The sequence below is a fragment of the Pinus tabuliformis genome, chromosome 4_2 (assembly GCF_031772625.1).
Source record: "Pinus tabuliformis cultivar Carrire ecotype Pingquan chromosome 4_2, CPIR1, whole genome shotgun sequence".
Classification (NCBI taxonomy): Eukaryota; Viridiplantae; Streptophyta; class Pinopsida; order Pinales; family Pinaceae; genus Pinus; species Pinus tabuliformis.
The window spans coordinates 401,900,308-402,188,665 of record NC_142304.1 but is presented as its reverse complement, the minus strand read 5'-3'; the positions used below and the strand labels follow the sequence as shown (position 1 = coordinate 402,188,665).

Sequence of the window (288,358 nt, the reverse complement as noted above, 5' to 3'; positions counted from 1 at the left end):
GAGGAAAGGTCGAATTCAAAGTCAAAAACCCTATAAATTACGCATGTCGATCCAATAGAGAACACTTTGCACCCTTAGAGTTTTTGCTGAAATTTGTTGTTTGTCGATGAGCCAAGCATTTTGGAAGGAATTCTTTGCCCACACAGACATTTCTCTGGAAGCCTGTGAATTGTTTATGGAGAGGATGACTTCCACCAACCCTGCCAAATTCATGATTTCAGAAGCCTTTGTATCTGATGTTCTAGGACCGAAAATATCTAGTGTTGAAGCTACGCCTGCAGTGCGCACGGTATCGAGGTTGCCCAGGACGAAACAATCCATGCCGAAAGAAAAGCAATTTGCAGCACAAGAAAAGCAGAAAAAGTCGGTGCAGTTCCGCACTTCCCTAAGGAAGCATACCACAACACCAGCATAAAAGAAGGACAAGCAACCAGAAAAAATAAAATAGAAGGTTGTAGACTTGGAGGCAGAAGAAGGCCAAGGAATGGAGGATGTCAATGTTGAAGGCGCAGAGCCCATCACAAAGATCACTGGGTATATCCCTCTGAGAAAGGGGAAGGAAAATATCACCAAAGACCTCAACTCGGAGAAATTCACTATCTCCACACCCCTGCTACCTGAGCAGGTGCCTTTTGAAGGTCCGCGGCTCGTGCGAGTCCCATTATTGAAGATGGAGGACTGGGACCTAACGGATCATGCTAAGTTCCCACACTTAGCGACAGATAACTTCATGAAATGAGTGTATTACGAAGACACGGGTGTGACAACGCTGGAAATAGTGAGCACTCGATGCTATCAGTGAAATTAAGGTTAATAATCAACAACTGTTCGCCAAGAATACACAGGTTCTGCAGGAAAAGGAGACACTCCAGGCACATAGTTCACGACTGGATTCAGCAGTCACAGAGGCATTCAGGACAATACCTGAGCTTCATATTCCTGAAGATGCATAGGCAAAAGTGAAGATCAGGAAGTTAGTTGCTGGTGTGCACAAAGCAAAGGCAAAGGTTAACCGAGTTCAATTTGAACTCAACATGAAGATCACCGAGATACAATTGAAGATGCAGCCTACAACTTTGCTGGAGGTCCGAGAACAACATGGAGCCGCGATCAAGGAAGGACTGGCCACTCTGGATGCCACAGTTGCAGACTGCACAACAGTATTGAGCAGGCCATGGAGTTGGTAACAAATATGCAAGAGGATCCAAACATGCAAACACTGAACATAGAGATCAAGGAGCTGCAGCGACAATACGACAAGGTTAGGGCAACAATGCACTCCATTGCACCTACATAACACCTAGCCAAATTACAAGAAGGAAAGTAGCTCCTCACGCAGGTAGAAGCAACACAGAAGAAGGAGGCCTTGGTTAGAAGAAGCTTATCAGATATCGACTACTATTCAGGATAAGCTCAAGGGTTTGCAACAGATGTAACAAACAATGAGGCTGGCCGCAGAAGGACCAGCTACAGAAAAATTAGTCAAATAAGTCAAGCAGGGAGCTACGCAGAGCGCTATCGAGGTTGTGGTAGTTCAGGTGGAGCTGGGGGATCTTTGCAACAAGATCGCAGTGACATCCAAGTGACTCGAGGGCAAGTCACGATCTTTGTGTTGGGGGCCTATTGGGATGGGGTCCCCTGGGTCAGTTTTGGGGTTAAAATAACCCAAGTTTTGATGTAATTGTTGTAAATAATGTAAATTCTCCACGATTTGTGGATGCAGAGCGCATAGATAGTTAGGATTCAAAGGGGTTTTAGCCCCTTGTTTATGTAAAAGTTGAGTTAGTTTTGAGATCCACCCATGGTCCGTGGACCATGGGATTATATGTAGAAAGCTATAAGTAGGTGTGTCTAAGAGAGTCTAAGGAGGAGACAGAAGATAAGGTGGGATGGAATGAAGTCTTGAAAGTCCTAGCGCAGAAAAGTAGGTCAGATAGGAGAGAGAGTCATTGTAGCTGAGTGAGCAGAGGCCTAGGTAGAGTCCATAGCTGAGTGCACGAACCCCTGCAAGTGAGTGCGTGGGGAAGTTTTGAGTTTGTATTCTAAACTGGAAATCAATAAAGATGTTGTTTCTGGAGAAATCTTGTGTATTGCTATTTACTTTTGTTTATGACTTATGTTGTTGATGAATAATATGCTTATGAAATATTGATCTAATGATGCGCGATTCTATTGAATAACTGTTAGATGATGTACGCAAGCATGTTTATGTAATTCCATGAGGACTGTGTTGAATTTTGTTATGTTTACTGAATAGATTAAGCAGATATATGCTAACACTAAGTAAAGGTTATTCTCCAATGCATGTAAATGGGTAAATCAACTGATAAGGGTCCACAAAAGCTGATTGTAGACCTTCACGAAGGTATCAAGACTGTTTGAATAGAGTTGTAGTGTCGAGACCTAAGGGCTTATAGATCTGTGCGAAGGAAGATCTATGGCACTAAAAGACATCACACTGATCTCTAGATTCAGAAACTTGGTTCCAACATCCCCCTATACTGATTCGGGTGAGACTGCAGCCTGCACTAAGCGGGTTGTTGCCGAAAGGGTTAGTAGTGTAGGGTTTTGTTGGTTTGCACAACTAACTCTGAACCTAGGTCAGGACCCCCTAAGACAACATTATTTTCTTTTGTAGAAGGTGTAATATCAAATCACTTCCTTCTTTGAACATTGTTGGGTCTACTTTATTTCTTATAATGTCCTTATTTTCCACATCTCCAACATACCTTTACAAGTTTTCCTAAGGATTTAGATCTCCTAATTGAGGAATTATTTCTATTTATATATTGGGAGCATCCTCTTATAGGTGAGGCATTTACATTTTGACATTCTGTGTCTTTTCATCTCATCTCCTTTGATAACAAGGATGCGATTATTTCATTGAAACTTAAAGTAGCATTACTACCTATGGAAACAACCAGACTATCCCATGAGTCTAGTAAAGAACACAACAAATTGACACTTATATTCATTTGAAAATTTTAATATCAATAGATAATAGCTAACTTTCTATAGCATTTAAGACATTTAGATGCTCTATCACCAAGTCTTCATCATTCATCCTTGGGTTATATAGCTTCTTCCATAGGAACAATTTTTTCACCAAGGACTTAGATTGATATAAATCCCCTAACTTGTTTCACGTTGCCTTTGATGTAGCTTCTCCCAAAACATTTAGTGAAACTGAATTTTAGATACACAACCATATTGTGTTGTTTTCCTTCTGATCTAATTTGGTCCATTTTTTTATCGACATCTCTGTCAATGCAACACTTGGATCCAGAATAATCCATTGATCATTTCCCACCAAAATTTCTTTGATTTTGAGCTTCCACATCTCAAAACTCGTCCCATTGAATTTATTGATTTCTATCTTTGAACTACTCACCATTTCCTTTCACCACAAGAATATATACCATATATCTTCCACTATATCAATGTTTTTGACATGCTTAAGCCAAAATATTTAGCCACAAAGATGTCCCCTTGAATCCAAATCGCTCTAATACAGATGCAGGTTTTAATCTTGTATACTAAATTTTTGTAAACATATTCTTAATAATAATAAAAAAGATGCAATGTTGCACACACATACACATATTTAACAAAAATATTTTACGCTAGAAACCAAAACTAGGTAAACTAGAAAGATTTTTCAATATATTCAATATTTATAATGTTACGATACAATATGTATATCCCGTGACATTCATAAACTAACAATACACTAACCTTGGACTAGATTACAACCAAAATTCCTTAACTAGAATTAAAAAAGCATGGGTTGAACCACCATACACCAAAAAACTATTAAAAGTGAATGCCAAGCATTGAACACTACTAAAAAGGACACAAAACTACCCAAAATGATTTTTTAGGGACAGTGCCCCAAAAATCCCATGCAAGGGGGGTTGCTACCTCCTTGTGATCTCCAAAAAAAGGGGTTCTTCCGTCCCTACTACAACCCCCTTGAATAGTGCGAGTTGTTAGCCCTTTATGACCCCTCTATTGCACCCGACACAATGATTTTTGCATTGGGGTGTTAAAATTATCAAAGAGAAATATAATGAGGCAGGTGTTCAATTTTATTATGACATATCTTTGAGGTGCTCAATGGACTGTGGGCTTTTATCATGCAAAAAAGCCTTTTTTTGTAATTTTAAAAAGCAACGGTAAATTTGCTAAGAAAATATTAAAAATAAATAGAAATAAATCACAAATCATAAACACAATGTTTTTCTTGGAAAAAGCCAAATTGAGCAAAAAACTATCAAACAAAATTATATTATTCCCTTGGCTAAAACTTGGCCAAGCCGACCAAGTGAGCCTTCACCATTCACCTAGATAGTACATTACAATGAAGTATTCCCAAGCCTTTCAAAGGCTTCATTACATGTAATCCATAGGAACAAAACCATGGACAACCAAAACCATGTTCCCAGAACCCATTTTTTAACCGAGTAATTGAATCTTTCATCGAGTCAAGTTTGACCTAAAATACCCCCCTTAAAACTTGACTTGGAGTTTCCCTTGACCAAACTCTACCAAACGACCAAATGAGCTGACATCACTAACCTCTAGGCCCTATCCCCCTCATATTTTATATCCGAGGTATTGGTTAATTTGACATTCCCCTTACATGCCAGGTCTAACTTCATACTTTATGGATAATTTCCGTGGAGTAAACATGCCTTACCGGGTATTACAATCATATGCCTATTTACATGCAATAAAACAATTTGTTGACTTCATTATAATTTTTTTTTCTTTTTAATTTTTGTCCTAACACTTAAGCCTACATCCTCTCGCTCTATTCTCTCCTCACCAGATCCAACTTCCATGCTTATTTTCCCTACGAACCTGTGCACAATAACCTCCACTACCACCTACTTCTTATCTATTCACCATGACTCATAAATATGAATCATTACTTTAATTTTATTCACAACCGCATTTTCCATGGAGTTACAACCATATAATAGATCCAAACTCACACCTAAGATATCCATTAGATCCAAGTGTTAGAAAATTATATATTACGGAGCAATGGAACACATAAAATATTGCAGAAATATAAACACAGAAAACGCACAAAACAAGAGAGACACAGATATACGTGGTTCACCCAGTTTGGGCTACGTCCACCCCGAACAGCCAGTCCTTCCTTTCTATTATCCAGCAAAATGAAGAGACACAACCTACAGCAAATCTGCTGTAATATCCTCTGTTTTCTCTCACAGTCTCACCTCTCTGTTTCTCGCTCACAGAATACACATCTATCACACAGCCTCAAATACAATACCCTCATACAAAGAGAGGGGTTGCCTTCTAGGGCAAAACCCTAAACTAAACATAAGTTCTACCGTCAGATCATCTGCCTAATGAATGGCCCAGATTGACTAGAAATTACTATACTTTTACAAGGCAATTTTACAGCTGTTTTTAGCTTCGGGGGCGCTGCCCCCGAAACTCCCCGCCAAGGGGGGGCTCCCAAAGGTCGCAGTCGCCCCCCCCTGGACCCCCCTTGCAGCGAATATTTTACGGGCGGCGTTGTCGCCCCCATTTCGAACTGGGGTCCTATGTGGCGATACCTTTGAATATAGAAGATAATCAGGCTCCACACCCAACAATCTCCCACTTGGAGACTGATTCTAGCAACTCCACCGCTGCTCCATTTGCTGGACAATGACTCCTCTTTGGACCTGGCTGTTTCTCATCTTCATCGTCATCCTTGAAGACCAACTGAAACTGAGCATATTCTCAGTTTCTCCCTGGTTACAACTTTTTTTAGCATATCTGCAGGATTCTGGCTAGTGTGTATCTTTTCCAGCTTCAACTCTCCATCTTCCAACACTGATCGTATGAAATGGTACTTGAGCTGTATGTGTTTAGTCCTGGAATGAAATGCTGAGTTCTTTGCAAGATGAATGGCACTTTGGCTATCACTGTATAACATGCCCATATCATGCTCCTTACCCAATTCACCCATAAACCTTTGTAACCAAATCATTTCTTTACTAGCCTCTATAGCAGCAACATACTCTTCTTCTGTTGTTGAAAGTGCAACAACACTTTGGATTTTTGAAACCCAACTGACAGTTGTTCCTCCAACAGTAAATACATATCCTGTAGTGCTCCTCCTGTTATCTCTGTCACCTGCCATATCTGCATCAACATATCCTTGTAGGGAGATGTTTGAACCACCAAAGCATAATGCTTGATTTGTGGTACCTTTCAAATATCTGAGAATCCATTTCACTGCCATCCAATGTTCCTTTCCTGGATTGTTCATGTACCTGCTTACAACTCCCACTGCATGTGCAATATCAGGCCTTGTGCAGACCATTGCATACATTAAGCTTCCAACTGTTGATGCATATGGAACTTTAGACATATAATCCATGTCTTCTTGGGTCTTTGGGCACATTTCCCTGCTAAGTTTGAAATGGCTAGCAAATGGTGTACTAACTGGTTTTGCATTGTGCATGTTAAATCTTTTCAACACCTTTTGTATGTACTCATTCTGAGACAATATTAATTTACGATTTTTCCTGTCTCTAGTTATTCTCATACCAAGGATTTGTTTTGCAGCTCCCAAATCCTTCATTGCAAATGAATTTGCCAATTTTCTTTTGAGCACATTTATTTCCTGCATGTTAGATCCTGCAACAAGCATGTCATCTACATACAATAACAATATAATATAGCTGCCATCATTTTGCTTTTTCAAATAAACACAATGATCAGAGTGACATCTAGTATAACCTTGTTCAGACATAAACTTGTCAAATTTTAGATACCACTGCCATGGAGCCTGTTTTAAGCCATACAAGCTCTTCTTCAACCTGCACACTAGTTTCTCCTTCCCTTTCACCTCATATCCTTGTGGTTGCTGCATATATATCTCTTCCTCCAAATCCCCATGGAGAAAGGCTGTCTTTACATCTAACTGCTCAAGATGCAAATCTTCAGCTGCTACAAGACTTAAAATAGTTCTGATTGAAGTCATTTTAACAACAGGAGAAAATATTTCATCAAAATCAATACCTTTCTTCTGTGCAAACCCCTTCACCACAAGTCTAGCTTTGTACCTCTGTTTTCCTCCATCTTCTTCTTTCAGCCTGTAAACCCATTTATTCTTCAATGTAGTTTTTCCTGCAGGCAACCTGACTAAATCCAAAGTCTGGTTATGCATTAAGGAGTCCATCTCTTCTTCCATGGCTACCTCCCACTTCTTCCTTCTTTCAACCTGCATTGCTTCTTCGTAACATTCGGGTTCACTAGAATCAGTCAACAATAAATAATATAATGAAGGAGAGTATCGTTCAGGGGGTCTACTTATCTTGGTAGATCTTCTAACACCACTTTCAGGTGTTTGGGGTGCCTGTTGTTGTTGTGGTGGTTGTTGTTGTTGATTATTATTATTTTCAGGCACCTTTACCTTTCAGTGATTTCATCAAGAACTGTGTATTCCTTGTTTTCTTTTTCTTGTTTCTTTTCCTGCAACTGATTCTTATACAAGACCTTTTCATTGAATATTACATCTCTGCTCCTAATGATTTTGTGATTTTCGTAATCATATAAGCGATAACCAAAATCATTAACACCATATCCAATAAAGGTACATTTCTTTGACTTTGCCTCAAGCTTTGTTCTATTTTCTTTATCAATATGGACAAAAGCCTCACAACCAAAAGGCTTTAAAATAGAGTAGTTTACCTTTTTACCTGTCCATGCTTCCTCCGGAACACCACCATCCAAGGAACTTGAAGGCCCTCTGTTTATTAGATAAACAACAGTATCTACAACATCTGCCCAAAACTGTAAAGGCAATCCTGCATGCAATCTCATGCACCTTGCTCACTCCATGATTGTTCTGTTCATCCTTTCTGACACACCATTTTCTTGTGGTGTTCTTGGAACTGTCTTCTCTCTGCGAATTCCATGCTATGAACAGTACCTATCAAACTCTTTGCTGCAATATTCACCTCCATTGTCTGATCTAAGACACTTCAATTTCTTTCCTGTCTCAATCTCAACCAAAGCTTTCCATTTCTTGAAAGTATCAAATACATCAGATTTATTCTTAATACAATAAATCCAAGTTTTTCTAGTTGCATCATCAATAAAAGTAACATAATAATGAGAGCCACCGAGAGATGATACCTGAGCAGGTCCCCATACATCTGTATGCACAAGCTCTAATTTTTCATTCTTATTTTCTTTCCCAACTCTGAGAAATTTGACTCTCTTCTGTTTTCCATAAATGCAATTCTCACAGAAGTCCAAATCAACATTCTTCAAACCCGGCAATAAATTCCTTGAGTGAAGAATCTTCATCCCCTTTTCACTCATGTGTCCGAGCCTATGATGCCATAATGCTTCATCTGCTCCTTTGGAAGTTAAAGCATTAACAAAGTTAGAAATACCATTGCATAAATACAATGTACCAACCTTTTCGCCTTTTGCTATTACCAGGGCTCCTTTGGTGACCTTCCAAGCTTTATCTGTGAAAGTTGTCACACAACCTTCACCGCCTAACTGCCCTGTTGAAATCAGATTTTTCTTTAGATCTGGAACATGCCTTACCTCCTTTAATAGCCATTGGTTTCCATTCTGCTGTTTTACAAGAACCTTACCCATTCCAACGATTTTACAGGGTTTATCATCACCCAGACGAACTTGTCCAAAATCTCCTTGAACATAGTCATGAAAGTATTTCTTATCAGGTGTGGCATGGAATGAAGCCCCTGAATCTAGCACCCAGGAATCAGTAATATTTTCGAAAGAAAGAATCAAAGCATCTTGTAATACCTCACCTGTCACATTTGCTTCATGATTGTTTTCTTGTTGTGCATCTCCTTCTTTTCCCTTCCGAGATCTATAGTCTTTCTTTAGGTGTCCTTTCTTTCCACATTTCCAGCACACTATCCCCAATCTGGACTTGGATCTGCCTTTCTTTGATTTACTGCGATATCCTGAGCTCTTTCCTCTTTCCATTTTTCTTCCTCTAGACTCTGCACTCAAAGCATTTCCCGATGTCTCACCGGAGCTTTTCCGTCGCATTTCCTCGCTAAGGATAGCACCGAAAACATCATCAAACTTTAAAGTACTAGATCCAGAAACAGAGTTACTAATGGCCATTACCAAACCATTCCAACTTTCTGGTAATGAGCACAAGAATAACAGAGCTCTAACTTCATCATCAAAGTTTACCCATACAGAACTTAACTGACTTGTAACTGTATTAAAATCATTTAAATGGTTTGCAACAGATCCACCTTCTGACATATTCATATTAAATAACCGTTTCATAAGAAATACCTTGTTTGAGGCCGAGGGTTTTTCATATAGTTTCGACAACGTCTGCATCAAACCCTCTGTTGTGGTTTCCTTCGAAATGTTGAAGGCAACTGACGCAACAAGGCACAACCGTATTGTTCCCAGTGCCTTTCTATCGAGAAGGTTCCATTCTTCATCTTTCATACCCGTCGGCATCTTTGTTTTTCCACCCAATGGTAGGTATAGATCTTCCTGATACAGATAATCTTCCATCTGCATCTTCCACAGCGAGAAGTTTTGGCCGTTAAATTTCTCGACCCTAAACTTACCATCTTCCGCCATTGCTCCCACTCGAACCAGGAACCCTTCTTTCCTACGAGTTTATCAGCCAAATAGACCTTCGGCTCTGATACCAGTTGTTAGAAAATTACATATTATGGAGCAATGAAACACATAAAATATTGCAGAAATATAAACACGGAAAACGCACAAAACAAGAGAGACACATATATACATGGTTCACCCAGTTTGGGCTATGTCCACCCCGAACAGCCAGTCCTTCCTTTCTATTATCCAACAAAATGAAGAGACACAACCTACAGCAAATCCGCTGTAATATCCTATGTTTTCTCTCACAGTCTCACCTCTCTATTTCTCGCTCACAGAATACACATCTATCACACAGCCTCAAATACAATACCCTCATACAAAGAGAGGGGTTGCCTTCTAGGGAAAAACCCTAAACTAAACATAAGTTCTACCGTCAGATCATCCGCCTAATGAACGGCCCAGATTGACTAGAAATTACTATACTTTTACAAGGCAATTTTACAGCTGTTTTTAGCTTCGGGGGCGCTGCCCCCGAAACTCCCCGCCAGGGGGGGGCTCCCAAAGGTCGCAGCCGCTCCCCCTTGGACCCCCCCTGCAGCGAATATTTTACGGGCGGCGTTGCCGCCCCCATTTCGAACTGGGGTCCTATGTGGCGATACCTTTGAATATAGAAGATAATCAGGCTCCACACCCAACACCAAGCATCCAAGCCATATATCCTTGATAGATCCACAACCTCAATATCAAAACCATTATCAAACCACTCTCATTAGAGAGTCTTGGTCAATTGGGCTCTGATACCATATTAAAATGATTATAGAGAAAATTAATTTTATTGAGAGAACAATTAAAACAAACACTAATTAATCAACAATCATAAACCCATTGTTTATCCTGGAAGAAACCCCAATCTAGGGAGAAAAACCAACCAATAGAATCATATTAGCCTCTTGGCCAAAACCAGGCCAAGTTAGCTGAGCGAGCCTTCACTACTCACCTCCATTGCACATTACAATGAAGTATTCCAAAGCCTTTTAATGGCTTCATTACACGTAGTCCACAGGCACAAAACCATGGGAAACCAAAACCACCATTGTTTAACTAAGCAACTTTGAATCTTTCATCGAGTAGAGTTTTACCTAACTAGGGGTATTCATGTAAGGAATATAACACACACCCAACACTAAGAACTTCAAAATCACATCGATTAACCCTTCAGAAATACTTCCTAATTAAGCTAAAACAACATAAAAAAGATTAAGTCACTCATATATTCTCTCTCACCTGATCATTTCCAACATATATATCTAGAGGCCTTATGATTGAGAAATACATTTTAAAGGTAAAAAAAAAAGGCTTGACAAAGCAATTCAAAATATTAAAAAAAGGGTGTAAATATTTTCAAAATAAACCATAGTAATTCAAAAATCACATAGATTTCTTGGACCAATAACTTCAGAATTTTTTCCTTGTAGAAAAAAAGTATCTTGTGCCAAATGCATTGCTTGCTTAGAAAAATCTTTTACTTCCATTCTAAGATCATGAAAAATATTTTGTGAACTAAATTCCCACAACATGATAAACCTAAATGAACTGAATTAGCCAAAGTAGCCAAAGAAAAAATTGTGATATGTATTTTTCCTTGAATGAAGTTTATTATCAACTAAGGTTCATCAAATATTTGCAAAGAGAGACATATTTACCCCTTCATCTTCAAAAAATAAAACAAACCTAAGAGGTTCCCTCTATTGTTTTTCCCAGTGTTTACATTAGCTTTGACAATGGCATTCATTTCAAAGAAAAAGAAAAAAACCACCAACCTTTCCATCTTGGCATGTTCCATCAAAGAACGACCATGAAGCACTCATATAAATAATGAAATAATTTACAACTCTAGAAGCCTTCAATACCATGGCACATCTATATTATTTCACCTAAGACTCCACCATCATAGCAACAACACATGGAGATACAAATCATCCTTAAAAAATGGCCTAGTTTCTCGCAGTCCATATACTCCAACATACTATAAGAGGAATGGCCCTCCATGACTTCATTAATATATCATTAAATATCTCACCAAACATTCCACAATTGTATATTTTCACTACATATTCTATATCCCAACCTTATTATACACTTCACTCAAATCTTCTTAGGTGAATGGACATGCAAGGAATATATGATTTATATCATATTTGTCACAATGGAAAATACATCATCTCCCAGGGCTATAAGAACTTCTTCTTTATAACAAATCTCACGTCAAAAACTTTTTTAAGAATTATCATCCACATAAAAAATGTGTACTTAGGTGGGGCTTTAATCCTCTGGAGTTTTCTCCACCAACTCTCCCTCACCTATGGAATGTTTTGAATTAAATATTGATATCCCAATTTTCCATAATAGGAACCACTCGACTCATTGTAATTCCATGCAATCTCATCCTAATTTTCAAGAAATATTATATGAACACACTCTAATTACAAAATATACTCATTCCAAGGATTCACCCATGCTCCAACTATACCTAATTGCTAAGCTAAAAACGACCTTCCCTCCACATCGTAGTAGTTTCCAAATCCCTAATGCTCACCAAAGTCACTCTACCAATTTCTTGTAAGTATTGTATCAAAACAATAGGGAGAAAAACATTTTCATTACATCCCACTATTGCATTCAATCGAACCTTACTTTTTTCTCACACCTACCTTCCATGCACCTTACTTTTTTCTCACACCTACCTTCCATGCCAGAAAATTTGTAATAATTTGGAAGGAAAGAAAGCTCACCAATGATTAGAAACATCAGAAAATCTCTTGTTTTCCCATCTCACCGAGTGTATGAATGAACCTGGAGCTATGTACTTATCCAATAGGATTCAAATCCAAAGGTTGGGACTTGTATGATAGGTCCAGAGTGATTTAGTTGCTAGGGATTTTCCAAATAAACATATATCTTTCATACCCCATCCTCCTACCTCTTTTAGTAATGCTATTTTTTTTTCCAACCAACCAAATGAAAATGTTTATAATCCCCATTTTCTTGTCTAGAGTTAGTTGATGCAAATTTTCCTTATACAACCAAGTATCCCTTTTGGGATACTTTCCAACAAATTCCAAAACACCAAAATAACTTCTAAGATATATTTAATAAAAAACCAATCTACTCTCATGAGACAATTATCTGTGACACTAAAAATTAACTTTCCCTTCCACTTTACCAACTAGATAATCCAATCCTATTTACCATAGTTGTTAGGATTTAGATGAAATCCAAGATATTTTAAACCTTCACTTTGTCCTTTCCCACCAAAAGGACAAAGATGTGCAATTCATTTGACATGCCTCTATCAATATTTGAAGTGAAAATAACCAATCTGTTCTAATTATTTTGCATTCCCATTCCATTGTAATAGAGCTTGAGAATAGATAGAAAATTCCTAATATCTTCCTCCTCCCTAAAATAGAAAATTAACACATCGTCCATAAATAGTAAATGTGAGATAGCTATAGCATGACCCATGAGAACATCCCTCAACTGCCTAGACCTGGATGTGAATATAAAATAAGATTGATTTATGAACGATTTCTAACTTTGAAAATTCTCTAACTACTCATTAATAGCATTAGAAAAGCAACCAACATAATTGGATCTCATTGATTGAGTTATTAGAAGGATAAACACTAGAATTACTTCATGTACAAAATTACCATCATCATAGCCCAAGATTATGCAAATTATTGATATTACTTCCTAACAAATTTTTGAAAAATGGAAGAAATTGAAAGTAATTTCAATGCTAACAACTTCTTCCCTATTAATATTAATCTTATTAAAAAAAATCATTTCTCCTTAGTAGCTAATGAAATGAAAATATTTCATAATTCATCCTCATCTATCCTCTTCTAATTATTTGCTAATAGAAAAAAACTTAAAAATAATCCTTTCTAACATAGAAATAATATAATAACATATACTTCTATCCATTATAATTATGTTGTTAAAAATAGCCCTTTCTAACACAGAGATAATATAATAACATATACTTCTATCCATTATAATTATGTTGTCAGGATTAATGGATATGTTACATCTCTATAAAATCTGAAAAATGGTGGGTCATAAGGATGATTTCCTGTGCTGAACCACTCTCCAATGTAGTAAAATAATCTATGCTTTCATTAAGCATGGAAAATGCTTCAATTCTCAATTCTTCAGATAAACCCCTTGATAACCTTGTTTCAACTATATATTCCTATTTGATAGATAAACTTTAGCATGAAGGTCTTGGCTTTTTTACGTTGGGTTTTGGAAAAGTTGATGAAATAACATGAGGGAATGGGAAAAAGCAGTATTGAGTGTAAGCAAAAGCAATATCATGTCAAAGTTTGAGTGGCATCGAAATGTAATATTTTGACTTACTATTAATCAAAATGTCGTGTGTGGCAATCCATGGTATGGGTTGGAACCATTGTATTAGCCCATTTTGTTATTTTATTAATCACACTACTAAAGCTACCGTGATGATTATGAGCTATTGATTCAAATCATTGCAGGACATTAGTTTAGATCTATTCAAATTGTGATTGAACCTTAGATAACTCTTAATTATTCACTTAAGTGTTAGTAGGCTTATATTAAGCCCCTCGTGGAATTTTTAAGAGTTCTAATAATTAAGCATGGTTTTCTTTGATGTCAATCAAGGATTATGAAGTTTTCTTATATAATTCTCCTCCTTTATCATTCTTTTTTAATGAATTTTCTTTTAAAAAGAAGGAATGAAATAATTACAATGCTGTACACACTCATATATGTTTATATTTATTTTTACAATTCAATTTTATTTGCTAATTTGTTAGTGTGTATGGTTACTTACAAAATTATGTGTAGTTGAGTTAGTATTTTGAGCTTATGAAAATATTTATAAATGATATCGCTTAAAAAAAAATTTGAGGATACTAGGAATGATTTTTTTGTTATTGGTTAATCATTAATGAAAATGATTGTTGTATTGTCTCAAATCTAGGTTACAACTTACAAGTAGTGTAACTAGGTCACCTAAGTGTGTTTCAAACAACTAGTCATACTTAATTCCTGTTTATTATAAGCCATTACATAACAACATCGTGTAACTAGGTCATATACCTAAGTATGTTTCAAACAACTTGTCATACTTGATTCATGTTTATTATAAACCATTACATAACATCATCATCATCTCATAATGGATATCATTCATTTTCATTCTTATTGCCGTGAATACTATTCATATGACCAAGGAAGAATCAACGGGTTTGCACATTATGACAAGGGTGTGCATTTTAGTGTTTGTGTGCATTTATCCTTAGCAATGTATTCTTCCTTAATCTATAAAACAACTTTCCACACATTTAACATGCATTTTCACTTTAGGATGTGCATTTTCCCTTGACAAGGCGTGCATTTTCCTCAATGTCGCGTTTTCATAAAATTTCATAAGGACAATGTGCATAATTAATCTAAAGTTGTAATTTTTAACTAACATTATGATTTCAAGAAGTTATCATGCAAATTGTAACACAAAGATTGCACTATTCGCTCTAGAGCATGCATTTCATAGCATGCCGTATTTTCATGCAAAGAACACATAATTTTCATTTTGAGTGTGCATTTCCTTCATAAGGGATGCATTATTCAATAACCTCCATCATCTCACCATATAAAATTCACTAAGGAGAGTGAATTTCCCTTAAACCGACATGCATTTTAAGACGGAAAATTAAAAAAATGCCCTCTTTGTCCGACAACACACTGTTTTAACTTTCTAATTACAAAAACAAGGTATAGGCAAATATATAGCTTTCCTACAACCTTGTAATATTTCATGTAGCTATACAAACTAATATATTATTTAACCTTATAGTTTCACAAAGAAGTTTGTTCTTACATCCAACATTCAACCTCAACTTTCTGCACCCTTATAAATGAAAGCAATATTTATGCAATCCATCAAGTTTCCTAAGTACAAAAATTATGAACAACATCATACCATGATCTTTCATAGTCCAATATATAGTACCCATATGTTGGACTATGAAAGATCATAGTATGATGTCGTTTATAGTTGTTGTACTTGGGAAACTTGGTGGATTGCATATATATTGCTTGCATGTACAAAGATGTTCAACAAATCTAGTAAATGCATATCTCTTCTAGATATTGTATGCCCCCACCCCCTCCCCCCACCACACATACACACAGTCTTTAAACCTAGTATGCAAGCTTACTTGCATAAATGCCCTTCTTGTCATACTTGTGACACCACTTGTAGCCTGTCATCACTGTGAAGCCCTAGTACAAGTGGAAATTGTGCCCTCAAGTGGTAGACTAAGCCCCTGATGTGCATATTAGGTACCTTAGTGGGCATAATAAACCTTGATGGGCATTTTTAGTCCCCATAGTGGGAATAATTAAGTCCCTAGGGGCCAAATGCAACCATGAGATGGTAAATTTGCTAACATGTCCTTAGTGTTTCAGTAGATGGGTTAATTGCAAACTGTCAAAGGGGTGTTACAAGTCCAATAATGATCACTTGTAGTCAGGAATTTGATGAATATTAATGCTTGAAGAGAAAAAAATATGATAATTACTTAGTAATTTTTTATAGTATGGTCAATTTCATTTGTACCATCCAAACTCCACATCGAACATAGACACCAAATGTAGCCAAACCCCTATTATGTCTAAATCATATATAATGGAGAAATCTAATGAGGTGCCAACATTGAAAATCACTAATATGGAGGTCACTGATTTTTTGTATCATTATGGAACAACTATATTAATTTGTCATTCCAATGGGTCCACATAACTATATTAGTGGATTTTTACAAACTGAACTAACCATTGCAAGGCATCTTTTTGTTCCAAGGTTTTTTTTTTTTTCCTAATGATGATGATTATAAGAATTTTTTGAGACCCAATTTTGGAGAGTGGGTTTCTTTATTACCCAATGGTTCCACAATTTAAACCCTTCATATATTATTGTCACCAAAATGCCAATTTAGATTCACCTTCCAAACCTACCCCTTATCTTGACATCATTCAATGCTTAAAGATATTGAAATCTCTCTAATAAAACACTTAAACTTAGATATTGAACAAGTTCAGTTGGGATGTTTGACATATGCTCAAGTATTGGAGATCAATCTTAATAAAGGTCTCCAAAACATGGTAAATTGAAATTTCTCTAATAAAACACTTAAACTTAGATATTGAACAAGTTATGTTGGGATGTTTGACATATGCTCAAGTATTGGAGGTATCCAAAAACATGGTAACTTCAAACCATGGGAAAATTTCAATGGACTCAAGCACTAGATTACAAAAACAATTTTTTTTAACGTAAGATCTACCATAAGTAGGCCAACTTTAGAAATCATGTTCCCAAGCACAATGTCATCCAAAGAAGAAGAAAGTTCATCCTCACAAATTCAAAAGTTGATAGCCATATGTGAACCCATTCTTAGACAATGAAGATTATCAAATTCTGGCCTAAAAATAGGTAGAGAGAGACACAATGATGGACAAAATGAGAAAGTTGAAGATTTAAAGCCATCTTTAGAGGTTCGAAAAAAAATTAATGAATGCTGGGATTTACCCCTCATGGGAGGTAACCATCAATGAAGGCTCCATAAGAGGTTAGAAAGATGTCACGAATTCAAGAAATTTGATTCTAGTAAGGCATTGATTTTGTTTTCAAACTCGAGAACTTGGAATGGTGATTTACATTTAGTTCTCATAAACCGTTCTCTAGGGGAAATAAATCAAGAACAATGTTCCTCATTATTTTGTGACACCTCTTTTTTATGCATATTCTTTATTAAATAGTTTTAGTGATATCTACATTATGGGTTATTAATAATGCTCTTTTAACATGTGTAAAATGAAACCTCTTTTATTTTATTTTTTAACTTAAAAACATAACCATATCTTGGTACATATTTCTCTAATGAAAGCTTTCCATAAAGGAAACCAAGTCCTTCATTATTTAAATAAGAGCATTCTCATCTCTACTTTTATAATGATCCAACTAAAAAAAGGCAAAAAAATCAACCTTCACTATCATATTATAACTATAGTTTATAATAACAAGAGACCATTATGAAATTAACTAGATAACAAGAGACCGTATTGAAATCAAGTATTAAGAGAAGCAACTCTTTAAACCGACCAACAGAGTTAGAATTTCAAAACAGACACACCCGTTAAATTTTACAGTTTTTGCACCTCCCCACCAATATTCACAGTTTCAAAAAAAAATCTAAACAATTTTGTAAATTTCTTATTTGTATTAATGAACAAATCACCCATGACAAACAATGTACCCGACAAATTCCATCCTTTACTGAATAGCATTGCCCTCTTTTACTTATATCTAACCCATATTAATTTATTTTCTCTCTTTACCTTCTAAATCATTCCCTGCCGCCACCCCATAGAAGCAGGAACCCAACGAATCCCCGTTATCTGTTATGGTAAGAGAAAATCAAGGATCTAACCACTACTCATAGAATAACTGCTATTAGAATGAGGAAGTTCAATTGCACGTGTTGTATAACGTAAAGGATGGAAAAAAATTTAGGGGATAAATTTTACCCCGGGTTAATTTTGTAAGTTTTTTTTCGAGAAAGAATAACTGATTTATTTATTTTTTAATTATATTATTTTTTTAAGCAATTATATAAAATTATTAAAATTTGAAAAAATATTACCAAATACCATTTTAAGAGTTAATAAGATTTATTAAGTTTTTTACACTTCCATATAAATATAAATTCTTAAAATTTTCTCCACAAACCATGATTAAATTCTTGAAATTTTCTCCAACAAACAATGATGTATTCAAAAAGAAATTTAAAATTCTGTCAAGTATAATTATTAAAATAAAACACCATCTAACATATGCTTAACCTTTTTCTTTATACACATTCACTAACAACATCTTAAATGAGGAACACATTTGAATTGTTGATTTAAAAAAAACACAATACATAATTATATGATATTTATTGTAGTTATCCCATTTGGAACAATATATTATGTGACATTCAACCCATTTAGAACAATGTTGGATTGGAAAAGGCCAGAAGTAAACAATGATCATAGAGTTTTTGAGTTTTTAGTACAAAACTATATAACAAAAGTTGTTGAGGATTACAATATTAGAAAGTCACTTATAATTACTATTTTGATTGGTTTATTGGAAAGCCATTTATAATTACTATTCCTGAAATCAAAATAGCAAAAAGAAAAGATAGTAAAAATAATAATAATTTTGAAATATTATTTAATAAAAAATAAATAAAACTTATTTTTATTTTTATGGTAAATTTTGAAAAATTATTTTATTTTATAATTAGTATTTTAATTATTATTTTGATTGGTTGATGATAACAATATTGGAAAACTATTTATAATTACTCTTCATGAAATTAAAATAGAAAAAAAAAATAATAAATCTTAAATATTATTTAATAATAAATAAATAAAATTTATTTTTATTGTAAATTTTAAAAAATTATTTTGTTTTTTAAAATTAAAATTTCAATAATTGATTGACAAAATGTTCACTAATACAGTTTGAGTGGGCCTAATGGTTAATAGCATGTGTTTCCTCCTAAGAAGTCATAGGTTCAAAACCAAAGGGGAGGTAAAGTATGTATGCTTTCGTAGAATCAGCAGTCAAATCGCTGCGTGGAGGTGGGTCCCTTGTCCCACAAACAAGGGGGTTCTCATACACCAATTTGGTGTCTAGCTTCATTGTGACCTTAAAACCTACTAACCCTATAGGTGAGGGAGTGCCCTTTCTTTTAAGAATAAAGAGAAGCCCCTATAATAAATAGTAAGGTTGGAAAACATTTTATGAAATTTAAAGCTTAATATATATTTTATTTTCATCATTATTTTTTCAATAATAAAAAATAATAAAATATAACAAATATAAACATAAACATAAATATAATAAAATATAAATGTTGATTTTATTATTATTTTTTATATTTTATTGAATTTATGGAGAAGTATTTAAATTTATAAATTTTTAATAGTGAAGAATATTAATTTTTAAGATTGTTAATTTCTTTGTTAGAAAATTACTTAACAATCAGAATTATTAGATGAGTGAATTTTAATTTTAAGAATTTTAATTAAAAAAAGAAAAAATAAATAATTTTTGCATTATTTTCATAACAACCTTAATTGTTGGTAATCAATAAACAATGTTTAGTAACATTAATATTTAGATTAAGAAGGAAATCAAATTATGCATCAAATAATTATTGGTGCAAAGTGATCAACACAACTAATTCAAATTATTAATGGCTAATAGAAAATATTATTCAATATATCCTAATACTTCTTATTCTATAATTTATAAGCATTCATATCTTCATTTATGAAAATGAATCTGAATCATTACCTTCCCATAATATAAGATGACTACATTACAATGCTTTGAAACAAAAACATCATGATGGGGTGGAGCAACTATGATATTCCTACTTAGCATTTTGCTTTAAACTGAAATATCAATTTTGATAATTTTTTCTATATTGCTCGATTACACTTAGGAAATATGGGTTTAGAGGTCCCACACACGCTTTTTGGCTTAGAGCACACCCAAACATTAGAGCAAGAGGAAATATTTGTAGCCTTAGTGGAGTGTGGGGGCCATCTCATGGGAATTTCGGCCCACATGAGGAATACTCTCTCATTGGAGATAATTTGGTGGGGGGAATTTGAGTTGGGCTCACATGGACGTTTTGGAGGCATCTTGAATAAAAGAGGAAGAGACACTCAAGGCCTCATTCATTCATCATTTGCAAAATTGTCTTTTGACAAGAGCATGCTTGAGATGAAGCCAAGTCTGCAAGTGTTGTTTAGCACACGAGTGTCTGCTAGCGGAGATCTCAACCCTTGCTTCGGTGGACATTGAGTGCTAGCCCAAGAAGGGATTTCTACCCTTATCAGTTTGTACTAGCAGTAGGAGTCCAATTTCAGGGAGGAGGTTTAGCTACAACAACACAGGGATTGCACAGTTCATGGTGGAGGCACTCTAGGAGGTTGAGGCTGAAACATGGGGAGAAGGCCAGGGAAGTATTTTGGCGAGAATTGAAGCTATTTTGGATGCCATTTGTAACAGGATTTACAGGTGGGTTAAATCACCCGGTAGTTGAGCCATTGAGTGAAAACAGGGTTGAATTTCTAAGGTCAACCATTGGCCAAATCCTTCATAGGTTATTTTGGGTATTTGGTGGAGAGGTCGAGATTAATTTCCCAGAATTTTTTGAGCACCAGAGAGGGCCCTAACAGTAGTTCTATTCAGACAACAATGTATTTCTGGGCATCTTCAATGCAGAGTTAGAGTAGCACACCAACAAATTGTAGAGGGGTGACTTATCTATCATTTGGGTCTTTGCTAGCTTGCCTTGAGCAAGCCCAGATGCATTCCTTCCAGCACCATATTGTACACCCTTTATTTATCAATAAAAGAGCTCTTCGATGCAATTTTTGGTGCAGTTCATGGTCTGATTGTGTGTTCATTGTTTTATGGCTTTTAGTATATGCTTGTTTTGTATATTTATTGTAAATTTTCCCTAGGAATATTACAGTGGTATTAGAGCTCATAGACTTGGCACAACCTGTGGGGGTAGCGTAGTCTATGAAACCAGAGGATAGGCAAGGGGAGTTTCCTTTGCACCTTCTGGAGGGGTCCTTGGATCACTGCGTAGGGTACCCAAGTTTTTGATCCTGAGGATCAGAGGTATGGTTCAAGGGCACCGTGTATCAGTTCTGGTGGATAGTGGGGCTACCCACAATTTCATTGATGTCCAATTGGTTCAGAGGAGGGGCATCAAAACTGAGGAGTTTGAGGAATTCTCAGTTATTGTGCCTGGGGATAAGACCATGCAGTGCACATGCTACCTGCCAGCCTTGACAATGACCATGGGGAACTAATCCATGACAGATTACTTCTTTGTGGTGGACGTGTCAGACACCAACGTGGTGTTGGAAGTCTAGTCGCTCTACGCACTTGGAAAAATCATGACCAATTGGAGGAAGTTGAAGATGGAGTTTGTAGGGCCAGATGACAAGCTAATGTTTCTACAGGGAATGCACTCATACCCACCACAGACTGTTTCGGCCCATAGTATGGAGGTTGATTTGAGACACAGGGACATTGAGTGGGCTGTAGATTTGAGGATCTCAAAGGCTGGGGGTAAGCCCAAGCTACCAATTCGGAGATACGGGCTATTTTGGACTAGTACCTAGTAGTCTTTGGAGACATACCACTAGGTCAAGCACCTGACTAGGGGTTTGAGCATACTATTGAGCTGGAGCCAAGAGTATAGGTTGTGATCACCACTCCTTACCGACATCCCAAGGAATATTGGGATGAGATAGAGAGGGATATCTACGAGCTGTTGGCACTTGGGCACATTAGGCCCAGTTCCAACCCTTTTGCTTCATCGGTTGTCCTGGTGAAGAAAAAGGATGGGTCTTTGTGCATGTGCATAGATTACCGGGCCCTGAACAAAAAAACACTAAGAAACTGCTAGCCCATCCCATGTATAGATGAGCTGATGGATGAGTTGAGGGGGGCTAAGTTATTTTCGAAGATCAATTTGCGGTCAGGGTACCATCAGATCTGGGTGAGGGACCAAGATGTCCCAAGACTGCATTTCAGTGCCATTATGGGCACTTCGAGTTCTTGGTTATGCCCTTCAGGCTGACCAATGCACCAACTACCTTCCAGTCATGCATGAACCACATGTTTCGTGGGAATTTGAGGAAGTTTGTGCTAGTGTTCTTCGATGACATACTAATCTATAATCAAACCTGGGAGGAGCACGTGCAACACATTAAGACAGTGCTATGAATTTTGCAGGCACAACAGTTTTATTCTAAACTGTCAAAGTGTGATTTTTGGTTGACTGAGATCCTCTATCTAGGGCATATCATTGGGGTTGACAGTGTGAGAGTCCATGAGGAGAAGATTTGAGCTATCTAGGATTGGTCAGAACCCCAGAATGTGACAGAGCTGAGGGGATTCATGGGCATATGCACTTATTGCAAGAGGTTTGTGAAGGGATTATCCTAGCTAGTAGCACCCCTCATCGACTTGATGAAGAAAGGGTCATTTGAGTGGACCACTACAACACATGAGGCTTTTGAGTGCCTAAAAAGGGTCATGAGTAGTTTTCCAGTATTGGCACTCCCCGACTTCACCCAACCCTTTGTGCTGGAGTGTGATGCATCAGGAGTGGGTGTGGGGGTCGTGTTGATGTAGGGAGGGCACCCATAGATTTCAAGAGTCGGAAGCTACTGCCCCATGAGCTACTATACTCCATATATGACAAGGAGATGTTGACCATCATGCATGCGCTAGCTAAGTTCAGACAATATTTGGTGGGGAATAGGTTCAAAGTCAAGACAGACCACAACAACCTTAGGTTCTTCTTGGAGTAGAAACAATTGTAGGAAAGGCAACAAAAGTGGGTGAGCAAGCTCCAAGCATATGAATTTGACATTGAGTATGTCAAGGGGAAACACAACGTGGTGGCTAATGTGTTGTCTAGGAGGCCAGCCTCTCTCTCATTGATGAGTATTTCCCTGGATTGGAGGGTGAAACTACTAGTGAAGTACTCCAAGGATCGGTTCGCGTGTGAGGTCCTTGGGGATGGTGGCAGATGACCGATAGATGGTAATGAACGAGGTGATATACTTCTAAGACCAAATATATTTGGTACCCAACTCCCAGCTGAGGGATAAGATGCTATAGGCTACCCATGACTCACCACTAACATGGCACCTTGGGTTCACGAAGACATACAGGGCCATTAGAGAGAGTTTTGCATGGACGGGCCTCAAGGATGATGTTCTGAGGCATATCAAGGGGTGTGAAACATGCCAGCAGAACAAGGGTGAGCAGTCACACCTTACAGGCCTATTGCAGTTGCTTCCCATCCTCGAGGGGAAATGGGAGAGAATATCGATGGACTTCGTTACTGGGTTGCCCATAGTACATGACAAGGATTACATTTACCTGGTGGTGGACCAGCAGACAAAGTTTTCCCATTTCTTCGCCATCTCAACCTAGTACTCTGCCTCACAGGTGGGTGAATTGTTATTCAGGGAGGTGTTTTGGCTACATGGTTTCCCAAAGACCATTGTTAGTGACCAGAGCAACCAGTTTAGGGTGGATTCTGGCAGGAGCTAGTTCGGTTGGTGGGCACTGAGATCACTCCAAGTACTAGCTATCAACCTCAAACAGACGGGAAGACAAAGATAGATAACAAGTGGCTAGCGGGATACCCACGTAACTACGTGACATGTCAACAAAGAACATGGATATGATGGATGCACTAGGGTGAATACTGCTACAACACTACATACCACATGTCCATAGGTATGTCTCCATTTCGAGCTTTGTATGGTTATAATGCACTGCCTTTTGCTGACATTATGTTTGAAGATAGTAGGGCCCCCAGGGCCAAGGATTGGATACAGGAGAGCCAAGAAATTTTGCGGGATCTTAAAGACAACATGCAGATGGCCCAAAACTAGTAGAGGATTTATGCAGAGAGGGGCAGAGTTGAGAGGAAGTTAAAAGTAGGGGACTTGGTCTTCTTTAGGCTTCAACCGTATCGACAGTCATCAATCAAGAAGAAGGGGACCAAGAAGGTCAAACCCCGCTTCTATGGACCATATTGTGTCAATTGAAGGGTTGGGGAGGTAGCATATGAGCTGAAGCTACCCCCAGGGAGTCGGGTGCACAACATATTTCATGTGCCTTGCCTGAAAAGGCGTTGGGGCAAAATGTTACATCATCTACAAAAATACCCCCTATGGATGATGAGGGGCATTAAGTGCTGAAACTAGAGGTCATTTTGGATACCTAGGAGAGGTACTTAAGAAACCAGGTCATCAAGGATTTTTTTATCAGATGGAGGAATTTGCCAGATGAGGATGCCATCTAGGAAGGGGAGCATATACTTCAACATCCTTCGTTGCAGTTACTTGAGGACAAGAAACGTTTTGGCGGGGAGGACTATTATATTCCTACTTAGCATTTTGCTAAGTGAAATATCGATTTTGATCATTTTTTCTACATTTCTCAATTGCACTTAGGAAATGTGGGTTTAGAGGTCCCACACACATTTTTTTTTCTTATAGCACACCCAAACATTAGAGTTGGAGGAAATTTTAAGGTCTTAGTGGAGCGTGGGGGCCACCTCATGGGAATTTCATCCCGCTTAAGGAATACACTCTCATTGGAGCGATTTCATGTGGGGAATTTGATTTGGGCCCACATGGATGTTTTGGAGGCTTCTTGACAAAAAGAGGAAGATACACTCAATGCCTCATTCATTCATTATTTGCAAAACTATCTTTTGACAAGAGCACGCTTGAGCTGAAGCCAAGTCTGCAAATGCTGTTTAGTGCACGAGTGTATTCGAGCGGAGATCTCAACCGTTGCTTCAGTTGAATTGTTAGACCCCTATACTACTAGTGTAACCCCTTATTGTTATTAGTACAACTCACTTATTATATTGATGTACCCATGTAGTGCCCATATTGTTACTATTGTGCCCCATAGAAGCCCACTATTATTATTATTGTGCCCTTACATTATTATTGTTATGTCGGCTCTGATTATGTTATGACCCCTTATACTCCTATATATAGAAAGGAGGTCTTTTCATTTGTATCATCGAAGAATTGTTCATTTATGTAATGTAAAGGAGGTTGCCCCCTCGAAGAGGCTGAATTCTAAGTCGTTTATCTATCTTATCTATCTTTTCTTGAGCTAGTTTCATACCATTTGGTATCAGAGCTTTGGATTCTAGGGTTTTGCTGCTCCAAACAGGTCATCGTGGCATTTTCGCTATTACTTTTTTTCTGCAACGTTTCAGAAGCTAAAAAAAAACCCATTTGAGATGAGATCACATTGAAGCTTGGGTCCGAATTTCAGAGCTTTTTGCACTACATTTGTGGAGATATGATCTGAGGAAGTTGGTCTTTTTGCATACACCTGAATTACATTCCAAACAGGTGACCTGGGGAAAATCGTCATAACTTTCTCTCTCAGCATCGGATTGAAATTTCGTAAGAAGGTACAGAAAGAGAACGGACTTTAGTTTCTCATAGATATTTTTCAGAGCCAAAGGTCAAAACAGTGACACGTGGCACTTCATACAAGTTCGCTCTTCTAGAAAGTTCTATAATCAAGTCATGTTGGGAGATTGTGCATAACTCTTTCTTGGAGAATCCGATTTGGATCAGATTGGTGGGATTGGAAAGAGAACAAAGAGGGCTACCACAAGTCGCAATTTCAGAACTTAAAGATCCAAAGTACAGAGTTACAGCCATTTCAAGATCGAGCTCCTAAAATCAAGAAAAAGCAAGATGAGGAAGTTTGATGGCAAGGATCCGGTAAATTGGATACTTTAGATGGAGCAATATTTTTATCTACATGGTGTACCACTGTTACAAAAGGTATGTATTGCATCTTCATATTTAGAACCAGATCAATTTTTATGGTATGAAGGGCTTTGTTCTCGTAAACAACTTGTTACATGGTCAATTTTCACGGAGGAAATGATAGCACATTATGAGGATACAAAGAGCAACACCTTCTTTAGAGGAACACCACAATAATTGGAAAGAGTAAAAGGGCTTTGTGACATAGTGGAAAGAAAAATTATGGAAACCAAGAAGCCTACCCCTCACAACTATAAAGATGGAAGTGTTGTTTCTCCTAGCCTTCCACAACCTACAAGGGTTACACCACAACAATTGAAAGAAAAAAGAGAAAAAGGGCTTTGTTACAATTGTGATAGCAAATGCGCTAAAGGTCATAAGTATGCTGAGAAGAAATTATTTTACATAGAATATGAAGAGGAGGAAGAAAAGGATCAAGAAACATCAAAAGAAGAAGATATACGCCAGGACCCCACCCCAGAGAAAGAAGAAATGAATCAGACCATATCTTGTAAAGCATTGGCAATAATTACCACTCCTCAAACTATCAAGATAGAAGGACATATCAAGAAGAAAAAGGTGTAAGAAGTGAAAGATCACATCGAGAAAGAAGAAATGAATCCAACCATATCTTGTAATTCATTGGTCGAAATTATCACTCCTCAAACTATCAAGATAGAAGGACATGTCAAGAAGAAAAATGTTTAGGAAGTGAAAGATCACATCGAGCATCAAGAAATGAATCCGACCATATCTTGTAAAGGATTGGAAGAAATTACCACTCCTCAAACTCTAGAGATAGAAGGACATATCAATAAGAAAAAGGTTCAAGCAGTGAAAGATCACATCAAGCATCAACAACAAGTTCTCCAAATTTTAAAGGATAACGCCACTTCGGTGCAAAATCAAATGAAACAACAAGTAGATCAATATCGTAGTGAAAAATGTTTTAATGTAGGTGATTGGGTATTTTTACTGCTACATCTCAAGCAAGCTATTTATGAGAAGGAAATGTTGGCAATACTACATGCACTTAAAAAATGGCGACCTTACCAAATGGGAAGACTCTTCAAGGATGAGGATGTGGAAGCATTTTTTTGTGCTATTTCTATTATCCAACCAGATTGGATAAACAAAACAATGGATGAATGGAAGAAGGATGAAGAAGTATGGCCACTTATTCAAAAGTTGCAAAACATCCCAATTCAAACAATATTGCCAGAAATTGAAGAGGAAGGAGAAAAACATATTGGAACCTGGAGCAGTGACAGAAACAAGAACCCGACAACTACGAAATTGATCAATTTCAGAGTATCTCATCAAGTGGAAGAACTCACCCGCTGAAGATTCCACATGGGAGGACAAGAATTTTATACAGAAGCATCAAGAACTACTCAAGCGTTGAGGACAACGCTTTTTGAAGGAGAGGGGCATGTTAGACCCCTATACTACTAGTGTAACCCCTTATTGTTATTAGTACAACCCACTTATTATATTGATGTACCCATGTAGTGTCCATATTGTTACTATTGTGCCCCATAGAAGCCCACTATTTTTATTATTGTGCCCTTACATTATTATTGTTATGTCGACTCTGATTATGTTATGACCCCTTAGACTCCTATATATAGAAAGGAGGTCTTTTCATTTGTATCGTCGAAGAATTGCTCATTTATGTAATGTAAAGGAGGTTGCCCCTTCGAAGAGGCTGAATTCTAAGTCGTTTATCTATCTTTTCTATCTTTTCTTGAGCTGGTTTCATAACATGAATTCTAGTGCCAACCCAAGTAGGGAGTTCTAACCTTATCCGTTTGTACCAACAACAGGAGTCTGATTTCAGGGAGGAGTTTCAACTACAACAACGTAGGGATTGCATAGTTCATGGTGGATGCACTCCAGGAGGTTGTCGAGTGAGGTGTGGTTGAGGCTTAAACTTGGGGAAAAGGTTGGGGAAGTATTTTGGCGAGGATTGCAACTATTTTGGAGGCCACTTGCAACAATATTTACAGGTGGGTCAAATCACCCAATAGTTGAGCCATTGAGGGAAAACAGGGCCGAATTTTCGAGGTCAACCATTGGCAAAACCCTCGGTGGGTTATTCTGGGTGTTTGGTGGAGAGGCCAATATTAATTTCCCAGAATTTTATGACCACCAGAGAGGGCCCTAGCAACAGTTATATTCAACCAACAATGCATTTTTGGGCATCTTCAGTGCAGAGCTAGAGCAACACATCAACAAATTGTAGAGGGGTGACTTATCTATCATTTGGGGCTTTGTTAGCTTGCCTTGAGCAAGCCTAGGTGCATTCCTTCCATCACTGTATTGTACACCCTTTATTTATCAATAAAATAACTCTTCAACGCAGTTTTTGGTGCAGTTCATGGTCTGATTGTGTGTCGATTGTTTTATGGCTTTTTGTCTATGTTTTCTTTGTATATTTACTGTAAATTTTCGCTAAGAATATTACAACAAAAAATCCTACATTCCCTTCTCATATATATATATATATATATAGGATATCAATATTGGTAAAAGTAATACGAAAAGTTTTGGATTGTAAAATCGATTATGTCACACTTTCAAAGGAAGTTGTACAAAATATTTCTTAGCTTTTGGGATTATTTCAAAAGTGTTTGCATCATCTTTTAGGATGCTTTATTTGATATGAGATATATGGTGTGTTGATTACATTTGGGTGATTGTGATGGACACACATTGGAGTTAGCTTACTCATTGATTGCTAGACCTTGTCTTGATGCTTGTATCATACTCTTTCTTGGAACATTGAAGACCTATGTGGCTAGTGTCTTGCTTCATGGGGCATATACTTGGAGGTTTGTTGCTATCTTACAAGGACGACTAGGGTAATTTTAATGACTCAAACAATATACCTAAACATAATATTTTGATTGGCTATTTTAATTTGGAAATATCATATACATGCAGTTGAATATTCAATAAAAAAATATATAATTTATTTATCAAATTTGTACATTATGATGAATATTATCGACCTAATCATATTTATGTAAAAAATAAATGGCTTTTGTTGGACACCTAATCCTCTATGGGTTGATGTGGAATGTGAACAACCACCAAAGTCCAAAATACCACTTGAAATATAAATCCAAAGGTCACACCATGTACTATAAATGTATATCATATCAATAATATATGCAACTAATTGCTTATCATTCATATTCTACATTGGCCATGTATGTGTTTAAGATGGTGTCCGAGCATATAAGTTCATAATCTGTTCAATCTTTTGTGAACCACTTATTTTTGTGGCATGTATAACCCTGCACATCTCTGTGTCTCTAGCTATTTGTGTAAGATTTCAAGGTCTTCTCCCATGTATTTTTCCCACATTGATGTTATGTTGCAATGTTGTGAAAATTGACGCAGAGACTAAAATTTTAAATGTAAGATCGTTGGATTTTATGCATTTCGATGCTAAATTTATGGGATTCGTTCGACAACATAGGATTGGGCGGTGGATCCATGTTTTTTTATTTTGAGATGGACAGTTTGGAAGGGTATTTTTAATTGGAACGTTGTAGAATCTTCCTACTTTCTGCAATTGGGCAGGGCAGGGATTGAAGCATAGAGGTTAACGTTCTAGCCGCTTCCAAGAAATGCTCTTCAGAGCCGTAACGCTCTTTCTTCAGTGTCAGTGTTTCATTGCATTTATTTACCTATCACGGTTATGGTACCTACTTGAATAGTCTCCTGGTGGCTGGTTTTTTTTGTCAGTGGGTCCAGCCTTGTCTTGGAAACCTCCAAAACGCCTCTCGACTGTCCTGTAGCTAATTATTAGACGGGTGGTGTTTGGATAATGATAGAAACGATAAACAATACATAATCCCAATAATCTACACACAACGCCGCCCCCACTCAATGATTCCCTCAAAACTGCATTTGAGCGTTTTACCTACAGACCTAAGGCATCTGGATACAACTCTACAATTTTTCTGCGGCCACTCAGACCTGTCTGACCTCTCTGCCAAGTAACATAGCCTTGGTATAAGCACAAATATCGCACAATAATTTTCTCATTTAGTGTCTTCCATGCACACGTTTCATAGCAAATCTGCACTATCGCCACTATCACGTTCTGAGTTCCAGAAACATCAACAAGAAGCCTCCTCTGCTTCTCTATATTTGAAATAGAATCTATTGTAGCATTCAATTTTCCTTCCTGGAGGGTTAATTTCCTCTGCGCGACAACTTTGCGGTCAATAGAGTCTAGATTCATGTTGTTTATGTCCCATCCGCCAAAGACGATACCATTAGAAGAAGGCTCTTGAAAGAGCATGAATCTCGTCGCTATTAAAGGATCTGATTCTGTAGGTTGAAGCTTATGTGAGGGAACCAAAATAATTTGCCTGTTGTACGTTATCCTTCGTCACCCACAAGATTCCTTCTCTGTTCGCAATCACACCCTGGTGAGTCTGGATAATAGCTTTGATTACTCGCAAGAATCAAGCGCGAAACATGGAAACCAAATGGAAAGCCCCGTGTCTAAATTAGTCCTTGCCTCAGTCTAGACTATAACATATCTATCCTCCTGTCAATTCATTCCATTTGAAGTGGGTTCTCAAAATTCCTTCTTGTTTCCAGAAATCCTCTTTATGGGCGTTTCTCTATCATCTGCTTAGCTCAGTAGAGATTCTTGGCATCAAAGGCTTATACAGTACAAAAACACTTTCACATCCGCTTGTCTAGCCTTTCCAATCCCCAGTCTACGCTCAAACTCATTCTTGTTGACTCTTCATCATCTGTGCGTACGCTTGTCGTCCAGGAATACAAGTGTGTACACTAGTTGTGAATGCGTTGAATGTTCTTGTGAAATTTGTTGAAACAATGCATTAAATCTCTGATAATACGCAGTGTGTGTTCTTGGTTGACTTTCTTGGCCCGAAGCAACATTTCGATGCATTCCCTTCTATTATTATATTAAATGGAGCAGTGAATGGTTCAAACATTTGTGGTTCATTGATTTTGTTGTTTCTAGCAATTGTACCGGATTCGAACTACACTCAGTTGCAGCTGGAAATGCCATTTTAATCTGATACCCTATGCTTCATAAGGATTGGAATACGCTCAGTCACAGCTGGAAATGTTGGCTGCTAAGCAATTATTTCAGGTGGATGGTCGATGAAAACGCTAGCCGCTGACCGATAATTTGCGTCCTCTCATTGTGTGGGATCGCTCATTCCTGAGTTCCATAGATTCACATGACAAATGGCGTCGGATGAAGTGTTTCAACGTATCACTAGAATATTCTACAACAAATAAATATATACCATGGAAATTTACGCTCAAGAATCAATCTGATTTATCTATGTCGTAGAATTTCTTGTAGAAAATGGTGTTCATTTAGTTGAACCGATGAATTCATGGCCTGTTGTAGATCCAGTGAAAGCCTCAAGGCATTCATATATTCTGACAACGGCAATTGAAGTCACTTCATAGGGCGAAGTGCTAATTATGTCTCTTGGACTGGTGAGAGAGTGTTTTTAGGGCACTGCTGTTGGACAAAATTGCACTAGTGAAAGAGTTTTTGTAAAGCCTCATGCATGTGAACATAGAAAATAGGGTGGAATTGCAAGAAATTTTTAATTTTTTAAATAGATTAAATTGACCATGTATTAGAGTTATTGAAAACTCTAATCATGTTTATTGTTGAAAACATTGTTAAAATCAGCAAATACACTATTTCTAATATTCAAATTTGTCTTCAACATGTACAATAAAAGAGTACAATAAAAGATTGATTTTTTGCAGCTTGAATCTCAACTGCAGCAGGAAGAATTACAGCAGTGGAGTCATCATTCTGAACTGTTTCTATTCAGAACATTGAAACAGAATCCCATAAACAACAATTCAATAATGTCATAGTTGATTTAGATCCAGTTCCCAATGAAACAACATAGTTACATGCACAAGCAGAGAGCCATCCAACACTTCCCAAGCCAATCATCAGACTTTGGAAAGAGGTTGTCCATAACAATCGCATAAATGGTTTTGGATATGACAAGGATGTGTCCTTTCATATTCCATATTATTCAAAGCCCAACCAGTTTCAGAGTGTTGGATTTCTTTATGACAGTTCATCTTTAGTTGTTCTAGATGCTGCTCCTCCTCCACAGCAGCCACAAAAAAATGTTAAATGCCAACATTGTGACAAAGTTGGCCATATGAAAAATCACTGTTTTTATCTTCATCCATATAAGCACTATGGTCAACGTACTCATTCTTCACACAGATGCTTTAAAAACAAGCCTCCTGCAAGAAGAAAGATTTATCTTTGATGGATCGCTTCTTAGCAATGGGCTTCCACGACCAAGAATATATTTAAGTCATATGTCAGAATTTCTTCTAGAATATTAAAAGGTGTTGCAGTTGAGTTTTATCCATCATTTGACCTTGTATTTGACAGGGGGGAAGTGATGGTCATATACAAGCTTCAAAGCCAAATCAAGAGAGCCTAAGCCACAACTTTCCATACCAGATTCAGAGTTGTAGCCAGAGACAAAGATACCCCTAAGCATGCCTTTATTTGGTTATCAACCTTAAACCATCTATGCGGGGTTGAGACATATCTTCAAAGAATTGGGGACACTTCCTCTAGTAGAAGACTTCATCTTCTTGCCAGTTTTGGAAGAGTTCCAGGAATTGCTTTAAGCATTCCAGAGTTGTTGGTCATCCTTAAACCATCACAGGTTGAGACCTCCCTTTTCAGGTTGAGGTTCTCCCTTTTTATGCGGTGTGAGACCTCCCTTTCAAGGTTAAAGGTTTCCCTCTTCAAAGCATTAGGATCACTTCCTCTAGCAGAAGACCTCAGCATCATGCCATATTTGGAAGAGTTCCGAGCACTGCACTAAGAATTCCAGTGTTGGTGGTCATCCTTAAAACACCCCCTTTATACAAAAATTTCAGAGAGCACATTTAGTCTAGTGTTGCCACGCATTTTTTTATATTTTGTATTACAACTCTCTTCTTGGACTCATACATACCCCTTCGGATTAAGGGGGAAATGTTGGACACCTAATCCTCTATGGGTTGGTGTGGAATGTGAACAACCACCGGAGTCCAAGAGACCACTTGGAATATGAATCCAAAGGGTCACACCATGTACTATAAATGTATATCATGTCAATATATATGCAACTAAATTCTTATCATTCATATTCAACATTCACCATGTATGTGTTTAACAACTTTTAAAAGGAAAATTAGCGAGTTGGTGAATATACATAATATATGATTAAAAAAAAACTAATTAATTCTTGTGGGTATGGTCCACTTTATCTTGTTGCCCTCCCTCACCTTTCATATAAATAAAATGGAGGAAAATGAATTTTCATTCATCATGTTGTTCACATGTGTTGGATATGTGAGAGCCAGAGTGAACGTGTACCTTTCATCATACATTTTTCCACTATGATTTTCTATCTTTCCTTGGAGCATAAGGCGCTTAAGGAGATTTAAGATGAAGACTAGGGTTAGCATTTTCCTACGAAGAGAAGGAATGTAGCCTTTGGGAGGAACCCTAGTGGACCAAAGGGAACACTTGTTTTTGTAGTTCTTCTAAAAGAAGATTAGGGTTTTGTGGTATTTAAAAATCCAAGCACTCCTTGAAATGCTACTTATGTAGATATATTGGAAGACTATTTTGTTTTCTCTTGTACACTTGTGGGGTGAAAGTGTAGGTGCCAAGGAGGGCTTATCAGTGTGTATGCTAGCTTGATGGGGATCTTTGGAAAAGTCACTAACTTTGGATGGGGTGATTCATAGTTAGGAGTTGGTGGCTAGAGTTTGTTATGGTTTCCCTAGCTAAGATTTGGAAAACATGACTTGTATCGACCCGTATTAAGTTTTTGGAATTTACTTCTATTTCATCTTACTCTATATATATGAAGTGTTCTAACTATCCAAATTGTTCTTATTTGCATATATGATTTTCAACATACCGTATCATGATGATTGAGTAGTTTCTAGCGTTGGTTGTGCATGTTAAATTGACACGACACTAAACCAATTTTGTTAAGTTGTTTAGCAAGCATATAGAAGCTAAAGGGGCATATTTATTTTTAACAAGAACCGTGGATTTTATATATTAAAAATATCTTAGCAGAAATCTCAAGAGTTACATGTTGATATTAGTAGGAGAGGCTTTCTCCAAAATTTCCGTTTCTAGATTCCTACATTTCCTATTTTTCAAATTCTTTATTTTTACAATTGCAATTCTAAGAATCCCATTACAAATCTTATAACATCACCAAAAGTGATATATCAGAAAACAAAAAGTGCATTTCATCCCTGAACCTAATTGCAATTTTGAAGGTCTTTAGAGGTGCTACCTTCTTCAAAGTTTCCTGCTAGGTCTGGTCCAATTGTCCGTTCACCTCATTTAAAGAAGAATACATAATATTTCCATGGACTTTTAGAAGTGAGATATTTTTATTGATTTGGATTACTATGGATAAAATGGGTTGCTTTTGTTGCATGATATTTGTACATGTGCCATCTTCATTCGAAATAACCATGCGAGTCATGTTTAACTACAACAAGGTTGTAACTTGGATGTTACACAAAGGGGTCACACAAAACCTGAATTCCAATGCCTTTACCATCAGGAGATAATCTTGTATTGAATTTATTTTGAGATTCATTGAGAATTCCAACAGATACCCATCTCCATCCAAGAGGAGACAACACAACAACCAAAAAAATCATGAGATCCATGGAATCAACGATTCCACAAAAATCATAGGAAAAAGACACAACTAGGGTGAAACAAAAAGACTGGGCCGTAAGGATATATTGCACAGACGACTAGTAGATACATGCAGAATTCCACTGGGGATCCCATAATACTATCTTAACACTAAATAATGACTACCAATCACGAATATGAAAGACCAAAAAAGCCAAAGAGATACCTCTGATGCACATGCACCATGCCTAAAGATCCAAGATAAACATTCTCTCAAAGGAAGAGGTAGACACTATAAAGACGAAGGCAAGCAATATTTAGGAGCTCATCCCCACCAACCTCCACGAAGCGACATGATTTTTCCCTATACTATCGTCAACAACCTGAATTATGATATGGCCATATTTCTTCCCATAGGTTTCTTTCAATCCCACCTAGGGGTACCAAAAAATAGATGTCTCAAGTATCATCACCGATTGAGAGTGGTGGCTCAGCGATTTGAAGGCCAGGGGAATGAACATTGGAGAAACATCCCTGAGGATGATTAGAGGATAACATATATTAATCCTTTCGAAGCTGCTGGGAACTGGGTTGACTTGAAAACACCTATACACACCTTGATGGGTAGGATAACACGTAGAGAAGAGCTCATCCCATGAATTATTTATTATATTTTTCATGAAGAGAGTTAGGGGAGGGGATCATTTATGAGTTGACCTTGCCAATCTAAGTCTCCCTTGAGGAGATATGTTCCTTTGTTATCCATCTCATCAACATTTGTATTGTTTTTCCTTAATACATGGTAGAATTGAAATCTTGGGATGAGGTTCAGAAGATTAATGATTCTTTTAATGATCTGAGAAATATTTAAGTCTCAGGGAAGAGTTTTACTTATGATTCTTGATATGATGAGGAGGGAGACTCCAATCACTGTGATTTCAAGAATATTCATTTTCACGAGTTGTTTTATTTGTTGGAATAGTGCATAGGTTTCAACAATATTATTGGTCACCTTTCCCAATCCCCAATAAAATTTATCTTCATGTTGTTCCTCAGGATGAATGATCCCCCACGCTCCTACTACCCCTAGTAAAATTACATATTTACTATTTTAATATATCTATCGTTATTAAATATTCTTAGATCTAGTTTAGGTGGGAAAGTGTGCCCTACAGACTCGAAACATTGTTACATTGAAGTTTCTTGTTGATATTTATTTTCTTGGAATACCTTGTGAATTCGGTTGATAAGAACAAAATTATATTTTGTTGCAGTTTAAATATCAAATTCATCCCTAAGGTTTGAAGTTCACAAGAAATAGATTGTGGAACTTTTCCCTTAGGGTTTTTGGTCCATTTTAAAATGAAAAAAAATAATCAAAATTTTGAAAAACAAATAGTAAATGAAGAGAAAGGAAAAAATGAAATAACTTCACCAAAAAGATTGAATTTGTTTACTAATTAACTCATTCCATTTGCCAAATATAAATTTCACTTTTTTTTTTTAAATGTTAATATTATTATAATAATTATTTTATTTTTTAATATTTTTTGTGGTTCACGATCCCCGAAGATCAGTGAACGCTACATCCACAGAATAATTATACTAAACAGATCTACCCAAAATGACCACTTCCTGTCGACTCAACATGGAGCCTAACCTCGATATTTTCAAGAGAAATGAACCTATGACCTCTTAATAGCAAAGATGCTTTAGCAACGAGGTGTAGTATGCTTAACCTGCAAAAAATATTATAAATGTGAAATATGCCCGAGATACCACAAAAATGTAGGAATTTACAGGGTAAGTTCCTCAGACAGAACACCAAAGGTCACCGCTCACAAACAAATCACAGATCAATACACCAGTATTTTGACGTGGTTAAAACCCTCAAAGAGGGAAACAGTCCACGGCCTGAGCCAACACGGCCACTTCAGGCAATTTATTAATAAAAGAATGAAAATTTACATATGCTTCTCTCATAGACGGATTACCCTAGAAATGACCCTCCATGCTCTTTAAATAGAGATTATGGACCAATCGGGTGTTAAGCCACAGATCAAGTGTCGGTAATACCGAGGAGAGAATGAACCATCGGATTACTACATATCATGACCGTCGGATTGTAAGTTACAAAATGTACATAGTAAAGAAACACACTTTACCTAACTCTATACTAGACCAAGTTGTACTTAACTATTTCCTATGTGTCGGAATATCCTAACATCCCCCCTTAAGAACAACTTGGGATAGGATTGAAGGATTTACAAATATGACACAATAGGAGAAGGAAGGAGGCACTAGAGCCTATCCCCCCTTAGTGACAACTTCCTGAACTCCAACCATAAATCGAAGTTTAGTGAACTTCGCCTCTGTGAGACCCTTTGTAAAGATGTCTGCAACTTGATCATCTGTTGAACAATATTGCACTTCAAGAACATGGTCGTGAATGAGCTTTCCGACGAAGTGCATGTGCAGTTCAATGTGTTTGCTATGCTGATGTTGGACTGGATCTTTGCATAGCTGAATGGCACTTTGATTATCACACCAAAGTGTAGTGGGATGCTGCTACTGAAAGCCAAACTCTGACACGATATGACGAAGCCACAAGGCTTCCTTACTAGCTTCTACGACACCACGATACTCTGCTTCTGCTGAAGAAAGAGAAATGGCACCTTGTTTCTTGCAAGCCCATGTAATAGGTCCTGAACCAAGAGCGAACACATAACCTGCAGTAGACTTTCGATCATCAAGGTCACCAGCCCAATCGGAATTAGTGAAACCAACCAATAGAGGAGATGCTTCAGCACTGTAATGAATCCCAAACTGAACTGTACCTCGAACATAACAAAGTATTCTTTTAGCTGCTTTCCAATGACTTTCACGTGGGTTTTGCATAAACCGAGCAACAAGGCCAACAACAAAGGAAAGGTCAGGACGAGTATGGGTTAGATACAAAAGTTTTCCTACAAGTTGACGGTATAAGGTAGCATCAACTTCAGGAGAAGTACAAGTGACTGAAAGTTTAACTCCAAACTAAAAGGGAGAAGGGGCTGGCTTACAGTCTTCCATGTGAAAGTGGTGTAGAATATCACAGGCATACTTAGACTGAGAAAGGGAAATACCTTCCTTGGATTGCAAGACTTGAAGACCGAGGAAATAATGTAAGTGTCCTAAGTCTATCATTTCAAACTTCCTTTTAAGGCTAAACTTCACATGGTTTATAAGGTTGGGATCACTACCAGTCAGGATAAGATCATCAACATAAAGAAAAAGAATGATAAGAGACTTGCCCACTTTCTTGGTGTAGACAGTGTTGTCAGAATGACACCTAGAAAATCCATTTTCTAAAAGAAAGTTATCCATTTTGGCATACCAAGCTCGAGGAGCTTGCTTGAGACCATAAAGGGATTTCCTAAGCCGACATACAAGGCTGGAGTCTATTTGTATAAAGCCAATAGGTTGTTCCATATAGATTTCTTCATGCAAGTCCCCATGCAAGAAGGCGGATTTAACATCCATCTGATGGACTTCCCATTTGAAAGAGGCAGCAAGGGAAAGAACAAGGTGGATAGAGTTCATTTTGGCAACAGGGGAGAAGGTTTCAGTATAGTCAATGCCTTCAACTTGTGAAAAACCCTTAGCAGCAATACGAGCTTTATGTTTATCAACTTTCCCATCTGGTCCATACTTGGTTCTATAAACCCATTTGCATCTAACAAGTTTTTGTCCCTTTGGTAGAGGAACAAGATCCCATGTATCATTTGCCAATAATGAATGATATTCTTCATTCATAGCTGCTTCCCAATCTAGATGGCCTGAAGCTTCTGCAAAGGTGTTAGGATCATAATTCACCGAAGCTTGAGCCAGTAAAGAAGAGGCTCTCTCGAACTGAGAACGTGTACGTCGCTGATCTGTAGGATCATCGACAAGATCACCTGCTGCATCCCGAGTAGCACGAACCCATTTTGGAAGCTGAGGAGCTGAAGGAGGATCCTGAGAAGGTGGGGGAGGATTTTCATCCTCGCTTTCATCATCAGAAGAAGAAATATTTTCAAAAGTAGAAGAGATAGGGAGAGGTGGTACATCCGCCGAACTAGGCTCGCAGGCCGATATATTTTCATCAAACTTTACATCTCTTCTATTGATAACATTTTTGGACTTAAGTGGAATAAGTCTATATCCTTTGACATCTTCAGAATATCCAACAAAAATACATTTTTCACTCTTTGGTTCTAAAGCTTTATGTTTCTCATCTAGAATATGGGCCCATGCTTCACTTCCAAAAACACGAAAGTGACTTACATCTGGTTTGATTGAGCTCCATGCTTCTTCTGGAGTGATATTCTTTAAAACCTTAGTAGGAGTGTGATTTATTATGTAATTTGCACAGTTAATTGCTTCTGCCCAATAATTAAGACTAAGTCTTTTAGATTGAAGCATACAATTAGCCATTTCCTTTAAGGTGTGATTCTTCCTTTCAGCTACACCATTTTGTTGTGGAGTATATGGAACAGTATGTTGCATTTGAATTCCATTCTCAGTGCAAAAGTTGATGAATGTGTTTTTAACATATTCTCCGCCATTATCAGATCTTAGCTTAAGAATTTGATGTCCAGATTGTTTTTCAACAAAGGCCTTAAAGGCCAAGAACATGTTAAATACTTCACTCTTGAGTTTTAAGAAGTATACCCAAGTGCGTCTGGAGAAATCATCAATGAAAGTTAAGAAATACTTGTAGCCAGAGAATGAAGCAACTGGAAGTGGACCATATAAATCACTATGCACGAGCTGTAAAGGGGATGAGGCGTGCCAAGAGGCACGTTTTTCAAAACTGTCCCGATGATGTTTTCCGAGTACACATCCGGAACAAACACCATCTCTGCAAGATACCATGGGAAGACCTGTCACCATATTTTCTTTACATAGATTCTGAAGAGAGTGATAGTTTAAGTGACCAAATCGCTCATGCCAAAGTTTGCTCACTTCATCATTATGAGCAACAAATACTAAGGGAAGATTTGATGACCCGAAGTTGTGAAACTTATACAACCTTGTAGAATCATCAGCAATGCCAGTAGCTAAAATCTGTCTAGGATCTCTTAGGTCCTTAATTACAACATCGTGAGGTGAAAATTCAACGATTTTACCTTCACCTGAATGGGTTATCCGATATATAGATAGAAGGTTGCAGGATAAGGTTGGAACACATAATACATCATTAAACTGACCATTGTCTAGATGAACAGTTCCAGTCCCTACAACACTAAGAGATCTATCATCACCAACATATATATTTTTGGTGTTACAATCATTTAAAGAAGAAAACATGGCTTTGTTTTTGGCCATGTGATAAGAAGCTCCAGAATCAATGAGCCACTCATGAGAATGAAAAGAAGAAGATACATTTAGTGCAAAGCCAGACCAAGATGCTTGACAACCACATGCAGAAAGTGACATTCCTGAAGATGAAGTTGAAGTTGAAGAGTGCTCCAAATGGATGTTATGCTTCTTCATTACTGCTTCCAAGGCTTCCATCTTCTTAAAGCATTTGGATTTTAAGTGGCCATCTCGATTACAAAAGTTGCAATGTCTATCAGTCTTCTTCCCTTTGTTTTTATTTGCCTTATCATTTTGTTGAAATGATTTTTCATTTTGAGGCTGAAATTGCTTCGGACCCTTGTTTGGTTTAGGATACAACTTCTTAGGATTCTTTGGATTTGGTTGCTGCTGGGCGGCTAACGCTTTCTTAGAAGAGTTTCCAAGATGAAGAAGACCAAGGTGTAAGAGTTTTTCTTGTTCTCTTATTAAAGAATCACAAAAGGAATCAAAGGAAGGGGACTTGTAGGTTTGTCCTTGAGAAATGAAGGCTTCTCTTGTAGAATGGAAGGTGGAAACAAACACAAAATAGGCTGGTCCAAACTTAGTAAGAATGGAGTAGATAAGGCTACTATCTTCTTTCTTAACCTTAACACCTTCCAAGAGAAGTCTAAGGGTCTTGAACTTGGACAAAAAATCTTCAATGCAAGAAAAATTATTGGGGTCCAATGTAAGCAATTCATTTTCAAGTTGATGGGCTTTAATTTCATTTTTAATTCCAAAGACTTTAGTAAGTTGTTGCAGTGCTTCATCAGGAGTATCAAGTTCTGCAATATGGAATCTAAGATCTGGAGAAATAGACATCCCTATCAACCCACATGCTTGGTCTTGCCTATTTTCCCATTTAGCTGCCTTATCTTCATCTTTCGGTTTGGTCTCTTGGCCTGTGGCTATTCTGTAAAGACCTTTACTTCTAAGTAAATCCACAATATAGGACCACCATTGGAAGTAGTTAGTGCTATCAAGAATGACTTGGCATGGACTTTCCATTTTTAACAGAAACTGAAGCTATAGATGCTGAAACTAAGTGTACCAATGGAAAGATCTCGAAAAATTAGGCCGTTTAAAAAAAACGGTTCTGAAAATGGCTTCTGGATGAAGAAGTTATGGCTGTTGAAAAAACAAATTGATGAAGTCACCGACGAAGTGCGGGAATGTGCGGAAATGAAAAAATCCACCCCCAAAAAATGGAGACTTGAACCCAAGACCTCTACTCTCATAAATTAGCTTTGCACCAAGTGAGCTATACAAAAAGTTTGAGAGAGAGGGGGGGGGGGGGGGGGGGGGGTGGTTTGCGTTCTTGCTTTGAGAAGGCTCTTTTTCCCTACAAAACAAAAAAACACAAAACCCAACAAGGACATAAAAAAAAAAAAAACGAACCTTGCGGCTCGAAGTTAGCTTTAGCCAAAAAACTAAATATTTTCAAAAATGAACCTTGCAGCTCAAAGTTAGCTTTAGCCGGAAACTAAATATTTTCCTCAATGTTTCTGATTTTCCGAGATCACACTAAGGCGCAGCAGAAAAGAGCATACGCATGAGAAAAATCCTTCCTTTCTGTTTCTGATTTGCCCAGATCGCACAGAGTCGCAGGGCAAAGAGCATACGCAGAAATGAAAGGTATAGATCCAGTAATAAAAAAAGCTAAATAAACCGAAACCGAAATAAACAGAGAGAAAATAACTGTAAACTGCAAATAAACACTGTATACCTCCAGATCTTAAAAATGACGCAGCTAGGGCTACCAGAAACCTTTTCGCGTGAAACGAAAGGGGTTCCTCACTGGAACAGATGCTCCCAACACAACAGAGCAATCCTCTCGGCCTGAAAGCAGTCAGAAACAGTAGATCTAGGAAACGGTAGTCGGATGCAGTTCTACCGACTTCAGATTTGGATCACCAACGGACGTGGCCCTCAAATAGCTTTGATACCATGTAGGAATTTACAGGGTAAGTTCCTCAAACAGAACACCAAAGGACACCGCTCACAAACAAATCATAGATCAATACACCGGTATTTTGACGTGGTTAAAACCCTCAAAGAGGGAAACAGTCCACGGCCTGAGCCAACGCGGCCATTTCAAGCAATTTATTAATAAAAGAATGAAAATTTACATATGCTTCTCTCATAGACGGATTACCCTACAAATGACCCTCCATGCTCTTTAAATAGAGATCATGGACCAATCGGGTGTTAAGCCACGGATCAAGTGTCGGTAATACCGAGGAGAGAATGAACCATCGGATCACTACATATCGTGACCGTCGGATTGTAAGTTACAAAATGTATATAGTAAAGAAACACACTTTACCTAACTCTATACTAGACCAAGTTGTACTTAACTATTTCCTATGTGTCGGAATATCCTAACAAAAAAATAAAACAATGAGATGATAGAAAATGAAAATATTTTATTAACATGTGCAACAATATTGTTCACTTGCCTCTTTGAGGAGGAAACCTTTAGTAGAGCATAGCTCAATTACATAGCACAAGAAAAGAATTCCCTTGCTATCTTTGACTATATATAGTTTCATGAGATCCAAAACCATAACTACTTGTGGTCCCTTGCATAATGTGGGTTAACCACTTTATTTATTAGCTATGGCCCGTTTATTCATCCTCCTTAACTAAACTAACTAATTGTGGTCACTTTTTTATAATACATGTCAACCACTTATAATCATCATTAATGCGGATAACCACTTACGGAATTTATTCACTAAACTAACTAATCAATACTCTTACGTGCTATTACATTAATAAAGGTGTTAGGGTCGGACCCTAACATGCCCTCCCCCTTTAGAAACAAATTCTCCTCAAGGTCGGAGATGTGGAAATTGTTGAACTAGAATAGTTGTCAGTTCCCATGTCACATCTTATAGTAAGGTGTCTTTCCACAGCGAGGACTTCCTTGATAGTGCGGTCTCGAAGATGTTGTTCCCATGAATTTAGTACAATTTCTGGTCAGAGCCAAAGAGAAATTTCCTCGTCCAATTCAGGAAGTATGGTTTGAACCTTGCAATTGTGTCCCAAAACTTTATTGACGCAAGAGACATGGAAGACTGGATGGATTTTTTACGTGGCTGGCAAGGATAGTTTGTAGGCAACTTAGCCAATACACTGAATCACCTGATAAGGTCCATAAAATTTTGGAGCTAATTTTTGGAAGCTCTTTTCTTTGAGAGGCATCTTCTTATAAGGATGGATTCAAACAAACACTTGGTCACCCACTTGAAAAGACCTTTCGGATCAATGTTGGTTAACCTGTTGCTTCATCTAGTTTTGAGCCGAATGGATATTATCCTTCAAAAAAGTGAGAGTAGTGGTAAGGTTATGAAGAAACTGATTAATTTCCTGCACTTTGGAAGATCTTGGAAGATAAGAAGTTGGCGAAGGTGGGAGTTGGCCATACACCACCTCATATGGTGTCATCTTGGTTGCTTCATGATAATTAGTATTATACCACCATTATGCTAAAGGTAGACATTGCACCCATTGATGTTGTTTTTCTGAAGCAAAGCACTGTATGTAGGTCTCCAAACATTTGTTGACGGCTTATGTTTGACCATCCGTATGGGGGTGATATTATGTACTCATTTGGAGCTGCATGTCGTGGAGCTTGAACAACTCCTTCCAGAAATTGCTAGTGAAGGTGGGATCTCGATCAGACACAATAGAAGTGGGCATGCCATGCATTTTGAAAATCTAATCAATGAAGACTTGAGCCACCAAGGTTGGAGTGAATGGGTGTGGTAAGGCACAAAAAAGGAAATATTTGCAGAGTCGATCGACTACCACCATGGTGACTAACTTGTTGTCTAATTTAGGAAGACATGTAATGAAGTCCATGGAGACATCCATCTAGATAGAGGCGAGGAGTGGTAAGGGTTGTAGGGTTCAAGGTGTCCTCACTGTTTCCCCTTTGTTGCACTGGAAGAAGTCACATTCAAATGCAAGTTCAAGAATGTCTTATTTCATCCCGACCCATAATAAGGAGCGACGTTCATGAGCATAAGTATTTTGGAATATTGAATTAACCGTAATTAGTGAGGAGTGTAGCTATGTTAGGAGAGAGCACCACACAATCCTTATATCGAAGAATATCTTCCTTCCAAGTATAACCTATTGGGGAGTTAGGATCCTCTTGTATCCTTTTAATTATCTGGGATAGGGAGGGATGGGTGAACCATTCCTTGTTTGCCTCCTCAATCCAATTCGGTATGGGCAACGATAGGGAAAAGAGAATTCCCTTATCCTTAAAATGTCTAGAAAAGGCATATGCCACGATATTGTCTCACCCCTTCTTATAGACTATCTCATAGTCATAACACAACATTTTGGTGAGACATTTATTTTATTGTGGGGAGGATAAACACTTCTCCACGAAATACTCCAGACTATGATGATCAGTTTTGATCTGAAAGCATCACCTGAGAAAGCATGGTTTCCAAGTGTCCACTACATGTAGGATGTCCATCATTTCCTTCTCATATGTAGATTGACCCAAATTCCTACCACTTAATTGTTGGCTTGTGAAGGCTAGTGGTTGAACTTCTTGAGTTAAGACTACTCTGATGTCATTTCTTGAGGCATCACATTCTAGAACAAATAGTTTTGTGAAATTGTGGAGAGACAACATAGGGGTGGTGCACATTTATTTTTTGAGTGCCAGGAAGGCTTGTTGAGCTTCTTTTATCTAGAGAAATGCATTTTTCTTGAGAAAATTTGTTAGGGTTTTGGAAATGTGTCCATAATTTCTGACAAATTTCTGGTAGTAGCCCGTTAGATCCAAAAATCCCCTTAGACTCTTCAAGGTCATAGGTTGTGGCCATTCTTGCATTGCATTAATCTTCTTAGGATCCAACCATACTCCTTCTTGGCCCATAATGTGACCCAAGTACTCCACCTCTCCATCAGCACTTGGAAAATTCAACAAATAATTTATTATCCTTCAAAAGCTATAATATCTTGTCAACATGTGATTCAAAAATGAAAAGTGAAGGTTTCATTAAACAATATGCAAGCTAGTTTATGTCTTTTAGGAAATGGATCATGGTTGCAAAAGTACACAAAACATAAGTTAATTTGCATATTTCTAATAGTTAAAAGTGGATAAAAGTGCACATCAAACATAAGCAATTTGATAACGGAGTTCACCCATCTTGGGATACGTCTCCGGGTCTAGCTTCCAATGGTGACCACTTTATTACATGATAAAATGCTCAATACATAAAGATACGATCTTCAATCCGCAAAAATAGCATTGCCATTGTGTGTAGAAGGCTCAAAAACCCCTATCTAGGCTCTTATTGAGCTCAAAAAGGCTGAAAAATGAACAAGTTATGCCTTTTTCTTCAAAGTTATCTGTAAACTTTGCAACAAAAACAAAAAGCTCTATAAAATTTGACAAAAAAAATCATAGCCCAATTGGTAGGGTGTAGGAGTAGTATGAAAGAGGTCACAGGTTCAACCCACACCTCCCGCCATTGATTTCATTGTTTTGTTATTAAGTATATTAATTTTTTTTAATGAGCCTCCATCCTTGCGTGAATCATCTACTCCCGGTTCCCCACATATTACATATGGCCTTGGACTTGGGCCTTGGGTGCGAGCAGTGTGCCATGCACCCTACCCCCACTTTTTAAGCTGGCGGCCCCGTTATATGACAAAAACCATGGGCCGGGCCAATTGGGCACGCCCACGGGCCCGCCCATTAACTCCAACCACTAATGCAGTTGATACTAAATAAAATCATTCGTCCATGGTTTAACAAGAGGTTTCATATCCCGGTTGGTCGGGCGACTGTTTCATGAACGGGAGGTTGAGAGGTTGAACCCGCTGGAGGCTTGTTTGTTGTTCAAACAAATTTTGGTGCCATCTAGAGTGCCACGTAGCACCCTGGGATTGGGCTATGTCACACTTGGTGATTGGATCATCTCACGAACCAATAATCAAATCAGAATGCACTAAGTGTCCTTGTATAAATGGCCCAAATGTTGGCTCCTGACTGGACCCCTTCTAACATCCGTACTGCCTAGTCAGATGCTGACATTAGCCCCACGTCAGTGTACATACTTCATATTCAACCCCGCACTTTGACTTTTTGTTGTTTATCCAAAGCTTTAGAATACAATAAATTCCTCATACGGTGTCTAATTGAGGCGATTCAAGCATTAGAACAACGAGCTCTACGATTTGGCATCAGTTTCGAGAGATTTTGAGCATATTTTTGATCTGTTGGATCACTCCTCCCCACTGGAAGCTTTTAGACCACCAAAAGTTTGTTTTTACTCAGCAAGTAAGTGAGGGTACAACTCCCTCACTTTCTCGATCTCTATCCACCTTGCTTTGCTTGGATTGGTACCTTTGAGCCCCACACGAAGATACTCCACATTGCCTCTGCATGAAGTTCTTATCCTCTTGTAAAGAATAGTGTCTTCCTACAACTCATTTAAATATTCAGGAGAAAAATATTCTATATATGGAATCTAAACATTCTCTTCTTGATCAATGATCATAAGAGGCTCATACAATCTCAATTTTTCCACATTCACAACAAAATAAATTTTCATGTAAGGTGGGATATCTAATTGGAAAGCATTGTTACCAATCTTCTCCAAGATTTTGAAAGGACCACATATGATTGGTTTGATATTTTTACCTTCACCTTGCAATCTTTCCTTGCTGATGTACAACCAAACTTGATCTCCCACTTGGAAATCACAATCAACCTAATGCTTATCATGTCTTGCTTTGTACTTGGCTTGACTTTTCTCTAGTTGTTCTTGTACGCTTTGATGAATTAATTGGATTTTGTTCAATGAAATGCTTGGATTTGTCCACATCACCGTTTCCATCTACTACAATATCTTTACCAAAGATGAATCTAAAGGAGACTTTGGAAAAAAACCCAAACAAGATTCAAATGGAGATACTTGTGTAGATGAATGCTTGGCACGATTCTAAGCATGATGGATGTAATGCAAATTATCATCCCAAAGTTTAGGATGCTTACTACAATATCCTCAAAGGAGATGCACTACTATTATGTTCACTACTTTTGTCTGTCTGTCGATTTGTGGGTGAAATGTTGTGCTCTTCTTCAACATTGTGTGCACGAGTTCCAATAAAATTGACCAAAACTTTCTAATAAATCGAGAATCTTGATCAGAAATAATCAAAGTAGGTAACCCAAAACGAACCCATATGTTTTGGAAGAACATCTTCCTAGTTTGTTCAGATGTGACCTGTTTCTTACAAGGCAACAACACACACTTTTTGCTGAAACGATCCATTACAACATATAAATAATATGACCTTTCCTAGACATTGGTAGTCCCCCAACAAAATCCGTAGAAACACTTTCCCAAGGATGAGAAGGGATAGGAAGTGGAGTGTACAAACCCAATTTCCTATTACATGGGTTGCTAGTAGCACACATAGAACATCCTTTTACATATCTTGATACAGTTTCATTCATACGAGACCAATAACAATACCTCTGTAGCTGAGAAACTATTTTTCCTACACCAAAGAGACCAAAAATAAGAGAAGTATGGGCTTCCCTTATGAAATTAACTCTTTCACCCTATGGAATAAACAACTTTCCAAGATGATACAACAATTTGTTATGAACATGATAATCCAACTCTTCAACATGATTTCCTTGACTCAAAGTTACATAAACATCTTTAAAATATTCATCTTGAGCATACTATTCAATATAATTTGCATGCATGATTGAATTATGCTTAAGAATGACAGATGCATTAACAATAGACCTTAACAACATATCTTCACCTTTGTTATAAATACGTTTTTTATACTTGATAACCAAATGAAATTGTTGCAGAAATCCCATCCATCTGAAATGTCTAGCTTGTTGTAGCTTGGTTTGCAATTGTAGATATTGCAAAGGTTGAAAATCAGAATGAATAATTGTTTCTTTACACATCAAATAATGCTTCCACTTCTTCACAATTTGTACCAAAGCATACAAATCTTTATCATAAGTTGGATAGTTAATTACGGCATTAGAAAGGGTCTCAGAATGATAACATATTGGTTTACCCCAACTGCATCAATACTGCTCCCATAACATATTCACTTGCATTGGTTTGGATTTCAAATGGTTACTTGAGGTCTAGAAGTACGAGAACTAGTGTTGTACTGATTTTATCTTTCAAAGTGTTAAAATATTTATGTTGCTTGCCTCCCTACTAAAAGGCCCGCTTCACACTTGTCCGACGACTATTTATTGGACTATTCCATAAACAGATTCTACCAAATTTATCTACACAGCATGTAATGGTGTTGCAATGAATGAGAATTTAGTGATACATTTTCTCCAATATTGGGTTTCTCCCAAAAACCTCCTAACTTCTGTTACATTGTTGGGTTTAGGCCAATTCACAATAACATAAAATTTGGAGGGATCAATATTCAATTCACCACCTCCTACAATATGACCTAATTAAACCAAAGAGGTTTCCCAAATTCACATTTAGACATCTTCAAATATGACTTTTCCTTTTCCAAGACATATAGAACTTGCTTTACATGCTTGACATGCTCTTCACGAGTCTTACTAAAATCAAAATATCATCCAAGTATATTTTAAAGGCTCGAAAATAAATGCCTACAACATTATAAGGGAGACCACCCGGTTGGGAACTTAGAGGAACTCCTTTTCCAGTGAAATGGTCGTTTCAACTAGTTAAACTAGGTCCAATTATCTTCTCTCTATTTCCACTGGCTTAAAATATGAATTTCACCTACCAATCGAGAAGAGACATTAGATCAACCCTCTTGATGATTAGGCAAGAAGTTGATCCTTAAGCCGATCTAGGGCTCAACCAAGCCACAACTAAAGTTTTCCTCTTTGAGAGAGGACTTGATAAAACTGTCTGCAATAGTGCAAAGTAATTATAGCAAAGCGATAACTCCTCTACAATCTCTACAATAAAACTCTATTCACTCTACAATAGTGCGAAAGCACAAATAAAATTATTACTGAGCCCCTTGTGTGTGATCGTGACCTCACCCTTTCATAAGATTGAATACAGAGGTGTTTATACATATTCACAGAGCTCACAATCTCCCCTAATTCTCTCGAGAAATGGGAATTTGAATATGGAAATCATTTCCACGAAGTGATGTTCTTTAGCTGAAGGATCGATTTGCTTGCCATGTGTTGGCCTTTTTAGTTTATGTTACAACAATATTCCCAGTTTAGAATTGTGTTGTTGAGTTCGATTTATTTTCTGTTGATAACCATTGAGCAGATTGGCCGACAAGATCACGCTCTTCACGATATTTTATATAAATAAAATAAAATAAAAAATTAATAATAATAATAATACAAATTTCCAAATTTTTCTTTGTTTTCCTCGCCCAGTGAAATATAGTTGTTTCCTTTTAGCTGTTAGAAGGCCCATCTCCTTATTTAACCTAGAGCTATGATCTGATTCTTCATCTTGTCCTGATGATGAACCACACTAGTTAGTTCAAGACGCGTTGACCTTATTCTTCTGATGTGATTTCTTCCGAAAATGTTTCTATTATTTAGATATTAGTCTTTGTTTAAGATTTTTCTTTGACTCCCTCTGTCTATTTTGGTTTGGATCTCGACACGTGGTTGACTGACTATTGATCGAATGATCTATTCAATTCGGCCCAAGAATTTCCCTGTAATAGAGAAATCGAAATTAGCCATTAAAAATAACGGAAAAATCAAATACACATATGACTTTTAATTATGGCCTAACACCTTTTAATTTTAATTAAGTGGCATTTTATAATAATAATAATAATAATGACTAGAGCAGGAGTGACACGTGGAAAGAACCATGTGGTATCATAGAAAACCTCATCACAACTTTTAAAATGAGACAACACTAAGTATTTGCGATATTGGGTAGCTCTGATATGGAGCATATGCAAAACCATATTAAAATCGTCGTAATAACTATATCGGATATGTAATTTCAGAGGTTTTAAAATTGTTCTGATTAGACAATTCCAATATTAAGGTGGACATGAAATTCTAATAAAACCATAGTTAATACGCATATCGGGTCCACTTATCGAAAGGAATGGTATGTTGGAGGTTGGAGTGAAGGCCTATAGGAGATCAGAGATCGGGGGAATTTATATATTGGAGTTCACAGATCAACAAAGTGATATATCAACATATCGAAGTGGAGGCCTTTAGGAATATCGGAGGTGAATGGTTATTGGATGTCGGAGGTCGAAGGCAAATGAATATCACATATAGAAGATCATAGGTTTTGAGTGGTGACACATAACACAACTCTGATATGGGATTCTCTGATATAAGGGAGCAGAGGAGGGTTACATGGTATGTGGTATTTCTGTTAATACACCGTCCAATAAACTACAACCACTGATGAATGGGGCCAAGATTTATGATATCGAGGATTTTGAAAGGAATCTTCCAATATTGATAAGTCTTGGGGTACCGATATGTTACAACCACTTTATCAAAATACCTCATTCCCTTTATAATATAAGACAAAGCCACTTTTTGGAAAATATAGGCACTAATAATAATAGTTAAGATCTTGGTCTTGGGGGCTATGTTTTATTCATTAATCTAAGATGTTTAGAAAAACTTTACAAATTTTATTAACAAACAAACTTAATGCAACTTAGGAAAAATATAAAAATAAAACAGTGTAAATAAAGGACAAATTAGACTTGAAATGATGCAATCACACCCTTGCAATTCAAAAAAGGGTCCCCATGTCTATTATGATAGACTAAAATGGGGGTGTTTTGTTTTCACTACAACAATGGTGACACACTGGGAAGAAGCAGTTATCTTCGTCATAAAGATACATAACTTAGTTTAAAAATGAAGAAATCATAATTAGATAATTTGAAATGCTCAAATTCATATATCCTAACCATTTATTCCCTATTATATGCTGTCACATAAATAGATATACCATTATCATTCATGAACTTGTAAAAATTTACCCCATGAATTTAATGTTTCAATAAATTTATATGTACAACAACCAACTTAGTTGGACATCAGTTTTCGAGTAAACAAGCTAATCAAGAAAACATAGTATTAATTTAACTTCAATTCCATAAGCATGGCCACTGCTGCTAGTGGACGTCTATAGCCTTGATAGGGATGCCTTTTAACCCTTTTAGGTGCAAGTGCCCCATCTACTAGGAATAAATGCATAGTTGTAAAAGATCAACTTAAAATTATTTGAATTCCAACTGAAGCTCACTGCCCTGGCTTGGTAACTAGGTAATGACAATAGCATTCACAAAATCTAACATGGTGAACAAGCCGGCTCATGATGAGACCTCTTGTCCTTTAACCTTATGGTCGAAAGCCATTACCTTGGCTTCGTGACCAATAATGGTAATGTCACAATGTTAGAACTTATGATCATGGTAGTTCGACTTGTGATGAGACCTCCTATCGTTCAATTGACCATTTTTGTTATATTTAACTATGGTTATAGTTAATCTCATAGAGATTACTTAATATATGGGGTGGCATACCTCTCCTTAAGAGAAAGGGATGGAGTAAAAATATTTAAGATGACTACTATTCTCTCGATTAAACTTGCTTGCCAAAAGAAATCACGACCTTAAGTAACTGTTGTTAAATGCATTTTACTTTCTTCAAAGATAGGGGTTAAAGAAAGTTCATTAACAAATAAAAGAAAGATTTAAACTCAAAGAATAAAAACCAAAGACTCTACTTGGTTAGGAAAACAAAAAATGAACATAATCAAAATCATCTTGATTGAAGTTATCCTTAGAGATTAGGTTATGTTAATATAAATTAGAGCATAAAAATGACTTGCCCAATTATTATGCCAAGCTAAAAGAGAAAACATTACTCCATTTTATTATGAAATGAAATGAAAATAAAATCCAGCGAAGCCTAAAATGCTTATCAAATTAGAAATATAATCAAGAAAATGAACCTTGAGATACATCTTACAAGATAAATAGAGGATTAACATAAAAAATGAGATTATGTTGATGTTATCTTGTAGGATGATTTGTTAATAAAGCTCTTTTGTTTCGAAGCATAGTTATTGATTTAGAGTTATTGTTGTATGCTTTGACAGGGGTTTTATTACTTTTGCAAATCTTTCTTAACGATAGTGTGCGAGTCCTTAAAGATTGAATTTTAAGAATAAGACAAAAAATCAATTTAAAAATGTAAGCAAAATTAGAAAAGAGAAAAATCCCTAATGTCATATGATGATTGTTCTTCTGAAATTTTTGTTGCCAACAAAGCTGAATCTAAAAATCAAATCCATGGGAACCTGCGAGAAGAACAACAAAATATAAGAAAGGAATAATCAGAAAAGAAAAAAAAAAACTAAAATAAAGCCGCAATCAAGATGAGGATGAACATATAATATGTACCTGGAAGAATTCATTCATAATTTTACCTGATGAATCTTGATTTTCTCCCATGTATTAATCAACATCTAAAACCATATTTTTATTTTATTTAAACTACTACTAACCTACACCTAATCCTAATCTAAAAAGTAGACTAAGACTAAATGAAATCATACTTTCAATGAAGCCATTCAAGAATTTTATTTTCTGCATGAATATATACATCAAACGTCAGTAATAAAAGCATAAATATAATTAAAACAAAAGAAATCAAACTAAAAACATGATGTACATTTATTGTTAATGTATGTACAAGAAGTATCTTATTTACATTCACCTTTTCATGAATATTTTCTTCCAACCAAATCTCGATGGGATCATAAAAATATGGATGGATATTAGTTAGAGATTGGAAGTGATCTCAAGAGGAGGATAACAGGTCATATTTTGAAAACATTTTTTTAAATGAAAAGACCTGCATAAAATTGTCAGTTTTATGTACATATATGATGGAAGATCATTAATTGTGTTGGATGGGTGGTCATGTTGTAAGAATACACTCTACTGTTGGCACTGCTTTTGAGAAGAAAGAAGCAATTGATAAGAGATGAACATCAATTGAAGTTCGAAGTGTAATAGCTCTTTATGTTCATGATTATGATTTAAAACTTCGTTTTCCCATTCAGGCAATGCATCAATTGAATGTTCAATATTGAACTGCTTAATATGCCAATATAAGATATCAAAAAACTGAAAACTGAAAAGAGAAAATAGATCTGAAATCAAACAAAATAAGTGAATGAACAACAATGAAATCAAATCATAATTTACACTATTGTTACAACACAATTGAGACTGGTTTGAAGTGATTTCCTCTTCAGAAGGATTGTCTAGAATAATGGAATTAGAATGATTTCCAACACTAATTTGTGAATTAGAGAGAGGTTCAAGACTATGAATAGCAGTGAGAGTTTGATCATCATAAAAATCCTAGATTGGAATGGGTTCTTGAATGTTGAAATCATGAGTATGATTCATTATTTGAAAATGAAAACTAGTTGAAACAATTTCTTAGTTGTGTTTCTCTTCATTTTCAAGTATGAGTTGACTTTGATCATGAGGATTTAATGTATAAGAAGATAAATCAACATCCTCAATGTCAGAGTAATTATCGTAAATGAATCAGAACATTCATTAAAATTCTCTTCACTCTCATCCAATGTATCAAAACAAGAAGGAATATGGAGCACATGTTCATTAATGCCAGAAGAATGATCAATGAATGATTCTCTATCTTGATGAAAACTAATTGGCAATTTATTTATATACGCCTCCCTGTTTTCTGAAACAACAATAAAGTAAAGATGGGATAAATTACTATCAGAAAAATGTCAAGATAGAGGTGAAAATTAGAATCAGAAGTAATGGATTTAAAAATATATCTATTTGTGAATTCTTTTGCATTTTCTTCATTGTGAATTTCAGATTCCAGATCATTTACTTGGTTAATTGTGTTTTCTTGAAGAATGTTCTCTGGCTTCCCTAAATTTTGTATTTGATCAACATGATCAAATTCAGAAATTTGTACAGCAGGTCACATATTATTGGAAATTTCAATTTCTGCTTGTACTTGCTGATTTATAATCTGATTTTCTAAATTTAATTCATAGTGATTTTCATATTTCGTGGCAGATGGTCCTTCAAGTTTATTTGTGATTTCTTCTTGTAGTTGTTTATCAAATTCTTGCAAGCTTTGTGATAAAGGTTCATTAGCCTAATTATCATTAACATTGTAAGAGGTGTGTACTAGATTTAAGAATTTATCATACATGGTTGAGGCCACTTCATCATGATTGATATGCACCTCTATATCATAGCTTTTGATAATACTACTGGAAAGGCCGCCATCGCTTGACCACCGGGCTGCCATCACCAGCAGGGTGCATAAGCACACTCGACTGTCAAGGCCACCATCAACGGAGTCACTCACTCATTCCGATGGGTGAGGGTGCGTAAGCACACTCGACTGTCAAGGACCGGGGCAGATATCCAGAACTTCCGCTTATATTGTTGAACTGCTGCATGACTTGATTATTGTCCATAAGAGAGCCAGACGGGCTTCAGACATTCATAGGACTAATCAAAAACAGTATACAGGGTAAGACTACCAATCCATAAAGGGGATTATCCAGGGCATGAAGCTACTACCTCTACCAGGACAAAGATTAGATGCAGGAGTAGGATCCCTTCGATATGGAGCCCGAGATGCACGAGTAGCAGATGGAGTAGCACCAGTACGAGGAAGTGCAGGCAACCAACCTTGAGCAGCATCTTAAAGGAGAGTCATAAAAAATTGAAAATGTTTCATATAGATTTGAAATGGGAGGAAGAGAACATATATATTCAAACCAATCTATCAATTCATTTCCTAGAGGTTTATCTTCAACTTTGAATCTAAAGCAAATTAATTGAAATCTAACAGTAAAATCTAAGAGAGATTCATTTTCAAATCTTTGTAAATGTTCTAATTCATCACATACCCAACCTCTTGGATGAGACCTTGCTATGGAAGCCCCGATGTGGAGTAGTAGGAACTAACTGATTGGGTAGAGACAGATGCGGATGGAGGTAGTCCATGAGTGATAGTGCAGGTAATCCCAAGACAGCACATAGCTAGCAGGCTGCAGCAATGTGAGAGGCACAAGTGTTTTGCACAGTGCTAGGTGGCACAGAGAGGTGTGCAATGGTGCAAGATGTATGGAGATGTTGCAGTAGCGCAGATGTCAGAGAGGGAGCACTTGTCAGCAACAAGTAGAGCTTCAGCATCAGAGGATGTTCCTAGCCCAACAGAGTGATCAGTTGGGAGTGTTTTTGTTCCAAGTGTTGTTGGAGCAAGTGGACTAGGTAGATGTGTTGCATGCAGAACATTCCAGAGTTACAGGATCGAGTTCAAGAGGAAGCCTTTCTTGTTGAGAGGGAGTGTTGAAAACTGTGCAACAAGAAATGTTAAATTTAGAATGTGCTAAAAATAGATCGACTAAAATAGCATGTCTAAAAATAGCCTGTCTAAAAAAGCAGTTTGGCCAGTGAGGTCATTGGCCACATTGGGTGAGAGGTGAAACTGCTAAAAATAGAAAGTTCTAAAAATAGGATTTCTGGGTCCCTTCCTATTTATAGCAGTCCCTAGTCTATCTATAGGAAGACAAATTAATTTTGGTCTTAACAGCAGTTTGAAATATTACTTAATTAATTCAGTTGAGTTAATTAATTAAGGAAATTTGAATTTGAAGTCTTTGTGAGAATGCACATGAGTTTCCTCCACTTGTTGAGGGAATAAGCATGAGTTCTATAATGAGAGAATCAGTTGACTTAGTTCTAACTAGTCAAATTCAGTTAGATTATTTTAACAAGTTGTTAAAATAATAAAATATAGTTTGTTAATGCTTGCATGCATGTGACAACTATTATTTTAGAAACTGAGGATTCACTCATGGATAACTATTGCATGTCAGTTCTGTCAGAGACCCAGTTGAGATCAGATGTGGGACAATGTACTATCAGATGCTTAACTATTTCTAGTAAGTAGTTTTTGCATGGTTGAGGAACTAGTGTTCTCAAGGAATACGTAGTTGGAAAATTGGTTAATTTTGGTATGTTGGAATTAATAGCATATGCTTTTGCTATTATTTCCTAAGAAAACTATGTAAGGACCATAGGGAAAGCCTATATAAACAGGGCTTGGATGGTTCATGAGACACATCTTCATATCTTCATAGTTCATTGAGAATTGAATAGCTTGAGAGCTAATTCTTTTTGTATTGTGAAGAGCATTTCCACTTGATTGATAATACATGATTGGGGTTTTTTGTTGGTTCTTTCCCCTGGATATATCTTGTGTCATGTGTGATTATTTCTCTTGATCAGTTATGCATGTTTCTACTTGATGTTGCTCATGAATTCAATTATGCTTCCGCTTAATGTTTTGTAGAAGTAGAACAAGTATTATGCTTTAGGACATTGCATATATCGGTTTGTTCTACAGGTGAAATTTCTACATGGTATCAGAGCACAGGTGATCAATCAAGAACAGTATACTAGCAGGAGAAATTCAAAGTTTATTATTTGGGATATAGATAACAAGTTCTTATCACATCTATTTCATCAATGGCGTTCTATGGTTTGAGGCTTGAGTATGCCCTTGATGGAAACTCAAAATATATAGCTTGGAAGGATTGCATGGAGGCAGTTTTGGAAGATAATGGCCTTAAGGATTTCATTGATCAAGAAATTCCTAAGCCTACTGACAAGACTGAGCAGGTGGAATGGAGGAAGTGTGTGGCTAGAGCTAGGAGAATTCTCTTGGAGGGAGTGCAAGATCACATTGTCTCGAGCCTCCATGGGAAGGAGACTCTGCATGCAATGTGGAAAACATTGAAATATTTATATCAAAATAGCAGTGATTAGAGGAAGCTGGTACTGAAGGAAAAACTTCGAAAGATCCAGTGTGAAAGGGATGAGACGATCTCTATGTATCTGACCAAGCTCATCACATGCAGGGATGAGCTTGCAAGTGTAGGGGTCATGACATCGGATGAGGATATGGTGAGTCTAGCACTCCTTGGCCTTCTTAAGAGCTGGCATAGCTACTAGGACTCAGTGAATGGAAGGGAGAAACTGCCAGATTGGGAACGACTATGGTCGGATTTGATGCAGGAGGAGATCAGACAGAGCACCAAAGACAGTTCTTCATCCATGCATGATGAGGAGAACTGTGCCTTAACAAGTAAGGTGAAGAAGGGGAAGGAGAAGGTTACTCTTTCCGAATCTAGTTCTTCCAATGATGGGAAGAAGGTTGACAAATCGAAAGTGCGATGCTTTCATTGTCATGAGGTGGGGCCATTATGCTGCAAATTGACCACGAAGAAAATCCAAGAAGGGATCCGGGGAAGGATCTAAAGGTGAGGCACTTGCTTCATAGTTTGAGTTGGATTTCACACTCTTCACATGCATGGTTTCATCCATGGTGGGAAGTGGTTGGTTTCTTGACAGTGGAGCTTCTTTCCACATAACCAACGACAAGAGTTTGTTCAGTACTTTGGAGGAGAAAGATCTCCAGATACTCATAGCGATGGGTAATGATGAGAAGTATAGTGTCTCAGTTATAGGCACAGTTATTTTTCAGAGGGAGCATGTAGCTTGCCTTACCTTGACCGATGTCAAGTATGTACTAGGACTGAAGAGAAACTTGGTGTTGATCGCGATGCTGGAAGACAGAGGCTATGATGTAGTCTTCAGCAAGGGAAAGGTTTTCCTTAGACACATCATCACTAGACAAGTGAAGCAGATTGGTTCACGGGTCAAGAACCTGTATGCTCTTGAGGTTCAAGATGCATGCAAAGCCTTGAGCAGCAAGGCAACTGATGGAGACTTGGTGGTTGAGAGGGAGGGTATATTACCTCTCAACATGTAGAGACAAAAGAAGTCTCAGACAATTGTGGAGGAGCCACAATTGGTGCAGCAGCTTCAAGAGGTTGTGGAGCAGCCACAACAGGGGAAGCTGAGTGGAGATCGATTAGAGACATCTACTCATGCAGAGACCTCCAGTAGGGGGAAACTTCGAGCCAAGTGGGTTGAGGGATCACATGCAGCCATACCTCCAGGTAGGAGGTGGGGCGATATAGAGTGATCGTCCCAAGGAGGAGGGGCAGGATCCTTGAGGTACCCAACCTCTTGGATGAGACCTTGCTATGGGAGCACTGATGTGGAGTAGCAGGAACTGACTGATTGGGTAGAGACATATGTGGATGGAGGTAGTCCATGAGCAACAGTACAGGTAATCCCAGGACAACACATAGCTAGCAGGCTGCAGCAATGCGAGAGGCACAAGTGTTTTGCACAGTGCTAGGTGGCACAGAGAGGTGTGCAATGGTGCGAGATGTATGGAGATGTTGCAGTAGCGCAGATGTCAAAGAGGGAGCACTTGTCAGCAACAAGTAGAGCTTCAGCATCAGAGAATGTTCCTAGCCCAATAGAGTGGTCAGTTGGGAGTGTTTTTGGTCCAAGTGTTGTTGGAGCAAGTGGACCGGGTAGATGTGTTGCATGCAGAAAATTCCAGAGTTACAGGATCAGGTTCGAGAGGAATCCTTTCTTGTTGAGAGGGAGTGTTGAAAAATGTGCAACAAGAAATGTTAAATTTAGAATGTGCTAAAAATAGACCGACTAAAAATAGCGTGTCTAAAAATTGCTTGTCTAAAAATAGTAGTTTGGCCAGTGAGGTCATTGGCCACATTGGGTGAGAGGTGAAACTACTAAAAATAGAAAGTTCTAAAAATAGCATTTCTGGGTCCCTTCCTATTTATAGCAGTCCCTAGTCTATCTATAGGAAGTAAAATTAATTTTGGTCTTAACAGTAGTTTGAAATATTAATTAATTAATTCAGTTGAGTTAATTAATTAAGGAAATTCGAATTTGAAGTCTTTGTGAGCATGCACATGAGTTTCCTCCACTGATTGAGGGAATAAGCATGAGTTCTATAATGAGAGAATCAGTTGACTTAGTTCTAACTAGTCAAATTCAGTTAGATTATTTTAACAAGTTGTTAAAATAATAAAATATAGTTTGTTAATGCTTGCATGCATGTGACAACTATTATTTTAGAAACTGACGATTCACTCATGGATAACTGTTGCATGTCAGTTCTATCAGAGACCCAGTTGAGATCAGATGTGGGATAGTGTACTATCAGATGCTTAACTATTTCTAGTAAGTAGTTTTTGCATGGTTGAGGAACTAGTGTTCTCAAAGAATACATAGTTGGACCATTGGTTAATTTTGGTATGTTGAAATTAATACATATGATTTTGCTATTATTTCCTAAGAAAACTATGTAAGGACCATAGGGAAAGCCTATATAAACAGGGCTTGGGTGGTTCATGAGACACATCTTCATATCTTCATAATTCATTGAGAACTAAATAGCTTGAGAGCTAATTCTTTTTGTATTGTGAGGATTTCCACTTGATTGATAATACATGATTGGGGTTTTTTGTTGGTGCTTTCCCATGGATATATCTTGTGTTATGTGTGACTATTTCTCTTGATCAGTTATGCATGTTTCTACTTGATGTTGCTCATGAATTCAATTATGCTTCCGCTTAATGTTTGTAGAAGTAGAACAAGTATTATGCTTTAGGACATTGGATATATCGGTTTGTTCTATAGGTGAAATTTCTACACTAACGTTCTTGGTCTAAGTAAAGAGCTCCCACATGTAGTTTGTCTTCATCATCCCATATATTATTGAGTTGAAAATATTGTTCCATTTGTGCCACCCACACTGTCGGGTTAGAATTGTCAAATTTATGCATGTCAAGCTTTAGTTTCTTACTACTAGAATATTGGTGACCTCCTTGGAAATGATGATACCCTTCATATCGATGGTGGCTAACTTCTCCTTCCAGATGGGATTTGTTACCCACCATTTTGTGGGTGATATAGCTAGGAGAATTTTTTTCTCCAAGATGATCCTTGACCGGCAACCATCAGCCCCTTGCAGTCACCAGCTAGCTCATTGTGCCATTTCTCCACCACCTGATCCAGCCATGTGGTCCCTCTCCTATCTTCCATGATCATATGTTTGAAGGTGGACCTACCAAACCTAAAGGTATGCCTAGTCATTTGGAAACTGAGTATTGTAGTTTTCTTATCATGGACACTTCTGGGCATGGTTTAGTGGGGGGATTCAATGGAAAGAATGGGATAGGCTTGTACTCTTGTCCCCTAGACCCCTTTTGGGTATTAACTTTGGATTCTAGTCCTATGGGATCTCTTTTACTGACCATTTGGCTCTAGGGATGGTATTTCATGGGAAATCCTGATTTTGGTTGCATGGTCCCGCTCCCTTATCCACTTATATTACCCTCTTTACACTCATTATTACACCATTCATCATTTCTCCCACCTGGGTCCACAAAGGGATAACTTTACCCTCCCCCTTGCCCACACCTTGGGTCATGGATCAGAATTAAGCCCAGAGGTTGGTGTAGCTAAAAAGAAAGATAAAATCATATTTGGCCATATTTAACAGGAAGATGTACCACAAAATGAAAAAGATGGTCGGGACAAACACATTTAGTACATAGGAAAAATCCTATACATGAAATCTACCCTATCATCATGGCCATCACCCTAGTTCCTACAAGTTCTATGAGCCTCCTTCATCATATAGGAACCCATGACTATCCCAACCCCTGGTGGGAAATGAACCACCCCACCTTAAAAGGGGGTAGTCACTACTATATCTTATACATCATGCTCTGGCCTTTTGAGCCCCAAGCAATTAATCAAAGAAAATCATAAAAAGGCAAAAGGCATATAAAGAAGGGTGGAAAAATCAAGGTTAGGGCACCTCATGTACCACGATTTCTCCCTCCTACACATTATAAACCCAAGTGTGGGATTCTCTCTTATTAGCTACCCTTGTACCCCAGCATGTGACCCAGGGCTTCCCCTTATGATTCCCTATTTCTTTTACCTATTTGTCACATGCTACCACCTTTTTAAGGATGTACCTTGACTATATTATCCCCTTTAGAAGTAGATTTCACCAAATAGAATCATTGATTAACCCCATTTGGAGTTTAGGAGACATTCGCCCATCCTAAAGCCCATTATGGAAGAGAAATCCATTATGAAGACCCCACCTGTGGTCAATGATTGGTAAGCTCATTTACTCGATTCCTCTAATGACTTGTTGTACTTAAAAGCTAGGGGATGCATTGGATCTAATGCAGGATTGCAGATAGTCTCCATTTTGGGTTTGGTCTCTCTATACGGGGCCCTAATCCTCCAGAGGGCTGCATTGGCACATGTAGGGTGCGCGTTGGTATCCATGGGCCTCCACAACAACAAAAAACTCTCTGTGTATCCCGATAGCCATTCAAAGATTGCTCGTGGTTCACTTATTGGACAAGGAAGATGCACCTGATCCATCATGCTCAGTTGACCCCAAATTTGCACCATACACTTAGTAGATGGTCAAGGATTTGTACGATGATCTGACATCACCTACACCATCATCCTAGCCCTTGTGGGAGATCTACAGGCATCTTCAATTTGTTTGGAGACCTATGAGGACACTTGTGTGCCCCCGCATGCCATTTGGAGCACCACAAGTTATTATAAGGGGCCAAACCCTTTTCTACTGCTTTTGAGGGTCTTGTTCTTCATAGTGGCACCCATGGACCTCTTTAGGCCTCTTAGAGGGCCCTATGACATGCATAGATTATTATTTGACCTCTTGAGAGGTTTACTCTTTGATTTATGAGCTAGTTTGATGTGCTTGTCACCAAAAGTTGAATTATTAGAACATTATTTTATTTTTGGGGCTTATGTAGGCCAAGGAGGCTAATTTTAAATCCTCATTAGTGTATAAATACAAGTGATATGAGTTCATTTTGTCATAACCACTTTGGATTGGATCTTTTCTCTCTCTTGAGATTTTCACACTATTTTAGAGGATGAATTGGAGCTTTATGGATGAATTTTGATGTGTGGATATTGGTCTATCTTCTCTTGGATATTATCTCTTATCAATTGTGAATGGTTGGATATATTATATTACATGTAAGTACATGATTTTAATGTTATTCTTGTTTTCATTTTTTCATATACATTGGACTGGGATTTTCATTATTCTAGGGCTAATTGCTTCATGCATTTACTGCTTAAAATTGTAGAATTTTGTCTCTATTGTAGCATCTCTCAATGTGTGGGCCATGTAATATGATCAAAATCTCCTAGGGGTAATTCTATCAAATAATTTGACCTTGATAAGCCATTCCATTTGTGCATCGAATTCTAAAAGTTTCAAGATTTCTTATCCTTGACCCAGAAGGCTAGTGAAGTGATCTTGAGGCCTCCTTGACTAGGAATCAAGAAATCCTACTCATATTCATCATAGAATCCATTCTCCCAAATATTAAGGCACTAATATACCAAGGGTGGTCACTAAAAATCACTTTCTTTCACCTCCTTCCAGGTCTAGCCAAGCTAGGGTACCTAGGGCATAAATGTCTCGACAAGCTAGCCCTCTAAAAATTTTGATCTCCTAGGGTCTCCTGCGTTGGTGTTTCCTCAAGCTCTCCTCTAGTTTTGAAGCCATTCCGACGGTGGAGTTGAGAGAAAATACAAGCCCTAGCTCCGAGATAAACTTTGTCTTGGCATCCCCAAGGCTAGTACCTCATAGGGTCAAACCAGCACCTTCAATTGAAAATTCTTTCTTTGATCCTTTCCCCACCTTGTCTAGAGTAAGAATATCATCAGTTGGTATATTCCTTCCTCATATCCTAGACTGGGTCCACTTGGTCCTGTGTGGTCTCGTTCCTTTAAAAGATAATTCTTTAAGAACCATCTGAGATACCAATTGCAACAAGTATTTTAGGGATTGGAAAACTCCTTCACAAGTCTTATCCCATAAACCTAACCTAAAATCCTCCCTTCCTTTCCCTAGAATACATAATACCTTGCTTAGAAAGAAAGCAAGCTCCATCCTTCAAGCTCTTCTGGGAAAGGGATTATTTGGGTCACTCATATCCATTCATTGAAGTATCCTTCATTAGTGACTCCATACATACCAGGCCTCCTCCCATTGGTGAAAGTCCTTAAATAGAAGGGATCCTTAGCTGAGGTGACAGTGGGCTAAGTCTCCATTTGTTTCCCTTGGCCTAGTATTTTCCCTTTATGGATCCCCTCTAGTCCCCTTGCTAGTTTGAGAAGTAACATGTTGGCGCCATTGTCAGGGACACAAAACATGTTTTTTATTTCCCATGCAACATATTGACATAACACTATTGGCGACTCCATTGGAAGAAAGAAGCCCTAGTTCTTCATTGAACTTTAAGGTCGATGCTTGTGGGGCAAAGCAAGCATTTTTCTAGGCATCTTTAAATTCACCCTGGTGACTCCTACATATTTTCATGTATACCTCAAATAGGTTGTCATTAATCAATAAATTTCCTGCTTTGGACATTGCTAGCATCCTGGGCATCCTAATCATGTCACGGGAAGGATGGTATGTGGGGTGCCCATGTTTGATGGTCATCCACTCTCCGCACTTGACCATGTAGAAAGATTTAATGCACATGCTTCAAGAGAGAAGGTTTTCCACCAAGATGTCCTTATGTTATTGTTCATGGGATCTCTCGGTGGTCATGAATCATGGCTGCATGATCATGAACCTAGGAGCATCTCATCTATTGAAGAGTTCGTTGATGGATTTATTAGACATTTTCAAGTACACCCTGCATTAAGCATCCAAGAGGAAGCCTTCATCGAGTATCATCAAGACATTAAGAGCCCAGGTAACAAGCAATAATATGAGTCGTCCTTAGATCCAGATGATGAAAATGATGATTTTGATGACACATGTGCTGGGAAGGATGAATTTATGGAAAGTGAAATTGAGACCAACCCTGCCTTTCTCAAGGATATAATTTCCAATGAATCCTCTTTTGAAAACCTTGAGAGAGATGATCCCATTATCGACTTGAAAGATGAAATTGAAAATTATTTCCACATTGAAAAGGAGAAATGGGAAATTTTTGGTCCTCAATTGTATTATGCTCCCATTTAGGACACTGACAAGGACAATGAGGATGAGATTGGTCTTCCCTTCCCCTCATACACTATTTATGATGACATACCCATTGATACCCTTGGGAAGGAGAATCTTCATTTTCCTTTGCATAAAGAGGGGTGGTTGGAAGTGATCAATTTTCCTTTTAGGAGAGACCCAACCTTTGATACTAAGGAAATTGATAAGGTACCCACTTCTCCTGAGTATGATTCTATGTTCAAATCACTTGAGCCTTTAGATTGTGACTTTGGGAAAGCGCAACCCATTGAATACAATATTTCTTTCTCCTTTTTTCCTATTGGTCATCATGTTGAATCTTCATCAAGTGATTCCTTCATCCCTAGTCATACGATCTCAAGTAACTGTGAGCCCTTCCCCCCTCACGAGTATAGTGTCAAGGATGAGACCTTCATTAATTATAGTTTTCCTCAGACGCTCCCTTAGGATTTTGATCACTCCATAGTATCCCCTCTCTAGTGTTATCATCATGTGCAACCTACTTGTGTCTCTCCATCTTGTTGGCCTCCTTTTCCCACTAATCATAACCCAATGAAGGCTATAATCCATGACGCAAATAATAAGGACGATGGTGAAAGTAATATGCCAAAGTTTGCCATCAATCAAAATTTTATGAGCTTGGTTGTTGACATCTCTACATTTTGGTTGTAAGAGAAGATCTCATAGACCAGATTGCATCCTTTTCTTACCTCTTCTCACATAATCATCCATGTGTGGGCATCATATTTTCCCACCTCCCGCCCACAACATTCTCTGTGTGTTTGGGTTTGCATTCGTTTTGGTATTTGCTGCATGAGTAATAACATAGGAAGACATATTTATATTGACTTGATGATATGTTGGTTGCACTGGCTTTATGAATACACTTAGTACTAGCCTTATCATATGCATGGTAGGGCAGGATGCATTGCATGCTGATTTATGCATTAGAAATAACATCATATGATATTTATCATGATAGATAGATGCATATTTGCATTGTTTTATTTTCTGTTGATTTTATGGCCTAACATATAGCATGTGTGATCATGGGACGTCACGAAAGCATGTTGCCCCGTGTTTTTCCATATATTTTATTTGTAGGTGACATGTCTACAATAACCAAGAGATTGTTGGAGTTCTCAAGACCTACCATTCAAGTAGCTTGGCCCACTTCTTCAAGAGATCATGTCCCAGTTGGAGTCAAATGTTACCCACCATTTTGTGGGTGATATCCCAAGGATAACTCTTTTCTCCAAGATCAACCTCAACCAACAACCAACAACCCCTTGTAGTCACCAACTAGATCATTGTGCCATTTCACTGCCACCTGAGCCAACCATTGAATCCCTCGCCCATCTTCCATGATCTATGTTTGAAGGTGGGCCTCCTGAACCTAAAGGTATGCCTAGTCATTTGGAAATTGAGTATTGGAGTTTTCTTATCATGGACACTTATGGGCATGGATTAGTGGGGGGATTCAGCGAAAATAATGGGCTAGGTTTGTGCTCTTGTCCCCTAGACCCCTTTTGGGCATTAAACTTAGATTCTAGTCCCGTGGGATCTCTTTTACTAACCATTTGGCTCTAGGGATGGAATTTCATGGGAAACCCCAATTTTGGTTGCGTAGTCTCGCTCCCTTATCCACTTATATTACCCTATTTACACTCATTACTACCCCATTCATCATTTCTTCCACCTAGGTCCACATTCCTCCACTGGGTCCACATAGGGCTAGATTGCCCCTTCCCCTTGCCCATACCTTGGGTCATGGCTTGGAATGAAGCCCAGAGGTTGATGCAGCTAAAAAGAAAGATAAAATCATATTTTTCCACATTCAACAAGAAGATGTACCACAAAATGCAAAAGATGGACGGGGCAAACACATTTAGCACGTGGGAAAAATCCAATACATGAGCTCTACCCCATCATCATGGCCATCACACTAGTTCCTATAGGTTTTATGAGCCTCCTTCATCATATAGGAACCCATGATTGTCCCAACCCCTGGTGGGCAATGAATTTCCCCACCTCAAAAGGGGGTATTCACTGCTATATCTGATACATCATGCTCTTACCCCTTGAGCCCCGAGCAGTTAATTAAAGAAAATCATAAAAAGGAAAATGCCATATAAATAAGGGTGAAAAAATCAAGGTCGGGGCACCTCATGTACAACGATTTCTCCCTCCTACACATTATAATCCCAAGTTTGGGCTTCCCTCTTATTAGATACACTTGTACCCCAACATGTGACCCAGGGCTTCCCCTTCTCATTCCATATTTCATTCACCTATTTGTCACATGCCACCACCTTTTGAAGGATGTACCTTAACTATATTATCCCCTTTAGAAGTAGAAATCACCTAATAGAATCATTTGTTAACCCCATTTGGAGTTTAGGAGACATTGGCACATCTCGAAGCCCATTATGGAGGGAAGACTATAATGAAGTCCCCACTTGTGGTCCATGATTGATAATATCATTTACTCAATTTCTCTAATGAATTGGTGTACTGGAAATCTAGGGGACGCTTGGATCTTATGCAGAATATAGTCTCCATTTTGGGATTGATCTCCCTATACGGGGTCCTAATCCTCCAAATGGATACATTGACACATGTAGGGTATGTGTTTAGATCCATGGGCCTCCATAACAGCAGAAAACACTCCATATATCCCCATAGCCATTTAGATATTGCTCGTGGTTCACTTATTGGACGAGGAAGATGCCCTTGATCCATAATGCCCAACTGGACCCAGAGTTACACTATACACTTAGTAGATGATCCAAGACTTGTATGATGATGTGGCATCACCTACACCATCATCCTAGCCCTTTTGGGTGATCTACATGCATCTTTGATTTGTTTGGATACCCATGAGGACACTTGTGTGCCCCCACATGCCATTTAGAGCACCACATGTTATTAAAAGGGGCCAACCCCTTGTCCACTGCTTTTTAGGGTCATATTATTCATAGTGGCACCCATGGACCTCATTAGGCCTCTTAGAGGGCCATATGACATGCATAGATTATTATTTGACCTTTTGAGAGGCTTACTCTTTCATTTATGAGCTAGTTTGGTGGGAAAGTCACCAAAAGTTGAATTATTATAACATTATTTTATTTTTGGGGCTTATGTAGGCCAAGGAGGCTAATTTGAACTCCTCATTAGTGCATAAATACAAGTGAGATGAGTTCATTTTCTCATCATCACTTTGGATTAGATATTTTCTCTCTTGATATTTTCACACTTTTTCTAAAAGATTAATTGGAGTTTAATGGATGAATTTTGATGTGTGGATATTGGTCTATCTTCTCTTGGAGCTTCTCTCTTGTCAATTGTGAATGATTGGATATATTCTAGTACATGTAAGTACATGCTTTTAATGTTATTCTTGTTTTGCTTTGTCATATACATTGGAGTGGAATTTTCGCTATTCTAGGGTTAATTGCTGCATGCATTTACTACTTAAAATTGTGGAATTTTGTCTCTATTGTAGCATCTCTCAATGTATAGGCCATGTAATATGAACAAAATATCCTAGGGGTAATGATCTCAAATAATTTGACCTTGATAAGCCATTCCCTTTTTGCATCGAAGTATAAAAGCTGCAAGATTGCTTCTCCTTGACCTAGAAGGCTAGCAAAGTGATCTTGAGGCCTCCTAGACTAGGAATCAGGAAATCCTACTCATATTCATCATAGCTCCATTCTCCCAAATATTAAGGCACTAATCTACCAAGGGTGGTCACTAAAAATCACATCCTTTCACCTTCTTCTAGGTCTAGTCATGTCAGGGTACCTAGGGCATCAATGTCCCAACAAGCTATCCCTCTAAAAAGTTTGATCTTCTAGGGTCTCTTGCGCGGGTATTTTAAAGTTGTACATGATTATGTATATTTTTGAATTACACTATTGAGTATAATTATCTAGTTAATGACTTCTTGTGTTTACATTGTTCCATTATCTTTATTGTTTATGGTCTTTTGCCTTCTGTATGAATTTATTCCTCATGATATAACATACAATAATTATTGTTTGTATGGTTTTATTCTGCAAACAATAAACAATTCATTACATTTCTTTTCTGTCTTATATTAGTTCAATTCGTATTTGATTTTATTCAATGAATATAGTCTCCAGTGACTTGTGTCCTCAGACTAGTTATTAATCTGGGCATACATCTATTCTAGGTTTTTGTGGTTTTATCCCAGTAATTTAGAACTCAAATTATGTTACTTTTACTTTATGAATTGAATTAATTTGTTGTAGTAATTTATGTGTTTAAAAGTTCACTTCAATTATTTGTTTATTGGTTTTATTCATAAATAATTGATTGAGTGAATGTTTCTTTTATGAGATTATTACAATTATCCTCTACATATTATCCGAGTAATAGAAGTAGATTGCATCAATTAGTTTACTTTGCATTTATTCTTAATGTTAATCATTAGAATAGGTACATTTTGATATGTATCTGTTCAAAAGATAAGAGGTTTGCATTGTAGCAACTATCTATCTTTTATTTTACATTAAGGATTATCTTTCTCTATTTTAATTTTAATTTATAATTTCATATATAAATTAAAATTAGGAATTCGATTTTTATTCTTTTTGCAGATAATTATATTTTCATTTTTTTATACTAGTTACATTTTTGTTTTGGTTTTTATTTCATGTTTCATAGTTATTTGTACAAACCTTGATAGTGCTAATCATTGTTTAATTTATGTATATTATTTTCTTTAATTAATATTCCTCCTATACATTTAACAATTTAGTTTTATCATATTATTAGTTATTAACTTGTAGATTGTATGTAATTTATTAACTTGAAGTTTTAGGAAAATAAACATTAGGTTATATACATATATATATATATATATATATATATATATATATATATATATATATATATATATATATATATATAGTTGGTATATATTAGGATTAGTTTTTCCTTGGCTTCTTCTTTGTAAGAGGAGGAATTTGAAGGCTAACAAAGCCTTAAAACTTATCGAGGATGACCACACCAAACAACTAGGGCTATTAAAGAGATATGGTTTGGTTCGTTTCTCCCTTGTTGACTTGGGTGCACAAAACCCACGTCAACAAAATGGTGATAGAAGGAGGGACCATTCGACTATAAATGGAAAAATGCAGTCATAAACCAAAAAACATTAGGTCACCTATTTTAATTAGGAGACACACATATGCTCCCCCTGCCAAGAAATTAGCTAGCTCTCAGCCACATCCTGAATAGACCAATAGCGAGCCTACTACTCCAACTTGAACACAAGATGGAATTAACGAAGTCCTTCAACGATCTCGTGAACTTCTCTCTCAAACTCAAGAAATATTTGAAAAAAAAATCTTCCATCCAAAGAAGATTATCCCAACACTTAGTTACTCCTTTTAACCATCAATTACGAGAACCCACAGTACTTGATACACACGAAGGCATCCCTCAGATTACCGCCACTTTAAATGATAAGTTGCACGATATTCTCACTCATAGAATCATTGACCTCAACCTGTCTACGTCTGAGATACCCACTGGTGAGTCTAGCCAACATATTTTTCTTGTAGGTTCTGATTCTCCTCCTTCTCCAGCTAGTTCACCCTCTTCCTACTACCTTCACATTTTTCCTATCGAGTTGAAAAAAATCGCTTTGAAAGTGGTATAACATTTAATTTCTTGCATATTGAAAGTGGCATAACATTTTAGGATTCCCCTGAATCAATTATATAGTTATATACATTGCGATTAAATATTTCATACATAAGAAACAATGGGGGTGGTATTATTTTTTGTGTAGGGATACTATCTAACGGACACTTCAAAATGTGTACATTGTTAAATGGAGGTCTTTCAAAGCTAACTACATATTTGTTTGTAACAAAAAAAAAGGGTAGAAGTTTCAACAAATTGTTGTTGGACCTTTTGTTGAATTAGGGGAATTTTTAGCAATTCAAACAGAGAAATATGTGTTTCTTGTTTTTTCAAATCTTTAATGGGGTCATAATATAAGTTTATAATTAGCATATTTGGGCATACCTACTGACTATTTTTTAGTACTTTGGGTTTATCAGTAGGGAGAGAATCTTTCTTTTCAACAGATCCTTTACTATGTGTGTTGTACTGGTGTTGATTTGCAACAATTGGATCGAGGTCTTCCTAAAATAATACATCTGAGAAGTGCCCTATAGCAGGTGGTGGTTGATCATCTTTGTTTTCACTATGAGTTTTAGACTTCTCTATATTAGTTTCATAAGAGGCAGTTTTAGGCATAATTGTCTGTATGGTTTCAAGTATTCCTTCAGCAGTAAGTCCCTCAACTAGAGGACAAGGGTTTTTTTGGAAAGGTTTCCTATAAGGATTCCTAAAATTTGAATTATTTGAAGAACATTTTACTGAATTCTTTTCTAAATTTTTTATTTTATTGAGAGCCTTTTGGAGGCTTTCTAAATGAAAAGGAGAATACACTTTATTTTTGGAGGATTGTTTTGATGTTTTTGATTTATTACCAAAAGAAGAGGCCATGTCAGATTGTTTATTGGTGTTGGGTTTCATACTAAGGATTTCCTTTTCTACTGATAAGGCTTCCTCAAAGGCTGCCTATAATGTGTTCTCTTCACCCACATGGATATATCATGAGACAAAGCCTTTACATAATAGGCAATAATTAGATTTTGAGCAAGCATAGATTCAACAGGGATTTTATTCTTTAATGAAAGAAATATAATACTGAAATGTTTTACCTTTTATTTGTTCTATATTTTCATGTTTGATAGTTCGTCTGCTAAAACCTTTGGTAGCTTATCGCCTCCCAATTTCTTTAGAAACACAGACTCAAATTGTGCCCATGAAACGATACTTTGGGAGGTTGAGCAAATACCATATAATGGCATTCCCCTCAAATGTATATGAGAACAGTATGCAAATTGTGTCCTCATATTAGACATTATTTTGCCTAATGGCCAACATAAATGCTTTGACGTGATCCTCAACTGGTTGCTTTGAATTAGGGTCAAATTTTGGGAGGAAATTGCGAGGTTTTCTTGGTAAAGGGTGTTGCATGTCGAGAACACCAATCACATCTTGACCAAGCCAAGGGGTTTCAGGATTGTGTTTTGGGTTTCCTTGATTATTTCTAAGATGACCTTGATTTTCATCCTTGGGGATTGTTCAGATTCTAATGACTCGAAAGAGCCTTCTTCATTAAAGGAGTCTCTTGAGGAAGAGGGTGAACTAGCTGGAGAAGCAGGAGAATCAGAACCTACAAGAAAAATATGTTGGCTAGACTCACCAGTGGGTATCTCAGACGTAGACAGGTTGAGGTCAATGATTCTATGAGTGAGAATATCGTGCAACTTATCATTTAAAGTGGCGGTAATCTGAGGGATGCCTTCGTGTGTATCAAGTAATGTGGGTTCTCGTAATTGATGGTTAAAAGGAGTAACTAAGTGTTGGGATAATCTTCTTTGGATGGAAGATTTTTTTTTCAAATATTTCTTGAGTTTGAGAGAGAAGTTCACGAGATCGTTGAAGGACTTCGTTAATTCCATCTTGTGTTCAAGTTGGAGTAGTAGGCTCGCTATTGGTCTATTCAGGATGTGGCTGAGAGCTAGCTAATTTCTTGGCAGGGGGAGCATATGTGTGTCTCCTAATTAAAATAGGTGACCTAATGTTTTTTGGTTTATGACTGCATTTTTCCATTTATAGTCGAATGGTCCCTCCTTCTATCACCATTTTGTTGACGTGGATTTTGTGCACCCAAGTCAACAAGGGAGAAACGAACCAAACCATATCTCATTAATAGCCCTAGTTGTTTGGTGTGGTCATCCTCGATAAGTTTTAAGGCTTTGTTAGCCTTCAAATTCCTCCTCTTACAAAGAAGAAGCCAAGGAAAAACTAATCCTAATATATACCAACTATATATATATATATATATATATATATATATATATATATGTATGTATATAACCTAATGTTTATTTTCCTAAAACTTCAAGTTAATAAATTACATACAAACTACAAGTTAATAACTAATAATATGATAAAACTATATTGTTAAATGTATAGGAGGAATATTAATCAAAGAAAATAATACACATAAATTAAACAATGATTAGCACTATCAAGGTTTGTACAACTAACTATGAAACATGAAATAAAAACCAAAACAAAAATGTAACTAGTATATAAAAAACTGAAAATATAATTATCTGCAAAAAGAATAAAAATCGAATTCCTAATTTTAATTTATATAAAATTATAAATTAAAATTAAAATAGAGAATAATAATCCTTAATGTAAAATAAAATATAGATAGTTGCTACAATGCAAACCTCTTATCTTTTGAACAGAGACATATCAAAATGTACCTATTCTAATAACTAACATTAAGAATAAATTCAAAGTAGACTAATTGATGCAATATACTTCTATTACTCGGATAATATGTAGAGAATAATTGTAATAATCTCAAAAAAGAAACATTCACTCAATCAATTATTTATGAGTAAAACCAATAAACAAATAATTGAAGTGAACTTTTAAACACATAAATTACTGCAGCAAATTAATTCAATTCATAAAGTAAAACTAACATAATTTGAGTTCTAAATTGCTGTGATAAAACCACAGAAACCTAGAATAGATGTATGCCCAGATTAATAACTAGTTTGAGGACACAAGTCATTGGAGACTGTTTTCATTGAATAAAATCAAATACCAATTGAACTAATATAAGACAGAAAAGAAATGTAATGAATTGTTTATTGTTTGCAGAATAAAACCATATAAACAATAATTATTGTATGTTATATCATGAGGAATAAATTCATACAGAAGGCAAAAGACCATAAACAATAAAGATAATGGAACAATGTAAACACAAGAAGTCATTAACTAGATAATTATACTCAATAGTGTAATTCAAAAATATACATAATCATGTACAACTTTAAAATACCCGCGCAAGAGACCCTAGAAGATCAAACATTTTAGAGGGATAGCTTGTTGGGACATTGATGCCCTAGGTACCCTGACATGACTAGACCTAGAAGAAGGTGAAAGGATGTGATTTTTAGTGACCACCCTTGGTAGATTAGTGCCTTAATATTTGGGAGAATGGAGTCTATGATGAATATGAGTAGGATTTCCTGATTCCTAGTCTAGGAGGCCTCAAGATCACTTTGCTAGCCTTCTAGGTCAAGGAGAAGCAATCTTGCAGCTTTTATACTTCGATGCAAAAAGGGAATGGCTTATCAAGGTCAAATTATTTGAGATCATTACCCCTAGGATATTTTGTTCATATTACATGGCCTATACATTGAGAGATGCTACAATAGAGACAAAATTCCACAATTTTAAGTAGTAAATGCATGCAGCAATTAACCCTAGAATAGCGAAAATTCCACTCCAATGTATATGACAAAGTAAAACAAGAATAACATTAAAAGCATGTACTTACATGTACTAGAATATATCCAATCATTCACAATTGACAAGAGAGAAGCTCCAAGATAGACCAATATCCACACATTAAAATTCATCCATTAAACTCCAGTTCATCTTTTAGAAAAAGTGTGAAAATATCAAGAGAGAAAATATCCAATCCAAAGTGATGATGAGAAAATGAACTCATCTCACTTGTATTTATGCACTAATGAGGAGTTCAAATTAGCCTCCTTGGCCTACATAAGCCCCAAAAATAAAATAATGTTATAATAATTCAACTTTTGGTGACTTTCCCACCAAACTAGCTCATAAATGAAAGAGTAAGCCTCTCAAAAGGTCAAATAATAATCTATGCATGTCATATGGCCCTCTAAGAGGCCTAATGAGGTCCATGGGTGCCACTATGAATAATATGACCCTAAAAAGCAGTGGACAAGGGGTTGGCCCCTTTTAATAACATGTGGTGCTCTAAATGGCATGTGGGGGCACACAAGTGTCCTCATGGGTATCCAAACAAATCAAAGATGCATGTAGATCACCCAAAAGGGCTAGGATGATGGTGTAGGTGATGCCACATCATCATACAAGTCTTGGATCATCTACTAAGTGTATAGTGTAACTCTGGGTCCAGTTGGGCATTATGGATCAAGGGCATCTTCCTCGTCCAATAAGTGAACCACGAGCAATATCTAAATGGCTATGGGGATATATGGAGTGTTTTCTGCTGCTATGGAGGCCCATGGATCTAAACACATACCCTACATGTGTCAATGTATCCATTTGGAGGATTAGGACCCCGTATAGGGAGATCAATCCCAAAATGGAGACTATATTCTGCATAAGATCCAAGCGTCCCCTAGATTTCCAGTACACCAATTCATTAGAGAAATTGAGTAAATGATATTATCAATCATGGACCACAAGTGGGGACTTCATAATAGTCTTCCTTCCATAATGGGCTTCGAGATGTGCCAATGTCTCCTAAACTCCAAATGGGGTTAACAAATGATTCTATTAGGTGATTTCTACTTCTAAAGGGGATAATATAGTTAAGGTACATCCTTCAAAAGGTGGTGGCATGTGACAAATAGGTGAATGAAATATGGAATGAGAAGGGGAAGCCCTGGGTCACATGTTGGGGTACAAGTGTATCTAATAAGAGGGAAGCCCAAACTTGGGATTATAATGTGTAGGAGGGAGAAATCGTTGTACATGAGGTGCCCCGGCCTTGATTTTTTCACCCTTATTTATATGGCATTTTCCTTTTTATGATTTTCTTTAATTAACTAAATCTTAAAAATTCAATTTTTGCAGTCACAGAAGGGAAATTAATAAGATGTAATGTATCAAAATAAGGAATTATGATTGATCCATAAAGGATGCATTCTATTGACAGTTTTTTGCCTCGAACTCTAAAAAAATCATGCAGTGTTTTCTTGGTAAGATAAATTTTGTAAGACGATTTGCCCCAAGATTTTCCGAGATAGTGAAACCACTTCAGGATATTGTAAAGAAAAATGTGGTCTATAAATGGAATGAACTAAAAATCAAGCTTTCAGTACCATAAAGAAAGCTATTTCTGAAGCCCTTATTTTTATGAGCCCTAACTTTTCTAAGGATTTTATGCTATATAATTTCACTTCTTATTCTGCCTATGTTGTTGTTCTTACATAAAAAAACAAAATCTAATATTGAAATTCCTATTGCATTCATGAGTTCTGCTTTCAAGGGAGCTTAATTAAATTAGTACCTAGTAGTAGATAAACAAGCCTTTTTTCATTCTTTATGACTATAAAACATTTTTACATCTTACCTACTTAAATACAAAACAAAGGTAATAGTTCTGTATGCGGCAGTGAGAAATTTACTTGTGCAAAAAGAGTTGGGAGAGAAAAGAACCCATTGGACGACTGCTCTCCAGGAATATGAATTGGAGATTAAGCCTACACAAATAGTGAAAGGACAAGGTCTCTATAAGCTTGTTGTTGAATATGTAAACCCTTCTAATCATAATTCTTATTCTGATGATGAAATATCTTTGCTACAAAGTGACGCTTGTTGTATTTATGATAATCCTAATTCTTGGCACACTAACATCAAGTTTTACTTGCAGAACAGTACAACACCGTCACATATTCCACCTAAGAAGGAAATAACATTAAGGTTGGAATCTGCCCTTTATTAATTGATTAATAATGTTATGTTTCGTAAAAATTATGATGGTGTTTTACTTCATTGTCTAGAACAAGATGATGCCCAACGAGTCCTTCATGAACTACATTAAGGTCCTTCTGGTGGTCATTTTGGCGAAGAAACCACCACTCACAAAGTGCTAAGGGTTGGTTATTATTGGCCTACATTATTTAAAGATGCTCACGCCCTAGTACGAAAAATGTGAATCTTGCCAAAAAAATGTTGGTAGGGCTACTAAACCAACTTTTCCCCTTCAACCCATTACTATTGAAGCTTTGTTTCAACAATGGGGTCTTGACATTATTGGTCCCATGAATCCTCCATCCTCCAGACAAAAAAAATACATTTTGACTGCTACATATTACTTTACCATATGGGTGGAGGAAATACCATTATGAGTAGTTAACACAAAACAGGTAATTGATTTTCTTGATTCTCACATTGTTACTCATTTTGGAGTCTCAAAATCGCTAGTGTTTGACAATGCCTCTTATTTTTCTTCTCGGGAACTTGATTCTTATTCTTCTGATAAAGGAATTAACATTAAATACTCAACAAATTATTTCCCCCGGGGGAATGGTCTTGCTAAGTCATCTAATATCAATTTGATTAAAACACTGAAAATAATTATTTTTAAGCACCATAATATGCATACTTCCCTTTTCAATGCACTTCGGGTTGATAGAGTAAACCTTAAGGCTGCCATTGCTAACTCCTCTTTCTTCCTTGTTTATGGTAGAGAAGCCATTTTACCCCACAATATTTTATTTCTCTGCACTATCTCAGAAAGTCCAAGAAGTCAAGTCTTTTGCTATGCAAAATATGATAGATGCCTTGTTAAAATAAGAAGAAGTAAGAGAAAAAACTAGACATAAATTACATCAACATCAGCAGGTTGCCAAATGTTGGTTTGATAACAAATATTCTTCTAACAAAAATATATAAGTAGGCGACTTGGTTTTAAAATGGGATGAATCCCACGAGGACAAAGGGGAACATTCCAAATTTCAGAAGCTATGGTTACGACCATTCACTATTACAGAAAATATTGGTCATAGTAAGTTTTGTTTGCAAACTTTGGAAGGCTAGGTTGAGTCTCTTTTAGTCAATGACCAACTTTTAAAGTACCTTTCTTGATTCCCTTCTGGGATTTTGTTTTCTCGTAAATATGGGTTTTCTTTGTGCCTTTTAGTGTGCTTTTTTAGTATGCTTATCTAATTTTCTTTTTGTTTTCTTGAATTTTTCCACAACCATAAAATCAATAATCTTGTCTGAAATTTATTGCAAGGAAATATCAAAACTCATGATTTTTATCTATGTCATGAATATTTGATTTGTTTGTTGTAGCAATAAATGAATTTTCTATTCAAGCATTTTTGTTCAAATAAGCACTATAGAAACTTTTTCTACCATTAATTTTATGATGTTAAAAGGATTCATGACATTATCAACAAATCTTTTTATTTATTGAGTGCAATCATTTTGTAGCTATTTTTTCAGACTTTTCATGCCATTCCATCTCTTTAGGATAATTTTAGACATGCTACCCCATTGGCTAGATAATTCTGATTGGAATTGGTATATTAATACCCTTGGTTTTAACTTCTCGTCGTTTGATGTGTTGCGATAAAAGCACTAAGGTAAAATTGGTTAAAAGGAATCCCTGTCGAGGCTATGAACGCTTGTTGGCTACAATGGTCTCACTTGTGACATTTGAGATTCCAAATCAACATTTTAATAAAATCCCTAAATAAATTTTTAGGATCTGCTTATCATCCATGTCGTTAAGAGGCTTTTGGGTCTTCTTCCCAAACGTCTAATAACCAGAATGTGAAACCATGAAACTACAGCTGGTCAAGTGGGATCCTAGTGTCTAAATATGGATTAAAGGGTATCCCTGTTGAGGTTGTGGATGCCTATGAGCAATAAAGGCCATACCCCTAGTATTAAAGTAAAAAACTTAGAGCACCTACTGAATAATTCACTCAATCTTATTACTATGTTGGTTAATGGATCTTTTATAAATTGTATTTTAGCTTTTTATCTTGTTTCTATGTGTTGTTTATACAGAGATACATAAAAAATTGGCTTATATTCGAGTAAAGCTACAATAATCATTTCTAGATTAGTTTGGCATTTATTTATAATTCAATATCTGATATTTTACTTTAATATCTAATTTGTTTCATTCTAGAGATAACCAATTGCCCTAGTTAGTTTCCAATTTGTTGGCAGCCCAACTGACTCCCATCTCATTTTTGAGAAATGATATGGGCCCCTCCTCAACTCTATCTTTGGGTTTTTTTTTTTTTTTGTAATAATGGTTTCTAATGCACACATTTTCTTTTCCTGAATGATTATGTGACATGACCTTGATTGCTTTACATGTGTGTTCATTTTCAAATTTATTTTCGGTGTTTAATAAATGAATTGCCCTTTCATTTGATATTGATGTGAAAGGAAAAACCTTTTCTTTTGCCTTATTTTCAATGACTTATTCAAGGCATATGACTTTACATTACATATAAATGTTAAAGTGAATAATAACACTAAATTTTTTTCATTCCATAGCAGCCTTGTCTTATTTTAAATTGCATACTCTAATATCTCTCTAACATTTTATTCCTTAAGTTGAATTCATAATATATATGTATGGGCCTTAATACCTATATTTGGTTAGGTTCATGTATGGTTATTATTTTATAGAATATAAACTTTATATTAAACTTGCACTCGATTGATATATTGGTTTTTTTTCCATGTTTTTATACCTACTATATTATGACCTATCATATTAAACTTGGTTTAGTTTATTGATCCGATCACTGACTAAGGGTTATGGGTTTGTGTTCATGTATTTGGAGATATTTAAGTCGAAACTTCTCGACATGATATCATGAGATATGATACTCTGGGGTTTTGGAATATGGTTTTGGGATTTGTATTAGAGCCTTGTAGTGATATGTCATTTTTGTCATGGATGATTATCCCGATCGACGCCATCTGTAACCATTACACTGTTCACGGTTGTTTATACCTCGTAACCATCATTATCTTTGTATCATATCCTCGATTATCAATCTCTGAATTAATCTCTAGGGTTTCGAACAAACCAACTCTTGGTGGTTTCATTGTTTCTCTCATTTTTCTCTATCTCTATCGTGAGCTAGGGTTTTGGGGGCAACTGCCCGGTTGCATGTTTACCCTCTATGTTTTTATTTTGATTCTAACTGAAAATATTGTAGAGTATACCCATGGCTTGTGTTGTTTGGTCAAAATCCATTGGGACAAAAATGGTTGAATCTTATGATATGTTTTTATTTTGATTCTAACTGAAAATATTGTAGAGTATACCCATGGCTTGTGTTGTTTGGTCAAAATCCATTGGGACAAAAATGGTTGAATCTTATGATAAGTGCATTGACCTGTTTCCCCGAGTTGGCTGTTGGGGTTTTCTACAACTTTTTCAAGGGTACATTAAGGGGGTTGTACAAGAATTTGCCTCTTCATTCAATGATAAGAAAACCCAAGTGAGCGATATATAAATTGTTGTGGATGTCGGTTTTATCACTGAAGTCACACATCTCCCTTCTGAAGGAGAAAAGTGGTCAAAAAATTGTGGAGTGCGCAATATTCCTTAGAATAAACTTCTTGTCAGTAAGGACTGTGAATATCATGTAAAAGGTATGCCTATTTCTTCTTTGAAACCCAAATGGCAGAATTTAAAATTGTTATTGTGTTGTTATATTACCTGTGAAGGACATTATAGTATGGTTTTTATCTACCATATAAGGCTATTAATGACGTCTATTGGTCATAAGCTCAATTTGCCTTTTTATTTGTACAAGGGTTTAATAAAAATGTCCCACACTTATCAATTACGACGCAAGAATTATGAGTGGTCACTCTTCCATCACAGTCTTATTTTTATACTGGTTAAACACCAGTTGACAAAAGTTCAGGATCAATGGGATTCTTTCCTAAGTCAAAATCAATTCAAGAAACCCCAACTTCCTAGATATTTTGAACCACCAGGTCCCTTTGCGCCTAATCCTTCTTTGGATGATTCTATCAAGTTGCCTTCTCATCATTCATCACGGGATGAGTTTGAGGAATCATTTTATGAGGCGACCCCTTATATCTCATAAGATAATAGGGTTGAAAACCCAGAACCCACTCCTGTTCCCTTAACCAGAAGTATGGCCAAAGGCATTGTTGAAAATCGTGGTAAAATAAAACAAATGTGTAAGGATAAAAGGAAAATTAAACCTTCTAGAGCTAAGCCTTAGCTTGAGCCTGTGTCTCCAGACCCTGCATTTGAAGAAAATATCAGTCATGCAGAAAATAATTCTCAATCTCAGGTTAAATTTAAGCAAATTCAAAGGAAAATCACTCGAGCTAGCAGAAACAAGCATGCAAATTCTCCTACAAAAGAAGTGTTTGTGGATTTAGAAGATTCACTTGAGCCTTCACCTAAAAATACCAAACCTCAGGTTGAAGAGTTTATAGATCACAAAAATTTTGAACCTAATAACCATGACAGTGTCGAAAAGACTCCTCGCAGTTTTTTTGACTCTAATCCTACTTTGGTGGATCAATTATGGCATCAAAAATTATTTTTTACCATTCCACGTTTGAATGTTCGAATTAACCATTTACTGAAAGAAAATGAACAACACAAGGCTTCTTGTCAGGCTAAAGAAACACATCGAGAACAAAAATCTGCCAACTCAGAAAATAAATCTCATATTTCGGATACACACATTATTGTAAAATGATCTCGGGTCAAAGTAATTATTGCTTCAGATCTTGATAATCGAAGCGATTCTAAATAAATATTTTATTTGTAATCTATATTCCAAACTTGGAGATATTGAGGTATGTGGTTGTTACGATTTTATTACTAAAAGTAAATGGATGCTACAAAATCACAGCTTCTGTAACAACCAATATTTTTCTCAATGATGCAAAACAATAATATTGTTTTTCTTAAATTGTAGCAAGTCCCCATATTGGTTGGAACATTTATTTTCTTAGGAAGGACCACTTTGGATATGTTATGCAACCAACTGAAAAAAATAGAACAAAAGATAGATCAACGACTTAAGAATTAGCCTCTTCGAGGGGGCAACCTCCTTCACATTACATAAATGAAAAATTCTTGGATAATACAAATGACTATACCTCCTTGCGATATATATGAGTCTAAGGGGTCACAATATAATTAGAGCATACATAACAATAATAATGTAAGGACACAATAATAACAATACTGAGCTTCTATGGGGCATAACAATAACAATATGGGGGCTACATGGGAACAACAATAACAATAGGGGGATACACTAACAATAACAATAAAGGGCTACACTAGTATTATAGGGACCTAACATGCCCCTATCCTCCAAAAAAATGTTGTCCTCGATGCTTGAGTAGTTCTGGATGCTTTTGTATAAAATTCTCATCCTCCCACATGGAATCCTCAACAGATAAGATATTCCACTTAATGAGATAATCTGAAATTGATCAATTTCGTAGTTGTTGGGTTCTTGTTTCTGTGACTGCTTCAGGCTCCAATATGATTTTTCCTTCTTCGTAAAGTTCTAGAAATATTGTTTGAACTGTGAGCTTGTCACTGATAACCTTCTTTAAGCATGAAACATGGAAAACTAGGTGTACTCAGGAAGATGTAGGTAGCTCCAATTTGTATGCCATAGTACCAGTCTTTTGCAACACCTTGTAAGGACCATAGTACTTGGGTGATAATTTATTATCCTTCATAGATTTCTTGAGGGACATTGGTTTGTATCGCTGCAGTCGTAAAAATACCCAGTCGCCTACGTCAAAACTTTTTTCATTACAATGTTGATCAACCCATTTTTTCATTCAATTTTGTGCCAGAGTGAGGTTATCCTTTAAGGGTTGCAAAACTTCTTGTTGATGCTCGATGTGATTTTCCACTCCTTGAACCTTAAAATTTTCCCTTAAATATGATGTGATGGATGGTGGATGGTATCCATAAAATGCCATAAATGGGGTCTTTTTTGCAGCAGTATGAAAGGAAGTGCTATACCACCATTCAACTATAGGTAACCACTTGACCCATTGTGTTTGTTTGTCAGATACAAAGCAACGAAGATGATAAGATGAGATATGAGCTAATTGAGTACCCAAACAAGAAAACAATTTCGTCCAAAATTTTTCCTTGAAAATGGGATCTCTGTCGCTTAAAATAATATTTGGGTTTCCATATAGATTTTGAATTATTTCCATAAATGCAGTAGCAACTATACTGGATTTAAATGGATGAGACAATGCACAAAAGTGTGCATACTTGATAAGTCTATCAACTATCACCATGATGACACTCCTTCCTTCAAACTTGGGTAAACTTGTGAAAAAATACATTGAGACCTCCTTAAAACGTTGACTTGGAATGGCTAAAGGTTGTAACAAACCCAAGGTATTAATTGTCTCAACTTTATTTTGTTGGCAAACCAAACATTCCACCACAATCTTCTGAATATCAGGTTTAAGGCCACCCCAAAAAAATTCCTTCTTGACCCTGTGGTAAGTTTTTAAAAATCCTGAGTGCCCTCCTAAGGGGGAGGTGTGCAATTCTAGAATAATATTTTGTTTGAATTGGGAATTCTTATAGAGATATAAGTGATATTTGTACCATAATGAATCTTTTTTCCATATAAGTGTATCAGATGTATTGGGATCTTGCTACAACTTTTGAATGAGTGTCCACACCTCTTCGTCATTCTTCCATTCATCCCTTGCTTCAGTTATCCAATCAGGTTGGATAATAGAAATGGCGTAGAGAAATGCTTCCACATCCTCGTATTTTCTTGAGAGTGCATCTGCAACAACATTTTGCTTCCCTTTCTTGTAGATGATTTCAAAGGCATAACCCAACATCTTGGTGAGCCATTTACCTTGAAGTGTCTTCCCATTAGGTAAGGTCACCATTTCTTTAGTGCATGTAGTATTGCCAACATTTACTTCTCATAAATAGGTTCGTGTAAATACTTTCCCTTGATTGGATGACTTTCAAAAGCAATAGGTATTCCTTCTTGCATTAAAACAACACTAATTCTGCATCACATTCCACAATAAAGGTTTTCGTGAAATCTGGTGTAGCTAAGACCGATGCTTGGAAAATTGCCATTTAAGATGTTCAAAGGCCTCAGTTGCTTCTAAAGTCCAATAAAATGCATCTTTATTCAGTAATGTTGTTATAGGCATTGTTATTCTCCCATAACTCTTAACAAACTTGTGATAATACCTTGTCAACCTGAGAAATCCTTGAATATGTTTCAGGGTTGTGGGGATTTTCCATTCCTTAATCGATTTAATTTTTTTAAGGTCTGACTTAACACCCTCATGAGATACAATATGACCCAACTATAAATACAACTACCCTGTTCTGTCTATGGAGCACATCTTGCAGACAGTATTTGGAGCTGAAATGTTCTCTCTGCTTGATGAATTTTCTGGATATAACTAGGTTCTAGTAGCAGAACCTGATAGACTTAAAACTACTTTCCGTACCAAGTGGGGTACGTTTGCTTACAAAGGAATTCCATTTGGGTTGGTAAACGCATGCACAAATTTTCAGCGCGCTATGGACATCGCCTTCCGTGGGCTCATCGGATAGAGCATGGTGGTCTACCTTGCCGATGTGACAATCTTTTCCAAAAAGCGGTTAGACCACTTGCGCCATCTCAAGAAGATCTTCGAGCGATGTCAAAAGTACGGGATATCCTTGAATCCCAAGAAGAGCGTATTTGCAGTGTCTGAGGGGAACCTCCTTGGGCATATCATCACCAAGAGTGGGATCAAGGTTGATCCGGACCGAGTTCGGACTATCACGCAGATTCCTCACCCAGTCAACAAGAAATATATGCATTCCTTCTTGGGGAAGATCAACTTCCTTCAGAAGTTCATCTTAGATTGTGTGCAGATTGTCAAGCCTATCCAAGATATGATCAAGAAGGATGCAATCTACAACTGGGGAATAAGGAAAAGGATGTGTTCACCCATATCAAGCAGGAAATAGCAGATGCACCTACACTGTACAACCTAGACCTCAGCAAAGATTTCTTGCTTTATACATTTGCTTTCGACAACTCACTCACTACAGTGCTCACACAGAAGGATGAGCTAAACAACAAACGTCTGATCTCCTTCATGAGCATGAGCATGCATGGACCTGGGTTGAACTATCCCGCCATGGATAAATAAGCATATGTTGTATACAAGGCGGTGAAACTTTTCAGACCCTACCTATTGAAAAATCATTGCATAGTCTTTGTGCCACACCCAGCAGTCAGAGCGTTGCTCGTTCAACAAGAGTTGGGTGAAAGACGTGCAAACTAGATGACAGGACTGCAAAAGAATGATCTTGATATAAAGCCAGTTCACATTGTTAAGTTCACACTGTCAAGGGTCACAGCCTATGCAGACTTACAGCAATAGTAGTGCACGCATAAGAGGAAGAAGAAGAGCTTGCCGTTGGGAGCAAGAAATCAACATGTACAATATAGAGCGAACACCACTCACTTCACAGGGAAACTCTTGGTACGAAGAAGTGCGCTAGTACCTTAAGCACAACACCATACCCTCTCATTTTTCCATGCAAAAAAAGAGGGCACTTCGCCTCAAAGCATTATCTTACCAGTTGGTGCACGAGGTGCTTTACAGAAAGCGCAACAATGAAATTTTTCTCAGGTGCCTAGAAGCACAAGATTCAAAGAGAGTATTGTGTGACATGCATGATGGAGCAGCCAGAGGTCACTTCGCAGGTAACACAATTGCGCACAAAGTCATGAGAGTCAGTTTCTATTGGCCCACATTATTTAAAGATGCAGACGCTTATGCCCACAAGTGCCCAGTCTGTTAGCGATGCATCGACAAAACTCAAAGGTCAGCAACCTCGCTGTAGCCTGTTGTAGTGGACGAACCATTCCAACAGTGGGGCTTAGACATCATTGGGGAAATCTTCCTGCATTCATCAAAACAACATCGCTACATTCTGACTGCTACAGATTACTTCACGCGGTGGATGGAAGCAATTCCTCTCAAACAAGTGAACGACCAGGAATTCATCAGCTTCCTTCACCAGAACATCATCGAGGTTTGGCGTTTTGATATCACTTGTTTTTTACAATGCAACTTACTTCTCTTCGTTGAAGCTGTATGATTTTGCATTGCAATATGGTATTGTGTTTAAACATTCAGCTAACTACTACCCACAAGGAAATGGTCTTGTTAAATCGACAAACAAGAATCTTATTCACATCATAAAAAATACAATTTGCTTTGAGCACTGAAACTGGAATTTCGCCCTAGTGAATGCACTTTGGGCTGACCAAGTTACAACTAAGCCCTCTTTGAACACATCTGTATACTTCCTTGTATACAGAAAAGTAGCCATCCTTTCACCAAATATATAATTGCCTGCTCTCTAGTTATCCCAAGAATCCTGAGGCAAGTTGTGTCTATTGATTCGGTAAAGGATGGATACATTACACAAGTTACAGGAAGAACAGATGAAAGCAAAAGAAAAATTTTCACTCCACCAGAACCATATCAAAAGATGGTTCGGTCGAAAGTCTGCAGGTAATACTAGCATCATTGTGGGTGACTTAATCTTGAAGTGGGATAAACCCCACGAAGACAAAGGAAAACATACAAAGTTCTAGTCCCTGTGGATTGGTCTGTACACGGTTCACGAAAAACTTGGCCAACACACGTATCACTTGCAATCACTTGACAAGAGGATTGACAACCTTCCTGTCAATGGCCAAGATTTAAAGTGTTATTTTCAATGACTTGGGGTCACGCCCCGCCTATGTACATAACATGCTTATTGTTTCTCTGTTGCTTTGCTTTATTGTTTTTGCTTTGTTTTGGTTGTCTTGTCATTTTTTGTTTTATAAATAAGTGTTGTCCTATGCTGTGTTTTGGATTTTGAATAATTATGTGGATGAATTTAAAGATTCTTGTGACACTGTAGCACTTGGACAGTCTTGTGTCCGTCTTCTCTATGCTTGGTTGTAACTTTTGGCTAACAAAGTCTGAACGGAAAATACGATCCGTCTACAAGGGAAGCTCTGGTCAAACCATGAACCTGTGTCCAAACTGGGAAACCCCATGCATGTACTCAGTCTTCTGCTCTGTGTGTTCAAGCTTAATCCAACTAGTAGGAATGGAGAAGGGGAAAAATCTAAATGAGAAAACCTAAATCAGAGGTCTTACATGCTTCTATGAAGGAACAACCTCTTTTGCTCTCAATAAGTCGGGATCCCTCTTCAGCCCCAAAAATAAATAAGTGCATATGCATAGTCCTCTTTCAAAAAATACAAAGGCGAAAGAAGAGAAAGTATTCTTGCTGAGAGAGATGAAGCAGACAACTCCACCGGGGTACTGACCAAGCTCACTAGCAATGGAGCAATGTTTGTGTTCCTGCGTGACTCCGTTGGGGTACTGTCCAAGCCTACTGGCAGTGGAGAAACACTAGAGATGAAAACTTATACTCTGCAAATCTTAAGCTCGTGAACCAAACTACCCTTCCCGATTTTGAAGCACTGTGATCTAGTTGAAAATTTTGTTGTGTTTGGCTGAGTTGGTACAAGGTGAGCCATATCGGTCCATGGGGTAAGTGGGGAAGCCAAAGTAACCTACACAATGAATCAATACTCCCTGAACGACCGAGGCCCTATGCTACAAATGAACCGAAACAGAGAAGTTGGTATTCAACCCATGTGTCGCCAAATGTTGTAGCGACTGCAACACCCTCCAAAATTTTGGCCCGCATCCAAATTTTGGAGCCTTCCTTTGTTTTTCCCCTTGATGGTCGCAAACACTCGGGCTCATCCCATGATCTCTTGTCGAGTCTTCACACCCTTTTTTCTTAATCGACCACCGGTCATCTTTCGACATGTTGATCGCTATGACATGCTTGCAAGTTTGTTCTGGCATTTTTGAAGGTTGTCTTTGTGTGCATGAGTTGTTTTCTCTCTATCAACATCATTTGCACTCACACACAAAGTTGTAAGCATTGTCGTGCAAGTGTCGTCATGGTCGTTCGAAGACATATCTCAATTGTCACACTTGTTGCTCTTAACCTTTAAGTTAGTCTCACTGAGCACATGTTTGTCTTGCTTATTTGATGTGTCTTGTCATCAAGTTGTGCTAAGTGTGTGATCACATTGTCATGTATGCACAAGTACACTTGCTTTCACACTTAGTCATTTTCTTGAAAATTTGTTGACCGGACAACCCTCCTTCAACTGAACCTTGATGTTAGTGACCTTGTACCACTGCCTAGAACTGCGCAAAGCTTGAGGTTATCCTCTAGGCAGCCTGCATTGTGCAATTCCATAAATGAGCCAATTGACTATGTCCCAAAACTGCACGGAAGTTGTCCCAGGACCCGATCCAGTCTGCGCTTCTCATAAGATCTCCCATCAAGCTTGCCACTGGTCAACCAGAAAAAATGACTTGAGTTGTGACCCAGGGCTGCACTGATCTCAAAAACTGCGCAAAACTTGTCCAACTTGACTGCCTTGCACTGCCTGCAAAAACTGCACAGACATGTGGGACAGGGCTCTGCTGCCTGTTATTGCACTGTCCTGAGAAATTGTACACATCTGCCAGGTAGTCTTCCCTGTCGGCCTGCTCTATAATCAACCCATAAATTGCACAGAGTTTTTTGTCACCTACCCTTCTACCCCGCTTGGTAATCAACCCAAAAACTGCGCAGATCTATCAGGAAGACTTCCTTGTTAGACTGCTATGCTCTCACTAAGAAAACTACACAGATCTGGATGTCACATGCCCTTTTGTCCCACTCTACAATCAACCCAAAAATTGCGTAGCTATGTCCAGGCCCGGACTGTCTCCCAAGATTGCGCAATTTTGACCAGCAACTCCAGCAACTAGATCTCGTCCTCCTTTGGAAAACTGCGCATATTTTTTTGCCAGTGCCTCCCGCTGCCCGCACTGTGTTCCCCAGCGAAACTACGTAGATCCCAGTTGGATGACCTGCCTAGTTCTCCCCTTGAAAATTTCACGGATTGGCGTAGCAATTCCCCGACACCCCGCCTGGCCTTCCTCCTGGAAACTACGCAATTCTACCTCCCAGCTGGGTTTTGCCTTACAACTGTCACTGTTGTCCCGAATTGCACAAATTATCCTCTTAGTGACATTTGCGCAGTTTTTCTCGATAGTGCTATGGAGCCTCGCATCCCGGCTTGAGTTGTGCTCTGCGAAGTTTCAGTGCCTTGTCCCTCTCCTGGTCACTTGCACCAAAACGAAAAAAAATGCATCATGTTAGGCTAGGAGATTTTTGGATTTGATGTCATCTCATCATGAGTGATTGTAGGAACAGGTACATCGATGAAACATGGCGCAACGACGAATGGGATGGAGAAGAGACACATGTTAGAAGACTTTCTCACAGTCGATCGAACGTACGAAACACATCGAGCAAGCGAGCAAAAGGGATGCATTCACATGCACCATCAAGCAAAGACCAAGACCATCGAAGACCCCGCACACTTTGCCATGCAGAGGTGAAGACATTACACCGAGAGCATACCATCACTCAACAACACAACAACTCGACACATACACCACAATCATCCAATTTATATCAGCAGTGTCATGTCAAGTTGTGTCATGAGTTGTCTCAGCCACATCACTACTATGGGCCATACTTATTGTAATCAATGTAATGTAAAGTGGAAGTCGAAGAGACCCACATATGAAGTTGAAGAGTCATGTAAATTCGAAAAGTCATAGGAAGTCAAACAGTCATGAGGGAAGTCGAAGAGTCACAAGGGTCATTTATTCCCTCTTGGCTATATATACCCCCTCATTGTATGAGAAAATGACTTTTTCACCTTGGCTCCTCCCACATAGCCTTGAGAGTTTGTAGTTTGTTCTTTGAGGAGCGAGCAGTGGTTCCAACGTCTCACTACTGGAACTAGTGATGTATGGTGTACAAATGTGTCTAGGATCTTTTTCTTAATTCAGAAACCTGTCTCAGGCCAGCATGTTTTCACACATGTTTTGTATCCATTTGTAAGACTATTATTTAAATGTTTGTAATGCATGTTTTCTTAACCTATACTAAGATAGTTGAACTACTTTGGTTATTTTAGTACTCATATTGTTGAAGATGTGTTGTATTGTTTATCATTGCTATCTCGTCTGTGTGGACTACTCCATCGAACATTAGACATACCATCTTTGTGTTTTCTTGGTTTTAACGACCGTCACCTTCGTGTGGACTATTCCATTGGACGGTGTACGTGCTTTCCCTTGAACTTTGGTTTTCACGACTGCCGCATCCATTGTGGACTATTCCGCTAGATGCTGGAAAGGCCCTTGTTGTTGTTTGCTTGTGTTTCTTCCTGGGTTGGGACTATTCCCTCTCATCAAGAGGCTCACTTTACTCCCCCCTTTTGACAGTAAGAGAACCCAGACACAGAGTTAAATTACACATTCAATAGGCATATCACCTCGCTTTCTTGAAGTTACAAGAATAACAATCTCATGTGTTGAACAACAAGAGCTAAGAAAAATCTCTAAGATAATGGAAATCGGGCCATCGTATCGGATGGGACTCCTACACCAAATAGTGTGAGGTTTAGTTGGGACTTCATACCGAGGATATCCCATGAATGTTGGTGGGTCCATCATCGTCAACACTTCCATTTAATTTTTGGTTACTCTTTGTGAGAGCGAAATTTGTTGCACTTGGTCTTGTAATTTTGATATATCATGTTGCATTTCTTCCTCTTCTTCATGTGTCATAGAAGATCTTTCTTATTTCTTATTAGGTGTGTCCATTTTTTTTTTTGTTTCGAGACATTTTAGAATCAAATAATGATATCTATGCTTCTCTATGCCCTTTGAATCACTTCAAACTGATTTTTCAAACAAAAGTTGTGCAAAATTTAGAAAAAATTACACAAATTTTTCTTGTTTTTTAGGAGCTCAATATTGAAACTATTCTATCTCTATAATTTCATATCTCCGAGGTATGAAATTTCGTCCTCTGTTAACCCTCTAAGTCTTATTTCCAACCCCACAAGTCAGACCGAGATTGGAGTCTTCAAGAAATAATTATGTCCAATCTCCCACGATAACTTGATTATCGACTGGTTCAGTAGTGAGAACTTGTATGAAGTTCCACATGTCACTGTTTTGACCTTTGGCCCTAAAAATGATACACGAAAAGCTACAGTCCGTGCACTTTCAACCACTTTCTACGAAATTCAAATCCGATGCTCAAAGAGAAAATTATGATGGTTTTCCCTAGGTTGCCTGTTTGAGATTGAATTATGGAGTCTGCAAATATCTGAAATTCATATACAAAGTTCTCCAATATTTCGACTCCACGTGGTTTCAATTTTAGCTTTTGAAGCCTCCTAGAAAAAAAAAATAGCGAAAATGCCAAGATGCCCTGTTTGAAGAAGCAAAAATCCTAGAATCTAAAGTTATGATACCAAATGTTATGCAACCAATTAACAAAATAGAAAAAAATATAGATCAACAAAAAAAAAGTCAACCTCTTTGAGGGGGAAACCGCCTTCTCATTACATAAATGAGCAATTATTGGATGATACAAATGACTAAACCTCCTTACTATATATAGGAGTCTACGAAGTCACAATATAATTAGAGCCTACATAACAATAATAATAATGTAAGGACACAACAATAACAAAAAATGGGCTTTTATAGGGCATAACAATAACAAAATGGAGGCTACATGGGCACAACAATAACAATAGGGGATTACACTAACAATAAGAATAAATGGTTACACTAGTATTATAGGGACCTAACAGGGTATCCTCCAACTGTTGCAAATGTTGCCAAAAGATTTTCTGTTAGCTCCTGTTTATTTCCTTTGTCTTTTGAGATACTTCCAATAGGCTAAACAAACAATTATTATTATTTTGTAAAAAGACAATTTCGATTATCAATTTATTTTTAGTTATAGTTAGTAGAAGAATGCATATAAAAACACCATGTTTTGAAAGTAAAAAGGGGGATACCCATAGTTTTGTAGGGGAGACTCTAGAGAGTAAATGTTTAAAATTTTTATATGTGGATGTGGATATTTTTGCATTACACTTTTAGTATAAAGACTTAGTTTTATCGAGTTAATGACTTATTGTGTTTAAATTGTTCCATAGTCATTACGATTTATGGTCTTATGTCTTCTGTGTGATTTGATTCTTCAGGATAAAACAAACAATAATCATTATTTGTATGGTTTTATTCTACAAACAATTAACAATCCATTACATTTATTTTCCTTCTTATATTCGTTTAATTCATATCTTTTTTATTCAATGAATATAGTCTCCAATGACTTGTGTCCTGAGACTAGTTATTAATTTGGGCATGCATCTGCTTTAGGTTTATGTGGTTTTATCCCACTAATTTAGAACTCAAATGATGTTACTTTTACTTTATGAATTGAACTAATTTGTTGTAGTATTTTTTGTCTTTAAAAGTTCATTTCAATTATTTTTTTATTGGTTTTATTCATAAATAATTGATTGAGCGAATGTTTCTTTTTTGAGATTATTACAATTATCCTCTTCATCTCTGCCAAGTAATAAAGTATATTACATCAATTAGTTTACTCTGCATTTATTCTTAATGTTAATTATTAGAATAAGTACAGTTTGATCTGTCTTTGTTCAAAAGATAAGAAGTTTACAGTGTAGCAACTATTTATCTTTTATTTTACTTTTTAAAAAACCTACAAAACAACTGATTTCAATCATTTAGCCAATGTAAATTACAACAAAAGAAGCATGAACAGTAAATACAAAAATAAGAGATGCAAGTGAAAAAAACATTCAAAGGAAAGAAATAAATTATACAAGAGGGCTCTAAGGCTCCTGAGATGGCCAAGCCTAAGGAAACTCAAAGTCATATGAAGGAAACCAAGCTTTAGAAGCTAAAAATGGCACCAAATTTCATTATTTGAATCAATCCAAATACATCCCTACTATAAATGAAAGTGGAACTGCTAAAGAACAATTTTCTCCACAAGAAAACTAAGAAATACATGCCCCTAGAGGAAAATTTGAATTAGTACTTATACAAATTGATGGAGAAACATTCTCCTTGAAAGGAGGAAGCTTTCCCCTCCAAAATCCCTCAAATAGTGGATTTAGTCCGAACACTAAGAATTTGCATTAAATGACAAGGAACATATTCCTAGATTTTCTCAATCACTGGAGCTCCAGAATTTGTGCAATAATTTCATAATACCTTGTTCATTTATTATCCAATGTTGATCCTCCTGTAGCAGGGAGCAAATCCTTGGGTTATCTCTTCCTCCAAATCTTCATAATCTACTCAATATTCTACAAAAATAAATAATATTAGGCACAAATATGTAATTATCTCTAAACCTTCCTAATGAACATGTTAAAAGTTAAAAATATGTCATCTAATGCAAAAAGAGAGGTTTAATGTGTTGAAGGATGGTCAAATGGACCTTAATTTATGTCTAATTTGGAGGCGCATCTCTAACCATCATTTAATTTTTGTATATTAATCTCTTTGACTGATATTCCTCCTGTACATTTAACAATATAGTTTTATCATATTATCAATTATTAACTTGTTCTTTTAGGAAAATAACATTAGCTTATATATATATATAATGATTAGTTTTCCCTGACTTATTCGTAAGAGGAAGAATCTGAAGGCTAATGGAGTCTTAAAACTCGTCGAAGGTAACCACACCAAACAACTAGGGCTATTATAGAGCTCTGACTTAGTTGTTTCTCCCTTGTTGACTTGGGTGCACAAAACCCGCATCAACACTCCCCGAGTGTTGTTCTCGATGTATTGTAGTAGCAAGACAACCAACAACTTATCTAAAGTTGGTTTCAAGGTAACCGTTGGGGACTTCTGATATACTAGAGGTATGTGGAAGATAAGTCTATGTACAAGTGTTGTTGATGCACTACTACTCGAAGGAGTACCAATAAGGGTTACAAGGGAGTCCAACAGATGTGACCACCTTTTGTAGTTCCTGCGTGTATGCTTCTCCAACAACAAGTTAATGCACATAATGAAAAATCTTTGTAGTTTAAAGACGTTGAAACACGTCTCTAGCTTATTTATTTTTTGGCTAAAAATGGGTGGTGCGGGCGGTTGGCCCGAGAAAGTGCTCTGATACCACTTGTAGTATGTTTGACTTGCAAAAAATATAAAATATGCAAAATATGCTCGAGATACGACAAAAAATAACACAACAAGATGATAGAAAATAGAAATATTCTATTAAGATCTGTAGCAATATTGTTCACTTACCTCTTCAAGAGGGCACCCTCCAATAGAGCATAGCTCAATTACACAAGACAAGAAAAGACTTCATTTGCTATATTTAACTATATATAGTTTCATGAGATCCAAAACCCTAACTACTCGTGGTCCCTTGCATAATGCGGGTTAACCACTTTATTTATTAGCTATGGCTAGTTCATCCTCAACTAAACTAATTGTGGTCCTCTTTTCATAATACAAGTCAACCACTTACAATCATCGTTAATGCGGATAACCGCTTATGAGCTTTATTTACTAAACTAACTAATTAAGACTCTTACGATGACCCTTGGCCCTGTTACATTAATAAAAGAGTTAGAGTCAAACCTTAACACTGGGACTTGACCAATTAAATTAACCCTCAGGGAATTTTAAATATTAATATTATATAATGGTGTTAAACATTGATCTAAGCTAAAAATGTTCAAACATCCTTAAAAATTTCCAAAAAATCTAAAACATATTTATATAATTCTTAGAAACAAGGTCACATTTCAAAACATTTTATGTTCTCAAACATAAAATTACATTAGCAAATGTTTAAATACTTTTTAAGTCTTATAAATGATAGTATCCAATGACCTTTACTAAAAAAAATTCGAAAAAAAGAAAAAGAAAAAGAAAATGCTAAATCAAAAACCAATATCTATATATAATCCACTTTGCATAACAATAAAAAGTATATTTTTAAAGTCCACCATACTAGTAATAAGAAATTTATTTTTAAAACCTACCTTACACTCTAATACAATAAAAATAATATTTTAAAAATCCACTTTGCATTGTCATCCTTCTTTTTTCTCTTTCATTATGCCTCCACCTTTCATTAAAGTGAAGATATAAACCACCTCTATAAGTTATAAGGGACAGTTTTTCACCATATTTATAAGTTTTTCACTATATTTATAACTACATAAACCTTTGATTAAAGTGAAGATATAAACCACCTATCATAAAAGTGGAGATATAAGAGAAAAAATTTCACCATTTTGTAACGGCATAGAAAACAAAATGAATTCTTTCAATCCTACCAATTGTCATTATTTTTTTCCTTACAATAAAAACTCATAATCATAAAAGCTTTGCAACCTTAAACCATTAAAAAATCTCATTTTTATAACCTATAATTCTAACACATCATTAATTTATACAAAATATTCTAAAACATCGTTACTTTATACAAAATAAATATTAATATAATGTATAAATCGTCATTATTATTTTTTTATTCTTACCATTAAAAAAATCATAAACATAACTTAACGCATTCTAATAGCATATGATATCAAAATAATACATTCTCTTGAAGGTGACCACTACAAATGATAACAAGGGGAGCTGCGAGGCAGCGAGTCCCTGCATGAAGTTAACATTTTGAACACAATATTTTGTGATATTTCAAAGAAAGTTCAGACACTGGTGCAGAAACACGCCCAGCAACACTCAGTTGCATAAAAGACTTTTGTTCTCTAATATTCTTTGCATGTAAAAGAACATTATATGCTGCAACAGCAAAGAACATTATACGCTGCAACAGTTTATACAGATACATGGAACAAACCAATGTTTTTCTGTTTTTCTGGATTGTTCTTGACTCTAGCAAGAAGAGTTTATATAGATACATGGAACAAACCAATGTTTTTCTGGATTGTTCTTGACTCTAGCAAGAAGATAACAAGGATGGAGATGCTCCTGTGATATTTCAAAGAAAGTTCAGACACTGGTGCAGAAACACGCCCAGCAACACTCAGTTGCATAAAAGACTTTTGTTCTCTAATATTATTTGCATGTAAAAGAACATTATATGCTGCAACAGCAAAGAACATTATATGCTGCAACAGTTTATACAGATACATGGAACAAACCAATGTTTTTCTGGATTGTTCTTGACTCTAGCAACAAGAGTTTATACAGATACATGGAACAAACCAATGTTTTTCTGGATTGTTCTTGACTCTAGCAAGAAGATAACAAGGATGGAGATGCTCCTGTGTATAGAATATATATATAAACCCTGGCTTTCCACGTAGGTGAAGCGGTGGCCTGTAAATACTTGAAAGTAAGGATCGCTATGATATAGTTTTATCGAATTTCAGTTTTATAAGTGACACGCGACATGCCAGTGCCAAGGGAATCGACAAAGTTCACCATATGAAAACCGGGACTTCTGCTTTATTCCAAAAATGTTGTCTTTCCTCCAGTTGAATCATTTTTTCGGTTCTGGTTCTTCGCCTACCAAATGAAATGGAGACCTCTGAACTCCAGATCTGGCCTTTCCCAATCCTGTCCCCATCCCAGGGCAGCGCTCAGTAGCAACCTCCCTTTGCAACCTATACCTCTCAAGTAGGGTTCTTGCCTTTCCGAGCTAGTTGGAAGCTATGCATCGTGAACTGCAGCGTTCATTGAACCCATTCTTGCTATCCTTGCTACCTGTGAAACCAGTCCCTCTTTCATTCACTAAAGAAGACGCAGAGCTAAGAGTCAAGATGCGGGTTCATCTGACGAGCTGGATTTTGAAAGAGTCAGGCACTTATGTTTACTAAACGAACAGGCTCGGTAGTACCTTAACTAAGTTCTTCGAATGGAGGACAAGGGACAGATGAAATTCCCAATGGTATCGAACTAGCTTCTATGATTGCCTTCACATAACTTGAGTAGACGACAGCTGGAAGTCCCTTTTGGTTAATATAGCCGCTTGATTGCTTATTTACTATGAACCAGAATTACTTTCTTTCCTATTTATAACTTCAGATTTGTGTTTGCCGCTGGTTCGATCTCTAAGCCGATGGGCTTTACCTGAAAATAAGGTATCGAGACCTACTGACATAGATTAAGCAGCTACTAGATCCCCCGTCTTGTAGAAGAATCAAATACTTCGTTCTCATCGATTGGGATTGACTGTCTTCTTTACTTCGAAGCAGCTAGTCCCTGCACCTGCACATAAACTGCAACATTATATATGTCTTCATGTTTTGAATCATTCTACTTAAGATATATTTATGCCAGATAAGCATGAATATTGTAAAAATCAGAGCTTTATAAACACGCATAATCTGAAGGCCTTGTCCATGTTGAATTCGAATGGTTGTCTTATCCAACAATGAAATTTAAGGTTCTAATCTTTATAGGTCAAACTTAAAAAATTATTATTGTAATACGCTCATTGTTTTGGAAAAAAAAATGATTTAAATATTTTGACCAAAACGTAGAACTCCAAAGTGAAAATTAATAGGAAGGTTTGGTTGTTGTTTATGCCCAGCATTGGAACTCCGGGTTTGTTGGGATCACGCCATGAATACTATGAATTAATTCATACTCCGAAGGATTGGCGTTGAAAGACCCTTGTATACCATAAAAATATATCAAGATGATCTTCAAATATTTCAGAATTAATATGCCAAGCTAAAATATATGAAAATGCACAAATGCATATAAGAGTACATTTTCGGCGGTGTTCAATGCTTACATCAAAGAAAAAGTTTGGTTACACATGGCGTAAGTTAAGCTGGCGAGGATAATAATTATCATTGTTGAAAAGGCATATATCGTCACAGGCTAAATAGAATTATGTTGGATATGAGAGTTGCATGGTATTCGGTATCCAAAAAATGTTCTTGAAAATCCCACTCGGTCATGATGATTTTGTAACGATCAGCATACAGAATTCCATGCGGAGATAATTATTTCCATCGTGCCTGAATTAACTGTCCTTTTAAACAAAAATACCCACATAGATTTTAATGATGTGTTTGATTTTAATGGATTTTCTTGGGTGTTATAGATCAGACTAGAATGTTGTTATAGCTTGATGGAAAATAGGAAGTGAATCCCGTGCACCTGGACTAGTGATCCAACAAGATAAAATTCATGATGTAGCAAAATTGCATTCTTAAATGAATTTTGTTATCAATTTATCGAACTACATCGATCAATACCATCAATTCTCTGAGGAATCCCAAGAGAATGATCCATGAAAAAACACGAACAGACATTGACTTAGCAAGAGCTTCGACTTGACATGGGTGCGACATTACAAGTGGCATGTTACCAGCTGCGAGCTGGATCGTCCCACCATTTTCCTCAACCGCCACCACGTTCAAAATCATTTTAATTTCAATTAAGTTGACTTAAACTGCAACGCTTCACGCTCCCTCCTGCCTGAGTCGTAGATCTGCGACTCAGACGAAGCATCTACTGGCATACGTCGTTGAGAATAAATCTACACCATTCATTTCAAAAATAAAAAAGGCTCAACGACGCCCCCATCGACCTGGGGTCGATATAGGAACGCCTATGACGAATTATTATATATTAAAATAAGCCAATAAGTATTTTATGCCACAGAAAATATGAAACGACTTCCACGACAACGCCAGCAGGGTTTCCGGCCCCACCACCAGAGACAAACCTAGCGCCACGGAAACCTGTTTGAACATAACAAGCGAGGTGATTGAACATAACGTGCATGATAGAAACGTGGCTGAACCGCAGGACAACGGTGACAAGTGCATGTTGGATAGCACTATCTGAAAACGGCCTACAGCTCACGACTGACCGTGAACTGGCGCTTTCTATTTGAACGGAATTAGTCTTCGGTTATCAGCCCTTCGCATCCAAACTCGAACCCGTGACCTACAATGGACTGGGCAAAACTTTGTTGAACTCTCAGAATATTATCTTACATTACCTCCGGGTTTTACAGAAGCAGGTAAAGATTTAGTTTCATTCGTTAGGCAACAGCTTGGTGCATTAGATATTCCACAGTTAATCCCTCCAAATGCCCATTTTTCCTTCAATCATTTGGATAAGGAGAGTGCATTTGTTCTGCTGGATTGGATAAGTTCCCAGAAGCTACGTCCCTCTTTTAAACAGAGTGTATCAGATTGCAAATGGCTGAAAACGGGCAGGGGTTTCGAATCTCCTGCTAAGTCCTTTTTGTTTGATTCGAAAATGAGGCTTGCTCAGCATTTGGAAGAGGATGATCTTCCTTGTATTGACGAGGCATTCTATGGGTATGCTATTCATAAGTTCAAAGATGCTCTTGAAAAGATAGGAGTGATCACTGAGGAAGGAGGAGGATGCGATGTTATTGTTGATCATCATATTCAGATGCATACAGATTTCAAAACCATAAAAAGGCTATATAGTTATCTCCAGGTTTCAGAGTGGGAGCCTTCTGTATTTAGCGTTTTACCAATTTGGATTCCAAATGACCAAAAATGGACGCCGACAGAATCCTGTGTGATTCATGACGTAAATGGGCTTTTCAGGATTTCATGCTTCAGCGCACCATAGCCAAGAGAGCACCCCCTGGGCAGCGTCACTCTGTACAACAAGACCCAGCAAGACGGTGTGCTTACGTAACTCAATCTAAGAATTGTGATTTTCTGATTTCTATCGATTATGAGTAATAATTTGTTAAACTATGAAATGAAAATTACAGTATTGGAGAATGATTGTGCAGAGAGGGAGCAGAGTTCCCAAGAGCAGAGTGGCCAGGGCTCGTAATTCATTTTGAAGCCTGGCCCCTTCTTTTTGCAAGTGCTTCAATAATGCCTTCGGGTGAGTTCAGAATTTAATAAGAATTCTGTAAAGATTTTAGGGGAAATTAGTGAATTATTGTAAGGTTTGCAAGATTTTGTTTACTACTGAATTTTTAAAAAAAATTAAAATGAAAGTTCCGAATGGAATAAATACTCTGACCTTAATGTTGTCGTATTCCAAGAAACTGAATAAAATTTTGCTGTCGTACTTTTGACTTTAACTCAGAAGCAGTGGATTTCATGCTTCAGCGCACCATAGCAAAGAGAGCACCCCCTGGGCAGCGTCACTCTGTACAGCAAGACCCAGCAAGACGATGTGCTTACCTAACTTAATCTAAGAATTGTGATTTTCTGATTTCTGTCGATTATGAGTAATAATTTGTTAAACTATGAAATGAAAATTACAGTATTGGAGAATGATTGTGCAGAGAGGGAGCGGAGTTCCCAAGAGCAGAGTGGCCAGGGCTCGTAATTCATTTTCAAGCCTGGCCCCTTCTTTTTGCAAGTGCTTCAATAATGCCTTCGGGTGAGTTCTTCCGTTCTGTTCAACAGATGGCGTCTGATCGTCTTGCTGCTATCTTGTTTGGCTTAATCAGAGTCTTTAGCTGGTTCTGTTCAACAGATGGCGTCTGATCGTCTTGCTGCTATCTTGTTTGGCTTAATCAGAGTCTTTAGCTTTACAAACCAGCGCAATGGCGCATAACCAGAGCAGATGTTTTTGGATTGTTCAAACTGGAAATAGTAGACGCTCCAGAAATTTTTCATCCAGGAAATAAGGGATGCCGGCGCAAGATTAATGGAAAGGAGCAGAGGGAGGTCTTCCGCAGAAAACATAGTGCTGTCAACTTTCAACTTTTGAATGTACGACACTTGTTTATATGCCATACACTTGTTTAAATGTAAACGAAACAGTGGCAGGCGTACATGCGAGTGGTGGTGTACATGCAGTGTGAACATAATAGGAATCGAAGTAATGTTTTGGAATCGAAGTAATGTTAACATTAAAACCAGACCAATTAATGTTAACATTAAAACCAGACCGGTGACGGTTAGCCAGCTAAAATGCACCGCTTAAATTGCTTTTAAGCTATGGTCGAGCCTCTTCCGCCTCGGGAAGAGGCCAAATAAGATGGCGAAGTTGAGGTCCGAATGAAACTTAGCATAGATCGGCAAAAAGCCGCACAGAACATTTCGAAACTTTAGCATAACAACGAAAGGAAAGGGGTGAAGTAATGCTAAGTAGGGGTCATATCGATTACTATAGTCCCTGCCGGATGCCAGATGGCAGGGACTAATAAACCCTTTCAAAATAGTAGCAACATGGAAAATGTGACCGCCTGTGGATTTCAAAAATAAAATAAACTCAATGCAACATACATATATGAAGTACAAAGTATCAACACATTTATTAATAACATGCTTAACTATGATTTACCATTATATTAATTCCTTATTTTTTATTCCTTTATAAGAAGATAAAAAGTTTATAAACATCAAGCATGATGAATATTATAAACAAGTTTATAAACATAGGCATGATGAATTCATTACAAAAGACTGGATGAATTAAGGTCCTGCAACTTTTGTTCAAAATATGACAACTTCCACTATTTTTCTTGGAAAAATGGTGCCACATGCGCATGGATTTGGATCAGCGGCATCGACGAAATCATTGAAAGACATCTCTTTAAAACCTCCTTGTTTAGCGTTTGGCATAAACCACCTAAGGCTCAAAGTGTTGCCTGCCAAATGGAGCCTTCGCCTTGCAATCCCTGAACCGCTGAGAAAGAGATGCAGGGGAGAACTTCCCAAGGACGATGAGTTCTCGCGCAACACACACCAGCAATCCAATTCCAAATATTCACTTGAAACCCAAACGAAGATATGAAGCATTGAAACCTTAATATCTTACCACTGCGCTGTTCTTGAGCTTTCATGTGGAACGACTTGACAAATAACTCTGTATTTATTTTGATATGCCCGCACTTGGAAGTTTCGTTCCATTTCAAATTCTGCAAGTTCCGAACATATATTAGAGTGGATATTTCTGAAATAACAAAACCAGTTCGTAGTTAAATCTGAGTTTGGAGACAGAATCCGGTTCATAATTTTGATATTGGATTAATTATTCAGAATTTATTATTTTATATTTTGTATTGTCAATTTACACTTGGGAGGAAATCTGCGAGTTGTGCAAACTGGAAATTGGTTAATCTTGTACCAAAAACCATACAACCATGTGTGAATACAAACAACAGTGACGGGCGAATTCAAATTTTCAATACTATGTTCTTATGAAAACCAATCCTTGCAAAAACTTTCAAACACCAAACATGTGGCATACACCTATGCCATCATCATTTTAACTTTCTATCCCGTGTTACATCTAAAGCAACCAAATAATTGACCCGCGATCTATTACAGCCTTCTGGCATTTTCTCAGACAATTCTCTGCACAGATACATGTACAAGAAGCAAATCTAGAGATACACACACTAAGGAGGCGTACATATATTTAAATATTTGTTTTTAGAACTGCGCTTTCGACATATGCACCTCACCACCCAGTTACATGAGTGCTATTGCATTTCTGTGACAATTCTGCAACACAATTCACAATGATAGTATCAGGAATTTGAAGAGAACATAAAAAATGATTGAACTCAACATGATCAAGGAACTGCCCCGTGAGAGCAGTGGAGTAAGTCCTTGAACCTGTTGACACCTAATCCGAAACGGATGAGGTGAAGTCGGACAGTCATCTAGAAGATGAACTGATCCATTTTATATGTGTATAAATAAAGTGTTGGCTAATAAATAAATCAATCAATCAGTGTTTTCTCATTTAATTGTTTTCTTGCGCTCATTGCTGGAGTTACCCTGGCCTGACATGGTATCAGAGCCCAGGTCCCCAGGTTCCAGAAATAGTGTAACTCCTCTGCTCCCTGGCGCACCAGCCTGACATCCCTTCTGACATCGCTGCATACGCTGCGTTGAAGACCGTTCAAGGAAGAGAAGGTGATGATGCTGTGACCTGCGTTTTTTTGAAAGGTATTTAGACCTGCGTTTCATGTATTATGAATTGATGACTGCCATTATTAATCAAACCTGCGTATGGAAGACCTGCTCTGACATGCTCTGACCTGCTCTGAAACACTGCATTCGCTACCTTTAGTGTTTATGGTTGAGTGTGTTTTCAAAGACCTGCGTTTAACGTATGGAAGACCTGGCTATGTTATATTGAGACTGCGTTTTTTTTGCAAGCCTGCGTTTTATGCCTTTAACGTATGACTTGAGACCTGCGCAGTGATATATTGTGGTTTAACGTATTGATAAGCCTGAAGACGTGTGCTATTGAGACCTGTGTTTTGTAATGGTATGGTTTAACAAGCCTGAAGACGTGTGCTATTGAGACCTGCGTTCAAAGTGCCAAAGTTGAATGCCAAGAATGAGTCATGGGTGGATCAGTGACTGCGTTTTGTAATGGTCATGTTGATAAGACTGCGTTGTATTAATTAAAGATTGCTTATTGTAATGGTCACTGCCTTTTGTAATGGTCATCGAAGACTGGGTTAATGGTATTGCTGCGTCCTTATAGCTGGTTGCTGCGTTTTCCTTATTTGAAGACTGACATGGTATTGCTGCGTATATTGAAACCTGTTATGTTATTGAAGCCTGAGTTTATGGTATAAAACTGTGACTGCGCCTTTACGCTGTGGTGACTGCGCCTTTCTTTGCTGGATGCGCATTTTAATGGCAAGCTAACACTGCGTTTTTAAATGTTGGATGCCTATTTTAATGGTGTATTAATGCAAGCTAAAACTGAGTTGATGTATGATGACTGTGTTTTCATAACAGTGGTATTGGTCTTTCATAACAGCGCTCTTTCAAAGCAGTGATATATATGTGCCCCCTTTCAAAACAGTGATATATATAGCGCTCTTTTTTCTTAAACAGTGATATACATTATGTAAGAAGTGATATGTATATGAGCCCCAATTTTTTATTACAGTGATATATGAACAGTAATATATGAAAGCGGTGGGCGCCATCATTAAACAATGATATATGTGAGCAGTGATATATATATGCCGATGGAATGATAGAAGAAAATGCATAAGGCTATCACATAAGGATTTTTTTCTCTCAGTAGAATTTTTTTTTTCCAACAGAAGTTTTTGGCAGAGTTATATATTTTTTTTTACAGAATGCATTCAATCATTTCAATGGTCGGAATAGTTCTCACTGGCAAGGAGAACTATTCTGAATGGTCTCGGATGGTGAAACACACCCTCATCTACAATGAGCTGTGGAAAGGTGTGTGTGTCGGAGAAGAAGACAGAGACCCTGTGCGGCCCACATCAGACAAAGAACTCGCCATTTGGGAAAACAAGAACAGCAAAGCCTTTGCATTGATCGCAGCATCTGTAAATGAGGAAGTAAGTCGTCATATTTCATCCTATTCCACTGCCTTTGAAGCTTTACAAAAGCTGAAAGAACTCTATGATACACATTCTGCACTTGAAGTTGTTCAGCTCATGATTAAACTCTTCACTCTTGAACTGAAAAATAATGATCCTCTTACTCTTGCTTCTGAAATAAAATCTATAGTGCATGACATTAAATCCACTAAGGTTGAGCTGGATATCTCTCTTATTGCCTTTCTCAAAGCACTCTATCCTACCTACTCTAACTATCTTGAGTCTTTACAAGCAAATGGAAATCTTAAAGATATAACCTTTGACACTCTTGTGAAAAAGTTTGCTGAAAGAGAGAAAGCCTTTGGAAAGAAAACAGTCCCTGAATCTTCTGAAGAGACTGTTTGCCTTGCTCATAAAGAAAAGCAGCCTGCTCAAGATTCTACAAGAGGAAGAGGTGGACGAAGAGGAAGAGGAAGATACTTCAGAGGCAGGGAGGGCAGACATCCTCAAGCAGAAAAGGCAGATCTGCATTGCATTCGCTGCAAACGAAATGGATCACATGATGCTTCTACATGCAAGCTACCATGGGACAAAGTTGAGCAGAGAAGAAATCAGCAGAAAGGTAAAACTGATGACTCAGACAAAGGTAAAGCACCCGAATCTGCACACTATATTGAGGCACAATGTAATATTGGAGTAAATGAAGATTTGTTTAATGCTTCACTTGCTTCTTCGAAAAATGACTGGTTGCTTGATTCAGGAGCAACCTGTCATATGACTCATAGGAGAGATTTCTTTGAAGATTTCACTAACAATGTTGATGGAGCAGTATACTTTGCAGATCAGTCAAAAATCAAGCCATCAGGGCTTGGCACAATCAGGCTTAAACTGCCTGGTCTTCCAGACTTTCTTCTGGATCATATTCTATATCTCCCACAGCTGAAGAGAAACTTGCTGTCCCTGGTCCACATCCGCCAGCAAGGTCACTCCATTCACATGTTTGATGGCAAGCTTGAGGTAAGAAAGGCATCTGACCACTCACTTGTCATGAGGGGTATAGAAGAAGAAAGACTCCTTAAACTGTAAGGAACCTCTGCTCATGCACAACATTTCTCATATATTTCTCATCATGAAGAATGTACACTTCCATCAAGTTTATTATGGCATGCTAGATTTGGACATTTAAACTATGATAGTCTCCGCTTGTTGAAGAAAAATGGTGTTGCTGGTTTGCCTACAATTCCTAGAAAACATAAACAATGTGATGCTTGCATTCTAGGAAAGCATAGCAAACAGTCTTTTCATGATTCACATTCAAGAGCACATAGGAAGCTTGAACTTATTCATTCAGATTTATGTGGTCCAATGCCTGTTCCTTCTGCAAATGGAAATAAATATATCATGACATTTATTGATGATTACACCAGAATGTGTTGGGTTTACTTATTGAAGAACAAATCTGATGCTTTTCAAACATTTAAGAATTTTCATAAGTGGATTGAAAATGATGCACAATCTCATATTGGGTCTATTCGCACTGATAATGGAAAAGAATATACATCAAATGAATTTGAACACTATCTTCGCCAACATGGGATTAAACATCAAACAACTGTGCCTTATAATCCTCAACAGAATGGTGTAGCTGAAAGAATGAACAGAACAATTTTGAATATGGTACGATCTATGCTTTTCTTCAAGAATGTAAAGACAATGTTTTGGGCTGATGCTGTTCTATGTGCTGCATATATAAAGAATAGATGTCCATCTAGTGCTATAAGAAACAAGACTCCTTATGAATTGTGGTATGGACATGTTCCTTCGGTAAAACATCTCAGGATATTTGGTTCCACCTGTTATGCTTTAATACCAAAGGTACATAGAAACAAACTTGGTGCAAGAAGTCGTAAGTGTATCTTCCTGGGGTATTCAAACACATCTAAAGCATACCGCCTTTATGATGAAGTAAATAAAAAGTTTGTTTTATCTAGAGATGTCATTTTTCTTGAATCATCCAAATCTGACAATGTTGTTGAGCGGCAACTTGATCGCTTGGATAGATTCACAAAACAGAAATCATTTCAAGAGTTTGATAATCAGATTCCACATCTTGAAGGGGGGATTCCTATACTAGATCAACATGTGGAATCTTCTTCTGAAGAACAATCTCCCCTGCATGACACTCCAACAACGGATGATGCTTTAAGTGATGTAATTGATAGAATTGGGAGACTCAATCTTGATTCAAACCCAACTCAATCAACAGAACAGCCTGGACCATCTCAGAAAGGTCCCCCAAAGTGGCTGACAAAGACACTTGAAAGTGTTCATCCTGATGAAATTGGAAAAACAGGAACCCGAAATTCAAACCGACAAGATGGAGGTGATGTAGATAACTCTAATTCACCTGTTGATATGGATGTTACTTATGATTGTGAATTGAACTTGTCTACAGATTTTGAACCAACTTCCTTCAAAGAAGCTGCTTCTCATGATGAATGGAAAGAAGCAATGCGGAAGGAGTATGATGCCCTCATAAAGAATGGCACTTGGAAGCTGGTTGATCCTCCATTTGGAACCAAACCAATTGGCTGCAAGTGGGTCTACAAGAACAAGTACAAAGCTGATGGCTCACTTGACAAGCACAAAGCCAGGCTTGTGGCAAAAGGTTTTGCACAGAAGGAAGGGGTCGATTATGAGGAAACTTTTGCTCCCACAGCAAAATGGGCCACCATCCGGACACTCTTTGCACTAGCTGCTCAGAACGGTTGGAAAGTCCATCAAATGGATGTAAAAACTGCATTCTTGAATGGAGATCTAAAAGAGAATGTTTTTATGTCCCAGCCTGAAGGATTTGCTGTGAAAGGAAATGAACACAAAGTATGCAAACTTGTGAAGTCCTTGTATGGCCTCAAACAAGCACCACGAGCCTGGTATGAAAAACTAACTGAGCATCTTCTGAAACTCAACTTCAATCATTTTGATCTTGATGATGCAACTTTATTTGTCAAGAAAGTTGGCAAAACGGTTGTATATCTTGTGGTATATGTAGATGATCTTTTAATGACAAGGAACAATGAAAGCTATATTGCATCCATAAAGAAAGAATTAGGAAAAATCTTTGAAATGACTGATTTGGGCTATGTTCATTACTATCTTGGCATTGAAGTAACCCAACATCCAAAGTCCATATTTCTTTCTCAAAAGAAATACATTGGAGATTTGTTATACAGATTTGGCATGACAGAGTGCAATCCCCTCTCTACTCCAATGGAACAAAACTTGAAGCTCACATCTACTGAAGGAAAGGAATTTGAGGATGCAACAAAGTATAGACAGCTTGTAGGAAGTCTCATCTACCTCACTACTACCAGACCAGACATTTCATTTGCTGTTGGAATCCTCTCCAGGTTTATGCAAAGGCCTTGTGAGGGACATTGGTCTGCTGCAAAAAGAGTTCTAAGGTACTTGAAGGGAACTCAAGACCTTGGAATCAAGTATACACAGGTGGACGACTTCAACTTGATTGGATACTCTGATTCAGACTTCGATGGAGACAAAGAAACTGGGGTATCTACTTCAAGATATGCTATGAGTCTTGGATCAGGAGCTGTCTCCTGGAGATCACGCAAACAATCAGTACCAGCAGATTCCACAACAGAAGCAGAATACGTGGCAGCAGCTGAAGCAACGAAAGAAATTGTGTGGCTCAGGAAAATTCTTGAAGATTTGCAGGTAAAACAAATACAATCAACTCCACTCATGATTGATAACACATCTGCAATAAAGTTGGCCAAGAACCCAAAATTCTATGATCGTACTAAGCACATCAATACTAAATATCATCTAATCCGACATCATGTTGAGGCCAAAACAATCCATCTTCGTCATTGTTCCACAAACGAGCAAATTGCAGACATCTTCACCAAAGCGCTTGGAAGAGAAAAGCTTGAAAAATTCAGAATGATGCTTGGACTCACCAACATCCCTTCAGATTAAGGGGGGGAATGTTGACACCTAATCCGAAACGGATGAGGTGAAGTCGGACAGTCATCTAGAAGATGAACTGATCCATTTTATATGTGTATAAATAAAGTGCTGGCTAATAAATAAATCAATCAATCAGTGTTTTCTCATTTAATTGTTTTCTTGCGCTCATTGCTGGAGTTACCCTGCCCTGACAGAACCATCAAAAATGTATTCTGCAACAATCATCATTATAAGGTAGTACATATTATCAGGAATTTAATGGTAACTCACCAAGTGTACAAAGCCATGAATTTGCAGCATGAACAACATTGTCCAATGTTGCTGGTAAAATATATAGAACCTGATGACTTTGTCCCGTGCGCTTTTATTTGTCAAACAGTGTCATTAACAGCATCATTTCTTGTGATCTACCATCAATACCTAATCAGTTCTATGGTAATAGTGGACCACACTGAAAGTACATGCTTAACTCCATGAAAGTACAAGAAACAAACACAATAGATTATATTATGAAGCTATTCAATGATCAATGGTGGAATAAGTTGTCAATGATGCTGCAAGTTCCTGGAACTTTTCATGGCTACTTCTTAACCATCAAAGCTACCTAGGAAGATTGCCAAAGTGGATTCCTAGGGTGAAGCAATACCCCCCTAACGCAAATTCTCAGGATGCCAATCAATACTCAATCCCTACTTATATTGGTTAGAATGAGGTCGATGAAACTCAAACATAGATGGAAATAAATTCAGAACACTAATGAATAAGGGCTCCATCAAAACACATCAATAGGATCCAGTGAACTGACAAGAAAGATAATGGTAAATACAAATGGCTTCCACACAATTATATATCTTGGTTTGTATCCCGATTCATCACATTATTAAAATGTAGGTCTGGTGCAGGATTTGAGCTACAATTGGATAGCTGAAAATTTGCTCTCTGCAGGGTGTTTGTTTGAATCTTCTTGTTCTCATCTTTGTACGGTGACTGAACCCTTGATGTGTAGCAGTGCGAAAGTCGAATTTGATGTTGTTTGATTTCACTTGACCCATTTCCTCTGACACTAATCAGAAGGATCACCACCTTGTCTCTTTCATCTTCACACCACCAGTTCTGTGGAGTACCATCCACATACTCCTCTTCTATATAAAAATCTTCATGGTACACACTAATTTCAACAATTTCACCTGGGCTAATGACACCAGAAGCCGGACGTACCTGCAGAACATTTCAAATAATAGCAGGAGGTGAAAAACACATCAAATAGTTAAATCATGAACTGTGTGTTCCCACTCAGATAGGCACCATAAAACAAAAATAGAATTACCTACTTCACAAAGCACATTTTAGTGGCTCTGGATCCATGTGTGAAACTAACCCTTGTAAAAAAAACTCTAATTTATCATGGGGTATTTTTTGTGATATACGATATGGAGAAAACTGCATTTAGCTCTCGACACGTTAAAAATAAAATGAGTCATATTATAGTGGAATGTCCAGATCATACCTGCAGCCAACGCGGAAATCCAAAGCAGCCTCTCACAGAATAACTTCTAATAGAAATACCATAGCGTTGGGCACTGTTGACAAAGGCCTCACTTCCACAAAGAACTTCAAATATTGCCTTATTCTTCTTGCATGTGTTTGTTATTCTTAGAACAGATGAATCAGAATCTTGCAATACTATATTGTTTGTGCTGACAACTGTATCTGGGATTCTATTATATTCTTCAAGAAGAGCTTTTATTTCTTTATTAAAGCACAAAAGATCCCCAAATTCCCTCCTGCGGATTCTTTCATCTACACATGCAATATCGACACTGAACATGCATCTCACAGGCTTGTGATCACTATCTTTGACATCCATGCAGGCATCATACCTGCAAATAAATGAGTTCCAAGAACAGTTTCTGGATATCAGAAATTGCAGTTAGACCCTCAATGTGCTCTATCATTAGCTGTAATAAATCAAGAGAAAGAAAACAGCAACACCCCATAGACACTATAAAATGTTCAGAATTGAGTATTAATTCTGTCAGGATTAGAACTACGAGATGAGAAAACAAATTCTAGCATGTTCGGACTGACATTAAATAAGTGCAAGCTCGTTAAAAATTATCCTTTAGAAATTCAAACAGAAACAGTCAGATGGTCGAAAATTAAAATGCCAGATGTTGGCTGTAAAATATGTGGTGGTCCGTTTCTATATTGACCAGAAACTGCATAAATTTTTTCTCGAGTTCACACCAATTATCAATAAAAGATTACTTGAAACATGCATAATGTACTCATTGGTATGTTAGGAAAAATAAGATCTCACAATGTTGGAGAGTTTCAGAGGTCACAAAAAACCTAAATTGGATTTTTGAGGAAGCACCAAACTCCTAGGTACAAATCTTCATTGTTGGTCACAATGATGAAGAATTAGCTAATGAGGAATTAGGCAGTCAGTGAAAAGGCATTCTCATGCAGCACGCAGTACGAGACAGTGGTCCATACAGTCATGGAAGTTCTGTACAGTTATAAGGACAGGTCTGTACATGTTTGTACATTAGTATGGACCAATGTTGCGAAAATCGTGATTTTTTCAAAAAAATTGTGATTTTTTCGCTTGGGCAATTAAATCTGCTGATTTAATAATCCTAGGCCGGTGGACAACGACTTATTAAAGACTTTTTTTGGGCTTTTGTCATTCATTTTGCGAACAGAGGGCAAGGGTGAGAGCTAAGGAGGAGGATAACTCATCTACAAGGGCAAGAAGAGAAAAGTGAAGAAATTTAGCATCCCAAGCAAAAAAAAATCGATTTTGGACCAAGTTTCTTCAGCAGGGCGTGGTTTTCAGGAATGGCATCAAATTTGGCCCATTTTTTTTGTTTTTTCCTTGTTTTTCCTTGGGTTTCAGTCACCCATATATTTTCCATGATTTTTTCTTGGATTTGAGTGTGTTTTTTTTGTCATTTTTGTTGCATTTAGTGGAAAGGGTTTTTTTGGTCAAAAATTCAAAATCTTGATTGTTAATTTTATTTGTTTAAATTTTTTCTGTGCCCTAGTTTTTTTTCATGATTTTTGCTTGGGTTTGAATGTGTTTTTTTTTGCCATTATTGTTGCATTGAGTTGAGGTTTTTTTATTTTTTGTCAAGAATTCAAAATGTTGTATGTTAAATTTTAATTTCATTTGTTTAACTTGCAATTTTTCTTACACTCTAGGTTCAAACTTCAATCTTATATTAAAACTCAAAAGTTCAACAAAGTTACAAACATGCCAAGGAAATACAACCCTATGTGGAAATTCGGTGAAATTGATGGGGGGTTTGACAGATCAAATTTGACTTGCAAGTTATGTGGGTACCATATGACAAGGGGAGTATACCGATTGAAATACCACCTTGCACAAATTCCTGGACATGAAGTAGGGCTTTGCACAAAAACAAATCCAAAAATCATCCGTAGAGCCCTCAAATCATTGGAAGAAATAGAGACAACCAAACTGACCAAGGCAGCTCTGAAGAGTCAAATGGAAGGGGGTGGAGTGGTGGGATCAGGGTTGCAGGAATCGCCCCCCCCCCCCCCCTCGGATCCTAACCCGGAACCGCGACCCGTGCGGAAGCGTTCCGGAATCCATAGAGGAATCGCGATTCCGTTTTTAAGGTTGCGCGATTCCGCAATTTTAACACGATTCCTGCCAAATGAGGTTGCGCCACCCCGGAATCGCGCTTCGGCATGCGGTTCGGGCATGGGGTGGCGCCACGCAACCTGCCCGGAAGCGCACGCCACCCGCACGCCACCCGGGCGCAACCCGCACGCAACCCGCGCATATCAAATTTTTTTTTTAATTTCATTTAAAATCTAACTTAACTAAGCATGAGGGGGTGGGTTAGGGGTGAGTTAGGGTCACTTTAGGGTGAGTTTAGAAAAGAATAAAGCCCCCATTCTCTTCTCATTTTCTCACTTTGAGTTTATGAGAGTTGGAGAAGAGAAGAGAGGAGAGGAGAAGAGAAGAGAGGAAAGGAGAGGAGAAGAGAGGAGAAGAGAGGAGAGCTTGGAGGAGTGAAGAAGGAGGAGCTAGGAGAAGGAGGAGGAGCTTGGAGCAAGAGCTTGGAGGACTTCATCTACAAGAGCTAAAGAGGTAAGTTCAAACCCCAAACTCCCTTGTTTTTTTGAAAAAAAAATTGTATTTTTCTCCTCCCTCTCCTACTCTTTCCCATTGTTTCTACTTGCTCCTTTATTTACAGGTTGTCCACCACCTATATCCATATTCCAAGATGGTGTTCTTTTGGCTTCTATGTATCATTCCACTCTTGGTTTTAATGATGGCAAGGGTGAGGAATAGAGGGGAAGAGGAAGGGGATGAACTTGGTCCTAATAGTAGTGACCCAATGTATGATGAGGAGGAAGGGTTTGAAGAGGAAGGGGATGAACTTGAAGAGGACACTGAAGCACAAGATGGGAAAGGTACATCAAATCCCTTGTGGAACTATGTGACCAAACTTGAAGGGGGAAAGGGTGGTGGATCTTACAAATGGATGTGCCCTCATGATTGTCATGGAGGAAAACCATATACGGGTTCATATACCCGTCTGAGGAGGCATCTTTGTGGGGTGCTAGAGAGTGATGAAAAAAAGGGTTCTGTGGGGGTAGCCATTTGCCCAAAAATTTCAAGTGAACAAAGACAAAAATACATCAAAATAGAGATGGCTGCACAACAAAAAAACAAGAAACAAAAAACTCATTCAGAATCAAGTGCAACCTCTAAATTTGGTAGTTGCCCATCTCCTTATGGTACTTCTGCAACCTCTGGAGGTAGAAAAACAATAGGGGATTTCCTTAATGTTACTGGGAGGGATGATGTGGATGGAAAGGTAGTCCGTTTTCTTTGTGCTTGCGGTGTACCATTCAATGTGCTTCGCTCTCCCTATTGGCATGACATGGTAAAGGCCATCAATGAAGCCCCAAAAGGATACAAGGCCCCCAACTATGAGAAAGCTAGAACAGTGTTATTAGAAAGAGAAAAAGCTAAGGTTCAAAGAGCTTTGACACGTTTTACACATGAGTGGGTGGATTATGGGGTATCCATTGTATCAGATGGGTGGACAAATATTAGAAACCAACATTTGATAAATGTTCTTGGTGTTTCTTCTAAGGGTGCAGTATTTATTGCATGTCATGACTCCTCCTCCATCAGTGCAACTGCACAAAACATTGCAGATCTCCTATTGAAATCAATCAAAGATGTTGGTCCGAATAATGTGGTTCAAGTGATCACAGATAATGCAGCAAATTGTAAGGCAGCAGGAAAAATTATTGAGCGTACTCATCCACACATCTTTTGGTCTGGGTGCCTGGTTCACACATTGAACCTTTTGATGCATGATATTGTGAAACACAAAGAATGTGGGTGGATTGCTGAGGTTTACAGGAAAGGGAAGCAGCTCATTAAATTCATCACAGGGCATACAAGGGTAAACTACTTCTATGGCACTTACTCCAAGTTGCAATTGCTTAAAATTGCAAAGACAAGATTTGCTAGTTATTACCTCACCTTTAGGCGGCTAGTGAAGGTGAGACAAGCTTTAACTAATCTGGTGTGTGCTGAAACATGGGATGAAATTAACCAGTGTACAGATGGTGCTACTGCTAATGTAGTCAAGGACACTGTTCTTGACACTTACTTTTGGTCACAGGTTAAATATGTTTTGCAATTCACCAAACCAATTTATTACATGATCAAGTTTGCAGATTCAGATCGACCAGTAATTGGGGAGGTGTATGAGCAAATGGATAGCATGTTGGGGCAGATTAAAGACATTGTTGAGCCTAGAGATACCACCTTGTACAATTATATTCGTGAAGAGGTGGAAAAGCGATGGGATATGCTAAATGTTCCATTGCATGCATTAGCATATGTTTTGACACCTAGGTACTATCATCCATCATGGCTTTCAAAACCAGCACCTGGGGGGGAAGCAGGAAAAAACCACACCAAGATAAAGAGGTTCACGAAAAATATATGGCTGCATTGAGTAGATTAATCCCTGATAATGAGGAGGCTGCATTGGTACGGAGACAGGTGAGCAACTATACGCTCAACACTGGTCCATTTGGGAGCATGCATTCAATTGAAGATCGAGAGCATTTTTCTGCTCTTGAGTGGTGGAACATGCATGGAGGGCCTACTCCACTTCTACAGAGTTTGGCATTGCGGGTGCTATCACAGGTGGTAAACACTTCTTCTGCAGAGAGGTGTTGGAGCTCTTATTCTTTCATCCACAGTGTTAAAAGGAACAGGTTGAGTTTAGACCGGGCAGAGAGCTTGGTTTATGTTCATTACAACTTGCGATTGTTGTCCCATTACTGTGAAGATGCAAAGTCTAATAAAGACTTGTTGACTTGGGACAAGCATCCAGAGGAGCCCAATTTGGAGGATGGAGTGTTGCAACTAGAGCAATTAGAGGATGCTCTCCTGGTATGTCCATTGTGGTATGAATTTTCCAATTTTCCCTTATAAAGCATTTCTCTAATTCATGTTTTTAATTTTTTTGTTAACTAGTGGATTTTTTTTTTTGCATGAATTTTTTGAGCGATTCTAGGATGATGATGACCGTGTTGATATGCCACCACCCCCACCCCCATCTGGTCCTAGGTTCCATGGTTCAACACCAACAGCAGGGGGTTCTTCTTCATCAGTTCCAGTGCCACGACTTACACAGGGACCATCTTCTTCATTGCCACCACGTGGAGGCACGCCATCACGTTCTATTCGTGGTGGAAGGAGGAGAGATTAGTAGATATATTCACAATCTACTTCTTTTTGTCATAGTCTATAGATTACTCATTAGACTTGTAGACTTGTGAATTTGAATTTTGAACCTTTTTGGCTTGGCGGTGACCAAGTGACATATTTTGTAAACATTATTATTTGAATTTTGGACATGACAAATGTTGACAGTTGCTCACTTGCTAAATAAATCATAATATGCTCTATGTTTTATGTTTTATAATATGCTTAAATGTTTTATGTTTTATAATATGCTTAAAAATTTGATGTATGTTTGTAATAGCTAGAATATAGATGATTGTTGTACATACTAGTAACTACAATGGAATCATGGATGCCATATCTATCTTGATTTATGCAAAAATATGCATGTTTTCATGTCTTCTACAATTAATTTGGTATTTGGGATGTTTGTTTTGAGTATAAATGCAAAAAAATATATAAAAATATATATATATATAGCAGACGCTTCCGCGGACGCTTCGCTCCCTAGATTTTTGGAAAATGACGCTTCCGCGCTTCGCGCTTCCGCTTCGCGCTTCGCGCTTCCGCTTCCGCTTCGCTCCCGCTTCGTGCAACATTGGGTGGGATTGCGAGATGACCGTGAGAGTGGTACTGGTTCTTCTTCAGCATCAGTTTCTATAATCAACCCCACAGTTGCCGCATCATTTTTTGTTCCTAGAACCACACCTGGTACACAACCATCTATCATGTCAACTCTTAAAAAAGAGAGAAAGAAGACACTGGCAAGCTATTGGGAAAGTGCCTTCTTTGGAGTGATGTCCCTTTTAGCATTGCTAGGAACAATCCACTTTTCCAGCCCACGATTGATGCTATGATGACTTTAGAGGGTGTATTCTTCAAAATGAAAACACTAATTGCACTAAGAGATTAGAGGAGTTTAGGGGCTCATGGGCATATACAGGATGCACTGTGATGTCAGATGGTTGGAGTGATCAAATGGGTAGAACCCTTATTAACTTCTTGGTTAATTGTTCCAAGGGTGCATTGTTTATGAAATCTATTGATGCATCTGCACATATCAAATATGCACAGTTATTATGTGATTTGTTGGATGTGTTCATTCAAGAGGTGGGTCCACAACATGTTGTCCAAGTCATAACGGAAAATGTTGCAAATTATGTTGTTGCTGGTAGGATGCTTATGGAGAGGCATCCTATCTTATTTTGGACACCTTGTGCTGCACATTACATTGACTTGATGTTGGAGGACATAGGAAAAAATTCTTTTGTCAAGCATATTGTTGAATCATCAAAAAACATTACAAAATTTATATATAATCATGCATTTGTACTTCATTTAATGAGAACATTCACCAACAACAAGGAGTTGGTGCGACCTGCCATTACATGGCTTCATATCTCTTCAATCCCTCTTGAATCTTTTGTGGGATATGACGAGAATATTTCTTTCAGAGGAGTGGTGTGCTTTTTCATATAGCTGCAAACCATAGAGATAGGCCATATGCAGGCTAGTTTCATACTAGGAAAGCTTCTGGGCGGGAATGTAGGAGGTGTGTAGCATTACTGAACCTTTGGTAAAGGTTCTTCGATTAGTTGATGGAGACAATCCTACAATGGTCTACTTGTATGAGGCCATGGATAGGGCCAAAGAATCCATTCGTAGCTATTATGATGATAAGGGGGATGAGGGGTTTGAGAAACAACAACTCATATGGGCAGTGATTGATGAGCGATGGAACAATACACTCCATTGTCCCATTCATGCTGCAAGGATCTACCTGAACCCCACATTTTCTTACTCCTATGGTTTCATATTTGATGCTGAGGTCATGGATGGATTCTTCACCTGTGTTCAAAAGATGGTGTCATCTCTAGCAAAACGTGCAGAAATCTCCAAAGAAATGGAGATATACAGGATGGCAGGTGGCACATTTAGCTTTGACATGGCTATCCATGATAGGAAAACCAAAATGCCAGGTAAGCTTTAGTTTGTTTCAATTTTCAAATTTCATTGTCTCTTCATACTTTGCTTCAACTTTCAAATTTCAATTTTTTTCTTATGTTTCTCTTATTTGTTGTAGATGCGTGGTGGAGAAGCTATGGTGGCAGAGTACCCAATCTCCAAAAGCTTGCCATTCGAGTGCTCAACCAAACATGTAGCTCCTCCGGTTCAAGTGCAACTGGAGTGTGTTTGAAAAAATACACACCAAGAAGCGCAATAGGTCAAAAATTTTCCAATTAATTTTTTGAATTCATTAAATAATAAAAAATATAATTTATTATTTTTATAATTATTAATTTATAATTTATGACTCTTGTACAGGTTGGAGTCCCAGTGCCTTAACGACAAGGTCTATGTTAACTACAATCTTAGATTGTGGGTGAGGCAACTTGAGAGGAAACTTGATGTGGAGGCCATCTCATTGGATGGGATTGACACCACTTCTGCATGGAGGGTTGAGGCCAAGAGGCCTATCATGGAATCAACCCCTGATTGGTTAGAGGAGGAGGTAGTGGAGGGGGTAGCAGCTACAAAAGAGGAGGAGAAGGAGGAGGAGCAACAGGAGGAGGTGACACCACCTACCATGGCCACCAGTAGAGGACATGGTCTACCTCCTATGGCTCCTAGTTCTTCAGCTTCTAGAGGACATCAAAGTCCAATGCCAGCCCTAGGGCCTTCTTCATCTAGAGGGAAAGTTGTTACATTTTCTCGCAAGAGGGGTAGAGGAAATCATTAGTTAGTTGGTTTATTTCATTGTATATGACAATTGACTCATGATATGAGATACATTATTATATTTTTTGTTGATATTTTGAGTGAGATCTAAAATTCTACTTTCTCCATATGAAATCCAATGAGGTCGGAACCACTGTCAAACATCCTGAGTCATTTCATAGTAATGTTAAAAATTTAAGTAAAAAGAGAAAATGAAAGATAAAGGATAATGTCACTTTTACATTACCATGAATTGCATACCAATACTAGGGCCATAGGCTTGATCATTAGGCTGCCCCACTCAAAAATTCTTGTTTATTTGAAAAAAAATTGTGTTTGGAACGTGTTTGCATAAAAAAAATTGCGAAAAAAGATAGGGAGCAAATTTTAGGAGCACGCTCCCAGGGTTGCTCCCGAGCACTTCAGGAGTGGGTTCGAAGGGGGCGCCGCTCCCCCACAACCCTGTTATGCAATTGAAAATGAATGGATTTGGAGGTGCAAAGTAGAGAAAAACTGCAGACTATGAGCAATTCAAATTTTATTGATGAAAAAGCCACCACCTTTTGAAGCAATTCAAATTCTTGGTAGAAATAGAACCGTAGTGACAATGCCAAAGGTTGCATGAATATTAATCAGGGATACAAGGCAAGTTCATTAAGGAATACCCTATACAATTAAGCAGGGATGAATTTGAGAGAGTTATATACATACATATATTATATATTACGATTTTTTACTACAGAAATGAATAGGACTGGGAAACCAAGACGCAAATGACAATGGGAAAATATGATTTGGAAATGAAATTGGGAAGACAAGTCAAACACCACCATCATAGAACTATAATAACACTAGTAATTTTGATTCTTGTGCTAATTCTTGAATGCATACGAGCAGAATAAATCAAACAACTGGTAATACGGGAATATATGTGACTGTTGTTTAATTCTCTAAAGTTGTATTACAATAATACTGTTGCAGATTTATAAAGCATGTCATTAGATACGTTGAGAAGGTATCTCTTAATTTAAATGTTATTATCTCTTGATTATTTATTGTACCAACCAGTTTGCATGATCAGCAAATGAAAGTTGATATAAAGATAGGAGGTATTAGTTCACTGCACAAGAAACTGAAAAGTTTCACCATTTAGAGAACTGGTTTTCTGGAACACCATAGCAAGGCACAAATAAATTACCCCAATCAAAGCTTTACATAAAAATAATATATGCATTGACAGCTTACAAAAACAAAAATTTTCATAATTACCCTATGGAAGTAGTCATGAAGTTTAGTTATGTTGGTCAAAATACCAACCATGTAACAGAAGCAACAACAGGACATGTTAATTTGCACTGAGTCGATGTCCCATTACGGTTGTCTCGAAATATTACTCTGTCACACCATGCAGGGACTCTCTTCTTCTCACTAGAATCATATCCTGCAAAAGACAAAACAGTCAGATGCAGCAGGTATTAAATCCATGACATTTGCAACAACTACCAGAACAAACCAAAGGAGTGACTCCAACCTTTGAAACCTATTGCAAATATTCTAGATTAGAACAAGCCCCTAGACTCAGGAGAATGCCAATACGTTTTGCTTTAACCCTATGCAAGATCTGACATTGTCATCGTCATTCTATTTGTGATTGTCATCATTTATATAGTTCTTTCTTATGCAGAGATTCTCAACAATGAATGAATTCTATCATTTCATAGATCTCCTAGGTATTTTTCATCATAAGTTTGACCATTTAAAGCTCCTTGATATCTGAATCCTATAACCTTGTGGAAAGAGATATTAACCTGTCTCTCTTGTCAGGGCCCTAAATGATTCTGGACTGTCAGATCGAACTATTTGTGGAAAGATAATTTTCTACTTGTGATTGTCATCATTTATATAGTTCTTCCATATGCAGAGATTCTCAACAATGACTGAATTCTAGCATTACCAAAGCTTTTCCATCATATATTTGACAGTGATCTCCAACCATTACGTGTAAACTCTAAAGAGATGTGAATCTTGGTGGGTATTACGCATCATCAAGTGAAAGTTGACATCAGTTAATAATGGACATATAGAACTGAATGACAAGGTCCACTAAATCTCTTCAAGAGAAAAAGAAGGAAAATAAACAGAGCACAAACCTTGCAAACCAGTTTGTCCTCTGTCAAATTTATAAGTTGGAGGGAACTTTATATTTGCTTCTCGCATGCCCTGAAACACATGCCCAGCTTTCATCTCTCCTCTCAATTGATCCTTTCTTAGAAGAGTGTCCAAGTGTTTACGTGCAATGTAATTTCTTGCTTCATCATAGGAAATATCATCAAGTCGATAATTGAAATCTCCAAACCATATAAGCATATCTGCTTCCGCCAATTCAGGTAGCAGCTCAGATGCGGCTCCTGCAGCCTGTATATTGAACATGAGTGTTTCCTGCGCTTCTAAGTGACTCTCCATTGAATTTCCAAAATAATGTTTGCATAAGAATTGCAAGACAGAAGTAGATCATCTGAAAAATTAAGATCTAAATCTACAGTTTTCATACAAAAATTGAATAAGGTTCACTAAAGTGTCAAAAAGAAGGAAAATTGCCCTCATTTGTCACAAAAATAAAACAAGCATTCATAGAACTTTGCATTCAGAAATAAATTTTCTCCAACATCATGTTTGAAAGAACAAGGTGAATCATGTATAGAAAAGACAGGAAAAGAAAGTATACTTTGTGACTGTCACACGCAACCTAAGGTGGATCAAAACAGAACATAACATTACCAGAATGTCTTTCTCAGCTTCTAAGTCAGGACCTCGTCGTACATTTAGAATTTTAAATTTTTGAACAGCAGATGAAACCCCTGCTGAATGAGTACACATCAATTGTTAGAACTAAAACACAAATTTATGAAATGTCAAAAGCTAAAAGTGACACAAAAGAAGAATAAAATTCTTGGTTTCAAGGTCGGTGAATGTACCAGCAACAGTATTAACTCCAGCTGTCATTGGGCTAAATGTCAAGTTACGATACACATATTCAAAATCTGCATTACGACGAGCAACTGCATCCACGTGAGCTGCAAAATGACAGTTTATAACACACAGTATCTGACAAAAGACTCTCATCTTCAAAGCTACAGCTCCCTGTTAAGATAAGATAAACAACATTGTCATTAATCAGCAAAGTTTGACGTACAAGAAACATCTGACACATGTTGTCTGTATACATGTCACTACCCCGTCTACATTGTAAGACAGCAGAAAATGGTTGAGAACACACAGTATCGTGATGATGAAAGCAAAGTTAACAACAACAAAGCAACAAAAACTGCTTGCCTTATGACTGCTTACTCTCTAATAATGCTGATGATATAACAAAAGAGATCATGACAATCAGTATTTAACCTAAAGATTTATTATGGTTATGTTTTCTCTACAGATGAAAAAGTATAACCAAATGTTTGTTACTTCTTCTCCATCAAATCTCTCTTTCTTTATAACAAAAGCTATTATCAAACAACCAAGGGGAAGACAGTTTAGCCAGTGGAATGTTCACCTTGGCCAACAGTGAACCAAGCAGTACACCAACATTGTGTTCAATTACAATATCATAATGTTACATCTCCGGAGTCAACAAAATGAGTCTACATCTAATTATAATACTGCACAAAGAATAATAAATTAAAAAAAATTCCTATATAAGTAGCCAAGGTCATTCTCAGTAAACCAAGCATTGAACCATAGCTTTTCATGGTTAATGAACCTCAATGTGGATATTGGCAGACAAATGAGATGATAAGCTGTTATGATCCACTGTTACTACAGAAAAATACAGTCCTTGGGTTGTAACCATCCCTTACAATTTTTAGTAAAGATAGAACAAAAAAAGATTGAGCGAGCTTCATTGTATGAAAATTTCAACTATTGCAGCAACTGGAAATTATTCTTCTAACTGTAAATTTAATTATGCAGTTTATTTGTTCACGAATAAAATCAAACTGCAATTTTCACCATAAAAACGCTGGGGAAAATAAAATGTTCGAAACTGAGAAATGCTAGCACACACATAAAAATAACAGTTATTTTTGGACAATTGTCCCTGCAAAAGCCCAATGTGGGAAACTAGTGCAGCAGCTGAGGGCTTTATTATTATGTAGCAATGAGAAATTTTGAATACAACTGGATGCCCAAAACTGGTAATCCTCTACAACATTAATTGGCCACAAAATTAATGAGACAAATTTTGTCTCACCCGACATTGATCCCAGCTCCTAAACTGGCTTAAAATGGACTTGCTCGAACCCCTGTGTCAGCCTTTGCGCCAATGTTGCGTAAACCCTCTCACGCTCTGCCTGGAAGTTGCAACTGATCAAGTCGCCTGCCCAACTCAACCTCTAAGAATGACTCACTAGCCCTTCTAAAAATTCTCCCAGCCTCCAGCAATTGAATCAACCCTCTGTCTGGCCAAATTGAACTCTGCCTTTGAAGCTTCTGTGCAGCCCCACTAAGGAAACTCGGCCCTCCTGTAGCTAACTCTCCGGAACTGGAAAACTTCCTCCGGACTCACTAACTTTGCCCCTCACTATCTCGGCATCCCCTCTCTGGCTTGAATTCTTTAGGCTAAATGTTGCTCTCTAAAAAATCGAACTACCAAGGAAACTCACTCACCAAGTTTGTTCTCCATCAACCCCATCGACCTCCTCTTATAATCTCCAATTGAGACTTCAACAACCAATATTGAAACTTAATTGATGGTTGAGATCATCTCCAAGTTGATCCTCGTGAGTTTCTAGAGAATTCTCACTTCTCTCAATTAATTGCTATTAATTAACCAATTTTACTTAAGTTAGACTTAGGAAAAATGTAAATGATGGTCAATTAATTTAATTGAGTTATCTCTAGGTGGAATTTCCATAAACTATTTCTGAGTATTGGAGATCTCCTGTGTTTTAGCCTCTCCACAAAGTTTGAGACTAGAACACCATCTGTTGCTACAAAAACTAACACTCCCTCTTAGCGAGGAATTTGTTATATAGTGCTACACTGCTACAACACCCTGTATCTGCATCATCCTCCCACACACGCTGCTAATGTTTGACAATTGTAGCTACGTACCACTTTCCATCAACCATTGCGCTAACTCTGATTCATCTACCATTGACTATAGTTGAACCATGTTGCATCTGTGCTACTACTGACACTGCACTGTACAACCTATATTGCTCCCAACTCTGCATATGCACTACAACTCAACTAACATTCACTCTCACTATTGTTGTTGCTACTGCAACTACTGCAACTGAGAAGCATCCAAAATATTGAATCAACTGTGATCACATGCTACAACTGTCTCTTGAGTCTCTAACTGCTACTAGCCTCTGCACTGTCCACTGGGAAATCTGCGTTGTTGTTGATTCTGCACTATGCCTCCTACACTACTATCAACACTACTCTGTGCTCCTCAGCATCTGACTGCAACTAGTTTGCAACTGTCACTCTGGAACTGACTGCACCAACTGACATTGATCCTCCTGCTACTAAATATTGTGGGCCCTTGTAGCAAGGGTAATGATCCATGTGAGGAGTAAACTGCAACTGTTGCTCCTCTATGGACCCTGCCTAACTCTGCGCAATTCTGGAGTCTAGAACTCGATGTCTCCCCACCTCTCTCCTGGAGGTATAGTTGCATACAAAGCGAATTAGTCCTCCAATTTGGAAGACAGTTCATCTAGCTCTACAAATGTTGTCGCCTGATCCTGCTTCTCCTTCTTGTCCTTCTTCCTCTGAGGAAACTGAATACTGTAGTGACTAAAGTCGCCACACCTTAAGCACTTGATCTTAGACCGATCCTTCTTTTTCTTATTCTCTCCTTGCAAGCCTTGTCCCTGATGGGACCTGTTGTCGCACAGAATGTCTAGGCACCGCGACAACGCCTCAAATCGGGGGCTGTCACCCTGATCCCCGATCTCTCTGTTTAAGTTGTCTCCCTACAACAGGCTAAGGGGGGTAGACCCTATGGAAAAATGGAATGAAGAAGAACTAGTTGGGAACCAACTAGTTCGGGAGACACAGTGAAGTGATCAAGTACTTGATTAAGATTTAGAAAGACTTATAAGATTTGATTAGATTTTAAACGATTGATACCAGTGCCTTATGGAGTCAACGATCTTGCTAAGGAAATGAAGACCAAGTAATCAATTAGCAATTGCTACTTAGATGAATGACTATCTTATATGAAATGCAGACCCTAAAACTAATGTGAGATGCAAGAATCTTGGTTAATTTTAGTTAAATGCCTATCTAAGTTTTAACCCTTCGATCCTTTTTATATTGAGCCTGATTTCGTAGTAATTGGCAAAAAGAAGATCAGGTGAAGCACACTAAGATGTGATTAATGATACCTCTCCTGAAAATGTAACATACCCGGTGCCTCCGGCGCTGCAGAGAGCTATGGCTCTGACGACTGCAAGGTGTTTTAAGTACTATTAAAAGCAAACTACTCAAGCAAAGATGGATGGATACCTATCTCTCTATCGACCAAGCTTATGCTTGGAAGTAAATTTTATTTATGCAAAACTAACTTATATGCAAATGCACCAGATGATGAGAAGATGAGATGAAGTTAGATTCAAGGATGAAAAGATGCTTATGTCGCAGAAACTTCCAATACCCAAATGAAATGTTCGCTTTATTAAATGAAGACTCAAAATTAAACCCCTGAAGATATTACAATTAGAACACAAGCTTATTTCAAATCTTTTTGATACAATTATAGCTCAAAGAGAACAAAAACTTCTTTGCAATTAATATCAACAGATGCTCAAAAAATACTCAGTTTATGAAACAAAGGATATGCATTTTATCACAATTCCATGACAGAGTACTTAATTTTCAGAAATTAATTTTTAGGACAACAGTAAGAAAAACTTTATGATAGCAGCAATATGACAATGAAAACAGTAAGCTATCAATGATATCTTTATGCCAAAAATTTACCAAAATTTTTCCAAACTTGCCCACATGAATTATCAAAAATTTTCAGCCTGTTATGATGTGATTTCCGGAATTATATCAGATCTGATATACTTATTACAACCAGCAATTAAAACATGAAATAAGCCTAATGATGAATGCCCAAATGAAGAAATTAATTCATTAATGTATTAGACAACTTAGGAATTGATTTAGGCTAACCCACATGAAATTTTTCCACTGTTATATTTCAGACTTCAGAAACAAAATTATTCAGAGATAACAGTGACCCAAAATGTAGATCTAGGCCAAATTCTTGATACACAACATAAATGACTTATTAATGTATTCAACGATTTTTTAGTTAATTTCAAACCACTTAGATGTGTTTTTCACCACTATTAGAAAGGTATATGATTGTTGTAGCAAACAGTGAGGAAAAAAATGGTTGAGAGATCAAACCCTTAGGCCCTAGGCCTTGAAGATCACTTGCCCGAGTCGCCCAAAAAAAAGTTAATAGCTAAAACACAAATTTTTACCAAATTTTCTGCGAAAACCCACCAATGATTAGCTTCAGAAAATCAAATATTCAAATCAGAAATGGAGCAAGGGAATCTAGGGCCAATGAGAGCTAGCACTAGCCCCAATAGAACTAGCGTTAGGCTAGGAGAAGGCAGATCTGGGCTTCGGAACCCCAAACCTTGAAACCCTTGTTCTGAAAAAAATAAATAAATAAATAAAAATAAAAATAAAAATAAAAATAAAAATAAAAAAAATAAAAATAAAAATAAAAATAAAAATTTGCTTCAAATCTTCAGATTTATTGCAAAATCTTTAATGGCTGGCCTTGTAAAAAGATTTGGGATAAGATATTGCCCTCCAGGACCTAGATCTGTCTCAAAACCCCCAAATCTGCTTGAAAAATCTCAGATCTGAAGATTTACTTGGCTGATTTCTCAAATCTATTGCTATAAACAATCTTTGAGCCCAAATCTTGCCCTCCAGGGTCTAGATCTAGCTCAGATCTGAAGATTTACTTGGTTGATTTCTCAGATCTATTCCTACAAACAATCTTTGAGCCCAGATCTTTCCCTCCAGGGTCTAGATCTAGCTCAGATCTGAAGATTTTCTTGGCTGATTTCTTAGATCTATTTCTACACAAGTGAAAAGAGAAAAACCCAATACCCAATATGTACAAAAATAGAGAAAATCCCAAGTGTTAAAATTCAAAATTATGTTACAAAATTTCATATCTACACAAGTAAATAACAAATCTATACAAATAATTTATAGATCTATCAGATCTGAGGAGTATGAGTCCAACTCCGCTCCCAGATCTGATAATCTAAGGCTCTTAATAGCTAGATCTATCAAAATTTCCACAAAATATTTAAAAGATTTTGAAATTTTAGAGAGGTACTAGCCCAAAAACACCCTGCAAAAAAAAAATATTATCGCTAAATAAATCCTGTGGCTTATATGAAGTAGGCTCTTCAGAAAATATGTGTTGAGAGTTGGTTGGTCCAACCAAGAACTATCCCCAAACGCTCAATGAGAACCTGAGAGATCTTCTGCAAACACTAGATCAACCATCAAATCAAGTAGAGAAATAGAACAACAATAAAATTCTGAAGAAATAGAGATACCTGCTACTTCAATCAAAATAAAAAATGTTACCCTAGATCCAACAAACTGAATAAGATACTTGTATTCAGATTATTTTAAGAGAGCTATTGATTGATAGTTTTCACATAATATTAAGCAGAAACTAAAACAATGTTACCATAGATTTATGAAGAGGAACACTACAGCACGTTGAAACCCCAAAGACTTTTGCATTAATTCAAAAAAAAATACAAGAGAGCTTGAGAGCTTAGTACCAATGTTTTACAACTCGGACTCGGACTCGGACTCGGCCGAGAATCGACTCCGACTCGGACTCCGACTCGGTAATGACTCGGCCGGCTCGATTTCAATGACTCGGTCGTTGTAAAAAATACATTAAATATTTATTTTTTTTATAAAAAAACATAATTTTAAATATTTTAAACATAATTTTAAAGATTTTCATTCAAGTTTCCAAACACACAACATTATAATATACATGGAAGACAACATATGATCAAAGTAGGCTCATGAACCAATCCATTATATCAAAATGGTACGGTGGTACCCAATGGCAATAGTAAATACATAGTCAACTGTAGTCTGTCATACATGATCAAAGACTCAAGAGTCAAAACAAAATACAAATAACCAAGGAGGCTAGTAGCTACTGCCAGAGGAGCCAAGATCATCTCGACCAATCTCTGGATCATCATCATCAGAGTCAGACAAGGGGCCCCATGGCTCCTCCTCATCATCATCGTCTCCAACTGCAACTGTAGAAGTGGTGCCAGTACCACTAGGCTGTGTAGCAGATGCAAGCTGAGATAGAGTACAAATGCGGCTGCGCTTCTGTCGTGGCTGAGCAGAGGAAGGCGAAGCACCTACAACTGGAGTCCTACTAGCTGGCTGTGAGACTGAGGCTGGTGGATCGGGATCTGCATTCAACTGAACAGGCTGCAGTGCATGTTCAACACCAAGTTGATCAATCTCAAGATCCTCATCAGGATCAAACTCTGGTAGACGACTCTCCACTACCCAATCTGATGTTGGATCAATGTCTTCCAACACAATCGGATCTGAATCAGGTCTTTTGTTCAGCAATTGGTTCCGTCTGAGCCGAAGGTTGTATTGGACAAAAACTAGATCATTCAACCGTTTTTGCTCCAAACGGTTTCTCTTCTTTGTGTGAATCCTCTCAAAGACAGACCAATTGCGCTCACACCCAGATGCACTGCAAGTTTGACTCAAAATACGAATTGCAAACCTTTGCAATTCAGGGCACTGGCCACCAAAGGCCTCCCACCATTGTGCTGCAAAAAACATAGGAGTGTAATGAATTATGAGTTAGATGAAGGCTGAAGCTCAACAAAATTACAAATTATATCTAACTTTCAAATTATAAATGATTTAACAAACTTTAATAAAAAAAGTAAAACCATTAAGAAATTGAAAATTGAAATTTTTGTTTACCTGGCTCATCTGCTTCTCTTGCAATCTTTGCTAGGTTCTTCCCAAAGGTACCTGTTGCATTGCTGAAGGATGTGACCTGCTGATGTATCAGCAGCTGATCAGACTCCGATGGGACCATGCGCTCAATGCAATCAACCAGTCCATCTCTGACCTCCCCCCTCAAAGCTCCTGACTCCTTAGCTTTATAATGATACCGTGGGTTCAAAAAATACCCAGCTGCATGTATAGGGCGATGGAGTTGATTGTTCCATCTTTCATCAATGATTGCCCAAATGGGCCCATACTTTGCCACTCTATCCTTGTATGCTGTCTTTATTTGCTCCTTTGCTTGATCCATAGCCTCATAAATGAAGCCCATAGCCAACCTTTCCCCATCCACCAACCGCAACACCTTAACTAGTGGCTCAGCAAGCTTCACAATCTCTGCTGCCTTTCTCCAAAAAGTTTCATCATGGACTTTCCTTTTCAATTCTCTGCCTTCTGGTTTGTTAGACCAACTGCTTTGATTCCAATCATCACTGGAAAACATCTTTTGCAAGTTTCTATGTTGGGAAAGCATAGATTGCAATGTCAAAAAATGTGTAGCAAATCTAGTGATGGCAGGCCTAATAATATCCTTGCCTCCAGTGTGTTTCCTCATGAGACTCAAAACCAGTGTATGATTGTAGATAAATTTTGTTATGCTTTTGGCATTATCTACAGTGTTTCTGACCCAATCTAATTTTCCAATATCCTCAAGCATGAGGTCTATGCAATGTGCAGCGCATGGGGTCCAAAAGATGGTCTTGTGTTTTTCCTCTAACAGTCTACCAGCAAGAACATAGTTAGAGGCATTGTCTATGATGATTTGAACAACATTAGCCACCCCCACATCCTCAATAACCTCATCCAATCGCTGAAACAACAAGTGGCCATCTTTTACCTTATTAGATGCATCAACTGATTTTAAAAACATGGTTCCCTGTGGGCAGAAGACAAGAAAGTTTATGATGGTACGGTTTCTTTGATCAGTCCATCCATCTGACATGATGGTACACCCTGTTCTTGCCCATGATTCCTTGAAATCTTGCAAATACTCATTAATTGATTTAATTTCTTTCTGCAAACGAAACCCCCTTAGCTCTTGCATAATAGGGCCTTTGAAGCCTTTTCCAGCAGCATGTATGGCCTCAAACATAGGCTCATAATATGGTGAACGAGCAACATTAAAGGGGATATCAGCATCATACCACCATCTAGCTATGTAGTCACAAGCAGTCTCCCTCAATTCTTTCTTCCAATGGTCATCTAAAGTGGGCTGAGCAAGACCTTTACTAATACTAACTTCAGGACCATGTGCATCTGATGGAGAGGAGCCTGAGTGAGTGAAAAAACTTTTGATAGTCCCATCACCCTTCATTCTACCCTTTCCCTTATCTTGAACAGAAGCAAAAGAGGGAGGAACATAACGGAAAGGGTTTGATGCATCAGTTTGAGGGATAGAGGAAGAACCCTCAAACTCATAGTGGGGGTTGGCAGCCATCATTCTTTGTATCTCCCTCTTCCTCCCAATTTCAGCCTGTATCTCTTTTTGCCTAGTCTTTTCTTCTTTAAATTTTTCAAAGCTTTCCAACAAATTCTTTCTAATCTCCCCAATTTGATCAGAGGGACATGGAGTAATATTGCCTTTAATCCCTGCCAAGTGTTGTTTCAGCCTATGAATCCCCCCAGGACCTGACTTAATTTTCCTATGGCAAAACTTGCAACACATCTCACTATCAACCATTTCAACATATGCCCAAGCAGGATCTTTTGCTCTAGGTGCCATTTTTTGACTAGGAAAACAATCTGAAAATGAAAAAAAAAAAAAAAAAAAATTGATTCAATGTTCATTTATTTGACTAAAAACACTCTCTAAGCTATCTTGATATGCACCTAAAATTTACTAAGTAAAAACAGATTTAGAGAGGTGGAAAAAAATACCTCCAGGCACAAACTGCCTCCTCAAGCTTGCTCCAAGAATCAGCTCCTCAATGCTGCTCCAAATGGCTGCCCAAGAAGCTCCTCACTCCAGCTACAATGCTCCTCCAAGACTCCTCACTGCTGCTCCAAAACAAGCTCAAGAACTGCTCACTAACTCTCAAAGAAGACTCTCACTCAAATGCATAAGACTGCTGTGAGTGAAATGAGAGCATTTGGCTGTCTTAAATAGAGTTTGGGAGGGGGAAATGGACCCCAAAAGCATTTAACAATATTCCATTACCCTTTGGAATCCACAAACCCTACTTAACTTTACCAAATATCAGCAAAAAAATGAATTTTTTTTATAAAAACCGCTGCCCAGCCGTCCTTTCCATGACTCGGCCGAGTCAATACGGACCCGGCCGGGTTGACCGAGTCAGCTATGACTCGGCCGAGTCATTGGATGACTCGGCCGAGTCATAGCTGACTCGGTCAGCCGAGCCGGGTCATGGGCCGGGTCATTGAGCTGGCTATTGAAACGGTCCGAAACGGCCGTTTCGGTTTCAACTCGGCCGTTTCGTAAAACAGTGCTTAGTACACTATCCAGAGATCGGATGAACTGACTGACAAATGACCTCCTATTTAAAGATAAATCTTCCAACGGCTAGTTCGAGTGATCCTCGTCAAAGCAATCTCGAACATTGATGAGGATCAAAATTTCTTTTAATCTCATCCGTCGAAATTTTAAATTATTGAAGAGATTCGAATTTTTCAATTAAATGCATTTTAATTTAATTCAAAAATTAATCTTTTGAATTAATTTCCTCAAAATTTTGACTTTGACTTAATCTCAGGGACCAAAGGCTTAAAATTTAGCAAAATAATTAATTTACCTTAGTCCCTGGACCTCTTAAAATTTAATTTTTAAGGACCGACGAATTTTTCCTTCGAAGAATTTAAATTTACTTAGGATCTAGAATTAATTAAATTTTTGGCTTAGGATTTTAATTAATTTTGGCCAGAAAATTTAATTAATTAACCTATGAGGGGATAAATTATTTTTCCAACCCTCAAGACACTTTACATCATAATTTCACATTTTTTACATCTCAAAAGGGAAAACCCATTTGCAAAAGACCCTCACAGACTACCCAATTCTGCGACACAAATATAATCCAGCAGACCAAGCAATTTGTAATAAAATAACCTAACCAAATGGTTAGGATTATTCCCAAATCACTTTTACATAGACTCGATCTAGAACACTAGGACTCCCCTAAGATCCGAGTGACAAAATCCATTCCGGCTTTGGGGTAAAGCTGAAACTCTGTTGATCATCCGAGAAAGGATCAGTGAGACAAAAGACCTCCTGGAATGTAGATCATCACCAGAAAAGTAGGTTTACCTAGGTAATTACATACACGACACGGATCTGCTGAGATTATTTACATTATACACATGCAGAATGGGTTTACATTATAACATGATCCTCAGGCTGATGATGATAGCTGGATGGCAGGAACACATCGATCAGGCGCTATCCCTTTTGCGAAAAAAGAGGGTGTACTGCTATGGGTCGTTGACACGTAGTGGTCAACAGGACCTTTTGATTTCCCTTTCAATGCAAGGGCCACATTTTCTTCCTCCTTCACACCCTTTGACCCTTTGCTGCCACTGTCGCTAATGGATGTCTTTACTAGAGTTTGCCTCATCTCCTCTTCCAGATCTGGTCCCACCCAGGCAATTGATATCATCTCGGAATGACCTGGACGAAGTTCTCCCATTCCTCGGTGACATTGTTGAGGGTCAAATGCACAAGTTCAGTAGCTGGAGGCGACTCTCCCATAGTTGCAAGCTCATCCCATATATCTTGAATTATGGTGAGAAAAGGGTTGATGCCTTCACCCTTTTGCATACAAACATTCAACTTTTCCTTTAGGAACATCTTTCGTTGTTCGAAAGGATTCTCATATAGTGAGGCAATAGCGTCCCACATTTCTTTGATTGTATTCTTGGCCGCAACATCTGAGACTATATGATCTTGAACTCCATCAAGAATCAACCACTTTGCCCCAGCCATCTCCTTATTGTAATTTGCTAGTTGATCAACATCTGCAGGTACGGCTACAACTCTTTCTACGTACATCTTTAGACCATATTCATCTAGCAGGAATGCAATCCTAGCCTTGCAAATACAATAGTTCGAGGCACCCTCTCATCTGTCATAATCTCAGAGTCCTGCTAAAGCCATTACTACAAAAAATTGACCTAGGATGGAAAGTTACCTCTTTCACCTGCTTAGCTGCTAGCTCTACTATTCGCACTCCTTGAAGTGAGAAAATATACTTGTTGCTAGTGCTTGCTACAACTGGAAATTTTGGATTTCTGAAACTAGAAACCCTCTAAGAGAAACTCCTTGTGTGTGTGTGTTATTTCTCTTCCTCTCAATGTTGATTTTGCTACTGCAAATTGTTGCAAAACCTTTCTGCACCTAGACAAGAAATTTGTTTTGCGAAAAATACTGAGTTGCTCACCTCTACCTGCTGAAATTCTCGGGCAAATCGAACTTTTCTACCAATTGCAACTAGAAATCCGAACCCTGTCTAGCAATTCGTAATGCATGGCTAGGCATTGCACAGCCCCTGGGAAATTTGTGTTGCTACTCCCTCTGAGCCACGAAATTCTCCCTCTTCGTCTATGAGCTCCCTATTCGTTAACGGTGCTCTGATACCATGTGAAAATTTCAACTATTGCAAATACTGGAAATTATTCTTCTAACTGTGAATTTTATTATGCAGTTTATTTGCTACAGCAAACAATGAATAAAATCACAACTGCAATTTTCAACATAAAAACGTTATGGAAAATAAAATGTTGGAAACTGAGAAATGCTGGCACACACACATAAAAATCACAATTATTTTTGGACAATTGTCCCCCAAAAAAACCAATGTGGGAAAACCAGTGCTACAGCTGAGGGTTTTATTATTATGCAACAGTGACAAATTTTTAGTACAACTGGATGCCCAAAACTAACAATCCTCTACAAAATAAACTGGCCACAAAATTAGTGAAACAAATTTTGTCTCACCCAGCACTGATCACAACTCCTGAACTGGCTCAAAATGGGATGCTCGAACCCCTGCATCAGCATCTGTGCCAATGTTATGCACACCCTCTCACCCTCTACTTGGAAGCTACAACTGATCAAGCCATCTGTCCAAATCAGCTCCTGAGAATGACTCGTTGGCCCTTCTGGAAATCTCCCGGCCTCCAGCAACTAAATCGACCCTATGTTTGGCCAAATCAAACCCTACCTCTGAAACTCCTACGCATGCCCTGCACAGCCCCATTAAGAAAACTCGGCCCTCCTGTAGCTGACTCTCTGGAACTGAAAAACTTCCTCCAGACTCACTGACTTTGCCCCTCACTATCTCAGTCTCCCCTCTCTGGCTTGAATTCTTCTGGTTGAATGCAGCTCTCTAGAAAATCGAACTACCAAGGAAATTCACTCACCAAGTGTGTTCTCCATCAAACCCATCGACCTCCTCTTATAATCTCCAGTTGAGACTTCAACGGCCAAGATTAAAACTTAATCAATGGCTGAGATCACCTCCAAGTCAATCCATGTCAGTTTCTAGAGAATTCTCACCTTTCTCAATTAATTGTTATTAATTAACTAGTTTTCTTAAGTTAGACTCAGGAAAAATTTAAATGATGGTCAATTAATTTAATTGGGCTATCTCTAAGTGGAATTTCCAGAAACGATTTTTGGGTTTTGGAGATCTCATGTGTTTTATCCTCTCCACAAAGTTTGAGATTAGAACACCATCCAGTGCTACAAAAACTAACACTCCCTCTTAGCAAGGAAGTTGTTCTCTAGTGCTGCATTGCTACAACACCCTGTATCTGCATCATCCTCCCATACACGATGTTGATGTCTGACAACTGTAGCTCCCTGCCACTATCCATCAACCACTGCGCTAAGTCGAATTCATCTGCCACTGACAGTAGCTGAACCATGTTGCATTTCTACCACTGTTGACACTGCATTGTACAACCTGTACTGCTGCCTATTGGAATTTCTAAGTTTAACTCGTTAGAAATTCTTCCTGTACTATCTGGTTTATTTCTTCCTACTCGTTTAATTACTTAACAAGTTATTTACCATGTATATACTGAAAATAAACACAAGTACAATATCAACATCTACAGATCATCAACTGAAGGAAAACAAGCACACAAGTGACACCGTTATTTTTTGACCAATGTCCCCGGAAAAACCCAATGCGGGAAAACCGGTGCAGCTATTCAGAGGGTTTTATTATTATGCAATTTTCATAATACAACTAGGGTGCCAAAAATGGCTCACCCAACAGAGAATGCCCTCGGCAGTAGTACCTCTCCTCGGAGATAGATATTCCGGCTAATTAATCAACGGATGAACGGTCCCACAGCAACAATTGCAGCTTCCACTACTCTGCGTCACCCTACCTGGCTCACCAGCTCCCAGTCTGTGCCATGAAATCCTCCCAGCGCTGCCTCTTGGCCCTGCGTCAGCTGCTAGCCTCTGTGCAATTTCTGAAGATTTTGCGTCAGCCCTTAGACCCTTTGCGTCACACGCGCTGGCCTCTCTTGGCTCTGCGCAGCTCCTAGCTGCCTCTGCGTAACACCCAGTTACCTCTGCGTCAACCTCTCTGGGCTCTATGTTGTCTCTCTAGTACTAACTCTGCCTCTTTGCTATGTATTCATTGTCCCTCGCTGCTGATGTGAGGAGCTGAACTGAGATAAAAGACTATTTCTGAACGTATAAAGATTTACTAAACTGTAACTATTGTAAAAAGTTTCTACAGAACTACTTATTTAAAACAGAGTATGAATCCTTAAAAAAAACTCCAGTTCTAAGTTTATGCAAAACTTCATATAATTAATTGCTTGATTCAATGATAAACACTTACTTGGTCTACTGCGTATGTCTGCCGCGGATGAAATTATTTAGAACTCGTTCAGAACTCCTCCAGTTTGCTCCTCTTTACCAAAAGACCAAAACCACCCAGCCAAACTGAGCAGAACCTTGCTACTCAGATCAGTGAGCTTCTTAGTTGAAGCAGACTGTTTTCCCCGTGCCTAGAAACCTCAAAACAACCAGCTCTCCTTTCGTAGGTAACTCCAGTTTTCTTCTTCGGTATCCCCTTCGTTCTTCCTTCTTTCTCCTATCCCCATTCTCAAACTTTTCCTTCTGGTTTATAAACTAATCCTTGGCAGTGGTCGTCCTTCCTCCCGCACCCACCGCTTCATTTCCTCATGACACCCTTCCCTTGTCGTGTCATATCCTTTCCTTTTTATGATTTTATTTTAATATAAAAGTTAGAAAAATATTTTATCATTAGTTTATTTTTCATATTATTTTATGAATTGATTAAATTTATTTATTAAAATTTATTTAATATAACTTTGAAGGGTCCAATAAATCGAGGTGATAATTTTGTCCCTTTTCCGAATCGGATAGAGTTGGACTTGTTGCCTATCGTCTTGCACTGCCACCTCATTTGCATAAGTTCATAATGTATTTCATGTATTTGTATTAAGGCATTACATAGTTGATCAATCTCATAACCTTCAATGGAAGGAACTACAGGTATCAGATGAAGGAACCATATCGGTCGAACCATTACGTATACTAGAATGTAGAGTTCGACAGCTCAGAAATCGTCTAGTAGACCAAGTTAAGGTCCAATGGGACAAGTATAGTCCTGGATCAGCTACTTGGGAAGATACAGAAATCATATGTCAAAAATACCCCAACTTGTGCCAATTTTGAAGAACTTTAAACCATGTTTTGTATATATTTTCTTTACTTCAAATCAGAGACTCAGAACCATTTTGAAATGATCATATATAAACGTGAATTTTTATGACATAATATCTGTTTAATTCCGCTAGTACATGGATACCAAGACAGAATATGTTATTGATCTTACTAAATTATAGTTATCAAAATAAAGTTTAAATATTTGAGTAATTTTGCTTCTAATGGGAATTAAGATATTATAATTTTGTTTCATTTATACTTATCAATATGATTGATGAGACAGAAATCAAAGAATGATTACATTTTAAATATGAAAGTTAATGACATGAATAGAATAAGGCAAAGTATGTTATACTGTAATTGACATGCGTGAAAGCTATTTGTTTTGAATATGCTAATGCACATTTTGCATGGACAAGTGTTTATGATTGCAGATAATATCCGTTACCAAATGACCGCGTGATGACAAAAACCTCAGAACAATTAAGGCTCAAAGAGATTCCATGATAGGGTATTAACCCTGATTCTACTAGGAGGGGTGGAGGTGTTGCCCACCGTGTATCCTCCGAAACCTGGAGTCATGGGAGGACTGTGCGAGTCACGCTACCCTAGACGTGTGATGATGACTGCCAGATGCCTACTAAGGATCAGGTCAATATAACCGACGCTGTCATCCTTGGAGTTTATAAATGGTTAGGCCAGTATAACTGATGCCATGACATACTCCAATAGAGGACGGATAAGATGGAAGCAGAAGAGATTAGGAACAATAGGATGATGTTGTAAATAGTTGGGGAACCTAATGAAATAAAACATGATCATTAAAGTTATAAACCTAAGGTATTCAAAACACCAAATTTGTAGTGCCTTACATTAAGTAAGAATTTAACCTCAATACACAATCCTAAGAAAAATGTACTAATCGCTATCATAAATATTCATATAAGATAAAACTCTAACTTCGGGATGAAGTTTTTCTAAAGGGGGAGTACATGTAACGACCTATTTATATAAAAGTAATATTAAATAAATTTAATCAATTCATAAAATAATAAAAAAATTAAACTAATGATAAAATATTTTTCTAACCTTTATATTAAAATAGGTCGTTATAGCTGATCACTAATTCGATTTCTCTTAGCAAACCCCGCTCTGGAAAATCGAATGACTGATCACTCTGGTGTGTTCTCCAACTGACCCTCAAGCCTCCTCTTATACTTTTCTTGTTGGTCCATCAACGACCGAGATTAAATCTTTAATCAACAGCTAAGATTAGATTTGGCTTCATCCATGACTTTTGGAACATTCTAACCTAGTTTTATATTAATACCCATCAATATTTTATTTTTCCTAAGTTTAGACTTAAGAACTCCATTAAAACTATTAATTATTTTAATATCTCCAAAACCGATTAGAATCTGCCAACACCATTTTTGGGTCTTGGAAATCTCATGTGCTTTAGCCTCTCCACCAATTTTCATGGCTAGCGCACATCCGATGCTACCCAAAATCAACACTCCCTCTTAGCGAGGATTGTGCTCTAGTAATACTCCACACTGAACATCACCCTGATTATCTGGCATCGGTCCCTGTGCTGATGCTAGGTCTCCCCGCCCAACATCCTCTGCACTGCTACCTCCTATAGCGCTGCCCATAGCCCTATCAATGCCACTGTTGCATTCGTACAGCAACTCCCTCTGCATCTGTGTTGCTATTGGTCCATCGAGCATTGCATCCCCTCTCATCATGCTGCATCGTGCTCCTACATACTGCAACTCAGTTACTGAGTAAGTAACTGATCCACCCAACTTCTGTCAGGCTAGAAACACTCCCAATGCTGAATCTCTCTCTGCCGCTAACAAGTGCTCCCTCTCTTGACCTCTGTGTTGTTGTAACAACTCCCTGCATCTCGCACCATTGCACACCTCTTTGTGCCATCCTGCACTAGTGCAACACTCTCGTGCCTCTCGCACTGTTGCAGCCTGCTAGCCTCATGCTGTCCAGGGACTCCTACACTGTAGCACTCTCTACTGCTCCATCCACATCCATCTCTACCGATGTCCACCAGTGCTACTACTCCTCTCAGGGCTCACGTAGCAAGGTATAATCCAAGAGGTTAGGTACCTCAAGGATCTTGCCCCTCATCGCCTATAGTCGTCTTGACTACAGCTCAATGTCTCCCCACTTCTTCTCAAGTGGCACATGAGCACACATGGCACAATCGTCCTCCTCCTCGACTTCTTTCTCCGCCTTTGCAAGCGCTGCCTTCCAGTCTGAAACCTCTCCCTTGCTCTTCTTCCTAGGACACTGGTTTGCAAAATGACCCAGTTCCCCACAATGGAAGCACTTGACCTTGGAGAGGTCCTTCTTCTTCCTCTTCTCCTACTTCCCCACAGATGCTAGAGTCGCATCCTCTTCTTCCTCTTTCTTGATTGTGACCCCTTTGCCGCTACTCCCCGCCTTGGTCTGCCATCTGATCTCTTCTTATAGAAGAGCCGCCCACAGTTCTTCCCAATCCTAGGAAACTGCATTCAGTGCGGTCCTCACCATCAATTCCTCATCCGACATGGCCCCTATGGAAGTAAGCTGGTCGTGGATCTCCTTCAAGCGACCGAGGAAGACATCTATCTCCTCTCCCTTTTGTATCTAGTATGCGCTTAGTTGATTCTCCAAGAGCATCTCCCTATGCACGGAAGTATGTTGGTACAATGTCTTTTAGGCATCCCACATCTCCTTTGTCGTTTCCTTCTTGGCAATATGTGGTACCACATGATCCTGGACCCTATCAAGGATGATGCACTTAACCTTCGCCATTGCCTCCTCATACCTTTCATTAGCTACTGGGTCAACTGAGACAGCTATCACTCTCGTGTCAAAGCCCTTGAGGTGATGTCTGTCTAGAATGGACAAGATCCTGGCCTTCTAGACCACAAAGTTAGATGCTCCATCCAACTATCTTGATCTCTCAGCGCATTCACAGCCATCTCGCTGCTCTTCTTTCGACTCCTCCGAGTCTCTCTACTTCCCTCCCGGAAGTCCTTTGTTCGACTCCTACTGAGTCTCTTAACTTCTCGTCTAGAAGTTCTCAGTTCGACTCCCTCTGAGTCTTGATTTCCCTTCTAGAAATCCCTCTGCCAACGTCAAGTTGCCCCCACTCCGATCGCCTATGCAACTGCACCACTGATCTGAATTCCTTGGCTAGAAATCTGCCTCGGCAGCAACTCCCTCCCCTTGGTCTTGCCCTGTTAGGTATTGTTCTGACCACAATACCCCACCAGCTTTGCTACGCAAATTATCCACAGCCTCATATACCCCAGCAAGTGAAGGATTGAGCCACTTGGCTCTGCGCAATCTCGGTACCGGCAAATCAGCTCCCCTAGCCAATTGCGTCAGCCCTCCTGGCCTCTGCGTGACCCTGATTCTGCCTCCCTTAGCCTCTGTGTTGCCTTTCTCTAGCCCAGAATGATGACGCAGTCCCTCTACGTCACTCCTTCCTCTGTCGCCTTCTGCAAGGATCAGCTCTGTCACTCGGGATAGCTGAATCTGTTGCAAATGCTCTGCTCAGCTGATGCCTTCAATTATCCTGTGATCTGCAACCACGCTCTGATACCATGTTGGAATTTCTAAGTTTAACCCGTTAGAAATTCTTCCTGTACTATCTGGTTTATTTCTTCCTACTTGTTTAATTACTTAACAAGTTATTTACCATGTAAATACTGAAAATAAACACAAGTACAGTATCAACATCTACATATCATCAACTGAAAGAAAACAAGCACACAAGTGACACCGTTATTTTTGGACCAATGTCCCCGGAAAAACCCAATGCGGGAAAACTGGTGCAACTATTCAGAGGGTTTTATTATTATGCAGTTTTCAGAATACAACTAGGGTGCCAGAAATGGCTCACCCAATAGAGAATTCCCTCGGCAGTAGTACCTCTCCTCGGAGACAGAGATTTCGGTTGATTAATCACCAGATGAACGGTCCCATAGCAACAATTGCGGCTTCCACTGCTCTATGTCACTCTGATAGGGACTGCATCACCCTACCCGACTCACCAACTCCCAGTCTGTCCCACGAAATCCTCCCAGCGTTGCCTCTTAGCCCTGTGTCAGCTCTGCTAGCCTTTGCGCAACTTCTGAAGCTTTTGTGTCAGCCCTTAGACCCTCTGCGTCACACACGCTAGCCTCTCCTAGCTACCTCTACGTAACACCCAATTGCCTCTGCGTCAACCTCTCTGAGCTCTACGTTGTCTCTCTAGTACTAACTCTGCCTCTCTATTATGTATTCACTACCCCTCACTGCTGATCACTGATTTGAAATCTCTTAGCAAACCTCGCTTTAGAAAATTGAATGACTGATCACTCTGGTGTGTTCTCCAACTGACCCTCAAGCCTCCTCTTATATTTTTCTCATTGGTCTATCAACTGCAGAGATTAAGTCTCTAATCAATGGCTAAGATTAGATTTGGCTTGATCCATGACTTTTGGAACATTCTAACCTTGTTTTATATTAATACCCATTAATATTTTATTTTTCCTAAGTTTAGACTTAGGAACTCCATTAAAAATATTAATTATGTTAATATCTCCCAAACCGGTTAGAATCTGCCCAATCCATTTCTTGGTCTTGGAGAACTCATGTGCTTTAGCCTCACCGCTAGAGCACATCCGATGCTACCCCAAATCAACACTGCCAACTCTGCATATGCACCGCAACCCAACTAACACTCCCTCTCACTATTGCTGCAGCTACTGTAACTGAGAAGCATCCAAAATACTAAATCAACTGTGATCACATCCTACAACTGTCTCCTGAGTCTCTGATTGCTACTAACCTCTACACCTTCCACTAGGGAATATGTGTTGTTGTTGATTCTGCACTGTGCAACCTGCACTGTTGTCAACATTGCTTTGTGCTCCTCAGCATCTCACTGCAACTAATCTGCAACTGTCACTCTCAAACTGGTTGCAACAACTGACACTAATCCTCCTGCTATTGAATATTGTGGGCCCCTGTAGCAAGGGTAATGATCCATGTGAGGAGTAAACTGCAACTGCCACTCCTCTATGAACCCTTCCCGGCTCTGCGCAATTTTGGATTCTAGAACTCGATGTCTCCCCACCTCTCTCCTGGAGGTATAGCTACATAAAAAGCGAATTGGTCCTCCAATTTGAAAGACAATTGATCTATTTTTGCGGATGTTGCCGCCTGATCCTGCTTCTCCTTCTTAATCCTACTTCTCCACTAAGGACACTAAGTACTGCAGTGGCCAAACTCGCCACACCTAAAGCACTTGATCTCAGATAGATCCTTCTTCTTCTTCTTCTTCTCTCCCTACGAGCCTTGTCCCTGACTGGGTCAAACACACAAGTCCAGGAACATCTTCCATTGTTTGGAAGGATTCTAATATAGTGAGGCAATAGCATCCGACATTTCCTTGGTTGTATTCTTGGCCGCAATGTGTAAGAGTATAAGATCTCAAACTCCATCGAGAATCAACCACTTTGCCCTAGTCATCTCCTTATTGTAATTCGCTAGTTTATCAACATCTGTAGGTATGGCTAAAACTATGTTTGCGTACATCTTCAAACCATATTTATCTAGCAGGAATGCCATCCTGGCCTTCTAGATAAAATAGTTTGAGGCACCCTCTAATATGTCTTGATCTTGGAGTCCTGTTGAAGCCATTACTGCAAAAACTTGACCTGGGATGGAAATTTCCCTCTTTCACCTGCTCAGCTACTAGCTCTATTATTTGCACTCCTTCCTAGAGTGAGAAAATTTGTCTGTTGCAACTGCCTGATGCAACTGGAAATTTTGGATTTTTGAAACTAGAAACCCTCTGAGAGAAACTCCCTTTATGTGTGTTATTTCTCTTCCTCCTAGTGTTGATTCTACTACTGCAAACTGTTGCAAAACCATTCTGCACCCAGACAAAAAATCTGCTCTGCAAAAACACTGAGCTCCTCACCTCTGCCTGCTAGAATCACTTCCCGGGCAAATCGAACTTTCCTACCACCTACAACTGGAAAATCGAACCCTGTCTAGCAATTCGCACTGCCTGGCTAGGCATTGCGCAGCCCCTCGGAAATTCGTGTTGTGGCTCCCTCTGAACCACGAATTTCTTCCTCTTCGTCGTTGAGCTCCTTATCCGTCAACTGTGCTCTAATACCATGTGAAAATTTCAACTATTGCAGCAACTGAAAATTATTCTTCTAACTATAAATTTAATTATGCAGTTTATTTGCTATGGCAAACAACAAATAAAATCACAACTGCAATTTTCACCATTGAAACGATGTGGAAAATAAAATGCTAGAAACTGAAAAATGCTAGCGCACACACAAAAATGACAGTTATTTTTGGACAATTATCCCCGAAAAAGCCCAATGTGGGAAAACTGATGCAGCAGTTCAGGGTTTTATTATTATGCAACAGTGAGAAATTTTGAGTACAACAGGATGCCCAAGACTGGAAATCCTCTACAAGAAAAATTGGCCACAAAATTAGTGAGACAAATTTTGTCTCACTTGGCATTGACCGCAAGCTCCTAAACTGGCTCAAAATAGGCCAGCTCGAACCCCTACATCAACCTCTGCACCAGTGCTGCACACACCCTCTCACGTGCCACTTGGAAGCTACAACTAATCAAGTCGTCTTCCCAACTCAACCTCTAAGAATGACCCACTGGCCCTTCCAGAAATTCTCCCGACCTCTAGCAACTAAATCGACCCTCTATCTGGCCAAATCGAACTTTTCCTTTGAAGCTTTGTGCAGGCCCTACGCAGCCCCACTGAGGAAACTTGACCCCCCTATAGCTAACTCTCTAGAACTAGAAAACATCCTCCGAACTCACTGACTCTACCCCTCACTATCACGGCATCCCCTCTCTGGCTCGAATTCTTCCAATTGAATGTTGCTCTCTGGAAAATTGAACTACCAAGGAAACTCGCTCACCAAGTGTGATCTCCATCAACCCCATCAACCTCCTCTTCTAATCTCTAGTTGAGACTTCAACAACCAAGATTAAAACTTAATCGATGGTTGAGATCATCTCCAAGTTGATCCATGTGAGTTTCTAGAGAATTCTCACATTTCTCAATTAATTGCTATTAATTAACCAATTTTCCTAAGTTAGACTTAAGAAAAATTTAAATAATGGTCAATTTATTTAATTGAGCTATCTCTAGGTAAAACTTCCAAAGACAATTTCTACGTTTTGGAGATCTCGTGTTTTAGCCTCTCCACAAAGTTTGAGACTAAAACACCATCTGATGCTACAAAAACTAACACGTTCAAGGCATGAATGATTATAAATTGTAACTATGGAGGGGACAAATGCAAAGAGTATTACCACAAGGAATACATTGTTGTTATTGATAACAAATTTTGATTGTGGTTTCTTCTCCCATGTTTGCAATTGACAATAGTGTTAGTTATGTAGAGAGAGAATTGAAATTTATTAAAACATTCACAAGCCCAACTAGCCTAACGGATAGAAAGGCTTACATCTGATGCAATAATTCAAGATACAAAAAAAAAATTAAGGACTACTCACTTGGATTTCACCTTCCCCTTTCCATGGGTAGTTCTTCTATCCCAATTGGATTGGCCTTCAATAACATATCTGTGACACCATATCCTTTTGTTTCTTGTCCATGTCCTCTTTAGCTATTTGGGACATGACTCGTAGCTCCTATCCCCATTTCAGCCAATCACAACAATGTAAACATGGAAACTGATACGATTTCCTGTTTCGTTGAGGTAACAAAAAAGTCAACCGATTTTGAAAAATGGTGATGTGGAATACATATATTTTTTTCATAGCATATTTTTGAGACTTAAATTTTCTTATGTATCAAATATAAATATTTGTTTTTAAATATTAGTGATTTTCATGCTAATTTTGAAACGTGTTGATGCAGCATCAACCCCTTTTTTTAGAGGGCTTATTTTTGACACTTTATATTTTCTAATATATTAACTGTGGATATTTTTTTTAAATGTTACATTTTTTTACACTTTAAATTTTTTTATGCCCAATTGTTTTTTAAATGTTGATTACTTAACAAATTTTCTAGTTAGATCTAAGACTTTTGTGATCCATCAATTTAGAGAAAGGTCTTCCAGATTAATCACATTGTAAGGAAGGATTGGGTCGACGTTTCGAACCAACTAATGTGGTTCATCCTCAGGACAAGGTGAGAAAGCAATCGATCTGAGAGAATAAATAGCATGGATGCATCATTGTCCAGTGTTAGTCGTTTAAAATTAGTTGTTGGTGAAATAAAATGAATTGGTTAATTTTTAGCTGTTATGTAATAAATAATTATTTATTATCGAGAAAGTCACAAATTATTAAATAAATAATAATATAATCTAATAGAATGATATTAAAGGCAAGGGTTGACCTAGCCAATGGGACTTAGGAGGAAAACTAGTCGTTGAATAGTAATATTATGTAGGAAACTAGCCGTTATGATTAATTTATATAATAATAATATTAGGTAAAAACTCGTGTGATGAATAAGATGTTAAGTGATAAATATATTCAAGATTAAATTATAATATTAATAGTGAAAAACCATTGGTTATAATAAAAATAATTAATGTCTAAGGTAATAAAACTAGGTAGAAACTAGTTGTTATGTAAGGAATTAGATGTAGGGTAATAAATAAGTGGTGATAATATTACAATTAATTCATATAACAATTCAAATAATATACAAAGATATTTTATAATATTCATATTCATTTCAGATAATAATATTCAAGCATAATTTATAACATTAATAGTTAGAGACTAGTGGTTAAGATATAAATGCGTTATTGATTTATTAATTCAAATGGTGATAATTAATTTTTTTTTAATATTATGACCTAAACTAACTATTTAAAAAGATTAAAAACTATGATCTAGATATATTTCATACCCTGAACTTTAAGAACTAAACTTTATCAAAACCACAAAGAGGGCTAAAAGCAAGAGGACAGCTTCATAATTGAAGGAAGGAAAGCAAAGAAGGAAAAACCAATAGTAGGAGGGGAGAGAACACCAGAAACGAAGAAAGAAGAGGGGAAGGAGAGAGCGGAAGAGCTAAGAGGCGAGAGCTGGAATCCATCTCCTACTTAATTTCCAGCCATCATCTCTATTAAGGTTTTTGGCATGCCTCTCAATCTCAATCGATTCCCTGAGCTTCCTATGGTGGAAATGACCAATTTTAGCAATGACCTTAGATTCTTCAATGCAAACATGGTGCTTTGATTTATTACATAACAGCTAAAAATTAACCAATTGATTTTATTTCACCAACAGCTAATTTTAAACGGCTAACATTGGACAATGATGCGTCCATGCTATTTATTCTCTCAGATCAATTGCTTTCTCACCTTGTCCTGAGGATGAACCACATTAGTTGGTTTGAAACGTCGACCCAATCCTTCCTTACGATGTGATTAATCCGGAAGACCTTTCTCTAAATTTTCTAGTTGTCTTAGTTCTCTTTTTTTAAATGTTGATTACTTAAAAAAACAAATATAAAAATATATATAAAAAGACAAAAAAAACATTAAAAATGTAAAAAAATAAATAAATAAATATCTTATAAATGATAAAAAAAAATTGAAAAAAAAATAGATATAAAAATAAATAAATAAAAATACAGCAATTTAATATATATATATATATATATATATATATATATATATAAAACAAACATGATTTAATAAAAATAAAAATAAAAAAACTAGAAAATTAAACAAAAAAAAACCAAAAAAATTAAAACAATTTTAAATAATTTAAAAACAGAAATAAAAACCAACTAACAAAAGTTAAAAAACTATTAAAATTAAATTTTTTAATTTTTAAAAATATAATAAAAATAAAAAGACAAAAAAAAATCAAATTAAAAAAAATAAAAATGAATAATTAAAAATTTTAGAACATTGATGTTAAAATCTTAAAAAAAAAACTTGTGAATAAAACGTAAAAATTAAATAAAAAAAAAATTGAAGCGTGGCGCTGAAATCCGATTCTGAGAACCGGATTTCAGCCCCACCCCCTTAAAAATATATGTATATTATTAACAACACAATTTGTTTTGTTTGTTAATATATATATATATATATATATATATATATATATATTTTTTAAGTGGGCAGAGCTGAAATCTGATTCTCATCCCCGCCCATTTAGGAAATAAATAAATAAATAAATAATTATTAACAAAAAAAATTGTTAATAATATTTTATTTTTAAGTGTGCGGAGATGAAATCCAATTTTCAAAATTGGATTTCAACCCTGCCCTCCAATTTTTTTTTTAAGTTTTTGTAATAATTTTTCTTTTTCTAAGATTTTAATTTTAATGTTCTAATTAATTAATTATGGTTTTTCTTAAATTTGATTTTTTTGTTTTTTTTTATTTTTTTTAGTTATAAAATTTAATTTAATAGTTTTTTAATTTTTGTTAGTTTGTTTTTATTTTTGTTCTTTATTATTTAAAATTGTTTTTATTTTTTTGGTTTTTTGTTGTTTAATTTTCTTTTTTCTTTTTTTAATCAAGTTTGCTTTTTATTTTTTATTTTTTGTTTTTTGTTTTTTATTTTTTAATAGTTTTTAAAATTTTTGTATTTTTATTTATTTATTTTTATAGTTTTTATTTAAAAAAAAAAATCAATTTTTTATCGTCTACGAGATTTTTTTTTTTTTTTTTACATTTTTTATGTTTTTTTAGAAAACATGTTTTTGTTATTATTTATTTCTTTGTATTTTTTTAAATTTTTTAATTTAATTTTGCGTTTTTTTATAACATTTTTATGATTGATTTTTTTATTTTTTTTTGGTCTTTTTTAAGTTAATTTTGGTTTTTTGTTTTTTGTTTTTTATGTTTGATTTTTTTTTTTTGTCTTTTTTAAGTTAATTTTGGTTTTTTGTTTTTTATGTTTGATTTTTTCTTTTTTTGTCTTTCTTATATATTTGATTTGTTTTTGTCATTTTTTTAATTTTATGTTTTTTTAAATACATATTTTTATTTATTTTTTACTTCTTTTTTTTTACTTTTTTTTGTTTTTGTTTTTTTATTGCTTTTATTTTTAAATTTATGTTTTCATTATTCTTTTGAAATTTTAATGTTTTTTGGAGTCATGATAAAATATGTTACACCATCTCTTCAAAATGTTGAAAATTAAAAAAATAAATAAAAATTATTTCAACATCGTCTGCATGGGGTAGCTCAAGTGGCAGTGGCCGTGGAAATGAAGTCTCACCGAACCAGAAGTCTTGGGTTCAAATCTTGGGCTACCCTTCCCCTATAGCGGGATATTTAATGGACATGAAAATTGGAGAGTCCTACCAAGCTTACAAAAAAAAAATTATTTCAACATCAACACATTTCGTTTTCAGGGGGTTTTCTGCACAATTTTTGCACAAAAAATTCATTTTCAATGCCATTTTTAAAACATGTTGAAAATATACCCTAAAATAAAAGTGTTATTCCAACATCAACACTCTTCATTTTCGAATTGATTTTTCATGTTTTTGGGGGATTTTTAGGCTAGAGTTCTCATTTTAAGTTTATTGTTCTTGTTTCAAAGTTTACATTGTTTCACCTTCCCACTGCCCAAAATCTAAATCTTGTCCTATGTGTCAATGGTATGACAAGGGGTGCAAAGCCCACCATAGGCAACTCCATCATGCTTTCTTCCATGATCCCTTTGTTACCCCGCATGTCAACAAGGGTAGATAGAAACTTTTGCAGCATTTTTCACCACCATTGTAATCCCATGGTCACAAGTCAAAGCATTCTAACAACCATGTGAGGTTTTATATTAGGTGTCCTAGGCCTTGTGTCTTGTCATTGATTCTGTATGTTGCTATTTTGGTCGGTTCATGGGTGGTCCCTTGAGGTTTACTTCAAGTTCCTTTCCCCCTGTAGAGGATTGGAGGACCTTAGGTGAGCTTTCTTAAGGACTCATGGTTTTATGGAAGTCTTCATTTGTAGGGGTGATCATTGATGTAAGGGCCAGTCCAACACACGTCAAGGTGCACCTATGTCTTACCACATGGTTATGGTCTATAGAATCTGTTAGTGGCCTTAGCTTTGGTGCAGTGTTACTTAGACAACTCGCATGCATGGCAGTCTCATTGTTTACAACTTTAATGTTTCCCAAGGAAATAAAGGGTTCCCATTGCAAAGTGGTCCCGGTGGTTAAAAAGTAAACTTTATCTCAAATTGTTCAACTTGGTGAGAGGAGTCCATGCCATGTTCCATTTTTCTGATCAGAGGTGTCAATGGCTAATCATAGCTTGGTCAAACTTAGTGAACAAATCAAACAAGTTCCAAGGGATAGAATAAGGGGAGTGTTGGGTAGGTTTTCACATGCATTACGTCAAAAGTGATCTACTCAACTATAGGAACAAAACCCATGTCTCAAATTTTCCAAATCCTCAACGACATTAGAGATCAACTTGGGTCTAATGACATGGTAAGACAAGTTTCCAAGTTGCACAACAAGGGCAAATCTTGACATAGTTTGACATGTAATATATCAAAATTGGTCTACAAAATGAGAGGAACAAAACCCATATCTTTGTTTCTCCAAATTCCCAATGGCATTAGATATCCAACACAGGGCATGATGACGTGGTAAATAGTGATTATGTCGCAACATAGTGCATAATTTTGTCAAACAAAGCAAGACCTAAATGAAATCAAGCCCAATTACAGCAAACATAGGTGGAAATATTGGCAAATTCATCAAAACATTGGAGAACTAGAATATGGTGACTAAGTCGAGTTAGTAAAAGGAAAAAATTCATGTCAAGCGAATAATTGGTGAAGTCAACTAGTCGTTGGGTGGTCTAACTATTCGTTGGAGACCCAATGGACCAATTAGTTAAGTAAAGGACCAAGAAACTAGTTGTTAGAAGATGAATCATTCCTCCAAGAGACCAAGTCAAATTTCTTCAAGGGCAACAAGTGGAACATTGAGCTACTTTTTCTTACTATTCTTCCTTTTTGACCATACCAAACCATTGGCAAAGAGATTCATGGACTAAATTTGGAAATTTAGTCAAGTCGACTCCTTGGAGGGCAATTAAAAAATTGTATTGTAATATTTTATGAAAAAAATTGCTAAGTCTTCACCTTGTGAATGACTAGTAAATTACTATTTTGAGGAGGAATCAAAACTAGTTGTTAACTAGCTGTTATCTAGAAGTTGTTGATTCTTCTATAAAAGGCTACCCCCCTCATTGTATTGTTGTTGTTCTTATGTGAGATTTGTGCCATCAATAATAAAGAGCTTACTTTTGCAAATCATTGTGTATAGTTTTTATATAGAATGTGTGGAGTGGTTTTTATCTTTACTTATTTTTCTTTATCATGGGCTATTGGGGTTTATAATCTAATAAACTTAATAATTAGTAAACTACACAGAGGTTAACAAATCATGCCATTGAAGGGCCACATAGTCACATGGAAGGGGCGAACTAAGGGGAAACCTCACTTGGCCTTTTTGTTTTGTAGGTGCATCAATCTAAACAACCAAACCATTCTAAAGAGGAGCTTTGAATCGTGCAAGATTTTGTGTTTATCTTCATACATGATCTAAAGATTGGATCTGCCACATTGAAGGAGGCCATTCCTAGCTAGGTTCGAACTTTATTAAGGGTATTAAGTCAATAGTGGGGGTGACTTCTCTTCAAGACCAAACCCACTCCCTTGATTTATCAAGCTAAATTGACTTAAGAAAGTGTTTATTTCACAATCTTGCAAGGGAGAGGTAAGTAGGGCACAGGTATAAACTCAATAATCACTTTTCTACAAAATTCAAAATAATTTATTTTAAGCATTAGTTAAGGATTTAATAGCTTGCTAGTTTATTTATTTATCTTGATTAGCAAGCATTGCCTTGGGAATATTGAACAAAATTGCTAGATAGAACCAAGGATAGGTACAAGAAATATTATTTGCACATTTTATGCTTGTATCTAGTTAAATTATTTTGCAGATCCAAGGATTCCTTGGTTGTAACAGACAAGTTCTACAACAACGATAAGGGTTTCAATGCTTTTAGAAGTAAGTTATACTTCAAAACTCCCTCATTTGACTCTATTTTTCTTAATATTGCTTATTTCACTATTTAGAGTTGAATTTATTTCATTTCCAATTAAATTTAAAGTTATTTTGCCCAAAAGGTTTTCACCCAAATTTCAGAAAAGGCAATTTCAGCTTGCTGGAAATTGATTTTTTCAGCTATCACTATGTGAGGACAGGCCTTATAAGCCTCTATTTTGATCCTCAAGCCTCTCCACCCCTAGATATAAAATTTGGGAATGTTAGGCACTTGTAGGGTGGTTGATATGTGCTTAACATGTACATTCCCTGTTTTTACTTGGACTTTACTGTCTGATTTTACAAACGACGAGTTATTTTGATTCGTAAGTCTTTAACTTGTGGTCAAAACTGAAATGTAATTATATATTTGGATAGAGTAAATTTTGTAGACCAAAATCGACTGGCTACATTCCAAACTTTCTGTATTTTGGTACTTCTAATTCCACTATTTAGTTTTCTTCTATATAGTGACATTAAAAACTGGCTAGACGGCATGGTTTTAAAACCTGGTTGACTGGAACCACTCCACGATCAAACCAGTCAATTCATAAGGCTCGGAGGTCAACCCAGTGAATGACCCCGGTTTGGGCCGAGGTAGACCCTGATTTGGTACTAAACCAGCCATGCACTGGCTAGTTTGGTACCAAATTGTCATGAACAAGTATAACCTGTCCAATTCCGTCATAACCCAGCTAGACCATTAACAATTACCATGTGCACAGCCACATACCCACGTTGAGCTGTTTTGGGTGGTTGTGAGTGGATTTTTGGGAAACTAGGGGTTGTTTCCCTCCAGAAACAGCCCCTCCAAGCCTATAAAATCATTCCTCCCTCTCTCAGTTGCCTCCCACATCTCATTTGGGGTTTTTGTGAGCTTCATTGTAAGTTTGGAGAGTCCTGAGTTTTTGCAAGAGTAGTGTAACAACAGAGAGTTTACGTTGTGTTTGTCATCTTGAAGATGCTTTGGAGCTATCTAGTTGTCATGTCCCTTCCTAAATTATTTTGGAGCAAGATTAATTTGTGTATTATGGGGCCAATTTTGGAGCTAGTAGGTCCCATTCGATTTTATTAGGAGATTAGACTTAGGAAAAGTTATTTTTGTTGTGGTTAAGTTACACATGGGGGGGGCACCCACACTAGGGAAATACGCACTCCCTAGTTTGATTTGCATAGTTTGCATGGAGGTGGTTAAGTGAAGGACCACGATGGAGGAAGAATTGGAGGGAAAAGTGCTCCACAAAATCTATATAAGGAAGGCATCTCTCCTCATCTCATTCATCTTTTTTGGTATATCAATTTCTCTTTGGTTGCTTGAGTTGCTTAGCCGAGTCACTCGTTGTTTAACACGAGTTCTTCAAGTGAAGAGCTCACCCTTTCTTCGGGGGACTTCGAGTGCCACCCTAGGAAGGTTTTTCTTCATTTCTTCAGGAGGAGGATCTCATTGTGATTTCCAGTAGTTGCATTCATCTCCAGGTGGTGCGTATTACTGGAGGACGCAGTGAAGAGGAGGTCGAGTTTGCTTGTGGTGTCTTGCAGTGGAGTTTGGGTGAGAGATTTTTCGAAGAGGAGGCATAGGAGGATTGTTGGCATTTTGGAGAGTTTGGGAGCTGGAGGAGTGTGCTACTTTGCAGGGTGACTTTCGCACTTCCTGGGCCAACACAAAGGCAGCACTTGGTGCTCACATGGTGGGTAGAGTATCAGTCTTTGAGGCTGAACTTTACCGTGGAGGTTAAGGGAAATACTTGGAGAGGTGTTTGCTTCATTTCCTAAGCTTGGAGGAGGATTTCATTGTTGTTCCTTGCAGGCCATATTTCTTGAGTAGTTTGGAGGGCGTAGGGCATATTGGAGGCCGAATTTGGGAGGTTGGATTCAGGCCAAACCCTTTCTGGGTTTTTGTGGGTTTTGGCCAAGGAGCTTGGGGCTGAAGTTTCATCATTTTCTGAGCACTGGAGACGAGGTTTCTTGCAGTTCCTTTCTAGCCAACAGTGTAGTTTCTGGGAGACAACGCAGAGCATTAGAGGAGCAGTGATTTTCAAGCTTTGAGATTATTGTTTATCACCTGGGTACTGTCAAGCTTGCCCTTGAGGCAAGCCTAGGTGCATTTTCCATAGTATTGTACTTGCTCCATTTCATTAATAAAATGGCTCAGTTGGCTCTCATTTCTGGAGTGTATTGAGTATTTGTTGATTGTTTAATTTTTGTGTATAAGTCGTTTTTGCTTTTGCATATCACTATTTGTTTAAGTTTGGAACATTACACTAGTGGAGTCAACATCTTCAAGAAGAGGCTAAGGTAGTTATTTTTCATTTCCAAGTAAGGCTTTTCACTTGGAAAAATCCATATTTCATTTTTGTCCGTGTATGTAAATATTTTTTTGTTCTTTTAAAATTCAATTTTCAATTTTCAAGTTTTAAATTTTGTAAGCTAAATCTACCCCATTTTTTTCCAAATTTATCGTAGATTTTCCATTTTACTTAGCTGCATTTATTTTCTTTTAATTTGCAGATTTATTTCCTTTACAAATTTCAAACATTTCATTAGACACCATGCCCCCAAAATCCAAGGATATTGCATTGACTCATTGTGATATGATTGATGGCAATACGATCTGCAAATACTGCCAAAAATCTGTTGGAGAAGGGGGTATTTAACAGGTTGAAACAACACTTGGTTGGGATAAGAGGCCAACTAAAGCCAAGTAAAGCACCAAATGAAGTGATGGGGCATATTTGGGCATAATTCCTTGAGAAGTTTAAAAACCATAAGGCTAGGGATAAGGCTATCCATGTAGAAATTGCAAGGAAGAAGGAACTTGTACAAGCCATGAGAGTAGGTGGGAGTGAAGATTTTAAGATTCAAGACTCATTTTCTATCTCCACCAATTTCCATGACCCCTTCCATTATACTCCTGCTCTTGGGCCATACCATCAAGGCCGACAATCTAAAGGTAAAAAGAGGATGGACATCAAGAGTTATTTCTCAACTTGCCGCCACTACCTCTACTAATGCCACTTCCTCTCAACCAAATCTAACTCAACCCACTTTGGATAACCATTGGAAAAAGCAACACAAAGAAGTTGCTTTTCAACATATTGCTAGATGGTGGTGTGATGCATATATCCCCTTTAATGCTGCCTACTCATCTTATTACCAAGCTATGTGGGACTCTGCTATATATGCAAAAAAGGCCCTAGTATGCATGACTTGAGGGGCAATCTTTTGCAAAAAGTGATTTTTCCCATTGAAGAATATTTGACTAAGTATAGAGAATCATGGGCCAAAATAGGTTATTCCATCATCTCAAATGGATGGACCGATGGAAAGAACTAGACTATCATTAATTTCCTTGTTTCTTGCCCTCAAGGATAGAGCGAAGGATGAAAACCTTTTATTTGAGCTTTTGGATGAGATGATTAGCACAAATGGGGGGGGGAATGTTGTGCATGTCATCACAAATAACGCCTCAAACTATGTTTTTCCTGGAAAGATGCTAGAATCCAAATATGGGACCATATCTGAACCCCATGTGTTGCACACTGGACGTATGCAAAGTGTAGTGGGTAAAGAACACTATACAACATGCCAAGTGTATCAAAAAATACATCTACAACCACTCATGGGTATTGAGCCTAATGAGGAAAATCATTGGGGGGGGGAGGAGCTTGTTAGGCCTACCGTTACGAGATTTGCAACTCACTTCCTTATGTTGCAATCTCTCAATTCTCAACAACAAATCTTGCAAAAGTGTTTTCTTCTGATCGGAATTTCATCTCGGTGGGCTCGTGGACAAGATGGCAAAGACACCAAAAGAGAGTTTTTGACAACTCTTTTTGGAAAAATTCTGCAGAGGTTGTGAAAATTGGCATGCCCCTTGTTAAGGTGTTATGGCTAGTGGATGGCAAAAAATTGGTCATGGGCTACATCTATGAGGCTATGGATTAGGCAAAGGAGCAAATACAGGCGGCCTACAAAGTAGCTAAATATGGGCCGATTTGGAAGACCATTGACAACGGATTGGACAGTCAACTCCATCGCCCAATACATGCAATTGGGTGTTTCCTCAACCCAAAGTATCATTATAGAGCTCAGCTAGGAGATCAGACTTGGGAGGTCAAAGATGGGTTGTATGATTGCTTGTAGCACATGGTCCCTAAGGAGTTTAATTAGTTGGAAATACATAAACAAATTTGCCTTTTCACTAAGGCCTCAAGTACCTTTGGTAAAAACTTGTCAAAGATGGCAAGAAATGTGGATCAATGAGGTAAGCAATTCCAATTGGTTTTTTCTTTTTCCTCTTTTTAAATTCAATTGTTTACAAATTACAATTCAAACTGTAATATTTGAAATTTATCCAAACATAGAATCTAAATTGTTGTACAATGAACTAACTATAGTCTTTGTCTTTGCAGCACATTGGTGGGAGTCATTTGGTAATCAATGTCCTCAATTGCAAAAGTTTGCAATTATAGTCCTCAGCCAAAAATGCAGTGCTTCTAGTTGTAAGTCCAATTGATCTGTTTTTTAGCAAATACCCACAAAGAAGAAAAATAGTTTGGAACAAAAAAAGTTCAAATGATCTCATCTTCATGTAGTACAACCTTCATCTAAGGCACCACCAGTTGATGAACAAAAGACCTGATCTAGATCCCATTATGTTGGAGGATATCAATGCAACATGAAAATGGGTGGAGGAGACTCGAGCAACTAAGTTTGAAGTTGATTTTGATATTGATGCCATGTAGTTAGGGGGAGTTGATTCCAATGCAGATATGGTAGTGCCAATGGAACCAGAACCAATAGCTAAATCAAGCAAAGGAAAACAACCAATGGAAGCCACAAGTAGTGCAACTCGACCTATTTGTGCTTCTATTAGGTCAAGTTTTGTTGATACTACTACTGCCACTCTTGTAGAGGAGTCTGAGTCCTCAGACTCTAGGTCAAATGATGTTTATGGAGCTCTGTTGATGATCCCATGTCTAGTAGTGGTGATGAGTTTGATGAGGAGTGATCATGTTGATCATTGATATGTAGACTTGAGTAGGCTAGTGCCCCAATAACTTGTAGCATTATTTTTGGACTTTAGAGTTCATTTAGAGCCTCAATGATTATGTATTTTTTAGCTGATACGTATTGCACTCGGTGCCATTTGATATATTCACCCTTACATGGTGTATAGATGAGAAAACTTTGCATATTTTGTCTCTAATGGTTTGGAATCATGGTTTTAAATATTAAAAGTATTTTTCATTAAAAATTAATTATTTCATGTATTTTTTTTTAAGCCCAATCCATTGAGATCTGACCAGTCCGGGTTTTCCAGTTCATGTTCAAATATTGGTTTTGATAGGTGGATCGGGTCCGTTACCAGTTTTGGTTTTTAAAACTACGCTAGACAGCTCTGGGAGATTAACACCTCCACTCCAAGTGACCCCATCGAAGGCACTGACCTTATTTGGGATTGTTTGGGGTCATATTTAGGACTCCTCACTTGACCATTTAGGAGGTTGTTGGGTCTAAATAGTGAGGGCTTAGGGTGATGTGACAGTGGGCCTCGTGTGTGCTCATCTAGTAGCTTGCCAAGACCTTAGCAACCTTGTTAATTAGATTGGTAACAATTTTTGGCGTCATTGTCAGGGATAAGGTCAAATAATATGGCAGTTCACTGACATTACAAAAATATATTTTAAGGTGTGAATTGTTCATGTTTATGGCTAATATTTTTTGGCACCATTGTCGAGGAGAAGGTCAATCAATCCGGCATTCAACACACACCCTTAGTAACCTTTCATTTATTTGTACTTTGGTGAAATTGGTATTATTATTGCTAACTTATAGGATCTCAATTGATAACTCCACTTCGACAAAATCGAAAGAGGAACAACACACGAACTTCTTTCTAAGGTAAAGAACAAGGTTAAGTAAGGTATGTATTGTGACTCCATTGTGGTATTCTCATTAATATCTTTCATCTTATAATTTTATTTTAGCCTTACTGCCAAAATTTGTATAACTAACAAAAGGTGGAGCTACCTCCTTGGAGAGCTGTTAATTTTAGGTATGTTCTATGCTTAGAGCAATTTATTTCAATTTTCACAGTTAGCTCAATATCTTTTTGAGATTAGCAATCACATTAGCATTAAAGTAAACTGCAGATAGAACATAAACATAAATCGCAGTACACAAGCCAAGACAAGAGGACACAAGATGTGGCGCTAGCCAGGGACAAACCCCAATGTGGGGAACCCTTGGTCAATTCTTCTTATATGTTCTTCAATAGTTCAGCAGAGAGATATAGTACATATACATCAAAAGTCAACACTTTGACTTGACAAGATAAGAGATCAGACATCAAAGATCTTCACCATGAAGATAACACAATGCAGCAGATGATAGGCCTAGAGAAACTCAACCAATTGCCCAGAATACTGAAGCTTTCCTTCTATAATGCTCTTCCTCCTTTGCTGCTTCACTGATCATGTCAAGTCTACCCATCTGGCAACTTGTGTAAGCTGAAAGGACTGAAGCATTTCATAGCAGACTTGGACATTGAATAGAGCACAAACACTGTGAGCTACATCATTCTAAATCAACCCCACAGTCCATCTATTGACTACAGCTTGCCTGCACATATTTACTCCAACGATACCCTGCCTTATAGGGTCTGAACGCAGCACTTAAGGAGGCCTCCAACTGCTGGCTATGGCCTGCGGCCTAGCCCAACAGTTGACTGTAACCTTGTCCCTTCATACAGTGATCCAATCAGCCTTCAAGCAGCAACCTCATAGTTCCTCCTCATTGGATACTTTTGCCCAGCATATCATACCCAAACATGGCCCTGTTGTCACCTTCGGCCACAGCAGCTAGGTGACTGTGTAAGGCTTCTTTCTGGACAGCAACCAACTGTTAGTATTGCATATGACCATCCTCCTAAAGCTACGAATCATCCTCTAGCTGTGAAACAGCAAGTAAGGGCTTCCTAGAACAGTCATCCTCAATTGCAGATTGAGGCCTTTAATGATAGCGTATTTAAGACACCTTATTACAGCGAACAAGGGCTTCTTTGTCACCCTTCACTGCATATTAAGGTCACCTCTTCTTGACAGCGTTTAGGGCTTATGATTGTGCTTTGAAACAACAGTTAGGGCATCTCCCTTTAGCCCTATGTTTAGATTTCTTCCTAACTATTTGAGGGCTTCATTATGACAGCGTAATTCATCTCCCTTTTGCCTACGGCCAGATCTCCTCACTGCACTTCCAGCGTATAGGACTCTTCTCCTAGAGTCTCCATTATGACAGCGTATTAGAACCTTTAAGGATTGCGGATTAGGAGCTCCATAGACACCAGATCAAGGTTCTCTTCTTGCTGCGTTTGAGGGTCTCTTGAGACAGCAAATTAGGGTCCCTTCATGACCTGCGGCTAGGGCATTTGGGACAGCATATGAGGGCTTTACCTTCAGCTGTGTGAAGGCCTCTTTTACTGCGGCTAGGGCTCCCTCTAGGATTCCTTAGATTTTCGTTGAAGCTCCCTTAGACTAGAGAGCCTTTCCTTGGCTGCGTTGAGGGCTTACACTTCACTGCCCTTCTTGACTGTGGCTAGGGCATGTCCAAGACTTCTCCTTTAGGGCTACGTAGAAGGCATCTCCTCTAGACCTCCCCTTCCACCAAAAACCCAAACAAGTGGAGAGTGAGATCACAAGAGATGAGTATTAAATGACTTGAAGACCTCTCCTATTTATACTAAAACGTTGAGCACAAGTGGGGTTTATTTGGTTGTTGGCCAACCTTGATGAATTGTCCCATAACACTAATAAATTCATATCTCCATGAATACTTATCGGAATCGGATGATCTTTAGATCAATCCTACACCTCTCGATGAGAGGGATCCAAGAAAAATATCCGCTGCCATTAATAAGATGACTCGGATGGAGCTTGGCCCTAGTTGCCAATTTTAACAAGAGCACTATTTTATGATCCAATTGATTTTTTAAGTGTGAAAGCTTTTCCCATAGTTATAAAATTGAGTCAGATGAGAGACACATATTTTGTGGATACATATAATACGTTGTAAACCACCTTTCTGTATTTATCAAATATTGTAAGAAAAATGACTTCTTGCATGAGGATGTCAAAATGTGTCAATTCATGATGGATTTGGAAGGATCTGCATGGATTTGGTACAACCACCTTGACAAAGGAATGTTTTCATACTCTGCAAAATTTTTGGAAGTATTTTGTGCAAGATGGGATCATGGTTCAGAGAGTTGGCTTCCCATTATCCAAGAAATGAAAAGACTATATTTGGCACAAATAACTTTAAGAGAGGGCCCCAGTATTTTTAGGGAAGTCAGTAAAGAAGATTCCCATTAAGAGGCTCAACCTTCTTTCCCTTTTCATTAACCTTTGTTGCATGATCTTGTGGATAGTGATAAACAAATTGAAGAAGGAAATCAAGAGACTGTGGAATCCATCTCAAGAAGGAAGAAAATCAAGAAAACCTAGCAATAGAATTGAATGTGTTACCTCAAGAGGAGAATAGTATTGAAGAGTCCTATCTTGTTGAGGAGGACAAGGTGGTAGAATTGGAAGATGATAGTTCTACTTGTATGCAAATGGATGAAGAAGAATCTCAGTTTTCTCCTAGCAAGATTCAATAAACAGTTGAAGAGCAAAAATATGAGGAGAGTCGTGATATTAGGATAATTCAAGAACCCACCCACTCTCATCTAGGTGAAAGCACAAGTTCAACAAGTTATACTCCTTTCCAAGCACTTGACCTATGACACATCTTTTAGTGACTTGCAAAAGGAGGATTCAGAAAAAGGGCATACTTTTGAAGGGGATGGGGGCCATGAGGAGCCTGAGTAAATTGATGCACTCCTCAAGATTGACGAATGTAAATGGGATTTTCATTGCAATATCTTACATGTGATCTTATATATGACACAAACACTGAGAGATATCAGATTGTTGAATTTTGGCTCCATGAGCAACCAAGTTATTCCAGAGAGCATGAGCAACCATATCAACTCATACAGTACTACTACAAAAGGGGGACCTGCACAATCAACATACAAAAGAGAGGTTTTAGCAATGGATATCTTTGATATGTGATTCTCATATGTATAAAGATCCATTTGATAGGAAGGATGTGAACCTTGCCATGGTGGGCAGGCCACAACATTTTGATTTCTAGACATACTTCACAAGCTCTCAGCCTTCCTAGTAAAAGAAACCAACTATAAATTGTGATTTCCACTATATTTTGGATTTTTATAACGTTTCTTATCATTTGTGTATACATGTGATTAGGGGTGGACAAGAAGGGCAACAGTCCATGCACAAGTTCCAATTGGAGCTACCATCAAAACACTCCTTGCTTGCAGATTTCACAAACAACAATGATCAGTGGTGCAAAGTTGGCACTAGGATCAATGAATACATCAACCTGATTGATCTATAAATCGGAGAGGGTTGTAGTAATACAAATAAACCTTGGCACTTCTTCAACTTTCTTCTACATGATGAGCATCCTATTGCCTCAAAATCTAGAAGGTCTAGTGAGCGGAGCTCACAAGGCCAGTGCTAGACCAAGTGACAACACTATGAGGTGTGGTCCACTTTCACCATAGACACTACCTCTTGCTCTTTAGTGGAATTTCACCACAAGGGAGGCTTCCCTATGTTAGGTCACCTAATAGGTATATCAAGTTTAAGGCTTGAAGGTGACAAGGACATGCTAAGGAGAGGTAGTCTCCTTACGAATAGGGTTCAGCTAGCTTAAACAAGGCAATGTGTACCCTCCAATAGGCCTATCTAGGGCACAAAGTGACCTAGGGTTTTAGAATAGGCAAGGTTAACATGCTTACCTAGGATCACAAGGCCAAGAAAAGGCTTCAAATGGAAGAGTATGATCAATTTCAGGAACAACAAGCCTAAAGTTATTAGATACATTAACTTTATTATTTTTGCTATGAATATAAGTTACATTAACTAATTTTGTTATGAATATAATTTATATAAAAATTATAAAGTTAATGTAAACAATAATGATTATTATTGTTAATATTAACTTTTTTATTTTTATACAAATTATATTCATAACAAAACCTCTCCCAAGAAAGGTTTGTCTCTGTTGGCACTCCAAAGAAGCAAAAATACAAGGGATGTGATCTTAAGCAAGGAATCTATCTTGTTCCACCAATCCTCGTCAAGACACAATCTGTGCACCATGGCTCCCCGCTCTGAATATGCATGTCTCCACTCAGCCCAAAGTTCACTGACCACCATAGAAATTAGTGGTTGCCTTACTTCAACAAGGCAGCACAAAATGATGAAATTTGAGGCATACCTTGTCTCAACAACTTTTAATAATTCTAACTTGGAGTACTCACAAAATATTGCTTGGGATTGGTGGTGGTTGGTGATGAATTTAATTATCTCCCTTGCCTCTCTAGTGAGTTCCTTAATCCGTGGAACTCTACGGTCGATCTCTTCTAAGATCGAATTCAGATTATGCACAATAAAGGAAGTCTAAAAAATGTGTTCATATTTGCCCTTAACTGTCAACCAGGGTTGCGAGGGAGAACCCTCTCCCGCTTCCAAACCACTCTCGAAGCGCAACCACCCCCCCCTCGAACCCACTGCCAAAGCGTGCTCCCTTCAAGAGCGCATCGGGAGTGACCCCGGGAGCACGCTCCCGAAATTCGCTCCCGCACTCCCTAAAAGAATTTCGCAAGATAGGCAATGATTTTGATGATATGTAGGTATTTGTTGTAGCATGCTTTTTTGGATGATAGAGGCCATCTAGATCCTGTTTGTTGATGTATTTTTAGTGCAGAGATGGATTGCACTCGATGCTATTTTGGTTATGTGCACCCTTACATGCTATATAAATCAAAACTTGTAACTTGTGGACTGCGGTTGATGAAGATTGTGTTGAAATTTCTAAGTCTAAGACGTTATAAATCCCTACTGCATTATCTGGTTTAATTTCTTCTACTTTTTCATTCCATTAACAAGTTATTTATAAATATAAATACTAAAATAAACATAAATGCAGCCTTAACTCATATACAGATCAGCAACTGAAATAACTGAGACAAACACACAAGGGACACTGTTATTTTTGGACAATCGTCCCCGAAAAACCCAATGCGGAAAAACCGATGCATCAGATATGAGGGTTTTATTATTATGTAGTTTCTGAATACATCTAGGGTGCCAGAAATGGCTCACCCAACAGAGAATGCCTTCGGCAGTAGTACCTCTCCTCGGAGACAGATATTTCGGTTGATCAATCACCGGATGAATGATCCCACAGCAACAATGGCAGCTCCTTAGCTGGACAACGAAAGCTGCTCCAAGCTTCTTTGCTTCTCTGCGTCACTCTGCAAGGACTGCGTCACGCTTCCCGGCTCACCATCACTCAGTCTGCCCCACAAAAATTCTCTCGACGCTACCTCTTGGCCCTGCGTCAGCTCTATTAGCCTTTGCATCAGCCCTCAGACCCTCTGCGTCGCCCACGCTAGCCTCTTCACCTTCTGCGTAGCTCCCAGCTACCTCTGCGTCAGCGTTCCCAGGCTCTGCATTGTCTCTCTAGCACTATCTCTGCCTCTCTGCTATGAATTCTCAACCTCATGCCAAACTGCCCCTCACTGCAACAGATCACTAGTTCGATTCTCTCAGCAAACCCCGCTCCAAAAAATCGAATTGACTGATCAGTTTGGTGTATCTCCAACTAACCCTCAAGCCTCCTCTTATACTTTTCCTGTTGAGTCTTCAAGGACCGAGATTAAGTCCCTAATCAACAGCTAAGATTAGATTTGGCTAGATCCATGTCATTTAGAACATTCTCACGCAATTTTATATTAACACCCATTAATATTTTAATTTTCCTAAGTTTATGTTGAAATTTCAAGTATTACACGTTAGAATTTTTTCGGTATTCTCTGATTTATTTCGCCTACTTGTTTAATCACTAACAAGTTATTTAACCATATAAATACTGAAATAAACAAAATATAGTCTCAACCATCTACAGATCAACAGCTGAAATGAATAGACAAACACACAAGGGACACCGTTATTTTTGGACAATCGTCCCCAGGAAAACCCAACTTGGGAAAACCAGTGCAGCAGTTCTGAGAGTTTTATTATTAAGGGGCTTTTATTGAGTACACTGGGTGCCAAACTGGCTCACCCAACAGAGATAAAAAAAAATGTGGCAGTAATACCTCTCTTAGGAAGCAGATATTCTAAAAGTCTGCTCCACGAAACCCTCTCCAATACCTCTCTGAGGCACTGCTTCAGCCCTCCTGGCCTCCGCTTCAGCCCTCCTGGCCTCTACGTCAGCCCTCTGAAGCTCTACGCAGCCTCTCTGTCCCTCTGCGTCACTTCTGCAGCCTCTGCGTCAATCACGCAGGCCCTTCTGGCCTCTGGGTAGTCACTGCTGGCCTCTACATGGCTCCTATTGGATCTGCGTTTGTCTCTCTGCCTCTGCGCTGGTCTTCTGGCACTATCTCTGCCTCTGTCTCTACACCACTACCCCTCGCTGCAACTTATCACTGGTTCGATTTCTCTTAGCAAACCCCACTCTAGAAAATCGAACTGACTGATCACTCTGGTGTATCTCCAACTGACCGTCAAGCCTCCTCTTATACTTTTTCTGTTGAGACTTCAACAGCCGAGATTATATCTCTAATCAACGGCTAAGATTAGATTTGGCTTGATCCATGTCATTTAAAACCTTCTAACCCAGTTGTATATTAATACCCATTAATATTTTTATTTTCCTAAGTTTAGACTTAGGAACCCATTAAATATTAATTATTTTAATATCTCCTTCATCGGGCAGAATTTCCCCAAACCATTTATGGGTCTTGAAGATCTCATGTGCTTTAGCCTCTCCACCAATTGTCATGGCTAGAGCACATCCGATGCTACCCCAAATCAACAGTTTAGACTTAGGAACCCCATTAAAAATATTAATTATTTTAATATCTCTCCAACTAGGTGGAATTTCCCCAAATGATTTCTGGGTCTTGGAGATCTTATGTGCCTTAGCCTCTCCACCAATTTTCATGGCTAGAGCACATCTGATGCTACCGCAAATCAACAGATTGTAACTACTAAATGATTGATGTTATATGGTTTAACCGTTTAACCCATGTTTTTATGCTTTTTATAACTAATTCATCATTCTACATGCTTTCTCAAAAATTAAACATTTCTCATGTGTTGATTTTGGGTAGCATTGGATGTGCTCTAGCTCTGAAATTTTGTGGAGGGGCTAGAATACATGAGATCTCCAGAACCCAAAAATCGTTTGGAGAAATTCCACCCGGATGAGGAGTTATTAAAATAATTAATATTTTTAATGGGTTCCTAAGTCTAAACTTAGGAAAATAAAAATATTAATGTGTATTAATAAGAATATGGGTGAGAAACTTCTAAGTGACAAGGATCAAGTATGTTTTAATCTTAGTAGTTGATTAGGGACTTAATCTCAGTCATTGATTCATTAACGGGAAAAGTATAAGAGGAGGCTTGAGGGTCAGTTGGAGATACACTTGAGAGATCAAAGAGCTCGATTTTTTTGGGCCATGGTTTGCTGAGAAAATCGAGCTAGTGATCTGAGTTGCAGTGAGGGGCATTTAGGAAGAGGGACTTCAGTGCAAGGCCGAGAATACATAGCAGAGAAGTAGACCAACATCAAGAGAGACAGTGCAACTTCAGATGGGTGACGCAGAAGCCAAAGGGGCTAACACAATCATTTAGAGGCAACGCTGGGGTTTCTGTGAGACAGAGAGCAACAATTCAGCATATTGATTTTTGAGCAAGGAAGGCTCATTGGGAGGGTGACGCAGCTCCTAAAGGAGGTGACGCAACTCCTAGAGGAGGTGACGCAGTTCCAACCAATGTCACAGGTTTCGTCGAACCTAAAGGTTGAGGTCCGAAATTCGGCAAATTTCAAAAAAAATCTTAAGGTTCGTTTAGGTTCGAGAAGGTTCGGTTCCTGCAGCGTGCATTATTATTATAACGACATTCATATTGTTATTACCCACAACAAAAGAGACATTCTACAGGAGATGCTAGTATATTAAGAATTATTTTTAGGGTTTTGTGTCCTAACTTGGACAGTATTCCACATAATCGTCCCAATCTCCCAGTGAGCTTGTGCGCGATTTCTGAGTCATGGTTCAAATTTTTTTGCTAACGCGTTGACATTATTATAATTTTACAAGTATTATAATATATTGCAGTATCAAAATCTGCGGACATACATTATAATGTGTTAAAAGCATTATATTTTAAGGCGTCAACATTATTATAATTCTATAAGTATTACAATGAACTGTAGTATTGAACTCAACGTACATGTATTACAGGCAATACAATATGTTAACACATTACAATGTATTGAACTCAGCTTATATGAGGCATTACAATGGGCTAATGTATATTTATTATTATTATTATTATTATAATAAAGACAAGTTAACATAATTTAAAAATTATATATTTTTACCAGAATTATTTTTAATATATTTTAAATTATATTACATTAACGAAATTAGGGTATTGTTATTTTAAATATTATAAATTAATATAACTTATATTTATGGAAAATTATAAATTTATTGATATAATATATGATAAAAATTATAAATATATATTAATTATAAATGAATATAAAAGATTTATGTAATTTTAATTATTATATATATATTTTTAAAATTATATACATGAACAAACCTAATGGCGAACTTCATTCGAATCTCAACGAAAATTCGAACTCGAATCGAACTTAATTGTAATTGAATTCGAATTCGAACCCAAACCATGTGACATTGGTTCCAACGCAGAGCTTGGAGCAGCCATCGCTACCCAGCACCAGTGTTTTAAAAACCGTTTTCAAAAACCGGTTACCGGTCAAACCGGCCGGTTAGCAAGCTGGCCGGTCCGAACCGGCCAAAAAACCCGGTTCTACATGGCATTTCGCCTTTTTTGGGCCCTAACCGGTGAAAACCGGCCGGTTTAGGACGAAACCGGCTGGTTTGTATCAAACCGGCCGGTTCCGTCCTAAACCGGCCGGTTTTTGGCATGCCCACCGAACCATGCAAAAAGGCGGATTTGGTTTGTGGTTTAGGGGTTTTGGGGGGGAGGTAAAGGTGTTTTCCCTCCAAAAACACCCTCTCCAAGCTATAAGAGACCCCTCTCACTCTCATTTGTCTCACACAACTGATTTGGAGTGTTTGTGAGTGTTTGTGAGTTTGTTTGTGAGCTTGGAGAGTGTGGAGTTTTTGCTGAAGTAGTCATCTTGGAGTTGGAGTTGGAGCTATTTTGGAGATAGTGTGTAGATGTCAGTGGAGTTGCCATCTTCAAGAGGAGGCTAAGGGAGCTAGTTTGCATTTCCTAGGAAGGATTTGCACTTGATAATTCCTCATTTGAGTCTGCTGTCCATGAATTTTTTTTTTATGTGTTATAAACTTCTCACTTCTATGATCTATCATGTATGCTATAAACTCTCTAGCTCTATGCTATCAAATTTTGTAGCTTGAGCCTTGCATGTGCATTTTTTTTCCTACATTTATCTTTGGTTTTCCATTTTGCTTAGCTGCAATTTTTTTTTTAAATGGCAGATTTCTTTGCAAATTGTTATTATTTCAAGCAAATATGGCTCCAAAAGGAAAGGACAGTGCATGGGCTCATTGTGATGTAATTAATGGAAAAATGATATGCAAATTATGCCATAAATCTATTGGAGGTGGGGGTATTCTTAGGTTGAAACAACACTTGGCTGGGATAAGAGGCCAAGTAAAGCCATGTGATACACCAAATGCACTGTTAGGTCCTATTAGGGCAGAATACATTTCCAAGCTTGAAAAATTTTATGAGGATAAGGCTAGGGAGAAGGCCATCCAAGATGACATTGCAAGGAAGAGGGAATTATTAGAAGCCATGAAAGAGAGTGGGTATGATGATTATGAGCTTCAAGACTCCACTTCTATCCCTTCCACCAATGACCCCTTTCACTATGTTCATCCTTATGTTGGCGAACCATCAAAAGGAACAAAGAGAACAAACATCCAAAGTTATTTCTCATCTTCTGCCAACATTGCCTCTTCTAATCCCACTTCCTCCCAGCCAAGTTCTCAACCCACTTTGGATCAACATTGGAAAAGACAATGCAACTCGCTCACCTTATTACCAAGCTATGTGGGACTCTGTTATAGCTGCAGGAAAGGGCTTCAAAGGCCCTAGTATGCATGACTTGAGGGGAGCTCTTTTGCAAAAAGAGATATCTTCCATTGATGAGTATTTGGTTGATTTTAAAGATTCATGGCTCAAAACAGGTTGTTCCATTATGTCAGATGAATGGTCCGATGGAAAGAACCGCACTGTCATTAATTTCCTTGTTTCTTGCCCTCAAGGAACCATGTTTTTGAAATCAGTTGATGCATCTGATAAGGTAAAGGATGCAATCCTTCTATTTGAGCTTTTGGATAACGTTATTCAGGAAGTTGGGGAGCAGCATGTTGTGCAGGTCATCACTGATAATGCCTCAAACTATGTTCTTGCTGGAAAGATGGTTGAGGCCAAATATAAGACCATATTTTGGACTCCATGTGCTGCACATTGCATAGACCTCATGCTTGAGGATATAGGCAAAGTGGAGTGGGTAAAAAACACTGTAGAGCATGCCAAGTGCATTACAAAATACATTTACAACCACTCATGGGTATTGAACCTAATGAGGAAACACACTGGAGGCAAAGAGCTTGTTAGGCTTGCAATTACGAGATTTGCAACTCACTTCCTCACATTGCAATGTCTCAATGGTCAACATAAAAACTTGCAGAAAATGTTTTCCTCTGAAGAATGGTCTGAGTCTCGGTGGGCTCGTAGACCAGATGGAAAAGACACCAAAAAGAAAGTGTTAGACACTTATTTTTGGAAAAGGTCTGTAGAGCTTGTGAAAATTACCGAGCCCCTTGTTAAGGTGCTAAGGTTGGTGGATGGGGAAAGATTGGCCATGGGCTACATTTATGAAGCTATGGATCAAGCAAAGGAGCAGATACGGGCAGCTTACAAGGACAGGTTAGCTAAATATGGCCGTATATGGGAGATCATTGATAACAGATGGAACAATCAACTCCATCGTCCTATACATGCAGCCGGGTATTTTTTGAACCCAAGGTATCACTATAAAAATCGGCTAGGAGATCAGCAGGATGGGGAGGTCAGAGCTGGATTGATTGATTGCTTGGAGCACATGGTCCCTAGCCATGTAGACCAATTGGAAATACATAGACAGCTTACTATTTTCAATATGGCAAGTGGTACTTTTGGCAAAAACTTGGCAAAGATGGCAAGAGATGTGGACCAACCAGGTAAGCAATTCCAATTTCCATTTTGTTTTTCATTTCAAGTTAAAATTGTTTACGTTCTTTACAATTCAAATTATAAACTAAGTTACTAATTAATGTCTTTTTCTTTGCAGCACATTGGTGGGAGTCATTTGGTGGCCAGTGTCCTCAATTGCAAAGGTTTGCAATTAGAGTCCTCAGTCAAACTTGCAGTGCTTCAGGTTGTGAGCGCAATTGGTCTGTTTTTGAGCACATACACACGAAGAAGAGAAACCGTTTGGAACAAAAACGGTTAAATGATCTTGTTTTTGTGCAATACAACCTTCGACTAAGGAGGAACCAAATGATGAGCAAATCACCTGATCTAGATCCCATTGTGTTGGACGATATTGATCCAACATCAGAATGGGTGGAGGAGACTGAAGATCCTGTGTTTGAGGTTGATTTTGATATCGACATGGCTTTAGCGGGGGATGAGGCAGATTATGTGGCGGCATTAGAACCAGGATCAGTAGCGGCATCAAGGAAAGGCAAGGAACCAATGGAAGGCACTAGTCGTGCAGGTCGACAAACTCGTGCTTCCATTAGGTCCACTTCTATTGTCATTGGTGGCATTGATACTGAGGTTGCAGATCAGGCTGAGGCATCCTCAGACTCTGAACCAGATGATGTCTATGTAGCTCCTGATGATGATCCTGTGTCTAGTAGTGGTGATGGACTTGATGATTGATCATGTGTACACTGTAGACTTGTAGTAGGCCAATGGCCTCATAGCTTGCAGCATTGTTTTTGGACTTTATAAGCCATTTAGAGCCTCATTTCTTATGTATTTTGCTATTTTGTCGATGATATGTATTGTACTCGGTGCCATTTTGATATATTCACCTTTACATGGTATATAAATGAGCAAACTTTGCATATTTTGTCTCTATTGGCTTGGAATCATGGTTTTACATCTTAAAAATAGTTTTGTTTCATTAAAAATTAATTTTTTAATGTATTTTTTTAAAATCGGTTCGTTTAGACCAAACCAGTCCCGGTTAGACCGGTTCCGGTCGGTAAACCGGTTCATTAGGTGGACTGGTCCGGTCACCAGTTCCGGTTTTAAAAACATTGCCCAGCACTGGGAATAGCATTGTCATCTGCAGGGTTTGATCATCCAATTGCTGGATTTGCCAAAATATTTGTCTCCGGATAGAGTTACTTCTGCCAGGTTTATTCTTTGTTGGGTGAGCCAGATTTGGCACCCTAGTTGTATTCAAAAATCTGCCTAATAATACAAACCCTCTATATGCTGCACCGGTTTTCCCAAATTGGGTTTTTCCGGGGACGATTGTCCAAAAATAATGGTGTCCCTCATGTGATTGTCTCATTTTATTTCAGTTCATGATCTGCATGTATGTGTAGTCTGCAATAGGGTTTTTCATCGTTGTTTAAATAATTAAATAACTTGTTGAATGTAAAGAACAAGTAGGAAATGATAAACCAATGATTGCAATAGGATTTCTGATGTGTAGATTCAGAAATTCTCACATGATTTCAGAGCATTACAAATCATAGGAGACTGAAGACACCAGTCGAGAGATCCAGAGAATTTTCTGCAGAGAAGCAACTGTCCCGAGTGACAACGTTGTTTCAGAGGTAGAGGAGTAGCTGCAGGAGTGACGCAAAGGCTCACGCAATGCCTGTGCCAGCATTTCAAGCTTGCAAAGGGTGACGCAGTGCCAAAGAGGAGCCCACGCAGCGATTGTGTCAGCTCTCTGTGCCAGCGCAGAGCTTGAAAGGTTCGAATCAACTAGTTGTCGGGGCTGGAGGCGCAGAGCAAATTCGATTTAAGGAGCTAGTGGGACACTGTTTTTGTTGGTGCAGAACAGTGTCTATGGAGACAGAACCGAGGAAGAACGAGTCACTCTCTTGACAGATTTCTAGCCAAAGAAATATAGATCCGGGTTGCAGCAGCAAAGGAGGATTGGAGAGGAGTGATTCAACATTTGGTCGGAGGATTTCTGTGAAGGAAATCAGGACTCAGAGGGAGTCTAGAGGAGCTTGTTCCTTAGAGGGTTTCTTGTGCCAAAGAAATCCAAATCCAAGTCTTGCTAAATTGTTAGCAGGAGAGGGAGAAGAGAACTAGTCCTATTTTTGAGCAAAGATGGTAGTGAATGGGTTGAGGGATCAGGACAGATTGGATGGAGCCTCCAATTTTGTCATCTTGAAGGCTAGGATCTTGGCAATCCTAGACAAACATCACATCAAGGACTATGCCTTGAAGGTAGTTGTTGTTCCGGTCGACATTGATCCATTAAAAAAGTACGAGGAGGCCCAAGCTAAGGCCAAGTGCATGATCCTAGACAGGGTCAAAGATCATGTAGTACCGCATATTTCTGAGAAGGACACAGCAAGGGTTATGTGGGAGGCGTTGACCACCTTGTACCAGGGCTCTTCCGTCCAATGGAAGATGCTATTAGAAACCCAGCTGAGACAATACCAGATGCAGAAGGGAGAGGAGATCGATCCCTTATTTCTCAAGTTGCAAGGGATCCGAGACAAGTTGACTTTCGCGAGGTCTACACCAAATCCTGAGTTCCTGGTCAGGACTGCCCTAAATGAAGTCACTGAGGATTGGGAGACCTTTGTCCAAAGTATCTTCGGCAGAGCGACTCTCCCCAGTTGGGAGGAGATGTGGGTAGCTCTTCAACAAGAAGAGCTCAGGAGGTTGACCAAGACAGGGAGTAGCGGCAAGGGAGCCCGGGTCAAGAAGGAGGAGGAGAAGGATGCAACTCTCGCATCATCGGGACAGCAAGGGCAGCAAGAGAGAAAGGACATAACCAAGGTCAGATGCTTCAACTATGGGGAACTGGGACATTATGCCACTCAATGCCCCCGGAAGAAGGGCAAGGGGGAGGCTTCTAACTCAAACGCTGATCCAACGAAAGTTGATAAGGAAAGCAAGGATGACGATTGTGCCATGAGTGCTCATGCACCTCTAGAGAAGAGGTGGGGCAACATAGAGTTGTAGTCGAGAGGACTACATGAGCAGGCAGGATCCTTGAGGTGCCCAAACTCTTGGATCACATATGGCTACGGGAGCCCTTAACGATAGTAGCATAATGACAGGTGTCGTTTGGAGCGAGGTGTGATGGAGCGATCGTGGCAAAGCTAAAGTGCCAAAGTTTGAGGCAACAGTAGTGGATGTTGTAGCATTGCGAGAGGCACAGAGCAGTTTGCAGCAGCGGAGTAGCAGCAGAGAGTGAGCACAAATTAGCAACAGAGGTAGCTTCATCATCACGAGGCAGCCAGACTGATCAGCATGTCAGTTTTTGGGTGAATTTTCAGTTACTTACTTCTCAGTAACTGAGTTGCAGTGCAACAGTTAATAGTGGCAGTGCTATGGGCAGCATGATGCAGCATTTTGAGAGGGAAATGTAGTACAGATGTAGCAGTGGCAGTGGCAGAGTCATGGGCAACAATACAGGAAGCAGCGGTGCAATGGATGAAGGGCAACAGGCTAAGCATCACCAACTCAGAGGACCCATGCAGTGGATCAGTGTCGTACTTATGTTGAGAAGTGTTACTAGAGCACATTCCTCACTAAGAGGGAGTGTTGATTTTGAGTAGCATTGGATGTGCTGTAGCTTTGAAATTTTGTGGAGGGGCTAGAATACATGAGATCTCCAGAACCCAGAAATCATTTGGAGAAATCCCTCCCGGATGAGGAGTTATTAAAATAATTAATATTATTGGTTCGTAGATTTCTGTGGAGTGGTTTCTGAGAGACTGAATTCAGATGTTCCAAATATTAATGTGTATTAATAAGAATATCGGTGAGAAACTTCTAAGTGATGAGGATCAAGTATGTTTTAATCTTAACCATTGATTAGGGACTTAATCTCGAATGTTGATTCATCAACAGGAAAAGTTTAAAAGGAGGCTTGAGGGTCAGTTGGAGATACACTAGAGAGATCAAAGAGTTCGATTTTTCTAGGGCGTGGTTTGCTGAGAAAATCGAGCTAGTGATCTGAGTTGCAGTGAGAGGGGCAGTTTGGCAGAGGGACTTCAGTCCAAGGCCGAGAATACATAGCAGAGAGGCAAAGCAGCATCAGGAGAGACAGCGCAACTCCTAGAGGAGGTGACGTAGTTCCAGCGCAGAGCTTGGAGCAGCCATCGCTGCCCAACACTGGGAACAACATTGTCATCTGTGGGGTTTGATCATCCAATTGTTGGATTTGCCAAAATATCTGTCTCCGGATAGAGGTACTTCTGCCAGGTTTATTCTCTGTTGGGTGAGCTGGATTTGGCACCCTAGTTGTATTCAGAAATCTACTTAATAATACAAACCCTCTATATGCTGCACCGGTTTTCCCGAATTGGGTTTTTTCGGGGACGATTGTCCAAAAATAACGGTGTCCCTTGTGTGATTGTCTCATTTTATTTTAGTTCATGATCTGTATGTATGTGTAGTCTGCAATAGTGTTTTTCATTGTTTTTTAAATAATTAAATAACTTATGGAATGTAAAGAACAAGTAGGAGATGATAAACCAGTGATTGCAGTAGGATTTCTGATGTGTAGATTCAGAAATTCTCACATCATGGCGGCAAGAGGCCCAAGCATTAGCAATAGAAAATAGATTTATTGTCTTTTCTAGTTTCTAGTAGTTTTTATAATTGTTGACTCTTTCATATTTATTATGATACTTTTTATAAACTATATATGACAATTTAAGTTTGAAGTTTGAAGTTGGCAATTATAACTCATTGGTAATGAATTATGATGTTTCATGAAAGTTGAAAGTTGAAACATTTCATTTCATGTTAGAATTCTTTGTTATCGTTTGGTTACTTGGTGTTGAAGAATGTGACTAGGTTCGGTCTTCATAAATTGTATTTGAGTCATAATGAAATGTGTTTATCAAAAGAAAGAAAAAGAAATTTCTATTATTAATATTATGACTTATTAAAGTATGGGTTTCATGCTTGGGTCATCATGTTTTAGGTCAAAGTCCCCATTGAGGACTTCTAGGTTTTATATTAAATCTAATAGTCACTGTCCATTTAATGAGACCCTTCTTGGGCTTTTGAATCATGTAAAAAGAACTACTATTGAGTAAAATAAATCATTTGGCACCTCCACACCAAGTCGACCCTTTCCTGATCAAGTCGACCTACATGAGGGTAATTCAAACTCCATAAGAGGCTATATATACAATGCAAGTTCGATTCATTTGGAGCATCCACTCTCACAAGTTCGATACACAAAAAGAAGCAACAGAAAAAGTGTGAAAATGTAGAAGGAGGAGAATTACTAGGAAAGACAAGGTCGAAGTTTCTGGGTCATCTCTCTCACACATGTGAATTTATTGGGCTACCACTGGGGTCGAAATTCTGGATTCTACTGCTGGGTCGAAGTTCTGCTGCTAGGTCGAAGTTCTGTTATTGGGGAAGTCAAAAGTTTGCTACTAGATAGAAGTGTTAGGTCAAAGTTGTTGCTGGAAGGCTATCATCTGCAGAAGAAAAGAAGGGCTGACTTGGGAATTGGAGGAGTTTGTGTGTAGGTCAAGGAGTCTTGGATCACCTCGTGAGACTATTAAAGTAAGAGTTGTTGATTGGGTTTTCCCCTAGATAGGGGTTTTGCTCTGGTTGTCTGCCTACATCTGGTGTCTTTGTTCTTCGTGTTATGGTTTTGGTAATTGCTTGATGAACTAAGTTAAAAGAAGAATACAAGAAAGTTAATAAGAACATAAGAATATCACAAGTAATTATCAACATAAAGGAAATCTTTTATGCCTTTTTGATTTTCCAACATGGTATCAAAGCTAAGGTGAAGAAGGAAAAAGACAACCTGAAAATCTATTGAAAGGAGAATACGGAGTTTTTAAGAAGTTTGAATAAGGGAGAAGGATCATCTAAGAAGTCAAGCCTACTATCTTCAAGAAAAATGTCTAACTCGATGAAGAGAGAAAACAAATTAGAAAGAGCATCCAATTACAAGGCATGTAAAAGGAGGATAGATCTCATCCTTGAGAAGAATAGATAGATCTCATCCTCGTAGTGGTGTGACTTGTTAGCTATGCAGTCCACAACTTAAGTGACCCCCTTTTAATAAGGGACCCACTTATTATCCATATCTCCAAAGTATAATATGCCAAAAAGTGATCCCTTTCCCATTCACCCCTTTTGCCCAAGGGACCAAGTGGGCTAAGGGCTATCTCCATATAGCAGCTCACAAAATAGGGGATATTACACTCTATGAGTCTATTCTTGGCCGCCTGCACACAACATATGGAGGGTCAGATTTTATCAAGAGCACCACTGGGGTGAAACAAAGTTGCTCTCTCTGTCCTAAATTGTTTGGGATCTATATAGATGAGTTAGAGTCTTTTCGACATGAACATATCCAACCCGATGATGGTTGTCTCACTATGTCTTGATCTCCATCCTCCTCTTTATAGAAAATGTGGTCATCTTGGCCTACATCGTAAAGGACTTACGAAGACTGTTAGATTCCTCATCTAGCTTTTGTAATCTTCGACAGATAATAGTTAACCTAGTAAAAACCAAGGTCGTGATCTTCTTTGGGTTGAAGATCATCCTCTAAAACTGCCACTTTTATTATTAAGCTTTGGAGATCAATATCGTCATAGCATACAGATATTTGGGGGTCCAATTTTTAGGGCCTAAATTTAGTTTGTGGAAGGGTCTTTAACCACAAATCAACAAGGGCTACCACTCCCTCACTATTCTCAAGGACAATGTTTTCAAAACCATTTTCAGGATATATCGTCTAAGATGGAACTCATGGATAACATGATCAGGCCCACCATTCTGAGATTTGTTGACCTAGTCTACTGGAATAGGATTAGGCCATGAAAGAGACAATCAAGTTTCTAATGTTTCGCCACATTATCAGAATTTGAAGGACAATTCCCCAGAAAATATTCAGGCAGAGTTCTTGGCTCACCCCTTCCAAATTGAAATCGTTTCAAACTGGTCTGAATTCTGCATCATGTTTGGAGCTTTGCTGACTTGACCCAATTGAGATCATTATCCTCATCTCACATACTACATGAATTTAAAAGGTCTATACTGAGATATGAAAATTGAGTTTTAAAGCCCAAATTAAATTTATTGTAGTAAGATAGCACATGCCACAGTAATCTTATGTCCAGCAAGTCAGGTTGAAATTGGAATTCCTAGCAATTTCAAAATCTACTTCTTCACATACTTCAATTCAGATTTCTCCATTGTTTCCCATCCCAAGCCTTGCAATAAATGCATTTCAGTATAAATGCTGAACTTCTCTAGGAATCAAAACAAAGAAGGGAGCAACAATCATAGATGTGATCAGCGCATATTGCAGGAAGTAAAAACTATATAGCAAAACATGATGATTAGTCAATTTCCTTTATAAGAAAGAAAATTAATCATTGTTGATGGATGAGAATGTAAAAATGACCAAATAGAAAACCTACTTTATTACCAATTGTACGTCCAAAACCACAAGCAACAGCACCAACATCCACTTCACCAATATACGGGCAGAGATCTTTTCTGACCCTGACACAACAGAATGACAGGATATTAATTACTCAATCCCCAAAACTGGGAATTACATAATCTTTACACTTTGAGAGATGTAATAACATCAAAAGGTGAGCAGTGCTTCGTAAGAAAAATAACAACCGTGAACAATTAAACCAATTCCAGCTATTTAGCAGCTTTCTTAGCAAGACTAAAACAAGCAAACATGGAAACAATTGTAGTGCAGCAACATTAGATACTCACTAGTAACAAAATCCGGTAATTGAGATTTTTCCAAACAGAGAATTCTAATGAAGTAAAAAGGAGCTACGTTTCCATTCAACAAGTATTGCCAGTAAGCAGTGTCGTAAGGTAAATAAATTAAAGCTCATGTGTTTCAAGGAATTTCTATTAAAGAAAAAACAAAATAATTATGGCAATCAGAAGTTTCATAAGTCAGATCTATTCTTTCCTACATCATTTATAAAGACTCTTCGAAAATCATATTCTCAACAATAGAAGAAATTACCTATTTTCATTTAATCAACTTACCATACAGCAATAAGCAAGCCAGCCAATTGCCGAGAGCCTACCCGTTCAAATGTCATCCCTTCATCCAGGATCTTTCCGATAGTATCTAACCACCACTGCCCGTTGGCACTTCCTTCAATCCCTACCTATAGAACATAGAACATACAATCACTTCTGCATCATTTGAAATTACAAAAAAATATTGCATAGTAAATGAAGCTATATAACTGCAGATTAAATAGTTATAACTAATTGGCATCACAGTAATCAAAACTGACAAAATAATAATCAACGTAACCTGAAAAGAAATGTGTTAAGATCAATGTTCCACCAGGTTTCCAGGATGGGAGGACACGGGACAGGGGGGGAGCGTGTGGGAGCACCCCCAAATTTTAGGGAAATTTAGGGGGGATGGGGGAATGACGAGGTGCATTATATATATATATATATATATATCATAACAATATTCAAATTCAATAATGAAATAGACTGATTCATACATCATAAATGATTCAATGAAATAGAAATAGTAAAATATTGTATACATTAATTTAAATTCATCATTCATTATTCTAGAATCTGATTAGTACTGAGCAAAATAGTAGATACTAAAGTCTGAAGACTAGAATAGTAAATTGAAATTACTCCCAACTAAAAAATAGTAAAAAATGATGAGTCAAAGACTCAAAATTTAAAACTGAAAATGAACAATGGACATTGAACAACCGTTATCAGAACCAGACCGGTCATCGAATCAGTTCACCCCAAAACTGAGAACAGGAAAAAAACCAGATCAAAAAACTAGTCGACCAAAAAATACATAAATATTCAGATTTTGAAAAAAGTGTGTAAATATTCATGCGCATCCATATGAATCCAAACCATTATACACAAATATGTAAAATTTCTCACATATATATATATATAGCAAGGGTGCATATAACCAAAATAGTTATGAGTGCAATCCATATTTAAACCAAATAAACATCGGCAAAGAAGCACTAGATGGCCTCTATAGTCCAAAAAAAATCATGCTACAACAAATACCTACATATCATGAAAATCATTGCCTATGTTAGGATCCTCATCATCAATATCACCCTCAAGCATTAAAATAAAATAGAAAAAGCTTAACATGTCAAACCGAGATTTTGTTCAAGTGATAGGTACAATTTTACTAGGGTCGTGATAGAGGAGTTCAACAATCAATGCCACCAACATCGAGGTACATAGAGGGCTTGGTGCTCTCAATTTCCGTACCCTCATACATGATAGAATCCAATGGAAATATTGCAATCCCCCCAATCGTGAAATCCTGAAAACTATTAAGTCAGTTGGATTTTGAATGGGATCTAAAATTCTACTCTCTGCATATGAAATCCAATGAGGTTGGAACCACTCTCAAACATCTTGAAACAATTAATGGGGTGTTCAAAATTTTAAGAATTTAACATTACCATTAATTACATAGCATTAGTAGGGCCCTAGGGTTGAATATTAGGCTTCCGCATAAATTATTGTTTTCATGCAAAATTTAGGGGGGACGCCCACCACTCTCAAACATCTTGAAATAATTAATGGTGATGTTAAAATTTTAAGAATTTAACATTACCATTAATTACATAGCATTAGTAGGGCCCTAGGGTTGAATATTAGGCTTCCTCATAAATTATTGTTTTCATGCAAAATTTAGGGGGAACACCCAACCCCTGTAATATTCCTTTTAATTATTTTCTAAATTTTTTGATAAATCTTCTCTTCAGAAAATTTGCACAAATAATTTTGCTGTAAATTTAGATAATGACCATGGAACTTTGTGAAACTTATAAAGTAAAACACTAATAATACTTATCAAAAACTCAGCCTTATTTTTATTAAATGAAATATGATATTACATGCCCATGCTTCAGTTCCTGAACTTGGAATAGATCTATAAATGGCATGCTTGGATGGATAATTAACTGATGTTGTGGCCTACAAAGTTGAAAGCAGCAACACAGAACTTGCCCTCATAAATTCTACTTCTCCAAAAGTTATGCACCCGCGAGAGATTTGACTGACCTTTCCTCCTGACTTCCTCATGATCTCCATGTTGTTGATTTGGGGTAGCATCGAATGTGCTCTAGCCATGAAATTTGGTGGAGAGGTTGGGGCACATGAGATCTCCAATACCCAGAAAGGGTTTGGGCAGATTCTAAACAGTTCAGGAGATATTAAAATAATTAATATTTTTAATGGAGTCCCTAAGTCTAAACTTAGGGAAAATAAAATATTAATGTGGATTAATATGAAACTGTGTTAGAATGGTCCAAAAGACATGGATCAAGCCAGATCTAATCTTAGTCGTTGATTAGGGACTTAATCTCGGCCGTTGATATGTCAACAGGAAAAGTATAAGAGGAGGCTTGAGGGTCACTTGGAGAATACACTAGAGTGATCAATCATTCTATTCTCTAGAGCGGGGTTTGCTAAGAGAGATAGAATTAGTGATCGGGAGTTGCAGCTGAGGGGCATTGAGTACAGAGAGACAAAGAGGCAGAGATAGTGCCGGGAGAGTGACGTAGTAGCCGGGGAGAGTGACGCAGAGCTAGCCAGGGCTCACGCAGAGGCAGCCGGGAGCTGCGCAGAGCCTCAGAGAGGCCAATGTTGCTGACGCAGAGGGCCAAAACGTTGACGCAAGGCCTCCTAAGGCTGACACAGACCCACCCGAGGTGACGCAAGGCCTAAGGCTGACGCAGACCCATCCGAGGTGACGCAGGGCCAACGCTGCGCAAAGAGGGACTGACGCAATCTAGAGAGAGGCTAACGTTGGGGTTTTTGGGGTAGATTGGTGCTGAGTAGCTGCCGGAAAGATTATTCGAGGTTTTAGCCAGGAGATTTGTCAGAAACTGAGAGGTATTACTGCCAAGGAAATTCTCTGTTGGGTAGGCCAGTTTCAGCACCCAGATTGTACTATGATATTGCTTAATAAGAAAACCCTCAGATAGCTACACCAGTTTTCCCACATTGGGCTTTTCCGAGGACATTGGTCCAAAAATAATGGTGTCATATGCTGTGATTGTTTCTGTTTCCTTTAGTTGTTGATCTGTAATATGTTGAGCATGCACTAGTGTTTATTTTCAGTATTTACATTGTAAATAACTTGTTAAGTAAAATAACAAGTAGGTAGGAATAAATCAGATAAAGTGCATGGAGGGTTTCTAACTAAGTAGACTTAGAAACTTCAACACATCTTAAACCCAGTGAGTGGATCTAATTTGATCCCTCCTTCAAGTGGCTAGGGTATGTGTCTCAATACCAAAACCCCTCCTAATTGGATTGGCTAGGGTGGATCACTAACCACCGAAACTAACCCTCTACATAATATGCGCTCTCACCTAGACAAGTTCTAAGAGCTCAACTCAGCAACAACAAAACAATAACCCCAAATGCATGTCTAAGGAGTGAGCTCTCATCTCCTTTAATAGTCATGGAATCTCGGAATACCATGGGTCTTTTTCTTCTTTTATTAAAGTGACTTATAATATTTCTTTTTCTTTAGTCGCTTTTAATTAATTAATTCTCCCATAGCCCATAATTAATTTTCATTTGTAACCCGGGCTAATGAGATACCCTCCTTTCCCAATGTCCGAAGAAAGGGACATCACAATCCTACCTTCCTGAAATTGCTTGACTCCAAGCAATTGTAACCTCGATACCAGTATCCCAAATGAATCTGAAGAATCCATGTTGCATCATGTTAATTTTACCATTGTTCTATGTTGTTACAATTACTTTAACCCAATTCTTATCTTTAATTAGCAATCTTTCAAAACAATTTAATCTTCCAATGATCAATAGAAATTGTTCATAGAACAGTAAATGCAATGAACAACAAGAGACAAATAAGAGACAATAGGCTTTTTCAAAGACCAAGGAAAAACCCCACAAAGGGGAAAACAGTTTCAAATTCTTCTTATTAGATTGTCATAAAATGTTCAACAAACAGAGAGTACAATGATCCAATTCTTCAATCACAAATCAATCCAACAAACCCACCAAACAATATTTCAAAGATGATCCTAGTAACAACATTTATTGGAGTTTCATTACAAGCCCGCAATCAACTGCGATCAACTCCCAACATAAACCCTAGTTCCCAGTCCCACAGAGCAAGAGATATGCATCCAGTTGAAGCATTCTGGCTGCCATCCAAGGGTGTCCAATTTCTCTTTAGGTCCAACCTATCCTTTTGTGCACATGTGGGTTTCCATTTTAAAAATATATTTTTCCTTAACCAAATTAAATTCTTCCAAGGGTTAGGAGGGGTCTTTCTTGATGAGGAAGATTATCCAAAGGAGGGAATTTGTCCCTGAGCTGCCAAAATTAACACTCCCTCTCAGCTAGGGATAAATTATTGACTGCAAGTCTGCAACATATTTCCCATCTCAAATATATGTCATCTCTGCTCATATATTGAACACTTTCGAATTTAAAATAAGAAGAATTTGACATCATAGGGGAGCTCAAGCTACCACCCTCTATCCATCAAGGAGTCATTACTGCCACCTAGAATCACTGCCAGCAGGGAGCTACTACTACCACTCGAGAATCATCTGCCGGTGGGAAGCCTAATGCCACTACTAGGGAATCTCTACCAGTGAGAAGCCCAATGCTACTACCCATGAATCTTTGCCAGCAAGGAGCCCAATGCTACAACCCGGGGAACCACAGACAATAGGAGGGATGCCATTTTAACTTATGAGGTAAGGATCATGCCTATCCCACTGCCTGGTGATAATAGGAGGGATACCACTTACCATAAATGTTAAGGATCACGCTTATCCTATTATCTATTGATCTTCCCAACAAGACCCTGAAGAGTCAAGTGGTAGAACACCTGCATCTCTAGCTTAAGCGAGATGCCACTTACCATAAGTGGTAAGGATCATGCCTAACTCAAGTAGCCAGCACCCATTGGCTAGATGGGTGGGAAAGACAGATGCCAACTCGGATATACTCTGTCAAATCTAGAGGTCCCTCAAACTCAGGAGCTCTACGGCCCAATTCTTCACTCTGGGAGCTCAGATAAGGGGAAGAGCTAGCTCAGTGTCCTCAATCAGCTTGAACCCTTACCCAAGAAGGTCACATCCATCAATCCATGTTGCTCTATGGCTACAATCTGCTCATTAGTCGAAGTATGACAGAGACTCACGGCTCCTCTCTACACCATGTCACGTATGTAATGATACCTGATCTCAATATGCTTGGGCTTGCCATGAAACATGGGATTCTCTACCAATCAAATCCCACTCTTATTGTCACAATATATCGTTGTTGTATCTAGGACCTGCTCAAACAGCTCTTCCAAGCTAACAATGTATTCTACCTCGATCATGCTTAAAGCAACGGACTTTTGTTTACTACTCATCCGTGATATCATCGTAGATCCCAAGCTAAATCAGCACCTAGATGTTCTCTCTATCAATAATATTTCCAGCCCAGTCATCATCAGTGTATCCATGCAGTCTCATATCTTCGGAAGTATATCTTAGACCAAGATCTTTCATCTTGAACTTAGAGGCCAACTGCCTCTTACACTCGATCATCAGAGACTCACTACCTATCAAGAATAGATCATCAACATATAAAACCAAAAACAAAGTTATACTTGGGACCAGTTTGAACTTTGAAGTATAGGTTCATATCGACACTGCTTCTTGTAAATCCAAGCTTCACCAGGTAACTGTCAATTCAGGCATCCCAGGCTCGAGGAGCTTGCTTCAAACCACATAATGTGAAAATTTCATCTATTGCAACAACTGGAAAATATTCTTCTAACTGTAAATTTAATTATGTTGTTTATTTGCTACGGCAAACAACGAATAAAATCACAACAACAATTTCACAACAAAATTACTGCGGAAAATAAAATGTTGGAAACTGAGAAAGGCTAGCAAACACACAAGAGTATTAACACCATTATTTTTGGACAATTGTCCTCACAAAAACCCAACTTGGGAAAACCGGTGTAGCAGATGAGGATTTTCTTATTAATCTTCAGCAACAAATCCGAGTACAAGAATTTTAGATGTCTTATTCACAATCTAAACTGAAGGAAATATTGAGAGAAATTTTTGTGAGAAATTTCTCACTCCACAGCAATTTACTACCTCTGAGATGGACCCTCGGCCTTCACGTTGTCCCCTCTGCGTCACTCTCTGCGTAGTGACTGCATAGAGCTCGTGGGTACTTCGCTCTTCCTTGCTCTGCCTCTTCCAAAATCCAAAAAATCTTCCTTCTGGAATTTTGTTTCTCCCTCTCTCACCTACTACTCACCCTCTGGCTCTACCTCCTCTGTTGAATCACAGCCACTAAGAAAATCGAACTGCCTCGGCAATTGAGTATCTACATGGTGTGTTCTCCATCTACCCATTGACTTCTTCTTATAATCCTCTGTTAGGGTACCAACGGCGAAGATTAAAACATAATCGATGGCCCAGATCATTTCCCTGTCAATCTGTGTGAGTTTCTAGAACATTCACACCATGACTTAATTAATACCCTTTAATTAATCATATTTCCTAAGTTTAGACTTAGAAAACATTAAAAATTGATTAATTATTTTAATTAAGTCGTCTCTAGGTGGAATTTCCAAAAATGATTTCTGGGTTTCGGAGATTACATGTATTGTAGCCTCTCCACAAAATTTTGTGGCTAGAACACATCCAATGCTACAAAAACTAACACTCCCTCTTAGCGAGGAAAGTGTTCTAATGTTGCAATTGTTGCCACAACACGCTATCTCTGCACCATCTCCTATCACGTTGTTGATGTCTGGCTACTATTTCCCACCAACTACTGCGCAACTCTAATATGTGTTGCATCTATGTTGCTACTGACCCTGTTGTACTGTTGTCAACTACTGCATCTGCACTGCAACTCCCTCTCATTTGTTGCTGCTGCAACAGAGAATCCATCTGTTTCTGGTACTAAAATGGGTTATCCACCATACCCATTTGTTCCCTGAATTGGGTGAACTTAGCTCTCCCTAGAGCTTTTGTGAGTATATCTGCTACCTAAGCTCCTGTGGGAACATACTGCAATTGGACTGCTCCATGCTGAACGCAGTCTCTGATGAAATGACATCTGATATCAATGTGCTTTGACCTATCATGAAATACTAGATTCTCAGAGAGTTTTATGCAACTCTAATTATCACAGTAAACATTGGTCGCTTCCATCTTCTTCCTGAACAAACTCACAAGCAGCTTCCTAAGCCATATAGCTTCGCACATAGCTGTGTTGGCTGCCATATATTCAGCTTCTGTTGAGCTCAGTGCTACTGACTTCTGCTTCCTGCTGCACCAAGAGACCATCCCTGATCCAACATTGAAGCAATACACGGAGGTACTTTTCCCGTCCACTGAACTACTTGCCCAGTCTGCATCTGCGAATCTGCATAATATGATGTCATCTACTCAAGTACATTTTAACCCATCACTGACTGTTCCTCGCACATATCTAAGAATGTGCCTAACTGTTGCCCAATGTACCCTTTTCTATTCTACCATGAACTAACTAAGGGTATTGACAGCGAAACAAATGTCTAGCCTAGTGTTAACTAGATACATGAGCGACCCAATGAGTTGTTTGTACAAGGTGGGGTCAACTTCCTTGTCCCCTGATGCATCTATCTTCTTCCAATTGGTGATCATGGGCATCGTCATGGGTTGGCAATCCTGCATTCTGAATCTCTTCAGAATATCTGTAGTATATCTCCCTTGCCCAAGGAAGATCTCCCCATTCTTCTGCCATACATCCAATCCTAGAAAGTAGTGCATCATCCCCATATTCTTCATGTCGAATTCTGCCTCAAGATTCCTTTTGCAGTCCTTTATGAGCCCTGATGACCCTATCAAAAGCAAGTCATCTACATACAAAACCAGAATGAGAGCCTCATTCTCCACCATCAAATAGTAGAGATTGGGATCTGCATCACTCTTGATGAATCCAACTGCTGCAAATAACTGTCAATCCGACCATACCATGCCCTGGGTGCCTGTTTGAGCCTGTATAGGGCTTTCTTCAACCTGCATACATGAGTGTGCTTCGCAGAAAGTTTTGAAGCCTTCAAGTTGCTCTATATATACCTCTTCTTCTATCACCCCATTCAAGAATGTTGTCTTGACGTCCATCTAGTGAATCTCCCATTCCATCTGCGCTGCTAGGGATATAACGAATCTAATAGAGGTATATCTGGCAATTGGGGCGAAGGTATCCTCATAGTTTATCCCTTCCTTTTGTGCATACCCTTTTGCCACGAATCTAGCCTTGTACTTATCTACACTGCCATCTGCAACATCCTTGATCTTGTAGATCCATGGGAACCTACAACTGATCTGTCTTCTAGTCTAGGCACTACCTCCCAAACATCATTTGTCATGATAGAACTGTTGATTTCGGGTAGCATCAAACATGCTCTAGCCATGAAAATTGGTGGAGTAGTTAAAGCACATGAGATCTCCAAGACCCAGAAATCATTTTGGGAAATTCCATCCGAATGAGTTATTAAAATAATTAATATTTTTAATGGGCTCCTAAGTCTAAACTTAGGAAAATAAAAATATTAATAGTTATTAATAAAGATAAGGATGAGAAGCTTCTAAGGGATGAGGATCAAGTCTACTTTAATCTTAGTCATTGATTAAGGACTTAATCTCGGTCATTGATTCATCAATAGGAAAAGTATAAGAGAAGACTTAAGGGTCATTTGGAGACACACCAGCAGATACTCAGTATCCCAAGGAAAATCAATTTTCTCAGAGAGGAAGGAAAATCAATTTCAGAGGGAGAGTTGCAGGGTGGAGGAAGAGGGGGTGACTAGTAGCAATCAGGAAGTTCAGAAAGGGTGACATAGGGGCTCTGAGAGACAGCGCATAGGGAGGCGCAATGGATGACGCAGGGGGTTCCATAGCAGCGCAGAGCCAAGCAGAATGACGCAGGGTTGACACAGTTGGGAAAGGAAGTCATCTAAGGTGTCAGGAAGTCTCAGAGAAAAGTCTCAAGTGTTTTCTCCCAGTGTCTACGTAAAATCTTTATGTAAAAGCGATTGTTGTTGAAGATTAATAAAACCCTACTCTACTACAATGGTTTTCCCGCATTGGGTTTTTTGGGGGACAATTGTCCAAAAATAACTGTGTTGATGTGTTTGATTCTTGTGCATGTATTTGTTTTTGTATAATGGTGTGATATCTACAGTAGAATTTATTTTAATATTTACTAAAGGGATTTCGTAAATAACTTATCGAAAATAAGTAGGTAAAATAAATCAGTTACTACATCATTAGAATTTCTATTCAGAAATTTTCACATGGTATCAGAGCAAAGATTCAGAGATAGGAAGGGAAAATCAATTATGGGTCAAGATCATGATGCAGAGGCATCCACGTCTGGAGACTCATGCAGATTTTCAGAAGATTGCACAAGAGATAGAAATTTCAATTTCTCTATGCTAGCTTCCAGATTGGAAGAAGAAGTTGCTTGCATGGCAAGCTCTGCATCATCAGGGGTATGGTATATAGACAGTGGAGCCTCCTGGCATATGACAGGAATACGGGAATGTTTCTCAGATTATCTTAAGGAAAGAATGAATTTTCAGATCACCATGGGGAATAAGGCAAAGTGTACTCCAGTAGGGAAGGGTACTATAGTTTTTCAAACAGAAATAGGAGAGTGGTTCCGAGCTACCAATGTGCTACATGTGCCAGGACTGGGGATGAACTTACTTTCCGTCTCTGTTTTCAAAATCGGCCGGCTCGGAACCAACTCGGCCGAGTTGGTCTGAGCCAGGCCCTCTAGCATTGACCCAGCCTTGGATTCGGTTCGGCCCGTCGGGTCGGCTCGGTATTAACCCGATCGGCTCGGCCGAGTCCGAGCCTACTAGGCCGGGTTGGAACAGCGGCCCCTAAAACCCGTCAATCAACGATTTTTTTTTAAATGTTATTTTGGGGGACTCCAAACCGGTTCTTATTTTGCCTATGTGGTCTTTGAGGTCCATTCCCCTCTACTAAACCCAATTTAACCCACCCAACCCCTCTCATTTTCTCACAACCATCTCATGCATTTGAGTGAGAATTTCAGTGAGAATTTGTGAGCAGTTGGTGAGTTTGTTTTTGGAGCAGAAATGAGGAGTCTTGGGCAAACATTGTAGTTGGAGTGAGGACCTTCTTGGGCAGCCATTTGGAGCAGCATTTTCCATTGAGGAGTTGGTTTCTTGGAGCAAGCTTGAGGAGGCAGTTTGTGCCTGGAGGTATTTTTTTTCACTTGTAAAAATTTGTTTTTGCTTATTAAATTTTATGTGCAAATCTGGAAATCCTTAAGAGTGTTTTTTGTGAAAGAAATGAAGATTGAATCATTGTTTTTTATTTTTTTCATTTTCAGATTTTTTGCTTTCATTTCCAAGTCAAAAAATGGCACCTAGAGTGAAAGATGTTGCTTGGGCATATGTTGAAATGGTTGATAGTCAAATGCATTGCAAATTTTGCCATAGGAAAATTAAGGAAGGTCCTGGGGGCATTAATAGGCTGAAACAACACTTGGCGGGGATTAGAGGCCAAATTACTCCATGTACCTCACCAGAAATTGGGGAGATTAGGAAGGATTTGTTAGCCAGCTTTGAGAAGTTTAAAGAAGTTAAGGCTAGGCAAAAAGAGTTAGAGGTTGAAATTGGGAGGAAGAGGAATATACAAAAAATGTTGGCTACCAACCCCCATTTTGATTTTGAAGGTTCTTTCTCTATCCCTTGTACTGATGCATGCAATCCCTTCCGATATGTTCCTCCCTCTTTTGAGTCTATTCAAGAAAAGGGAAAGGGTAAAATGAAAAAGGGTGATATGAATATCAAAAGTTATTTCACTCCCTCCTCTCCATCAGATGCACATGGTCCTCAAGCTAGTAGAAATCATATGCAGCCCACTTTAGATGACCATTGGAAGAAAGAATTGAGGGAGACTGCTTGTGATTACATAGCTAGATGGTGGTATGATGTTGATATCCCCTTCAATGCTTCCCGTTCACCATATTATGAACCTATGTTTGATGCCATACATGCTGCTAGAAAAAGCTTCAAAGGCCCTACTATGCATGAGCTAAGGGCGTATCGTTTGTAGAAAGAAATTGCCTCCATTAATGAGTATTTCAAAGATTTCAAGGACTCATGGGCAAGAACAGGATGTACCATCATGGCAGATGGATGCACTAATCAAAGAAACCATACCATCACAAACTTTCTTATCTTCTGCGCACAGGGAACCATGTTTCTAAAATCAGTGGATGCATCTGATAAGGTAAATGATGGACAATTGTTGTTTCAGCTATTGGATGAGGTTGTTGAGGAGGTGGGGGTGGCTAATGTTGTTCAAGTCATCACAGATAATGCCTCTAACTATGTTCTTGCTGGTAAACCGTTAGAGGAAAAACACAAAACCATCTTTTGGACCCCATGTGTTGCACATTGCATAGACCTCATGCTTGAGGATATTGGCAAATTAGATTGGGTCAAAAACACTACTCAGCTCCACAAACAACTCGGCCTCCTCTCTCACTACGTCCTCCAGAAATATGCACCACCTAGAAGGACATGCTACTGCTGGAAATCACAATGTGAATCTCCTCTTCAAGAAATGAAGGAAACCTTCCTAGGGTGGCACTCGAAGTCCCCCGAAGAAAGGGTGAGCTCTTCGCCTGAAGAACTCGTGCTAAACAGCCAGTGACTCGTCTAAGCAGCTCGAGCAACCAAGAGAAATCGATATACACTCATGAATGAATAAGAAGAGGAGAGCTGCCCTCCTTATATAGTTTTTGTGGGGGGACTTCTTCCTCCATTTCGTTGTCCATTGTGGGCCCCACTTAACCAACAGCATGCAAAAGTTATCTCCCCTCCATGCATATCGAACTAGGGAGTGCGTAATTCCCTAGTGAGGGTGGCCCCCGTGTGTAACTTAACTACAAAACAAAACATCTTCACCTAGTTTAATCTCCTAATAGCATCGAATGGGGTCCACTAACTCCAAAATTGGCCCCATAATACAAAATTAAATCTTGTCCCAAAATGATTTAGGAAGGGACATGACACTTTAGGGCACCCTATGTCTTGTACCTGAAACTCATGCCAGTTCCCCTATACCCAATCCTCTGCAAAACATAGACATCCTCTTTACATAGATTTTTGAAGATTCACTTTCAAGACTGCCCCAACTTGAGAAATATTTCAACTTCCCTATTTAACCAACTTAAAACTAAAGTCTAACATAAGTCCAAACAAACGTTAAAAGTAAACTCCCATTCTATAGCATTGAAATGAATATTTTCAAAATGAAAAGTCATGTTGCATCACAAGCCTAGTAGTATCCCGAAAAATATAACACTTTTACATGTCAAAAAGTATCCAATGGAATGTGATAATAATGACAATACATATTATTGAGCTAAGAGAGAAGCTAAGAAGAAACCTCAACCATGGCATACTCACTGTTTCTTTTGCTGCTGCCATGGCAAGAAAACCTGCACCCATTTCTATTTCTTGCAAACCAATAACCACAATGTTTGCTTCTGACGCTGGAGAAGCCAGCCAAGAAATGAGCGAGTCACAAAGGGCTCTTTCTTGACTGACATTCCAAGTGCCAGCCAGTATCTTCAAATGTTGTTGCTTTGTATAGGATGGCTCTTTTTGAATCAATGCCACTCTTAATATCGCATCAAGAGGACTTGGTGACATCATGGTCCACCCACGAATGCCCCCATCAGCAGCCAATGTAAGAACATAGTTGCCTCCAACGGCCATGTCCATGACAGCTGAACTGTGAGCAAACCATCCTCCTAATAGTTTGCCATCTTGTTCCATGATCTGCACCCTACCATCTGCATAGCCGATCCAAATTCTTGTCCCAGAAGCACATAAACACTGGACTGCAGCAGAGGCATATTGGAATTCTTTCATCCGCTTACCCTGGAAATCCCATTGCACAAGCACACCATTACTGTACCCAGTCCAAATTAATTGATCTGCTGATGTTGTCAGAGCCTCAATTCTTTCTGTACCATCTTCAACTTGAGATCCCACTGTGGCACGCCGAACTGCCTCGATGAAAACATTTTTTGAACGCTGAAGAAAGTTCAAGGTGCCCTGTGTTTTTTCCTTTCTAGAAACTTTGGCAAATTTTAGTTTCAACTCATCTTCTGATGGAATGTCTCGTACTGCAGAAATATCAATGCTACAGGAATCTGCCCGCCCATTTGTTTCAAAGACCTTGAGAATATCCCTTGTCTGAGCATCCCTGCAAGACAAAATGTCACATATGAAAATGTGGGACTTTCATTAATTGCACATCTCTCAAAACATCAATAAAATTAGCACTTCGAAGGGTGATCAAATTGTCAAACTTCAGAAATTAATTTACTGAAGGGGAAAAACAAAATAAAAAAAGCATTACCAAAGTGCCAAGGAAAAGAAACCGCCACTCCAAACTCTTCCTGTCGAGTGATCACAGAGCAGATATCTGATATCAGAATCTAGAAGACCACATGTCCCTACTGGCACACCATGTCTTCTGAGGTCAATGTAAGACCTCTCCATTGACAGAACTGCAACGTGACTCTCATTTGCAGCAAGAGAAAGAGCTTTTTCAGTAGCCTCCCAAGGCCAAGCCCTCAGCACACCATTTTCAGAACCTGTCCATAGCTCACCTGATATCAACAGCAGGTTTAGAACAATCTAAATTTAGTTGTAATGGAGAGTTACTTTGAAAACTCCAACAATTATATCTTATACAAAATGAACATCAAAAACAGAATTGCAGCATAGGCGATATAAGAAGACTTCTCATATCTCTCTCAATTAACAATTACGTTAGTAGGTGACAGAAACAACCACTTTATACTGACCAGTGAAATTAATTAAAGACCAATAAATTAACTTAGTTTCAATTTTGAAATCAATGACTTCTCACTTTGGACCTTTAGACAAGGATGAATCGTGACACTTAGTCTAGTGAATGTGTTAGAAAATGTATTATACTTGTACTTTTCACTTTGGCACTTTCTCTTTGTACTTCATCGAATGCATTGCAATTAATTGATAGCTGACTTGGTCAAAGATGATCACTCACCAACATATGTATATTTAATTGTAACCCTAGGAAACCTAGTCAAAGATGATCACTCTTCACCTATTTTGTAATATACAAATAGCTAATACAATATAGAGTGTGCAAGCATATACATTGCAGCAATCTCCTTCATTACTTGCATATTTGCTATTAGGTTTCCTTCCTGTATGCGAGTAATTTTCACATTGTTGTTGTCTGCATGTTACCTGTAATTTTGTCTCACACAAAAAGGAGTAATCAGGGTATCTATCGCATTCAATGAAGAGGCTAGTAATAAGCTAGTCACGCTGTGTTCTTGGATTAGGAGTGTATCCTCTGAAATGAATACCAATGGTGTTGTTCCAGGAAACGAACCTGCTGTCCCTTTTATTGTTATGCTTTATCAATATGATCACAACGTAGGTTTTATCCCAGAACCACTAAGATTTGGAATCACTTGGACATGTACACAGCAATGTTTTTTAACGAAGCATCTAATGGTGTGAGAAGAACAAAACAACATTATTATGTTAAGGATAAACAAGGTTTAGAAAATGTCTTGGTGGAACATTTTAATAGCCTTCAGTAGATAATATTAACACACTGGCTCAAATCAGAATGAATTTAACCTTTTTCTTGCCAACAAGGAATACTTTGAGGGGTCTGTTACCCACTCATGTGGGTAACCCTTGGGAGAAAAATTTTCTCCTATTTTTTCAGTTTTCCAACCAGTATCCCTATCATGATCCACAGATAGCTAGCCTCAAACACCTTTCATCCACTCTTTGATCAGTGCTTTCTTCATCTAGCTTGCTCATCAGATGAAGGTGGGTTGTCAAATATGAGGTACATTAACCATTTTTGTATTCAAGTGCTTTCATTTAATGTTCAAAGGCATTCTAGAATGGATCACAGGTTGAATTGGATAACAGACTGCTTTTCACTATACACTTGTTCCCCCGCTTCACCTTGATGGATATCACTTGCCTAAAGCCCAATGTGACATTCCTTGAGGATTTTCTTTCATTGTCTAGGAGGGGCACAAATAGGAAGCTGCAATTGATGTTGTGTGTCTATGGTTATCCACACTTAACGCCTTCCATGTTCCCTGTGTATCCACATCCCATCTTCAGGTTGATTGCTATCTGTCACCAATACTATTTCCCTGTTTTCCTCATCTTTAAATAGGGGCCTGCAAATTTTACCCTAAGAGCCTGATGCAACAGAAAAGAAAAAGCATGATCCATAATGTTAATATACAAAAGATTGGCAGGGATAAATGAAAGCATGTGGACAAAAGCCTAGCCTGAGCTCTACCAACCTCATTAGCCCTCACCCACTTATTGGCTAATGCATGAGCTATTTAAATAAAAGGAACTTTGAGCATCCCAGCCTTTATGAGCGATGATATAGCTAACTCAATGATAAAACATAAAACAAGCCTCTTTTAACCCAAACATGTGAGCTAAAATGCCTGACATCCTCCTCTAAAAAGTGTGTTTTTCATCAAAATATGCCACAAATGACTAAAAAAGGTGCTTCTCACTCCAAAAGTCACATACCTCATGGTGACCAATCATCAAGCAAAGGATCCCTTGACAAGGTGTTCCCATCAAATAAGCCCATGTCATCAATCCAAGCCACCAAAAGGGGATGTCATGGAGCTAGGGCATGACATCATCATGCAGCGCAGTGTATTGTCCCTTCTAGAGGGATCTCAGATCATCATCAAATCAGCTCAAAAACAGGACGTCCATCAAGAAGATGCAATCTCAGCCTAAGGGCGTCCTATCATCTTTGTAGTACATCAACTCTTTAAGCAATGGTCTGGCTCAGATGTATGAAGTTTTAGGTTTCAAAAGAAGAGGAGAGTGCCATCAACAATGTCAAATGCATTCCAAGGTCAACACTCCTCAAAAAGTGGTCAATGTCATGGTTTTAGTGCCCAGTGGAGTCATCAAGTGTAGTGGGACATCCTCTTTGAAGGACTAGAGAAGCATCATACAATCCCTTAAGGAATGGAAATTGTACCCAAGAGCAAGATATCTAACACATACCCATAGAATCAAGTGAGATCAATATTATAGATGCAATAAACATAACAATATCAAAGTGGGTCATATTAAATGTAAAAGGCATCAAGGTATTTTACACAAGCATCATCTTCAAATGTATTTCTAGCTTACGATTTGTAAACAAGTTACCATGCTTAGGTATGGGAGGGTTATCATAATGCCCTATTAGCTGCTTCCATACCTAAGGGGATGTAACATCCCCATTTTCAGTTTCCTCTAAAGTACAGTCAGGATGGATTTCCAAGGTACGTGATGGTGTTAAATTGGCAACTAGGGCCAAACTTCATGTGGGTCATCTTATTCATGGCCAATAATATTTTTATTAGATTCCTCTCGTCAAGACGTGTAGGATTGATCTAAAGATCATCCAATTCCGATAAGTATTTATGGAGATATGAATTTATTTTGATTATGGAATTATTATCAAGCCGACTTACAACTCATGTAGGCTCAGAAGCCCAACAGTCGCATTTATTCAAACATCAACGTTTTGTATAAATACAGGACTTTTCCTCGTTTACACTCACTCATCTCATCACATCTCTCTCTCTACTACGCAGAAAAGGGTCTCTCTCTCACACATGTGAAGCCGAAAGCTGCAACTACAGATCCAAACTTTGACCAGCGTTGACCATCAAACCTCCTCTTCTGAACTGCACTGTAGGTTAATCTGAACCTCCTCTTAAGGCTGCAACTTTTTGTGGTGGAATCAAGTCAATCCGACGGACAGTTTGCGAGATATCCACTGCCCTAGTTTGAAGGAAGCTGCTGAAATTGAAGTTACAACTGCAGATCCAAAATTTGACCAGCGTGGACCACCAAACCTCCTCTTCTGTTCTGCGCTATAGGTTCATTTGAACCTCCTCTAAAGGCTGCAACTTTTGGTGGTGGAATCAAGCCACTCCGATGGTCAATTTGTGAGATATCGACTGCCCTAGTTTTGATGATGAAGCCGCTAATGCTGATGCTGCTGATCTAGGGTTTTCTACTGCTGATATAAATCAGATTTATTGTACTATTTCTCTCTGCTGAATTATTGAAGATAAAAGAAGATTTGATCAAAGGGTTTCCCCACACACTGTGGGGTTTGTCCCTGGCTAGCCGCCACATCTTGTGTCTCTTGTCTTGGCTTGTTTTCTGTCGATCGTTTAATGTTCTATCTACACTTTACTTTATGTACATGTGATTGCTAATCTGTGGAATATAATAAGAAAAATAAGTAAACTGTTATAAGCATAGAACATACCATAACTTAACATGGTATTAGAGCTGAGGTGAAGACAAAGCCTGAGCAAGAGCAAGAGCAATCACCGAAGAGAAGATTGGCAAGGCTATCCTAAAAGAACTATGGGGTCCTCAACACTCTTTCCTGCCGAAGACAAGCTCCGTGAGAAAGCTGACTATCATGGATGGAAGATGTCTATCGATCTAACCCTAGAAGATCAAGGAGTGTTGGACCATGTAAGAGGCAATATTGTTGAGCCTCCATCAAATGCATCCGCTACTGCCTGGAACAAATGGAAAAACAGAGAAGTCAAAACAAAGAAGATCATCCGGGACTCTATCGACAAGCACTTGGTGGCCTACATCTCTGAACTGGACACCTCCAAGGAAATCTACAATAGACTGGTGAGTTTATTTAAAGTTAATGATGCAAATCAAGTTTTGTTTCTTAGAAATAAGTTGAGGGAAATCAAGAAGGGTAAAGATGAGAGTATGCAAGCATACTTTTTAATAATCACCGAGATCAAGAACGATCTCCTATCTATTGGGGAGACTATTATTGACAGAGAAATGGCACTCACAACTCTTGGAGGATTTAAATCTGAATGGTACGTGTTCAGGACTACTCTTTTGAACAATAATATAATTCCTGGTTTCGAGGAATTAATGGCTAGATGCATTCAAGAAGAAACAAGGGTAGAAGAGCAAGAAATGCCCATGCCTAAAGGTCCTCCTGCTGCCTTTTCTTCTCATGCTAAGAAAAGAAATAATTCCTAGACTAAATCAAAAGGAAAGGGTGAACCTAAGGGTGGAAGAAAATGACAATGTTACATCTGCAATAAAACAGATCACTATGCAAGGGAGTGCCCTGATAGAAAGGACTCACACTGGGACGATGATCAAAATCCCTCTGATGGCAATCAAAGGAATGACAAATTCAATAGCAAAGGTAAGAGGAGAGCTGGGAATCAAGGAAGAGGACAACCATTCAAGAAGGCTAGAAATTCCAAGATGTATTAAAAGCACCTGACCTCAAAAAGGACCTGGTGTCCATCTCGGCAATGGAAGACAAAGGCTACAAGGTAACCTTCAGCGATGGCAAGGTATGTATATGGAAAAATAATGTTAAAGATGCCTTTACTCTTGGGTTTCGTGTTGATTCATTATATCAGGTTGATGGAAGTTCGCTAGGTGTCATGTCTTATGACACGTCTCTTCAATCCGAACTTTGGCATCGGAGGTTTGCCCCCCTTCATTATAAAGCTCTACTCAGTGTAAGACAAATGGTGACAGGGATGCCCGAATTCCGAGTAGAGAAAGAAGGTGTATGTCCAGGATATGGCGAAGGAAAGCTCAAAGGGGACCATTCCCCTCAAGCCAAAGAAAGACCTCCGATATATTACAGTTGGTTCACTCAAGCATACCTGAGGCTAGCATTAAGAGGGAGACTATTACTCCACATACTCCTGAGCAGAATGGTGTTGCGAAAAGGAAGAACCGTACGATTGTGGAAATTGTCTCTATGGGTAGATGATGTAACAATGTCCGATGTGGAGGCACCCATGGATCCTATTTATCCACCTGAGCCTTCCTCTTCTAGGAAGAGGCCTTCATGGCTTAGGGGGATACTTGATGATGCTGAAGGACATGCTGCACCCCGAGGAACCTTCCGTGAAAGTAAGAAACCTAACAGGTATCGGGGATACCTGACCATCATGAGCACAATCATACAAAATGAGCCTTCATCATTCTCAGATGTTGTCAAGCATCAAGTATGGAAGGATGCTATGACCAAAGAATATGAGTCTATTATGGAGAATGATGTCTGGGAAGTAGTTCCCAGACCCCAGGACAAGACAATTGTTACTTCAAAATGGCTTTACAAGATAAAGCTGCAGCAAATGGAAGTACAGAATAGTATAAGGCTCGTTTTGTTACTCGTGGTTTCTCCCAGAAGCAAGGTATAGACTATGATGTGATATTTGCACCTGTTGCCAGATATACAACCATCTGCTTGATCATAGCCCTTGTGGCTTCACAAGGATGGAACCTACATCAGATGGATGTCAAGACTGCGTTCTTGCATGGTTCGATCAAAGAAGAGGTCTACGTGGAGCAACCCGAAGGATTTGAGATTTATCATCGAAAATCTCACGTATGCAGGTTGAAGAAGGCTCTCTATGGGCTGAAGCAAGCACCCCGAGCATGGTATGAGAGGATGATAGCTACTTGATGAAGTTGGGATTCACTAGGAGTGAAGTCGATCCTAACCTTTACTTTAAGGTTGAAGATGACAAGCCTCTCATACTGGTGTTGTATGTGGATGACCTCTTTCTAACAGGTGCATACCCTCTCATTCACAAATGTAAGAGGGAGTTGGTTTCTGAATTTGAAATGAATAACCTAGGACTTGAAGTGTGGCAGAAGCCAAGGGAAATTTTCCTATCTCAAGGAAAATATGTGGTGAAGATTCTGAAAAGATTTGGTATGATGGACTGCAAGCCTGTGACTACCTCGAGGATCTTAACTTTCAGAAGTTATATGGTAGTGATGTCGGACCAGATTTGGGAAATGCCCCTGAGTTTCAAAAACTCATTCGCGTTGATGTTCTTAGTGAACCTTCGTCCGAACATATGTTTTGCAGTTAGCATTGTGAGCTCATATTTGGTTGAGCCTCACTAGATTGGTGCCAAGAATCTTCTGAGATGTCTTCAGGACACAATCTCTCATGGATTGAGATACACTGCCGGAAATATGAAACTGCATGATTATTTGAATGCTAATTAGGCAGGTAGTGTGGAGGATCACTGGGGCACTTTTACTATTGTTTCTCTTTGGATTTTGCTTCGATATAATGGATGAGCAGGAAGCAGAAGTCGGTTGCCATAAGCACTGCCGAGATCAGATACATATCTACGAGTATGATCTCGTATGAAGCTCCCTGGTTGGGGAAGCTCTTCAGTGCACTGTTTGAACACATACCACTGTGATTCTCTGTAACAACCAGAAGTGGGATTCGATTATTGAGGAATCCCATATTCGTCGATTGCTCCAGCAGATAGACATCATTTGGGATATGGTAAGTCGATGAGCAAGGAGGCTCCATCGCATTAAGATGATGTACAGGTCGATACGCCTTGTCAAAGCCCCGAGGAAAGATGTAATCTTTGATTTTCCCAAACGACTTGGAGTCGTCAAGAAACCCTTGTACAAGGGTCCTGCATGTTGCATACATTGAGCTCTAGGAGCTCTGAGGGCTTGCGGTTCTTACTGGAGCAACATACAACCACAGGGTGACTCACCCTCCCCTGGTGGTGTGCACTGGAACAAGATGATTCGCTCTCTTGTGGGACAAGATGATTCGATCTCTTGTGGAATAGGATGATTCGCTCTCTTGTGTAGCAGGATTGATGTGTTCTCCTGTGAGGCCTGGATTGATGTGTTCTCCATGGCGATTGTAGCAGGATTGATGTGTTCTCCTGTGAGGCCTGGATTGATGTGTTCTCCATGACGATTGTAGCAGGATTGATGTGTTCTCTTGTCTGGATTGATGTGTTCTCCATGGCGATTGTAGCAGGATTGATGTGTTCTCCTGTGAGGCCTGGATTGATGTGTTCTCCATCGCGATTGTAGCAGGATTGATGTGTTCTCCTGTGAGGACAAGATTGATTAGTTCTCATGTCGAGGCATCCTACCCATGCAGTCTGGGACTCACGGGAAGTACCTCTCATATGATCAATGAGCAGGGAAATGAAGTTATGGACCATAGTAGTACCGATGGACGCATCATTGTATCTACCGTACTCCCTACGCTAGGATGACCTCCATCGATCTGGGATCAATGATACTGGTCTGGGACCAGTGGTAGGAGTGGTACATTCTATGACATTGACTTCGGATCAGTTGAGACTGGTCTGGGACCAATGGTACGCACTCTGAGACTGACTTTGAGTCAGTGGAGGATGTTACTGGTCTGGGACCAGTGGTAGGGGTTGTACATAGTATGACACTGACTTCGGGTCGGTTGAGACTAATCTAGGACCAGTGGTACATACTCTGAGGCTGACTTTAAGTCAGTATGATACATCCTCTATCATTTCTTCTTCTTCATAATTCGGACAACAGCAGAGCAGAGCAGTACAGATCAGTACAGGGCAGAACAAGACAAAGCAAAACAGGCAGAATAGAGCAGAGCAGGGCAAGGGTCAAGCTGTACAGGGCAGTGCATTTGATGGATGAATAGTAGCGACCGATAGACAGATTGCAGATGAAGTTCTCCCTAGTTGAGAGGGAGTGTTAAATTGGCAACTAGGGCCAAACTTCATGTGGGTCATCTTATTCATGGCTAATAATATTTTTATTAGATTCCTCTCATCGAGAGGTGTAGGATTGATCTAAAGATCATCCAATTCCGATAAGTATTTATGGAGATATGAATTTATTTTGATTATGGAATTATTATCAAGCCGACTTACAACTCATGTAGGCTTAGAAGCCCAACAGTCGCATCTATTCAAACATCAACATTGTGTATAAATACAGGAGGACTTTTCCTCATTTGCACTTATTCAACTCATCACATCTCTCTCTCTACTGCGCAGAAAAGAGTCTCTTCTCTACTGCGCAGAAAAGGGTCTCTCTCTCACACATGTGAAGCCGGACGTTGCTGAAACTGAAGCTGCAACTGTAGATCCAAACTTTGACCAACGTTGACCATCAAACCTCCTCTTCTGAATTGCACTGTAGGTTCATCTGAACCTCCTCTGAAGGCTGAAACTTTTTGTGGTGGAATCAAGTCAATCCGACAGACAGTTTGCGAGATATCGACTACCCTAGTTTGAAGGAAGCTGCTAAAACTGAAGCTGCAACTGCAGATCCAAAGTTTGACCAGTGTGGACCATCAAACCTCCTCTTTTGTTCTGCGTTGTAGGTTCATCTGAACCTCCTCTGAAGGCTGCAACTTTTGGTGGTGTCTGAGAATGTTGTTTCAGACAATTCGGTACCATCAGAAGCACATATGACATGCATTTCTCTCCTCATTTCTTCCCAATCTTTGTAAAATTCGGGGAATCAAGCCGATCCGACAGTCGGTTTGTAAGATATCGACTGCCCTAGTTTTGATGATGAAGCCGCTAATGCTGATGCTGCTGATCTAGGTTTTTCTACTGTTTATATAAATCAGATTTATTGTACTATCTCTCTGCTGAATTATTGAAGATAAAAGAAGATTTGATCAAAGGGTTTCCCCACACATTGTGGGGTTTGTCCCTGGCTAGGCGCCACATCTTGTGTCTCTTGTCTTGGCTTGTTTTCTGTCGATCGTTTAATGTTCTATCTGCACTTTACTTTATGTACATGTGATTGCTAATCTGTGGAATATAATAAGAAAAATAAGTAAACTGTTATAAGCATAGAACATACCATAACTTAACAGATGGCCAAGTCACATGAGCAGGATTACATCATCAGAAAACCCATAGGGATTTTTAGGAGTCTTACGGGATCCAACGACACTCGCTTGGCATATTCCATCATCAAGGTCAGTTCCAAATAACTACTTTTTGGTTCCATTGCATTCCAATAATTCCCGTAAAACGGGGCTATTATTGGGCCTGATTTTATTAATTACGTTTAAGGTGACATTTCGGGAGGAATATTTGATGGAACACCTTAGTGCAATAGCTCGTTGGAACCAAAACGAGAAGATGTACAAGATGGGATGATGAGAAGTGACTTCTAGAGGCCAGAGAAAGTGTGGTGGGAAATTTACTATTTTCCCAAATTAAAAGTGACTTTAATTAGTCACTTAATTAAATAAAATAGGGGGCAAATGATTAATGAAGGAAAAAGGCCAAAAGTGACTTGAGGAGAATAAAATTAAATTAAAAGTCGCTTAGATTAAATCAAGGGGAGCTTCTAGAATAATATTAAAATAATCAAAATAAAATACTTCTAGAAGATTGGAGATCTATCTATCGAGCCTTTAAAAGGAGGATGATGAGATGATTTGGGGCATCTTGGATTGGTTATATTTTCTATTGGTGAGGTTTGGAGACCTGGTTCTCAACTTCAGTCAGCCTCAGGACGAAAACCCTTGGGTGTTTTGGTGAGAGTGGACGAAAACCCATCTCATCCCTTGGTGAATTCATTCAAAATTCACGATACCGTATATTGTTTCAACTACATTTTGAGAGGCAGATCTGAGAAGATCTATTGATTAGAGTGAGGGTCATCCAGATCCTCAAATTGAGCCATATTTCCAGTTGCATTTTGGAAGGTCGAGATCAACATTGTAGCAGAATATTTCGAGGTATTCTCAGCTATTGTATTGGCATGTAACCTTTCTCCTATACTGTAATAAATAAATCTGATTTTATTTGTTGTTGTATTTTAGGTTGTTTCTCGTGTTGTCGTCTTCTATGAAATTATCAAAGTAATAGCAATTTTTGGGTTTTATATGTTAACTGCTAGCAATTTCTCTGGTGTAAAATTGATGAATTTTCATGATATTTTGGATAAAATGTGTGGCATGATTTTCTAAAGGAAATTTCTCGATAATTTAATGGAATTATTAAAAAAGGATATTACACTGGTATCAGAGTTGGTTTTCCTACTAGCCTAAGGGTTTCTTGTAAATATGCCAACAAAAATTATCAGTTGTTGCAAAAGTCAAAATTGTCATTGTGCTGAAAATTATCATAATTACGGGACCAAGCAATCCCACTTACAGCAGAGCAAAAGGACCAGGTTTTGCAGGTGAAGGAGAAACCCTTGATCTGAAGACTAGGTTTCTGAGTAGGGTTATTATTCCTCTACAGCAAAAAGAGGTTGTTATCATTAGTTTCATGGAGGCCAAATTTAATTGATCCACTAGAAGGTTGAATTTCATTGTTGGATCAAATTCCTTGTTAAGAACCGAGTCATCTTTCTAAGGCCGAATTCAAGATAAATTATTTAATGAGGCCAAGATTATCTTGCTAACAGAGACTGAAGTGTTTATTCTTTAGGAGGTTGGAATATTGTTGGACAAATTCTCCAAGGGACCGAGATCATTTGAGGGAGGTTTGAGTGCGTACGTGCCTCAATGCCAAATCATGAGAGGTGAATTACCAGTGCATGTTGGGGTTTGGGGGGGGGGTTGCAACTGGAATTAAGCCATACGTGTAGTGTGATCCAACAAGTTTCCCACGCTGAGACAGGTGAGATCGAGCATCCTTTAATCGAACATATCACTTATCAAGCCTAGCAACATCAGATTGGTTGATCGAGTCACCATCTTCACACACACCATAAGGGGACTCTGAATTCTCTAAAGCCATGTGTGTGAAAATTTGAAAACCTCGAATCCTTTTGCAGCAACTGAGAATATTTCTTCTGTTTGTTAAATTAACTGAACAAACTATTTGCAATTTTCTACAGCAAATATCGAAACATATACACTGCAGGCGATCTGGGATGGGTGACCTCCCGGGAAGTCCTGGTTACCAGGTGCAAGCCCCGGAAGTAATGATTGACGCGATGTGATTCATTTCACTAGTTTCAATCGCACTTCTTCACCCGTGTGAGCATCACCCAATGCAATGAGTGTTAAGTGGACTATTCAAAAATCATGAGAAATTAGTCAACTACGACTACCTCTCATGGAAATGGTCATAGATGAATGACTTACTTAATGCAGTTGAATCCCAAAATGATATCTAAAATAAATATTGTGGAAGAAATAAAAACACTGGAAGAATAGATGCACACACACAATAGTAAACTATTATTTTTGGACCAATGTCCCCGGAAAAACCAAACTTGGGAAAACCGGTGCAGCAGCTGAGGGTTTTATTATTCTGCAGTTATGCAGTAGTAAATCTGAGTACAAATCTATGGAAGCTCAAATCTAGCTTTCCATACAGAGAAATAATTGACAGAAGATCTAGTGAGAAAAAATCTCGCTCCTACCGGTGATCCAACACTGAACGTGGCTCAAGATGAGCTGCCCCTTGCTACCTCTGCGTCAGCCTACGCAAATTTGTGTCCCACAACTCGGACCAGTGTCTCTCTCACTAACTGATCCGTTGCTATCTGGAAAATCGATCCTCCTGGCCTCCAGGCTCCCACTCTAGCTTTTGGCAGTGAATTTCAACTTCTCCTCAACAAAATACAGATCTCCCTTTGAAGCTTTGCGCTACCTCTCTGTGGCACTCACTGCCTCTCTACTATGCACTCACCAAATTGGAGAAACTTCCTTCAGGTCTTACTATCTTTGCCCCTCTCTCACTGCTTCGACTTTATTGAATCACCTCCAGCAACTCATAGCTACTACTCTGGAAACCGATTTCCCAGCGAAATCGAATTTTTGGTGGCTCCAAGTGTGTTCTCCAACCCACATCTAATTTCTTCTTATAATCTCTTGTTGAGACATCAACGACCAAGATTAAAAGATAATTGATGGCTAAAATTAACTAGAACTTGATCCATGTCTTCTTCTGTAAGATTCTCACCGTGACTTAATTAATACCCTTGAATTAATCAGTTTTCATAAGTTTAGACTTAGGTACCATTAAAAAGAAAGATTAATTATTTTAATTAAGTCGTCTCTAGGTGGAATTTCCAAAAACGATTTCTGGGTTTTGGAGAATACATGCATTCTAGCCTCTCCACCAAATTTTGTGGCTAGAACACAACCGATGCTACAAAAACTAACACCCTCTTAACGAGGAAAGTGTTCTAGCGTTGCAATCCATTGAAGCAACACCCTGTCTCTGCACCACCTCCTATCACGTTGTTGATGTCTGGCTGCTGCTACCCACCAACTACTGCGCAACTCTGATATACGTTGCATCTGTGCTGCTGCTAGCCCTGCTGAACTGTTGCCAACAATGCATCTGCACTGCAACTCCCTCTCCATTTGTTGTTGTTGCAACTACAACTGAAAAGCATCCAAAATATTGAATCAACCGTGATCGGTATGATGCATCTGTCACCCAAGTCCTGACTGTTGCTAGACTTTGCGCTGTCACTGAAGCCTCTGTGCTGCTGCTGACTCTGCTCTGTGCCAACTGCACTGTTGCCAACTCTACACTGCATTGCCCAGCATCTGACCTGCTACTAGCTACTGCATCTGTCACTCTAGCACCTGATTGCACCAACTGCCACTGATCCATCCTACTATTGCATGTTATGGGCTCCCGTAGCAAGGTATTGATTCAGGAGGTGGACCTCCTCAAGAATCCTACCCATCCTGTAGCTCTCTGGGGCTACAAAACCAAATCACCCCACCTCACCCTAGAGGTATCTCGGTGATCATGGCAAACTCTTCCTCCAATCTGGAAAACAGGCTGTTGATCTCCGCAAATGATCCTATTGCTCCTGCTTCTCCTCCTTGTCCTTCTTTCTGAGAGGACATTGAGTGTTGTAGTGGCCAAGCTCACCACATCTAAAGCATTTCACCTTGGAAATGTCCTTCTTCCTCCTGCGCTACTCCTGCTGCCCCTTTGATGCGAGGGCCACATCTTCCTCTTCCTCTTCCTTTACTTGCTTCGTCCCACTGCTATTGTTGCCGCCAGTGATGGCGATCTTCACCAAATCTCGCCTCACCTCCTCCTGCTGCAAATCAGCCCACATACGATCCTAGTCTAGCAACTTTTCTCTCCCCAGAATACTCTGGACAAAGACTTTCCATTCTTCGGAAACACTATTTAGAGAAAACCGCACCAACTCAGTAGGCTGACGCGCTGACCCTACTGTAGACAGCTGATCTCATATATCCTGAAGCCTAGTAAGGAATGGGTCTATGCGCTCGCCTTTCTGCATCCTTGTGCATCTCGACCTCTCCTCAAAATACATCTTCCGCTGCTCGAAAGATCCCTTGTATAGCGTAGCAAGTACTTCCCACATCTGTCGGGCAATATCTTTGCCAGCTATGTGAGACACCACGTGATCTCAAACCCCATCGAGAATCAACCTCTTTGCCTTCGCCATCTCCTTCTTGTAGGCCTTAAGCAAATCTGCATCTGTGGGTATAGCTACCACACCATTAATATAAGCTTTGAGATCATATTCATCTAGACGATAGGAAATTCTTGCCTTCCAAATCACGTAGTTGGAGGCTCTGTCTAATCGATCCTGATCTCTCAGCCCTGCTGATGCCATGTCTGCAAAAATGTCGAATTCCTCTTCTCCTCCTCTATGCAGTTGCTGACTGAATTTTCGCACTCCTTATTGGAGTGGTCAAATCTACTCACAGTTATTGCTACTCTTATAAGAAAATTTGAACTTCTTGGCTAGAAGTCCCCTGAGAAAATAATTCCCTCAATGTTTGCTCTTCCTTCCTCCTGACGTTATTTTGCACTAGCAAATTGCTACAAAATGTTGATTTTTGGTAGCATCAGATGTGCTCCAGCCATGAAATTTGGTGGAGAGACTAAGGCACATGATATCTCCAAAACGCAGAAATCATTTGGAGAAATTCCACCCAAATGAAGAGATATTAAAATAATTAAGATTTTTAATGAGTTCCTAAGTCTAAACTTAGGAAAATTAAAATATTAATGTGTATTAATCTAATATGGGTGAGAAAGTTCTAAGTGACGAGCATCAAGCCAATTCTAATCTTAGCCGTTGATTAGGGACTTAATCTCCGCCGTTGATTAGGGACTTAATCTCCGCCGTTGAATCGTCAACAGGAAAAGTATAAGAGGAGGCTTGAGGGTCAGTTGAAGAAACACCAAGAGAGATCAAGAATTCGATTTTTTGGGCCGAGGTTCACTGAGGAAATCGAGTTAGTGATCAGTTGCAGCGAGGGGCAGTTCAGCAAGGGATTTTCATCCAACTGAAGAATACATAGTAGAGAGGCAGTGAAGTGTCGGCAGAGACAACGCAGGCCCGAGAAGGGCCGACACAGAGGCCGAAGGAGGCAGCGCAGAGGACGCAGAGTAGAGGCTGACGCAGAAGTCGTAGAGGCTGACGTAAAGGACACAGAGGGCTTCAGAGGCAGCGCTGAGAAGATTTTGTGCGGCAGACTGAGAGCAGATCAGTCAGGAGAGGGTGATGCAGTTCCTGAAGAGTGACGCAGTTCCAGAGCAGTGCTTGGAGCAACTTTCACTGTCCAACACAAGGAACAGTCAGAGTCACTGTGGGGTTGATCATCTGGTTGCTAATTTGTCGGAATATCTGTCTCCGGATAGAGGTACTACTACCAAGGACATTCTCTGTTGGGTGAGCCAATTCTAGCACCCTAGTTGTATTCAAGAATTTTCTTAATAATAAAACCCTCATATCTGTTGCACCGGTTTTCCCGCATTGGGTTTTTCCAGGGACAATTGTCCAAAAATAACGGTGTCCCTTGTGTTATTGTTTCTGTTTACTTCACTGCATGATTTGTATATCTGTGAAGGTTGCATTTGTGTTTACTTCGATGTCTATGCAATTAAATAACTTGTTAATGTAAATAACACGTAGGAGATAGTAAACCAGAAATTGCAGTAGGGGTTTCTAATGTGTTAGATTCAAGAATTATCACATGGTATCAGAGCGATTGCAGATCATAGGCGACTAAAGCCACCAGTTGAGAAAATTTGAGAATTTGTAACAGAGAAACAGTTGTCCCGAGAAACATCGTTGTTCCAAAGCCAGAGACGCAGAAGGAGGAGGAACACAATGCAGAGAAGGTGACGCAAAGTCTCACGTAGTCCCTGTGTCGACACTCTGAGCCAAGTAAAGGTGACGCAGTAGCTGGGAGGAGCCCACGCAGTAGCTGCGTCAGCTATCCAGGCCAACGCAGAGGCAAAGGGGGGACAGATCAGGCCTACGTAAAGCCAAGCCATCTTTCTCAACCAAGAAAGATTGACGTAGTGGCCAAGAGGAGTTGATCCAGCTCTCATTGTGATTGCGCAGAGCTAGAAGGGTTCAGATTCTTCAGTTGTCAGGGCTAAGGGAGATGAGCAGATTTCGATTTGTGGAGCTGGTGGGACATTGTTTCTGTGAGTGCAGAATAGTGTCTAAGGAGACTAAACCAAGGTAGAGGGAAGCACTACCTTGATAGATTTCTAGCCAATAAATCTAGATCCAAGTTGCAGCGGCAAAGGAGGATTGGAAATGAGTGATTTGACAGTTCGCCGGAGGATTTCCAAGAGGGAAATCAGGACTCAGAGGGAGTCTAGAGAAGAGGTGCAGAGATGGCAGTAAACGGATTGAGGAATCAGGACAGCTTAAAGGGAGAGACTGTGCAATCATATTTCATGAGATTATGACAACTCAGGGATCAATTGTTGACTATTGGGAATCTATGCACTTTAAGGTATTCCTCCAATATGGGAGACATTCATTACAACTATTAGCAACAATGACAAGTTCTCGACATTCAATGAGTTGGTGGGCAAGCTTACTCGAGAAGAAACTAGGATGATCTCTAGAAGGAGGATTCAAAAGCATGAATAAGGAGAGACCTTTGCATTGCTCAAGACAAGAAGAGGAAAGGAAAGGGAAGACCATCTAGTTCAAGAAAGCATGCCCCTGAGTCAAAGGACTCCAATAGAAGAGGGATGAGAATTGAATGCTTCAATTGCCACAGGCATGGTCACTATGCCCAAGACTAACTGGAAAGGAGGGATGCTCCAAGGGAGAACTACAATCGTAGCTACAACAACAACATGTTTAATGATAGAAGCAGAAGAAATGATAGAAGAAGAAGAGATGCTCCTGATGATCATGAAGATGGCCATCCTCCTCAAAAGAGATCAAGAAACTCAAGGTATGGAAATAATGCAATTTCTACTCAATCTGAATATATTCTTATTTCTGCACTTTGTAGTTCTCTCCTCCAGATTCATTTGATAGTTGGTTGGTAGATAGTGGGGCCTCTAGACACTTCTCTGGGTATCGTGAAGTCCTCTCAAACTTGGTTGAGAAGGAGACTAACTTGAAAATCATTCTTGGAGATAATTCTACTTATCTAGTAAAGGGTTTTGGTTATGTTACATTTCATTTGGATTATGGGGAAATCATACATCTTCATGATGTTATGTATGTTCTGGGATTGAAGAAGAACCTTGTATCTATATCTGCCTTGGAAGACAAAGGGATGAGAGTTCCTTTCATAAGAGGAAAGGTCCTAACCTAGCCTATGGAATCTCGCATGAGGGATGCATTCACCATGGGATCAAGAAATGAAGGACTCCATAAAGTCAATGGAAGACCAATTCGAGAAATGGTACATGATAGCAATCATCAAAGTGAGCTATGGCACCGAAGGTTTACTCATCTACACTATAAAGCCCTGCCCAGTAAGAAGGATGGCTTCTGGAATGCCTGAGGTTCAAGCTAATCATGATGGAGTACGTCCGGGATGTGTCAATGGAAAGAATTTGAGGGGATTGTTACCCACCACCAGTGGGTGACCCCTATAGGAGAAATTTTCTCCTAGTTTTGTCTTCAGTGGGCAACCAGCAGCCACCTGATAGCTCTGATTTGCTATATTCTCCACCACCCGAGCCAGAAATTGTGTACCCTCACTTATCTGTCATGATCGTATGTTTGAAGGTGGGTCATCCAACCCCAAAGGTATGAATTTCCATTATGTAATTGGGTGTTTATGCTAGTTTTTCTTGGGCACACTTGGCAATAGATTATTGGGCAACTTGGAAGAACGAAGGGCTTTGGTTGTACTCTTGTTCTGTTACCTCAGTCAAGGGTTAATTATGTATCCTAGTCCAGTGGGATCTCCTTTATTGACTACTAGCTTTAAGAGTGCCACTACATAAGAGGGGATTGTTACCCACCACCAGTGGGTGACCCCTACAGGAGAAATTTTCTCCTAGTCTTGTCTTCAGACAGCAACCAGCAGCCCCTTGCAGCCACCAGATAACTCTGATTTGCTACTCTTCTCCACCACCTGAGCCAGAAATTGCGTACCCTCTCTCATCTGTCATGATCGTATGTTTGAAGGTGGGCCATCCAACCCTGAAGGTATGAATTTCCATTATGTAATTGGGTGTTTATGCTAGTTTTTCTTAGGCACACTTGGCAATAGATTATTAGGTAACTTGGAAGAATGAAGGGCTTTGGTTGTACTCTTGTTCCCTTACCTCAACCGGAGGTTAATCATGTATCCTAGTCCAGTGGGATCTCCTTTATTGACTACTAGCTTTACGAGTGCCACTACATGGGAAACCCAAATTTTGGTTTAATGGTCCCACTTCTCGATACCATATATCTCACTCCCCTCCGCTCATTACAAGCCCTTTTCACATTATCCCCATGTGGGTCCACATTTGTCCATTGGGTCCACAAGGTGTTAGCCTCCCTTTCCCCTTTTCCACACATTGGGTCGGGCCTAGAACAATGCCCTGGAGGTTGATGTAGTGAAAAAGAAAGATAAAAGCATAATATGGCCACATACAACAAGAAATGTACCAGAAAATGCAAAAGATGGTCGTGACAATAAAATTTAGCACGTGGGAAAAAGCCGAACATGAGCTCTACCCCCTATCATTATGACCATCACCCTAGTTCCTAGGGCCCCTATGAGTGCCCCTTGCATCATTAAGGAACCCATGAATGTCCCAAACCCTAGTGAGCAATGAATTTCCCACCCTTAACGGGGTAATCACTGTTATATCTTACACATCATGCTCTCATCCCCTTCAACCCCAAGCAGTGAAATGAAGAAAAATCAATAAAAGGCAAAAGGCAAATGAAGAATGGTGCAAAAACAAAGGTCGGGTAACTCATTTACTATGATTGTTCCCTCCTAAATTCATATACCCAAGGTGTGAGCTTTCCTCATCATAGCTACCCTTGTACCATGGCATGTGGCTTGGAGCCTTCCCTTTGCCCCCACTCTGTTCCATCATTATTCCACATGACACCTGCCACTTGAAGGGTGTACCTTGGACCTGTCATTCCCTTAAAGGTTGAAACCACCTACTAGGCTCCTTCATTAACCTCTCTTGCCAAGGGAGGTAACAGTAGTGCATCTCTAAGCCCCAAATTCAAAAGGGAAACCCACTATGAACTGGTCATTTATGTCCTTAATTAGCAAGCTTATTTACTCAATTGCACTGATGAATCATTGTATTGGAAGGTGAGGAGATGCATTGGATATTATACATGATTGCAAGTGGGTTTTCATCTTGGACTTGGCCTCCATATATGGGATCCAAGCCCTCCAAAGGATGACAATGGCATTTGTAGGGTGAGCGTTGAGAGCCATGGACCTCCATCCACACAGAGCATTGATTGCCACACCATGGGCTTCATCAACACCACGATTTGCTTGCTCGTGCCCAAGTGATTCAGTGAGGATGATGCACTTGGACCACGTTACCCAGCCGGCTACACACTGCACCCGACACTTGGTCGTTGATCCAAGGCCCAGAGGAGGTTACGTCATTCTTAGGGAGACATCGAAGGGTTTGTGTCATCTTCTAGCCCTCATTGATAGAACATCAACTTGATCTTCAGCCACTTGGAGACCCATGAGACCCATTTGTTGCCCACAAAGCCCAAATAGGGGTTTGGAGATGTTTTGCAGCATGTGGAGGGCATCCCCCTATTCATCATCACTTTTGAGGCCCTCTCTCTCATTTTTAGCACATGAGGCCTCAACGTTGCCCCTGTAGACCTCCACACCAGCCTTGCGTGGGCTTAAGAGGGCTAATTCGATTTTATTTTTGAGCTATCATGGTTGGCTTATAACCATGGGTGGGTTACTTGACATTTTAGGGATTGGAGGGACTTTGTATTTCATAATTTGGACTCTTAGCTATTGCATAAATAGGTGAGGGTTAGTCTCTCCCTAGCATCACACTTTGGTTTTTTGATATCTCTTCTTGAGAATTTCAGACCTGCGATTTGAGGATGAATTTGGACGAGGTGGATGAATTTTGACGTTTGGTTAATTTCATTATTTTTGGCATGTTGATGGATGGATATGTTCTTCATTATCTTGTAACTGATATTTAATGTTATATTTCTTATTTTGATTAATGTCTAATGCATGGAATATTGTCTCATGGTTATTAATGTGCCCTAATTGATGAAATATTGTTTAAGCATTGAAACTATTGGGAAATTTTGCATGTGTTACTCATAGATAATGAAAGAATGAATCTTCCTAGGGGATTTGTTGCATATGCATCATTGAAACTCCATTAACTATTGCAATCAAAGTGTAAATATCTAGAAGTTGTTTTGTTGTTGCTTCCATTAAGGGTAGCGAAATTTCTTCTAGGTTTCCTTGAAGAGCGAGTTGCCTTATCAAGGTTATCTTTGACTCCAATTCTCCTAATTGCTAGGCACTAGTCTTAAATCCTTGGTGATCACTCTTAACTTGATTAATCATGCTTCTTTTCACCTCTTTTTCGCCTCCCTTTAAGGATAAGGAGGCTTCCATAGGGCTTGGTGTGAAATCCATTAAAGGAGGGTGTTTTGAATTTTAATTTGATAGAACTCTTCCTTAGTGTCTCCTCTAGTGATCCTCAAGTTTTGGTGGATTTTCCACAGTTAAATATCCATAAATTTGATGCCCTAGCCATCACACCAAGAGAGAACCCTCGAAGCTAGTCCTTAAACTTAGGGACTCTTTTAAGGCATGTGCTTTAGTACTTGCTAAAGTAAATCTTACATTGCCTTTTCTCTTGTCTACCTTGACCTTGCATGAACTCATATCTCATCATACTTCTCAACCCTAGGTCTCATGTAGCTTACTTTTCAAGGGGTTTTTCGTGGAAAGTCCTTCTAGCATCTCCCAAAGCTCGCACATTTATTGAACCTTTCCATTGATTGAGTTGCCTTTTCTCACTTCAAACCTACCAAGGATACATATCTATCACAAGTGAGTCATACTAGGACTCCTCCCATCAGTGACAATTCGAGAGGAGTAGGGGACTTAGGTTGTGGTGACAATGGGCCTCTATCCCAGGTGTTGTTGAGCCCTCTAGCTTTTGCCTACTGACAAGGACTGCTAGTTTGTGCAGCAACATTTTTGGCGTTGTTGTTGGGGAGGAAGCGTGTCTATCTCCTTGGTTTTAATATTTGAAGAGATGATTTATACTGCAACGATATAGATTGTCTTTTGGCAACTCCACTGCTCAAAACCCCTAATTTGCTTGGAGGTGAAGAATTTGAAGACACAATTCCTCCTAAAACTAGGGTCGCTACAAAAAGAGGGGAGAGAACTCCTCCACCTATTAGAACTAACCTACTCCCTGAATTTGAGGAAGTTGATAACACAACTATCAACATGATTACCAATCAAAATCAAAACCAACCTAATGTCCCTAAGACCAAAAGATATCTTACTACTACTTTCAAGCCCTTGAAGTTGAGTGATAACCATGATCCTTTACCTAAGAAATATCATGAATGGTTACCTAAGTTCAAAGGGACTGCTGATCAAAGTGCTCAAACCCATGTAGATGATTTCTTTTGGGCAACAGGCCCTTGAAGGATTGATGATGAGGATCTTGTAATGATTTTATTTGCCTTAACCTTCGCAGGAAATGTTAGGGAATGGTACTTTAGTCTCCCTCCAAGAAGCATTGATGACTTTGACAAATTTGAAGAAATTTCCATGAAACGATGGGCATTTGATGCTAACAGAACTTTTAAACTTGAAAAGATTTACCACATGGAAAAGAAAGGCAATGCGGGTATTAGGGAGTTAATCAAAATATTTGAAAAGGTTTTCAAGGACATCCCTGATCACCTTGAGCCCACCGATGCCCAAATATTGGACAATTTCATTGAAAGTGTTGGGGGGCACTTGACATATCAACTTAGGGATAAGAAACCTAAGACACTTGTTGAAGCAAAAGAGATAGTCATTGAGGTCGAACAAAATATAAATGTTGCTAGAATTGAAATGTTTGAACCTCGTAGGGCTAAAGAGGAAACCAAGAAGAGCAAACCCATGGATCAGGTTGAGGAAACGCTAGTCATGGCCCTTAAGAAAATTGACAAATTATCTGAGGACATTAGTACTAGGGACATGATGTATATGAATAAATTCACCGCTCTTGAAAAGGCTCAAAAATGAAATTTTGTCCAAAAGAATAAGCATTTTGCTAAGAAACCTAATGAAGAAGGCTAGCAAGGTCCACCCCATGTCCCCAATACCTTAGCTCCAACCAATGTTGTGGGATAAAAAGAATTATCTTCCAAGGATGAGCAAAGTGATAGTGCTAATGAAGAAAGTGAAGATGAGGAGGGTGGTGAGCAGATGAATGTAGTTGGTGAAACCCAAGCCTTCAACATTATGTTAGGTGGTACATATACACATCCTCTGATTAGTGAGGTTAAGCTTAAAGATGAAAAATATGAGCCTATATTGAATGCCGATGATAGTGGGAGATTCAAAGGGGTCCAATATTCAAGGAAAAATGACAAAGGCCCCTCCCCAAGTTCCAATGCATCAAAAGGGAAGGAACCTCCTCCTAAGGAACCCCCAAGGAAAGATCCTCCTAAGAAAGATAACACCAAAAAGGATCCTCCCAAAGGGGAACCCAAGCACAAAAGCAAAGATAAAGAAGTTGAGCTAGACACTGATACAAGTGTTGTTATAGGAAAGATGACTTTGCAGGTTCCTATAAATGAGATAGTGAAGCTTCCATCCCAAAGATGGAGAGTGAAGAAAGCTTTAGGACTTGAGGAAGATTACCCACCTATCATGTTGCAAAATATACCTCACTAATACTAATCCTAGTCATGAGCCATTCTTAAATGACCTTCTCCCCCATAATTGCATGTTAGATTCTAGGGATTTTGCAAACATTATGCCATTAAAAGTCATGAAGCAACTCAATCTAAGTATCACTCGCAAATACAAAAAATGTATGTGGCTTTGATTCTAGATCTGTCGATGTTACCCACCACCAGTGGGTGACCCCTATAGGAGATTTTTTCTCCTAGATTTGTCTTCAGTCGACAACCAGCAGCCACCTAATAGCTCGATGTGCTACTAATCTCCGCCAATTGAGCCAACTGTTGTGTACCCTCATTCATATGTCTTGATCGTATGTTTGAAGGTGGGTTATCCAACCCCGAAGATATGATTTTTCATTATGTAGTTGGGTGATTATGCTTGTTTTTCTTAGGCAAACTTGGGCATGGATTAGTGGGGGTGATTTAGAGGAAAGAACATGCTTTAACTGTACTCTTGTTCCCTTACCTCAGCTTGGGGTTTAATCTTGTATCCTAGTCTTGTGGGATCTCCTTTATTTCCTATTAGCTTTAAGAGTGGCACTACATGGGAAACCCTGATTTTTGTCGCATAGTCCCGCTTCCCAGTACCATATATTACACTCCCCTCTGCTCATTACAAGCCTTTTTCACATTTTCCCTATCTAGGTCCACTTTTGTCCATTGGGTCCACAAGGTCTTAGCCTCTCCTTCCCCTTGTCCAGACCTTGCACAGGGTGTGGAATGATGCCTCAGAGGTTGATGCAACTAAAAGAAAAGATAAAAGCATAAATTATCCACATACAACAAGAAATGTACCACAAAATGCAAAAGATGGCTAGGGCAATAAAATTTAGCACATGGACAAAAATCAAACATGAGCTCTACCCCCTAACATTGTGGCCATCACCCTGGTTCCTAAGGCCCCTATGAGTGTCCCTTTGCATCATTAAGGACCCATGAGTGTCCCAACCCCTGGTGGGCAATGAACTGCCCAACCTTAAGGGGGTAATCACTGCTACATCTTACACATCATGCTCTCAACCCCTTGAGCCCCAAGCAGTAAAATGAAGAAAAACCAATAAAAGGCAAGAGGCAAATGAAGAAGGGTGGAAAAACAAAGGTCAGGGTAACTCATGTACCACAATTTCTCCCTCCTACATTCATATACCCAAGGTGTGGGCCTCCTTCATCATAGCTACCCTTGTACCATGGCATGTGGCTTGGACTCTGGAGCCTTCCCTTTTTCCCCACTTTGTTCCATCATCATTTTATGACACTTGCCACTTAAAGGTTGTACCTTGGACCTATCATTCCCTTAAAGGTTGAAACCACCTAATAGGGCCCTTCATTAACCTCTCTTGCCGAGCAAGGTAACACCTATACATGTTCAAAGCCCAAATTGGAAGGGAAAGCCATTATGAAGTGTCCATTTCTACTCTTGATTAGCAAGCTTATTTACTCAATTACACTAATGAATCATTGTATTGGAAGGTGAGGAGATGCATTGGATCTTATACAAGATTACAAGTGGGTTTTGATCTTGGACTTCACCTCCCTATATGGGATCTGTTGACCTCTACTGGTCAACTACCCATGCAGTGCACCCCGTTTTTTCTTGACAGAAAGAAGCAGCACCTGATCAGCATGTCCGTGCCATCCTGCCATCATCAGCAGCTTGATCTTTTTGATTGTAAACCCAGTCTGCATGTATTAATTGTAAATAATCTTAGCAGACATGAGTCATGTATGTATGTTGCCTAGGTGGACCTAACTTGCTGATGATAATCTACGTCCCGGAAGGTTTTTTGTCTCACCGATCCACGGATCGGCAGAGTTTTCCTTCAGACCTGACCCCAAAGCCGGGATTGATTTTGTCATTAGAACTTTAGGAAAATCCTAGTATGTTAAATCTGCTAGATTATGGTTGTGTCGCAGACCTGGGTGTTTTGTGAGGGTCTGTATTAAATGGGTTTGTCCCTTAAGATGTAATTTTGTAAAAGTCATGATGTAATGTGTCTTGAGGGTCGAGAAATGTTTTAAATCCCCTCATGAGTCCTAAGTCCTAGGTCCTAGGTGATGTTTCCGAAAGGCTTAGTTCAGTGATCCATTTTAAAATGAATTAAAAAATTAAAAAATGAATAAAAATAATAAAATAATAAAAAATTAAAAAATGAAGCAAAAACCCTAACTAATAAAATAATGATATTTTAAGTTAATAAATCGACGGATGAGATCAAGAGATTTCTTGATCCTCATCAACGGTCGAGATCATTTCTACATGGATCACTCGAACTAGCCGTTAGGATCATTTCCTTTATATAGGGTCTTAGGGAGTCATTTGAGATCATCTGATCTGTGAGTCTGTACTGAAAAGCTCTCTTGTAATCTGATTTTCTGATTAATAAAAAAGACTTTGGGGTTCAAAACTGGCTGGTGTTACTCTCCGGAATTGCTGTGAGATGATTGTTTTTTCTGCATATTTCAGTTTTCAGCAGTTAGTAATAGCTCGTTTTCAGAGTATTGTGAGTACAGGTATCTTGCTCACGTGCTAGGGTTTGAATGTTGTAGGGTTTCTGGAATAATGGCAGGTATCTCCATTATTCCTTGAAATCTAGCAGCATTTCTTGCCCTCTTTACTGATGTTTGCTTGAGGTGTGCAGGAGATCTTTAGGTAAAAGGTACAGGTGGGCGTTTGGGGAAGTTCTAGGCTGAACCAGCCGACTCCACAGGCTTTTCTGTGCAGAGCCCAGCTGATTGTGCCCTGGGTTAATAATTAAGAATTTCTTTTCTGATTTACATTTAGGGATTTTCTTTCTGTTCACAGTGAAGTTCAAAATTTCTGATATATTGAAAACAATTACTGCTGTTATTGCTAAATCTGGCATTTCAGGGGCCACAATCTGTAAATTATTAGGCCGTCTTAGGGTTTCAGTTTTTTCTGTTCTAGAGCTTTAAAATTTTGATTTTAGGTTAATTTTGAAGGGTTTCACGTGAACAGTAATCGTGGCATTCCAATCCTGCTATAACGTATTCGCAGTTTTCATTTAGAATTCTGGCTTTGCTTAATAAATATATTTACAGGGTTACATTTACTGTGATTTCATTCAAAGTCAGAAGACGCAGGCCAGATAATGAGGCAGCATTTCCTGCATGGGGGCTTTGAAAGTGTCAAGCTGCGTTCATCAATCAAAGCATACAGTGGTATCGCAAGTTTCAAAGGCTCCTGCAACTGAAGATCATTCACCCACGCGTCCTCTGTATTTAGCAACCATCAAACCAGGTGTGGAAGCGTTGAATACCCCGCAGTTTGGGCTCATCGAGTTTTGGCTCAGGTAAGCTTACATACAGCTGCGTTGAAACCATTTTCTCGCTGCCGTCGTGGTTTATCTGCTGTCTTTGTGTAGTGAGATTATGCGTTAGTGTAGTTTCAAAGTTTTAGAGTTAGGTTTTTTTTTTTGTTTGTTAATTCTTAGTTTTGTTTAATTTATTTCTTTATATTGTATTATGAAAACAAAACAAAAAAATGTAATTCCGTCCCTTTTTATTTTAACGTAGTTTTTCTTTTTCTTATTTAAATTTTAGTTAAGTTACATTTAGTTTAATGTTTTATTAGATTTTAATTTATTTTTCTTTAGTTTACTTTAGGATTGCTTTAGTTTGATTTTTTATTTTTTTAATTTAGATTTTGATATATACATAAAAAATAAAAATGTTTTGTTAGATTTTTTTAATTTAATTGTCTGTTTAGTTTAGTTTTAAATTTTTCCTTAGTTTAGTTTTTTTTTTTTTTTTTTTTTTAATAAAAAAGCAAATAAATAAAAAAAATAAAAAAGGGCTTTTTTGTATAATTAGTGTTTTAATTTTTAGTTTGAGTAGATTTTAAGTTTAAAAGTTTTGTAAATTTTAGATTTTTAGGTTTTCTTTTTATTTTTATAATATTAAAAAATTAAAAATTGAAAAAGATTTTTTTTGAAAATATTAAATTTTTTGAAAAATCATTTTTTCCAGATTTCAGTTGCGTTCACGTTATATCTTTATTGCTGAGATCTAAGGTTTTTCAGGCCGAGATGCGAAATTGATATTTGGTTAAGGGTTTATGATTCTCGTGGTGATTAAAAGCATTCATCTTTTCAAATTTTCAGTTGCCGGGTATCATTTTGGTCATGTGATTTAGCTGATTGCTGTTCATGGTCCATGTTTCTATATCATTTAAAAAGTAATCATTTAAACATTAACTCCACAAGGCACTGGTCTGCTAAGTTAATCAAATCATCGCGTGCTTTTTTTACATCGTATCTCGTGTCTCCCAACCAACTGGCCGACAGTTGGTCACATCATCTCACAGGGTCTACCCCCCTTAGCCGCGGGAGACAGGCTCAAACGGAGGGATCGGGGATCAGAGTGACAGCCCCCGGTCCGAGCGTTGTCGTGCCAATCCGCGCGACAACATTTTTTGGCGCCGTTGCCGGGGATACTTTTTCTCGGTGTTTCAAACGACAAATTATTTTTCTCATTTCTTATCTCTTCATCTGGCCCGGCAACGCCAACATTTTTTGGCGCCGTTGCCGGGGACAGAGTTTTTCTGTTCTTGGGGTTTCATCGACATTCAGCTTCTCATCTTCTCATCTCTCATTTGAGCTGGCAGATTCAAATATTTTGGCATCTTTTCATCACATATCAGCAGCATCTCTTCGGTTTTGTTTCTTGTTTGGGTGGCGACTCCATTTTTTCTCATTTTTCCTAGACAAGAAGCTTTCCTCATATCTGCTTGTGTTTACTTTTTGGATCTTAGAATCAGAGTCATTGTTCAAGTGGCGACTCCACTTCTTTCATCTTTTGATTCTCTTGAGCAAAGAGCTAGTTCTATCATCCATCTGATCCCTTATTATTTATCATGGATTATTCATTTAAACAATGTCGTTTTATTCACCATCTCCATGATTTTCCAGAAGAGGCCATTTCTAAATTACCTATTTTTTCAGGTGGTGGTCCAATCGCTGTTAGAAGGCATCTAGGCTTGTTTGATCGCATCATGATCATATATTGTAGATCCCCTCAATTTAATCATGAAGATATCAAAATGCGTCTATTTGTCCTTTCTTTAGAAGATGATGCTTTGAATTGGTTTAACAGTTTTCCTAAGGAATCTTTCACTTCTTTAGAAGACATTATTGATGCTTTTAAAGATAAATATGGTTATCCAAACAGCTTGCCTTCTGCCTCTAAAATTGTGCAGCAAAATGAAAGTAATTTAATAAGAGGTCCAGCTGAAAGATCCCAAGACGATTCATCATGTCAGAATGTGTCATCCACCGGAAATATTGCAGTTCATGACAGTGAAAAATCAGGGACAAATAATAGTGAAAGGGAAGAACAAAAGCAAATTATACAAGATCTAATGATGCTGGTAAGAAACATGGGAAGCAATCAAACTAGTCTTATCAATGATGTTAAAACTTTAGGCACCCACCTGGAAAAACGTAATAGGGAGTTGGAGGTTACGCAAAATCAGCATGCTAAGGAAATTGAGGCCATGAAAATTAAATATGAAACAGAAATTAGAAGCATGCAGAGCAAGATGTCAGTCTTAGAGGAAAATATGGTGACCATGAAACCTGATCATGATAGGGAAATTGACTCTATGACATTCAATCATAACAATCAGTTGGCTGACATGCAAGCGAATCATAAAGAAGAGATAAATTTCATGCAACATTGCTTGATGGACATAGAGGAAAAGAATGATAAAGTAATAAAACACATGCAAGAACACCATGCCATGCAAATCAGTGCTATAAGGGATGAATGCTCTAGTCAGATGGATGCCATTAGAATACAAGTTCAAAAGATTCAACAATGGTCAGATGATAAGAGAAACCAGGAGCCTTCTCATTTGCCGCAACAAGTTCCATCTTACTATGAGGAGGTCATCAAGTGGATAATTGAAGGTGATCCAGATAAGCTTAAAAACGATAAAAATCAGATGCAAGACACAAAAAGACTTAGCATGCATAACTTACACACTTCATCTGATAGTTTCGAAACAGAAAGTTCCAGATCATCAGTAATTCATCCTGCCAGAAAGAAGAAGCGCAAGAGAAAGAAGATTAGACGAAGATTTGATGCATCAGACGGCCGTGAGCAGCTTGATTTTCGGATAGGAAGGAGTCCTACCATATGCAAAATTGGACATGGCACATCCGACAAGCAGCCGACAGATTTGCCTAAAAGCAGGCAAATGCTCAGTATGCACTATATTGAACACATCTGATGCCGTGAGGCATTTTTGTATTGTATTTCTAACTCTACTCCTTGTCTTTTCAGCATTTCATTTCTGTTTTAGGATTAGATTTACTTTTCATGTTATTAGATAGTTAATAAATGAAGAGCTTTTATCTTTCCTGTGCTTAATGTATATGCTGATTTTTGGGATGGACGCTACTTATTTTTGTGTTGTATGGATGCAGATTCTGGATTCTCACATTCCTGCAAGCAGCAAAGTGTCCCCAAGTAGAGCCAGATGTTGACCTCTACTGGTCAACTACCCATGCAGTGCACCCCGTTTTTTCTTGACAGAAAGAAGCAGCACCTGATCAGCATGTCCGTGCCATCCTGCCATCATCAGCAGCTTGATCTTTTTTATTGTAAACCCAGTCTGCATGTATTAATTGTAAATAATCTTAGCAGACATGAGTCATGTATGTATTTTGCCTAGGTGGACCTAACTTGCTGATGATAATCTACGTCCCGGAAGGTTTTTCGTCTCACCGATCCACGGATCGGCAGAGTTTTCCTTCAGACCTGACCCCAAAGCCGGGATTGATTTTGTCATTAGAACTTTAGGAAAATCCTAGTATGTTAAATCTGCTAGATTATGGTTGTGTCGCAGACCTGGGTGTTTTGTGAGGGTCTGTATTAAATGGGTTTGTCCCTTAAGATGTAATTTTGTAAAAGTCATGATGTAATGTGTCTTGAGGGTCGAGAAATGTTTTAAATCCCCTCATGAGTCCTAAGTCCTAGGTCCTAGGTGATGTTTCCGAAAGGCTTAGTTCAGTGATCCATTTTAAAATGAATTAAAAAATTAAAAAATGAATAAAAATAATAAAATAATAAAAATTTAAAAAATGAAGCAAAAACCCTAACTAATAAAATAATGATATTTTAAGTTAATAAATCGACGGATGAGATCAAGAGATGTCTTGATCCTCATCAACGGTCGAGATCATTTCTACATGGATCACTCGAACTAGCCGTTAGGATCATTTCCTTTATATAGGGTCTTAGGGAGTCATTTGAGATCATCTGATCTGTGAGTCTGTACTGAAAAGCTCTCTTGTAATCTGATTTTCTGATTAATAAAAAAGACTTTGGGGTTCAAAACTGGCTGGTGTTACTCTCCGGAATTGCTGTGAGATGATTGTTTTTTCTGCATATTTCAGTTTTCAGCAGTTAGTAATAGCTCGTTTTCAGAGTATTGTGAGTACAGGTATCTTGCTCACGTGCTAGGGTTTGAATGTTGTAGGGTTTCTGGAATAATGGCAGGTATCTCCATTATTCCTTGAAATCTAGCAGCATTTCTTGCCCTCTTTACTGATGTTTGCTTGAGGTGTGCAGGAGATCTTTAGGTAAAAGGTACAGGTGGGCGTTTGGGGAAGTTCTAGGCTGAACCAGCCGACTCCCACAGGCTTTTCTGTGCAGAGCCCAACTGATTGTGCCCTGGGTTAATCATTAAGAATTTCTTTTCTGATTTACATTTAGGGATTTTCTTTCTGTTCACAGTGAAGTTCAAAATTTCTGATATATTGAAAACAATTACTGTTGTTATTGCTAAATCTGGCATTTCAGGGGCCACAATCTGTAAATTATTAGGCCGTCTTAGGGTTTCAGTTTTTTCTGTTCTAGAGCTTTAAAATTTTGATTTTAGGTTAATTTTGAAGGGTTTCACGTGAACAGTAATCGTGGCATTCCAATCCTGCTATAACGTATTCGCAGTTTTCATTTAGAATTCTGGCTTTGTTTGATAAATATATATACAGGGTTACATTTACTGTGATTTCATTCAAAGTCAGAAGACGCAGGCCAGATAACGAGGCAGCATTTCCTGCGTGGGGGCTTTGAAAGTGTCAAGCTGCGTTCATCAATCAAAGCATACAGTGGTATCGCAAGTTTCAAAGGCTCCTGCAACTGAAGATCATTCACCCACGCGTCCTCTGTATTTAGCAACCATCAAACCAGGTGTGGAAGCGTTGAATACCCCGCAGTTTGGGCTCATCGAGTTTTGGCTCAGGTAAGCTTACATACAGCTGCGTTGAAACCATTTTCTCGCTGCCGTCGTGGTTTATCTGCTGTCTTTGTGTAGTGAGATTATGCGTTAGTGTAGTTTCAAAGTTTTAGAGTTAGGTTTTTTTTTTGTTTGTTAATTCTTAGTTTTGTTTAATTTATTTCTTTATATTGTATTATGAAAACAAAAAAAAAAATGTAATTCCGTCCCTTTTTATTTTAACGTAGTTTTTCTTTTTCTTATTTAAATTTTAGTTAAGTTACATTTAGTTTAATGTTTTATTAGATTTTAATTTATTTTTCTTTAGTTTACTTTAGGATTGCTTTAGTTTGATTTTTTATTTTTTTTAATTTAGATTTTGATATATACATAAAAAATAAAAATGTTTTGTTAGATTTTTTTAATTTAATTGTCTGTTTAGTTTAGTTTTAAATTTTTCCTTAGTTTAGTTTTTTTTTTTTTTAATAAAAAAGCAAATAAATAAAAAAAATAAAAAAGGGCTTTTTTGTATAATTAGTGTTTTAATTTTTAGTTTGAGTAGATTTTAAGTTTAAAAGTTTTGTAAATTTTAGATTTTTAGGTTTTCTTTTTATTTTTATAATATTAAAAAATTAAAAATTGAAAAAGATTTTTTTTTTTGAAAATATTAAATTTTTTGAAAAAATCATTTTTTCCAGATTTCAGTTGCGTTCACGTTATATCTTTATTGCTGAGATCTAAGGTTTTTCAGGCCGAGATGCGAAATTGATATTTGGTTAAGGGTTTATGATTCTCGTGGTGATTAAAAGCATTCATCTTTTCAAATTTTCAGTTGCCGGGTATCATTTTGGTCATGTGATTTAGCTGATTGCTGTTCATGGTCCATGTTTCTATATCATTTAAAAAGTAATCATTTAAACATTAACTCCACAAGGCACTGATCTGCTAAGTTAATCAAATCATCGCGTGCTTTTTTTACATCGTATCTCGTGTCTCCCAACCAACTGGCCGACAGTTGGTCACATCATTTCACAGGGTCTACCCCCCTTAGCCGCGGGAGACAGGCTCAAACGGAGGGATCGGGGATCAGAGTGACAGCCCCCGGTCCGAGCGTTGTCGTGCCAATCCGCGCGACAACAGGATCCAAGCCCTCCAGAGGATCACAATGGCACTTGTAGGGTGAGCGTTGAAAGCCACGGGCCTCTATCCATGTTGAGCATTGATTGCCAAACCATGGGCTTCTTCATCGCCACCACTTGCTTGTTCGTGCCCCAGTTATTCAGAGATGATGATGTACTTGGACCAAGTTTCCCAATTGACTACACATTGCACCCGACCCTTGGCAGTTGATCCAGGGCCCAGAGGAGGTTTTGTCTTTCCTAGGTAGACATGGGAGGGCATGTATCATCTTCTAGCCCACATTAATGGAGCATCGACTTGATATTGAGCCATTTGGAGACCCATTTGGAGCCCACATAGAACAAATAGGGGTTTGAAATGTTTTGCAGCATTTGGAGTGCCTCCCCCTCTAATTCATCATTTTTAGGCTTGTTACCGCTCAAACTAGCAAGGGTCCTAGGAGGGGATCCTATAGGGCCACTACTAAGTTAAGTGTAACAACAGAGCGATAGACCACCGTCACCTCAGCTAAGGCTCCCTGTTGTTTATGGACTTTCACCGATGGGAGGAGACTCGGTATAAGAGGAATCACAAAGAAAGATGAATCTATGAAAGGTTAAGACCTGATTCCTAGGGCTTATTCACAAAAGGGACTCAATTAAATGGCTTGCTTGCTTCAAAGGCAAGGTGGTGGGCTCTCGAGGAAGGGTCGAAGGAATTCTCGAGGCTAGGGTTTGGGAATATATTTTGTCAAGATGATTCCTAGACCGAAGAATGCTTATGGAGAATTGGCCCTTATGTGATCTTTGTGAAATTAGAATTGTAAAGTTGTGGGACCACAAAAGACCAAGTGGACCCAAAATTAGGTCAAGGGTATGGAGTTGATCACTCAAGGAAGAGCTTGACCTAACTCGGGAGGAGAATAGGATCAAAGGACTGATTTTCTTTTGAAATACAAATACAATGACCAAAGCGAGGATAGTAACCCAAATCAACCTAGGGCAAGAGGTGGTCATGAGGATAAGGCTTGCTATATCTCAGGATTCCACCGTCAAAATTGCTTGAAATTTGGAGGACCCCTTGAGCAAACTACAACCCATTAGTGGACTAATTTTCAAGGTTTTTGGATGGCTACAAAGAGATTCGTTTGATGCCCTAGGTGACCTTCTTTGGTTAGGCCTAGATATTAGAAAAAGGAAAAGAGAGGTAAATTTGACTACCAAAGAGATACAAGGATCAGTGCCTTATTGCTTGGGCTTAATGGAGTCAAGATACACATAGATCATGAAATTTTGTGAGCTAAGGAGCCCTAATTGACCTTTGCTAGCCTCTCCAAGGGCAACAACTAGATCAATAGAGATTTATACTTCAAATTTGTGAAGGAGACAAAGTTTCGAGGTTTTTAACCTAAGAGGTGCCTCTAGGAACATTCGCCCAATCCCTCAAAGGTCAACGCATGCATTTAATTACTTATTCAAGGTCCCAGAAGAATTTCGCATTACATTTAACCCATACAAGAATAAAGATAACAACATACATGCAATTAACTAGTAAGATAACAAGAATAGCATCAAAATTTTGACTTACATGAGAGAGAGAGTATATCCATTTATCAACTTCGCATTAGAGAAGCTCCAAAGACAATAGCGAAATCCAAACATCATAGTGCCTCAAGAAAAGCTCCAGAAATTCATCCTAGCAAAAAGTGCGAAAATATCATAAGAGATACTAATCTTATCCAAGTGATGATAATCAAAATGAATCATCACACTTCTAATTATACAATAACTAAGGAGTTCGATTTGCCTAATTTGGCCTAATTGAGCCCCAAATAATAAAATAATGTGCAATAATAACATCCCTTGGTGACAAGCCCACCAAGATAGCTCAATAACACAATAATAAGCCTCTCAAGAGGGTCAAATGATCAATAAAGTGAGTCGTTGGGCCTTTGAGGAGGCCTAATGAAGTCCAGAGTGTGCCATGATGTGAGAATGGACCTCAAACATAGTGGACAAGGGGTTGGCCCCTTGTTATCCAAGCAAATCCTTGTGGTGCCCCCAAGTGGGTGTGGAGGGCACAAGGACATCCTCATGGGTCTCCAAGTGGATTGAAAGTGCCTGTAAACCATCTGTAAGGGCTTGGATAATGACATAAGCCCTCATCTGGACCCCGAATCATCTGCCAAGTGTGTGGTGCATGTGTGGAGTCAGTTGGGCATGGTGAACCAAGTGCATCATCCTCATCCAAAAGGTGGAACACGAGCAATCAATGAGTGGTATTAGGGATCCATGAAGTACTCTCTATTATGGTGGAGGCCCATGGCTTTCAATGCTCACCCTACAAGTGCCAATGTGGCCCTCTGGAGGGCTAGGACCCCATATAGGGAGACCAAGCCCCAAATGGAGACCCACTTGCAATCTTGCATAAGATCCAATGCGTCCCCTTGCCCTCCAATACAACAAATCATTAGAATAATCAAGTAAAAGAGCTTACAAGTCATGGAATCAATGGGGCACTTCATGGTGGCATGCCCTTCCATAGCAGGCTTTGGCATGTACAAGTGTCTCCAAGCTCAATAAGGGGGTTAACCAAGGACCCTATTAGGTGGTTTCATCTTTTAAAGGGGGTGACATGTTCATGGTACATCCCTCAAGTGGTAGGTGGCAGATGATAAAGCAATGGAACAAAGTGGGATCAGAAGAATCATACAAACCACATGTTATGGTACAAGGGTAGCTATAATAAGGGAAGCCCACACTTGGGTATATGATTGTAGGAGGGAGCAAATCGTGGTACATGAGTTACCTCGGCTTTTGTTTTTCCACCCTTCTTCATATGCCTTTTTCCTTTGATTGATTTTTCTTCATAACTGCTCGGGGCTCCAGGGGATGAGAGCATGTTGTGTAATATATAGCAGTGGATACCCCCTTAACGTAGGGTAGTTCATCATCCACCAGGGGTTGGGACAATCATGGGTTCCTTAATGACAGAGGGGGCTCATCTAGGGCCCATAGGAACCAAGGTGATGGCCATGGATAAGGTGGAGAGCTCATGTTTGGCTTTTGCCCACGTGTTAAATTTGTATGTCCCGACCATCTTTTAGATTTTGTGGTACATTTCTGGTTGAGTGGCAAAACTATGTTTTTTTCTTTTCTTTTAACCTGCATCAACCTCCAGGCATCGTTCCAGGCCCGACCCAAGGTGTGGACGAGGGAAGGGGGAAGCTAGCCCTATGTGGACCCAGTGGACACATGTGGACCCAGATGGGAAAAGATACGAATGGGGCTAAAATGAGTGGAAGGGAGTGATGTTTATGGTGTCGAGAAGCGGGACGACACAACCAAAATTGGGGTTTCCCATGTAGTGCCAACCCTAAAGCTAATGGCCAGTAAATGAGATCCCACAGGACTAAGATACAAGGCTAACCATGAAATCAGGCAATGGAGACAAGAGTACAACCCTATCCCACTCTTTCCACCTAATCCCCCCATCAATTCATGCCCCAAAGTGCCCATAAAAAGTAAGGAAAATTACTCAACTATACCAACGAAAAGTCATACCTTCGGGGTCAGGAGGCCCACCTTCAAACATACAATCATAACAAGTGGGCGAGGGACCATATGGTTGGCTCAAGTGGCTGAGATGATGGCACTTCGAGCTATCTGGGGGCTGCAAGGTGTTGTTGGCTACCAGCTGAGGACCATCTAGGAGAAAAACTTTCCCCTATATACACTACCCACAAATGGTGGGTAACAAGGCCCTCACTCTCATCCTTAGCACTTGAGGCCTCAACGCCGCCCTTCTAGGCCTCCACTTTAGCCTTGCGTGTGCCTAAGAAGGCTTATTCAACTTAATTTTTGAGCTATCATGGTTGTCTTGTAAACATGGGTGGGTTATTACACATTTTAGGCATTGGAGGGGCTTTGTCTTTTCATTTTTGAACTCAAAACTCATGTATAAATAGAGGAGACCTAGTCTCACTCTAAACATTATCACTTGGATCTTCGATCTCTGTCTTGAGAATTTTGGACCTATAGTTAGAGGACAAATTTGGATGTTATTGATGAACTATGATGTTTAGATAATTTCACTATCATTCTTGGAGCTTCACTTTGGCATTTTTGCGGATGGATATATTCTTCATTGTCTTGTAAATGCTTTTTCAATGCTATATTTCTGATTTGGTGAATGTCTAATGCATGGTATATTTTCTAATGGTTATTAATGTGCCCTAGTTGATGAAAAAATTTGAAGCATTGAAACTATTGGGAATTTTGCATGTGTTACTCATAAGATAATGAATGAATGAATGTTCCTAGAGGATTAATTGCATTTGCATCCTTGAAAGTTCATAACTAGTGTCATCAAAGTGTAAAAGTCTAGAGTAGTCATGTAGCTTCCTCCATAAGGATAGTGAAGCTGCTCATTTAGGCTTCCTTGAAGAGCGAGTTGCCATTTCTTGGTTTATTCTTGACTCCAATTCTCCCAATAGGCAGGCACTGGGTCTAGGATCCATGATGATCACATATTACTTCAAAAATAATAATTCTTTCACCTTCTTTTCACCTCTTTTTATCATCCCTTTAAGGATAGGGAGGCCTCTCTAAGGCTTGGTGCGAATTCCATTTGAAGAGTCTATTTTCAATTCCGCCTAGACAGATCTTTTCCTTAGTGTCTCCTCTAGTGATCCTCATATTTTGATGCAATTCCTATGGTGGGATCTCCAGAAATTTGATGCCCTAGCCATCACACCAAGTGGGAACCCTAGAAGCTAATCCTTCAACTTGGGGATTTCTTCAAGGCTTGTGCTTTAGTACTTGTTGAGGTATATTATTCATAGCATTTTATCTTGTCTACATTGACCTTGGATTAACTCTTATCTTGTTGAATATCTCAACCCTAGGTCTCGTGTAGCCTTCTTTTCAAGGGGTTTTTCATGGAAAGTTTTACAAGCTTCTCACAAAGCTAGCACATTTACTAAACCTTTACATTGAATGAGTTGCCTTGCCTCAGTTCAAACCCATTATGGGTACACATCTATCACAAGTGAGTATTACTGGGACTCATCTTGTTAATGAAAATCCGAGAAGAGTAGGGGACTTAGGCTGTGGTGACAGTGAACCTTCGTCCTAGGGTGTTGTTGTTCCCTCTAGCTTATGCCTATTCACTAGGCCTGTTAGTTTGTGCACCAACCGGCCTTATTAAATATCTTAAGGTGGCATTTGAGTTAATTAAAATGCATTTAAATGAAACTTTTGAATTTCCTCAAAAATTACATATTTCGACAGATGAGATTAAAAGAAATTTTGACCTTCATAACCAGTTGAGATTACTTTGATGAGGATCACTCCAACAAGCCGTTGGAGGATTTATCTTTAAATAGGATATCATTTGTCAGTGGATCCGATCTTTGAGTCGTGTGCTTAACAAAAAGAGTCGTGTGCTTAGCAAGAAGCTCTGGTGTAATCTTTTTTTCTAGATAATAAAGAAAGACTTTGGGGTTAAATCCTATTGGTGTTACTCTTCATGTGAATACTGTAAGATGTTTTATTTTCATGCATAATTTTTTCTAAAGCCATTGATGATAGCTTCTGAAGTGTGATTTGAGTACAAGTATCTTACTCAGTCGTTGGGGTTTGAATAATAATCTAAATTTTGAACGTAATAACAAGTATCTCTATTTATCTAAGTTTTATTATTATTTTCTTGCTCTATTTTTAATGGTTGGATCGAGTTTTGCAGGGAAATTTTGATTTAGATTCTTGGACGTTAGGGGAAGTTTTCAATTGAACCAGCCAACTCCCAATCCATATTTTCTGAAGAGCCCAACTAAATTAGCTCCAGGCTTATCATAAGATTTTTGTTAGTGATACACGAAGGGTTTCAATTTAGCACCTCCTTTAAAATTTAAAAAAAAATAAAATAAAATAAAATGTTTCTATGCAACATAATGATAGATCTGGCTACTTAGAGCCTTCAATTTGTAATTATTGTATTTCTCTAACATGGGTTTTTTGGGTTTTTCAATTTTATTTGTATATCTAGTTTCTGGGTGTTTCGTTTTTGTCATTGCAAATCAAATCTGAAAAAAGAAATTTTTATTTGAAGCCAGATCTAGGCCCTGGAGGGTAAGATCTGGCCTCAATCTCATCTTGCAAGGGCATTATTATTTTTACAATTCGAGGGTTTAAAAAAAATTCTATGGATTTTACGAGTTTTGTCTGAAAAGAAATTTGAAGCAAAAGATATATTGGTGTGAAGTTCGATTTTTCTGGGTTTATTTTGCGGTTTTTGAGGCTACCATTGGCTACCTGGAAGTCTCTCTTTTCTCTGTTGCCTGGGGTTTTCCATCTGTCTGCTGCAAATTTCGATTTTTTTTTTAAACCCTCTATTTCTCCATCCTTTGCCATCCTCTATCTGTTGCACCTGCAAATCAAGCTCGATTATGCCTGCAAAAACCTTTGTTGCAGTTGCCTGCATCCTCTCCCTTTCCGTAGTCGTCCCTCCTCACGCTGCCTTATTTCCTCTGCTCCTTCACGTCCCTCAACCCTGTGTCCTTCCTACACTGCCATTCCTCCATCCTTCCTGCGCTCCCTTGTCCCTTCCCTTCCGCGTTCTCCCTATCCGCCTACAAAACCCTTCTCTGCAACCTCCTCATCCTCTTCTCCACTACCCCGCACCATTTCCCTCCTTAACCACACCCTTGTTTTCCTCACTGCCCTGCAATCGAACTCGCAATTCCGCAAACCTTTCTCCGCGGCTTCCTCATCCTCTTCTCCATCTCCCTCACTGCCATATCCATCCCTCCTGCGACCTGTATGCTGCCATCACTCAAGCTCGAAGCTCTTGCCGCCGCCACACCTGCACACACACAAACATCCATTTGATTTCCTTCATTTCCTTTTTTTATGATCTGATATTTCGTTTTAGGGTTAGGCTTCACGTTAATTCAATTTTTTTTGTTTTGGTTGATTTTTCGATTTGTCTTATTTTTTATTTTGTTTTTATTTTTTTTTGTTTAACATTTTTTTTATAAAGTTATGACTTTGACTTAGATTTGTGTTTTGATTTTTCTTCTTTTGATTTTTGTTTAAAAAAAAACATTTAAAAAACTAAAAAAAAAAAAAAAAATCATTTTTGTGACTTTGAAATTGCGAATGAAGTAAATCAATAGAAGATCTAAGCTTTCACATTTAAAAAATTAAATTTTTATGTGGCCTACGGCCCATTAAAAATTTAAATTTAATTAAGGTCTTTTGATTTTTATCTTTGGTCACATTAAAAAATTTAATTAAACATTTGCCACATTAAATTTGCTTCACAAGCTTAGCACATTAAAAATTTACCTAAGAGATAATTAAATTCTAACTTAAAGTTCCTTGGTGTCTTTCTGTGTGTTGAATGTAAATTTTTAATTTTTGTGGTAGTGATTTCTCTATTGTCAAGTGCGATTAATGTTTTAGAATCATATCTAAAGATTGACTATAGGAGAAAGATAAAATATAGATCTAGGTTATTGAAGAAAATCATTTTAAATCTAGAATCATTGTTTAGCAGCTAATTTTCATAATTATTCACGGTATTTAATTGCTAGAATATATTGCATGATAAAATTTTGGGCATTTACATTTAAATCGTTCATGATTGTCACGTTTATAAATTGCTCTGGATAACTTGTTTTTATCTAGTTTTATGGTTAACTGAATATAAAGGCACTGGTCTAAAATAACTTTTATCTTGTGGTTGTGTCTTATTTTATTAGATCTATCCATTTCAGTTAACCAGGACTTGTTTTATAATCATCAAGTTGTTCATCCTTAAGTCTCCTAGAGCCTAAGTTCCACAAGCTATGCTCATTCATTCACCTTAGGGACTACACCCCTTGACTTGTCTAGGAGAGAGTCTAAAGGAGTGAATAAGGATTAGAGTGATAGCCCTTATTCTGAGTGTTGTTGCGGTGCCTAGACACTTTGTGCGACAACAGGGTGACTTGTAAGAATGAAGGGTTTTGGTTGTACTCTTGTTCCCTTACCAAATTGGGGGTTAACCATGTATCCTAGTTCCGTGGGATCTCCTTTATTGGCTACTAGCTTTAGGAGTGGCACTACATAAAAAACTCTGATTTTGGTTGCGTGGTCCCACTTCCTGATACCATATATCTCACTCCCCTTTGTTCATTACAATCCTTTTTCACATTTTCCCCATTTAGGTCCACATTTGTCCATTGGGTCCACAAGGTGTTAACCTCCCCTTCTCCTTTTCCACAACTTGGGTCGGGCCTGGAATGATGCCCCGGAGGTTGAAGCAACTAAAAGAAAGATAAAAGCATAATTTGGCCACATACAAAAGGAAATCTACCACAAAATGCAAAACATGTTCAGGACAATAGAATTTAGCACGTGGGCAAAAGTCGAACATGAGCCCTACCACCTATCATTATGGCCATCACCCTGGTTCTTAGGGCCCCTATGAGTGCCTCTTGCATCATTAAGGAACCCATGAATGTCCCAACCCCTGGTGGGCGATGAACTATGCAACCTTAAGGGGGTAATCACTGTTATATCTTACACATCATGCTCTCATCCCCTTGAGCCCTAAGCAGTAAAATGAAGAAAAATCAATAAAAGGCAAAAGGCAAATGAAGAAGGGTGGAAAAACAAAGGTCAGGGTAACTCATGTACCACGATTTCTCCCTCCTACATTCATATACCCAAGGTGTGGGCTTTCCTCATTATAGCTACCCTTGTACCATGGCATGTGGCTTAGAGCCTTCCCTTTGCCCCCACTCTGTTCCATCATTATTTCACATGACACCTGCCACTTGAAGGGTGTACCTTGGACCTGTCATTCCCTTAAAGGTTGAAACCACCTAATAGGGTCCTCCATTAACCTCTCTTGCCAAGGGAGGTAACACCAGCGCATGTCTAAAGCCCCAAATTCGAAAGGAAAACCCACTATGAAGTGTCCATTTCTACCCTTGATTAGCAATCTTATTTACTCAATTGCATTAATGAATCATTGTATTGGAAGGTGAGGAGAAGCATTGGATTTTATCCAGGATTGCAAGTGGGTTTTCATCTTCAACTTGGCCTCCCTATACGGGATCCAAGCCCTCCAGAGGATCAATATGGCATTAGTAGGGTGAGTGTTGAGAGCCATGGGCCTCCACCCATGCAAAGCATTGATTGCCACACAAAGGGCTTCTTCAGCACCACCACTTGCTTGCTTGTTCCCCAGTTATTCAAAGATGATGATGCACTTGGACCACGTTTCCCAGTCGGCTACAAATTGCACCCGACAATTGACAGCTAATCTGGGGCTTAGAGGAGGTTATGTCTTTCCTAGGGAGACATGGGAGGGCTTGTGTCATCTTCTAGCCCTCATTAATGGAGCATCAACTTGATCTTGAGCCACTTGGAGACACATGAAACCCATTTGGAGCCCACAGAGACCAAATAGGGGTTTGGAGATGTTTGGCAGCATATGGAGGGCATCCCCCTCTTCATCATCATTTTTGAGGCCCTCTCTCTCATTTTTAGCACATGAGGCCTCAACATTGCCCCTCTAGGCCTCCACGTCAGCCTTGCATGGGCTTAAGAGGGCTAATTCGATTTTATTTTTGAGCTATCATGGTTGGCTTGTAACCATGGGTGGGTTACTTGACATTTTAGGCATTGGAGGGGCTTTGTCTTTCATAATTTGAACTCTTAGCTATTGTATAAATAGGAGAAAGATAGTCTCTCCCTAGCATCACACTTTGGATTTTCAATATCTCTTCTTGAGAATTTCGGACCTACAATTTGAGGATGAATTTGGACGAGTTGGATGAATTTTGATGTTTGGTTAATTTTGCTATCTCTCTTGGAGCTTCTTTTTGGCATGTTGATGGATGGATATGTTCTTCATTGTCTTGTAAGTGCTATTTAATGCTATATTTCTGATTTTAATTAATGTCTAATGCATGGAATATTGTCTCATGGTTATTAATGTGCCCTAATTGATGAAATATTGTTTAAGCATTGAAACTATTGGGAAATTTTGCATGTGTTACTCATAGATAATGAAAGAATGAATGTTCCTAGGGGATTTGTTGCATATGCATCCATGAAACTCCATTAACTATTGCCATTGAAGTGTAAATATCTAGAAGTTGTTATGTTGTTGCTTCCATTAAGGGTATCGAAATTTCTTCGAGGTCTCATTGAAGAGCGAGTTGTCTTGTCAAAGTTATCTTTCTCCCAATTACTAGGCACTGGTCTTAAATCCTTGGTGATCACTCTTAACTTGATTAATCATACTTCTTTTCACCTCTTTTTCACCTCTTTTCCTTGTCCATTTAAGGATAAGGATGCATCCCTAGGGCTTGGTGTGAAATCATCAGAGGAGGGCGTTTTGAATTTTATTTGGATAGAACTCTTCCTTAGTGTCTCCTCTAGTGATCCTCAAGTTTTGGTGGAATCTCCGGAAATTTGATGCCCTAGCCATCACAACAAGAGGGAACCCTAGAAGTTAATTCTTCAAATTATGGAATCTTCTAAGGCATGTGCTTTAGTACTTGCTAATGTAAATCTGAAATTTCCTTTACTCTTGTCTACCCTGACCTTGGATGAACTCATATTTCAACATACTTCTGAACCCTAGGTCTCGTGTAGCTTCCTTTTCAAGGGTTTTTTTGTGGAAAGTCCCTCTAGCTTCTCCCACAGCTCGCACATTTATTGAACCTTTCCATTAATTGAGTCGTCTTCCCTCACTTCAAACCTACCATAGATACATATCTATCACAAGTGAATCATGCTAAGACTCCTCCCGTCGGTGAAAATCCGAGAAGAGTAAGGGACTTAGGTTGTGGTGACAGTGAGCCTCTGTTCGAGGTGTTGTTGTGCCCTCTATCTTTTGCCTACTTACAAGGCCTGCTAGTTTGTGCAACAACAGGGACCATTCCCCTCGAGCAAAAGCAGGACTAGTGATATTCTACAACTCATACATTCTGATCTATGTGGACCTATGCCGGTAAAATCTCTGGGTGGCTATCTATATTATATAATATTTGTGGATGACTTCTCCCGAAAGACATGGATATTCTACTTGAAGCACAAGGATGAAGCATTTGATATGTTCAAGGATTTCAACGCACTGATACAGAATCAAATAGGGAAATGAATCAAGGTCTTCATGTCTAATAATGGGAGAGAATACACTTCTAATAAATTCGTTGACTTTTGCAAAAACGCTGGAATCAAGAAGGAGACCATTGTACCTTATAATCCCAAACAGAATGGTGTGGCTCAAAGAAAGAATAGGACCATCATGGAGGTTGCCCAAGCCATGTTGCATGATCAAAAGTTGTTGAAGTTCCTTTGGGGAGAAGCCACTAATACAAAGCACTGTGTTCAAAACAAGACTCCTAATCAAGCCCTGGGTGACAAGACTCCTGAAGAAGTATTCAGAGGTATCAAGCCTGATGTTGGACATTTAAGGATCTTTGGTTGCCCTGTGTACTTTCATGTGTCGAAGGACAAGAGGAACAAGTTGGAAGCCACTGGAAAGAAAGGTATGTTTGTTGGATATTGTGATAATTCTAAAGCTTTTAGAATATGCATGCCTCATCAAAGGACTATAGAGTTTATCAAGGATGTGACTTTCAATGAAGATGTTGCCCGCTATACTACTATTCGATCGATTGTTGCCCTTGCTGCTAGTCAAGGATGGACTCTTCACCAGATGGATGTGAAGACTGCATTTCTTCATGGCATACTACAGGAAGAAGTATATCTTGAGCAACCATAGGGTTTTGAAGTACATGACAGAAAGACTCACGTTTGCAGACTGAAAAAGGCACTTTGTGGATTGAAGCAAGCCCCCGAAGCTTGGTATGCCCGTACTAATAGCTACCTAATGAAGCTTGGATTCACAAGAAACAATCTCAACCCTAACCTCTACTTCAAAGTGGTCCAAGGTATGTCCCTTATTTTGGTTTTATATGTTGATGACTTATTCTTGACAGGTAGTGAGCCTATGATGCTAGAGTGCAAGAGGGAGTTGGCCTCTGAATTTGAAATGAAAGACTTTGGATCGATGCAATACTTCCTAGGCTTAGAGGTATGGCAGAGACCTGGTGAGATTTTCCTTTCACAAGGAAAATATGTTGTGAAGTTGTTGGAAAGATTTGGAATGGTAGAATGCAAGTCCATGGCCACACCGATGGAGATGAACTTCAAGAAGCTATGTGGAGATGTTGCAGGAGCCAACTTGGCGAATCCCTCTAAGTATCAACAGTTGATTGGGGCATTGACGTTCCTCGTGAACACGTGTCCAGACATATGTTTTGTAGTTAACATTGAGTCAATTCATGACTAAGCCTCTTCATGCACATTAGGTCGTTGCCAAGCATGTGCTGAGATATTTGCATGGGACGATTAATCTTGGTATGAGGTACACTGCCAGAGATGTGAGACTACATGGATACACTAATGTTGACTGGGTCGGAAATGTTATTGATAGAAAGAGCACTTCAGGATGTTGTTTTAGCCTTAAGTCTACCATGATATCTTAGATGAGCAGGACACAAAAATATGTTGCCCTTAATACTACCGAGGTTGAGTATATGTTGCTAGCATGGCGAGTTGCAAGGTTGTATGGTTGAGGAAGCTCTTTGGAGAGTTGTTTGAGCAGGTACTAGATACGACAGTTATATATTGTGACAACTAGAGTGGGATACATCTGACAAAGAATCTTGTGTTTCATGACAAGTTCAAGCATATTGAGATCAAATATCACTACATCCGGGACATGGTACAAAGAGGAGTTGTAAGACTCCATCGTATTTCGATTGACGAGCAGATAGTAGACATACTCACCAAGGGTTTTCCGAAAGGGAAGTACTTGGTCTTCAGAGAACAACTTGGACCAATGGATGTGACCCTCCCAGGTAAGGGTCTTGATTGATCGAGGACACTAAGCTATGCTCTTCCCCCCATTTGAGCTAACAGGGAGAGGAATTGAGCCAGAGAGCTCCTAGGGTTGAGGGAACTCTGGACAATAGGATAGGGTGTGATCCTTACCCTTATGGTAAGTAGATCTTGCCTATTGTCACTGTAGGGCATGTCTGTGATACTTGTCATTTATGACAAGTGGGTATCTCCCCCTACCATCAAGTATGGGACTTGGCAGAGTATACCCCAGTTGGCATCCTACCCACAAGTTGGGCTTGTTCTGATTGTCCCTCCCCATCTGGCCAATGGGTGAGGAAACTTGGGTGTGTTTGTGATCCTTACCATTTATGGAAAGTGTGTATCCCCCCCAAGTTGGAAAGAATGCGGGTGTTCTACCACTTGACTCCTGAGGGTCCAAGTGGGAAAGATCAACAGACAATAGGATAGAGTGTGATCCTTACCTCTCATAGTAAATAGATCTCGCATATTGTCACAAGTCAATAGGATAGAGTGCGATCCTTACCCTTGTGGTAAGTGGATCTCGCCTATTGTCCTTGGATATAGGGTGGTAGTTGAAGGTCCCTTGTGATGATTCTTCTTCTTTAGATTCGAGTGTTCAGCAGATGAGCAGAGATCAATAGAGATCACTGTTTTCAAAACCGGCTGGCTCGGAACCAACTCGGCCGAGTTGGTCCGAGCCAGAGCCTTAACTTGTGACTCGGCCATGGAAACGGTTCAGTCGGTCAGGTTAATACCGAGCTGGCCAAGTTGTCTAACAACTCAGCGGGCTCGGTATTAACTCGGCCAGCTTGGCCGAGCCCGCAATAACTCGGCTGGGTTGGAACAGCAGCCCGTTAACCCCGAAAATCAGCGATTTTTTTTTCTTCTTTTTGGGGACTCCAAACTGCATTGTAATTTGTCTATATTGTCTTTAGGGTCCATTCCCCTCTCCTAAACCATATTTAACTCACACAACCCCTCTCATTCCCTCAGAGCCATCTCATGCATCTGAGTGAGAATTTCAATGAGTTTGTGAGGAGTTGTTGAGTTTGTTTTTGGAGAAGCAGTGAGGAGTCTTGGGCAAGCATTATAGCTGGAGTGAGGAGCTTCTTGGGCAGCCATTTGGAGCAGCATTGAGGAGTTGGTTTCTTGGAGCAAGCTTGAGGAGGCAGTTTGTGCCTGGAGGTATTTTTTTCACTTGTAGAAATCTGTTTTTGCTTATTAAATTTTATGTGCAAATCTTGAAATCCTAAAGAGTGTTTTTGTGAAAGAAATGAACATTGAATCAATGTTTTTTTTTTGTTTTCATTTTCAGATTTTTTGCTTTCATTTCCAAGTCAAAAAATGGCACCGAGAGTGAAAGATGCTGCTTGGGCATATGTTGAAATGGTTGATAGTCAAATGCATTGCAAATTTTGCCATAGGAAAATTAAGGAAGGTCCTGCGGGCATTAATAGGTTGAAACAACACTTGGCGAGGATTAGAGGCCAAATTACTCCATGTACCTCACTAGAAATTGGGGAGATTAGGAAGGATTTGTTAGCCACCTTTGAGAAGTTTAAAAAAGATAGGGCTAGGCAAAAAGAGTTGGAGGCTGAAATTGGGAGGAAGAGGAATATACAAAAAATGTTGGCTACCAACCCCCATTTTGATTTTGAGGATTCTTCCTCTATCCCTTGTACTGATGCATCCAACCCCTTCCGATATGTTCCTCCCTCTTTTGAGTCTATTCAAGAAAAGGGAAAGGGTAAAATGAAAAAAGATGATATGAATATGAAAAGTTATTTCACTCCCTCCTCTCCACCAGATGCACATGGTCCTCAAGCTAGTAGAAGTCAAATGCAGCCCACTTTAGATGACCATTGGAAGAAAGAATTGAGGGAGACTGCTTGTGATTACATAGCTAGATGGTGGTATGATGTTGATATCCCCTTCAATGCTTCCCGTTCACCATATTATGAGCCTATGTTTGATGCCATACATGCTGCTGGAAAAGGTTTCAAAGGCCCTACTATGCATGAGCTAAGGGGGTATTGTTTGCAGAAAGAAATTTTATCCATTAATGAGTATTTGAAAGATTTCAAGGACTCATGGGCAAGAACAGGATGTACCATCATGTCAAATGGATGGACTGATCAACGAAACCGTACCATCTTAAACTTTCTTATCTTCTGCCCACAGGGAACCATGTTTCTAAAATCAGTTGATGCATCTAATAAGGTAAAAGATGGGCAATTGTTGTTTCAGCTATTGGATGAGGTTGTTGAGGAGGTGGGGGCGGCTAATGTTGTTCAAATCATCACAGATAATACCTCTAACTATGTTCTTGCTGGTAATTGTTAGAGGAAAAACACAGGACCATCTTTTGGACCCTATGTGCTGCACATTACATAGACCTCATGCTCGAGGATATTGGCAAATTAGATTGGGTCAAAAACATTGTAGATCATGCCAAAAGCCTAACAAAATTTATCTACAATTATTCATGGATTTTGAGCCTCATGAGGAAACACACAGGGGACAAGGATATTATTAGACCTACCATCACTAGATTTGCTACTCATTTTTTGACATTGCAATCTATGCTTTCACAACATAGAAACTTGCAAAAGATTTTTTCCAATGAAGAATGGAATCTAAGCCAGTGGTCTCACAAACTGGAAGGCAGAGAATTGAAAAAGAAAGTTAATGAAGAAATATTTTGGAGAAAGGCGGCAGAGATTGTGAAGCTTGCTGAGCCACTAGTTAAGGTGTTGCGGTTGGTGGATGGAGAAAGATTGGCTATGGGCTTCATTTATGAGGCTCTGGATCAAGCAAAGGAGAAAATAAAGAGGGAATACAAGGATAAAGTGGCTAGGTATGGGCACTTTTGGGCAATCATTGATGAAAGATGGAACAATTAACTCCATCGCCCTATACATGCAGCTGGGTATTTTTTGAACCCAAGGTATCATTATAAAGCTAAAGCGACGGGAGCTTTAGGGGGGGGGGGGGGGTTGGAGATGGACTGATTGACTGCATTGATCACATGATCCCATTGGAGTGTGATCAGCTAGAGATACACCGACAAGTCACAAACTTCACCAATGCCTCAGGTACCTTTGGGAAGAACCTAGCAAAGATTGCAAGGAAAGCAAATGAGCTAGGTAAACAAAAATTCCAATTTTCAAATTCTTAATACTTATTTTGTTAAATCATTTATAATTTGAAAGTTGGATATAATTTGTAATTTTGTTGAGCTAACTCATTACACTCCTATGTTTTTTGCAGCACAATGGTGGGAGGCTTTTGGTAGCTATTGTCCTGAATTGCAAAAGTTTGCAATTCGTATTTTGAGTCAAACTTGCAGTGCTATTGGGTGTGAGTGCAATTGGTCTGTCTTTGAGAGGATTCACACAAAGAAGAGAAACCAAAAAAGGTTAAATGATCTAGTATACGTCAAATACAACCTCCGGCTCAGGCGCAACCAATCGCTGAACAAAAGACCTGATTAAGATCCCATTGTGTTGGAAGACATTGATCCAACATCAAATTGGGTAGTGGAGAGTCATCCAACAGAGTTTGCTTCTGATGAGGATATGGCTTATGAATTACAGACAATAGCAGCACTCGAACATAATGTTCAGTTAAATGCAGATCCTAATCCACTTGTACCAGCCTCAGCCTCACAGCCAGCAAGTCCTCTAGTTGCAGGCACTTCCTCTGCTCAGCCACGACAAAAGCGCATATCTCGTCTATCTCAGCTTGCAGCTGCTGCACAGCCTACTAGTGCTACCACTTCTACAGTTGCAGTTGCAGTTGCAGTTGGAGATGATGATGAGGAGGAGCCACGGGGCCCCCTGTTTGACTCTGATGATGATCCAGAAATTGATCCACATGATCTTGGCTCCTCTGGCAGTAGCCAGTAGTACTGGTCACAATTTACTTTTGTTGTAGAGGCCATTTCTAGTCTCCTTGGTTATGTGTTTTTGTTTTGATCTCTATATCATGATCATGTCTCATGTATGTATTGGACAGTGCACTGGGTGCCATTTTGATATAATGGATATATTCATGAGCCTACTTTGATCATATGTTGTCTTCTATCTATATTCTAATGTTGTGTGTTTGGAAACATGAATGAAAATCTTTAAAATTATGTTTTTTTATAAAAAAAATAAATATTTAATGTTTTTTTACAACGACCGAGTCACTGAAATCGAGTTGACCGAGTTGATACGGAGTCGGAGTCGACCCTCGGCCAAGTCGAAGTCCGAGTCGGAGTTTTAAAACATTGGCAGAGATGAGAAAAGAAGAGATGAGATTCATGATGCAGTCGGAAATTTGTCCCTAGCTGAGAGGGAGTGTTAATTTGACAGCTCAGGGACAAATTCCCTCCATTGGAGAGCCTTCCTCATCCAAAGAAACCCCTACTAGCCCTTGGAAGAATTTAATTTGGTCAAGGAAAAATATTATTTTTAAGGTGAAACCCACATGTGCACAAAAGTACAAGTCGGCCTGGGCAAGCTAATTCGACCCCCTAAGACATATAAATATTATAAATAGAGCATATGTCACATCACTTTGGAGCATCATTATCACACATCACAACTTCTCTCTTTTCATTTGATAGGTTCTTACATGGAATAAGGAGGTTAGAGCTCACACGTGTGAAGGGAAGGAGGCATTTTTTGTTTTCGCGTTGACTTTCTGCGAGGGACAATTTGACCAGCCTTTGAGCAGCTTTGAATTGGCATATTTTGACTTGGTTTGACCAAATTTGGATTTGTTCTTGGAGGCCAAGTTGGTTGCTCCTTTGACCGAGTTTTTATGGGCACTTTGACCCATGTTGACTACAGGCCTTCACCTAGGGTTTTTGTAGGTCAAAGTTTGACTTTGACCATATTTGGACGAACTATTTTGGGACTATTTTGACTGAACTTTGACCAACGTAGTAGCTTGTCCAACTAGTTTTGCAAGAGCTCCTCTCCAATGCAATTCGCAGGAGGCCCTAGTTGGTCGTCTAAGGTAAGGGTCGAAATTTTAGGAAAGGTGAAAAAGAGATGGGAAAAGGGGTGATCACCAAATTTACTTGGATCAGTGCCTTATCCTTGGGCTATGGAGTCTATGTGATTCGAAATTTGGCCGAAATTGTCTTCAAGGAGGCTAAAAAGTGATGCCCTGGCAAGCACTCTTTAGCATTTACCCACCCAAGATCTATGGATTTTCATGGAAGAAAAACAAATTTACTCCACTAGGAACATTCATCTACTTGTTATCAATGAGTAACATGCACAAATTTGCAATCTAACAATCTTTTACAATAATATTCAATAATTAGGGCACAAAAGAAAAAGCTAGTTACAAAATTTCCACACATTAGACATTTTTCATGCAAAAATCTTCAACAAGATTACTTACAAGATAACAAGAGATATATCCAATCCAAGATCAAGAAGATGGCTCCAAGAGAACGAAATTTCAGCTCCAAAAATATCAAAATGCATCAAGAGATTGTGAAAATTTCTAATCCGAAATTCTACTGCAGTAACTGATTTATTTCACCTACTTATTTCTCACAATAAGTTATTTACGAAATCCCTTCAACAAACATTAAAATTAATTCTACTGCAATTATCACATAATTACATAGAGAAAATAACAGTGATATACAAGCACGAGAATCAATCACATCAACGCAGTTGTCTTTGGACAATCGTCCCCAGAAAAACCCAATGTGGGAAAATCGGTGCAGCAAATGAGGGTTTTATTACTCTTCAGCGACAATTGCTTTACAAGGCATGATTTTACAGAGAAACTGAGACACTTCTGAGAGAAAACACCTAAGACAAGGTTCCTTGGAGAATGTCTGACGCCCTGGAGACCCTTCACCCACTTCTGCGTCACTCTGCGTCAGCCTGCATGAGGGTTGCGTCTCTAGTGGTGTTGTATGCCTGCTCTTCCCTCTGTGTTGTCTCTCGATAGCTCTGCGTCACCTCCTCCTCAGTCACTGACTGTTGCTGATGCCCTCCTCTTCCTCCACCCTGCAACTCTCCCTCTGAAATCGATCTCCTTCTCTTTGAGAATCGATCTCCCTCGGGATACTAAGTATCTACCCGGTGTGTCTCCAAATGACTCTCAAGTCTTCTCTTATACTTTTCCTGTTAATGAATCAACAGCCAAGATTAAGTCTCTAATCAACAACTAAGATTAAAACAGACTTGATCCTCGTCTCTTAGAATCTTCTCACCGATATCTTTATTAATACCCATTAATATTTTTATTTTCGTAAGTTTAGACTTAGGAACCCATTAAAAATATTAATTATTTTAATAACTCCTCATCCAGGTGGAATTTCTCCAAACAATTTCTGGGTCTTGGAGATCTCATATGTTCTGGCCCTCCACAAAATTTTGGAGCTAGAGCACATCCAACGCTACCCAAAATCAACAAAGATCTCCAATAGACAAGTAAGAGAAAAAGTGTGAAATTCTCAAGAGAGAAATAGATCCAAGTGTGATGATGATCATCAATACAAATGAGGTCTCACTTTATTTATATGAGACTCTACAAGTTCAATTTAGCCAAAGATGCCCCTAAATTTACTTTAACGTGCAAAATAACAATAACATTGGTGACAAGCCTACCAAATAGCTCAAAATGTGTGAGATAAGCCATCCAAATGAAGCCGAAATGATAAAATAACGGTGCAAAGGGTTGTTGGAGGGCCTAGTTGAGTCCTCAAGTGCCATGATGAAGAAGAAGCCTCCACGAATGGTGGTCAAAGGGGGTGGCCCCTTGATGTCCAACTAAAACATCATGTGGTGCTGAAGAAGCCCATGGTGTGGCAACTAATGCTCTGTTGTCATGTCCCTTCTCAAATACATTTGTTACAGGGTGTTGCTACATAATTTGCACAATTTTGGCTAAGGAGGTGGACCATCATTTTCGACTTAGGGACTTAGGAGGCAATTCGACCTTATTTGGCTGTTAGTGGAATGCGGGGGCCACCCACATGAGAATTCGTACTGGGCCATTCGAATGGCTTGGAGGGAAGTCGAATAGGTGGATGGAGGGGCCCACATGAGGCAAGGAAGGCCCAAGGAGTTATAAGGAGGAAGAAGCTCTCATTTGGATTCATTCTTACACCTTGCAAACAAAATTACTTGATTGTTCGCTCTGTTGTTTAGCTGAGTCAACCGGCTATTTAGCCATGAATCTCTCAAGCGGGAGATTCAACCTTTCCTTCAGGGGACCTTTCGTGCCTGCCCTAGGGAGGTAGTTCCATAGTCATTTCAGGAGATCTGGGAGTGTGTTGCAGCATTCTCATTCAGCCACAAACAAGGAGTGCATATTTCTAGCTAGCTGGAGAATACGCAGGAGGAGTTGGAGCTATCAGTGATCAGCCATTTGCCGAGAGAGTTAGAGGATTGGGAGAGCAGCGATAGGCCAGCATTCCGGTAGTTCGAATTACTGGGCTTGGGGACAGCGTAGAGGGCCAGTCCAGAAGTTTTCGTGGAGCTTAGTAACAAGTGCCATAGATAGGAAGCCCATCCGGGAAGTCAAGGGATTGTTAGTAGGGGTCAGCCCAACACTTTGGGACCATTTCCGAGAGGATTTACAGGCTGAATTTTGCAATTGCAGCTGAAGTTGGGCTCCAAGGGGGTCGAATTTCAAAAGTCTAAACCAACCAAAATCCTTCGTGGGTTTTTTTGGGTTTAGGCCAAGGAGTCCGGGGTTAAAAGCATATAATTTTCTAGGCATAGGAAGTGGACCTTTCAGCCATTCGAACTTCAGTAGAAAGGCAGTTTTCTAGGCAGCGCAGTGCAAATTGGTGCAGCAGTTGAAGCAGTGATTGGATCAACCATTTTCTCACCTGAGTTTGGTCATGCTTGTCCACTGAGATAAGCCCAGGTGCACTATTCTATTATCATTTGTATTTTTCCTTCAAAGAAGTAATAAAATGGCTCAACAATTCCATATTTGCAGCATTTCTATGGTGTTTAATGTGTATTTCGTTTTTATAATTTTTTGAACATATTATTTGCTTTATATCACTTGTATTCCCATTTAGAAACATTACAGCATGGTTGGAGGCCCGTGGTTCTCAACGCTCACCCTACAAATGCCATCGTGATCCTTTAGAGAGCTTAGATCCTGTATAGGGAGACCAAGTCCAAGATGAAAACACACCTGCAATCCTGTATAAGATCCAATGTGTCTCCTCACCTTCCAATATGATGATCCATTAGTGCAATTGAGTAAATATGCTTGATAATCAAGGGTAGAAGTGGACACTTCATAGCGGGTTTCCCGTCCAAATTTGAGGCTTTAGACATGCACTGGTATTACGCCCCTCGACTAGAGAGATTAATGGAGGACCCTATTAGGTGGTCTCAAACTTTAAGGGAATGATATGTCCATGGTACACCCATCAAGTGGCAGGTGTCATGTGAAATAATGATGGAATGGAGCGAGGACAAAGGGAAGGCTCCAAGCCACATGCCATGGTACAAGGGTAGTTATGACGAAGGAGGCCCACACCCTGGGTGTATGAATGTGAGGAGGGAGCAATCATGGTACATGAGTTACCCCGGCCTTTGTTTTTCCACCCTTCTTCATTTTCCTTTTGCCTTTATTGATTTTTTTTATTTTACTGCTCGGGACTCAAGGGGGTCAGAGCATGACGAGTAAGATATAACAGCGATTACCCCCTTAAGGTGGGGCAATTCATCGCCCACCAGGGGTTGGGACATTCATGGGTTCCTTAATGATGCAAGGGGCACTCATAGGGGCCCTAGGAACCAGGGTGATGGCCATAATGATAGGGGGTAGAGCTCATGTTTGGCTTTTGCCCACGTGCTAAATTTTATTGTCCCGACCATCTTTTGCATTTTGTGGTATATTTCCTGTTGTATATGGCCATATTATGTGTTTATCTTTCTTTTTAGCTGCATCATCCTCTAGGACATTGTTCCAGGCCCGACCCCAAGTTGTGCACAAGGGGAAGGGGAGGCTAACGCCTTGTGGACGCAATGGACAAATGTGGACACAAATAGGGAAAATGTGAAAATGGTTTGCAATGAGGGGAGGGGAGTGAGATATATGGTGTCGAGAAGCAGGACCACGCAGCCAGAATTGGGGTTTCCCATGTAGTGTGTCACTCTTAAAGTTGATAGCTAATAAAAGAGATCCCACAGGACTAGGATTCAAGATTAACCCTCCAGTTGAGGTAAGGGAAAAAGAGTACAATCGAAGCCCTTCCTTCTTCCAAGTCACCCACTATTCCATGCCCAAGAAAAACAAGCATAAACACCCAATTACATAATGAAAAACCATACCTTTGGGATTGGATGGCCCACTTCAAACATATGATCATGATTGAGCGAGGGTACATGATGGCTGGCTCAGGTGGCGGAGAAAAGTAGAACGTCAAAAGCTATCAGGTGGTTGTAAGGGGCTATTGGCTGCCAGCTGAAGACAAGTCTAGGAGAAAATTTCTCCAATAGGGGTCACCCACTAGTGGTGGGTAACAGTGCCTTTTGATCGGAAGCCCACCTTCCAATATGTGCTCTTGCCAACTGGGCAAGGAAACATATGACCGATGCAGGTGGAAAATATATGAATGGCACATCATCATCGACTAGTAGTGGCTATCAGGGCTGCTTACTAGCTGGCTAGAAGAGATGATGGGAGAAAAAAATTCTCCTACGGGGTCACCCACTTTTTGTGGGTAACATCTAGGTCTGACTAGGAATGAGCTCACCATAGAGCACATGATCCATGTACTTGAACGAGGAGTTCAAGAGAACTCCAACAATCTCTTGGGACCGCAGACTTGTAACTTGTACATTGCAACAAACTTGTTTGAGAGCACGTGTATTGGGCGTAGGGTATCACCCATGTTTCATATAAAGGTATAAATCCATACAGAAAATAAAATCTAATCTAAATGCATTCTAATATATATGAAACATGAGATGAGTGATCTTGGCATGCTAAAACAATATGCAATGCACCTACACTACCATGCAATGCTAACATACAATGCATGAGCTAAGTGTAGTCATACACCTAGTGTAACCAACATATTATTAGATCAATAAAATAACACTTGCTCTTATGAGTCATTATGAGATAGGGCAACCAAATATCGTTTCCTCCTTTGCAAGATTTACATGTTGAATCATAGGGGTGGGAGTTGGGAAAATAGGATGACCATATATCAAGAAAAAGAGTCATAGATGAGGAGGGGAAAAAGGAATCCCACTTACACCATTGGATTCTCTCTTTCAAACTACGACTGGATAATTCAACAATCAAGCTCATGAACTTTCGTTGAAGAGCAACCTCAAGCCTACAATTCTCTAGGCCATCTCCAAGATCACTTTCAAAAAGCTCTTGTAGATTATCAGGGGAGGATTGTTGCTCAAGGTAATAACCAAGATGATCAAGGGTGATGCTTTCCTTTGGATGGCAATGACCTTCTTCAACTTCTTCATTGTGGCTGAGGAGGCCTTCTTCTTGGAGGGCAATAGTCAAGTCTTGGATGACATCTTCAACATGACCCATTGGTCCCTAATACTTAAGGAATTCTTCAATAAATACCCCAATAGAAGGGATGCTCTTTGGTCTGCATCGTTGAAGCCAATCCCTTTGATCTTCCCCAAAGGAATTAATGAAGAGCCACATGAGAGCATCCTCATGAACCATGTTGATCTCCGAGGTATACTTGAAAATTTTGACAACATGATCCACAACTAAAGAAGGATCACCATCGAATTTTGGGGCATTCTTCATATAATTTGCATCCCATCAATTTGGATATCTAGGGATTTCTTTGACATCCAAAGCAGGGAACATCTCATGCAAATCCCAAGGAGCCATTGCCTTGAGTCTTGCATAGCAAACAAATGGGGAGTCACTAGGGGGAATTCAAAATGCCTTGAGAAATGCTTGCTCCACCCTACAAGCATTGGATTTTGGAGTTCAATGAAGAACAAGGGCTTTGTTCTTCCAATGGAGTCGCCAGAGAAGGATTTATCTTGTCGTTAGGGATGAAGCTAAATCTTTAAATTATAGAGAGGTAGACTCTCTTCGTCACTGGAAACGATGCCAAAAATGTTGCTGCAAAATCTAGCAAGCCTTGGAGAGGGGCATTCAATACTTCTTCATGAAGGATTCAATGAAGTGTTGCCTTGTTTGGTGATTGCAACTATCCAGTTCACTCCTTCATTGGGATTTTTGAACAAGAAGTTAGTTCTTTGCTTGCATATTGTATCATGTGGCATGATTAGGTACAACACCAATTGTTGGCTAAGAGTGCCTTACTAATAAAAGATGCTCAATCTTTAGATACAATAGCCTATTCAGATTTTATCTCCACATATATTGTCTTATGGAAGAGAATATAGACTCCATTATATATACCCTTCCACCTTTTGATTCGTTATTTGTAAATACTTTTATGTAAATATTGTTGAAAATAATACCAATGAGAGGTATTACTAGGCATTTATCCCTTTTAGCCTAGTAGACACATTAATGACTTTTGTCTTGGTGACATTTATGAGTTATATTAATGTCATCGGTGGAAGAGATACTTAAAAGTGGTGTACCATGTACTTTTTCTAATATTAAAATCACTTGTACTTTATAAAGTGACTTTATGTGTAAAATACGTAGTTCACTTTTCTAATATTAAAGTGAGTTGAGAAAATCACTTTATGAGAAAAATAAAAAAGGTATACAACTTGAAAAAGGTACTAGGAGGCTTTTAAGTAATGAGGCCAATGTGTGAGGGGGGTCATTTGGGAAAAGTGATCTCAACCACACATCTTGAGATTTGGAGATTAAATCTCAACCATTGAATCCTAGGATTAGGGATTCAATATTTTCTAAAAAACAAAAAGAAAAAAGGGAGGTTCATTCTTCACTTGACACTTGAGAGAGCAATAGGAGAGGAGAAAAGGAGAACTTCAAGGAGGGTTTTCAGCTAGAGAAAGGAGGCATGAGTTTCTAGGAGGAGGCTGCCATTAGAGGCATGATTTTTGAGAAGGAGACAGGCACAAAAATCAAGGGGATAGTCAGCACGGAATTTGAGAGAACAACAACACAGAAATCGATGGCAGAGGCACGAGTTTTGAGGTTGATGTGCGCAAATTTCAAAGATTGTTCCTCCATTGACTAGGCCTGAATTTCGAGGAAGAAATCTCAGGTTTATTGCTACAGGCAGCGCTGATTTTGAGGTGGTTTCCTAGCATGAAAATCAAGGGACGACAGTCACCTCCAATGCAGAAAACGAGGCACCTTTAGGCATGAATTTTGAGGCATTCACTACACAAAAATCGAGGCTGAGTTTGCACTGATTTCGAGGCAGATTCGGAACTGATATCGAAGCAAAACTTGTAGCCATGAAATTTGTAAAATCTGGAAATTATTTCAGTGGGCACAAATTTCTAGAAACTGAGTTTAATGCTTCCGCTGAAGGAGATAAGTACTGTGGTTAAATTTTTATGTACTTAGACTAATTTTCTTAACCAATAAAATCATTCTTTGAAGACCGGTTTTCCCCAAAACGCTGTGGGGTTTTTTCGGGGTCACCTTGATCAAAAATAAGTGTCTCTCATGCTTGAATTCTTGCCTAAATTTTGATTTAATTGCAATTTACTGCTGATAGGAAATGTGAAAAATATTAGAAGTACTCTTTGATTGTTTACAAATAATGCATTCTGAAATTTATATTAGAGTGACAAAACATGTGGGTTGTTGATTTGTGGTGGCATTGGATGTGCTCTAGACATGAAAATTGGTGGAGAGGCTAAGGCACATAAGATCTCCAAGACCCAAAAATGGTTTTGGGAAATTCCACCCGGTTGGAGAGATATTAAAATAATTAATATTTTTAATGAGTTCCTAAGTCTAAACTTAGGAAAATTAAAATATTAATGGGTATTAATATAAAACTGGGTGAAAATGTTCTAAATGACATGGATCAAGCTAAATCTAATCTTAGCCGTTGATTAGGGACTTAATCTCAGTCTTTGAAGAATCAACAGAAAAACTATAAGAGGAGGCTTGAGGATCAGTTGGAGATACACAAAGATTGATCAGTCAGTTCGATTTTTTGGAGTGGGGCTTGCTGAGAAAATTTGAACAAGTGATATGTTGCAGCGAGGGGCAGTGAATACATAGCAAAGAGGCAAGGATAGTCCCAGAGGGTCAGTGCAGAGACCGAAGAGGCTGACGCAAAGGCGGCTAGAGCTACGTAGAGGCAGCAGAAGCTACGCAGAGGCAGTAGAAGCTACGCAAAGGCAGTTGGGGACTGCGCAAAGGCTGAGGGGCCTGCATGGGTGACGCAGAGGGCCAGAGAACTAACGCAGAGAGCTAGAAGGCTGACGCAGGGGCTTCAAGAGTTGAACTGAAGCTAGCAGGGCTAACGCAGGGGCTTCAGGAGCTGAACTGAAGCTAGCAGGGCTAACGCAGAGCCAAGTGGAAGCACCGGAAGGATTTTCGTGGGGCAGACTAGCTGAATATCTATCTCCGAGAAGAGGTATTACTGCCGTGTAACAATCTCTATTGGGTGAGCCATTTCTGGCACCCTAGTTGTACTCAGAAGCTGCTTAATAATAAAACCCTTAGAACTGCTGCACCAGTTTTCCCGCATTGGGTTTTTTCGGGGACGATTGTCCAAAAATAACGGTGTCCCTTGTGTGTTTGTTTCAGTATTTCAGTGGCTGATCTGTATATGAGTTAAGGTTGCATCTGTGTTTATTTTCAGTATTTATATTCATAAATAACTTGTTAATATAATAAACAAGGAGGAGAATTTAAACCAGAAGATGCAGTAGGGATTTCTAACGTGTTAGACTTAGAAATTTCAACATGGGTTGGGTCAAATGAACACATGTAAAATGATTAACTGGGGTTAGGGTGCAGATCATTAATTTTCTACATGGTATCAAAACTTAGTTGAGCCAAGTTCAGGCTCAGATATTCATTTTCAGTTAGCTGATAAAGAGGGCACCAAGCTACCAAACTCTTCAAATAGTGAACCATACCTTTGAAACTTTGCCAGAAACCCAAAGAATTCAGCAATTTAGATGGAGATGGGTTCTAGCTTCCAAATTTGCTTCATTTGGTTGGTTGTGGGGTCATGGCTAATGAGTTGAGAGTAGAGGACAGATTGATGGGGGCTGAAAACTTTGGCGCATGGAAGGAGAGGACTATGCTTTTACTGGAGGAGGTGGGAATTTGGGATACTGTACAACCGCACACTGATCCAGCTCTATTTGTAGAGTTCACCAAGAAAAATGTGAAGGCCAAGAGGATCTTTCTAGATGTCATCAAGGATCCTTTGTTCCCTCATGTTCTAGGGATGAGATATGCATATCAGATGTGGGAGTCCTTGGTCTCTTTGCACCAGAGTTCTAATGAGAATAGGAAGATGGTGTTGAGACAAAAAATACGCAACACCAAGATGACCAAGACCGACAGTGTGACATCTTTCCTCACCAGAGTCTCGCAGGTGAAAGATGAGTTAGTTGTTATAGGAGAGACTATTCCAAAGGAGCAGTTGCTACAGGTTGCTTTAGAGGGGTTCACCGAGAAGTGGGATAGTTTTATCCACAACGTGCAGTGGCAGCAAGAGTGGTGGGGGAGGTGAAGAGGAGAAAGTTGCTCTTGCAGCAAAAGGCAAGAGGATAAAGAAGATCAAGAAGGGGTCTTCTAGTGGAGCAAGGCGGGATAAGGGGAAGTAGAAAGCTAAGGAGAAGGACATGAGCAAAGTGAAATGCTTTGCTTGTGGGAAGATGGGTCACTATGCAGTTCAGTGTCCCAACAAGAAGGGTAAGAAGAAACAAGGAGTTGCAGCTACAGCAGATGTGGATGAGTTTGCAGCTATGTTTGATTCAGAGTGTGCTTTGGTGGTGAGTTTAGCCACTCATGTCACATCTTCCTGTGCATGGTTCATAGATAGTGGAGCATCCTACCATATGACTGGAGTTAGAGAGCACTTCACGAGCCTTTTGGAGGATGAAATTGACTTGGAGGTTGTGCTTGGTGACAACTCCAAAGTCAAGGCAACAGGTATGGGGACAATATCATTTTAGAGGGAGTAATTACCTCCTCTGAAGGTGACAGATGTTCTTTATGTTCCAAGGTTGAAGAAGAGTTTGATATCAGTTTCCAGCTTGGAGGACAGGGGGTATGAGGTATTGTTCCGGAAGGGACAAGTGTTGTTGTATCCTAGAGGATCTAGTATCGAGTCTAGTCATGTGATTGGAGCTCGTAGTGGGAGACTATACAAACTCATGTTTCATCCTCTTCGCGTTATGGTGGCGTAGACCATTAGTAGTGATTTATGAGAGTTGTGGCACAGGAGGATGGCCCACTTGCACCATGGAGCTTTCAGGATGTTGATCCAGATGGTTATTGGGTTACCAAACTTCAGCACTGATCATCATGATGTGTGCAGGGGGTGTGCTTTGGGAAAGTACACTAACACCTTTCCAGATCAATGACAACAGAGTTGTAGGGGTCCTTGATTTGATTCATTCTGATGTATGTGGTCCTATGTCCCATGTCTCATTGAGCGAATATGAGTACTATGTGACTTTCATTGATGAACACTCCAGGAGGACCTGGATTTACTTTCTGAAGACCAAGGATGAGGTCTTTCGACAATTCCAAGAGTTTAAGGCTCTTGTGGAGAACCAGACAAGGAGGAAGATTAGGGTGTTGAGATCAATGTTTTAAAAACCAGAACCGGTGACCGGACTGGTCCACCTAATGAATCGAGTTTCGAATCGGAACCAATCGAACCAGGACTGGTCAAGTCTAAACGAACCGGTTTAAAAAAAATATACATTAAATAATTAATTTTTAATGAAAAAACTATTTTTAAGATTTAAAACCATGATTCCAAGCCAATAGAAACAAAATATGCAAGTTTTTCTCATCTCTATACCATGTAAAGGTGAATATATCAAAATGGCATCGAGTGCAATACATATCCGCAACAAAATACATAATCAATGAGGCTCTAAATGGCCTCTAGAGTTCGACAACAATGCTCTAAGTTATGGGGTCACTGAACTACTACAAGTCTACATATCAGTGATCAACAACATGATCACTCCTCATCATGATCAAACTCATCAACACTACTAGACAAGAGATCATCAACATGAGCTACATAAATAATATGCGTCTGAGTTTGAGGACTCCTAAAACTCCTCTACAACTTTAGTAGTAGTAGCAAAAATAGACATCAAAACTACAAATCATTGATCAACATGGTAACTCATGAAACTCATCATTTATTCAACACTACTAGAAATACATAAACATCATCAACAAGAGATACATGAACATCAGCTAGCCCAAAGTCTTCAGACTTGAATTGCTCAACCTTATAACATGATAGAAATTGAAAAGGTTTAACATGCCTAACCAATGATTTTGGTTTGAGTGAAGGGTTCATCTCCTCAACCTTATAATGTGGTTGAAAAAGATTAGCATGCCTAACCAGTGGTTTTCCTTTGAGTGAAGGGTGCATTCTTGTTAAGGCCATGGTAGAGGAGTTCAACAATCAATATGTCAATTTTAGGTATGTTCTATGCTTAGAGCAATTTATTTCAATTTTCACAGTTAGCTCAATACCTTTTCCAGATTAGCAATCACATCAGCATTAAAGTAAACTGCAGAGAGAACATAAACATAAATTGCAGAAGACAAGCCAAGACAAGAGGACACAAGATGTGGCGCTAGCCAGGGACAAACCCCAATGTGGGGAAACCCTTGATCAATTCTTCTTATATGTTCTTCAATAGTTCAGCACAGAGAGAGAGAGAGAGTACGTTTACATTTACAACAAAAGTCAACACTTTGACTTATCTAGATAAGAGCATAGATCATCTCTAAGAAGATGATACATGAGATCAGTTGAAGACATGCTACTTCAGCTGATTCTCCAAGGTGACTCCTTCACCTATTGTTGTGCTGCATTTCGTCATCATGCTGCAAGCCTGCACCTCACCGCGCTGCACCATGCTGCACCCATCATCACTATGCTGCATCTCATCACGCTTCATTAATCATGACTGTACTCATCACTTTATTGCATTATGTGCCATTGTTGCACCATGTTGCCATACTGACCTATGTGTTGGTTGCATCTTGCTTGCTTGTTGTCCCTTACTTGCTTGTTGTCCCTAGCATGCTTGTTGTCCTTAGCATGCTTGTTGTTGCATGCTAGCTGTAACATTGCATACTTGGTGTATTTGCTACTAAGAACCATACAATTGTCCCAATGTTAGTTATTTGTCCCTTGCATGCTGCTCTCCTTCAGAGACAGATGCTCTGGTTGTTCCGGCAGTTCCGGCAATTCCGGTTGTTCCCGGCAGTTCCGGCTTCTGCCCTCTGTGTTAGCTTTCCCACCTGTTTTGGCAATTCTCGGCAGTTTCGGCAATTCCGGCTATTCCCAGCAGTTCCGGCAATTTCGGCTATTCCCCGCAGTTCCGTCTTTTCCTGGCTTTTCCGACAATTCACGGCAATTCTCGGAAGTTCCGGCAGTTCCAGCTTTTCCAGGCAGTTCCGGCTTTTCCGGGAAGTTCCGGCTTTTCCGGGCAGTTCCCAGCAGTTCCGGCGATTGCCCTCTGGATTAGGGCAGCGTTATCCCTTAGGATCTCTCCTCCTACTACAACCCAAAGACAAGTAGAGAGGAAGAGATCCCAAGTGTGTTGAAATGACTTGAAGGCCACCTCTATTTATACTAAAATGGTGAGCACAAGTGGAGTTCATTTGGTTGCTGGTCGACCTTGACGAATTTTCCCATAACACAAATAAATTCATATCTCCATGAATACTTATCGGAATTGGATGATCTTTAGTTCAATCCTACACCTCTTGATGAGAGGGATCCAAGAAAAATATCAGCTTCCATTAATAAGATGAGCCACATGGAGTTTGGCCCTAGTTGCCAATTTTAACACTCTCTCTCAACTAGGGAGAACTCCATCCATTGATCCATATGTCCAACTGTACTATCTCTGCCATCAGTGTCCTGCACTGCTCTGCTCTGCTAAACCATGAAGAAGAAGAATTGATCGAGAATGTCTCATACCATTCTCTGCTGACCCGAAGTCAGTTTCATCTGAAGGGAGCGTGTCACATCACTCTCACTGGCCCGAATTCAGTTTTATTGATCCCAGATCAATATCACAAGAGAGTGTCTCAAACCACTCATACTGATCCCAGATCAGTTTCATTGATCCCAGATCAATGGAGGTCATCCTAGCATAGGGAGTACGTAGATACATCAATGTGTCCATCAATAGTACTACTATGGTCCCTAACCCCATTTCCCTGCTCATTGATCAGATGAGAGGTACTTCCCGTGAGTCCCAGACTGCATGGGTAGGATGCCTCGACAGGAGAACCAATCATCCTGTCCAGAGGAGAACGAATCATCCTGCCCCACAGTCGCCACGGGATAACTAATCATCCCGACCCACAAGAGAACTAATCATCCTATTTCACAGTTGCCACGGGAGAACTAATCATCCCGGCCCACAGGAGAACTAATCATCCTGTTTCACAGTTGCCATGGGAGAACTAATCATCCTGGCCCACAAGAGAACTAATCATCCTGTTCCACAGTCGCCACGGTGTATCACAGGGGAAGGTTTTACCTGTCATCTTGTACATAGCGCACCGCCAGGGGAAGGTGAGTCGCCCTGTGGTCGTATGTTGCTGCAGTAAGTACCCCAATTCCCCCAGAGCTCCCAGAGCTGAATGCATGCAACATGTAGGGCCCTTATAAGGTCTCTCAACGACTCCAAGTCATTCGAGAAAGTCACAGGTTTGACCTTTCCTCGGGGCTTTGACAAAATGTCTGCGACCTGTACATCAGTCTCAATGCGATGGAGCCTCGTCGCTCATCGACTTACCATATCCCAGATAAGGCAGTATCTAATGTTTATCTGCTGGAGCAATCATCGAATACAGGATTCCTCAATAATCAAATCCCACCTCTGGTTGTCACAGAGAATCACAGTGGTATTCATCATGTGTACAAACAACTCACTTAAGAGCTTCTGCAACCATGCAGCTTCACACGAGATCATACTTGTAGCTATGTATTCGGTCTCGGATGCTTATAGCAACTGACTTTTGCTTCCCGCTCATCCATGATATTGAAGCAGAATCCAAAGAGAACCAGCACTAAGAAGTGCTCTTGTGTTCCTCCACACTGCCTGCCCAGTCAGCATTCGAATAATCATGCAGTTTCATATTTCCGGCAGTGTATCTCAATCCATGAGAGATTGTGCCCCGAAGATATCTCAGAAGATTCTTGGCACCAATCCAATGAGGCTCAACCAAATATGAGCTCACCATGCTAACTGCAAAACATATGTCCGGACGGAAGTTCACCAAGAACATCAACGTGAATGAGTTTATCAAACTCAAAGGCATTTCCCAAATTTGGGCCAACATCACTACCATATAACTTTTGAAAGTTAAGATCCTCGAGGTAGTCACAGGCTTGCAGTTTATCATTCCACATCCGAAATCCAACTCCCTCTTACTTCTGCAAATGAGAGGGTCTGCACCTGTCAGAAATAGGTCGTCCTCATAAGGTGCCGATATGAGAGGTCTATCATCCACAACCTTCGGGTAATGGTTTGGATCGGTTTCACTCCTAGTGAGTCTCAGCTTCATCAGACAGTTATCAATCCTCTCATACTACGCCCGGGTGTTTTGCTTCAAGCCATAGAGGGCTTTCTTCCACCTGTATACATGAGATTCCCGATCATGAATCTCAAACTCCTCAGGTTGTTCCAAACCTGTGGACCTGTTGCATGAGGGGAATGGTCCCATTATAAGACTTTCCTTCGGTACATCTCAGACATGTACCTTCATGCTCTTCTTGAAGTCAGGCATCCCTATCACCATCTGACTCACATCGGGTAGGGCCCCAAAGGTAGACCTCCGGTGTTATAGATGCGATATGACAATTGACATGATCCCCAATGGACCATCCTACAACTTGATACAAATTGCCAACCCTGAACCCATGAGAAAAAGCATCTTTGAAAATTCTATTTTTTTTAACCATACCTTTCCATCTATGAATGCCACCCTGAAACCTTTGACTTCCATTTCCGAGATGGACACCAGGTTCTTCTTGTGATTAGGTACATAAAAGAGATTCTTGTAAATGAATAGAGTTACCCTCATTCAATTGAGGGGTAACATTCCCTACACCCTTTCCAGGATAGGTGGCATCGACTCCAAGTATAATCCCACGGTTGTTTTTGTCTCTACCAAATTCAAGAGAGCACCCTTCTATCCAATGAGGTGCCTTGAAGCACTGCGATCAATAAGCCAGATTCCCAAAGAATCTGAAGGAGAGGGTCAATACAAGATAACGCTTCTTTATCTTATCAAAAACAACATTTGATTCTTCATACCTGGGGTTCCTTGCTTTCTTTGAAGAGTCGGCCATTTCCTTGATGACCTGCATTACTTGATCATTGAAGATGTCCCTGGAATGATTGTTATCTTCATCAAGAGATGTGTCTCTGCCATTCAGACACTCCTTCGCATAATGGCCGAACTTATTGCAACCAAGGCATCTGCCTTTCCTTCCACCCTTAGATCCGGACTTCCCAATGAAGTGATCTTTAGGTAGGCCATCAGAAACTTCCGCTACGCCATTCTAATAATATTCTCTGCTTCGACTTCACCCTCGGTGAATTTGAAGAGGGATGAGGAATCCACTGATCCTTTTCCCAACTGTCTTCGGTGATTGCTCTTTCACTCTTGCTTGGGCATTGTCTTCACCTCAGCTCTGATTCCATATTAAGTTTAGTATGTTCTATGCTTAGAGCAGTTTATTTCAATTTTCAGAGTTAGCTCAATATCTTTTCCAGATTAGCAATCACATCAGCATTAAAGTAAACTACAGATAGAACATAAACATAAATCGCAGAAGACAAGCCAAGACAAGAGGACACAAGATGTGGCGCTAGCCAGGGACAAACCCCAATGTGGGGAAACCCTTGATCAATTCTTCTTATATGTTCTTCAATAGTTTAGCAAAGAGAGAGAGTACGTTTACAACAGAAGTCAACACTTTGACTTATCTAGATAAGAGCATAGATCATCTCTAAAAAGATGATACATGAGATCAGTTGAAGACATGCTGTTTCAACTGATTCTCCAAGGTGACTCCTTCACCTATCGTTGTGTTGCATTTCGTCATCAGTTGCACCTCACCGCGCTGCACCATGCTGCACCCATCATCACTATGCTGCATCTCATCACGCTTCATTAATCATGACTGTACACATCACTGTATTGCATTATGTGCCATTGCTACACCATGTTGCCATACTGACCTATGTGTTCATTGCATATTGCTTGCTTTTTGTCCCTTGCTTACTTGTTGTCCCTAGCATCCTTGTTGTCCTTAACATGCTTGTTGTTGCATGCTAGCTGTCCCTTGCATGCTAGCTGTAGCATTGCATGCTTGGTGTATTTGCTGCTAAGTACCATACAACTGTCCCAATGTTAGTTAGTTGTCCCTTGCATGCTGCTCTCCTTCAGAGACAGATGCTCTGGTTGTTCCAGCAGTTCCCAGCAGTTATGGCAAATCCAGTTGTTCCCGGCAGTTCTGGCAAATCCAGTTGTTCCCAGTAGTTCTGACAGTTCTGGTTGTTCCGGCAATTCCAGTTGTTCCCGGCAATTCCGGCTTCTGCCCTCTGCGTCAGCGTCAGCATTCCCGCCTGTTCCAGCAATTCCCAACAGTTATGGCAATTCTGGCAGTTCCGGCTTTTCCCGGCAGTTCCGATAGTTCCGCAATTCCGGCTATTCGTGGCAGTTCCTGATAGTTCTGGCCATTCCCGACAGTTTCGGCTTTTCCCGGCAGTTCCCAGCAATTCCGGCTATTCCCGGTAGTTACGACTACTGCCCTCTGGATTAGGGCAACGTTATCCCTTAGGATCTCTCCTCCTAAAACCCAAAGACAAGTAGAGAGGAAGAGATGCCAAGTGTGTTGAAATGACTTAAAGGCCACCTCTATTTATACTAAAACATTGAGCACAAGTGGGGTTTATTTGGTTGCTGGCCGACCTTGACGAATTTTCCCATAACACAAATAAATTCATATCTCCATGAATACTTATCGGAATCGGATTATCTTTAGATCAATCCTACACCTCTCGATGAGAGGGATCTAAGAAAAATATCAGCTTCCATTAATAAGATGACCCACATGGAGTTTGGCCCTAGTTGCCAATTTTAACATAGTACCACCAACATCAACAAAGTTCAACAATCAATGCCACTACAATCAAGGTTCTTAAAGGGCTTCAGGCTCTTGATCAAATGCCAATCTCATACCCTCACGCATGATAGAATCAAATGGAAACATTGTAAACCCCCAAACCATGAAATCCTAAAAACCATTAATTCTGCTGAATTTTGAGTGAAATCTAAAATTCTAGTTTCTCCATATGAAATCCAATGAGGTCGAAATCACTCTCAAACATCCTGAGTCATTTCATGGTAATGTTAAAAATTTAAGTAAAAGGATGAAAATGAAAATTAAAGGAAATGTCACTTTTACTTTAAGAATTTAACATTACCATTAATTACCAACATTGTTAGGGTTGAGATGTGTCAACAAAATGAGAGGGTAGGCATGTTTTTCTCGGAGGGACTATTTTTGGAGGAAAACAACCCCAAATTTCCCTCAAAACAGCTTCACAACTCATAAAAAAGCATTTTTTGGGGTTTATAGTTGCCCTGGAAATAAACCGGTCAGTTTAGGACAAAATCGGTCGGTTTGACCACAAACCAGCCGGTTTCGTCCTATACCGGCCGGTTAGGACCAGTTTGTCCACTTTTTTGGCGAAATGGAGAGTCAAACCGGGTTTTCCTACCGGTTTGACCCGGTGGGCTAGCTAACCAGCTGGTTTTTAAAACACTGGTTGAGATCAGACAATGGGGGTGAGTACACTTCCGCAAAGATGAAAGACTTTTGTGGGAGTGTCGGCATAAAGATGGAGCTCATTGTGCCTTATAACCCTCAACAAAATGGGGCAGCAGAGAGGAAGAACAGGACCATTGTGGGTGCAGCTAGAGTGATGCTGCATGATCAGAGTTTACCTTTCTTCTTGTGGGTCGAAACTGTTAACACTGTTGTTTATTTGCAGAACAGGAACCCACACAGAGTCTCGGGGCGCAAGATTCCTAAGAAGATATATATCGGCAAAAAGCCAGAAGTTGGGCACATCAGGATATTTGGGTTCCTTACATATTCACACATCCCTAAGGAGAAGAGGACGACGCTAGAACCCACAGCAGAGAAAGGCATACTAATGGGTTACAGTGAGACCAACAGAGCCTACCGCATATACCTTCTTGCATAGAGGAAGATTGTCTTGAGGCGGGATGTGAGATTTGAGGAGGAGAGGGCTTTGAGGAGGTCTTGGGAGATTGATCAAGTAAAGCAGCAAGCTCCTCAACAGGGGGTCACACCACAGGTTTCAGGAGCATCAGGTGGTACACCAGGATCAAGAGGTTCACCTTCTTTAGGGGTGACAGGTTCACAGAGCATAGCTTTGCCTGGTACCGGATCACCTGGTGCAAGTTCATCGGGCATAGTATCTCAGAGTTCAGGATCTCCTTTAGTTAGTTCAGAGCCTTCCTCACCAGCAGTAGAGGCACCAGATGAGGATTTTCCCATACCTCCATAGGAGACTACCACGAGGAAGAGGAAGGCAAGATGGCTTCAAGAGACCTTGAAGGAGGCTCAGGAGGCAGTGGGAAGACCCAAGTGGTCAGTGAGGGAGAGCAGACTGCCAGAGAGGTTGGTTGGCTTCGTGGCAGATGTTGTAGAGAGGAGGCCACTAGACAGCAGATTTGGAGAGATGACATGGTAGAGGAATATTCCTCTATCATGAAGAATGATGTATGGGAGTTAGTGCCACATCTTGATGGGAAGTCAGTTGTGACTTCCAAGTGGCTCTATAAGATCAAGCATGTTGCAAATGGCAGCGTTGAGAAGTTCAAAGCTCGATTTGTGGTGCGGGGGTTCTCACAGGTAGAGGGACTTGACTATGAGGAGACCTTTGCATCGGTTGCTCGTTATACTTTCATTAAAGCAATGATATCTATAGTAGCTTAGATGGGATGGAGGATTCACCAGATGGATGTGAAGACCGTCTTTCTCAATGGTGTTATACAGGAGGAGGTGTACATTGAGCAGCCTGAGGGTTTTGAGTTGCATGGGAGTGAGTCTCATGTGTGTAGGTTGAAGAAAACCTTGTACGGACTCAAGATGGCACCAAGGGCATGGTACGAGAGGATAAATGCCTACTTGCAGCAATTGGGTTTCCAGAAGAGTGATGCAGATCCGAACCTATACTTTATTTTGGTAGGTGACGATCCACTCATTCTGGTACTGTATGTGGATGACTTGTTTATTACAGGGGAGGACAGTCTCATCCAACATTGCAAGAGAGATCTTGCTTCAAAGTTTGATATGACTGATATGGGGTTGATGCATTACTTCTTGGGGATGGAGGTTTGGCAGGAGGATGGGCACATCTTTGTGGGCCAGGGCAGGTATGCAGGAGATATCTTGAGGAGATTTCATATGGATGGTTGCAGGCCTATGGCTACTCCTATGATCACCAACTGGAAGAAGTTGCATGATGTTGATTCCGAGTTGGTGGATCCCACCTTATATCGTCAGTTGATCAGTTCATTGATGTATCTGGTCAATACTAGACCGGATATTTGTTTTGCAGTCAATACATTGAGTCAGTTTATGATGGAACCCAAGAGAGTACACTGGGTGGCTGCAAAACATGTGTTGAGATACTTGCAGGGTACAGTGGATTATGGGTTGGACTATGTCAGATGTGATGGGGTCAGATTGATTGGTTGCACGGACTCAGATTGGGTTGGCAGTGTCAGTGACCGGAAGAGCACTTTCGGATGTTGTTTCTCATTGGGCTCGGCAATTGTGTCATGGTTCAGTGGGAAACAGAAGCCAACAGCATTGAGAATCACAAAGGCAGAGTACATGGCAGCTAGTCAGGCAGGATGCGAGGCATTATGGCTTCGCAAGATGCTTCATGGATTATTTGGTCAAATGCTGAGAGCAACTATGATTTACTAGGACAATTAGAGTTGTATTAAAATCGTTGAGAATCCAAAATTTCACAATCAGTAAAAGCATATAGAGATCAGATACCACTTCATCAAAAACTAGGTACAATGAGGGGCTGTGAAGCTTGAGTATATATCCATTGATGAGCATGTAGCAGACATTCTCACCAAGTCTTTGCCAAGAGGCAAGCATGTCTTTTTCAAAGACAAGATGGGAGTGGTGAGCAACACCTTCCTCAATAAGAGGGAGTGTTGAAAATAATACCAAGGAAAGGCGTTACCATGTATTTATCCCTTTTAGCCTAGTAGACACATTAATGACTTTTGTCTTGGTTACATTTATGAGTTATATTAATGTCATGGGGGGAAGAGATACTTAAAAGTGGTGTACCATATACATTTTCTAATATTAAGGTCACTTGTACTTTATAAAGTGACTTTAAGTGTAAAGTACATAGTTCACTTTTCTAATATTAAAGTGATTCCGAAAATCACTTTATGAGAAAAATAGAAAAGTTATACAACCTGAAAAAAGTACTAGGAGGCTTTTAAGTAATGAGACCAATGTGTGAAGGGGGTCATTTGGGAAAAGTGATCTCAACCACACATCTTGAGATTTGGAGATTAAATCTCAACCATTGAATCCTAGGGTTAGGGATTCAATCTTTTCTAAAAGACAAAAGGAGAAAAGGGAGGCTCATTCTTCACTTGACACTTGAGAGAGCAAGAGGAGAGGAGAAAAGGAGAACTTCAAGGAGGGTTTTCAGCAAGAGAAAGGAGGCACAAGTTTCTAGGAAGAGGCTGCCATTAGAGGCACAATTTTTTAGGAGACAGGCACAGAAATCGAGGGGACAGTCGGCGCGAAATTTGAGGGAACAGCAGCACAAAAATCGAAGGCAGAGGCATGAGTTTTGAGGCTGCTGTGCAAATTTTGAGGACTGTTCCTCCATTGATTGGGCCCGAATTTTGAGGCAGGAATCTCAGATTTGCTACTACAGGCAGCGCTGATTTCAAGGTGGTTTCATGGCACGAAAATCGAGGACAACAGTCACCTCCAGTGCAGAAAACAAGGCACCTTTAGGCACAAATTTCGAGGCATTCACTGCACAGAAATTGAGGCCAAGTTTGCACTGATTTTGAGGCAGATTCAGCACTGATATCAAGGGAGAATTTCTGGGCATGAAATTTGTAAAATCTGGAAATTATTTCAGTGGGCACAAATTTCCAGAAATTGAGTTTAATGCTTCAGCTAAAGGAGATAAGTACTGTGGTTAAATTTTTATGTACTTAGACTAATTTTCTCAAGCAACAAATCATCCTTTGAAGACCGGTTTTCCCCAAAAGGTTGTGGGGTTTTTCTGGGGTCACCTTGACCAAAAATAAGTGTCTCTCATGCTTGAATGCTTGCCTAAATTTTGATTTAATTACAGCTGATAGGAAATGTGAAAAATAGTATAAGTGTTCTTTGAATGTTTACAAATAATGCATTCTGAAATTTATATCAGCATGACAAAACATGTGGGTTGGGTCAAATGAACACATGCGAAATTGTAAACTGGGGTTAGGGTGCAGATCATTAATTTTCTACAAATAAATGATATATTTTTCAAAAGAAATTGTTGTGGGGTGGATCTTTGAAAGCCTTTCTATCAATTTCTATGTATTGACATGATTTATGTGTTTGGTTAGAGTATATTGTTAATAGCCTAACTACACCTCTTCATCACATGCAAGCCTTCTTATTCATTGGTCTCAATTCCATAACCCAATTGAATAGGCACTAATCTTGGTAAATTCCACCATCCGTTTTATTCGAAAATAAACATCAAAAGCAATTTTCTAGGGCTTCCCCGTTGTGCTGGAAAAAAAGCAGCCTAAAGCAAAAGGAAGCATTCTAAAAGCCTCAATATCATCTTCCGCAACTTTTAAATCATCTTGAAATCACCTCAAATGAAAAGCACCAGTTACAACTAATAACAGATTGAAATAACTTCTACACCCTAAATTGTTCAATTTTACTTCTAATGTAGTAGAGAACATCAACTTAGCATCAAAAAATATATATATATATATATTATAAACACGTTTATCTGCATTTTGAATTTTTCCTCCATATTTTGAATAACTTCTACTAGGCATATTATGGAGAATAGATTCTATTTCGGCATGTTCTCCTTGTATGTGGATGTTTATGAATGACTAAAACTCCCTTGTTAATTCATTTTGCTCTAAGAAACGTATTTTTTAGTTTCATGAAAAACTTCAAATGATCTCATAATCAGTTCCATTTTGACTGAAATTATAAGCAAACAGACTGAGGATTGAAATTCATAAATGGCAGGTTTGGAAATGGTCAAGCATAGTGAGAATATAGGTGTCTAATAAGCATGTAGTTACGCTGGGATCTAAGCTCCGCCAACCAAAATAGAAAAACCTATAGTCCATACATAATCTTTCATGTCATTCCTGGTTTGAACATGATTAAATTGCTACACATACAGCATGGAATGATAGAATATACCATATGATGTGACCACCATGGATAAAACAGGTGCCCGATGTGCTTGCCATGTAAGAGCTGCTTCAAAACCATCCTTGTCAATGCTCACATTTACTGTCCATGCTCTGACCTTGCCATCTCTGTGACCACTCCAAACTAATCTATTTGCAGTATCAGGGAATAAGCACATTGTGGGAGATGTTGAAATAGACTCGCAAAAAGGGGCTGTTTCTTCGTCTCCTCTTAACCGAGGACTGTGATCAGTACTAGTACAAGCATCGTCAATTTTCCAAACTCTGACTCCAGAATCTAACCCTGCCCACAGTTGGTTCCCTGTGCACACCACAGTCCGCATGCCCTGCTGTTCCTGTATTTCTCTCAGTGGACGAGGTCTTATCTCTAAAGAGGCCGGACTACCTGGTGGGATTGCTTGCCGGGCAGGCGTTTTGAAGATCCCATATCCTCCTCCTCCACCTACAAACTCCTCCAGCCTTGGGGAGTCAAACTTATTATCGCCCTGCTTAATTTTTGACAAATCAAAGTTTTTTCCCATGATAGATGAGAATTGAGTTTCTCCAGAGCATGTTGTGTTGCTTGACGACTGAAATTCGGAAGAAATAGGACTGCTATTGCTGATGGATGGAGGATTCTCAGTTGAGATATACGCACTGTACAGACTAGGGAAGGGGGTACGAGGTATCTCAAGATCCGCGGTGTTTTGACCAACATCAAATTCCTCGGAAACTGAATCCGGAAGACTCAGCGGCAGAAAATCCGATGATATATTCTCGCCTGTGGAATAGCGAACGTTATTTTCGTGCCCGTCTTCTAACTTGGAGGATTCAATCCATGACGAGAAAGAAAATTCTTCATCATTTTCAATGCCAAAAGCGGGTGAGCCCCTGTAAATATTGCTAGCCATATCTGAAACAACTAACCAATATCCTCTGTATTACCTTAATTGTGCGTGAGTTTCTCTGGCCGTCTCCCAAAACATGTCCCCCGACATTTAAAGTCCGGCCGCGATTCACCAACCGTGGACGGTGTACTGCAGTTCGTTTTCATTTTTGTTTTTACTTCTTCGCTTTTTTACTATTTGACTTCGGATCTATCACCCCGTTCGAAATGATTGTGTTCGCACGTCTAATTCAAACCGTCGGATAAACACACAAAAAATTAAACCTGTCAGCCTTTTCATCTCATTTTAATAATTTAAATAATAAAAAATTATATTTCAAAATTTAAATTCCGGTTCTTTCATTTAAAATAAATTAACCTTATTTATTTTAAAATAAATTAACCTTCGGCCTGGAGTATGCCGTAAAACTGCTTCTGCTTGGCTAAGAGCTCGTCTTCCTCGGACGTAAGGAAACAGGTTAACGGCCCAAGACACAGAGGCATCTGGCAAGAGTGAAAGCCTGCTCCCTTACGGACCACCAGCGGGTTATTACAGGTGGCGTGGTTTTCCTTGATAACAGTGATGAGTCAAACCAACATTCGCGGATAGCAGCCAGAGATGGCTGTCCTCACTGTTGGTTTGACACCTGAGTTTGATAGGTTTTGCCACCTTCGGAAAAAAAAAAAAAAAATTAACTTTAATTTATTGTTTTAATTATTAAATATGTTATTCACAATATTTATATATTATTTTAGTATAAACATATTTACGAATATTTATATTATACTATACTATGTAATAAAGCATCTCATTATTAGCAACGATAGATTTTAAAACACTATGCCAACGACACAAATACACCTTGTTATGTAAGTTATAGTAAATGTTACATATCAAAGAATATTTACTATTAAAAAAAATTATAAAACATATACATTGTCTTTAAAGTTTTTGAAACCTTGAGAATTATTTTGAAAAGATAATAATTATAATATTAAAAAAAATATTATTTTGAAAATAAATATACTTTTGGGCTATATTTAATATATATATATATATTAAAATGGGTTTATATATATAATTATAATTTTTCATAAATTAAAATGGGTAAAAATGTGTATTAAAATAAATGAAATTTTAAATATATATGAAAAAAATTGAATATATATATGATTTTTCAAATTAAATTTGTATTAAGTATAATTGGCAAAAAAATATATATATAAACATAATTTAAAAAAACAAAAAAAAGTAATAATTTTAATTAAAATTATAAATTGAAGGCAAAAAGATGCTCAGTCTTGGTTCAGATATTGGGGGATTAAGGAGGAGATCACCATGGGAAGCAAGGATAGTGTCAAAGATGCTATTACCTCCAATTTTAAGGACAAGTTGTGGGATTATAAAGAGCTTAAGGGTAAAAGGAAGCTAAGATACTACAAGGAGGTGATCAATCATACTATAAGGAGGTGATCAACCCCACCCTTGATAACCAGAATTATCTCTTTGTGTTAACCAGCTCTAATAAAAAAATGAACATCGATACGATAAGAATTAATTCTCATGAACCTGTGAAAGCGGGTGGTGGTTGTTGGCATTATGATACAAGTGTTGTCCTTGATGGCAACTCACTCAGAAGCAGGTACAAGTGATGGCAACTTAATCAGAGGACAGATCTTAGTACAGCAGGACAAGAAAGAGATATACGCAGGTTCATTAAGGAAAATCAGCGTATACACGCAGGATGGCTTCAGTAAAAGCGCGTACATGTGAAAACGTACCTTTGGTCCGTGGCGGTTAGTCCTTGGAAGTTGTGCCTATGGTTTTGGACCATGGTGTCTCGACAGACGTGTCGATCCCTAGTTTTGAAGTTGATGGTATTGTGTTACTATGGTTTTGGACCGTGGTATTGTGAAGGGCCTAAGGCTATATAAGGAGAAGATCATTAGGCAAAGTGGGCAAGCAATGTGTGTCTGACGAAGTGAGAAGATCTGGTATTGCTGGTTATCTGTTCGGGACGCTTGGCAAGGGTCGGATCTAACAGCGAAGGTATAAGTAATTATTTCTAGATCTGCACGCGGGTTGCCTTTGGAGAAAGTGCGTATACACGCGGTTTTGGTATAGCGAAGTAGCGTATGCATAATAAGATTTGATATTTCAGGTTGCTGTTGATTCTGGTGGTTGTTGCAGAGTTCTGGGCTCTGGTTTGTGTTCTGTGTTCTTGATGACAGGGTTTCAGTGATTCAGTATTGGGTGATTTAGAGAATTATGATGCAAGTATAAGTTGATGATTGTATTGAAGCAGTGTTTGTTTTGTACTCATGGATCCAGTCTGAAAATTGATGAAACGTGGTCCCTGAAGGAAAGAAGGTTGTAGCCTTCTGTAGGGTCAGCACCTACGTACTAGTAAATGGATCGGCTAGTACAAGAGCTGAGGGGGTTGTAGCTCCCTTCCAGAAGTAGCTGGAAAACGAGAGAGGGTTGTAACCCTCTGCAGGTCGTAGCCTGCGTACTGGTAAAGGACTGCACCAGTACATTGTAAAAGAAGTTTCTTATTAAAGAAGAAAGAGACGAATTGCAGCAGGTGGTTTTCACCCACATTGGGTTTCCACCTTATATCATGGTGTTCATGTGTGTGGCTTTTATGTGATGATCTGTTCTGTTATACTGCACCTGTTTACTGTCAATGTGGTTAATAATGTTCTGATGCATTTACTGAAGATAAGCTAACTGAATCATAAGATTTCTGGATATACGCTAGTTGCTTTAGACACAGTAGCGTGTACACGCGGGTTCACTTAACTGAAGTAGCGTATATGTTTCTGAGCATGAAATTTGAAAAGTTTTATTGATCTGATAATACTGATTCACCCCCCCCCCCCCTCTCAGTATTATTTCCAACAATTGGTATCAGAGCAGGTCCTTCAGAGGAAGCTTGATCGCTTGAAGGAAAAGATCCATCAGAATGGCTAATCCAGAAAGAGAGGCACACATCAGGCCACCAGTCTTTGACGGGAACAATTTTACCCACTGGAAGATAAGAACCACTGCATATCTACAATCACTTGGAGCAGAAGTTTGGGGAATCGTAGAAGGAGGATACAAATTCCCATCAGCAACTCCTACAGATCCAGCAGAGAAAAAGCAATATGAGCTCAATGCCAAAGATGTTACTGTCCTATTGAGTAGTTTGACACAATCAGAATTTATGAAGATCATGCATTTCAAATCAGCTAAGGAAATATGGGACAAAATCGTTACAAGCTACGAAGGAGATGATCAGGTAAAAAGAGCAAAGCTTCAAACTCTCAGAATCCGGTATGAAAATCTTAAGATGCATAGTAATGAAAGCATAGCTAATTATTTCCTGCGTATGGATGAGATTGTAAATTGTATGAGGGATCTGGGTGAAGAATTTAAGGAAGTTGTCTTAGTTGAAAAGGTTTTGAGATCTCTGTCTGCTAAATTTGATTCTAAAGTATCTGCCATAGAAGAAAAGGAGAATGTGCAGAAAATCACCATGTCACAGCTTCACGGGATCTTAACTGCTTTTGAAATGCGACAAGAGGTACCATCAGAAGCCGCATTCGAAGCGTCAGAGGAAGAAGATGAGGTAAATTTTGTCAAGAATCTTGAACGGGGAACTGGACGGTTCAAAGGTAAGCTACCTTTCAAATGTTTTCTATGTGGTAGAGTTGGTCACTATGCTGCTAGATGCCCTCATAACAAAGGAAAGATATCTGAAGAAGATGGTAGAAGCCATTATACCCATATTAAAAGTTCATTCAATGATAGTGAAGATATTAGAAGTCTCATGGCACATGAAAATAAGAATGCTTCATCCAATAATAGTGAAGATATTAGAAGTCTCATGGCACATGAAAAGAAGAATGCAGAAACTGAAGAAGTTACCAAATTAAATGAACAATTGGAGTCAGAAACCAGGGTAAGAGAGCAATTGCAGGATATAGTAAAGGAGCAGAGCATAACAATTCAGAGACTTGAATCAAAGATCCTCTCTCTAAAAGAAGATCTTAAAAAATCAAGAGAACAGAACAGAGAAGCTCTTGAAGATCAAGAACATGAAGTGATCAAGCTAAAGCAACAAGTGGAAGAAGGAAGAAAAGCTGAAGAAGACCTAAGGAATCAGTATCTGGAAAAGGAAGAACAACATCAAGTTGAGGTAAATATATTGAAAGGTAAACTAGAAGAAAAGGATAAGCTTTTACGATTTCAAGATAGTACTAAAGTCTTGGATGATATTCTTAATAGTCAAAGGTCTCCTGCTATCAAAACTGGTCTTGGTTTTCATGAATATGTTGAAGGTGAATCTAGTTCACAAGGTGAGGCAAGAAACCCTAATGAGAAATCTGAAATGCTCAACAAGGAACAACCAAGGAAAGAAATTCCTCAAGGAAGATCCTTTACTCCTAACTATGGACGTGATAGACGATTATTTCCTCCACTGAATAATGTTGAATGTTATGTATGTCATAATCTTGGACATGTTGCAGCCAGATGTAGAAGTAGAATGGTTCAAGACCATTACAAAAGATCATCGCATCCCAGGTATTTCAGAGGATATTGCTTTGCCTGCAATACATATGGACACAAAGCAATTGATTGCGATAAAAGGAACATGAAATATGTAAGATGTTATACATGCAACAAATATGGGCATAAAGCAAGGGAATGCAGGAGCAGATTTCAAAATTCAAAACAAGAGGACCATACATCATCACAGTTCCAAGAATTGAAGAAGACAGAGACAGAAAGGTGTGGCATAACTCAGTCAGCTGACATAACAGACACAGGGGAATCTGAAAGTGATGAATTTCAGTATTCCATCTTGCATACGCTGATATAATGAAGACAAGTCACGTATATACGTGAGTTACAGGCTGCAAAGTCGCGTATATGTAGAAAGGGCAGCAGAACAGACCCAGGAAATGGTTCAGTCATGGTTGGCTCAGGCTCAGGGGGAGCATAAAGGGCAGCAGAACAGACTCAGGAAATGGTTCAGTCATGGTTGGCTCACGCTCAGGGGGAGCTTATACTTCAAATAATTCATTGTTGGCATTATGGTTAGAAGTTGCTGATGAAACTAAATGATACATCTTGTTGTTTGATCAAAGGAATGGTATTGCAGGCTTATGCGTATGGTACAGATCATATATGCTATTGCTGGTCTTAGAACCTACATCTGCTCAGGGGGAGCATGGATGGATTGATACAACTTGGCATATACAAAGGGGAGCCAAATCAGAAACTTCAGCATGTACTCAGGGGGAGTATGGACAGCAGAAGGTATACCAAAGAAGAGAATATCTTGGTCCGCCCTTTGCCCTTGATGTCAAAGGGGGAGAGTGACTTGGTGTGGTGGTTGCCATCAAGTCCAAAGGGGGAGATTGTTGGCATTATGATACAAGTGTTGTCCTTGATGGCAACTCACTCAGAAGCAGGTACAAGTGATGGCAACTTAATCAGAGGACAGATCTTAGTACAGCAGGACAAGAAAGAGATATACGCAGGTTCATTAAGGAAAATCAGCGTATACACGCAGGATGGCTTCAGTAAAAGCGCGTACATGTGAAAACGTACCTTTGGTCCGTGGCGGTTAGTCCTTGGAAGTTGTGCCTATGGTTTTGGACCATGGTGTCTCGACAGACGTGTCGATCCCTAGTTTTGAAGTTGATGGTATTGTGTTACTATGGTTTTGGACCGTGGTATTGTGAAGGGCCTAAGGCTATATAAGGAGAAGATCATTAGGCAAAGTGGGCAAGCAATGTGTGTCTGACGAAGTGAGAAGATCTGGTATTGCTGGTTATCTGTTCGGGACGCTTGGCAAGGGTCGGATCTGACAGCGAAGGTATAAGTAATTATTTCTAGATCTGCACGCAGGTTGCCTTTGGAGAAAGTGCGTATACACGCGGTTTTGGTATAGCGAAGTAGCGTATGCATAATAAGATTTGATATTTCAGGTTGCTGTTGATTCTGGTGGTTGTTGCAGAGTTCTGGGCTCTGGTTTGTGTTCTGTGTTCTTGATGACAGGGTTTCAGTGATTCAGTATTGGGTGATTTAGAGAATTATGATGCAAGTATAAGTTGATGATTGTATTGAAGCAGTGTTTGTTTTGTACTCATGGATCCAGTCTGAAAATTGATGAAACGTGGTCCCTGAAGGAAAGAAGGTTGTAGCCTTCTGTAGGGTCAGCACCTACGTATTAGTAAATGGATCGGCTAGTACAAGAGCTGAGGGGGTTGTAGCTCCATTCCAGAAGTAGCTGGAAAACGAGAGAGGGTTGTAACCCTCTGCAGGTCGTAGCCTGCGTACTGGTAAAGGACTGCACCAGTACATTGTAAAAGAAGTTTCTTATTAAAGAAGAAAGAGACGAATTGCAGCAGGTGGTTTTCACCCACATTGGGTTTCCACCTTATATCATGGTGTTCATGTGTGTGGCTTTTATGTGATGATCTGTTCTGTTATACTGCACCTGTTTACTGTCAATGTGGTTAATAATGTTCTGATGCATTTATTGAAGATAAGCTAACTGAATCATAAGATTTCTGGATATACGCTAGTTGCTTTAGACACAGTAGCGTGTACACGCGGGTTCTCTTAACTGAAGTAGCGTATATGTTTCTGAGCATGAAATTTGAAAAGTTTTATTGATCTGATAATACTGATTCACCCTCCCCCCCCCCCCCCCCCCTCTCTCAGTATTATTTCCAACAGTGGTCTACTCGAAGACACTCTGGGAAGATAAAATCTGTCAGATTTGAGATACTAAGAAGGTGCAAAATGAAAAGCACTTCATTTTAGACTGCCCAACTCGTACTCACATCTGCTCTCAATTCCCTAACATCTTCCACACTTCCAATCTTCTTGACTTATTAAGTCAACCCAACTATAATGATCTTGGAGCACTTCTTTCCCTTCTCTTTGATCATAGAAATAAGATTTTGAAGAATCACAATTAAATTCTTTTTTTTTTTCTTTTCTTGAAGTTTGATAGGCCGCATTGGTTTTAGTAGACATTAATCATCATCATCATCATAATTTTTCAAATAAAATTTTTAGATTAAATTTGTATTACGTATAATTTGCAAATAATATAAACATAATTTAAAAATAATAATAATAATAATCTAAAATATATAAATATAATTAAAAAAATAATAGATCTCTAAGGGCAATTCACCTTTTATGAAATATTTTGTAAACTATGAAATTCAAAGTTTAAATCTTATAAATCAAATCAATCAAAAAATTTGTTTATGCATAATAGATTTTTAAAACATTATTAAAATTAAAATTTTTTAGATTTAAAAAATAAAACATATCTTTATTAAAGTTTAAAAAGATATAAAGATTATTTAAAAAACATTCATTAAAGAAAATACATTCTTTCCCATAAAATTTTATTCTTTCAAATTTATAAAAAATAATAAAAACATTGTTAAATTAAATACAATTTTATTTTAGATTTATCAAATATTTTGAAATTTTATTCTTTCAAATTTAAAAAAAAAAAAAGAATGAAAAAAAAAATAATAGAAACATTGTTAAATTAATATACAAATTTATTTTATATTTATAAAATATTATCTTATTTTTTTTTTTTTTTCAAATTTATAAAAAATAATAAACCAAAAATAATAAAAGCATTGTTAAATTAATATGCAATTTTATTTTAGATTTATAAAATATTTTGAAATTTTATTCTTTCAAATTTATAAAAAAATAATAGAAACATTGTTAAATTAATATACACATTATGTTTAATATTAACATATTAAGAAAAAAATATTATTAATATTATTAATCTAAATTTTAATTTTAATATTAATTTTAAGCTTAAATTTAATTTTAATCTTAACTTTAACCTTAATCTTAATCTTAAACTTAAGCTTAAATTTAATCTTAATTTTAATCTTAACCTTAACCTTAACCTTAACCTTAACCTTAACCTTAACTTGAATCTTAATTTTAATACTTACTTTATATTTATAATTTTTATTTTCAAAAAATTTATGGTTTAAAATACACCAGTACATAAAATTATATATTAATAACAAAAACACTAAAATAAAATTATATTATTGTATATCAATAATAAAATTACTAAAATGAAGTTATACTAATGAAATAATATGAAAATTTTAATTTAAATAAAAATATATGCTTAGTATTTTTCAAATTCATTATAAAATCATATATGGAGTCAATCTCTCGATGAAGCGAATTACTCGCATCAGCCCTTCATAGTGAAACAAATACCAATGGCGATACTCAACCGCCTGACCAAACATATCATTCGGCTGAATGAGAGTACTTAGGGCCAAGGTTTCGGTAAATATTTTAACGTGGTTATAATGATGATTGTGATGGTTAATGTTTATTGGGATTAAATTTTGGTCTATCAGATGTAAAGAAATGAATTATTTAATTTGATTTAAGATTCTATTTCTATGCTCAAAAAATTTGGAGAGAAGCTTTCCATGCTTACTATAATTTTGACATCGTAAAAGGCTAGGAAGGTCATTTTGAAACTGAGATCTAATGTGGTTGTAGGCAGGCCACTCTAAGAGGAATTGATTTTCATCCTCGATGTTCGTATTTCACAGAGATAGAGGAACCTTTCCATCCATGGTGTTTTAGGAACTGCCCAACTACCCATTTCACTATGAAGCTCATGAGAGTTCGTTCTCCACTGTTGTCTATGTAGTCTTTTTTTTCTTGTTTTATATTATCAAATTAGTAAATTACGAATAATAAAAATAATTTAAATTTTTAAATTTAGGTTATGGGTTTGGTTTTCTGGTGAAAAATCAATAAAGATTATTTTGTTTTTTGAATTAATATAATATTTTTTATTTTAAAATAAAAAACAACGATAATAATGAAAAAAAATATTATAATTATAAAAAAATTAATTCAATCTATTTTTGGTTTATTTCTATTTAATTTTTGAATAAATAAATATTTTTAATATAGTTATTGAAATAGTTTATTTTAATATTGATATTGGTGGTGAATAACATAACTTTATATAAAGTATATTTAATATAGTTATTAAAATCTTTTATTTTAACGTGGATATGAGTGGATGAATAAAGAAATATTTTTAATATAGTTATTGAACTAGTTTATTTTAATATTAATATTGAGGGTGGATAACATAATTTCATAGAGAGTATTTTAATATAGTTATTGAAATTTTTTATTTTATAAAAAATTATTTAAAAATAAATAAAAATAATATTTATAAATTTTAGATATTATAATTTTTTATTTTTTATTTTATAAATTTTATTTTTACAAATACGAAAATATTAAAAAAATAATATTGTAAAATTTATTTGTGTATATTGTAAACTTTTTTAATAAAAATATATTAATTTTAAGATAAATTTCCCGCATAAAATGTTAGTAACCAGTTCTATAATAAATTCGGTAAAAGAGTTAATTCTACAAAATATTTTAACTCTACAAAATATGTTTTAATATAATAATAATAATATTGTTGAGAGTCGCTTTTAACAATTACTCCTAAGTGCGAAAGATACGTTAGTGGGTTACCATGAAATGGAAAACTCATTTTAACAATATTCTAATTAAAACTCTGCTGAAGTTGCATTCTAAATCCTGTCTAAGATTTAACACCATGCTTTTTTAAATTTATATATAAAAAATGACAAGTTGTATATTTTTTAATATAATAATAATCTGAGTGGCTTTTAACAATTACTCCTAAGTGCGAAAGATACGTTAGTGGGTTACCATGAAATGGAAAATTCATTTTAACCTCGTGCCTTTTTTTTAAATGTATATATAAAAAATGACAAGTTGTTTGATTTAAGGCCTGATTTAACATCGTGCTTTTTTTAATTTTTTTATATATAAGTGACCAGTTCTATGATTTTAAGATGTAATATAATACTAGAATCATTGACAAAGATAACAAAAATGGTTAATAAGATTTGGTATTTTGGTAGAGGGAATTATGGATAGTTGTTATAAAATTTTATGATAAAATTATGTTATTTAAAATAATTGTTTGGTGATTTATAAATAGAGGATTTTTAGTTTTTTTTAAATATTTCTAGATTTAGATTTTTGGTTGTAAATTTGTATTTTTATGTAAAAGGGGAAATTTTTTATTTCATCAAAGTTATTTTAAGATTTATATTAAAATTAAAATGTTGTTTCCATGTATAAATAGTATTCATAAAAAAAGTTATTTTTTTTAAGTGATCGCTTAAACCACTTTAGTGAGATTAAATGCTATCTAGTAACATTTAACTTTAACCTTATACATGATACTAGATATTAGATATTTGACAATGGTTGTAGTTATTAAAAAATTACGAAGTTTTTATTAGAAGAAAAAAATGAAATTAAGATTTAATGTGGGTGTATATAATACATTAAATAAGAGAAAGTAGTTTTCATCTTCAACTTTCTTAATGTAATAAAAATGATATTTAGAAAACATCTTAAATATGCAAGATAAGAAACAAAAGCTTATAATCACCCTTCTCTTAATATAAGACAAAGTTAAAATATTAACAATATATATGTTAGACCTAAGACTTTTGTGATCCATAATGTAGATATAAGTCTTTCATATTAATCACATTGTTAGGATTTGGTCGATATTTCGAACCAACTAATGTGGTTCATCTTCGGGACAAGGTGAGAAATCAATCGATCTGAAGGAATAAATAGCATGGATGCATCATTGCCCAGAGTTAGTTGTTAGGATGCAATGATGCATCCATGCTATTTATTCCTTCATATCGATTGATTTCTCACCTTGTCCTGAAGATGAACCACATTAGTTGGTTTGAAACGTCAACCAAATCCTAACGATGTGATTAATCTAAAAGACTTATATCAACAATATATATCTTAGATTTTATTATGATTAACATTTACTAAAATCAATTTTGGTGTATTAGATTTTTTTTATTTTCAAAAGAAAAAAATTGTCTAGATTTTTATTAGAACATAAAACCAGTTACATTTTGTTTCAATCATATAGTGATAAAAGCTCGTGTCATCCGTAACTATCATATCTCTCATCTAGGTGTTCACTATACTTGTCAATAACTATGCAAAAATCACCAGCTATAAATTAAAAAAAAAAAAAAAAAAAAAAAGCATCCATCTAAGATGTACAATCTAAAATAAATCGAAAAGTAGAAAATATCACCCAGCATATTTAGATAAAAGAAATCATCAAAAAGGTCTAGACACACGCACGGCTATGGAATAGCAACGCGTCCTTCTTCCCGCACTACACCATCAGTGATAAAGCTATAAAATGTGTATCCTTCTCTATCATTTAAATCAACTTTAGATAGAGAGTTGGTTGTCCAGATTGATTCCCTGAAGATATGTTGTATGTCGAAACTCAGAAATGCTTGTATTAGTGCATTGATACGATCCCGCCATCCTCGAAGATCTGGTGGATCAAATGTTGTTATACCTAATATGCCATCTATGATAGTTTTTGAGTCTCCATAGACGTGAATATTCTACACAGATTTTTCCTTGGCAAACCAAAGGAGTCCCCACAAGACCATAGTTTATGCCTTAGAATTTGTACCCATCCCACCATGCCAGTGTAACTTATAGTATGAATTTTCACTGATGTGACGCCATACTCCACGTCCACAACGCCCTTGTTGTGTTCCTCCATCAAAGAAGCTAGACAACAAGAAAATTTGAGGAGGCAAGTATCGATAAGACAAGTCCTTGGTAGTCGACAGACGAGGTTCCATAATCTCAATCCATGAAATAATTTTAGCACATATCCTGTAAACATTAACCTGCATCCCTCGAAATATGAAGTGATTTCGAGCCTTCCAAATTTCCCAAAATATAAACAGCAAAATGAATCTATGTAACCCTGCTCTGCTCAAGCCCCACCGTAAACATGGTTTAATAGAATAAAAATATCTGAAAGTGAGCTTACATAATGAGAGAATCTGGGACCATACTTGTAGGGCAGTGTTGCAATGGAGGAAAAGACATGAAACAGATTCGTTCTCAACACTGCACAGGGAACACCATCCTGGACCCTGAAAACCTCGCTTGCAAAGATAGTCCCAAGTTAAAATTTAATTTTTCCACACCAACAATATGAATAGAATAATATTTAGAGGGGCGTTCGATCTCCAGATGGAGAGAAACCATGGTGTCGGGCCAGTATCTTGTGTGGGAATCATGATGTGCTTGTAATTATCTGCTACCACAACAATACCTTTTTTGAGAATTCCAGCCCACGTAAGTATGTCTCCTCTCGTACTCCCGCATAGTCCAACCCTTTTTAGTTCATTGATGTAGAGGTTCCATTCATGTGCAACGATCCCAAATAACCTGATTTGCTCAGCCTCTTTCCATGTCTAGTGTGCTCCATTCCACCTGTTGATCACTTGATCTAGGAGAAAAATACCTCTCTAATGTAACACCACAATTGTGCCTTTTGTAAGCCAATTGTTATCTGAAAAAACCCACAACTTTGTCTCGTCTCATGATAATCATATTTCCCCTCCCAAATGACCATTTAATCTGTTGCACGAACCAGTGTTTTATCTTCTGAAAACTCAACTAGATGAAAGATCCCTTCCTTATTCCAATCTCTCCCATCCTAATCCAGTCAGTGATAAGCCTTCTCTTATGGTATTTTGTTGTTATAATCTCCTTCCAAATGCCTTCACCAAACAGTTCCCGCCAAAGTGACTTCATTAACAATGACCAACCAAAAACCTAGGTTTTCAAGATGCCCCAACCACCAAGTTCTCTTGATTTGGATATAGAACTCCACTTAACTAAGTGAAATTTTTGATCCCCATCAATCCCAGACCATAGGAAGCAGGCTAAAATAGAGCGAATCTCAGAAAAATAATGCGGGCAGGGAGAGAAAATAAATGCATCCAATATATAGCCAATTGTTGGAGCACAGATTGTATTAGAGTGAACCTCTCGCCCAGTGAGAGCCATCGGTGTGTCCAACATTTGAGCTTGTTCTGGAATTTAATGAGCAACCATGACCAATGCTCCAATCTCTAGATGTTAGGATTCAATCTAAATCCCAAATAGGTAAAGCCTTCCTGTAGGGGTTTTGTGCCCACCCCAAAGATGCCAGCTATATGGTTTATATCTAAGGGGTTCCCATATGAGAAGATAAGAATAGACTTCTAACCATTTAGAATAAGTCTTGAAGCCTCATCGAAATGGTGGAAGATGTAGTGCAATGCCTCCCACTGTACCCTGGTAATCATCCAAAATGACAGAATGTCGTCAACAAATAAAAGGTGTGTAATACTAACCTCTAGTGTCATTTTCAAGCCCCTCAACGTCCCCAAAGCCTTAGCCAAGTTTATCTTATTAATGTCATCCATAACAAGAATGAAGAGGAGGGACGATAAGGAGCATCCTTGCCTCAGGCCTCTACTCGCTCGGAAAAATTATGTTAGGTATTCATTAATAAGGGTAGCAAGCCATGCCTTTGTCACACATGCTATAATCCATTCCACGTTATGTATTTCTAGTCCGGTCTTCAAAACTATAATCCAGGGCAAGGACCAGTCCACACAATCATAAACCCTCTGCAAATCAACCTTCATGACCACCGCTTCCAGATTTTTAGTCTGAATGGTATGTATGCACTCCTGGGCAATAGATATGGCATCATGCATAGACCTGTTATGGAGAAATCCAAATTGTTCCCTGGAAATGTGAACCAAGAGTATCCCCTTGATCTGCTCTGCAATGACTTTCGAGATGAGTTTGTAAATTATATTGCATAATGAGAACGGTCTAAAGTCCGAGAAGGAGGAGGGGGGACTGTAACTTTCAGAATTAGTGCAATGAAAGTAGACTTAATAGAGCCCAAAATGTGTCTCATGCTCCGGTGTATCAGATTTTAAGAAAGTGAAAATTTTACTTTGTTTATTTTAAATTTGTATTTTTATGTTAAAAAAAAATCATAAAAACATTCCTAAATCACCATGGTTTTAATTAGCTAAAAAGTTTGGCAACATAAGTGTTGTAACAAAAACTTTGAAATTCATATTTAATGTGGCTATAAGTGTTGCAAAATTTTAAGAAAAGCAATCCTAAATCAACATGTTTTTAATTAGCTAAAAAGTTGGGAAATGTAAGTGTTGTAACAAAAAGTTTGAAATTAATATTTAATGTGCCTATAAGTGGGGCACTATGAGAGAAAGTGTTTTTCATCTTTAATACTCTTAGTCTCACAAAGATGACAAATTCTTTTGGTCAAAGAAATATTAGGAATTGTCATGGTCTGGAGCTCATAAGAGGTTGTTCTTAGTTGAGTAATGCATTTTTTTACTTAAACTAGTCAAAACAAAGAATAATTTTGATTTAGAGCATCCGCATAGCAATCAAATCCTACCATGCTCTACCTAAGTCTACTTAGCAATCAAATCCGCATAGCAATAATTAGGTAGAGCATGGTAGGATTTGATTGCTACTGGCGGATTTGATTGCTACACAAACAAGGAAGTGATAATCTCTAAAGAAAATCAAGTGGATACACAAATATCTTGGCAGGTAGTCATTTCCAAAAAAAAGGCAAAAGAGAACAAGAGGACAAACATTCCAAAAGAAATCAAAACCAAAGTTGAGGACACTAATGGTTACATAAGGATGGAGGAAAAAGAAAATGTAAGTGCTCGTAGATCACAAGATAGAGAACACAAAGGCAAAAAAGATATGAAAACAAACTTTATTATAAGAGGAATAAGAGACTATAGAAAGAATGAAAGCACTCTCAATTTGACAAGAGACTTTTTGAAAGAGAAATTACATTGGAGAGGGAAAATTTTCCAAGCAAGGAGGGTGGGAAATATATGTGAAGAGAGACCTAGACCCATAAAAGTCATCATAGCAAGTGTGCAAGACAAACACTATCTCTTAAGAAAAAGAAACTCTTGAAAGCCTCACACTTCTTCTTAGAAGAATAACTAACTAGCAAACAACAAGAGGAGATAAGAGAAGAAGAGAAGAAAATTAGAGCAGCAAGAAACAAAGGCAAAAGAGCATGGTTGTACAATGGTAAAGCAGTTATTACAATGTTTAGGTCTCATGCAAAAGCAGGGCAATAATTTGGTATTAAAGAAAAAACAATTAATTCTATAATGGAGAGGAAAACAATACGATCAACGTGGATGAAAAGGGGTGAAGACTCAAATTTGAGTCTTGTGTGCCAAGCCGCGTAGCAATCAAATCCTACAATGCTCTACCTAAGTCTACTTTGTTGGAACTGTAGAGGTTATCCTTGGAGGAGGGGGCCTGAGATAGGGCCTATTACATAAGGTAGAGACATAATTTCTCTCACAGAAACTCATGAACATGATGGTTGTAAAACTCCTATGTTTGATGGTTATTTGAAATTAGAAGTTTGGAACGAGGCAATAGAAAATGGCAAAGGGTATGGAGGAATACTGGTTTTAGTGAAAGAAAAAGAAGTTTGTCACATTTAGTTATTGAAAGAAGCTACAAAAAACAATATTTATGGTTCAAACTAACAAAGAATGAGAACCACATAAGAATTGCAGCATGCTATTTTGCACCTCAAATCTCAAAAACTTACAAAAATAAGGGGCTAGATAGAAAAGACCCATATGCAGCTTTAAAGCAAGATATTGTCGTATATTCTCAGCAGTGAGAAGTTCTTTTAGTGGGAGATTTCAATTCTAGAACAATAAATCAACAAGCTAGTATTTTTTGTTGCAAAGAGGATCACAATCCTATCTGGCTCATTGAATAGGAGAATCCCCAATGGTTGATATGTTCAGAAGATGACAAAGTTAGCAATCATTTTGGAAAGGAGTTGCTCATGTTGTGTGGTGCTTTCAACTTAATTATCTGTAATGGTCTAAATAAATGGAAAAGGTATGGGAAGTTCACTTGCAACACATACAATGGGGCAAGTGTTGTTGACTGCATTATTTGTTCACAAACCTTGATAGAAAGGATAGATGAAATTAACATTGGAGAGCATATGTGGGACTTAAAATCAGACCATAACCCAACTTATATAAAGCTATATTGGTTAGAATAAAGACAACATAAGAGGAAAACCCAATGTTCTTGACAATCAATATCAAGGGGTGAAATTATTTTAACATAAGAAAATTGCACTATCTTCAAAATAATGTTGGAGAGATAAATTCAGAAGGGGAAGATTGGTTCCCAAAGTGTCAATTGTCATGAGTTAACAAATATAATTTAGAGCGCACTTTAGAAGTGCAAAAGAGAAAAAAATAGGAAATTTGAATCAAATTGTTTTCCTGTAAATGCTTGGTTTGATGAGGAATGCAAAATGGAAAGGAAAACCTTAAAAAAGGCAAGCGAGGAGAAGATGAATGTAAAGTTATATAAGCAGATTTTAAAAACGGAAAAAGATGAGTTCATGAAAACAAGGCAAGAAGAGTTCATATATCTAGGCAAGAATAACCCAAAGCTTTTGTAACAACCCTGGAAAAAATTCATATAACAAAAGTCAATAAAGGCAAAATAAGACCACGGTTAAGGGACACTTATTCCAAGATGAATTTTGGGCAAAGATATCCTAGTGGGCATCACTGGACGTGTGTTTTGGCTAAGGGAAATTTGCAAAGGCTAAGGCAAAGGCATTAAAAGGCAAAAAGGCATTTTTGGCACATTTATTTATGAAAATAAAGGAAATTAGGAGAAAAGGAAGGTGAAAGGTCACAAGTTGCATGTGAGGAGAAAAATGAAGGAAAATAATGGAAAATGAAGAAAATAGAGGCCTCATTCATAAAAAGGCTTCTGAGGACCAGTTCATGGCTTTTGTCAGTTCAACCTTTTGTCAGTTTAGCTTTAGAGCTCTCTCATTATTCTTTATCTCTCTCTCTCACTCTTGGTCACTTAGAGTTTTCTTGGAGCACTCTAGCTTTGGATCAAGGAAGGAAAAGCAAGGAAAGGGAAAGGAAGGAAAGCAAGATCAAGCAGCTTCAACAAGAATACATGCATGTAACCTTTTGCATGTGTGATTTCCTAGCTGGTTTGGACATGCATGGCTTTGCATGTTGGTGTATGGTTCTCTTGTTGTTGGTGGCATGGTTTTGTCGGGTTATGACAGTGGATTTCAGCCTAGCCTTGCCTTTTTCTGGATGCCATGGTGTTGGGATGTTTATTTCGGTTTTTGAGCTTTGGTTTGTCGAATGGATTTCAAAATTTGGGGCGGAGGTGGTCTCAAGTTCCATTCCCAAAGGCCTAGGAATCCCTTGACCGGTTTTGGCGAGATACACGGTAAAGCCTGAGGGAGAAGTCTTGATTTAGGGCCTAGTGATTTGGGTTTGGATTGCAGTAAATCCTGAGAGACAAGGAGACGGAAAAATCCTCAAGGATAGTGATGGATTCTGGATGGCATTCCAAGTTCATTTCGGTTGTGATCGGAGCACCGGTTTTGGTGTGATCACGGTTTGATGAGGGTGGAGGTGGTTTAACCTCTAGATTCCCTTGGTTGTTCTTGGATTGGTTGTTCTATGAGATCCCACATTCATGCTTGGAATATGGCACGGGGGTGACTGGCTGAAAGAGAGATTTGGTTCAGCCATGTCTATGGTCGGGTGGTACGTGGAAGTCCTGAACCTAGTCGGATTTGCCTATGATTAATAAAAGCTAAGTTCTCTTACTTTTGCACTTGTTTATATGTGGATTTAATGGTTGTCATATCTCTAATATTTATATAGTTTTATATTGGTTATAAGCATGGTTAAATGACTGGTTCATGTCACGATTATTTTATGTATTTACTTGTAACTATTAAATGAATGGATGCGAGACCTCATTGATGATATAATAGCTCATTGGAGAAGGAGGTGATCCTTTTGGTTATGTTTCATAAGTTATTTCAGTCATTTATGCTCTATCTTGTATTCTAAACCTATAGGTTGTATTGATGCCAAGTGTTTGACAGAATGTTAGTCTCAATTGGGGATGCTCAGGCCTAATATTGAGGTTGAGTTTGATTCATTGGCATTGTTATCATGTTTTTAATGATTCTGAAGGTTCCTACAAGTTCTGGGCAGAGCCCGGGAAGCTTGGGCTAGAAAAATGGCCCAATTTCTGGGATTGTTAGCCCACAGAGCGTTACCCTAGGGACTAACATTGATGGATAAAGGTTGAGAAGCATTATAACTCACTTAGGCAATGGCTGGGAAGCATTACTCTGGCCTAAGTTGCTCAAACAACAATGGAACTCAGGGATAGGTTGTCTGAGTGGCTGACTTGCTCCTGGGGGTCTGCTGATGGTGCTGGATTATTGTGTGTGATGTTCCGTTGATTCCACTTCCTTAAGGACACATAGGAAGTTGAATCTAATCATAGTAGCCTCTTCTCTCATGTTTACCCCAGTTGGCATGGTTACTTTGGGTAGACCTGGGAGGGGGTGTCACAACTTTTTTAGTAGGAACTTCAACCAAGGAAGAATCAAATTGAAAATAATATTACAACCAATCAATGGTTTTACTATGCAAGACAACTCTATGAGAAAGAATCAGGGGAGGAGCCTCCTCCCAAGATCAGTGCAACTACAAAACTTTTCACATTACAGGATGTGGAGACAAGAATTAAGAAGTTGAAAATAGGAAAGGCAAAGGACTTGGTTGAACTTCAAGTAGAATACCTAAAGTGGGGAATGAACATTCTTGGACCGCACATCATGGAAATATTCAACAACATCATTCGGCATGGATTCCCAAGAGACTGGACAACTAGTCTAGCAATACCCCTTTTTAAAAGTGGAGACATTAATAATCCTTCCAACTATAGAACCATTATGATGAATCCTTTGTTTGCAAAGCTCTTCAGCGACATGGTAGAAAATATAATCAGTAAGTGGGTGGAAGTCAAAGAAAAGAGGGAAAAATGGCAAGCAGGTTTTAGGTCGAAACATTCTATAGTAGATCATGGTATCATGTTGAGACACATTATTGAAAAGGTTTGGAGGGGGGGGTGGGGGGGAAGAAGAAGTATTTTGCTGCTTTGTTGACTTCAAAAAGGCATTTGACACGGTCCCTAGAGATAAGTTGTGGAGTAGAATGGAAGAACTTGAAATTCCTTTGCATTATAGAGTTGTTTTCCATAGGCTTTATGAAGAGGTGAAAGTCAAAATTAGAACTTCAGCAGGCATTTCAGAAAGCTTTAGAAGTGACATCAAAGTCAAGCAAGGTTGCCCTTTATCCCCTACTCTTTTTGGTTTATATATTGATAAATTGGAAGAGTGGTTAAATCTACAAGGTGGGGATGGTGTTCAGTTGGGGGAGTTTGTGATAAAGCTTCTTTTATATGTTGATGACCTTGTATTGATTGCTAAATTGGCCCAGGGATTGCAGATGCACCTATATGCCCTTGAGCATTTTTGTAAAGCAATGGTGATGCAATTCAATACCAGCAAGACCAAAATAATGATTTTCTCAAATAAAAAGAAGCAGAGCCAGCATACATTCTTCTTTAAAGGCAACATTCTTGAAGAAGTAAATGAATACAAGTACCTCGGGATTGATTTCAACAAGAAGCTTAATTGGGAGGACTGTAGAAAGAAGAGAATTTTAGGATGGTGGAAAGCATTATATGCTCTTCAAAACAGATGTAGAGAGGCAAAGTTATGGGATTGAAAAACAATTAAAGTGATTTTTGGGCTCCTAGTTTGTCCAGTGATATTATATGGGTGTGAACTATGAGCTAGCAGCATCCCTGTCTCAAAATGGAAGCAAATTGAGAAAATCCAAAAATGATTGATCATGAGCAAGTTTAAAATAAAAATCTTGGTTTCTTATGAGATAATGTTGAGTGAAATAGGAGCAACTCCCGTCGAAGCAATTGCTATGGTGTGTCTCATAAGGCACCTACAAAGAATTGAGCAAATGGGAGAAGTTAGATGCCCTATAGTTATCTTCAATGAAGGAATGAGTGAAAGAAAGAAATCATGGATGAGACAAAACAACAAATAGATGCAAAAATGGAATATTTAACTCAATGCATGTCCCACAAATAGCAAGGATTTAAAGAGTTTTGTTATGGAGAAGTTTTGTAAGCATATATGGGGAAAAGAGTTGGGTAGAAAGAAGAAGTACTATGTTCAAGAATTCAACCCCATTTGTGATCTCCAATAAAAAGAGTACATTGGAGCTAGCATTTCATGGAGAGCAAAGATTCTTATTGCTCAATTAAGAACTAACTCGCATCAACTATGGTGCGAAACAGGTCGGTGGAAAAGACCTAAAGAAGCTTGAGAAGAACGAGTGTGTGCTTTTTTCACTTCTGGGGCAGTGGAATCAGAAAAACATTTCATTTTGGAATGTAATGCTCTCAGAGACATCAAAGACAGTTACAATAGTATTTTAACATCGATTCCTTGCCATTGTCTTTTTAGTGAGGGGACTCTTAGAAGGTTGGGTCAGCTCATCAATAGTTTGAATAATAAGAGGATTGAATTGTAAAAGGCAAAAAGCAGGGAAGCTAGTGGTCCCATAGACTATATCTAGTCTTGTGGACGTTAAAATTTCATTTCATTTCTTATATTGTTTTTTTTAATTACATTACAACTTTTCCCTAAATTTAACTAGCGTGACATTTTTTTTAAATAATTTAGCTAAGACGTGGAATATTTATGCCATCTCTTACATAACTTTAATGTATTTATGTCAACCTTACATAAATTTCAAATAATTTTAATTACAATTATACTAATTTTATAACATTGATTATCATATTATTTATTCCAAAAATACCCCACTTTTATCCGTGAAATTATAAGATATTCCCAAATCCAAATAACAATAAACTATTAAATATTTAATCATAATCATGTTTTTAATAATAATAATAATTTACTTTTGTAAATAAAAGATGTTACTTTAATCTAAATAAAAAAATTAAAAACTATTAAATATTATATAGAAATTAAAGTTATATATTTTAGATATCATTTTTTGGGATTCCACTGAGTTAAGTAAGTCATTCATCTATAATTATTTCTTTGAAAAATAATTGTAACTGACTAATTCTATAAATAACTTAACACAGTTGAATCCAGAAAAATGATATCTAAAATATACTACCAAAACCCCTTAAAACTTAAAATTATAAATTTTGTTAACATATTTGTAAACTTATTAAATATAAATAAAAACAAAAATCTTTTGACTTAATGACCATCACTGAGCAGCCGGCTCCTACCATTCAATCATGCCAATGTCGGCAGCGTAAGCTTAATGGCAACGTAACTTAGGCTCTCTTCATAATTCCTACGAAGCCGTCCATTAATAAAATAAAGTTTTTGTGAATAACGTGCTTCTGTAACAAAGTATTTTGTGCGGTCAAAAAGGTCGTGCTCCCTAGTTATTATAATCCACAACCGCTTTTATCGGAGAATTTAGTTTGATTCAAACATTGAAAATATTCATTTGGCCGGTGGCCTTTTCTCTTTCAAAATTTATTAAAGTTGTTGTTACTTTTGCTTTTAGGGTTGTTTAAACCAAAAAAAATTCACATATTATTATTTTTTATTACTCTAATCATAATTTTCAAAGTTACAAATTTTTTTACCATTTTAAGCATTTAAAATATGAAAAATCGTTTTACGTATCACAACTTTTATCAAATTTATTGAATATTTTCTTTACATATCATTAATTTTATGAAATTTATTCATTTAAAGTGTGACATTAAAACTTTAAACTGAATAAATGATGAGTAAAGTTTTAAGTTATCGAATATTTTCTTTACATATTATCAAATTTATTAATTTAAAGTGTGACATTAAAACTTTAAACTGAATAAATAAATGATGAGTAAAGTTTTAAGCTGTAAAAAAATACAGTTGTTTTATCATTTTTTTTTTTTTAACTCAAACGGATATGATTTTATTTATTTGAAAAGAGACTCAGAATTACACCATGGCAGCCATTGTTACATATCTTCTGTTGCTGTTTCTAACACTTTCTTTTGAGCTGTTACAGAATTCCATTTCCTCAAGGATTGCAGGGATGAAGTGAGCTCTCATCGTTTGTGAGAAGTTGATCTTTCCGGAGGGTGCACCCTTTATTCGCCATTTGATCTGCTTCTTTGTTCAGATTTCTGAGTATGTGGAAGAATTTGTAGGAGTCAAAATCGAGCAGCACTCTCTTCAGCCTATTTAGAGTTTTGTTGAGGCATGCTTTAGTGAACAGATTTCCTGTATTTAGATTTTTAATTATGATCTCCGAATCTCCAAACGCTTGAAATTCTTTATCTCCTCTTTCCCTGGCAATTTGACAAGCTTTGAGAAGGCCTAGGATCTCCGCTTGATTATTGGTTTTCTGCCCAATGCCCCAACTAAAACTGTCCCTTTTTATTCCGTTCGGAGCGAAGATGACCCCTCCAGCACCTGCTGCCCCGGGATTTCCTTTGGAGGCTCCGTCAAAGAATATTGTTGTAATTTTTTGCATTCTCCACCATTCTTGAAATTTTTCTTCAGTTTCTCTTATGCGCCAAGTCTGATTTCCTGCTTGTGGAACTGATAGCTGCTTCCTTGGTTGAGTGTGGAGGGGTCCCAGCCACCGCTCTTCTTCCGGGAGGAGCAATGGGTCACCTGTATTGTTTTGTTGTTGCACTGCTTCTAGGAGAAGAGACTTGGCTTTTACCGCTGCGGAGAGGGGAGTGTGTGCCTTTTCATTGAAAATCAAATCGTTCCTGGATAACCAAATCTGCCAACACACAAATTTGGGAATGGCATTCCAGATCTTCCTCCAGATGGATTTGACAGGAATTTTGCTGGGATAACAGTGGTTCCATGTGTCGAATAGATCAGCTACTGAGTTGTGAGTCGGAACTGTGATTTGTAGCCCATGGAGGGAGAATCCCCATACTTCTTTCGCAAACTTACAGTCTATGAATAGGTGCTTGGCACTTTCTACGCTGCTTCTGCACATCTCACATCTGTGCGGGCCAGCAATGTTTTTTTTCATTAAATTGTCTCCGGTTAGGAGCTTATCATGCGCCAGCGTCCAGAAGAAGAAGTTTACCTTGGGCAAGGCGAGCGGATCCCAAACTTTCTTCCAGAATTCAGGTGTTCTGTTGCTGTTCCTGTTTGGTTGAATGGTGTTATACGCTTCTGCTATGGTGTATGTTCCAGAGCGCCCCCAACCCCAGCTGTCTTTAGCATTCCTATTTACTGGGGCCGCATCTTCCAACAGTTCTTCGAGAATCTGTTTCTGCTGTTGAAGTCTTTCAGGAACTCCATATGGTTTTACCATTTTTTTTAAATATATATATATATATATATTTCTGTTATTTTAATTTAAAATTTAATATTTTTTTTAAGAAGTATAAGTTTAATTTGTATAATTTATACCATTCAAATATTTTAGAAAAAATTTAAAGTTTTAAATTTATTTATGTGTTTAAATTAAATAATGAAAAATTACATTCCATGGTAAATGGTCACTAAATTAAGAATAAAAAGTAAAAAATTAAAACAATTAAATTAATATGTCAATATTAATCAATAATATAAAGGAAATTTGTTATCATCAATCTTAACAATCAATTACCAATGTAGATCCATTTTAACCATGAATCTAGCAAGTTCTAAGAAAGATCAAACCTCTTTTAGAGTGAAATATTTGGAAAAAAATTTGCACCTCAAGAGATTTAATACCTCTTGGCATCCTTTTTTTCCAAAAGAAAAAAGCATTGGAATTCTATTAACAAAAATTCAATACATATATGATCCAAATTTACCCTCTATATTCAAAATTAAATCTGCCATCTCCACCCAAAAAAGAAACATAAGGTCTGGAGATAAGAAAGGATCTATCAACCCACCCTTATATCAGAATTGACACAAACAAGATCTAAAAAGGTTGTACATGTAAAAAAATCATTCCGACAGAAATATCAAAATCCAACAGACAAAAGATGTACTCAAAAGCAAGATTGTAATTGGAATAGAAAGCAGATCAACACAGGGAAATCTCACCCTCTTCCACCACCATATCCTCAAAAGAAAGCTTGAAATGTAAAGTACCAAAAATTGCCAACAAACCTCTCTTCGATAAACCATCAGCCACATAATTTAATTCTCTGTACACACGCTTGAACGAGATGTTCGCAAAAGACTATTTCAGCATCTCAATGTGCTCCAACGAGTTGGCCAAATTGGGAGGCAGAAAATTAGACCGCCTAGTGACCCCATCAATAATGGAACCGGAATCCCCATAGATAGTAATATGCCCCAGTTGGCGCCTCTTAGAAAAATACATCAATCCCCAAAGGATAAATGCTTGCCTCTGGAGTTTGTGCCCTGAACGTCATGCCATAAGAGTGTTAGAGTATTGAATTACTCACAATGTTGTGTTAAAAGCACATAGAAAGCCTCCATTATATAGCAATGGAGGAAGCCCAGTGTCGAATAAGGATAAATATGACAACTGGGTAGATGCAAGTCCCTATGTGAGCTTACAACTCACCATACTTAACTCATAGGGAAATGAAGAATTGGAAAAGGCAAACTCCAACACCCCCCCTTAAGTGAAACATAGGGAGTAACTAAAGAAAAAAGAAGACAAAGAATGGGTCTCGGCAATAAGGCCTAATAAGGTACCCATGTACAAACTCTCATAAGAGAAGAAAGAGAGAAAAACCTGTAGGAACACCCCCCCCCCCCCCCCCAAACAAAAAAAAAAAAGAAAAAAAAAGTGAGAAAGATGCTAGTGCTCAAATTATCATGGAGCTGAAACATTTAATACCATAACGATCCACTAAATGGAAAGAACATAGGCCTGCTCCAATCAAGAAGTACATAATGTTGAAGTACCAAAACTTTGAAGATGAGAGCTGTGAAACCTCAACGAGTTCGATCGATATCTGAAGTAGGAATGTTGTAGAGGCACAAGGGTGGAAAACACTGTTAACTTCTCCCAAAAATCTTAAGAAAAAAGTCGGTAAAGAACCAGGACAAGGCTTCAAACAAAAGCAACACCATAAACCAACAAACAATCAATGAGGCTTATCAAGTATGACAAATTCAACTCAAATGTCATACAACAACACTCCTGAAGTTGTTTGAAAAATGTCCCCATCACATTGATCAAACACAAAAAAATGACAACAATATTTGTCACCATCTAACTGTCACCCCAAAAACAGAATCACAGAAGGAGCAAGAATCAATAGTCTTTATTGTCAACAAATTTTCCCCTCTGAAACACAACTGAGGGAACAATGGGAATCAACAATGAAAAATTGGTGCAACACAATGATATGAATTCTTCAAGCATTGGTTGAAATGACGCCATGACCATCCATCAATCCATCCATAGTTGATCTTGATGGTTGGCACTGGTTCATGATGCATTCTCTCACGTCTCTTCTATAATGATATAAATGTTGGACTACTAGTTGACCAATAATATTGTGGCATGGATGATTTCCTTTGCTGAGGATGTGGAGACGCCTCAGTCCTTGTTTTTTCAGACTCAATGTTGGGTGCCACAACATTTTCATCTAGAATTAAATTAACAACGATGTCATCAACATAGTTAAGAGGAACATTTTCTTCAAACACCTCACAATTGGATGTAGGTGATGACGTAGCAACAGGATCGTATCCAAGACCTACCCTTGATGTCTGCACTACAAGGTTAATAGGAGCAACAATTCCCTGACCATTCTTCCCAAGTCCTCCTCTAGTATATCCCATTTTACTCAGCAATCAGGATCCAATACCAGTAGTATGATTTTCAAAACTAGTTGTGACAAAGGCATGTGATGAGTCCACATCGGGATTCTGGCATTCAACATCATCAAGTGTGCAAGAGGGAGAGCTTGGAAGTTCAACATCAGTTGTCTCCATCTTATATTTTTTAAGACGACTAACTTCCAATTCAAGTTCTTTCTTAGAATCTTCCAGCTTTTGAATGACCTCATCCTTCTCAATTAGTTGTTGCGACAAAAGTTGATGTTGCTCCAACATTGTTTCTTTTAAGCAATCAATCCATAACACGCTGATTGTTTTGTTCTTCGAGCTCTTTCTACAAATTTGAGTCAGAAAAAGATTCAAATTCCTCCTGCAAGTCATCAAGGAGGTCCATCTTCTCTTGAAATTCATTTGCAAGCATTTGGAAGTATTTTCCCATAGTTGATTCCAAATGGTCAACCTTTTGGATTTTCTCAGCTGTTGATGTTTGCAACCTATTCTTAAGGGTTGCATTTTCGGCTTGAAAAAAAACTACCACTGATTGTAACTGAAGGACTTCTTTACGAAGTTCATCTGCAACCTTCTTCTCATGGAGCTCCTACAACCTTTTACCCATCTTGAAAAACTAGGTTTGAAAATGTACTAGCCACAAAACAAAGCCGGTGATGACAACAAAGGATGTTGTTGAGACAATGCATCACAATCTTGTTGGTTTCTTCGATGGTGCTGCACAGGCTGGTAGATGCGATTGCAGGGCTTGGTTGAGGTTCAATCCACTAGTTCATTTTCTTCTCTTTGTTGGAGTTTTCCTTTTCCAATGCTTCATTTCCCTATGAGCTAAGTACGGTGAGTTGTAAGCTCACATAAGGACTTGCATCTACCCAATTGTTAGAGTTATCCTTATCTAACACTCGGCTTCCTCAATTGCTATATAATGGAGGATTTCTATGTGCTTTAACACAACATCATGAGTAATTAAATACTCTAACATGGAATTAGAGCTAGGTTAATCCTATTATAGGACGCTGGAATTTCTCCTCTTATAGGACGCTGAGTTCGGTATGGAGAAATAACCATATAAGAAAAAGAAAAAAAAGAGCTTAGACCTCAGTAGGATCTAATTAGATCAGGATTGACTCCCCCATCAAAGCAATCGAGGAAAGTTGAGGGTGTCAGAGGTGAACCCATAACCATGATAAACCACTAACGAAAAACTCAAAAAAATAGGCAGGGCAGGAATCGCCCACTCTGACACCATGTTAGAGTATTGAATTACTAACAATGTTGTGTTAAAGCACATAAAAATCCTCCATTATATAGAAGAAAGCTCAGTGTCGGATAAGGATAACTATGACAACTGGGTATATGCAAGTCCCTTTGTGAGCTTACAACTCACCATACTTAGCTCATAACGAAATGAAGCATTGGAAAAGGAAAACTCCAACAAAGAGAAGAAAATGAACTAGTGAATTGAACCTCAACCAAGGCTTGCAACCCCATCTACCAGCCTGTGCAGCACCATTGAAGAAACCAGT

At 38.5% G+C, this 288,358-nt stretch overlaps 2 protein-coding genes across 4 annotated transcripts; both read right to left on the bottom strand.

Moving 5' to 3' along the window:
• Positions 1-107,763: 107,763 nt before the first annotated feature.
• On the bottom strand, positions 107,764-261,189 carry LOC149169652 (type II inositol polyphosphate 5-phosphatase 15-like). 3 transcript variants are annotated; one of them, XM_089428757.1, is made up of 11 exons: positions 260,197-261,188; positions 187,573-187,825; positions 186,612-187,416; positions 174,122-174,246; positions 173,521-173,605; positions 119,734-119,899; positions 119,537-119,619; positions 118,909-119,173; positions 118,076-118,199; positions 108,791-109,163; positions 107,764-108,501 (listed from the first exon to the last, which is right to left on the bottom strand). In XM_089428757.1, the coding sequence occupies exons 1-11, from the start codon at positions 261,095-261,097 to the stop codon at positions 108,127-108,129; spliced, it is 3,555 nt and encodes a 1,184-aa protein (XP_089284883.1). In that variant the 5' UTR covers positions 261,098-261,188; the 3' UTR covers positions 107,764-108,126. The 3 variants fall into 3 exon arrangements, with proteins under 3 accessions (XP_089284883.1, XP_089284884.1, XP_089284885.1); XM_089428758.1 differs by having other exon boundaries at positions 119,537-119,616; XM_089428759.1 differs by lacking the exon at positions 107,764-108,501 and having other exon boundaries at positions 109,056-109,193; positions 260,197-261,189.
• On the bottom strand, positions 124,386-127,934 carry LOC149169653 (uncharacterized). The gene is made up of 3 exons (XM_089428065.1): positions 126,806-127,934; positions 126,371-126,645; positions 124,386-124,442 (listed from the first exon to the last, which is right to left on the bottom strand). Exons 1-3 carry the CDS (start codon positions 127,932-127,934, stop codon positions 124,386-124,388), a joined length of 1,461 nt encoding a protein of 486 aa, XP_089284191.1.
• Positions 261,190-288,358: the final 27,169 nt, after the last annotated feature.

Coding starts and splice junctions, on each gene's coding strand:
- LOC149169653 (XM_089428065.1), bottom strand. CDS start 127,934: ATGCAAGAGCTAAGGGGGTTTCGTTTGCAGAAAGAAATTAAATCAATT. Junction 126,646..126,805: donor AAGAGAAGCAGATGAGCCAG/GTAAACAAAAAT, acceptor TGTTTTTTGCAG/CACAATGGTGGGAGGCCTTT. Junction 124,443..126,370: donor TTGATCCAACATCAGATTGG/GTAGTGGAGAGT, acceptor TATTTTTTTCAG/AACAAGGGTTTCAAGGTTTG.
- LOC149169652 (XM_089428757.1), bottom strand. CDS start 261,097: ATGGCTAGCAATATTTACAGGGGCTCACCCGCTTTTGGCATTGAAAAT. Junction 187,826..260,196: donor CATGGTGGTCACATCATATG/GTATATTCTATC, acceptor TGTTGATATCAG/GTGAGCTATGGACAGGTTCT. Junction 118,200..118,908: donor AGGACAAACTGGTTTGCAAG/GTTTGTGCTCTG, acceptor TGTCTTTTGCAG/GATATGATTCTAGTGAGAAG.